General features: G+C 34.4%; 3 protein-coding genes, 1 long non-coding RNA gene and 1 pseudogene across 11 annotated transcripts in view; 2 read left to right on the forward strand and 3 right to left on the reverse strand.

Moving 5' to 3' along the window:
* SSB (small RNA binding exonuclease protection factor La) overlaps window positions 1-5521 on the forward strand; it is an 8944-nt gene extending 3423 nt beyond the window's left edge. Inside the window, exons 3-12 of the mRNA XM_079135491.1 lie at window positions 806-909; window positions 1171-1345; window positions 1907-2014; window positions 2107-2207; window positions 3208-3279; window positions 3523-3565; window positions 3983-4123; window positions 4419-4605; window positions 4729-4857; window positions 5085-5521. Coding sequence (XP_078991617.1) covers window positions 806-909; window positions 1171-1345; window positions 1907-2014; window positions 2107-2207; window positions 3208-3279; window positions 3523-3565; window positions 3983-4123; window positions 4419-4605; window positions 4729-4857; window positions 5085-5173 — 1149 coding nt within the window. The 3' untranslated portion in view covers window positions 5174-5521. The remainder of the gene's footprint in view (window positions 1-805; window positions 910-1170; window positions 1346-1906; window positions 2015-2106; window positions 2208-3207; window positions 3280-3522; window positions 3566-3982; window positions 4124-4418; window positions 4606-4728; window positions 4858-5084) is intronic.
* METTL5 (methyltransferase 5, N6-adenosine) lies at window positions 5049-16275 on the reverse strand. The gene is made up of 7 exons (XM_079135509.1): window positions 15929-16275; window positions 13545-13659; window positions 12759-12940; window positions 11618-11700; window positions 7684-7735; window positions 5848-5897; window positions 5049-5307 (listed from the first exon to the last, which is right to left on the reverse strand). The coding sequence occupies exons 1-7, from the start codon at window positions 16035-16037 to the stop codon at window positions 5269-5271; spliced, it is 630 nt and encodes a 209-aa protein (XP_078991635.1). The 5' UTR covers window positions 16038-16275; the 3' UTR covers window positions 5049-5268.
* Window positions 16276-28876: 12601 nt separating this feature from the next.
* Window positions 28877-239391, forward strand: UBR3 (ubiquitin protein ligase E3 component n-recognin 3). 7 transcript variants are annotated; one of them, XM_079135462.1, is made up of 38 exons: window positions 28877-29475; window positions 59425-59562; window positions 65226-65384; window positions 69837-69980; window positions 70557-70606; window positions 81229-81295; window positions 85753-85886; window positions 87269-87497; window positions 93466-93645; window positions 94298-94431; window positions 111591-111677; window positions 119728-119793; window positions 119898-119987; window positions 121271-121399; window positions 121987-122039; window positions 122129-122262; window positions 126428-126524; window positions 134674-134815; window positions 138399-138503; window positions 139816-139989; window positions 140189-140221; window positions 141914-142374; window positions 148943-149031; window positions 155306-155455; window positions 161555-161688; window positions 166244-166354; window positions 170005-170217; window positions 171571-171707; window positions 177991-178076; window positions 187845-187950; window positions 196122-196225; window positions 214141-214265; window positions 220977-221084; window positions 221204-221329; window positions 231108-231287; window positions 237257-237466; window positions 237989-238128; window positions 238423-239391. In XM_079135462.1, the coding sequence occupies exons 1-38, from the start codon at window positions 28926-28928 to the stop codon at window positions 238538-238540; spliced, it is 5493 nt and encodes a 1830-aa protein (XP_078991588.1). In that variant the 5' UTR covers window positions 28877-28925; the 3' UTR covers window positions 238541-239391. The 7 variants fall into 7 exon arrangements, with proteins under 7 accessions (XP_078991588.1, XP_078991589.1, XP_078991590.1 ...); XM_079135463.1 differs by having other exon boundaries at window positions 85756-85886; XM_079135464.1 differs by having other exon boundaries at window positions 65229-65384.
* Window positions 109012-111584, reverse strand: LOC306658480 (cytochrome c-like; annotated as a pseudogene). The gene has a single exon. The product of its transcript is annotated as a cytochrome c-like (transcript).
* On the reverse strand, window positions 147275-148936 carry LOC306658481. The gene is made up of 3 exons (XR_013763061.1): window positions 148592-148936; window positions 148061-148476; window positions 147275-148013 (listed from the first exon to the last, which is right to left on the reverse strand). It is a non-coding gene; the product is annotated as an uncharacterized lncRNA (long non-coding RNA).
* Window positions 239392-288358: the final 48967 nt, after the last annotated feature.

The following is a 288358-nucleotide window of genomic DNA, read 5'->3' on the forward strand; positions in this document are numbered from 1 at the left end:
TCAATAAGTTGCTGAAGCTGGGTTTAAACTCGTGATCCTCCTGCCTCAGTCTCCCAAGCCACTGGGATTACAGGTGTGCATGCCCAGCTTTTCTTTTTTTTTTTTGTTTTTTTTTTTTTTTTTGTTTGTTTGTTTGTTTGTTTGTTTTCTTGATCCTGGGAATTGAATCTTGCACATGCTAAGCATTTAACACTCTTACCACTTCTGAGCTACATCCCTTCTTGGCATTTTAATTGAGTGCCTCCATGCTTAAATTAGATGAACACTTATTTTTAACTTTTAAAAACTCAACTGGATTAGCCAGTTTATTCCAGTACTTTTAACAGTCTATTCTTTCCACATTGATTAAAAATGAGGTTTTTCATTTAATTGATCTTTTTTAGAAACATATTTTTAGTTGTAGATGGACACAATACCTTTATTTTATTTATTTATTTTTTAATGTGGTGCTGAATTTCAAGCCCAGTTCCTCACACCTACTAGGCAAGCACTCTACCACTGAGCTGCCACTCCAGCCCTATATAATTGGTCTTTAAATATATTTTTAAGGCTTTCTGTTCTGTTGACACATCTGTTAATTACACTGTTCCAGTAATCAATACTTTAGTTTTATCTTTTTATTAATTTGTATTATAAACATTATATTAAATTTAGGAAGAATGGTTGTTGGTTCTTGTAAGTTATGACGTACATTTTTAAAGAACAGACGTTGGTAGTATAATGGTAGTTTAAAAAAAAAATGCCAGTATTGGACTTAGTACTATCAGTGCTCTGAAATCTGAAATGTATTGTAATTATCTCACAGTATTATTTTGGAGACTTCAATTTACCACGAGACAAATTTTTAAAGGAACAGATCAAGTTGGATGAAGGCTGGGTACCTTTGGAAATAATGATAAAATTCAACAGGTAAAAAATCTTTTGGTTTTGTTTGCATTTTGGAGATTGAACCTGGAGCCTCTTGCATGCTGAGCTGTTCGCCCAGCCCCAGTGCCTTTTAGGGTTTTTGTTTTGTTTTTTTTTGCAGTACTGGGGATTGAACCCAGGGCCTTGTACTTGGGAGGCAAGCACTCTACCAGCTGAGCTATCTCCCCAGCTGCACCTTTAGGTTTTCTATTAGTAATGAGTGTGTCTGCTAAGTCTTAACATTGTTACGTATGTATTCTTCAGGTTAAACCGCCTAACAACAGACTTTAATGTAATTGTGGAAGCACTGAGCAAATCTAAGGCAGAACTTATGGAAATTAGTGAAGACAAAACTAAAATCAGAAGATCTCCAAGCAAACCCCTCCCAGAAGTGACTGATGAATATAAAAATGATGTAAAAAACAGATCTGTTTATATTGTAAGTAGGTCTTTAATGCATTAAATATCTTACATTTATTTAGAAAGAAAACAGTGGAGTAAATAAGGGCTCAGAATTCACAGGTTGCCTCACTATATGTCTTTGGCAGTGTTCTGAACCTTTCTAAATGGTATTCTCATAAATACGGATATTTTCTACCTAATTGAAATATTGAGGGTTAAATGAAAAAAACTCAATTCATTTTACTTAGCAACACCTAAACTCTCCAGCAATTTTCTTTAGTGTATTGATTTTAAAATGGTTTATTATAGAAAGTTTCAGAAAGTTACAGAAGTAGATTGAATAGTATAATGTACCAGTATTGAACTTTAGTACTGTTTAATATGTGAATAATGTTTTTTTCTCTGTTCCAACTTAGTTATTTTAAAACAAATATCAGGTGAGTCACTTTCATTGCACTGGAGAGCAAGTCTGTTAAATGATTGAGACAGGAAGAGAAAGAGATAGAGAATGTGTATCCTGGCTTCATTTCAAGATAAAATGAATAAGAACTTTGGGGGAATTGTTTACCTTATTTGAACATATATTCCCACTTTACAGAAAGGCTTCCCAACTGATGCAACCCTTGATGACATAAAAGAATGGCTAGAAGATAAAGGTCAGGTACTGAATATTCAGATGAGAAGGACATTGCACAAAGCATTTAAGGTATGATAGTATGATTATAGACTTTTTCTAGTTGTAAAATATGTGGGACATAACTTTAAAAGAAATCCTTTCTTTTCCTCCCTTTTTTTTAGGGATCAATATTTGCTGTGTTTGATAGCATTGACTCTGCTAAGAAGTTTGTAGAGACCCCTGGCCAAAAGTACAAAGACACAGATCTGCTAATACTTTTTAAGTATGTAATTGTACTGTTGTTTCTTCTGGCTTCTTATTTTGAATTGATTGACACACTGGAATAAGAAACATGGACTATTAGATCCAATGAGGCTAATATTTTTGTTATTCTTAGGAATCCTTTGAGAAATGCTTGAAATTTTTTCAGTTGGAAGTATACTTGTCCTTTGAGACTATAAGAGAGTGTTTATTAGTACCTTTTCACTATTATCAACTAAAAAGGAAAGTTAAGTTTTAGTACTTACTTTGCATCTAAAATTTACAGTCAGGCTACTAAAGTTGGAATTTTTGTGCAGTCGAAGAATAAATCACTGTTCTTCTATTTCATAGTCTATATATGTTTTTATAAAGTACAAAGAATGGAGACTTGAATCACATTCTTGTGTACACGTATCTTTAAAATGAGGATGAACCAGGAGCATTTTCGTAGTAGTTGTAGGGCCATAGTGCCTTACTTTTGCATTATATAGTCTTCTAAGTGCTACATGTTAAACCTGATTGACTTTAGAGATCCACTGTGATAAAGCATGCTATCAGTGTTAAATAGTCAAAATTAAATTTTTAACATAATTTTCATAATTGCTGGGCAATATTCTTGGGATTGGGGATTTTAGGTTTTCACTATAGAAAACTATGAAACATTTACATGACTCCTGACCTTTTTTTTCTATTCATGGGGTGATAAGTGAAAACTAATGCAAGACTGGATAGTGGATATGGGATTTCTTTTGGGGGTCACAAAATGTCTAAAATTAGTGATGGTTGTACAATTCTGAGTATGCTAAAACATTGAAAGTACACTTTAAAAAGGGGAATTTTATCATAGTAAAACTGTCATTTAAAAAGTAACTTCCTTCACATATTGTGAATCTTTAGATGATTGCCTTGATAGAAAATATTTGCGACATTCCTTGCTGTGCCATGTCTTAAATTATTCCAAATACTTTGCAGTCTTACCTTTGTTCTCATGACCTTGGCCTTTGTATTTTTACATTCTTTAGGGAAGATTACTTTGCAAAGAAAAATGAAGAAAGAAAGCAAAATAAAGTGGAAGCTAAGTTAAGAGCTAAGCAGTAAGTATATTGAACTAACTGTGACATATATAAATTATGTAAAGCTTGGAAACAGGCTTGAAACAGTTTAAGCTGCCTTATTACATCTGAGGACATATTACATTGTAGTCTAGCATTGCCTAACCAGAAAACCTAAGGACTGGCTTTGGTAATTAAGTAACTTCGTGGTCATGATTAGGTTATTTATTAAGATTCAATTTTATATAGGTGGGAAAATTATAATTAAATCATGTTTATTTGTAGAGAGCAAGAAGAAAAACAAAAGTTAGCAGAAGATGCTGAAATGGTAAGTATATAGTACTGATATCTAATACATATATTAGAATAACTTTTAAAAGTCTTGAAAATGTGTGTGTGTAGTGCTGGGGATTTAAACCAGGACCGTGCATAAACTAAGCATGTGCTCTGTTACTGAGCTACAATCCCCAACATGTCTGAGAACTTTTTAAAGAAAATATGTAAGCGCATCTATGGTTATCATTTCATTAAAGTAATATAGAAATATTACCTAAAATTATTGTGCCAAGTTTATTAATCAGGTTTATATAGTTCATAGGTAAATGTCATTTATAAAAGAAATTAAGTTAAAATGAGAAGCAGTTGTAAATAACAAAGGAGAATAAACTTAAACTACATTAAAATAGCATTTTGGTTTCTGATATGTGGTAAGAAACTTTTTTGATTGCTTTGTGTATTTCCATAGAAATCTCTAGAAGAAAAGATTGGATGTTTGCTGAAATTTTCAGGTGACTTAGATGATCAGACCTGTAGAGAAGATCTGCACATCCTTTTTTCAAATCATGGTGAAATAAAATGGATAGACTTTGTCAGAGGAGCAAAAGAGGTTTGGAAAAAATTTATATTCTTTTTGGAGCTCAGTTTGAAAGTCCATAAAGTTTAAAATTAGTAGAAAATAATTTATAAATTGTGTTGATTAAAATACTTACTTTTCATTATTCCTATCAGTGATGTGACATCTGATATTTTCTGAATAGCTTTTGGTTCAGTAAAATTCATTGATGTTAGTAATGGCATAGAGGAATTGCAGGACAGGAAAAAGTTACTATACTATGAACAAAAAATTTAATTGGGGGACTACAAACTAAAGGGTGTGATTTTTACTTTTTGTACTTGGTTAGGGAATTATTCTCTTTAAAGAAAAAGCCAAGGAAGCACTGGATAAAGCCAAAGATGCAAACAATGGTAACTTACAATTAAGGAACAAAGAAGTGACTTGGGAAGTACTAGAAGGAGACGTGGAAAAAGCTGCTTTGAAAAAAATCATAGAAGACCAACAAGAATCCCTAAACAAATGGAAGTCAAAAGGTCATTCATTCTGATATTTCCACAGTTTGGTTATTTTACTTGAGTGAAAATTTTAGTCAGTGTTCAAAAACACAACAGACTTCAAATATTTTCTTTACTAAGTTCTCAGTTATGCCTCTACAGGTCGCAGATTTAAAGGAAAAGGAAAGGGTAATAAACCTGCCCAGCCTGGGTCTAAAGGAAAAGTACAGTTTCAGGGCAAGAAAACAAAATTTGATAGTGATGAAGACCGTGATGAAAATGGTGCAGCAGGTAAGTTTTTTCTAAATTCTTTGGTAGTTTCATGAGAAATGTATACTTTATGAGAAGTTACTTGTCAGAGATATGGTTTACATATGTGACATTCTTGAATTATGATTTACCTTGGTCATGCAGTTTTACAAGTGGAAGACAGCATACTTTATTAATAATTGTGCTCAACACTAACATTTACTAAAAATTAATTGAATTCACTAAAAATTCATTCTTTTATTGTTTAGGAACAGTGAAAAGAGCAAGAGAAGAAACAGACGAAGAAGAGCCTGCATCAAAGCAACAGAAAACAGAAAATGGTGCCGGAGACCAGTAGTTTAGTAAATAATTTTTTTTTTTTTTTTTTTTTTTTTTTTTTTTTTTTTAATTCATTGTAGTTAGGTTTTAAGCTGCTTTTTGTCTTTGGAACTTTTAAAAAGAAAACCGAATTAGGTCCACTTCAATGTCCACCTGTGAAAAAAGGAAAAATTTTTGTTTAACTTGTCTTTTTTTCTGATATCCAAGTGAGGGTATTTTGTTTTGTTTTATTTTTTAATGTATAGTTCTGTTTGTGTTCAGAAGATTCAAATATCAAAAGGAAGATTCTTCCACTAAATTGCCTTTGTAATATGAGAATGTATTAGTACAAACTAATAAAATATATACTATATAAAAAGAGCAAAAACTTGTTTATATTTCCTTTTTGTGTCCCCAAAGTGTTTGTGAGAAAGAACTTTTTATAAGTATTTATTGGCTGTTGGTTATGGGCCCTTCCGACAGTTAATTTATTTCCTAGGCTGGCTTTCTGTGTTTACGCAGGCAACTCAATAACAGTGGAAACAGTTAACTTGCTGCAGAAGTGTATTCCCTTCACTGTCTTTCTTTTCTGTCAGTCTGTCCTTGCAGTAATGGGAATGAAACCCAGGGATTAAGTGAGCCATTGAGCTATATTCCCAACCCTTCAAAGCTTTTCAATACTGAATGAAGACAGGCCAGAATCCAGAGACTTACTGATTTCTTTTTATGAAAGTTGTATAGTGCTGGCAGGTCATATCGAAGTTCTAAAAAACAACAGGTAAGGATAAAAATGACATTTCCAAACACCACCCTTAAATAAAAGCAAAACTAAGAAAGTTCCAAATGCTGGTAAGCCTACTGACGTAAATTTAACTTCTCCACGTACTGATTTGATAGTTGCCCAAGAGTGACATGGCAAACTGGGTAAGGTATTTCTGCTAATTTAATCCATCTATACCAAAATTTGATGTTACAGGGAAAGGGGTAGAGAAATAAGTGGAAAATAAATGTCATGAATATTATAAGCCTTTCTATTTTTAATTTATTGGTAATCTATAGCTGACTTAATCTTATAATGACTTTATTTTGAAGTTTTCTTGTCCACATTTTAGTAATGGTACTAAGTTGCTATTTTTCTAATTTCTAAAATAACTCATTTTTCATATTCTTAATAATGTAAACTGTACTCTTATTACTGATCTGTTTTAGAAGGATGGCAATCAGTTACCTATCCTTCATATTTTGCAACAGATTTTAACCCTAGAGTCATAGCTCTTAAATTTTAGTGTGCAATCAAATCACTTCGGGATCTCATTGAAATGGAGATTTTTTTTTTTTTTTTTTTGCAGTACTGGGGATCGAACTCAGGGCCTTGTGCTTGTGAGGCAAGCACTCTACCAGCTGAGCTATCTCCCCAGCCCTGAAATGGAGATTCTTAACTCAGCACTGAGTAGAGCCTTAAATTTTCTTAAGCTTTCAGGAATGTCAGTGCTGATGATCTGAAGACCAGGTTTGAAGCAGCAAGGCTCTGGCATATTAAAATTCTATGACTGTTGAAAAGTGCTCTATATTGCATATTGTTAATACCTTAAAACTTCATGAGGAATAATACTGAATATACTAGGAAGACTAATAGATCTTTTAAATATTCCAAGACTAATTATAAATAGTATATATACCTAATTAGATATTTTAATACCACTGGACCAATTCATGGTAAGTTTATTTTTAGGTAAAAAACATGTTTCATTGAACTTTTATTTTGTGTGTGGTGCTGGGAATTCAACTCAGGGCTTTGCACATGGTGGGCAAGAACTCTACCATTGAGCTACACTGCCACCTTACTGCATTCTTATTTCAAGGATTTTCAAAATTACTTGGGTTATAGTTAGCTTCTAGTTATATGTTTTTCCCATGTGATTGCAAATATCACCTAATATATATTGAAAAATATATCAAAAAAGCTGATGTGGCTGTGCACATCTGTAATCTCAGTGACTTGGGAGGCTGAGGTAGAAGGATTCAAAGTCTGAGCCAACCTTGACAACTTAGAACCTGTCTCAAAAATAAAAAGGGCTGGGGATGTAGCTCTGTGGTATTGGGTTCAAGCCCCAGTATTGTCAAAAAAAAAAAAAAAAAAAAATCAAGCTTATGATGTAGACGTTTATATTCTATCTCCCACCAGAAAGAAAAAGTTCAGTGTTTTTTAACTATGTAATTAGAAAATTGAAAAAAGGTTAATTAGGCACAACCTGGTGGCATTTTCCATGAATGGATTTCAAATCAAGATCTTATCAATTCCAAACCCATGTTTTTATTCACTAGATGATATAGTCTGGGCCTGGAATTACAAATTACCTGAGTGCTAACAGAAATTTTCAATAAAATGGATAAATTGAGACAGACAAGCACACAATCCATTACCAATCATTCATATTTTGCTACACTGAAAAACATTTGATAGTATATTTCCTTAGCACTTGAATAAAAATTTTGGTTAGGTTAATGCAGTTGGCCCTCTTCGATAATTATGGTTAAGATTCATCTTACCTGCAATAATATCTATCTTGATTTTCCATTCTGCAGCTTTCTTTTGAACATGCTAAACATAAATAACATTTTTATGTGAGCTCATTTTTAAATACATTTTTAAAAACCTGTTATTTAAGTTTTTAAGCTTAAAATTTCATTAGAAATTAGACTCAAAAATTAGAACTAGATGAATGTTTTGAGAATCTATAATCAAGTCATTTCAATATATTTAACAATCTGAACCAAATTACATATGTTCAAGTGATAAACTTTCAGAAATGCATCAAAATACATAAAGCACTCATGATTTCTTCTTATTTTATCAACACAGCTAACTATCCTGGAAACTAGCAGAGACCATGATCATGGGCAATTCAGTGGCAGTTTGCATAGTAGTTAGGAGCATGGTCTCTAGAACCAGACTGCCTACCTTTAAACTATAAAACTGCTACTTACTAGCTATGGAACCCTGAGCAAAGTACTCAGTCTGTGCCTCAATCTCCTCATTTGCTAATTAGGCTAGTTTTTTTTTTTTTTTTTTTTTTTGTACTGGGGATTGAACCCTGGGGCACTTAACCACAGAGCCACACTGCCAGACTTTTTTATATTTTATTTGGAGACAGGGTCTAGCCAAGCTGTTTGAGGTTAGTGTTTTGAACTGTGTTGCTATACATAGTAACAAATGTGTTAGAGATTTATAGGTCTAAAGTTCTTGAACAACTTCACAAAGAATTATTAACTTTTAGTTATTAATTTACTATTTAAAACTGCTTTGTTCATTTAAGGCTTTTCTGGACAGCAATATGTACTACTATTCGCTTTCATATATTAAGATTTACCAGTAGAAATGATATATTCTATTGACTGCTTACATTTACCACTATTCATTGTTAGCAGTGTATTTCTGTTTAGCCACTGGATTTTATTTTAGGGTTATTAGATTACCATGTTTCTAGAATTTATTATTTTCAACTGGGTACTTATGCACTATTCATGAATAAAATATTTTTCCTACAAGGCTTTTTAAAATCTCTTAACAGAAATATGATTTAAATAATAGCCAACACAGCAATTAGCCATGCAAGACTCTGACCTAAGTGCTTTGTAAATATTAATTCATTTAATGTTCAAAATTATACCAATTATAGCATACTGAGTTCTTTACACTTAGAGTATAGGTCACCATAGTTGAGGAAACAAGCTCAAGTGGCTTTACCAAAAACATAGTTGAGATACAGCAGAGCTTAAACTTGAATCCAGTCCAATCTGGTTCCAGAGTCTAAGTTCTTTCTTAATCACTAAGTTATATTGACAAGGAAAAAGGTACTGTCACTCCTCTTAATTTCCTATAATACATCTTACCCCACATTATGTGCTGGCAAAAAGAGTAGTGAAATACATGGTTTCTGAACTCAGAATTGTTTTGCTTTAGACTTTTTTAAAAACTAGGACAATGCCTCCCTTAACTGCAGTGAGGCCACAGAAAAGGCATTAACCCACGAGAACTTACCCAGGCAAACCAGAACATGCTAACCCTAGTTATACCATCTTCTCTACTCCTGAATTCTAGTACCTTTTCTGATAATAGTTCTGTTTGGACAAAGCTTTCATAAAGAAGCTAGTCACATGCAGAAAAAGCATTCGACAAAATACAGCGCCTCTTCATATTCAAAACACTAGAAAAACTAGGGATAGTAGGAACATAGCTCAACATTCTAAAAGCTATCTATCATACGCCCAAAGCCAACATCATTCTAAATGGAGAAAAATTGAAAGCATTCCCTTTAAAAACTGGAACAAGACAAATGCCCTCTTTCACCACTTTTATTCAACACTGTCTTGGAAACTCTAGCCAGAGCAATCAGACAGACAAAAGAAATTAAAGGGATACAAATAGGAAAAGAAGAACTCAAACTATCACTATTTGCCAACAACATGATTCTATATTTAGAAGTTCCAAAAAAATTCCACCAGAAAACTTCTAGAACTCATGAATTAGCAAAGTAACAGGATATAAAATCAATACCATAAATCAAATGCATTTGTATCCATAAGTGATGAATCCACTGCAAGAGAAATTAGAAACTACCCCATTCACAGTAGCCTCAAAAAAACAACAAAAACCTGGGAATCAATCTAACAAAAGAGGTGAAAGACCTCTATATTGAAAACTACAGAACGCTAAAGAAAGAGATTGAAGAAGACCTTCAAAGATGGAAAGATCTTCCATGTTCGTGGATAGGCAGAATTAATATTGTCAAAATGGCCTTACTATCAAAAGTATTATACAGATTAAGTGCAATGACATTTTTCATGGAACTAGGAAAAGCAATCATGAAATTCATTTAGAAAAATAAGAGACCCAGAATAGCCAAGGCAATCCTTAGCAAGAAGAGTGAAGCAGGAGGCATCACAATACCAGACCTTAAACTATACTACAGAGCAATAGTAACAAAAACAGCATGGTATTGGCACCAAAATAGACATGTAGACCAATGGTACAAAATAGAAGACACAAAGACAAACCCATATAAATATGGTTATCTCATACTAGACAAAGGTGCCAAAAATAAACATTAGAAAAAAGATAGCCTATTCAACAAATGGTACTAGGAAAACTGGAAAGCCACATGAAACAAAATGAAATTAAACTTCTATCTCTTACCCTGCACAAAATTCAAAGTGGATCAAACACTTAGGCACTTTAGAACAGAGACCCTGCACCTAATAGAAGAAAAAGTAGGCTCAAATCTTCATCATGTTGGCTTAGGACCTGACTTCCTTAACAAGACTCCTAAAGCACAAGAAGTAAAATTAAGAATCAATAAATGGGATGGATTCATACCAAAAAGCTTCTTCTCAGCAAAGAAAACAATAACGTGAAGAGAGAGCCTACAGAATGGGAAAATATCTTTATCACATGTGCCCCAGATAGAGCACTAATCTCCAGAATATATAAAGAACTCATAAAACTTAACACCAAAAAAACAAATAACCCAATCAATAAATGGGCAAAGGAAGTGAACAGACACCTCAGAGAAGAATAAATACAACTGATCAACAAACATGAAAAAATGTTCATCACCTCTTGCAATTAGAGAAATGCAAATCAAAGCTAAGAATTCATATCACTCTAGTTGGAATTGCAATTATCAAGAACAATAAATTTACAAGAACCAGCAACAATAAATCTGGGGAAAAAGGTCCACTCATACATTGTTGGTGGGACTGCAGATTGGTGCAACCACTCTGGAAAGCAGTATGAAGAGTCCTCAGAAAACTTGGAATGGACCCACCATTTGACCCAGCTATCCCACTCCTCCGTGTATACCCAAGGGACTTAAAATCAGCATACTACAATGATGGAGCCACATCAATGTTCATAACAGCTCAATTCACAATAGCTAAACTATGGAACCAACCTAGATGCCTTTCAACAGATGAATGGATAAAGAAAATGTGGTAGATATACATAATGTAATACTACTCAGTCATAAAGAAGAATGAAATTATGGCATTTGCAGGTAAATGGATGGAGTCGGAGAATATCATAAGTGAAATAATCCAATTCCAAAAAACCAAAGGCCAAATGTTTTCTCTGATAGTGGATGCTGATCCATAGTTGGGGGTGGGTAGGGAAGAATGAAGGAACTCTGGACTATGCAGAAGGGAGGGGGGATTGGGGTGGGTAGGGATGAGAAGGAAGTAGAATGAGATAGACATTATTACCCTATACATATGTATGAAAAAAATAAATAAAAAATAAATTTTTTAAAAAAGCTAGTCACAGATTATAGCTATTTAAAGGGAAAGTTCAGTTTCTAAGTGCTAAATGTTAAAAGGTCAAGAGTAACAGGCACTGTGGTAAGTTAGCATTTACAGCAAGTCCTTGAAACAATTGTCACCAATTTTTAAATAAATGACCTAAAATATCATGGTGATTTGAACTTACTTCTCTTGTTGAAGATTTGTGTAAAGAATATACTGCTGTTCTTGCCATTTCCAAAGCAGTCTTTAGAAAAGCCATATCTGTTCCTACGAAGAGAAAATAAAAAAGAAAAGAAAAACTCTTATTTTACATTATGTACCTTTTATCAAAGTAGAATATTATATAAATAGAATTTAGAATCATTTTTTTCTCAAACTCCAAAATAGGCACTTCAAATTCTTTCTGCATCAAGTCAGGGTACAAATAAATATTAAAATATTTTGTTATCATTGATAAATTAAACCAGAATTATACTGTCTTGGTTAAAATATAAAGCTAAAGTAATAATTTAATTTTAATGTTATATCCCAAAATAATGACTTTCAAAATGGTGAGAAGGGAACACATAAAGTAGTATCCAGAATCCTCTTGGTGGGGTGAGGGGTAAGGGATCCTTTTTGAAGTATGCATGTGTTTTCCTTCTCTTATTGACTTCCTACCCTCCTTGCCCACAGTACACATAAAATTAATAGCTACAGTGAGTCACTGTTACCAATGAGTACATTCTGAAAACCTCAGGTGTGTTAAAACATTAAAAACAGGTTTTAGGGGTGGGGGATACAGCTCAGTGGTAAGAATGTGTGCTTAGCATTGGTGAAGGTTTGTGATCAATTCCTAGCACCAACCCCTGAAGAACAAAGACATATTCTAAAAGTACAAAATCCTTTACAGGTTTCATAATCATTCAAGGGCTAGGCAAATCATCCCATATATTTATCATAAATGATAAAAGTTTACTTAATACAAATTTGTAAAAACAAAGATTAAAAATTCAATTCCTAAAATTACTGATATTTAAATTATAATAGCTATACAGGTAGGAGACTGGTTTATTTAATGAACAGTGATAAAATCACTTATTCCAGTCAATAATAAAATGTTCTTTAAAACTTACTTTCTAGGGCTGGGGCTTTACCTCAGTGGCAGAGCACTTGCCTAACATGTGCAAGGCACTGGGTTTGATCCTTAACACCACATAAAAAAATAAATAAAGGCATTCTGTCCATCTACAACTACAAAAAATTAAAAACAATTAAATTAAATTAAAAACAAACAAACTTGCTTTTCTGTTAATACACAAGGACATCTAATTCTTTTTACTAACCTTTATTATTTTTGGTCCCAAACGGAGGATTCATTATTACTGTATCAAATGACTTAGACATTCTGTTAGATAATGAACATACATCACATTGAACTATATCCACATTTTTTAACTCAAACTCTTCCACATTCCTATTAAATACTTCCAGTGCATCTTCATCTATGTCAAATCCAACACACAACCTATAAATGCAAAACACGAACATTGGCATCTCACAGCTCCCAAAACAAAAACAAAAGTAGTTATTTAACTTATGCTTTTTAACTCAGTTGACAAAAGTAAGAGTGGGTGTAACTTTTCAACAGCATGATTTACCAACCTGGCAGGGGTTGGAAATTCAGGTTTGTATAAAAGGGACTGCTTCTGTTATACTTATTTTTTACTCTGTTTTTGTTTGTTTTTTGGTTTGTTTTTGTTCCAGTATTGAACCCAGGCGTGCTCAACCACTGAGTCATATCCCTAGTCCTTTTTAAAATTTTGAGACAGGGTCTCCCTAAGTTGCTGAGGGCTTTGCTAAATTGCTGAGGCTGGCATTGAACTTGCTATCTTCCTGCCTCAGCCTCCTGAGCCTCTGGGATTCAGCCACTATGCCTGTCTTTATTCACATCTTATAAATAAACAAATACATAGTTTTTTTATATTCTGCACATTCAAAATATACTCAGCATTAAACTATCGATCCCCCATTTCATCAGGTAGAGTCCCATGAATAAAATTCAGTCGATCCTATTTACACTTCTTATTAAAGCCACCCCATACCCAAATAATATAAATTGGATCACTTACCCAGCTCCTAACATTGCAGTTCCAATGCTAAGTACTCCACAACCACATCCTAGGTCTGCAACCACTTTATTTTCAATGTCATCATATGTGTTATGGATTGTATAAAGCATACATGCTAAAACACAATTTTAAAAACATTAGGGAATAAGTTATCTATGACTAACATTTAATTTGTACAAATAAGTGTTCCACGTTATTTAAAAAAAAAAAAAAAAAAAAAAAGATAACTTGGTACGCAGTAAGAAACACCATAAAGGAAGATAATACCACTGGTTTGGGGTTGTAGCTCAGTGGTAGAGTGCTCACCTAGCATTCCTGAGGCCCTGAGTTTAATCCTCAGCACCACATAAAAATAAAGGTATTGTGTCAAAAACAAACAAAAGACAACAATAAAAAATACCCAGGAGGATAACACCTATCAGTGGTTCCCAAAAACCTGTCTCTGCTGACAATGCTAGGAAAGACAAAAGTGTCACCAGTATCTCAAGTAAAATGAGAAAGAGAAAGTCAAGATGTTTCATTTTTCCTGTCCCCTACTCAAAACATTGCTCTAAGTGTATCAGTTTTTTTTTTGTTGATACTGAAATATCGATTATATAAAATAGTATAAGTAAATAGATTTATAAATACCCTTCCTTGGGCTGGGGAGATAGCTCAGTTGGTAGCGAGGCCCTGGGTTTAATCCACAGCACCGCAAAAAAAAAAATCCTTCCTTGTCACAATGTAAGTTTGGAAGCCCTGTATCCGTCAACTTTAAAAGTTTACTAATGTGGGAAGTCTACAAGTCTAGGAACCACTAATATCAAACAAGCATTAGCATTAAAGGGAAAAAACTTTTTTGCAACGTTTTTCATCAGAACACAGGTATCATAATCTACATCCACAAAAAAATGCCTTTTATATATATCTCTAGATACATAATCTACAAATGATAACTGATAAAAGAGAACTGAGGAACAGAGCAGAAAGTTGCTGAGATGAGAAAGAACACAAGGTTAACTGTAAGCTCACCATGAATAATACCACTTATAAATCTCTGTGGATATCTGAACTCGACAAGGGCTGCTGGTCATCCCTAGTGGCTGAGGATCCAAAGCTTTTATTAAAAACACAATTAATTATATGGCTTGGGTTGTGGTTCAGTAATAGTGCACTCATCTAGAATGTGTGAGGCCCTGGGTTCAATCCTCAACACCACATAAAAATAAAAAAGGAATCGTGTCCACCTACAATTAAATATATATATTTAAAAAAAAACACAATTATAGGATCATTTCAGACTGAACGTGTGATGTGGATGTTAGTGACTTTGAAGCTGGTATCTGTGTGCATGCTACAAACTAGGTGTGAAATAACTTATTTTTTTTAAAAATTGTATTTCACTAAAAAACCCTAAAACCCAACAGCCAGAAGTAGTCATTATATAAACTGAGAAAATTGGTCTTAACCTAGACACAGTTTAAATTAATTTCTATTGGCATGTTATAATTATACATAATAGTGAGATTCATTGTGACATATTTACATGTGCATGAAGAAATTTGATCAATTTCATTCCCCAGTTTTGCACAATAGTTTTGTGTAGATTTTTGTTGGGACTACAACAATATTGTAGAGTTAAGTGCAGGTATGTATATATTCTTCATGGTTCTCACTGGCAACTGAAACAACTATTCTGGAAGTGGAAAATATTACCTCTTGCACTTGTTCTCAGCAAATGAAATTTCCTGTTTTCCAACCACTTTAACATAGTTATTAAATATGGATCTCCCTATATTCTTTTCTGTACTCTGTGTCAATTTCTGGCATCAAGCAACCGTGCAAATTCTCAGGTAATGTGTTAAAATTGAAACGTGTTCTCTCTTTATACAGCCATACTCTGATTTTACTAAGCTCAGTCCTTCCACTACCAACGCTAGTATTCGTTTATAAGGCAGAGGACTGCATTGGAATCCTTGCAATTCCAATCCCTGGCAATTCCTTCTAACAGGAAATTGATCCTTACTTAGCAAATATTTACTGAGCTCCTAACTAGTACTGCAATTCTTCTATGCACTGGGAATTCAGGTGGGGACAGGACCAACAAATTCCTTGCTCTCAAGTAGTTCATAATGCAATGACAGAAACAAACACAGATTAAAAAAAAAAAAAAAAAAAAAAAGTCAGTGTTAAGAGGTACGCAGAAAACCAAACAGGAAAACGATAAAGTGTGTGTGTTGGGATGGCTGGGGGACTCTCATTGCGGTGTTAAGGCCTCTCTAATGTGACACGTGATCTTGAAGCGGAATTTCTCTAGACGTCTATCCACATTGTTTCTTTTCCATAAGGAGTAAGCGGATAGGGCTAACCCCGGAAGTTAGGGCACGGTGAACCAGCCGCCCTACCTGCAATGTGCGGCCTGGTCGGATACTGTTCTAGAAGTAGCTTGGGCTTTTCGAATCCATCCACTTGTTGCAGGCGACTCTCTAGTTCTTTGAGCCTTAATTTCTTCATTTTTTTTCCTCTCTTACATGTGGGCTCACAGGGTTCGACCACACCAGACCTGCAGGGAAATCTATATAACCCGGATCTTTCCTCCCGCCTCTCACTTTTTCAGTGCCACTGGCTGAGGGCGGGGCTGGGGACGCAGGGCACAGGGCCAGCCTCCGACCCGCCTCCCAGGTGACGCGCGCCGTCCTCCGGGCTCTGAGAGGCGGCGGCGAGAGCTGGAGCGCGTGCAAGATCCCTAGTGCAGCAGCGTCCCCACACCTCAAGAAGTGACCCGCACCTCTGCCGGCGCCGGAAGCGCCACCACGCACACGCGCACGCCTCCGTCACCCGGAGTCGAGTTGCAACCTCTGCCCATCGTTGGGGTTCCGCTGGCGACTAGGTCTCTTTTTTGGTCTCAGGCGAACCTAAGAACCAGCCCAACTCGCAGATCGCCAGTCAGCCCTCGCCGCTTGTCGTGTGCTCAGTGTCCTCAGGCTTTGCCTTGAGTACCTACCAGCCCTCTAAGGATGTGGAAAGAGGGTGAAAATCAGTCACTTTGTTTGTGGCCCACTTGACCCTTTGGCTTCTTTTCTCCCAAGTCCCCTTTCGAAAAGTAGCAATCTCCACTTCCTTTGCTTCCTTCGCCATTCATATGTCCTACTTTATTGTAACGTTTTCCTCTTTTTAGGTCACCTGTGTCACTTACCTCAACTATCACGAGTGGTGATGTCAGAGAAGCCAAAGAAAGTTTAAATGAAGGAATAAGGTCGAGGTGTCATTTGCAGGAAAGAGGTCAGGCGTCTTACAGAGGGAGCAGAAACCACGTTGTAGTGGACTGTGAAGAGAATGGAAGTTTAGGAAGTAGAAGTTGTAAAGGTAACAATTCTTAAAAAGTGCACCTATGAAAAGAAGAGTGAAAATGGCCGACGCTTAGCAAGGTTGGGAAAACGCTTTATTGATAATAGATATAGTTAGTAGATATTTTATTTACTTACTGGGTGTGCTGGGATTGAACCCAGAGCCTTGCACTTGCTAGGCAAGTGAACTACCACTGAGCTACACCTCCAGCCTTGTTGTACTTTATTAAAAGATAGGAGAAGAAAGGAACATATCTAAATTCTCACAGGACAGGGACAATAGAAAGGAATGGGATAATGGAAAGAAGGGACAATAGGATATTGGATGGAGTTAGGATTCCGAGATCCAGTGCTTAAATAAAAGGATTGCCCTGGCCGATGGCATGATACTTCGTTATTAAAGGAAGAAATGGGAGTAAATGGATGATGACTAAGTTGAGAAATGGTGTCCTATGCTACTTCCTATGAAAAATATAATTCAGTTATTGTTATGAGGATGAAATGAGTTAGTACAAATAAAGTTCTTAGTACATAAAAACTTAGTACTACGAAGTTCTTTGTCATGTAACAAACGCCCAATAAAATGTTAACGTTGTTGCTGCTGGGGTGTTTATTGATAGAAAGGTGGTGGAGAAAAAGATACTTGAAACTAGCTATATATTCAAAGGTAAAGGGTTCATTGGAAGTTGAAGGTAATTTTTTTTCTACTTCAACAGTTAAGGTGAATTTTGAGATAATTGTAGATTCATATGTAATCATAAAAAATGAGAATCCAGGAGTGATGGTGCATGCCTGGGATTCCGGCCACTCTGTTGCCTGAGTAGGAAGATCACAAGTTAGAGACCAACCTAAGCAAATTAGCAAGGCCCTAAGCAACTCAGTGAGCCCCTGTCTCAAAATAAAATATAAAAATGTCTGGGGATGTAACTCAGTTGTAAAGCACCCTCAGGTGCAATCCCCAGTACCAATAATATAAAAATAAAATAAAATTGCTAAGCACCTCAAAAAGCTTTTGTTTGTGTGGGTTGTTTCTACTGATATTTATATGACTTGAAATTAACACTGAGAAAAATTTTAAAATTATCTATTAATTCATTTACCACAATAATAATTCCATTATGTGATAATATAATACTTTATGTGGAAAATAACTATGTCCCCCCCCCTCCAAAAAAAAAGCAGTAATGGGAAGAGTGGCATTGTTTTACATTTTTGCAACGCTAATGTCTTTCTTAATAAAAGACAGTTGAATTCTCACATCTGTTTTTTAATTCAATTTCTTGTAATATGTTGTTTTGCTTGAAGTATTTAAAGAAAACCCAGCCTGATAGTTATTTAGTTGGAAAAGTAAGGAGTATTTTATAGCTTATTCAGAAAATTGTAGACATTCTTCTTTGAAATGCCACCACGAGATAACAAGTGATAAATTCTTTTTTTTTTCTTTTGTTTATCCCAAAGATGCAGGTTGGTTTTTAATTTTTCCCACATTTTTATTAGTGCATTATAGTTATACATAATGATGGGATTTGTTGTTACATATTTGTTCAGACTCACAATATAACAATATAATTTGGCCAATATTACTCCCTAGCACTTTCCCTCTCCCTTCCCACCTCATAATTTCTTGGAGGTTAGTTGCAATGTAGAATCTTAAGCTACATCACTGAATCAATGAACTTCTTATACTGTTACACTGCAATCCTTTAGTCTGTCTTGGACTTGGAATAAATGTTTTAGTCATACATGATTTTATAATATCATGTATTAGTCATTTGGAAAAAAAATTGGTTCACTGGATTTTGAAAGTCTTCTATAATGTTTCATTGTACAATACCAGAAAATCACATTTATTAATATCAACACTGATATCCCCAGAAAAGGCTTTAAGTAGTGGGAAGACTGTCAAACTCAAGATGGAAGATACAAGTTTTCCAAAACATTAATTTTGCTTAAAAGCTTGAGTTCTTTTCCCCATTGGCAAAAAAATACAGTCTGGTGTTTTTCATGAAGTGACAGTTGTATTTATTCCACTTTTCAGAAAATGCCTGTCAAATACCAAAGCTGCAAAACCATAGTTTGTCTCTCAGTCATGCTTTCAAATAAAATTATGTTCCCTTAAAAAAGCCAACTCCTAGTAAACCCTAAAGATTATACAGGCATATGACTTTTGGAATCGATCAAAATAATTAATTTGTCAAGGTTGCAGAATCCAAAACATACAAAAATTTGTTGTTTCTACTCAATAGCAATTAACAATCTGAAAAGAAAATTAAGAAAACAATTCTATTTACAATAGCATCAAATAGAACAAAATACTTAGGAATAAGTTTAGCCAAGGGGGTGAAAGACTTATTCACTAAAAACTACAAAACATTGCCAAAAGAAATGGAAGAAGGCAGAAAGATATCCCATATTCATGGATTGGAAGACAATATTATTAAGATGATAACACAACCTGAACCAAAGTATAGATTCAACACAATTCCTATCAAAATTCCATTTTTTTAGAAATAGAAAAATTTGTCCCAAAACTTATGTGGAATTATAGGGATCTGGAATAACCAAAACAGTTTTGAAAAAGAAGAACAAAGTTTGAGGACTTATACTTTTCTAAATTCAAAACTTACTAGGAAGCTACAACAATCAAACTAGTGCACTATTTGCATTAGGACATACATATAGACGAATTAAACATTCATATATTTGGCCAATTTATTTTGACGAGGGTACCAAGACCATTCAATGCAGAAAGAAAATGTTTTCAATGAATGGTTCTAGGAAAACTAGATAACCTCATGCAAAAGAATGTTATTGAATCTTTAACTTCTACCTCATGTAAAAGTTAATTCAAAATGGATTGACAACCTAAAGTTAGAAGCTCAAAGTATAAAAATCTTTGAAGAAAATAAAATGTAAAACCTTTATGAAATTGAAAATGGCAACTATTTCATGAACACAAAACCAAAAGCATAAGCAACCTAAGAAAAAGTAGGTAAATTTGACTTCATCAAAATCAACAACTTCTATACACCAAAGGACACTATCCAAAGAGAAAAGACAACTGAAAAATGGAAGAAAATACTTACAAGTCACATATAGTTTATAAGCAATTGATATCAGAATATGTAATGAACTCCTGCAACCCAAAAACAAAACTTCAACCTATTTCTAAAATAGACTTGAATAGACATTTCTGCCAAGAAAATACACACATGGGCAATAAGCACATAAAAGGATGCAGAACTTCATCAGTCATGAGGGAAATAGAAATCAAAATCACAATAAATAACACCCATTAGAATGGTTATTATCAAAAAATGGAAAATAACAAGTGTTGGAAAGGATGTGGAAAAACTGGAACTCTCATGCATGGCTGGGATTATAAAATGCTGCAATCACTGTGGAAAAGAGTTTGGTGGTTCCTCATAAAGTTAAACAGTATTATCATATATCTAGCAATCCTACTTCTATGTACATACCCAAAAGAACTGAAAGCAGAACTCAAACATACTAACATTCATAGCAGAATTATTCACAATAATCAAGAGGTGGAAACAACCTAAGTGTGTATCATCAGATGGATGGATAAACAAATTGTAGTACTATTTATATACACATAAAATAGAAATATTATTCTATTATAAGATGGAATGAAATTCAAATACAAGCTACAACATAGGTGAACCTGGAAAATACTATGCTAAGTGGAATAAGTCAAACACAGAAGCACAGATATTGTATGATTCCCCTTATATGAAATACCTAGACAAGGTAAATTCATAGAGGCAGAAAGTAGAATAGAGGTAGCCAGGGTTGAGAGTGGCGAGTTGGGGAATCGATAGTTACTGCTTAATGAGTAGAGTTTCTGTTTGAAATGATAAAAAAGATGTAGAGATTGATGGTGATGATCTTTACATAACATTGTGAATGCACTTAATGCCACTTAATTGTGCATTTAAAATGGCTAAATGGTAAATTTTATGCTATGTATATCTTGCCACTGTTATGGAGTAAAAGTTTGTGTACCCTCGGAATTATGTGTTGAAACCCTAGCCACCAGAGTGTTAGCATTAGGAAGCAGGGCCTTTGGGAAGTAATTAGGTTTAGATGGTTTAGATAAGGTCACAAAGATGGTGACTGTGATGGAATAAGATGAGAACTTCCTCTCCACCCTGCCCCTGTCATGTAAGGACACAGCAAGAAGACAGCCATCCTAAGCCAGGAAGAGGGACTTCATCATACCTGAACACTAATCTTTGACTTACCAGCCTTCACAAGTGTTAGGAATAAATATTTGTTGTGTAAACCATCAAGTCAATGGTATTCTGTTATAGCAGTGCCAACTAAGATGGTCATAATTTAAAAATATAAAGCTGATAGTTTAGCTTATCACTTTGCCTATGTACTTTTTCCTGGAGACTTCCAAGATACTTCAGTATATAATAGCAGAGCTTTATGGGTAATTACTAATCATTAAACTATTAATATGTGTCCTCATGGATTAAAATGCAATCAATATTTTTCATTGTTTTATTGAGGCCATTTTAAAGTGAAACTGCTTGTTTTTCTTCTAGTATTTAGCAGAGGTGACTACAATAACAACTAGATGGCTTATTGCTGTTGCATTCATTTTCACCACGTTTTAAAAACAGTTTAATTCAGCAGTGATTTTGCAACATCAGTACAAGTGTCAATGCAATTGTCCCAAGACAAATCACAAGATTAAGAAAGTTATTCAATACTCCGAGTATTTCAGCATGAAATAAATTTATTGCCAAGCATTCCCATTAAAAAAAAACTCTTTGATACTTATTTGGTGTTGAACCTGGAGAAATAAGGAAAATAGTAAGTTCAGTCACGTTTATAGGAGTCATTCTTAAATGTGAGAAATGTAAAAAAAGCTATGAGTAATTTCTATTTTAGGAAAAAAATAAAATCCTTAAAATAACAGTTTCAAAAAAACATTTTAGTTAAAATTTAAAACTTAAAAATGCTTTCAAATTTTAAAAATTACTGCAAAATGATACAAATAGTATATACTTTTTATATTTTTGCAAGTGGGTAGTGAAAACTTGAGGATTTCAGAATAACAATTTAGATCATAATGAATTCACAGAGACAAAAGCAGATATAAATGTAAGGAGCCAGTAAGAATATGATAGATATACTAAGAACAAATTGAATTAATCTCTGAAAATGTACATGTTTAAACCATAATCCTATTATTTATTACCTCAGTAAAATCTTTTTTTTTTCTTTTTTTCTTTTTATTGTAAACAAATGGGATACATGTTGTACATGGCGTAAAGGCATACCATTTGTGTAATCATAAATTTACATACGGTAATGTTGTTTGATTCATTCTGTTATTTTTTCCCTTCCCTCCACCCCTCCCACCCCTCCGACCCCTCCCACCCCTCTTTTCCCTCTATACAGTCCTTCCTTCCTCCATTCTTGCCCCCCCTCCCTAATCCTAACTCTAACCCTAACACTAACCCTTCCCTCCCCCCTTTATGTGTCCTCATCCACTTATTAGCGATATCATTCGACCTTTGGTTTTTTGAGATTGGCTTATCTCACTTAGCATATTCTCCAATTTCATCCATTTGCCTGCAAATGCCATAATTTTATCATTCTTTATGGCTGAGTAATATTCCATTGTATATATATACCACAGTTTCTTTATCCACTCATCAATTGAAGGGCATCTAGGTTGGTTCCACAGTCTGGCTATTGTGAATTGAGCAGCTATGAACATTGATGTGGCTGTATCCCTGTAGTATGCTGATTTTAAGTCCTTTGGGTATAGGCCGAGGAGTGGGATAGCTGGGTCAAATGGTGGTTCCATTCCAAGTTTTCTAAGGAATCTCCACACTGCTTTCCAGAGTGGCTGCACTAATTTGCAGCCCCACCAGCAATGTATGAGTGTACCTTTTCTAAAAAACACAAGGATACAAAAGAACCACTTTCTATTAATTGTGAGAAATGATGATACTATAATACATCATGTAGCATCTGGAAAATACTTCCCACTTCTGAAATCATGAGAGTTAAGAAAGCAAATGATGTTTTGGTATGATTATGAAAATACTCCTGATTTGGAGGACTCCTAGAAATGAATTTGAGATTCCCCAAGGTTGTGCAGACCATACTTTAAGAAGTAGTTAAAGAATATTCATTGCAGAATATTTGAAATTTGTAAGATAGTGTAGTAGGGACTAGAAAATAATTAAGACATGTTTCAAGAAACTCAAAGTTATTATTAAGTAGTATTCCATTAATTGTTCAGTCAGAGTGACGGTGCATGTGCTGGGAGGTCTGGAGCATTCTCTCAAGGACCCTAACAGCAGAAAACTCAACCCAGTGATTCTTGCCTAAACATCCTCTATGTTTTCTTAGCCTCTAGTCCCAGCTACATGGGAGGCTGAGGAAGAGGACTGCTTGAACCCAGGAGTTCAATTCCAGAGTGGACAACATAATGAAACCTGGTCTCAAAAAAAGAAAAGTTTTCTCATTTCAAGAACAGAAATAAAATAATAATAATAATAATACTAGCATTATTATTATATAATATATTTTTAGATTATATTACAATTTATAATATACTTCTATCAGTCTGTAAGCTCCACATTATTATATTTCATGCGGAAAGTGCCCTCGAGTTCTTGTTCTTGCCTTTTTTTTTTGTTTTTTTTTGTTTTTTTTTTGTGCTGGAGATTGAATTTAGGGGTGCTTTACCAACGAGCTACATCCCCAGTCCTTTTTAAATTTTGAGACAGGGTCTCACTAAATTGCGGAGGTTGGCCTTGAATTTACGATCCTCCTACCTCAGCCTCTCAAATAGCTGGGATTACAAGTTATGTGCTGTGGTACCCACTGCCTGCTGAGTTTTGCTACACCATTGTTTCCCAATTTTGCCTGATCCTAGGAATCATATGAAGTTCTATTCACAAAAACAATTTCCTATGTCCCATCTAAGGAATTGAAATATCCAGGGATATACTGCCCTATGTACAAAAGTACAAATCTTGAAAGAAATAATCATTACTGATTCTTCCAGAATTGAAAAATCTAGCTTATTTCCAGAGAACTGGATGTATTATATAAATAATTTAGTAGCACAGGACAGAGGACAAATATGATTTTTTTTTTTTTTTTTGAGCACTGGGGATTGAACCCAGGGTCTTGTGCCTGACAGGCAAGCGGTCTACACACCGAGTTATATCCCCAGCCCCAAAGGTCAGTTTGAACAATGATAAGAGGAACAGTCCAAAGAGAACAAGAGTGCTTCAACCTACAATCTAGTTTTAGAAATGAATTGAACATAACTTAAATATGTTACCTGCCATGTCATGGTTTTCTATGTTAATAAAACATTTCACAATCATTTAACTGTGATAACTAATTTAAAGGTTGCTCAATAATTCTCTTTATGATATAAATTATAATACATGTAAAATGCAGGAACATCTTCTAACTATGGGAGAACTAGTGTGTATTTAATAATAACTGTCTCTGGGTTAGGGCAGTTGGGGTAGTGTGCTGTTTTCTCTCCAGGATTGCATTCCTGTGGAGAATAACAAGGACGCCTGCTCTGCTTCACGGTGATGATGCATGTTGGCAAATGCAGTCTTTCAGCATTCCACAGTGGTCTCTACACACTCATAAATTTCTACAAAATTCCACCATTGTCATCAATTCTTCCTCAGTTCTGTAACAACAACAACAACAACAACAACACAAGTTTAAATACCATCCCTTTTTCAGTTTAATAGACATTGCAGTACGTGTACAGAGATCCAGAGATTTGCCAGATTTCCTGCCTATACTGCTCATGACTATATTGAACCTGTTCAAAACCAAAGAATCATTAAACAGAACCAATAATAAAATGAATGAAAACATCTAGATTTTATAATGGACAAAATTTTTTTAATCAGTGCGCACTGTACGTATGTATGTATGGAAATATCATGCTGAACCCCATTGATAAGTACATTAATATGTGCTAATAAAAAGTTTAAAATAAAGTTCAAGTATGTTCAAAAACTAAAAAAAGGACAAAAGTGTGAATAGATTTTTACCAAAGAAAATACATAAATACCTATTAACTTATAAAAAGATGCTCAATTATTTAATGAAGGTAAATTAAAACTACAATGAGATATATACCATTAGAATGGCAATAACCAAAAAGACAGGGTAACAAATGCTGACAAGAATACAGAAACCCAGGATGCTTATACATCACTAGGGGGAATATAAAATGGTACAGACTGTTTAACAGTTTGACAGTTCTTAAAAAAAGTTAAAATTGCCATATAGCCCTGCAATGTTAATTCTTTAATTTCCAAGAGAAATTAAAGTTTATTTCCACACAAAGACTTTACAAAGACTGAATATTTACAGAGGTCCTTTGTTAATATTCATAGGTAAATATTTATAGTAGCTTTATTCATAATTGAAAAAAATTTAGAAATGACCCAAAGCATCAATTTGTAAGCATCAACTTGTAGATGGATAAACAAAATGTTGCACATTCATATGATAGAATACTATTAAACCATAGAAAAATAACTTAATAATGATACATGCTACAACATGGATGAACTACAAAAACAGATCAGTGAAAGAAGTTAGTCACAAAGAAATACATATTGAATGAGTCCATGTCCATGAACTGTTCAACAAGGCAAATCTATAGAAATTTTAATAGATTAGTGGTTGTCTGAGCTGATGAATGAGAACAGGGAAAGACTGAATATAGGGATCTTTTTAAAAAAAGTGATGGAGATGTCCTAACTTTGGATTGTGGTGATAGTCGCACAACTATGTAAATTTGCTGAAAATCACTGAATTCTCTTACAGATGCTATTCTACTTCACTAAAACTAAATAATCAGAAATATTACTAAATAATTACTCTTTAGAGATTATTTACTAGTGATTGTCTAATAATCACTATTACTTCACTATTACTAAATATTCACTAAATAATCAGAAATATTATTGTTTGAAATGAATGAAATAATCAACTTCTGTTCTGGTTTAAAAAATGTTATTGCTTTGGCTTTCAAATTCAGTATGATAGGCTCTCAAATCTTTGCTCTCTCAGGATTTGGGGGCTTCTATCATTTGGACCCAGGAAGCCTGATAATTTTTTTCCCAATGCATTAGTATAACATTAAAAAAAAAAAAAAAAAAACTATTCTAAATTACCGATCCCTCAAATCATTGTTTTGTGTCATGGGGAATTCTTAAAATGATCATGTTTTCATGAAAGAAAGCCAGACTGAAATTCAACTGAAAACTCTGCACTTGCTTAAATGCTATACCTCATAAAATTATATTTAAGTACTGTTATTCTACTAAAGAAACTGAATAAATAACAATGCACCATAGTGCTGTTACAGAAAGCTACAAAATAATATCTAAATATTATATGTTTGTATGCGTTCCAATTTCATTAATACGGAGAAGACACTCGTGATATTTGTAAGTTGTTTTTTCACATTAAAATAAATTGCACAGAGGAGATAAAAGTTATAAATGGCAGATGTTTCTTGCAAAATTAGAATAAAATCTCTAACAGAAAACATAAAAGCAGCTCCAAAGTTGCTTTTGTATTCATTAAAACTCTTAGTTGCAAGGGACAAAAACACAACTTCAACGAGTTTAAGTAAAAAAGAGGATCGTGTTCAATTACATAGACAGCAAAGGGAAGGGGGCGATGTACCCAGATACATCTCCATTTTGCTCTCACTAAGCATCTGTTTCATTGTCTCCAAAACAGCCTCTGTGCATGGGCCTCTTTCAATCCTAGTTCTAGGCTGGGTCCACCAAAACTTCACAAAGACAAAAGATCTTTTCTCTGCTGGCTCCACTTAAAACTCTGGGGAAAAACTGGCCAATCCACCTGGTGGCCCATGCCACCTCTATTACCACAAGGGAGCAAAGCAGATAGCTGCTGAACACATAAATATACATGATGTTCACAACAGTATTAATTTCTAACTTTCTGTCTGGCTTCCAAATATAGATCACATCTTTTCCATGAGCATGGTAACCTTACCAATTCTAATGGCAGTTGTTGACATTCATACCATAAAAAATATTGTGCCTATTCTGTATAAAGTATTCTGCCCGCTAATCACATTTAAGATTCTCAGTAACCTGACAGGTAATTATAATTATCCTAATTTTTCAGGCAGCAGTGATAGCCTTTAAAAGAAAACAACCTTGAAAGAAAATAATTCATTGTTCCTGATTGTGCCTGTCTTCCTTCCTTCCTTCCTTCCTTCCTTCCTTCCTTCCTTCCTTCCTTCCTTCCTTCCTTCCTTCCTTCCTTCCTTCCTTCCTTCCTCCCTCCCTCCCTCCCTCCTTTCTTCCTTCTCTCTTTCTACCCATTCACCTCTCCTCCCCTCCCCTCTCCTCCCCTCCCCTCTCTCCCTCCCTCCCTCCCTCTTTTCCTTCCTTCTCCCCCTTTCTTTCTAGTCCTTAAAGACCTCCCAACTACACTTAACTGCAATTATCTCATTTGTTTAATATTGAAACAAGGTCATTTTTATTAAGTTTCTCAACTCATGCTTTAGAAAGATTTTTGGGGAAAAAAGCATGACAATGCATAAGGGTTTGCCCTGTAATAACACCTTTACAGACTAGTTTATGCAACATTTTCAAGGTTATAAATGTTTAAAATCCTCTGGAGTTTTTTTTTTTTTTAATTGTTTAACATCATCACCTGGTGTCCTAATTTTCTTTTCCTCCCTGTTTAAAACACCCCGGGAAAATTTCTTTCTTTGTATCTCTACTAAAGCCTAAAAGATTTCCATCTTGCCTTATTCATGCAATAAATTAGTTTACCAAGTGTTTGCTGGGCTGCTACCAATTGCTCCTTGCTACAGCTGGAGATAGCACTGGACATGTTGTTTACTGTGTGTTTCTGGGCATATAAGTTATCTCTTTAAGTTTTTATTTCCTCTGATAGTACCTACTTTATAGGAGTATTGGGAGGACTAAAAGAATTAATATACAAAGAATTGGCAAATACCAGATATTCAAGAAGCATTATCTGTTATAATTGTTCCCTTTAACAACCATACTTAGACTAATATTTGAGCACTTATAGGCAATGATAACGAAGATTCACTTTCTGCCTTCAAGAAATTTACCAATTAGTGCACTGGGGCTGATATTTTTACAGTTGAAGGGAGTTATATCACTTAAAAAAAGAAAAAGGAAGAATTAAAAAAAAAAAAAAAGAAAAAAAAAGAAAGAAAAGAAAAGAAAGGAAATGACCTGAGCAAGCATTGCCAAAATAGGGATGTAGTGTAGGAATCAGGAAATGATAAAGACACAGCGAAAGATTTGATAGAACATCTTCAAAAAACAGTGAACAGGCCATTGATCTGTGATGAACTTGAAATACTATTAGGAGATGAGAATGGACGTGTGAAATAAATACAAGATTGGAAGATTTGTGATGATGGTGGGTTTTGAGAGATGATTTGAGATTTTCCACTAGAGATTTTGAACAAAAGAACGACAGCCAAGAATGCATTTTAGTTTTCTAATGAATGTGCTTCACAAGATTAACCAGGAAATAGTATGAGGATAAGAACTGATTCAGGGCAATAATTAGGAGACTCCTTCAATAATAGTAGTCAACAGGAACGTAGGCTTTGCAAACGGTAACAAACATCTCAAAACTAAATGCAGGTGCCTAAATACATCCGGAAGACGTATATAATTTTAAGCAAATAAGGAAAAATTTACTTTTACTAGACATTTTTCTTTAAGGCGAGTACCTATTTCATCTTTGAAAGTTGAGAGCGAAGCGGTAGGAAAGGAACAGAGGCGGAGCCCAGGAGAAAGGGGCGGGAAGGAGAGCCCGTAACCTCAGGGGGTGTGTGCAGGGGCGGAGACCCAAGCGGAGGTGCGCGGCCGCCCAGGGATATCGCGAGAGTTGGGCGGGCCGAGCATTCGCAGCAGTCAATTCCCCCACCCTCCCGGGAGGAGCTGCCGGCCCTGGACTCTCCAAATTCTGAGCTCTCATCATGGCGGCGGCGGCGGCCGCGGCGGCCGTCGGGGGGCCGCAGCAGTCCCAGCCCGAGCTGCCCGCGCCGGGGCTGGCCCTAGACAAGGCGGCCACTGCAGCTCACCTGAAGGCGGCCCTCAGCCGCCCGGACAACCGCGCAGGTGCTGAGGAACTGCAGGCGCTGCTGGAACGGGTGCTTAGTGCCGAGCGGCCGCTGGCCGCGGCTGCGGGCGGCGAGGAGGCGGCGGCGGCCGGCGGCGGGGGCGGTCCGGGGGCGGCCGAAGAGGAGGCCTTGGAGTGGTGTAAGTGCCTTCTGGCGGGCGGCGGCGGCTACGACGAGTTCTGCGCCGCGGTGCGGGCCTACGACCCCGCGGCGCTCTGCGGCCTGGTCTGGACAGCCAACTTCGTGGCCTACCGCTGCCGGACGTGCGGCATCTCCCCCTGCATGTCGCTGTGCGCCGAGTGTTTTCACCAGGGCGACCACACCGGACACGACTTCAACATGTTCCGCAGCCAGGCCGGGGGCGCTTGTGACTGCGGAGACAGCAACGTGATGCGGGAGAGTGGGTGAGTGGAGCCCTCCCTCTGGCGAGGCGACCCCAGGCGGGGGGCTCTGCGGGCAACCCTGCTGGTGTCGAGGGAGGTCTGTAGGGGGGAATTGGGAGGCGACCCTGAGCTGTCAAGGGAAGGGTGTGGGGGAGGGCACAGCCACACGGGATTGAGGTGACTGAGCTGTCAGTGGTGGAAAGAGGGTGGGGAGGACGGGAGAGCATATTTAGAGAACCGGGCTGTGAATTTTCCGCGAGTGATAGGGAGAATAGAACCAGTTCGCGGGGTAGGAGGGGAGGGAGAAGGAAGGGATACTTGGGGAATCTGGTATGGAGCTGTCAATTGTGTACTTGTGGAAAAGGCTGCAAAGCTGCCTGCCTGATTCTTGAGAAGAGACTTAGGAAGTGATTTGGATTGACTGGGAGCGGGGTGATATTGTGGACTGAATTGGGTCACAGGATGATGAGAGCTGGGGAGGTGGTCTTTAACTGCAGGAAAGGACGCGCGGGGAAAGGCTTCTGAACTGTCCGTGTGTCCGTCAGTATGAGCGAAGGAGCGCTTGAGCTGATGGGGGTTGAGGGAGGAGGGAAGGGGAGGGGCATGCATGAAAAGTGACTGTTGAGCTGTCAGTGGAGTATTTGTGTGCTGGAGTGACATCTAGAATTAGGGCTATTGAGCAGTCAGTTATTGAATACCCTTCATACCAGAAGAACAAACAAAACCTTGAGCAAATTAGAAATCAAGTGTTAGGTCTTCTCCAGTTAAGGCACTTTAATCACCAATTAATATGTGAACGTCTGTCTAAAAGGAGATATTCAAATGCATCTTTGACAGGATCATACGTATTTGACAGTGATGCATTAGGTGTTGGAACTTGCGACCCCACAACATTTCAAAGTCTGTAGTGAGTCAAAGAGTTAATACATATAGGATTTTGGTTTGGGACATGATGTCAGTGTCAGGGAAAATCCTGAGATAAAAGGAAAAACACAGTGAAAAAGAGGAGATTTTGGCTGTAAGCAGTTGAAAGAACATTAGCAATCTTGTTATTCAAGTTTTTCGATTTTCAGGTCTTAATAATTAATGATAGACTATCCTTTTTTTTATAGAAATGATCACGTTTTTCTACTTTAAAGTACTTGAAGTACTGTTATTTCAAAATATTTTTACTTATTATGTGCAAGTAAGGCTCCTTGGATGTTAAAAATAAGTGGGACACTGACTTACCCTTTAATCCACTTATACTTGAGCATAAAGTGATAAATTCCTTAAGTAGTAGCCTGAGAGTTAGAGGAGGAAGAGGAGACTTCTGTGCAAAGAGAGTAAGAAAAAAAATCTTTAGAATGGAGGTATTTTGAGCTTGCTAACAACAACAACAACAACAACAACAACAACAACTGTTGAGCCAACATTTGAGGTCTGGAAATGTATGAGTGACACTCTAAAAATATTTTCAAAGCTTAATGTTTGAATAATATTGAATAAGCTATTCACACAACTAAAAAAGTAAAAAGCAATACTATAATAAAAAGTTTGAAGTTTCCCTCCTATCTGCTTTCCTATCTGCCCAATTCCTTATATTATATTGTCTTAGAGTAAAATGAAGATAAATGTTTTCTAGTTTTACTGTCATTTTTTTTATGCAAAGGGTAGCATACTTTGCACTGTTCTACATCTTGCATTTTCACTTTTCTTAGATGTCTTTTCATATCAGTTAATTAGTGTTCTCATTCTGTTCTGTAAAAACTGCTACATAATGTTGATGCCATGAATTTGCCACTCTTGATTTAGTCATCTCTTGATGGGCATTTGAGTTTCCAGTATGAAATAAAAAACATGGTATGCCTGTCTTTTCCCACCTATGCAAGAATATCAATGTGATAAATTCTCAAAAATGGGATTTCTAAATTACCCTCCATAGACTTTTTACTAAGCAGTATATCAGGCTGTTTATTTTCTAGCAGCCTCATTAACAGATTGTTATTAAAACTTTGTTGTTTTTTTTTTTAAAAGAACCCATCTATTTGGCTGTCATCAAATTTTAACTGCTTTACATAATTTAATTCATTTAATGTTCACAATTTTGAGATTGTTGATGTTATTTTTCTCATTGTACAGAAGAGGAAAGTAAGGGCACAGCGTTTAAAGACTTAGACAAGATCACATAGGTAGGAAGATAGGTATCCTGACGGCTCAATTACTTCTCTATACATTTTTTTTTTTGAGTTCGTGTGTGTGTGTGTGTGTGTGTGTATGTATTCTGGGCGCTACCACCGAGCAATACTGCTAGCCCCTAAATAGCATTCTTATTAGTTCTTCTGTTCAATACTGTGTGTTTTTTTAAAAAAATATACCACTCACTTTTTAAAAACTTTCTTCCTCTTCTTCCTCCTCTTTGAGGGACATTGTAACATAGGAGTTGGAGCACTCTTTATTGATTTTTAGACATTTTTACTTCTTGGACTAGGTTAGCATTTAGAAGACCCCTAAAGAACATCACAGTAGGAAATAATACTGATTTTTTCCTGAATTTTGGAATACAGTGGTAATTGGTAATTATCATGTTGTCCTAGATGAGACTTTAATCTGATCTAAGTCTGATCTAATTGTGATGTTTCAGTGCAGGAATGTAAGTATGTCATTGAGTTTCTGTGAAGGTACTCACACAAATTTAGGGCTTCTTGCAGATAGTCCACATCCTGATCTCATGATATTTGCCTTACTGAGATTTCACAGAATCTATTTTTTCCTACCCTGTCAGCCTTCTATGAGTTGATACATAGTATTTTATGATTTATTATCTCTATCAGACATGTAGAGCTATTGCCTGTATGTATCATGTCTCGTTTCAGAAAGGGCGTGATTGAACAATAAACGGTATTGTGGACATGTGATTTTTCAGAATTTTTTCAGCATTTTGGGTTGGATAGAGTGATTCTTCTGTGCTATACATGTAATCTGCTTTAAGAGATACATGGTGTTGGCCAGAAGTGCAAGGTAAAATGATGCCTCTGAAATCGTTTTAGAATTAGAAATTAATAAATTATCACTATTCCAGTAGGCTGAAGCAGGAGGATTGCAAGTTCAAAGCCAGCCTCAGCAACCTAGTGAGGTCTTAAGCCACTTAGTGAAACCCTGTCTCAAAATAAATAAAGGGCCAGGGACGTGGCTCAGTGGTTAAGTGGTCAATTCCTGGTCCCTGCTCCCCAAAATAATCAAATTATCACTGTGCATAGTAAGCAAAGATGGACTACCCTGGCACGGACAGAATTTATTTAACTTTTTTCATTTTTTAAAAAATTGCAGTATTCTATATTTTAAGAAGGGCTGTACTTTAAATTTTTTAAATTTATTTTTTTTTTAAATTTTTTTGTGACGGGCCTTGCTAAATTGCCTAGACTGCCCTTAAACTTTAAATCCTCCAGCCTCAGACTCCCGAGTAGCTGGATTTATAGGGGTGCATCACCACACCAGGCTAATTCTCAAATTTTGATGCAAAGTTTGTCTGTTTGCATATTCTGTCCTATCTTATAGATGGTTTTTTTTTTTTTTTTTTTGCCTCCTTGCTTGTTTCTCACAGAGTCTAAGCTCCTTAAAAAATAGGGACTGCCTAAGCCAGTGTAGTCTCTTGGTTTAATAGATGCTAGTAAATGTTGAATCAAATTAGGCTATACCTGAAAAGTTGTCCTAAAATTACTTTGCTTTAACTATTTGAGAGGAGGTGTTAATTATTAAATGCATGGAAACTTTTTTCAGAGCACTTCAGGGATAATTTTCTTTTTTAATTTCAAAAATAATACATATTTGTAACAAAATAAGTAGATAAAGTAAAAACTATCTTACTCCTTAGTGAGAGATTTCCTTTACTTTCTTTTTGAGCTTAGTTATGCATTAAAAGTTGTGGGGGGCTGGGGATATAACTCAGTTGGTAGAGTGCTTGCCTCATGAGCACAAGGCCCTGGGTTCATTTCCAGCATCGCCAAAAAAAAAAAAAAAAAGAGAGATGTTGGTTATAATTTATCCAGCATTTTTAGAGGTTTTGCTTTTATGGTGCTAGAGATTGTACCCAGAGCCTCATGCATACTGAGCAAGTACTCTACCCCTGAGCTATGTCCCCAGCCCTTGAGGTTTTGTCATGGGAGGTTTTAGGTTGTTTGGTTTGTGGTAGTGTTAGAAATGGAAGTAGTGAATGTCTGGTTAATGTCATTCTATTTAGTATCTTGCTTTTGTCCCTTAACATATTATATTTATTGGGCACTGTCTCATATTTGTACACATAGAACTGTTTCATTTTCCTTTTTAAAGTTACATAGTATTCCATTGCATTTTTATTGTAGTGTGATTTTATGCATTCAGTTCCCTACTGATAAGACATTTACATTGTTTTTAGTCTGGACATGTCGTAGACATTGTTGTAGTCAGTATCCCTGTAACACTTCTTTGTGTATATTTGTAAGCTATCTGTGAGGATACATTCTCAAAAATCATGTCTCAGTTAAAGTAAATATGTACTTTAGCCAGGTGTGGCACATACCTGTGATCCCAGCTACTCAGGAAGGTAAGGCAGGAAAATCACAAGTCTGAGGTCACCCTGGACAATTTAGAGAGATCCTGTCTCAAAATAAAAAAAGAGCCAGGTAGGTAGTTCAGTGGTAGAGTGCTTACTTAGCATGCACAAGCCCCTGTATTCATTTCCCAGTACCACTTAAGGAAAAAGAAAGAAAATTAAATAGAACCCTCTAAAAAAATTTACATTCTCATCAACAAAAGTATAAATTTGTTTCTTTAAATCCTGACCAACATATATGGTATTATCAGTGTTTTCTTTTTTAGGACAATTTTAATTTTAATTAAATTTTATTAAATTTAATTAAGTTTTATTAATTTAAATTTAATTAAATTTAATTTTGAGTATAGAAAACTCAACAGAGTACATTTAATTCAGTTTAGTGGTAAGTTGTTTAGCTTTTGACTTTTCCAGCTTGGCATTGTGAGCCACAGATTTTGGAGCCAGGACATTACTTCCCCAGCTATGGTCGATCTCATCATATCTGTTACTGTACTTGGTTCTTACAGTTATAAGAACTAAGCTTAGCCAGAGCTAAGACAAATCTCCCGAGTTACCTTGTTTGACGGCAAAGATGGTGCATGTCTTGCCGTGAAGGAGATATCTCAGTCTACCCTTCCTTTTGATGATGCAGTAGAGAACTCCTGTCTTAAAACTCAGGGAGGCAGGAAGACAGCTAGCTCAATGGGGTTCAAGCTATGTGCAGTCACCACCAGCAAAGCCTTCTCATTCTGCACTAAGGTGGTTGAAGGACAGGTAGTCTCTTGATGGGGGGCATCCTTTTGCCCACAGATTCTCCTTAGCATGACCAATTGTCTCTGCTTCTTGTCTTATTTTTTATTTGGTCTGTAGTTGTGAGCTGGCTTAAGCAGGTGAATAAGCTGTATGGCCATCCAAAGCCTGGGTGAACTGGTTAATCTCCAGAGGTACTTTTAGCCACTTATAGAAGAAAGCTCTTTGCTGCTGCAGCTAGATGTAGCAGGGTCATTTGAGAAAAGGGCCCTTTTTAGTTGGATGTTTTGTTCAGTGCTACTTTTGGGCTTTTTCTCAAATAGGAATTTACTACCTTCTTGGCCTCCTGCTTCTTCATGACAGCAGAAATGGGGCCCCCTTGGCTTCCTTTCCTTTTAGCATCTTAGGCATCTGGAGGAGGAACTGATCTTAGTTAATCTCATAAGACAAAATGATAATCTTGTTTCAACTATCAGCCCCCCATTCTCTTCCAAGATTAGAGTACATTGAAGCAAATATTATATATTGTATAATTTATAAATATTTCTCAGTAAAGAGATGTGAACTCTAAAATAAAACATAACTCAAGTGTCCATTTGATGAATGATGATTAAAGAAAATGTGATATACACACACACCCACAGTGGAATATTTATTCAGCCCTTAAAAAGGGGTAAAATTCTGTTGGTGCGCACCTATAATACCAGTGACTCAGGAGTCTGAGGTAGGAGGACCACTAGGGATGAATGCCCCTGCGTTCAATCCTCAGTACGGGGGCGGGGGGGTGGCAGGGGTGGGAAGGAACAAAAAACACATGCCATGCAACAGCATACATAAACCTTGAAGACATTATTCTAACTGAAATAAGCCAGAGGACAGATATCTTATGCTTCTGTTCATATGCAGTAGCTTGAATAGTCAAATTCATAGAGACAGAAAGAATAGTGGTTATCAGGAGCTAGGAGACAGGGAGAAGTGGGAGTTATTTATTTTTATTTTATGGTATTGGGGATGAACTCAGGAGTGCTCTGCTACTGTGCTACTCACCACTCAATCCTTTTTTTTTTTTTTTTTTTTTTTTTTTTTTTTTTGAGATAGGGTCTAGCTTAGTTGCTGAGTCTGGTCTTGAATTTGCAGTCCTCCTACCACATCCTCTTGAGTTGCTGGGATCACAGACATGTGCCACCACACCCACTGGAAGTTATTGTTTAATGGGAAAATTTAAAGTTTAGGAAAATGAAAAGTTCTTGAAATGGTTGTTCGTGATGGTTGCACAACAGTGCATATGTATTTAATGCTGCTGCATTGTACACTTATAAATGGTTTAAATGGTAAATGTTGTGTTCATATTTTACCATAATTGAAAAAAGCCCACAGTGCCGTTGCCATACCTAAAATATTGATAATTCTTTTCTTAAAATATTCATAATTCTTTCTGCCTGTCTTTCTTTTTTTCCTTAGGGTGCTGAGTATTGATCCTAGGTGTTCATACATGTTGGGTAAGCACTGTTACACTGTGCTGCATCCTCAGCCCACAAAAATTAATTCTTTCTTTCTTCCCTTTTTTTTTGATGCCAGGAATTGAACCCAAGGGTGCTTAACCACTGAGCCACATCCCACCCCTTTTTATTATTTATTTTGAGACAGGGTCTCTTGTAAGTTGCTCAGGCTGGCCTTGAACATGTAATCTTCCTGCCTAAGCCTCCTGAGTTGCTGTTTGACAGGAATGTGCCACAATGCCTGGCCCACAATCCATTCTTTTTATTTTTTATTTTTTAGTCATTGATGGACCTTTATTTTTTTTATTTATATGTGGTGCTGAGAATTGAACCTAGTGCCTCACACATGCTAGGCAAGTGCTCTTACCACTGAGCCACAGCCCCAGCCTGAACCACAATCCATTCTTTTTTTTTTTAATATCTTTTATGGTTTTTTTTACCCACAACTTTATTGAGGTATGATTGGTATCACAATCGTTCTTTTTTTTTTTTTTTTTTTTTTTTGGGTGCTGGGGATTGAACCCAGGGCCTTGTGCTTACAAGGCAAGCACTCTACCGACTGAGCTACCTCCCCAGACCCCACAATCCATTCTTAATGTAATTAAATATCTAGTGAATGTTCAGATCTGAGTAGTCTCATTCTTGATTTCCAGAGCTGATTTGTTCAAATCAGGATCCAGATAAGTCTTTTGTATTGTACTTGGTTGTTATATTGCTTCTATCCTTCATTCATAAGTTTCCTGATCATTTAAAAAAAATTCTCTGCAGTTTATTTGTTAAAGAAACCCACATTCTGTGTTTTACTGATTGCATCTTTGTGATATTTAGGATATCTTCTGCCTCTTGTATCCTGCAAACTAATAGTTGGATTTAGAGACTTATCATTTCATATTCTTTTCTTCTTTTTGTGAAAAAACTTTTAGTAGTTTTAAAAATATTTTTAGTTGGGGATGGACACAATAACTTTATTTTATTCATTTTTTTTATGTGGTGCTGAGGATAAAACCCAGTGCCTCACACGTACTAGGCAAGTGCTCTACCACTGAGTGACAATCCCAGCCCTTTTTAGTAGTGTTTTATATTTCTGTTCCATCATATTAAATGCTACATATTAAAAGCTTGTCTCTACTATAGTAAATGTTAGAATTGATCAGTGGGTTCAGGTTTGTGAACCTGGTCCATTTGTTACAAAGTTCTACATCATGGTCAAAATTTTAGCAACTATTGATTTTTGTTGTCCAAACCATTATTTTATTAGGGGTTGCTTTGCAAAATGATGATATTCTAGTGGTATTATCCCTTCATATTTTAGTAAGAATTCTTTCTAAAGGACTCTACACTTAATATCAAGAATCAGCTGTACTCACCTATCTCTAGACATGTTTTGCAGAGATCTTCTTTGGAAGGGGAATCCTGTGGTCAAACATATTTGGGAGATACTGGTATTCTCTTGGATCTTTGCAATGCGAACATCTTAAAGAAATCCTGTATCTGTAACTTTTTATAATCTAAGATGTGTTCATTAAATCCAAGCAACCACTGATTTTGAGTCATACCAATTTGGTAATTCAGTTCATTTGAATATCCTGCCATTACCATAGTATCAACATGTCTAAAGTTGAATCAATATATATCTCTTCAAAATAACTCCCTGTAGATTTTTTCTTCCTTCCTTTAAATAAAAATTACTAGTTTTTTTTTTTTTTTTTCCTAGTTAGAAATCCCAGCTAATAATTTCTTAAATCACAAAGATATTCACTGTTTGCAGCTTAGGACTAGTTTGGCACTGGTTAATTAGTGTTATTAGGCATCACACTTTTCTTTTGATGAACTGTGAACTCTTCCTCCATGATTTTAGTTTGTTGGCCTTTGGTCTTTCTTATTGCATGACTTGGGAGAAAACAGGAATGAATATTGACTAGATATCTAACAAGGATTGCTTAGCATCATTCTTTTTTTTTTTTTTGCGGTGCTGGGGATTGAACCCAGGGCCTTGCGCTCGACAGGCAAGCACTCTACCAATTGAGTTATATCCCCAGCCCCAGCATCATTCTTTTTTTTCATCATTCTTAATTCATTCTTTGTGCTTGTTATAAAAGTCTGTACTTTTGTCCCATATTTGTTCTTTCATTCTCTACTCTTACCTTAATCCAGGCCTTTATGACATCATAGCCTATTCTTTTTAAAAAATATTTTTTAGTTGTAAATGGACACAATACCTCTGTTTTATTTATTTATTTTTATGTGGTGCTGAGGATGGAACCTAGTACCTTACATGTGCTAGGCAAGCACTCTACCACTGAGCCACAACTCCAGTCCATAGCCTATTCTTAAGTTGCTGGTTTTTTGTCTGTAGTAATTTCACAGTCCAATCTGTCACTCATATAAAATTGTGCTAATTATGTATATTATTTATTTACTTAAAATAGCTTCCCAGTGTTTATAGCCTAAAGTTCAGAGCCCTTAACTTGGTGTCAAAGTTTTCCTCAACATGGTCTGTACCTAAATGACCAACTTTATTGCATCTTTGTTGCTCTGTGGAATCCTCTCTGTTATTTTTTAGCTCAGTATGTGTTCCTGCCATTGAAGTCTCATGTTATATTTTGTCCTGTAAAGTGTAGTTTGAGTTTTACTTTTATTGAGAATGAAACTCATCTGTAGAGGCAGTACTCCTGTTGCACAAGTGTAGTATAAAATCACAGTGCAGGATTTGATTTTCTGACCTAACAATTTTTTTCATCCATAGTTTATACTCCTACAAATAATGAACTTTCAATAAAGTGTTGATAATGAAGACCTGTGCCTTGCCTACTCTCATTTATATCCTCTACATAAGTATTGAGATTTCAGCAAACTGTTTAATTATGCCATATTTTGTGGTTATTAATATTATGGGGGGTGTTAGAGCTAATCTCTTAAATTATACTTCTATGTATGTATTTGCATGGATTACTTGTATAATTTTCTTCACTATAAACCTGGAATTTTCTTTACAGTAATATCCAACTAACTCTCAAGTCACCAGTTCAAGGGAACATAACCCTTCTCATGATGAAAGAACTTGGGAGAAGAAGAGCTGAAGAAAAATTTCCTTTTCTCTTTTCATTATACTTTTTTTCATTGTTAGTTTCATTGAAGATTGAAGATTCATTGGGACTTCAGCTGGCATTATAATTTCTAGTTATCTTCATTGTAATGAAGTTTCACTATAACAAAGTAATTTGGAAGTCATGTTAGGCTGAATTATTTTTTCTTATCTTTCATCATTATAGAAATACTAATTTTTTTTTTTTTTTTTTTTTTTTTTTTTTTTTTGCTGTGCTGGGGATTGAATTCAGGATCTTATGCTAGGCAAGCATTTTACCTCTGAGCTATACCCCCCAACCCTATAAATCTCTTTAAACTGTTTTAAATTATGAAACAAATATATAGAAAAATTCAAACATAATGTAACTGACACATTTAGACTTCCTACTGAAATTTAATAGATGTTAACCTTTTGCCATGTTTGCTTTGAATTGAAATAAAAATTATTAAAGCCCAATCCATGTTGTTACCCTTCCTTTCTTTTTCTTTCCCCAGGAAATTTCATTGTCTTGAAATTCCTTTTCCATGTCCATGCATGTTTTTGTGCTTTTACTGCATGGAAATAGTCAATGTATTGTTTTGGCATTAAAATATTACATAAATGATTTTATATGAATCCTTTTGCAATTTGCCTTTTTCGCTTACTATGTTGTTAATAATAGACAAGTTTGTTCATTTCTTTTTTTTTGGGGGGGGGGGTACTAGGGATTGAACTCAGGGCCCTCAGCCACTAATCTACATCCTCAGCCCTATATTTATTTCATTTAGAGACAGGGTCTCGCTGAGTTGCTTAGAAATTTTATTCATTTCTAACTACTTTTAAGTATTTAATGTTATGACTAAACCATAGTTTTCTCTTTCTTTGCTGAGGGACAGTTAAATACTTTTTTTTTTTTTTGCTTCCAAAAGGGCTGTAGTGAACAACTTTATATGTGTCTCTTTGTACAGAGGGATTAGAATTCCTTTAGGGTAGATTCCTAGGAGAGGAATTGCAGGTCTTTAGAGGTTTCTATTCTTTAACATTACTAGATAAGCCCTTCAATGGCTGATGCAAATTTACTTCCTTTTATATTGTCATCTGAAATTTGGGTTCTGTTCTTATCAAAACTTGGTCTTATGAATACAAATTTTTAGTTTTTGCCAATTTATATAAGCATAATTTTAAGATTTGTACTTTCCTATTAGTAAAATTGAGAATCTTTTCATATGTTCTGGAGCCATTTGAGCATCTTCTTTTGTGAGTTGCTGGTTCATATTCTTTGCCTATTTTCTATGATTTTTTTCTTCTTGTCTTACTGAGTTTTAAGAAATATAAATATATTTAAGACACTGATACTGGGTTATATGAATTTGTAATTTCATCTATTAGGCTTGTCTTTTACTGTGTAAATACATAAATGGTGTTTCCTGTGGTTTTGATAGTTCGAATGTGTCCTCCAAAGGTTCTTATGCTAGAAACTTGGTCCTCAGTGTGACAGTTTTGGGAGGTGGTACATCCTTTAGAGGTGAGGCCTTAGTGGAAAGTGACTAGACCACTGGAAATGCTGTCCTTAAGGGGATTAATGTATTCTCATTGGGACTTCAGTTAGTTCATGTGAGAATGGGTTGTTATAAAAAGAGCAAACCTGGCCTCTCTGGCTTTCTGGGTTACCATATGATCTTTTTTGCACATGTTCCAGTCATTGTGATACCATCTACCATGTGGCCCTCACCAGAGACTGAATAGATAGATAGGGCTACCTGATCTTGGACCTACAAAACCATTTCTACAAAAGAAACCTCTTTTCTTTATAAAGTACTCAGCTTTGGGTATTTTATCATAGCAACCAAAAATGGACTGTTATAAAAGGTTTTAAATTAAAAATGTAGTTTTTCTTCTCTTGTTTGTATGATTTTTAGGAAAAAATCTTTACTTTTTTAAGAATATGTTTATGTTTGCTTCTAAAAGATTTAAGATTTTGCATCTCACATTTAGCCTTTAGTAAGTTTGGAATTTATTTTACATATAGTATGAGACTAAGATCTAATTTTTTCTTTTTCAAAATGGAGAGCCAGTTGTTCTAACACTGATTTATTGAGCTTTTTTCCCCTCCTTTGATCTATAGTGCTACCTCCATCACATACCAAATTTCTGTACATGTCCTAAGCTTTCTATTGTATTGATGTGTTTCTTTCTATAATATTATACTGCCTTATTAAAACATTGAAATAAATCTTGATAGGACAGAATTTCTGCATTATTACTCTTCAAAAGAATTTTGACTGTTCTTGGTCCCTAACTCTTCCATTTGAATTTCAGGGTCCACTTGTTAAATTCTGTGGAAGACTCCTGTTAAGTACTGATTAGAATCACATTCAATTTGAGGACATTGCAGGAGACATATAAGTTATTTATTGTAACACTATTTGAAACAGGGAAAAATTGGTAACATTGAGATTAGTGAACTGTGATTTAATCATGCAATTGAATATAGAATATATAAATTACCTTCTGTTTTAGCTTGTGTTGCTATATCAAAATGCCCAAGATGGAGTAATTTATATAGAAGAGATATTTATTTCTTAATGAATTAAGGCTAGGCAGGCCAAGATCAAGGTGCTGGCATTTGGTGTGTGATGAGTGTCTTCTTATTGTATCCTCATATAGTGGAATGGATAAAAAGTGTAAAAGGAGTCTATACTCATTCCCTCTAGCCCTTTTATAAGACTGAGTCCTCATGACTTAATCACTTCCCCAAGAGCCCTACCTGAATAATCACAATAGGGATTAAGTTTCACATGAATTTGAAGGGGACACATAGCATTCCAACCCTGGCTCCCCCAAATTCATGTTCTTTGTAGAATACATTTATTCCATTCCAACAAGTCAAACAAATCATAAGTTTCTATCATACAATGGTAGAATAGGCATAAGACAGACATTTTCATTTCAAAAGAGTCAAGAAGAAAGATCTGAAGTGAAGTCTAAAATAGCAAGGTAAACATTAAATCTTAAGGCTTGAGAACAATCTTTGACTCCTCCTTCTGCTCTCTGGACAAACTGGGGTAGAAGTTACGTCCCCAAAGCTCCTGGCAGCCCTACCCACTTGGCTCTTTTGGGCACAGTTCACACAGTTCTCATGGTTTGGAGTCAGGTGTCTGTGACTCTTCCAGGCTGGAGTTACATGCTGATGGGGGAGCCTGGTTATGTTTATTAATTTTTTTCTCTATTCTCAATTTCATGATAATCTTTTATTATGTTCTCCTTTGGGTTTAATTTACTCATCTCTTTGTGGTTTCTTTTCTTTTTAGGTACTGGAGATTGAACCCAGGGGTACTTTACCTCTGAACTATATCCCCAGCTGTGCCCCCCACCCCTTTTTTTTTTTTTTTTTTGAGACAGGGTCTTGCTGAGTTGCTTAGGGCCTTGTTAAATTGCTAAGACTGTCTTTGAATTTGTGTAATCCTCAGCCTCCCTAGTTGCTGGAATTACAGGTGTGTACCACTTTACCTGGCTCTTTTTTTTTTTTTTTTTTTTTCTTTTTCTTTCTGGTTTCTTAAGGTGGCAGTTTAGATCATTTATTTGTGGTCGTCTTTCGTAGTAGGTTTTTTTTTTTTTAAATATTCTTTTAGTTGTTGATGGAACTTATTTTATTCATTTATTTATATGTGGTGCTGAGAATTAAATCTAGTGCCTCACACATGCTAGGCAAGTACTCTACCACTGAGCCACAGCCCCAGCCTTCTAGTAGGTTTAATGCTATAAATTTCCTTCTAAGCATAGATTGAGGCATCTAATTTTTTAAATATATTTTCACTTTATCCCATCAAAATAGTTTGTTTTCTGTGATTTCCTTTTTGGTACTTGGATTATTTAGATATTTTGGGAATTTTACAGATTCTGTTGACTAGTAATTTCTAGTTTAATTCAGTTATTGTCAGAGAATATGCTTTAGTCAATTCATTTAAAATTGTTAATGTTTCTTTTCTATTTTAGAATATAGTATGCCTTGATGAATAGTCCATATGTACTTGAAAAAAATGTATTATTTTGTTGTGGGTGTAGTGTTTTATAATAAAGTTGGTTGATAGTGTTTTTCAGGTCTTCTAAATTTAGGAAGACTTTTTTTTTTCCTCTTCGGTGTTGGGGAATGAACCCAAAGTCTCATGCATGCTGGGCAAGTACTCTACCACTGAACCCATACATTCTTTTTTTTTTGAAACAACAATATTAAAAAAAATTTTTTTTTTAGTGATACATGACAGAACAGTTTTTTGAATTTTAAAAATGTTTTAATTGGTTTTACATGACAATAGAATGCATTGTACACAAATGGAGCATAACTTCTCATTCCTCTGGCCCTACGTGGTGCTGAGTCACACCAGTAATCAATCATACATGTATATAGGGTCTGTCTCATCCTACTGTCCTTCCCTTCCCACCCCTCCCCTCCCTTCTGCGTAATCCAGAGTTCCTTCATTCTTCCCTACCCACCCCCAGTAGAGTGTATTTTGACATATCATACATATATGGAATAAAACTTCCCATTCTTGTGGTTGTACATGAAGCGGAGTTACAGGGGTTGTGTATTCATATATGAACATAAGATATGTCCGATTCGTTCTACTATCTTTCCCATTCCCATACCCCTCCTTTTGCCCCATTCCCCTCCTTTTGCCCCATTCCCCCTGTTCATCCAGTGAATTCACTCCCCAACCCCCTGTTGTGAGTCAGCATTTGCATATCAGAGAACTTTCATTCAGCCTGTGGTTTTTGGGGAATTGGCTTATTTTGCTTTAGCATGATAGCCTCCAGTTCCATCCATTTACTGGCAAATACCATAATTTCATTTTTCTTTATGACCGAGTAATATTACGTTGTGTATATGTACCATATTTTCTATATCCATTCATCTGTTGAAGGATACGCAGGTTGGTTCTATAGTTCAGCCGTTGTGAATTGAGCTGCTGTAAACATTGATGTGGTTGTGTCACTGTAGTATGCTGATTTTAAGTCCTTTGGGTATAAACCAAGGAGTGGGATAGCTGGGTCAAATGGTGGTTCCATTCCAAGTTTTATTAGGAATCTCCATACTGCTTTCCATAGTGGGTGCAGCAATTTGCATTCCTCCCAGCAACGTATGAGTGTACTTTTTCCCCACATTCTTGCCAAAGTTTATTATTTGTATTTTTCATTTTTACTTTTGGGGTACTGGGGATTGAACCATGACCCGCGTGCATGTGAGGCAAAGCACTCTACCAGCGTAGCTATATCTGCAGCCTGTTACTTGTATTGTATTGCCTTTCTGACTGGAATGAGATGAAATCTCAGTGTTTTAAATTTTCATTTCTCTAATTGCTAATGGTGTTGAAATTTTTTCAAATGTTGTTGACCATGTTGTATTTCTTCTGTGAAGTGTCTGTTCAGTTCCTTTGCCCATTTATTGATTAGGTTATTTGTTTAGATTATTTGTGTTTTTTTTTTTTGGTGATAGGGATTGAACTCAGGGGAACTTAACCACTGAGCCCACATCCCTATCCCTTTTTAAAATTCTATTTAGAGACAGGTCGTCACTAAGTTGCTGAGGCTCACTTTGAACTTGTGATCCTCCTGCCTCAGCCTCCCAAGCCACTGGGATTACAGATGTGTACCACAATGCCCAGTGGTTTGTTGTTGTTGTTGTTGTATTGAGGTCTTTATTATCCTGGAGATTAATGCTCTATTTGAACTGTGTGTGGCAAAGATTTTTCTCTCATTCTGTAGGTTCTCTCTTCATATTCTTGATTGTTTTTCTGCTATGAAGAAGCTTTTTAATTTGATACATCCCATTTATTTATTTAATTTTTTATATTAAAATCTTTTTTACAGACTGCATTTTGATTTCATTGTACACAAATGGGGTACAACTTTTCATTTCTATGGTTGTACACAATGTAGATTCACACCATTCATGTAATCATACATATACATAGGGTAATACTGTTTCATTCTGCTATCTTTCTGTCCTCCACCCCAATTTCCTCTATACCATCCAAAGTTACTTCATTCTTCTCTTCCCCCCACCACCCTGCCTTGTTATCTATTTTCATGCACTTATCAGAGAAAACATTCAGCCTTTGGTTTTTTGGGTTGTCCTGTTTCACTTAGCATGATATTTTCCAGCTTCATCCATTTACCAGCAAATGCCATAATTTTATTCTTCTTTATGGCTGAGTAATATTCCATTGTGTATATATACACCATGGTTTCTTTATCCATTCGTCAGTTGAAGGGCATCTAGGTTGGTTCCATAATCTAGCTATTGTGAATTGAGCTGCTGTGACTCTTAATATGAGGCTGTGAATATTAATATGAGGCTGCATCACTGTAGTATGCTTATGTTTAAGTTCTTTGGGTATAAACCAAGGAGTGGGATAGCTGGGTCAAATGGTGGGTCCATTCCAAGTTTATTGGAATTTATTGGATTGATTGATTTGTGATTTTACTTCTTGTACTTTTGGAGTCTTGTCCAGAATTCAGTTCCTAAGCCAACATGATGGAGATTTGGGCCTGCTTTTCTTCTAGTAGGCTTAGGGTCTCTGGGCTAATGCCTAGGTCCTTGATCCACTTAAAGAGTTGAGTTTTGTACAGGGTGAGAGATAGGTGTCTAATTTCATTTTATTACATATGGATTTCCAGTTTGCCAGCACTATTTGTTGAAGAGGCTATCTTTTCTCCAGTGTGTATTTATAGCACCTTTGTCTAGTATGACATATCTGTGTTCATGTGGGTTTGTCTCTGTGTCTTCCATTCTGTACCATTGGTTTTCATGTCTGCTTTGGTGTCAGTACCATGCCATTTTTGTTACTATAGTCTGTAATATAAAGTCTGGCATTGTGATGCCTCCTGCTTCACTTTCTAGCCGAGGATTATTTTAGCTATTCTGGGCCACTTATTTTTCCAAATGAGTTTCATGATTGCTTTTTCTCTTTCTATAAAGATGTCATTTGAGTTTTAATAGGAATTGCATTAAATCTATATAGCACTTTTGGTAGTATGGCCATTTTGCCTATCCAAGAACATAGAAGATCTTTCCATCTTCTAAGATCTTCAGTTTCTTTGTTTAGTGTTCTGTAGTTTCATCGTAGAGGTCTTTCACCATTTTTGTTAGATTGATTCCCAAGTATATTTATTTTTTGAGGCTATGTGAATGGGGTAGTTTTCCTAATTTCTCTTTCAGGTGGTTCATCACTGATATGTAGGAACGCAATTGACTTATGGGTGTTAATTTCATGTCCTGCTACTTGCTGGATCATTTATGAGTTCGAGTAGTTTTTCTGGTGGAATTTTTGGGTCTTCTAAATATAGAATCATGTTTTCAGCAATATGGATAGATTGAGTTCTTCTTTTCCTGTTCATATCCCTTTAATTTCTTCTTCTAATTGCTCTGGTTAGACTTTCTAGGTCTATGTTGAATAGAAGTGGTGAAAGAGGGCATCACTGTCTTGTTCCAGTTTTTAGAGGGAATGCTTTCAATTTTTCTCCATTTAGAATGATGTTGGCCTTGTGAACCCCTAAATTCTTGATAATTTTCTGTCTACTTGTTTTATTAATCACTGAGAAAGGAGCATTGAAGTCGTCAAGTATAATTGTAGATTTGTCTCTTTTTTCTTTGCAATTGTCAGGTTTTGCTTTTTATATTTTGAAACTTTTTGTTAGGTGCACACTTAGGATTGTTGTGTCTTCTGGGTGAATTCGTTCTTTTATAATTATATAAAGCAATTCTTCATTCCTGGTAAAGATTTATTATTTTGAAGTCTATTTGGTCTGATATTATAGTCATCCATATTTCTTTTGATTATTGTCAGCATTGTCATTTTAGGTCAGGTCCTAGCGTTTTTCTCCTGTGTCCTTAAAAAGCAGCTGGCATAAAAGTTTTCGGAAACAGGCAAATTGCTGTCCCAATTTCAATTGCCTTATGTTTTATAGTATATATCTTTATAACTTATCACAATCTACTTTTTATACTACTTCATGTACAATACAGGAACTTTATTCCATTTTTTCTCTAAACCTTTATTTTACTGTTGTTATACATTTTGCATACATCACAAATTCCTGAATATGATGTTATTTTCATGCAACTTTAAAAAGACATTTAAATAATAAAAATATCTTACCTAGCTAGGTATTTCATCCAGTACTCTTGGTTCCTTTGTATAAGTTTCTATTTTTTTCTAGTATCATTTGTCTTTTGCTTGAAGGACTTCCTTTCTAACATTTCTTGTATGGGTTTGCTAGTGATATATTCTTTTCATTTTCTTGTCTGTCTGAAATGTTTTTATTTTTACTTTAGTTATTGAAGGACAATTTCTCTGGATATAGAATTTTAGGTGTACAGTTTTTTTTTTTTATTAAAGTTGTTATTTCAGTATCATCTTGCTTGTTTTGTATCCAAAGAGAAATTGACTGTTGTGTTTATCTTTGCTTCTCTGTACTTACATGGTGTTTTTTTTTTTTTTCCCCTTGTGCCTGCTTTCAGATTTTCTTTGTCTTTATTTTGAGCAATTTGGTTATAATATGTATTAGTGCAGTTTTTCCATCTTTTTTTGGGGGGTCTGTTGAGCTTCTTGGATTTGTGGGTTTGTAATTTTTACTAAATTCGAGCATTTTTTCTTCATATATTTTTCTATCCTTTTTGAGTTTGGAGGAGGGACTTCAGTTACAAGTATATTAGTCTCCTTGAAACAGCTCACTGATGCTTTTTAAATTTTTTTGTCTTTGTCTTTTGTTAGTTTCTGCTGTTGTATCTTCAAGTTCACTAATCTCTTCTTGTCTTATCCAATCTGTTGTTAATCCTAATCATTGTATTTTTTTCTTTTAAATGTGTCACTCTAGTTTTTAATTCCAAGAACTTCAGTCTTGAACTTTTTCTTTTTTCTTTTTGGTACTGGGGATTAAACCCAGGGGCACTTTGCCACTGAGTTACATCCCCAGATCTTTTTATTTTTTATTTTGAAACAGAGTCTCTATAAGTTACTTAGGGCAACTTGGTCAACTTATCTGTTTTGGTGCCAATATCATGTTGTTTTTGTTGGTATGGCTCTGTAGTATATAATTTAAGGTATCATATTATGATGCCTCCTGCTTCATTTTTCTTACCAAGGATTGCTTTGACTATTCTGGGTCTCTTATTTTTCCAAATGAATTTCATGATTGCTTTTTCTATTTCTATGAAGAATGTCATTGGAATTTTAATAGGAATTGCATTAAATCTGTATAACTATTTAACTTTTGATCTAGGGAATACTGTTTTAATAACTTAATGTTCTGGTTTGCTAATTCTATCATGCATTCTGGGTCAGTTGTAATTGATTGATTATAATTCTTATTTTAGGTTGTATTTCCCTCCTCCTTGATGTTCTATTGGATGCTTGACATTGTGAATTTTACCCTATTGGATGCTTGATATTTTGTCTTCTTATGAGCATTTTTGAACTTTATTTTTGGTGTACAGTTAACTATCTTGGATCATTTTAGGTATTGCTTTTGTTATTTGTTAAGTCTGAAGAAGTGCTCAGTCTGAGGCTTATTATTCTCTACTACTGAGGAAAGACCCTTTGACTTGTCTACCCAGTGTCTCATGAATTAAGAGATTTTCAGTCTGGTTGATGAACAGACAGTCATTCTTTTTATTTTTATTTTACTTTTATTTTTTAACAAATTGAGGCTATTAACTTTTCTTTTAAAAAAATTGTTATTTTTAGATATAATATGACGAGTAGAAGGTGTTTTGACATACTATACATAACTCGAGTATAACTTACTAGGATCCATTCTTGTGGGTTGTGTATTTGAGGTGGAGTTACACTGGTTGTGTATTCATATTGCAAACATAGGAAAGTTATGTCTGATTCATTCTACTGAGAGACACTATTCTTGATTCTGAATTTGAGTGTGTACTGTCTTATGATCCTTTCAGATGTTTTTATTTTTTGCCCTTGGTAGTTTATCACAGTTATAGTGCTGAATAGTACTCTGGGGAATTCTCACCTACTCTGGTGAATTCTATACAGCATTTAAAGGATAATTTCTCTGTGGAATTCGTTTCTTTTTGCTGATCTGTCCTACAAACTTGGTGCATTGATTTCCTAAGCTCCCAATTCTGTCTTCTCAATTTGGGAATTTTTTCTTTGGCACCATTTTGATTCTCCTTTTGTGTTTGGACCTGGGAAACATTTTAAGGGCTCACTTTGTTTGCTTCTAATCTATTAGAGTTTGTTGTTCTTCATTTTTTGATGTCTGGAAAAACATTTTATTCATATGTTTTATCTGGGCTTTTGTGTTTGAGATGAAAGGTAATTCATTGACTACTTCTCTGTGGGTTAAAAAGTACAAGTCCTAAGAGCATGCTATTTTTGATTTTATTTGCATTTTTTTAACATGAATTGAAATTTTATAAAAACAAAAATGTAACAATTTTACAAGTAAAAAGAAAATGGTTTTGAAGATTGCCAGCATCCAGATAAAGGCTTTTGTTTCTGATACATGTTTTGTTTAGTTAGTACAATGTATTTTGGGAGTAAATAAGAATATCATTATAATGTTTTCCCCTTTTAGAATTAAATAATTTTGATTATAATAGATTGAGGAAAAGTGATATTGCGTGTCTTCTCTTGTAGAGAACAAATATAATTTTGAATGAGATGCTTAATTCTTTTACTTATGCACATATTTGTAGTAGATATGATTGTGCTATATTGTCTTTTTTTGTGTTGGGGATTGAATCCAGGCCCTTGTGCTGCCAGCCAGGTAGCATTTTGCCACGGAGCTATACCGCAACCATATGTCCTATATTCTTAGAGATATATTTACCTTGGGAAGTCATCTAAGGGTTCTTCTATGTGCTCCCAGAAAATCTATTATTTTTTTGCTGTTTTTGGGAAGCGCTCTCCCTTTTGGGGAAAGCACCCATACCTGTTGAAAGTCTATCCGCATCTGCTTTTATGTATAGATTTTCCTGAAAATGTGCAATACCTAGTTTGTTAATTTTTTAAATTAGGTACCTTTAGCTTTTATTTTGACAATTGGTTAGTCTTAGTTAGAATTTGCATTGTATGTCCTCTTTCTATACTTTTAGTTTAAATACATCTGTTTGCTTATTATTTAAAAAGTTTTTTTTAAAAATTGTCAATAGATGTTTTATTTTATTTATATGTGGGTGCTGAGTATCGAACCCAGGGCCTCACACATGCCAGGCAAGTGCTGTACCACTGAGCCATAACCTCCAGCCCCTGTTCGCTTATTTTATTTATTTATTTTTTTGTGGTACTGGGGATCGAACTCAGTACCAGTAGAGTACCTGAGTAGTAGCACTCTACCAGCTGAGGCTATCTCCCCAGCCCTGTTCGCTTATTTTTAAAGTGCATTTTATATGGAGAGACATTTGGATTTTGCTTTTTGTTGTTTGACAGTCTTTGTCTTCTAATTTTGTAATATTTAGACTATTAACTTTTGTTATGATTCTTGATCATATTATTACATGACTATCTTGTTAATTTCTATTTGTGTTTCCTTTTTACAATCCCCTCCCATATAGGAATTTTAAGTTAGATATTATAGTCCTGGTTTGTTTTTTTTTTTTTTTTTTTTCCCCCACCAGGGATTGTACTCAGTCAGGGGCAGTTAATGTCTTGAGCCACATCCTCAGCCCTTTTTGTATTTTATTTAGAGATAGGGTCTCACTGAGTTTCTTAGTGCTTTGGCTAGTTGCTGAGGCTGGCTTTGAACTTGTGATCCTCCTGCCTCAGCCTCCTTGAGCTGGCTGGATACAGGTGTGCACCACCATGCGGGGCCATTTCTGGAAATATTGATATGTATTTTGTATCACTTAATTCCAATCTAAAAGGAGTTCAAGCTAATACAGTTATAAATCTGAAGGTAAGAAAAAAATTTAGGGCTTTATTAAAGAGCCCAGAAAGCATTAAGGGATTATGCATTACGAGTTGGAAGAGGGTTGGGGTTGTGGCTCAGTGGTACGAGAGCTTGCCTAGTATGTGTGAGGCACCTGGGGTTTGATTTTCAGCACCACATATAAATAAATGAATAAAAATTTAAGGTGTAGGCTGGGGGAGATAGCTCAGTTGGTAGAGTGCTTGCCTCACAAGCACAAGGCCCTGGTTCAATCCCCAGCACTGCAAAAAAAAAAAAAAAAAAAAAAAAAAAAAAAATTTAAGGTTTATCAACATTTAAAAAAAATGAGTTGGAAGAGGTTTAGAGAGGTTCATCATTAATATTGGATTAAAATGCTATGTATAATAGATACTAAAACTAAGACCATTTCACTTTCTTTTGTGGTGCTGAGGTATCAAACTCACCTCTTCAGTCATGCTAGGAACTGCTCTACCTCTGAGTTACAACCCCAACCCTTCACTTTTTCTTTTTTGTATTATTTTTAGGGAAAATAACCCTTTGGAATTATGAGTTGCAAACACTATGTTTTTTTGGGGGGGGGTCCTGGGGATTGAACTCAGGGGCACTTAACCACTGAGCCACATCCCCAGCCCATTTTTATTTTTATTTTAGACAGGATCTCCCCAGGTTGCTTATGGCTTTGCAGAGTTGGCTTTGATCCCCCTGTTGGGATTACAGGCGTGTACCACTTTGCACCTGTCTGCAAATACTTTACTATTGTTTCTCATTTATTCCATGTAGATAATTTTATTCTAAAATTTATGCTTATTAATCCTTTTCTGCTATGAGTTTTAGGTTTTATTATACTCAGATTATCCCTCTACATGATTATTAATAAATCCCCCAGTATCTAGCACTGTAATTTTACATTTACCTTTTTAATATATATTAGAAATTTATCTATTATCATGGTTTAAGTTGTGAGGAAATTTCTTATCCATGGCCTAGCTTCACTGGTTTCTACAGTTATCGCAATGTCCCTTTTTTGGAATAAACTAGATTGGATTTCTGCCTTTAGCATAAATTAAATTCCATGTGTATTTGGTTCTATTTCTGGACCCTTTTAGTTTGTCCCTTAATCTGTTTTTTTTCATGTGCCAGTGCCACATTGTTTTCTGTTTACTTCGAGCATTCAATTTATTTTTACTATATGATAGTTTTTTAATTTTATTTTTCAGACTACATTTGATTAGTTGTACACAATGGGGTACAACTTTTCATTTCTATGGTTGTACATGATAGTTTGGTAAAATAATATACCTTTTAAAAAATCTTTATTTTATGTGGTGCTGAGTATCGAACCCAGTGCCTCACATGCACGAGGTGAGCACTCTACCACTGAGCTACAACCCCAGGCCTCATAATAGTTTTAATTCATTTACAACATCTGTATTGTTACTTTCAGTTTTTATCTTATATGTACTCTTTAACTGAATTTAGAACTTTTAGTTTTCATAATATTTTGCTCTATTAGTACTCTAGGGCCTAACAAATAGTATTTAAACCCGTGTAGATGAAATTTAAAGATTTTCCTTTTAGTTTTTAGCATTCATGTAATGTAACATGAATGAATTTGTACTCTCAAGTTCCATGTAGTAGAGATGTAATAATGTATGTCTTGAGAAATGGCTGAAGAATACTATAGGTTCCCCTTTCTCTGTTTTTATTGTTTTTTTAATTTTTAAAAAAATTTTTTTTAATTTTTAGGTATTGGGGATGAGCCTAGGGATGCTAACTACTGAGGCCACATCCCTAGCTCTTTTTTGTTTTTTTATTTTGGAGACAGGGTCTCACTAGGTTGCCTCCAACCTTGCTAAGTTGCTGAGGCTAGCTTTTTTTTTTTTTTTTAATGTTTTAAAAATTGTCGATGGACCTTTCATTTATATATATATATATATATATGGTGCTAAGAATTGAACCCAGTGCCTTGCACATGCTAGGCAGGTGCTATACCACTGAACTAGAACCCTAGTCTACTGGGGCTGGTTTTGAACCTGCAATCAATCCTGCTTCAGCCTGCTGAGCTGCTGGGATTACAGGCGTGGTGCCACCATGCTTGCCTTTCCTTTCTGTGTTCTTTTGGGATCTTTATTTATTTATCGTCATGTTCTCTCTGCCCTCTAGAAGAATAAGGTTCCTAAAGGGTAAATATGTGATTTATTTCCATTTAAAAATGTTTTAATGTTAAGAAAAGCTACTTCACTCTTCATTACTTTTTTCCTCTTAATATGATAGACCAACCCTACCTGCCAAACCTGCCTAATTTCCTTCCTTTCTTCCTTCTTTTCTCTTTCTTTCCCTCCCTCCTTTTTTCTTTCTTTCTTTCATTTGCTGAGGATCAAACCAAGGGACACTCTATTACTGAGCTACATCTCTGCCCTTTTTATTTTTAAATTTGAGGTGGGCCTCCAACTTGTGATCCCTTCTGAGTATCTGGGTTTATAGGCAAGTACTACCATTCCTTGTACTTTCTTTACTCCCTTTTTAAAAAAAAAATTGCTTGCTCTTTTTAGTTATACCTGATAGAATGTGTTTTGAAATATTATACATACATGGAGTATATCTTTACTCTTGTTTTACAGAAGTTTCTTATTCTTATTTTTCATGTGAACTTTAGAATCTATTTAATCTCTTATTTGTATGTTTACTGGGATAATATTAAATATACAGATTAGATTAGGTAGATACCATTCAATATGTATTTATAGTATCCCTTTTGTTGTCTCCAGAAATCTTTTAACAATTTTATAAGGTATATCATTTAATGTTTCTGAGATTTTTTCCATCTGTAAAACGAAGGACACAGATTATATCATCAAGGACTTTTAATCTGGAGTATATGAATATCTAGGGATCTCTAAATTTACATGCAAAATAATGTATATATGTGTAATTTGTGCTAAGTAGGGAGTGGGATGTATATGCCAAAGGCTAATTTGTTAGGGGAGTAGTTTATTTTAGGTGCTTCTCTAATTCTTGAAATATGTGGTTATTTTAGTTGACCTCTCCTTGCCTTTCTATCCCCAAACAAGTCTCAGTAATTTGTAATGGACCACCAGAACCTCCTCTGCCCCATGTTTCATTTTACCTCTGCTGCTCTTAGAGTCCAGGATGTTTAAACTTGATACTAGTGAATTCAGAAGGAGGGTTTCTGGAGGGCAGGTCATGTTCTATTTCTTGATCTTGAATCAGAGGTTACATGGGCATGTTCATTTCCTGATACTTCATTGAGTTACACACTTAACTTTGGAAGATTTCTATCAATTATACTTAAGTGAAAATTTTTGAAAAGATAATTCAAATAAAATTTTGAGAGGTCATTTTATCCACTATTTTTTTCATTTCATTTGATGATCTGTAACATCTTACCCTACTAAGGAATATTTAACCTTTTTTATAAAAAAATTTTTTAGATGTTGGTAGACCTTTATTTTATTCATTTATTTATATGTGGTGCTGAGAATCAAACCCATGCTAGGAAAGTGCTCTACCATTGAGCCACAACCCCAGCCCCATATTTAATCTTCTTTACAAAAATAATTTATTTCTCTTTTTGTGTCTTGAGCCCACAAACACCAGTATTATGTAAACTAGCAAAGCAGAATTTTTGTTTCAGATACAACTACAGCTCAAGTTTAGCAATGTCCTTTTGGGAGTTGGTATTCCACATAGAGAATTAAGAAAAGTGGCTTTTGCCCAGGGCCTCCTACACAGTAGGCACTCTATAAATGTGGAGGGCAAAGAGGGGATCTGAGTTACCTGCCAAAGGTCACATGGACAATTCAGGACTGAAACCCAACTCAGTTTCAGGTGGGTCTATTATTTACAGATTTATTTTAGTTATTCAAGAAATATTTATGAACATCTGCTTTAGGACATCTGTTGTGTTCCTCCTGGGTTCCAAGGCCCAAGACAATAAATCAATATTTAACCTTTTTAATCTTGCAAAACTGTTAAGTGTCCTTGAAAAAAGTATTTGTGATCTCTGAACTGCTAATGTTACCACACCACTTCCAGCCACATTGTTAATTGGAAATCATACTGGTTGTGTGGATAGACCTCTTCTTGTTCTTTGGAGAGATCTGCAATACCTATTCATGCACTGTTTCCTTTGTCAGGCTTATATGCCCTTAAAATAATTTCTGATGTTTTACTGTTAGATTAATTTTTTGTTTCATCAAGCCTTTATTATCACCTGCCATGAAGGATGCTTTAGTGTCCACATTGTGCTCAAAAACCAGTTTTGTTTGGCAATCTTGTGGTATGTTATATCCATGTTGGACAATCCTACTGAGTTAACTTTCCTTTACTGTAACAAATACTTGAGATATCAGCTTATAAAGTGAAAAAATTGATTTAGGCTCATAGTTTTGGAGTTTTCAGTGCATGATTGGTTGATTGTTGCTTTGGGACCTGTGGTGAGGTAAGGACATCATGGCTGTAGTATGTGGCAAAAAACAATTCACTTCATAGCTGGGATGTGAAAGAGAGAAAGAGGAAGGGGCTGGGGTCCCAATATCCTTTTCAAGGGCACAACCCCAGTAACTGGAATACTTTCCACAAAGACTTTTTCTCTTAAAGGTTCTATCACCTCCCAGTAATGTCATGGGCTGAGGACCAAGCCTTTAACACACGGGCCTTTGGGGACACTTATTCAGACGATAGTACCTACTTTTCTTAAATTAGTTCTCAGAGCTTTGTTCTTTATTCTTTTGGCTATTATTTTTTTCAGTTTGCAGCCTTTTGATACATTGCTGGAAACCTCATTCCTAAATTACTTAGACTATTCTTGCTGTTCCTTAAACTTATTTCCAGGTTGAAACTTACTCCTCAATGCTACTTAACATTGTTCAAATTATTTTTTATTCTTTACCCAGTAGCCCTTTTGAGTTGACATCTTTCCTGTGCAGAAAATGTTCAAGTGAGCATTCTGTGCTTTCTCATCTTTTCTGTTTTCCTGTTTTTCAACTGTAATGTCTTTCATTACATTCTTCAGTTTTTTATATGTTTTTAGTGGTTGATGGACCTTTATTTTTTATTCATTAATTTATATGTGGTGCTTAGAATTGAACCCAGTGCCTCACACGTGCTACGCAAGCACTTTACCACTGAGCCACAACCCCAGCCCCCATTCTCAGTTTTTTGTGCCTAGTGTATTTCCCCATTCTTCTATTCTGACTTTCCTTCCTTGCATTTTCTGTTTTTTACATTTATGCTTATAAGGCTCTTTAAATTGTCTAAATTATCTTAGATCACCACTGGCTCACTAATTTGTTTCACAGTTCAAGTTTTACTTTATCTTTGAGGACTTTTATAGAAATGGTAGCATTTAAAAAGTTCTCTTGTTTTTATTTAGATATTGTGTGTTCCAGGTAGAAGAAATTCTTAAATTCTCTTTACATCAAGGTTTGGACCTTCAGGTATAATGTTTTCTAAACTTTTTTTGTGATATGGTGGATATAGAAAATGATATTTGGATGGAACACTGGGACAGCCGTGGAGGCTGCTTAGATCTTGCTTCTTTTATCCGGCTTGAAGACTGAGGAAGTCTGTATCTACTGACGTAACAATTAGAAGCTCCACCTTAAGGGTTGATAGACTTCAGTGGAGTGTAAAGATTCTGAATATTGTATTTTGCGTGTATGTATATTTTTTTTCTTAAGAAGAAATTATAACCTCCTTTTGATTTTTTCTTTCTTTTTTTCTTTTTTCTTTTTTGGTACTAGGAATTAAACCCAGGGCCTTGAACTTGTTGGGCAAATGCTCTTCCACTGAGCCCTAACGCCAGCCCCTTCATTAGATTCTTAAAGTGTCTGTGAACAAAAAAAAGGTTAAGAATTTATGCTTTGAGCTATGGAACTGAAGCCCCATGTATAGGACCACTTGTTTGTTTTGGTTTAAATTTTTCCTTTTTAATTAAAAAATTATATGTGTGCTTTGTTATATAAAACTCAAACATTACTGGTAGAATTAATGTAAAAGTAAACCACATCTCAGTTAATTTACACCAAATTCTCACACATTTTCAAAATATTTTTCTTTTTACATTCATTAACATTTTTCTTTGGCCTTCTTTCTCTAAAATTTTCTTTATAAAAGATATTATAATATATATACTATTATACAACTGTTTTCTCAATTTATTTTGGCCACTTCAGTGCTTGTTGATCTACCTGGTTCTTTTTTACAAGTGCAAAGTATTTATGGCTCTACCATTTTTTGGTTAATTTTTCTCTTATCAATGAACTCAGGAGTTGTTTCTGATTTTTTACATTGCAGACTAGTGTAATGACTATCTTTTGTAAATATGTTTTTCCAAATTTAGAAATATTTCTCTATAATAAATTTCTAGAAATAGAAATACATGGCTAGTGTTATGAATATTTAAAAATTTAGCCAGGCACGGTGGCGTATACCTATAATACCAGCAACTTGGGAAGCTGAGGCAGGAGGAACACAAGTTCAAGGTCAGCCTCTGCAACTTAGCAACTCCCCAAGCAACTTAGTGAGACCCCGTATTAAAATAAAAAGGGCTGGGTATGTAGTGTAACTCAGTGGTAAAGTGCCTCTGGTTTCAATCCCCCGTACTGCACCCAACTCCAAAAAAATTTTTTTTAATAGACATTGTCAAAGTAGTACTAAAAGAATGACCTGTTTCCTTTCATATGTGTATGATAACAAAAATTTCTGAAGATATTTTCAAGTCAAGAATTAGTAAGATAAATCTTTTTTAACCTGCAAGATGAAAAAAATTCTTATGCTGTGAAAGATTTTAAATAGACATGACATTGAACCTTTACATATCCATCACCCGACTCAACATTTATCTAAATTTTTGCTTCAACTGCCCTCTTTTCCTTCCTCTTGCCTCCCTCCCTTCTTCTTCCTCCTCCTCCTCCCCATCTTCATCCTTTTGCTGGAACATGTGAGGCAGTGGGCTTGATCCTCAGCAACACATAAAAATAAATAAATAGAATAAAGGTGTTGTGTCCATCTGCAATTAATATATTTTAAAAATTCATTATTAATCATTTTTCCAGTGTTGCTATTATTTTGACACATATCCTCCTTAACTTTATAATTAGATTATGATTAATTTAAACCTAATGTCATTACGTTTGAGGAACTGCCTTTTTTTCTCTTTTTCTCCTTATTTTTAAAATACAATCAGGTTTTCCTTCAGGTGTAGGGTAGTTTCATGAAAATTGAAGGGAGATCAGCAGAGTAAAGAAAAGGGTCTAGGGTGGGGAAGGAAAGAGGGAAGGGAAAGGAGAAAAATGGGAATGATGCTGGCCAAATTATGTTGTTTTGAGAAAAAAAATCAAACCAATACAAAACAAAATCAGTTTTTCTATGTAGGAGTGTAGTTTTTCTCTATTCAGATCTTCAGTGTTTTTTAGCTGGGATACGTTGTGTACACTTCCTATTAAAGGTATTTCTAGGCATTTTACATATTTAATGTTGCAATTTTGTATATAGTAACAAAGTAACATTTTAATTATTTGGATTGTGATATAGAATAGTTTACATCATTTTTCTCAAGTGTACCAGTTGTACTTTAAAATGACTATGAACAAGATTAGAAGGAAGGCATACACTTAAATGTTTGTCTAAACTTTAAACAAATATTTATATCATTTATCTATTAAGGCAGTAAGTTAGAAGTAGTTGATATATGAATGGAAACTGTAAATTCTTTGGAATGATCAATTCATTTTAATGGTTTATAAAGGAAAGCAACAGTAATTGGAAGTAACACACTGCAGTTCAAACATAAATCCCGTAATGAGATTTTCTTTTTGTATTCTAATTGGAACTTAACTAATTGGTTTTGTCTTAGGAAAAATATTCCTGAATGCCATTTTTTTTTTTAAAGACCAACTAAAACTGTATTCTTTTGGGACCAGTGGTGAGACTTAGTGGTAGAGAGCTTGCTTACCATGCATGAGACTCTGGGTTTTGATCTCTAGCACTGCAAAAAGAAAAGGAACAACTTATATTCTTTTAACTTGGTGCTTTAAAAATCATAAAGAAGATTATATTGACTTTGATATTGGTCTGTATTTGTTTATGAATGGTGGGAGTGGAAGTAATATATTGTTGGCCAGTTGGGTATCACTATTAATTTTTTTCTTTTTTTTTTCATTACAGGTTTGCAAAAGGCATCAGATTAAATCAAGTTCAAATATTCCCTGTGTTCCCAAAGACTTACTGATGATGTCTGAATTTGTTCTTCCAAGATTTATTTTTTGTCTTATTCAGTACTTAAGAGAAGGCTATAATGAACCAGGTATGTTTCAAACTATTCCTTGCTAGTACTCTTTTTAAGTTCCTAGTTCACAAAGTTTTACATTAATAATGAGGTGAATTTTTTAGACATCATTTATTTTTTGTTTACCATTTTAAAAGAGATGACTACAGAGACTGAATAAAAACACTAGAATAAATGATATTGCTATAGATACCTTGTAGTAGTCATGGTTCGGTGTCAAGATATTTTTGATCAAACTTATTTGACCTTTTGCAAATGAAGTAGTAATCCATTTTATGGGATTAAATTCACTTTATTTGTAATCATTATGATAGAGCAGAATTAAGAAGTCCTGGAAATGTTTGAATTTAATTTATATTTTTAGAAGATAAAAACATCATTATACTTTATTTTTTTCTTTCTGGTAGAAGTCTATATATATTTTTTTATTCCCCTTCATATATTTTATATAATAATTTATAAAAAGTTCAAATTGCTTACTTCCATAATACTTGTAAAATGTGTAGGTCTGTGCATCATGTTAGTATTAAGAAGAGAAACATTCAAATTATGGGAGGAGGGGAGGTGTGGAGGTAGGAAAGATAGTGGGATGAGACAGACATCATTACCCTGTGTACATGTATGATTACACAAATGTTGTGAATCTACATCGTGTACAACTATAGAAACAAAAAGTTGTACCCCATTTGTGTACAGTGAATCAAAATGCAGTCTGTAAAAATAAAAAAATTAAAAAATTAAAAAAAACAACCAAATTATGGGTATTCTTTTAAGATTTAGTCACAATATTTAAAAATTTTTTTTTTAGTTGTTGTTGGATCTTTATTTTGTTTATATGCTATGCTGAGAATTGAGCCCAATATTTAAAAAAAAAATTATTTTAGTTGCTGATGGGTCTTTATTTTGTTTATATGCTATGCTGAGAATTGAGCCCAGTGCCTCACACATGATAGACAAACTCTTTATTACTGAGCTACAGTCCCAGCCTGCCACAATCTTGATTAATATATTTTAGTTAAATATTTAGATTTTGGTATCTATGAAAGTTCTTAGTCTGATGTGAGTTAGAGATCATCAGTGATGTAAAATGAATTTGTTAACTTTTAATTGTCTTATTCAATTTTTTAAAGTTAACTTTAATTTTTAAATTTTATTTGCCATGTTCAGATCCAGGGCTGAGCCATACCCCATCCCTTTTAATTTTATTCTGAGGATCAGACCCAGGGCTGAGCCATACACCAGCCCTTTTAATTTATTTTGAGGCAGGGTCACTAAGTTGACCAGGCTGACCTTGAACTTGTTATCCTGCCTCAACCTGTTGAGTCACTGGGATTATAGGCATGTGCCACCATGTCTGGCTTATTTTTCATGGTCCTGGGAATTGAATCAGGAATTTGTCCTTGCTACCTCTGATCTATATTCCAGCCTTTTATGCTGTCTTTTACCCTTCTAATGATATTTGCATTTTTGTCCTAATGACTGTATTTTGCATTATTTTTATATTATTCAATACCATAAATAATCTTAAACGATTGTATTTATTTGATCTTTGTTTAGTCTTGGTCATCTGTCTATCCATCATATTTCTTTAGGTGATTCTATCTAGTCATCCAGCTTTATTTTTTGAGACATTGTTTTACTATTTTGCCCACTAGACTTAAAGTCATAATTCTTCTTCATTCTCTTGAGGAGCAGGGATTATAGTTGTGCACCACCATGCTTGGTTCTATAAATAATCTTATATTCAGTTTGAAACTGTTGTACACATTTTTATCTCTTTTCTATCCTCATCCTTAAAGTTGAAAGAATATTATATGTAACATCTTCATTTTTCCTAAAACTATCTTGTTATCTTTATTATAAGTAAAGCATTATATTTTCTTATTTGTACATTTATAAGCAAAAATATACAATAATTGTTAAGTACTTCCACTCCTCTCAGAATACATATCTTAAAATACAGAAAAATATTATTTTGATTTAGTCCCAAACTGCTGTTTCTTTGGAGTGAAAGAACCAGGTATCTGCTGGGTTATTGAGATGGCTCTTATTTTTTATTTTTTTGATACTGGAAATTGAACCCAGGGGTATGCTACCATTGAACTACATTCCCAGTTTTTTAAATTTTGAGACAGGTTCTCACTAGTTGCTTGCTTATTTCTCATAAACTAGTTAACAGATTTTTTCTTGAATTTATCTTTTGTATTACAAGGGTTCTATTTTGAAATGTAATAGGTTCAAGTAATTTATTATTAGAAACCTTAAAATTTACCACTACTTTAATCAATGAATATGTCACATAAAAGTATAATTATATTAATTTTTTCCTTTGGTGATATTTAGCAGTTAAAAATGTAGATGACTTAAGTATTTAGCTGTGAGAATCATCTCTTACCATTATTTGAAAACACAAATAGGTAGAAGCATTTTTTGTATAAAGATGAATTTCAAAATACAGGTTCATGAAATTTTCCTTTCTATTACCTTTTCGTACTCATCATCAATTTCTTTTTTTTCTTTGCATTTTTATTTCTACAGACTGCATTTTGATTCATTGTACACAAATGGGGTACAACTTTTCATTTCTGTGGCTGTATGCAATGTAGATTCACACCATTCATGTAATCATACATACACATAGGGTAATACTGTCTTAGTCTACTATCTTTCCTTCCCCACAACCTCCTGCCCCATTTTCCTCTATACCATCCAAAGTTCCTTCATATCGCCTGCCTGCCTCCATGCCCCCTCATTATGTCTCTTCATCCACTTATCAGAGAAAACATTTGGCCTTTGGTATTTTGTACTTGTCCTATTTCACTTAGCATGATATTCTCCGGCTCCATCCGTTTACCTGCAAATGCCATAATTTTATTCTTCTTTATGGTTGAATAATATTCCATTGTGTATACATATCTATTCATCATTTGAAGAGCATCTTGGTTGGTTCCACAATCTAGCTATTGTGAATTGAGCAGCTATGAACAGTGATGTGACTGCATCACTGTAGTATGCTGATTTTAAGTCCTTTGGGTATAAACCAAGGAGTGGGATAGCTGGGTCAAATGGTAAGTCCATTCCAAGTTTTTTGAGGAATCTCCATACTACTTTCCAGAGTGGCTGCACCGATTTGCAACTCCACCAGCAATGTATGAGTGTGCCTTTTCCCCCATATCCACACTAACACTTACTATTGCTTGTGTTCTTGATAATAGCCATTAATTGGAGTTAGATGAAATCTTAGGGTGGTTTTAATTTACATTTTTAATTACTAGAGATGATGAGCACTTTTTCATATTTTTTTTGTCACCTGTATATCTTCTGTGAAGTGTCTGCCCATTTTCTTAGCCCATTTATTGATTGGGTTCTTTGTATTTTGGGTGTAAAGTTTTTTAAGTTCTTTATAAACTCTGGAGATGAGTGCTCTGTCTGAAGTGTGTGTGGAAAAGATTTTCTCCCACTCTGTAGGCTCTCTTTTCACATTATTGATTGTTTCCTTTGCTGAGAAAAAAAACTTTTTAGTTTGAATCTATCCCATTTATTGATTTTTGCTTTTATTTCTTGTGCTATGGGGGTCTTGTTGAGGAAATCTGGTCCTAAGCCAACATGATGGAGATTCGGGCCTACTTTTTCTTCTGTTTGGTGAAGCGTCTCAGGTCTAATTCCTAGATCTTTAATCCATTTTGAGTTGAGTTTTGTACAGGGTGAGAGATAGGGGTTTAATTTCATTTTACTGCATGTGGATTTCCAGTTTTTCCAGCACTATTTGTTGAAGAGGCTATCTTTTCTCCATTGTATGTTTTTAGCATCTTTGTCTAGTATGAGAAAATGTACTTATGTGGGTGTATCTCTGTGTCTTCTATCCTGAGCCTTTGGTCTACCTGTCTATTTTGGTGCCAATACCATGCCATTTTTGTTACTATTGCTCTATAATAGAGTTTAAGTTCTGGTATAGTGATACCTCCTGCATCACTCTTCCTGCCCAGGATTGCTTTGGCTATTCTGGGCCTCAGCCTCAATTTCTGTGCAACAAACAAACAAACAAACAAAACCCAAGCCCCAAAAACTCAGAAAAAATGAAAAGCAAAACAACTCCATTATTTTATATAGAGATCACTGTAAATTAATCTAACATAATGGAAGTTAAAGGATCTTGTGGTTTCATAGTTGCTTTGAGTTCTTTCTCATTTCACCCTATAATTCTTTGACCATTGTTATAGCTTGTGTCAGAACCTTTAGAAACCAAATGTAAATATTAATTACACATGTTACTATATGAATCATTGGGAAGAGTATACCAATGAATAGTATACAGCATTAGCTTTCCACTAAGTGAAATTAATGTCACTTTTCCTGGGTGCACCAGTGCTCCCTTAGCTTTCTTCTATGTATTCTTCTTTTAATAATTATGGTTCAGCTCTAAAGATTTCTGTTCACTTCTTCCTTTTAGACCTCAGCTTCTTCAAAACATCTTTTTCTTTTCATATTTAATATTTTGTGTCATTACTGTTCAAGATTTTTATCTCTCCCTTCAGCTGTACTAGGTATTTTACCTGCTGTGTGTGTGCGTATATGTGTACTTTTTTTTTGTGCTACTGGGTATTAAACACAGGGTTGCATTACCACTAAACAATATCCCCAGTCCTTTTTAGTTTTTCTTTTGAGACAGAGTCTCACTAAGTTGCCAAGGCTGGCCTAGAATTTGTGATTGTTCTGCCTCAGCCTCCCAGGTACCTGGGCTCATATGTCCCTGTGTTTGACTTGCCTGGTATTTTTTAGTTTTTAATAAAATTATTCCCGTTTATAAAAATAGTTTTCTCTCATTTAGATGTTTTGATTTTCAGCTATCAGGAGTCCATATAGAAATATGGTAGAGGATGGGCTATTTACTATATAGCTTTAAATTTAGAGATGACATATTTTTTCAAAGATAATGTTCTACTACTCTCAACATAATTTGAATTCTGTGTTGTTTTATTGAAGTAGAAAAAGTTCTACTTTTTCTTTAATAGTATCTTATTTTGAGATTATCTAATGATTGCATTTATTTATCTGGAAGTATAAGACCCTCACTCTCAGACCACATGGTTCTTAAACACAAATTAACATTTAATGCTTCCTGGATCATCTCTTTGTCTCATCTACTTTTCAAAGAGGACTAAATTCTGAGCAAGTGTACCCTTGACTAGATCTGGGCAGATGTCAGTTTTCTAAACAGACTTCCCATATTGACTTTTTTGATTATAAACTACTGTCATCTAAGTGTCCATAATTTAAAAAGTATTACTCTGAGCAAAATATTTTAAATAAAGTTACTCGTATTATTTATTTATTTATTTATTTTCTTGGGTACTGGAAATTGAACCCAGGGGTACATTATCACTGAGCTACATCCCCAGCCCTTTTTATTTTTTATTTCGAGATAGGGTTTCACTTAGTTGCTGAGGCTCGCCTCGAACTTGTGATTCTTCTGCCTTAGCCTCCTGGGTCTCTGGGATTATAGGTGTAATCCACCTGCCCTATACCATGTTCAGCCTCAAGTTATTCTTGATTTTACATATCTATCTATCTATTTATCTATCTATATATACACATACAAATTTCATATGTGTACATATATATAATTTGCATATGTAATATGCATATATAAAATATATAAATATATAATTTTTTCTTTTTAGCAGCTGATGTACCATCAGAAAAAGACCTTAACAAAGTCCTTCAGCTTTTGGAACCTCAAATTTCCTTTTTAGAAGACCTGACTAAAATGGGAGGAGCAATGAGGTCTGTTCTTACTCAGGTTTTGACAAACCAACAAAACTACAAAGATCTAACTTCTGGTGAGTAAAATGTTAGATATAAGAAATTTGTAATTATGTTACTATAATAAAATTGTACTATAGAACTTTAAAAACAAAATGTAGATTTTTTTTCATAGAATGCTAAAACTTGAAGTTAAAAGATAACTTATTTTATAGATGAGGAAACTAAGCCCCAGAAGAATTAAATGACCTATTTAAGACCTCACAGCTAATTTATTTTGGGAAGCCCCAGTCTCCTAACACTTGATGTAACATTTTTATAATTATACTTTACTCCCTGTCTTCAAACAAGAACAACTTTTGACCTGTGAGGGATTCCTGGAAGTGCTTGGCTGAAGACTGGATTGCATAAATACAGAATGAGACTACCCTAAGCCTTACTAGACTGATTACTTTGGGGTTAAAAGCAGAATAGAAATAATAGAGGTCATGCAGTATTGGGGGGCCATTGAAGTTTCTGTCCAACCAGACTATAGAGACGGTTGCTATTACCCCAGACATTTAGTTGAGTTACTAGCAGGCCAAATGTTGGAGTAAAGTCTGTATTATATAAGGCTTAAGAAGGCCTATAACTCTAACAGGATCTGTAGGGAAGGAAGAGTTTGGAGGTGATTCCTGTGAATCTAGAGGGTCTTCTGTGCACATGAGGTTTTTCATAGATCTCCTTATCAAGCATAAAACCAAGCCTTAATGCATTTTAGGTAATCAGTCTGTGATTAAACTGTCTTCTAAAACAAAATATAATACTCTTTAGAGGAAGGAAGCAGAATCCAAAATGTTCTATAATGTGTTGTGAGAATATCCAGTATATAATAAAAACTGGCGAAAATACAAGAAAACAAACTGTATGCTATAGGCAAGAAAAAAAAAATAGCCACTAGAAATTGACTTTAAGGTGACTCAGAGGTTGGATTTCACTGATAAGATATGAGAGCAACTGTTACAAATATGTTCAGCTATTTATAATATGTTCAAGAAGTTTAAGGAAAATATGTTAAAGGAATTAAAGGAAAATGTGGTGTTATTAATGAGTGAAGAGACAGGAATCTTAGCACAGAATGTAAACAAAAAGAACCAAAGTGAAATTCTAGGACAAAATTTTATTAAGTATAATAATTGAATTAAAAAAATTTCACTGCATTGACTTAGTAGCAGATTTGATAGGATAGAAGTCAGTGAATTTAAAGATGAATCAATAGATTAGAGGACAGAGAGAAAAATGATTAAAGAAAATATAACAGAGCCTCAGGGACCTATTAAATTCAGATGATCTAAAGTGCATGTTATTTAAGTCCCCAAATATTTGAAGAGATCATGGCTAGATTCCCCCATATTGGGCTGAAAACATTGATTTATAGATGCAAGACACTTAATGAACCCAACTAGATAAGTACAAAGAAAATTACACAAAATAGATCCTTCTTAGATTTCAGGGCAGGTGGGGCGAGTGTGTGGAAAATACCTATGATGGAAATGAGCCTATTTCTAAGGTACTGTAAAAGGCTGGGGTGGTTTGTTGTGAAGTGACTATAGGGGATAGTGACCCAATAAGCCACCATATTAGACTAGATCCAGATCAGACAGGTTCTCATGGGCTCAGTAAAATTTTCTGTCTTATTCTGAATGTAGTGAGACATCATAGAAATTAGTTTTAACCTCAAGAGTGAGTTGATCAGATATGTATTTAAAAAGGGTGAACTGTTTTGCCACAATAGGTTGGAAGGTGTAAGAAAAACGCACAGGGGGCAAGCAGTCTAGGGTAAAAGATGACGGTGGCTCGGTTTGAGTTTTGGTGATGAACTGGAGAGAGGTGAGCTCATGTCTGGACGTCTGTTGTTTCTTAACTTAGAAAATGGTTTGTTGTTTAGAAATTAATCATTATTGAGATAGATAACAAACAGGTTGTTCTTAAACCACTTTAGGAATGGACATCTTAGGAGTAATTTGTGATAACTGTCCTCTTTTATTTAAACAATTTTTAAACATTCTTATTTCCTCAAATTAATAGCAATAATTCTTAACTTTTAGTGATGGAAATTAAATTGTTTTGATTCAAAAAGTCTGAAATTTGCAGTTTAGTTTCACTTCTGTGTGAAACTAGCTAGCTATATTGTCTTTCTGAGCCTCAGTTTCTTCAGTTATAAAAATGGTGGTTATACATTCATTTTTCTCAGGCTTATTGTGAGGGGTTGACTTAACATATTTTGTTAGGTGAACATTTAGCATTATTGAAATCAACATGTGACTTTTATTATTCAGCAGATATTTAGTCATTTCTTTTTCTTTTTTCCTTGTGGGCTGGGGTTCAAACCCAGGGCCTCACACATGCTAGGAAAGTGCTCTATCACTGACTGAGCTATAGCCCCAGGCCTGAGTCATTTCTTTTTTTTTTTTAATTTACTTATCTACTTTTATTTTACTTATTATATATATTCATATTTTACTTGTTATATATATATATTACTTATCTACTTTACTATTTATTTTTAAATTTATTTATTTTGATTCATTGTACACAAATGGGGTACAACTGTTGTTTCTCTGTTTGAACATGAAGTAGAGTTGCACCATTTGTGTAATCATACATGTAATAGGGAAATGATGTTTGTCTCATTCTGTTATTGTTCCTCCCCCCACCCCCTCCCCACCCTTCTTTTTCCTCTATACAATCCATCCTTCCTCCACTCTTGCCTCCTCCCACCCCCTGTTATGTATCATCATCTGCTTATCAGAGAGATCATTCAGCCTTTGGTTTTTTGGGATTGGCTTATCTCACTTAGCATGATACTCTCTAACTGCATCCATTTACCTGCCAATGCCATAATTTTATTCTTCTTTATGGCTGAGTAATATTCCATTGTGTATATATACCATAGTTTCTTTATCCATTTATCTATTGAAGGGCATCTAGGTTCTGAGTCATTTCTTACATAGGACCCTGAAAGTTCTTTGTTCTTTATAAACTAATTCTTTATTCTTCATAAACTAGAATTGAAGGAGGGAATTCCCATTTGTTTAATCTGTGTTGGAGTTTTTTTTTTAAATTTTTATTTTTTAATCAAGGGCAGACAAATTGAAAATTACAGAAGAACAAAGCCCATTCTATTACTGTTTTTGAGACCACCAAAGAAAGGAGAAGAGCTCAGCAAATATTAAACTACTTTATATAATCAGAGAGATTCACAGTTTACTTTAAGATCCATAATCTACTGTGAAGTGGTGAATGTCACGGAAATTTGACTTGAATAGAGAATAATTATTTCACTTGAAGAACTCTCAGTTATCAGTCTGTTTTTCTTTTACTATTAGCCCATACTCCATAATATATTAAAAAGCAAAAACAAAAGAAAAAAATGGTGATAATAAGCTGAAATGCTTAAATGAAAGTTCTAGGATTGTTTGATTGTAGATCTGAAACCTTTCAGTATTTTTGGAAGTAAATTCTCTTTATTGTTACTTCAGTAGAAATTATACTTCTGATTCCTTAAATGTGATGAAAACAGGAATTAACTTGAAAATTCCACTCAGGTATTATCTCTTCCAAAAAGTCCTTCCTAGGTACTGTTCTTTGAATAAGTCTGAATTCTTGGAATTATAATATCACAAATTTTCAGACCATATGGTGAAGAGTGCTACATAATTGTCATCTATTATCTGTCTGCTTTTCTTTTCTTTTTTTTCTCTCTTTTCTTTCTTAATATTGGTATGCGGATTGAACCCAGGAATGCTTTAACACTGATCTACCTCCCCAGCACTTTTTATGTTTTATTTTTGAGACAGGGTCTCATCTAGTTCCCCAGGTTGGCCTCGAATTTGGGAATTCTCTTGACTCAGTCTCCCAGATTGCTGGGATTACAGGCATGCACCACCGTGCCCTGCTGTTTATTTTTATCACTAATTTTCAAGTTCTTGAAGGCTACAATCATGCATGATTAATCTTTGCTCCCTCCATACTTTGCATATTGTCTCTCATACACACACACACACACACACACACACACACACACACACACATTTTTTTTTGGTACTGGGGATTGAACTCAGGGGCACTCGACCACTGAGCCATATCCCCAGCCCTATTTTGTATTTTATTCAGAGTCAGGGTCTCACTGAGTTGCTTAGCACCTTGATTTTGCTGAGTCTGGCTTTGAACTTGCGATCCTTCTGCCTCAGACTCTCAAGCTGCTGGGATTACAGATGTGTGCCATCACGCCCAGCTGTCTCTTACATATTTTGATGTCATCTGCTACTTCACTATTTGTTATAAGTATCCTGTGCCTTCTGGGATTATTAATAACAAACACAAGCACAAAAGTGTTATCTGAAGCCCTTTTATACTGTTTTGTTGTAGAATTCTTCCATTAGAATATCTACCTATTTTATTCATGTGTATATTAGTTAATGAGATTGATTTTACTTGATTTTAAATGGAATAATTTCTTTTTATTTTAAATTTGTTTTAAATATTAGGTCCTGGAGAAAATGCTTGTGCAAAGAAAAGTCATGAAAAGTACCTTATAGCTTTGAAGAGCTCTGGACTCACATATCCTGAGGATAAACTTGTATATGGTATTCAGGAGCCATCTGCTGGTCCTAGCACTCTGGCAGTTCAAGGTTTGTATATATATTTAGTTTGAGCAGTAGTGAGTTTTCTGTATTGAAACAAAAATAAAACAACAAAAATCCCCTGAAATATTCATTATTGAACAAATTTATTTTGGGCTAAAACAGTGTCATTCTTTATAAGCAAACTAGTATAAATTTAGAAGCAAGAAAGAATAAATTGGCCAGAGAAGAAAATACATTTTCTTGAATGGAATTTGGTTACTTTTATAAGGTTCTGGTTCTAACTTATGAGAAATGTAGTACTTGGTATTCAGGAGTATCCCCAAACATTTACTGGCTTAGTATTTAAAAAATCATGGTTTAAAACTAAAACGAGATCCTTCTGAAACACCATTTGTAATTATTAAATCTGGGTCTTCACCGAAGATTTTCCATTGAAGTATTAACCTGTTAGGTCCAAATTTATTTAAGATAAATGTTGACCTTTGCCAAGATAACTGTTAAAACAAGGTGTTTTAATATAATAAAACTTAGCTTTTTGATATTTGTATGTCTCAAAATAATTTTAAAGTACATCAGTATATAACAACTATGAAGGGCAACTTTTTTCCCTCCCTTCCAAAGGTTTTGCAGGTGCAACAGGAACATTGGGACAAGTAGATTCTTCAGATGAGGTGAGACTTAAAGTTTAAAATTTAAAAAAAATTAAAATTTAAAAAGTTACAGCAAGTAAAAAGATTTGTGTATATTATCTAGTTTAAATTCTCATTCTGTTAGACTAGGACTTGGAACCCTAAAGTGGTTTCTAGGAAGCCTGATGATAAAATTACTTGATGATGGGAGAAGAACTACAACTACAATTTTATTTCTTTTTTGAATTCATTTCTCTTTTAAAAGTTTAAAAATGGAGATGTAAGTAGAAGGAAGACCAGTTGAGGGGATAAGAAGAAGGAGGAGGGCGGGAATAGGGAGGTACTGGGGAGTGAAACAGACTAAATTTATATTGTTATGTTACAGTGTGCATGTATGAATATGTGATAGTATATCCCACTAATATGTATAATTTTAATGCACCAGTAAAAAAAGAACCACCCCCAAATAAATAAAAGTAGAAGGTAGAACTTTCTCCTAGGAAAATATCCTCCAGTTTTTCTGTGTACAGTTGATGTTGCATGTTCAATGAAATTGTCTTAAAAATTTAAGTCTAGAATAAATTATTAAAAGAATAAGAATTTGGGAAAAAGGAGGACTGTGGAATGAAATTTACAAAATTATGCTATGTACATATGCTACATACATTATGCTATGTACCTCAGTGAAGTCCACCTTTATGGATATCTGTAAAGCACCAACTAAAAAACAAAAAAGACCAGTAGAGATGAGGAAGAGGAATAGGAGAAGGGAGGAAGAGAAGGAAAGAGGAAACTACTGGGGACTGAAGTGGAGCAAATTATATTCCTTGCATGTATGATTGTGACAGATGTGAACACTATTATGTATGACTATAATGTGCTAATAAAACATTTAAGAAAGAATTTAAGAAAAAGAATATGAATTGTAATCATTTTTCTAATCTTATAATAAAGTTAATGCCTTACATGAACAATGACTTAAAAGAGGAGAAGTAGATCATCAATTAGAAATTCTGGGTTTTATATTGTTGATTAAAAAATATTTCTAAGAAATAACTTTATTATAGTTTCTTGTTTTATTAGTATATAATGTATGAGAAAATTGCTTTATTACTTTTGTTTACAATTTTTATTATGAAATTATATATTTTATATTCTATGTAATAATACTTTTAATGGTTAAAAATTAAAAATTGCATTTAAGCATACACATCTTTTTTTTTTTTCTTTTAACTCTTTTTAGGTTGATAATATAGTATGAACTAAGCCAAATAAACATCTTTTGGAAGGATGGTTTCTGTTATGGAATTTTATAATTTAATGCCTAGAATTTAAATTTTATGTGAACATTTTTCCCTCAAAAAAGGCTCCCACAAAATGCAACATTTTGTGGAGCTTCATTTTGGGCAATTTTGAAGAATTTTCATGCAGTTTAGTATGCTTCCTAGGAATTTGACTTTGGAATTAGACTACCTGAGTTTGATTTCTGACTCCTGTACCAATTAGTATTGTGACCTTGGGCAAGTGTCTTAACCCTCTCCATGGTTAAATTTTTCTCATCTATAAAATGGAGATACTAGTTCTTAATTCATAGTAATATTAAGAGGGTTGAATGAGTTAATACAAAAACCACTTAGAACTGGGCAAGGTAGGGCACACCTGTAATAACTGCTTTTTATAGTTTTTACATTTATCACATTTTCCAATGGAATAAAAATGGAATCATTTGGACTTTTGAAAACTTAAGAATTTGGAGGGGTTGGGCTTAGTGGCAGAGCGCTTGTTTAGCATGTGTGAGGCACTGGTTTCGATTCTTAGCACCACATATAAATAAATAAAAGTCCATTAACAACTAAGAAAGTATTAAAAAAGAATTTGAGATAGGGGGGTGTGGTGGTACACGCCTATAAACCCAGTGATTCCAGAGGGTGACTGAAGCAGGAAGATTACAAGTTTGAGGCTAGCCTCAGCAATTTAGTAGGGCCCTAAGAAATTTAAGAAGACCCTGTCTCCAAATAAAAAAGGCTGGGGATGTAGCTCAGTGATAAAGTGCCCTTGGGTTCAATCCTCATTACAAAAAAAAAAAAAAAAAAAAAAAAAGGAATTTGAAGTACAATATTTAGCAGGAAGTTGATTGAATGATTGAAGGGAGATGTACTTTTTTTTTTTTTTCTAAGAGCTTTATTAGAAACATTTTGTTTCCTTTTACTATATAAGTATTTCTTAATGTATTCCCCAAGGCATTACAATATATTTCCTGGAAAGAACTTTAACTTTAGGGTCAAGAAGACTAAGTCTGAATCTTGACTCATCCCTATGATTTTTGTGAAGTCTTAACTTCTGAACATCAATTTCCTCGTTAATAAACAGTGATAATTCTAGGGTTAGCATTGGTCCCTTTCATAGACCAGGTATATTTTTGGCTCTTTATAATGTTTTCTATCCTACAGTTTTTTTTAAAAAAATTTTTAGTTGTGGTGGACATTTATTTTATTCATTTATTTATATGCAGTGCTGAGAAATCAAACCCAGTGCCTCACATATGCTAGGCAAGTGCTTCACAACTAAGCCACAACCCCAGCCCATATCCTACAGTTTATGTGTATAAGGATTCAGATATTTGAATTTTTGAGTTATTATGGATCCATACTGTAGAAATTTTTGCTGATCTTTCTAGGAAATAGTTACTAAAGCATGGTTTAAAAACAATGAAGTTTGTCTTCTAAATATTGATTAAAATTACTTATGTAATGTGAATGCACTGTAGTTGTTTTGCTGGACAATTCAGATAAAAGTTCTTTCTTCACTCTTTCTAATACAGGCCCCTTCTCTGGGTAATTATAGTTAATAGTTTGCATGTCCTTGACAGATCCATTTCTCTGTATTTAAATAACTATTTTACAAAAATGCATAGTGTGTGTGTATGTACATGCATGTGTGTGAGTAAATTAAAAAATACTATACTGTTTTGTGACCTTTTATTTACTCTGATGTTATATAAATCCATCTTTGTATGCTATTCTTTCTATTTGCTGAATAATATTCTAAAATATGAATAAGCTATAGTTTATCCGTTTCTTAATTTCTGATTTTTACAAAAAAAATGCTTCATTTATTTTTGTGAAGAGATACAAATAATTCTCTAAGATGTGGAATTGTGAGGTTATAGGCATATACGTATCTTAAATTTTAATAAGTTATTTTTTTTCTGATTATAAAAATCACAAATACACTTAAAGTGGAAAGTATAAAGATAAGACCTTGGACTAGGCCAATCATATTTTAGTGACAATGTCAGGAAAATTTCTATTTTAAGATTGTGATTATAATTTTTTATATAAAATATATATTCATGTTTTATTGATCTATATACTACAGGGTGTTTGCTTCATGGTAGTCATGTGATGTAACAAAACAAAGATGAGAATTAGGAAGAAGCAATTAAAAGGTTATAAAAATTATGAGTGCTGTAGCTAAAAGGGACCTGGAAATTGCTCTTGTGTAATTTTCTTGTTTATGAATGAGGAAGCTGCAATTCTTTAGAATTAACTAATTCACTCAGGTTAGTGAATTTCATGTAGTTAGTGGTAATTTTGAAATTGGACACTAAATCTCATAGATGCTGGTCTAGTGTTCTTTCTGTAAAGTGAATAAACCACTGTTGTTTCTATACTATTACAGTAACTGTCACTATTACTATTACTTAATACTATTGTATGCAGTAAATTTGTTGAAAATTATAGCTTAAAATTTTATTTCACTCACAATTTAATGACTTGGGAATTTGGGAAGGGCAGCTGGATAGTTATCTCATGTGATTGCAGTTAGTGGTTGACTCCAACTGCGATCATCTTAAGACCATCTTAGATGGAGCTCTCAGAGCTGACAGTCAGTGTTGGCTGTCCACAGGGAGCTCAGGTGACTGTCATCAGTGTCTGCAGCTGGCTTCCCCAGCATGGTGGTCTGAAATTGAACATGTTTACAGAATAACTGACTTCTCCCCGAATGATCAGCCCAAGACAAAACCTGTAGAGCTGTTTCTGAACTAGCCCTGGAAGTTACGTAGTGTTGCTACACTGCATTCTATTAGTTATAAGTGACTTGCTAAAATAAGCCCAGATTTAGTGGGAGGATATACAGTTCCAACTTGTGGATGGGAGAAGTGCCATAGAATTTGTAAACATGATTTACAACTTCCCACAATCACAATGTGACATTAGCTATTCTTTTCCTCAGATTCTCTTGATACCCAGTAATGACTAGTGATTGTAGCTAAGTAACATTCTAATAATCAATTTTAGATTTTTTCCATCCATTTTGGTGGCACTTATCTCCTTAGAAAACTACCTAATTATGAAATAATAATGTAGCCATTGATATGGACATATATTGACTATTGAAGGGTTTTAATGAAAATCATTTTCCTTAAGTATAATAACTGCTGTTGTTCATTGAGACAATGAAAACACATATTTAAGACTGAGAGATATTTTAGAGAGTTATTTTTACCTTCACAAAGTAAAAAGGAATATACTAAAATTTTGCTGCAACTTAAGGAGGTAAAACATTTTTTAATTCAATAATGAGGCTATAACATTATGTGACTTGTCTGCTTCTCCTTCTTGGGGTCATCTATCCTATTTTATCTCAGCTTTTGTTTCTTCTTAATGAGAAACATTTTATTAGGACCGTTGGCCTATGTGGTAAATGTCTATTGGGGCTAGGTATCTATAAACAAGAAATGTATTAATTGAATTTTATTGTGATTCCTGTAGAGAGAAACAGAATTTTCCATCCAACCAATTAAAAACTGATGATTGTTATGTTAAATTTGTATTGTACTTTTATTCTTTCCTAAGTGTTTTTTCACGTTTTACTTCAAAATGATTAAAAATGTAAGAATAATAAAGCATGGAGTATACAGATTAAGGAGAAAAAGATGAAGCGATAAGATAGATGGAAAGAGAAAACTATTTTATGTCATTTAAAAATTTCAATAAGGCTTTGAAGTCAGCCAGCCAACCTGCCTACCTGCCCCTCTCTCTCTCCTCCTCTTTCTCTCTTTCTGACACTTGTAGGTACAAGTAGCATGTTAATATTTCTATTTTATGAAAAATTGACTATGACTTAAAGACCAGAATTTCTATACCATATAGGACCCATGGGATTATGAACCAAACCCATTTTGTAATTTTATTCTTGTAATTCAACAACTTATAAGTGAAGGAAGGTAGGCTAAGAAGAGGACATCATCATCTTAATTACTACTAAAAATATACAGGTAATTGTAATAATTTAAAAAAAGTATTTTAGGATTTGGAGATGGAGCTCAGTAGTAGATCTCTTGCCCAGCATGTGCAAGGCCCAGGGTTCCATCCCCAGTACCAAAACAACAACAACAAAAAGAAAACAAAACCCCCTAAAACAAAACAAACTAAAATCAAAAAAAAAAAAAGAAAGAAAGAAGGAAAAAAATTAAGCTGGAATTCAAATTGGGAGAGACTGTAGATATGATCTAATTCCAAAACTTCATTTTAAAAATGAAGAAAGATTTCTTTTATTTTGCAGTTTTATTTGAAGGAGCATATATATTAGTCTGCTTAATTTTATTATACAAGTTGTGTCAGCTATTGGTCTCTGCTGTCCCTAGAGGAGCAGAACGTTATGTACTCAGCAGTGCTATTTATACACATCACATTCTTCATACGATTACTTCTTATTCTTTTTTTGTGTAGCTCATATGAAATAAGAGGAGAAAATGTTTGTGTTGTGTGGAATCAGAAAAAAATACATTAAGAGTACACATTAACTTTATGAATTATTTTTAAGATTTAAATTATATCCTTATTTGTTTAAATTTATAATCATCAGATAATCCAAATCAAAAAAAATTATAACCTGTATTATTTAAGTGGGTCTAATTAGAAAGTTTCTTAGAAGAAGTAGGATGTTTTAGGTAAAGAAGTTTTCAAAGGAATATTATTCACTGTGATATTTTTCCATTGGCAGTGTCTATTAATCTCCAGCTTTGAGGTATCTAGTTTTTAATACAAATGAACAATTTAAAATGCTTTTCTCCTGGGAAACTATGACCAGGTGAATGAATGTTCATTGTGAAAAATTGAAACTAAAATACAAGGAAGAAAACATTTACCTTCAGGCCTACCATCCAGAAATAACCATTGTTTATTAATTTTGCTTGTTTACCTCTAGTCTTTTTTTTTTTTCTGCATATTCTCACATCATTGAGAGGTAATAATTAGCAAAATAAAATGTCACTGTGTAGATATGCTCTGATTATTCTTGCCTTCATTAAGGACAGAATCCAAATGAATAGTTAAAACTAATGCTAAACTTGTAGCAAAGGTAGGATTATTGAAATTTAAAATTGGAGATGTTTTTCATAAATGAATAAGAAACAAAATAATTTTAGTTCAAAAGATATAAGGTTAAACTTTGATTTGTAATCATAAATTACATTAATGGGTAGGGTGGAGAATCACATATACTTTTGGTTCTTAGAAATATCTAATATATATCCTATCCAGTGCAGGAATTGATTTTACAACATTCCTTACAATTGGTAAGTCTTTCTGTAAACAGTGCCAGTGGTAGTGAGCTTACCTTGTTTATGGGGCAACCCGTTCCTTTGTTTAATAACTCTTTTCATTAGGAAGTTCTTCTCAGTATTGTGTTACATATTGTAACTTCCACACATTTATTCTTATTTTGTAGACTCTGTTCTGCGTAGCTTTTTCATCTATGAAGTAAATTCATTTCCATTTAAAATCTATGATCTTGTTCTATGCATAATGAAGAGACATCTTTTGTTAGGAATACTGTCCCCTTCATTTAGTCCTAAAGTTTTTTGCTAGTCCATTAGCAGTTATCTTAAACTGTTGGCTGGAGGCACAGTGGTCAAAAAATGCCTATGGTGTGCCCCACTCTCCCCTTTGAGTTTACCCCTGACAAGTTAGAGCTTCCTCCTTCCTTTGTTCTTATAAAGTTGATTTAAATTCTCAGATTACAGTGGTTTACTTAAATTTTTAAGTTTCATTTTATTGTTCCAGTTTTTAAAGATCTCCTTCGAATTTTATTTTATTAAGTATTCTCATTCTTTATTATTTTAACCAACTGTGAATTTACCTGACTTGTTTTTTATGGGGCTGGCATTTTTTATCTGCCTAGTAATCCATCAAAGAAAGGCTAATTTGAATTGAGAAACTATTTGTAGATTTTTCAAACTGCAGTATGTCTTCCTTGGGGTTTCTTGTCTCAGTCTAATTGTTTCTTCTCTAAAATAATTTGGATCTACGTCCATATTTTGTGCCGGATACACTTGGAGCAGGGTGCCTTGCCCAGGACTACTCAAGGTCTGGAAGAGTTTCTGGGGCCTATACAAATGCTGAGTCAGGATTAGACTCATTTTATTTCCTCTTTCCAGTTAGACCATCTTCCCCAGCGTCCTATACTGTTTCCTCATGAATAAATGGGAAGAGAACCTCAACTCCTCATCATGAATTTGGAAGGATGGGAAATTGTGGTCATGATAACTCTTTTGCTTTGATCTTCCTTAATGTCTGAAATTCCAACCTTTGGGAGTTATTCCTGTTGTTAAAAATATTGTTCTTTGTTAAAATAAAAATGTGAGATTTGTGGGGTGGGTTGTGGCTCAGTGGTAGAGTGCTTGCCTAGCATGTGTGAGGCACTGGGTTTGATTCTCAGCACCACATATAAAAAAATAAAGATCCATTGACAACTAAAAATAAATTTAAAAAAATACAAGATTTGTAATAGATGACAGTAATCTATCATCTTGAGCAGATTGTTGTGTTTGAGATTAGAAGTCAAGGCAGTATTTCTTAATAAATGTTTATTAACTTAAAACTATAACCCATATTCATTGTTGAATAAATAGGAAATAAATATTAAAAATGATGATAAAATGAGCTATAACTCTTATTACTTAGAGGTGATTCATAAACATCTGCATTCTAACAGATTTTATACATAGAATATTTTAATGGTTTCATGCTATACATAGTCTTCTGTCATTTTTTCCACTAATGATAGTTTCAGCTATCTATAATGATAGATTTTATTTGCATAGAGTACTTAAGTGATTTCCTGTTCCATATGTTATACATAGTATGCTTTTCTCACAGTAATGCTTTTTGAATGTCATCTGGTCACAATGAATATAGAGTTCTAGAATTATTTTTCCTCATATGTTGCAGGTGTGCTATACTTTATTTACTTAATCATCTTCTCTTAAAAGCCAAAGATTGTTTTCTTTTGCTATTATACATAACATTGTGATGGATAGTTATGCACATACTTCCTATTCACTTCTCATTATTTTTTTGGGATAAATTCTTAGAATTGGAATTTCTGTGTTAACAACAAAATCACTTTAAGAAGTTTTGACATATATTGTCAACTTGTCTTTCAGGAAGATTGTACTATATACTTTTACCATCATTGTGCAAGAGTACCAGTTTTCCCACTACCTCAGATGGAGATAATCTACTGTCCTAGTTGTTTGTATACTGTGATATTAAGTCCAATTCAGTGGTCCATGTCTCCAGATTTTTATCTTTGTACCTTATCTCATGCCACCCCCACTCCCCATTGGACCCAGAGGCACTTTACCACTGAGCCACATCCCACTCTCTCTTTGATGCTAAGAATTGAACCCAGGGCTTTGTGCATATTAGACAAGCAATATACCACAGGCAAAACCCTTCACCATCTCTTTTCTTCTGGGAATGACTTTTCCTTCCTTTGCTTGGCTAATTCAGTAGCATTGTCCTTTAAGAGGGCAGGAAAATTTATAAAACTTCATATTGCTATGGCTACTACTGGATCAAGGATACTTTTTACAAGGGAAGCTTATTTTTAAAATTTATGATGTGATCCTAACCTGGGACATAAAATGTTTTTTTCCAAGTTTGTCTTTTATCTCAGGTCTGGGAGAATAGTTTCATAAATATCTATTAGTTAAAATCTCAGATCTGAATTCTTTGGGCCCTGTGGCATAATATTTGCATTTTTGTTTCTGTTAAGGATCCAAATTTCATTCTGGTGAATTTCTCCTGGGGTAAGATGAGATAAAGGAGGAGGAGAGTGTAGTTTGACAGTCTTGCTGCTGGGTTGATAGCCATAGAGACTGGACAAACTGAAGGATTACCAGGATGGGAATATTGAAATGCTCAGTAAATGCTGAATGAGTAAGCTAAGTGATAGCTCTGGAAAACCCCAGAGAATAACCCTGAGTAATGATGCTGGATTTGACAGAAACCTGCTAAAGAATATGAAGTGTAGGCCAGAGAAGCAGTTCCAGTAAATCAAGCCATAGTAGGAAGCTCAGTCTACTTTTTCTGCTTTGGAGGTTTAATCAGCTCTGATTGAGAAATTATTTGGGAGTTATTCAACAGTTCTAACCTGCCACCAACACCATTGTTAACACAACTAAATCTATGCCCAAATACTAACACATATGTCTTATAATACTAGTTGGCTGATATGCATTTGAGAAATAGGGAAAAGATTTATAACATCTAGGGAAAAGAAGTATAATACAGAAGTCATTTCATATGTAGAATTCCTGGTTTAGGAGAGCTGTAACAGTGGGGTAGAATCATAACCTTTAGCTGGAGAGGAAAATATCCTAAGCTCTGCTACAAAGATATTATAAGCCTTTCCAGTAATATTTTAAGAAAATTAGAAATGAGCCCTTACACCCAGAACTCCCTCCCCAAATAGGTGCACCTGTAGCTTTATATGGTTTTCACAGTGGCAGGCTCCTGCGTCTGCTTTTCTTCCCTATGCGTTGTCATCTGGCTGGTGCCCATTCTGCTGTTGTGCTGTGTCAGCATCCTCTGAGACAACCTGAACCATGTCAAAGGTGTTTGCCTGGGCATACGAATTATCTCCCCAGGTACCAATTATTGTTTTTATTACTTCTGTGGTTGCAAACTTGAATAGGTTGCAAGTGGTTTGCCCCTCACTCTTTTTTTTGCCCCATAATCCTTGATATTTTAAGTTGAGGGTTTTCAGGAATGCATGTATCACATGTGAACAAAAATGCCTGTATTTCCTTCTTTGATTTTCTTCTTATGCATATTTTAATTTATTATTATTTTATTATTTTTCAACTGTCAACTACAACTTCTAATATGTTATTCTTTTTTCTCCAGAATTTGATTTTTTGTATTCATTTTGTCTCAGACTCTTTGAAACTTTTGTTCTATTCATTACTTTAGTCCTCTCCCCTTCTCTCTTCCTTCCTATGACAAACTTACTCCCTACTGCCTTAACTTCTATGTGTAATTAATGTCATAACATTAATGAGGTTAGGAAAATTTTTATTTTGGCATTTTGGGGTGCTTAAGAAGCTTTCATTAGAGGCACAGGTTAAGTTTTAAGAGCTTTTATATTTCAACACTTAGGATATTTCACTAAATATTTAAATAAAATTAGCATTAAAAAGATTTTTTGTGGTAAATACCTAAAAGTGAAATATGTTGATAATAGTGTATTAGCACACATCTATTATGTTTAATATAATTTGTAAGCACATTTGTATTTATATAAAATGTATAAATATATAAATATATGAATATGACTATTTATAATGTTGATTCTTTTTTTTCCCCCTGCAGGAGGATCAGGATGGGAATCAAGGCTTGGGCAAGAGAAAGAGGGTAAAACTGAGCAGTGGCACCAAAGGTATAAATAGAGGATAATAGGTATAAATAGAATATGTATGTATGTGTGTGTGTATATATATATGTATAAATATATATATACATACATATATATACACACACAAATGTATGTAGGTATGTATATATGTGTATGTATGTATATATGTATATTGCATATATATTCTGTTATTTTCCTTGAGCAAAATGCTCCCCTCCAAAAAAATCCTTAATCACTAAGAACACTTGATTGTTTCTATAACCATAGTGACATCAATGTTTTTTAAAGGGAGAGTTATGATGTTATTAGATTTATTTTATGATGGAGGGAGTGTTCTTAGGAAGTAGTTGCAGGAACCTCAAAAGCAAGTAAAACTCTTACTATTGGGATTTAGTTCATTGTTTTTATCATACAATGTGCCTTATCATATTTGAGCCCTCAAATAGAAGATCTTTTCATTAATCAGTTGATTTGGATCCAGTGTTTTTTTGTGTAGAGTTTTAATTCAGTTTGCATCTTTTTATAACCTGTGTGCATTTTCTAGAGTAAGAAAGGAGGCATAAAGGAGAGAAAGGAGGGAGAAATACAGAAACACAATGAACAATGGCAATGAATGAATAGCGTTGAACACATAGTAAGAACTCATGAAAAACTAATCGTGTTTAGTCAAAGTAAGAAGTAGATATGCCTACAGTAAGGGAATAGATTAGTAGTAGTAATGGGTAAAATATATATTGACTTTTCTTTCTTTGGGGGGTGAGTACTGGGTATTAAACACAGTGGTGACCTACCACTAGCTATATCCCCAGCCCTTTTTATTTTTTATTTGAAACATGGTCTCACTAAGTTGCTGAGGCTGTCCTTGAATTTGTGATCCTTCTCTCTCAGCTTCCTGAACTGCTGAGATTACAGGGCTACCACACTCAGCTTATTGAATTTTTTTATATGTGCTAGAATTAATGCTAAACAATTTGTTGTATTATTTGACTTAATTCTCAACCATTATGAAATAGGCTTTAGTGTTACTTTCATTTTTTGAATGAGGAAATGGAGTATGTTAGAGATCACAACTAATAAGAAATAAATCCTTAATTCAAATCCCAGCGCCTAAACTTTTTTTTTTTAGTCATAGATGAATACAGTACCTTGATTTTATTTTTTTATTTTATGTGGTGCTGAGGATTGAACCCAGTGCCTCAACACACCCCAGCCCAGAGCCTAAACTTTTCACCACTGTTTTTCTTAACTCTCCTTAGTAGGCACCCTGTGCTTTGGATTTTTGCCAGGGATTTCTAATCTTAACATAGTCCATTTTCTGGGTTAATGTGGTCTGTTGAGAGTCTCCAATAGTTAAAATATTATTTTGATGAAAGAAGAGTTCTTTCTTCTGCTGTTGATTAAGTGTATTGAGGCATGTCTAGGACTGCCTGGAAAGGTGTAACCAGAGGGCACTTTCATTATAGGGTCTTCTTCTGAAGGATGATTTCTGAAGAATTTGGTTCAACAGTTCACAAGTGAACTGAAATAAAATATGTAATGAAAGGCAAGAGGCCAGGTCCTATGTTAAAGTCACAGTTTATTTTCATAATCTAAATTTTAAAGATGAAGAAACAAGTTTAGAATATGTTAACTAACATGGTTAAGATTATTGAACCAGTTGGGTTGTTTATACTAGACTATATTGTGTCTAGTGCTGTTGTGGACATTCGTATATAGGTATGTGTTTGAACACATGTTTTCAGTTCTTTGAGGAGTATTTCTAGCAGTGGAATTACTGGTAATTCTATGTTTACTTTTTTGAGGAAATGCTAATAAGCTTTTCCACAATAACCATACTATTTTATATTATCACCAGCAATGTATAAGAGTTCTAATTTCCTCCACATTTTCTACAACTCTTATTTTCCATTTAAAAATTATGACTAACAATTAAAAAAATGATTATTTAGCTAGTGAGGTTGGACCCTCTGTTTAGTTAAGATCTTGCCTTACTTATGCATTTACACTGCAGTGATTCTTCAGAAATCTCTTTTTGCATTTTAACTTAAGGTAGGTTAGGCATTGTTAAAAGTCATGACAAGATTTTGAAAGTATATAGTCAGATAAAAGTCACAGAAGTATTTCTAACCTCATTTCCATAATATTATTCATAAAGCATAAGGTATATAAAAATCTTGGGAGACTGACATCATCATTTTAAGAAAAACAACAAAGACATTGCTTTTTTTCCTTCTGAAGATAAAGGATTTGAATTGCTCATAACTGTAGCTATTCTCATTTTAAGAGAAGTCAGAGCTTTTTGGGTGCATTCAGATTGTTTTATGATTTAAAACAAAGTTAATATATTTTTCTTTCTAAGTACATGCCAATTAGTACTAATGATGGTGGCTTCAGGCTTTTAATTTGGCTAATGCAAACTTGCAGAGTCATAGCTATGAATTCTAAGATTAATAACACTAGTTGTGTTCAGCTTTGTGAGTATGTTAAGAAGCACTTATTTAGGAGTGTTTTTTTTTGGTAGTCTGAAGTTTTTAGTCATGTAGGTGATAAGTGAATTGTGAGAATTAGGTACAGAAATGTGCTGTTAATTATATTCTGATTTTAAATTATAATTCTTATATTCCTGCTACCTGATTCTCTTGCATCCTACTTTTATTATTTTTGAGTATAGTCAGTATAGACCTTCGGATATATTTTACCTTATTTCTTGCAAGGTTGTTTATTCCTGTTTTTAAATCATTGTGATTCCTTGGGAATGATGTGTTTCTGTTTTACAAGAAAAAATTCTGAGATTTGAAAAATAATTACAGTACCTAATTTCCAATAAAGAGATGAATACTTTAATTGTATTTATACCTAATACCTATTACATATTGTTTATACTGATTGCCCCAGAGGAATTTATTTCCAGAACATATAAGATTTTTTGGGATTTGTTGTCTTCTTTAGTTTTTAATAAAGAAACTAGATTAAAGTTATATCTAATATTAGCCAATTTAAGATTTAGTAAACTCGTGTTTTATAAAAGAATCAAGTGATGGCATATTGAGCTCATTTTGTTATTCTTTTATATCTACTACCTGAGGAGATGTGGTATGAGCATACTGTTTAGTAATAGAAGAACTATGAACTAGGATGATGTTAATTGAGAAATTGCCTCAAGGTTACACTCTAAGATATTTGAACTGTGATGTAGTTAGGGCTATACCTGAGTATTTTGAAGTGTGTATTACTGTTCCCTATCCTCCTGTACCCCGCCTCCCCCAATCTCCTAATTCTACCTTCTGTTTAAGTGGTGGCACTGAGCCAGTCCATTCTCAGTTGACACTTGCTGTGTCCTTATCATTTTCAAGGAAAAAAATTAGTGAGAAAAAAATATCGGTGAGAGAAAGTGAAAGAGCAAAAGTATTAAAAATATCCAGTTCATCAAATACTTGTTGAGACTTTCTGTTGACTAAGCATGGCAAGGATGCAGAGATTTTTATTTATGTAGGTGCTAAGTGAATTGTGAGAATTGAATTAGGTACAGAGATGTGCTGTACCTAACCTTCACAGAGAGGCACTTGTTCTTAGAAATAGGCCTTCTAGTAGATAAAGCCATCTGCCTTTGAATATCTTTATTCACAAGGGGCATCACTTGTCTTTTCCCCTATACATGAAGAAGGCATCTTGAGCCCCATGCAAGTATGTATATCTAAAATTATTTATACATTTTTGGATATATTCTTATCAGAGAAATGTAATATACTAGATAAGAGCATATTTGGAGTATTCTCCAGTAGTGATATTACTATCTTATTTATGGGAATATTTTAAAATAAATGAATGAATTATTGAATCCTATAATGATATCTATCCTTTTTCCTAGAAATTAAAAATTTTAGTTTTTATTATGTCCTTAGCAATATTTATTTTTAGCTTAAAATTATTATTGTTTTAAATTAATTGAACAGTTACAGGCTGTATATCTGTTATCTGAAATCTGTGGGACCAGTTTCAAATTTTGGTATTTTTCCCGATTTTGGAATATTGGCACAAAATGTACTAGTAGATGCTTAAAAATTTCAGATTTTGGAGCATTTTTAATTTTTGATTAGTGACACTCAACCTATATTTTGAACTTTAGTAGAAATTTTAGAAATTGTTTAAGGATAATTGATATTTTATTAGTAACTGATTTAAAATAGATGACGTTTTATTTATATACTTTATATGAAACTTAGCTTGTTAGTATTATCATTGCATTATTTGTTTGTTTGTTTTTTTGTGGTGCTGGGGATTGAACTCAGGGCCTTGTGCTTGCAAGGCAAGCACTCTACCAACTGAGTTATATCCCCAGCCCATCATTGCATTATTAAAATGGTATCCTTAATTTTTAGATACTTTCAGATGTCTTTGTTTGATGTATTGTTTATTATATTAAGGATTAAATGAAATGAAAAACTTTCAGTCATTAAGTGATGAATTTTCTGTTTCTTAAGCAGATCAATCCATAATGGATGTATTGAAGCATAAAAGTTTTCTAGAAGAACTTCTGTTTTGGACAATAAAGTATGAATTCCCTCAGAAGATGGTCACTTTCTTACTCAACATGCTTCCAGATCAAGAATATAAGGTATCCATACTTTTCCTTTCTTTTCTAAACTTTGTTTTGTCATCATTAAGTCTTTTTTGGATATATTTCTCAGGTGAGACTTATTATATTGTAGATCTAAGGATTGACATAACACATAACATAACATAAGAAAACATTAGCTTATTTTCTTGCTACCGCAGAGACTGCACAAAAAGCACAGGACCTTACCTTTCTCTCAGGAATTTAAAAGGGTTGTCTTTCTGTGTAGAACTTGGTCTGAAGGGAATGCTGGGGGACAAGCATTAAAAACACAGTTGCAGAGGTAAATATATAGTTAGAAATTGCTCTAAATTCTCTGCAGGAGACGTATAGAGTGCCATGATAAGAGGTATAGAGCTGCCATGAGGCAGCTGAATTTAGATTAACTTGGGAAAATCACGAGGTTAGTAGTTGCTGGCCACAGTTGTTCAAAAGAATAGTTACTGTTCAGGTATGAATGTAGGTAGAAGTTTCCAGTCCCAGAGGGTATGGACTCATCAGTTAGTATGATATAGTTGGTTATGGCAGTGACATACCTCAGTGTATGAAAAAAGAAAGCATGGTACAGTTGTTATGGTGTATGTTAGGTGTGACACTTTAATGATACCATTGTTTTGTGTGTCTTTATTTCTGCTTAAAAATCATGACAGAGGCCAGGCATGATGGTGCATGCCTGTAATCCCAGTGGTTCTCGAGGCTAAGGCAGGAGAATCTTGAGTTCAAAGCCAACCTCAGCAAAATTGAGGCACTAAGCAACTCAGTGAAACCCTGTCTCTGAATAAAATACAATATAGGGCTGGGAATGTGGCTCAGTGGCCAAGTGCCTCTGAGTTCAATCCCTGGTACCCGCCCCCCCCCCCCAAAAAAAAAAAACCCAAAACACACAGAGGAAATGTACATCCTACATAGGAAGGAAACAAAAGTAAATTAAGTAATACTTCAGAACATTTAGTCAGATCATATTCTACTTTCATATCAAATAGAAATTTCTTCTTATGGAATAATCATACCCAACTCACTTGTTTAGTAGTATTAAATTCTCCATGTGGTTTGTTGCTGAGACTTTAGATTTTGTTGTTAAACTAGGTAGCACATAACAAAGACATATCCTTAGACCTTAGTATATTGATACACTTGTGAACAAAGTGAAATTCTATAAAAAGAATTTGCTTTAAAACTAACATTTTTTAATCATCAAAATATTTACTGATATTCTAACAAAGTGTAAATCTGATTTAAGACTACCATCATCACTGAATAATTTTAAAATTACATTGGATTTCATCACAAGCTAGTAATAGCTTTAAAATACAAATATAATTTGTTGAAAAATATTTTAAATTCGGTTAAACTAATGTGTTTTTTCCCTTCCCTATTTACAGGTTGCTTTTACAAAAACATTTGTTCAACATTATGCTTTTATTATGAAAACACTGAAGAAAAGTCATGAATCAGACACAATGTCTAATAGAATTGTGCATATTAGTGTTCAGTTGTTCAGCAATGAGGAACTAGCCAGACAGGTAACAGAAGAATGTCAGCTGCTGGATATTATGGTCACTGTGCTATTATACATGATGGAAAGTTGCCTTATTAAAAGTGAGCTACAAGGTAAACTCCTTGACCTGTCATAATATTTCTATATCTTTGCCTGTTCTTGTTTCTCAGTGGTCTTTCATTTTAACTTCTCTTACATAATTTATATTTTTTGAATATTTGTATGTACTGGGCACTGTGTTGAATGCCATTCATATATAATCCAATTAAGCTTCTGAACAGTTCTCTGAGATTGGCATTATTATGATCACTCTAAAGATGAGTACATTGAAGCTTAGGAAAATGAAGTCATTTGCTATAGATTATACAGCTAGCAAATGACAGAGCCAGGGAAGATTTCTTGTTTCCTGAGGTGAGAACCTTTGTTCTTCACCTTGACACAGCACAACCACATGAGAAGATTTCGTCTTCATTTATTGATACTTGGAGCTCAACCTAAAACAAACTAATAAACAAACAAATAAACAAAACCCAATAAGCAATATCTCAGATTAAATCATACGACTTGCCCATTCTCTTGAGAAAGAGAGCTCTTGTAGTTGAGCCTTGCCTTGTTCCACTGTTATTCCTTTGTGCATATCAGCTTCTATTTTCTCAGGATACTCACAGTCTGTACTCAGATGTGACCTTATATCCTGAAAATTGATATATGCTCACTGTAAGGCTTAATGCCTTATATGTAATAATAGCTGGCTAATTATGATAGCTACCATCTTTTGAACATTCTCCATCTGCCATCAGTACTTTTATGGTTTATTTCATTTAACTGTCATTAATTCTATGAAGCAAATATTTTTGACTCCATTTTATAGATAAGGCAACTATGTCTTAGGGACTTGAAGTCATTGGTCTCTGTCTTAGAGTTCTAAGTGATAATAAGGTTGGGTGTCCCTTAAAAGCCATGTTCTTTCTTACCCATGATGTGATTTTGCCTTCTTTGTGTAGGTGTAGTAGGAGCTTAATATATTATTTACATTAAGCAATATACCTCTTTACTTTTTTAAAGGAAAATTTAAAAGCTGCTTTACATTATAGTTTTTCTGACTTTATTTAGTATGAACTTTTCTTTTTTTTGTAGAGAATTACATTTGTTGATTTTTCTTTTTTCCCTTTTTGAAATAATACCTATTAATCCCACTGTATTAGTGATATATAGAATTATGTCTAGAAAAATACTTCAAAATTAGCATTTTTAATTCATAAACTAGAAAACTTTTAAAATTTAGAAGTATCTGCTCTTTAAAAATTTAATTGATTCCTTATAATTATATATAATAGTGTGATTCTTTATGTCATATATGTACATGCACGTAATATAATTTGATCAGTATCACTTCCTTGTATCTTCCCTTTCTATCCCCACCTCCCTCATCCTGATCTACTTGCTCTCCTCTACTGATCTTTCTTCTATTATTATTTCAATCAGTATATTATAATATATATAAGTGAGATTCATTGTGGTGTATTCATACATGGACATAGCATAATGTTATAGATTTTGTTCTCCAGTACTTCCCATGTCCTTCTCTCCTCCCTGTTCCTGATTCCTCTTTCTTTATTGCTCTCCCTTCTGTTTTTGTGAGATCTCCTTTTTCACCCCGTACTGTCACCACCTCTAGGTTCTGCTTATGAGAGAAAACATTTGACCCTTAATATTCTGAGTCTGGATTATTTCACTTAACATGATATTTTTCAGTTCTATCCATTTACCATCAAATGACATAATTTAATTCTTCTTTGTGGCTGAGTAAAACTCCATTATGTATATATACCATGCTTGCTTTATTCATTTTTCTGTTGCTGGGCACCTTGGCTTGTTCCGTAACTTGACTTCTGTGAATTGCACTGCTATACATTTTGGTATGCATGTATTACTAGAGCATGTTAATTTTAGTTCTTTTGGATAAGTAACCTGGAGTGGGATAGCTGGGTTGTATGGTGGTTCCTAGTCTTTTGAGGAATCACTATACAGCTTTCCACAGTGGTTGCAGTAATTTGCAGTCTTACCCCCATATCCTTGCCAGCATTTATTGTTATTTGGGTTCTTGATGATTGCCATTCTAACTGGGATGAAGTATCTGCTCTTTTGAAAAGAATCTGAATTCTATTTTTTTGACTAAGTGACGTAGCTGTGCTTACGTATGGTTTGCATTTGGTATTTAAGGAAAAATATTTGGAGAAAACGTGTGAGTGTGCTTCCTTTTTTTTAAAACGTCAACTTTCCTGAGAAAGTTTTTCATATCTTTCAGTCACTCATTTACCATCTCAATTTACCTACCTCAATTTAGTGTTCACTTTCATCATTCTATTCAAATTGTTATCTACAAATATTGTTCATGACTCAGGCGGTCACATGTTAAACATATTACAGGAGATAAATTACATGACCTCCAAGCCAATGTCTAAAGCATCATTAACATCCTTCAAATACTTTGCCTTTTTCTCTTTCAACAGTAGCATCACATTTCATAATATACATGTATTGTTTTTCTAGAAGCACCATAAACATTCCCCATTTTTCCATTAAGGGTATCAGAATGAACCTTAAATATATTGAGTAGCCACAGATATTATAATAGGATCTCTGTTTTTAGCATTAAAAATGTAAGAACTTCTTTGATCTTTGCTTAAAATGTCATTAGATAATATTTTGTTTTATTTTATATAATATAATATTATTTTAGATTTTACTTATTTTGCAGTGCTGAGGATTGAACTCAATGCCTTGTGCAAGCTAGGCACATGCTCTACTACTGAGATACATCCTTAGCCTCTAGACAATATTTAAAATTTTTATCTATACTGTTAGTAAATATTGGAGCTGATGCAATGAGAATTTAGATGGTTACAGCAATAGTTAGACTAAAAGGAAAAAACCTTCTAGTAGTACAAGATCCCTACTTTATGCTTTTACTTTGTTATATTCATTTCTACACCCCATTTCTACACCCCATTCATTTCTACTTTGTGATTCCAACTATAACTCATATTTTCCATGCCCCTGAATTTTACAGTTTGTCTTATGAAACAGTTTGTATAAAATGGAATTTAAAACCATGCATTATATAACCATAGGAGTGTCTGTAGATGGTGAAAATCCCAGATTGATCTTGTCTGGCTGATCAAACTACTTGTTGGAATATCTTTGGTTGTCTTTAAGCACCTCAAATGCACAAACTCATTATATCAAGCTGGCTTTTTTTTTCTTTCACTTATCTTATGTGTATGTGCTTGAGCATGTGAACCTGTTGTTTTTTCTTATCACTATTTAACCATCTATACAGATACCCAATCTAAAATCCTGCACGTCATCTTGACTTCTTTTTTATTTCTTGTAGATATTGCAAATATTACCAACTCTGTCATTTTAACTTTCTAAATATAGCCACTTCTCTTTATTTCTGTTTTCATACCTCTGTTATCATAGTTCAAACCATTGCCATCTCCAGGTTTCTTTTCTCTAGTCATCACCTTTCCATGCTATGCAACTAAATTGTGTTTTCTCTCTTAAACTGCCCCCATGTCTTGCTGTTTTTATCACATGATCACTCCTGATGTTGCTGATGTATCCTCCTCTAGCCTCATCAGTATCATCCATTTTCTGCATTCTTTGTCCAAATGTTTTTCACCTCTCTTACGTTACTGCTCCTTTACCTGAACACCATTTGTTCTCGTGTCTAGTTTATCTGGCTCATCCTAATTCCTATTGCATTTTATAGGTCTCACAAATTCAGGAGAGACTTTCTTGAATTGTAGACTAGCTTTATTTGTTCTTAAGATTCTTGAATTTTCACTTTAACAGCTCTTATCATACTCTTGTCTTTTTAGTTATTAATATCAGTGGACAAAGAGATACAGTATATATCTTGATTTATTTTTTGGCTTTATTCTTAGAGATTAGTAGACTACCTGACCCTTAGTAGGTTCTCAATAAATATTTGTTGGTGAATGAATTTCGTTTAACACCTAATGATTACTTTCTCTACCTATAGTGAGGAAAGTAATAGTTCTGGTAAAAATAGAAGTTCTAATTATTTCATTATAAACTTGAATGTGTTTTTCACAAGAACACAGTGGTATTTAAAACAGTGTCAGGAAATAGTGATTTTTATTAATTATATTCTACTTATCCTACGATTTCAATTAAATAGGACAGTTAATTCTCAATTTTTAATTTTTTGTTAATCCCAACATCCTTCAGCACTGTCCCATCAATATCACTGACTCACCAGCTGACAGTGGCAGTAGTCGTCTGGATAAAGAGATTGCTTTTCAGAATCTCAGGTGTGGATAATTTGAGAAAGGCCCCTACCCTTACCCCTGCTCCCTCCTTTAGTTATTCAGTTACCTTTTTTCATTCATTGAGAAGCACTGAAAGACAACAGACTTAGCTTCACTGGATTTTGTTCTTTAATATTGTTTAACTTAAGGACTGGGTAAAATAATTCCATGGGCTAAAATGTAAACTTAATGTGTAGACATTAAGCGCAGTGGAGGATCTTCTCACTGAGGAGTTTGACAGGTAGGTGGGTAGTTGAAAAAGTTGGTTAAAGTGAGGAATCATTTAAAAACTACACATGTGAAGCTGGTGTGGTGACATGCCTTAGTCTGAAAGGGTGAGACAGGATAATTGCAAGTTTGAGACCAGCCTCAGAAATTGAATGAGACCCCCATCTCAAAATAAAAAATGAAAAGGACTGGGGTAAAACATACGTGTATTAAACACCTATTACCAAAACCAAAAGCAAACAAATAAAATAAAAAATATGTATCTTAAACATCATATTTTAACTTGAAATGCAGGTTAGGATGTAAAGGTCTTTGAGAAGCAAACTTTGAGTATAAAATACTTCTAGACTTTTATGATTTTTCTGCTATAGGTTTTCTAGCTTTTTCCCCCCCTGTACTTACTGCCTCTCAGAAGCATGTGATCCAGTTTCTGTAATTCCTCTCAAAATGTATGTATGATATTCCATTAGTTCATGCACTTTTGATTTAAATTTTTAAATTATGGCAAAAAGAACAATTAGCATGAACAGAAATAAAAACTGATTCTGGGTATCCATATTCCTCATCTTGTAGACTAGGAAATAGATTATAATTCTTGAGCCTTCTGTGTATTATGGGTATCAGTATGTTTTACAGTGGGAGTAGAGGGCTCCTAATGCATATGTGCTAATACAGTTTTAAAAAATATATTTTTAGTTGTAGATGGACACAATAACTTTTTTCTACTTATTTATTTTTATGTGGTTTTGAGGATCCAGTGCCTCAAGTGCTAGGCAAGCACTCTACCACTTAGCCACAATCCCAGCTCAGCTACCCCAGCCGTGCAAATAAATTTTAATGATAAAGGTTTTTGTACAGCCTAGTTGTTTACCCCTGCAACAGTGTATTTAAAGTTTGAGGGCCTGGGATTATGGCTCAGTGGAAAAGCGATTGCCTAGCATGTGTGAGGCACTGGGTTCAGTTCTCAGCATTGCATACAAATAAATAAAGTTGTTCATCAACAACTAATAAAATAAAGTTTGAAGATTTTTTTTTAATACTTGAGAGGTTTATGAATTTTTTTTGCCTCTTTGAAATATTGTCTGTTAGCAAAGTTATATCTGCATTCTTTGACTAGAAGAAAGCAAATATGTATTACTTGAATCATTTAGATTTGATTATTAAGGTTGAATAAAATTGAACTAGGGATTAAAAAAAGTCTTATTGATCAGAACTGAAGATATTAGAATTAAGAAAATATTTGATGAGCATATAGTTAGCTTAATATGTGATAATTACTATAAAATTTGCTAAGTTCTTTATGTTAATATCTCTTTTAAGATATATATTTTTCCCATTTTACAGATGAGGAAGTTGGTTCAGAGAGTCTAACACACTTAGAGCTACATAGGTATTAAATGGTATATTGTAGTTTGAATTTAGATGCTTCTGATTCTAAGGTGTGTAACATTCTGTATCATTGGCAATTTTTTTAAAGTTTTTTTATTTTTTTGACTGTGTTTGTCTTTTTTAGATGAAGAAAATAGTTTACATGTGGTGGTGAACTGTGGAGAAGCATTACTGAAGAATAATACTTATTGGCCTCTTGTTAGTGATTTTATTAATATTCTGTCTCATCAAAGTGTGGCTAAGAGATTTTTGGAAGACCATGGTTTGTTAGTTACATGGATGAACTTTGTATCTTTCTTTCAAGGTATGAATTTAACCTTTTTGTTAATTTTTTCTTTTTCAGTTTACAAAATGCCTAATGCTAAACTATTAACTAGTAATTAACAAGTAATAGTACATTTTAAACGTCTCATTATTTTAATTATTATTTATTAGAACTTTTATAAATTCATAAAAACATATCAGGGGTTTAAGAAAAAGTGTTGAATTATTAGAAAGAAAACAATTAAAAAGGAAACAATTTTTTTTTTTTTTAGTAGTGCTGAGGATTGACTCCAGGGCCTTGTATATGCCTGGCAAATCTTCTACCACCGAGCCATACCCTAACTCGAGTGTAATTTTTTTAACATCTCAAATCATTAATCTATACATGTGAAATCTAGTCTTTCATAAAAATTTCAACTATCATCAATTAAAGTTGTTTTGACTTTCTTAAAGATACTCATTTGTTAAATGAGACATTCACAAAGTGTTGTCCAAGAAGACATAGTTTGTGAAAAAAATTTAAAGTTCTAGATTATTTCATTTTAAGTAATTTATTTCTCTATGTATTATGCAATTTATGCAATTTGTGTGCATCAAATTGTGAAGGGTACTAGGAAATGTTTCATTTGATTTTTTAATCTGAATACTTGCTTCTGTTTGACAAGGCCTATGTATGCTTTAATTTTTGTAAGGTATGAACTTAAACAAGCGAGAACTGAATGAGCATGTGGAATTTGAGTCTCAGACCTACTATGCTGCCTTTGCTGCTGAACTTGAGGCCTGCGCACAGCCAATGTGGGGGCTCTTATCACATTGTAAAATTAGGGTATGTTGGAAATATTTTTGGTAATTTCTGTATTTGTTTTTAAAATAATTAAGAAAAAGATTTGTGAAAAAATTGGCGTTTATTTGTATATAACGTATGGGGTTTAATTCTGTTTCAAGTTGAATTCAGCTTTGTGGAAACTGACCTGAGACAGTAATTTATATTCTTAGGTTGAAATTCATTTATATTAACAGATCTTCTCAGCCTGCCCCTACTTTGAACAGTCTTTGAAACTTAAGTCTCTACATTCACCTTTATTTAAGTTTCTTTTTACCTATTATCAGCTGCCTAGTGCTTCTTATCTTTCCAAGGGTAAGAATATTCCTCAGTAAAATTTACAATATTCAGATTCTAAGCACAAAATAAATTCCACACAACTTCCAGTTGTTGATAAAGTCATTGGATTGATGTGGCACCAAAATCCTTGAGTAGTCCAGAAAAATGAAGTTCTAAGCCTATTAAAATAAAGACTAGACTAAAAATTTGATATATGATCCTATGAAGTCCAGCCTGTTAACCTGTACCAGTAGCAAGCTGGGCAAGAATTCATAGTGGAAATATTTTAAAACCCCCTAGTTCTAGTCTAAACTTTGCCTCTTTCTACTTGTGTGACTTGGTCAACCCATTTAAAACAATTTAACTTCTCAGTTTTCTTATCTTTTCAAAACAAAACAAAAGCAAATAGGTCAGAAAAGTCTGTTCTTCTTCATAGGTAATTATGAAGTTCTTTAAAATGTGTTATCCTTTAAGAAGATTTATATTTTTCTCTCATGAGTTTAGCTGTTTTCTAAATGCAAATGTATCATGGCTTTGCAACAGTCTAATTAGGTTTAAATTTCTAACAGTTTAGGTTATGTATATAGATTTCCTAATAGGTACATGAATTTTCTCAGATCCCTAATTAACTTTTTTTTTTTTTTTGACCACACTAGGGATTGAATCCAGTGCCTCGTGCATGCTAAACAGTTGCTCTACCACCTTGCTATACTCCCAGTGGTTCCCACCACCAATAACTTTAAAACCATTTGTCCATACTGTATTTCCTTTTGTGTCCTTCATATCATTTGATGTTGTCTTAAATGATGGAGTTGTTCAGTCTACACCTTTTCCCCTTGCTGTACTAGCTGTATTGACCTTGTGGTCACATACCATGAATTCTTTCTTCCCTTTCAGAAGTTTCTCCCTTCTGCTTCTGTTTTGTTTTTATTTCTTTATATTTAAAAAAAAAATCTAGATTTTTAAGGTAATTTCTTCCCTTGTTTTCCTGCCTCTAGAGTTTTCCTACTATTATCTATCCCAATATTAAAGTTACTTTTCTAAGCTCTGCATGTCTCTCATCTGCTTGAAAATCATTCAGGTTCTCATTTGTCTAGAGGGTATTGTTTAAATTTCCTAAAGAGTTATTTAAGATCTTCCACAGTTTACCCTCAGTTTATCTTTATAATTCATCTTCTTATACCACCTTCCATCTTCATTGGTTGATAACTATTCCATTATGCAATGTCCTTTCTTGATTCTTCTGCTTTCAGTCAAGCAAAATCTAAATGTTCTTTCCTTAGCCTAGTGCTTCTCTTGCATTAGAATTGTCTGAGAAGCTTAAAAAAATACACATACCTAAGACCCACTGTTAAGAGATTTTGATTTGTTTGATATGAAGTATGACCTGGTAGTGATTCCAGCCAGAATGAAGAACCATTAGTGCTAGCTTTTCAGAAATTCTACTCAAAAGACCCAACTGATAGGTTATCTGCTCATTAGTCAGATTTGTGATTCCACTAACAGTGTTTTCATAGTACCTCATTTAATCTCCACTGTAGTATTTATAAAACAATGTGAGGTTTGTTTGTTCATTTGTTTTAAAAATATTTGTTGAATGTGATTCTATAAGACACTTCTAGATGCTTAAGTTTTTGGTGTTAATAGACATAGTTCTTGTTTCATAATGCAGTCTTACAGGGGAGGTAGACCTTAAGTAAGTAAACACAGCTTTACTTTTGTATGTACTTCTATAGGAAAATAACAGATTGCTATGAGATAGAGAAATGGGTTAGATCTGAGGGTTAGACAAAGCCTTTTTGAGGAAAGAATATGGCAGAGCCAGCTTTGTGAAAAATAAAAGCGAGGTTAGTGGGGAAGGTAGAATGGAATAGCCCACCTGTAGCAGGAAAATGATTTGTTCATATAAGGAATTTGTGTCTGGAACTACAGAGTAGATAAAACAGTGATGGAGAGATAGACAGGGACCAGGTTATTATTAGGTCCTTCTAGAGCATGTTAAGAAGACTTCGATTTAATTTTAAAGGGAAGCTTGTGATTTTTTTTTCCTTTTTTCTTTTTTCATGGTGGGGATTGAATCCACTATCTCAAGTATGCTAGGCAAGTGCTGTATCACTGACCTACATCTCCAGCCCAGCCTGTGAAAATTGTTTTTCTTTCGTTTTTATTTTTTGATCCTGGGGATTGAACCCAGGGGCACTTTACCATTGAGCTACATCCCCAGCCCTTTTTATTTTTTATTTTAAGGCAGGGTCTCGCTAAGTTGCTGAGGCTGGTCTTGAACTTGTGATCCTCCTGCCTCCACCTCCTGTCACTGGAATTACAGGTGTGAGTCACTCACTGTGAAGATTTTTAAGTAGTTCAGCATGATCAGATTTATACTTAAAAGGTTATTCTGACTGCTGGTGAAGATGGGGATTGGGGAAAAGAGCAGTAGGAAACAGGACCACTAGGGATAACAGACCAATTAAGATGCTATGATAATGATAAATCGATCTCACTTAAATGTGTAATCTAAGGAAGACTTACAGAAGTAAAGAGTAAAATGGTGGTTATCAGAGGCTGGGGGAATGGGGAAATTTTTACCAAAGGATACAAAGATTCAACTGGGCCAGAGGAATAAATTTTTAAGATCTGTTGCACAGCATGAGACCACAGTTAGTAATAATGTATATTTCACATTTTCTAGACAAATAGATCTTACATGTTTTCAGTACAAATGTATGTATCTGAGATGTTAGGTATGTTAATTAGCATGATGTGATCTTTTCATAGTGTACACATGTATCCAAATATCATATTGTACCCCCTATACATATATATATATAATATAATTCTTATTTATTTAAAAAGATGCCATAGTAATAGTCTAAATGTGAAATTCTAAACATAAACTTGAATATAAACATATATTTGAGATTTGATTTATTTTGAAAAGTTACAATTTGGAGGTAGGATCAGTAAACTTGGTGTGATGGGTTGTATGTAATTGTTGAGGAAGAGAAACTGTATGATGTACAGTTACAGATGTAATAGTTACAGAAGTAGAAAAGACTGGTAGAAAAGAAAGTTTTAGAGAAGTTCAAATTAGTTTTAGACATGTTAAGTTTGACATGTCCGTCAAGTGGAAATTGTGAAGTGAAGATTGTGTTTCACTCTCAAAAGTGAAAGTCTGGACAGAGTTTATAAATTCTAAATCCTTTGGTATATAGATGATATTTATCACCAAGGCATGGGATGCGATTAAGAAGGGAGAGACTAGACATGAACTCTAAGGAAAGAATGTCCTTTAAATATAAGGGAGAGGGATATGAGAAAACCCAGAAGAATGTAGTGTCCCGAAGACCAACAGAAGACAACAATTCAGGAAGGTGGTTTGATGTGACACTCATATGAAGGGATCACTATTTTAGGAAAATTATTATGATAACTACATATAGAACAAATTTGGATTGTGAAACTGGGATAATCTCTGATAATGAAAAATCATTATTTCCAGGCAGTAGTAAATTTTTCACCTCTGAAGCCAGGATTGCAGTGTGCCCTTAACCTAAAAAGTTGAGGGCAGTGAGGAAACAGACTTATATTGTCCTGACAATATTTCAGAGAGTAGTTTCTTGGTGAAAGAAGCATCTACATCCTAAATCAGACCTTCTCTTGGGCAACCACACTATGCCAGGCATTGTACTCCACACTTCACATATATTCTCATCTAATTTTTACAGCATTTCATATAAAGTATGTACCATCATGCCTTTCTTTCAGAGGTGAGACAATTATCAAGTTCACGTAGCTATTAGTGGAAACTGAATTTGAAATCTGTTTGATTTAATTACCACTTTGCTATACTTATTTTGTAAGCAAGAATTTCCAGAGCTTTTTAGCAATAGTGCTGACAGATTTTAGAAATGAAAATTAGAAGAGTATTTAAAGTTTAAAAGGCATTTCTCTGTTCATATTTTCCACTATAAAATCTGAAACTAAAGGAATAAGCAGCATAAAAGGAAATTTCATGTGATTAAATTATATCTTTTGGTGATTGCCCTGAATACTATTTCAGTTTTAAAAATATAAGTTCTAATTAAAAAAAATACTACTACCCAGTTATCTCAGTTGGTAGGGTACCAGACTTTTAATAATAGATTAATAACAGGCTAAAGCATGACACATTTTTAGAATTTTATTTATTTTATTTTCTGATGGGAACAAATAAACTGCAAAATCTCCATCTAGTGGCAATTTCCAGTTACTGCAAACTTGATAGGTATCAAGTACTGCCTTGACTTCTTGGAGCAATTAATTAACTACTTGATATCTCATAGTGTTAAGATGTAAGAGAACATTTAAAATTTTTTTTATTAGAGCACTATAATTATATGTAATATTTAGGTTGATTTTTGCAAAATCATACTTGCAAGGAATTTGATTTCAATTCCCTTTTCCCTCCCTGTTTCCTCCCCTCCTCCACAAATTTCCTCTCCCTCTCCACTCAAGTGATTTTCCTTTTGCTACTTTATTTATTTTTAATTGGTACTTTCTACATATATATAAAAGTGAAATTCACTTTGGTACATTTATGTATGTATATGATTTTGTTATTTCTTTCCCTTTCCCTTCCTCCCTCTCTATTGTTCTCCTTCTTCTACTCCACTGAATTCCCATGTTTGTATGATATCTGATCCCCTCCCCAGTCACCTTCTTTCCATTGTTTGCTTTAACTTCCACATATGAGAGAAAACATTAGACCCTTGATTTTCTGAGTCTGACTTATTTCACTTAACATGATTTTCTCCATTTCTACCCATTTACTGGCAAATGCCATTATTTCATTCTTCTTTATGGCTGAGTAAAATACTATTGTGTACCACATTTTCTTGATCTATTCATCTATCATGAGCATCTGGGTTGATTCCATAACTTGGCTATTGTGAATTGTGCTGCTATAAACATGAAAGTGACTGTATTGCTATATTATGCTGATTTTAGTTCTTTTGGATAAATACTGAGGAGTGGGATAGCTGGGTAATATGGTGGTTCCATTCCTAATTTTTTGAGAAATCTCTGTATTGCTTTCCAGAGTGGTTGTAGTAGTCTGCAGTCCCACCAACAGTGTGCAAGTGTTCCTTTTCTCCCACATCTTTGCCAGCATTTATTGCTATTTGTGTTCTTGAGAATTACCATTCTGACTAGAGTAAAATGAAATCTTAGTGTAGTTTTGATTGTATTTTCCTGATTTCTAGAGATGTTGAACATTTTTCATATATTTGTTGGCCTTTGTGTATTTTCTTTTGAAAACTTTATTTAGTTCTTTTGCCTGTTTATGATTGGGTTATATGGGTTTTTTTTGTTTGTTTTTCATTGAGTTTCTTGAGTTTTTAAAATATTCTGGATATTAATACTCTGTCAGAGGAGTAGCTGGCAAAGATTTTCCCCCACTCTGTAGACCTTCTTGTCATGCTCTTAATCATTTCCTTTGTTGCACAGAATATTTTAAATTTTTTTATCATATAAACTCACTTTTTTTAAAATAAACTTTATTTTATTTTTATGTGGTGCTGAGGATCGAACCCAGGGCCTCACAAGTGCTAGGTGAGCACTCTGCACTGAGCCCCAGCCCCAGCCCAGAATATTTTTAATTTGATGGCATCCACTTGTTGATTCTTGGTTTTGTTTCCAAAGCTTTAAAGGTCTTGTTAAGGAAGTTGGTGCCTGCATCCACCTATATAATGGAGTGTTGTTTTCTTCTAGCAGTTACAAGGTTTCTGGTCTAATTCCTAAGTCTTTGATCCACTTGATTTGATTTTGTGCAAACTGAAAGATAGGTGTCTAATGTTAGTCTACATATGGATATCCAGTTTTTCCAGCACCATTTGTTAAAAAGGCTTTCTTTTCTCCAACATATTTTTGGCGCATTTTTCAAGTATCAGTTGTAAGTATGTAGATTTGTTTCTGTGTCTTCTATTCTAGTCTGTTGGTCTTCATGTCTATTTTTATGCTAATATCATGCTGTTTTTGTGATAATACTTCTGTAGTACAATTTGAGATTGGGTATTATGATGCCTCTTGCATAGTTTTTCTTGTTGAGAATTGCTTTGGTTATTCTGGGTCTCTATTCTTCCAAATGAATTTTAGACATTTTTTCCTGGTTCTGTGAGGAATGTCATTGGCATTTTGGTGGTGATTGCATTGAATGTGTATTTTGCTTTTGGTAGTGTGGCCTTTTTTTTTTTTGTGGTGCTGGGGATCGAACCCAGGGCCTTGTGCTTGTGAGGCGAGCACTCTACCAACTGAGCTATCTCCCCAGCCCCTAGTATGGCCATTTTGACATATTAATTCTGCCTGCCCAAGAACATGGATCTTCCATCTTCTGAGGTCTTCTTCAATGTCTTTCTTCAGTGGTCCATAGTTTTTGTGTAGAGGTCCTTCACATCCTTCATTAAATTAATTCCCAGTTATTCTATTCTTTTTGGGTTTATTGTGATGTGGATAGTTTCCTGATTTCTTTGTCAGCTGAAGTGCTGTTTATAAAAAAAGCTATTGATTTATGAGTGCTGATGTTGTATCCTGCTACTTTGCTAAATTCATTTATCAGTTCTAGAAGTCTTCTGGGGAAATTTGTTTGGGTCTTCTAGATATAGGATCATGTCATCAGCAAAAATAGTTTGAGCTCTTCATTTTCTATTTGTACCCCTTTAATTTTTCTCTTACCTGATTGCTCTGGCTAGAGTTTCAAGAACTATATTGAATAGAAATGGTGAGTGCAAATCCTTGTCTTATTCCTGTTTTTAGAGGAAGAGCTTTAAGTTTTTCTCTGTTTCTCTGTGTGATGTTGACTTTGAGTTTGTCATATATTGCCTTTCTAATGTTGAGATAATTTCCTTCTGTCCCTAATTTCTCCAGTGGTTTTAACATGAATAGTTGCTGTATTTTATCAAAGACCTTTTCTATATCTATTGAAATACTCATATTCTTGTCCTCAATTCTTTTTAAATGGTGCATTACATTTTTTTCATTTGCATACATTGAACCCATCTTGTATCCTTGGGATGAAGCCCATTTGATCATAGTGTAGTATCTTTGTTTAGTTGTTGATGAACCTTTATTTTATTCATTTATTTATTCATTCATTTATCTTTTAGATTTGTTTTTTTATTCTAATTAGTACAGTAGAATGCATGTATACATTTTGATAAATGGAGTATAATTTCTCATTTTTCTGATTGTATATATTGTAGGGTCATATCAGTCATGCAGTCATTTGTATACATGAGGTAATATCTGTTTCAATCTACTATCCTTCCTGCCCCCATACTCTTTCCCCTCCTTTCACTGCCCTTTACCTAACCTAAAGTAACTCTGTTCTTCCCTAGTCCCAGCCCCGCTTATTGTGAATTAGCAACCACAGATCAGAGAAAACATTTGGCCTTTGGTTTTTTGGGTTTCACTTAGCATGATATTCTCCAGCTCCATCCATTTATCAGCAAATGCCATAATTTCAGTCTTCTTTAAGGCTGAGTAATATTCCATCATACACACACACACACCACATTTTCTTTATCCATTCATCTGTTGAAGGATACGTAGGTTGGTTCTATAGTTAGCTGTTGTGATTTGAGCTGCTATAAACATTGATGTGCCTGCGTCACTGTAGCATGCAGATTTTAAGTCCTTTGGGCATAAACCAAGGAGTGGGATAGCTGGGTCAAATGGTGGTTCCATTCCAAGTTTTCAGAGGAATCTTCATACTGCTTTCCAAAATGGTTGCATCAATTTGTATTCCTACCAGCTGTGTATGATTGTACCTTTTCCACCAGATCCTCACCAACATTTATTGTTACTTGTGTTCTTGATAATTGCCATTCTGATTGGAGTGAGATGAAATCTTAGAGTAGCTTTAATTTTTATTTCTCTAATTGCTAGAGATGTTGAACATTTTTTCATATATTTGTTGATCGATTGTATTTCTTCTGTGAAGTGTCTGTTCAGTTCCAGAGCCCATTTACTGATTGGGTTCTTTGTTTCTTTGGTGTTAAGTTTTTTGAGTTCTTTATATACCCTAGAGATTCATGTTTTATCTGAGGCACATGTGGTAAAGATTTTTCTCCCAATCTATAGACTCTCTCTTCACATTATTTTTCTTTTGCTGAGAAGAAGCTTTTTAGTTTGAATCCTTCCCATTTATTGATTCTTGATTTTACTTCTTGCACTTTAGGGGTCTTGTTAAGGAAATCAGATCCTAGGCTGATATGGTGAAGATTTGGGCCAACCTTTTCTTTTAGTAGGTGCAGGATCTCTGTTCTAGTGCCTAAGTCTTTGATCCACTTTGAGTTGAGTTGTATGCAGGGTGAGAGATAAAGGTTTAATTTCATTTTGTTACATATGGCTTTCTATTTTTCCCAGCACCATGTGTTAAATAGGCTATCTTTTCTCCAGTGAATGTTTTCAGCACCTTTGTCTAGTATGAGATAACTGTATTTATGTGGGTTGTCTCCGTGTCTTCTATTTTGTGCCATTGGTCTACATGTCTACTTTGGTGCTAGTACCATGCTGTTTTCATTACTATTGCTCTTCAGTATAGTTTGAGGTCTGGTATTGTGATGTCTCCTGTTTCACTTTTCTTTTGATAAGGATTGTTTTGGTTATTCTGGGGCTCTTGTTTTTCCAAATGAATTTCCTGATTGCTGTTCTATGAAGAATGTCATTTGGATTTTAATAGGAATTGCATTAAATTTGTATAACATTTTTGGTAGTATGATCATTTTGACCATATTCTACTTATGCAGGAGCATGGGAGGTCTTTCCATCTTCAAAGGTCTTCTTCAATTTCTTCCTTTAGTGTTTTGTAGTTTTCATTGTAGAGGTCTTTCACTTCTTTTGTTAGATTGATTATCAAATTTTTTTTTTTTTAAGGCTTCTGTGAATGGAGTAGTTTTCTTAATTTCTCTTTCAGTAGATTTATTAATGATAGGAACACATTTGATTTATGGGTATTGATTTTATATCCTGAAACTTTGCTGAGTTCATTTATTAGTTCTAGAAGTTTTTTGGTGGAATATTTTAGATCTTCTAAATATAGAATCATGTCATTGGCAAATAGTGATAGTTTGAGGTGTTCTTTACCTATTTGTATACCTTTCTTTCTTATGTCAAATTGCTCTGACTAGAGTTTCAAGGACAGTGTTGAATAAAAGTGATGAAAGGGGGCATCCTTGTCTTGTTCCGTTTTTAGAAGGAATGCTTTCAATTTTTCTGTTTAAAATTATTTTGGCCTTCAGTTCAGCATATATGACTTTTATGATGTTGAGGTATGTAGTTTTTGTAGTTTTGAGGTATGAGGTTTTGAAAATGAAGGGGTACTGTATTTTTTAAAATGCTTTTCCTGCCTCTATTGAGGTGATTGTATGATTCTTGTTTTTAAGTCTATTGATTTGATGAATTACATTTATTGATTTCCATATGCTCAACTGGACCTTGTATTCCTGGGATGAACCCCACTTGATTGTGGTGCACTCTCTTTTTTAATGTTTTTGTATGTGATTTGCCAGAATTTTATTGAGATTTTTTGCATCTATGTTCATTAGGGATATTGGTCTGAAGTTTCCTATCCTTTATGTGTCTGTCTGGTTTTGGGATCAGGGTGATACTAGCCTCATTGAATGAGTTTGGAAGGGTTCCTTCCTTTTCTATTTCATGGCATAATTTGAAGAGTATTGGTGTTAATTCTTCTTTGAAGGTCTTGTAGAACTTGGCTGAGAATCTGGTCTTGGGCTTTTCTTAATTGATAGACTTTTGGTGGCATTTTTTATTTCATTACTTGAAATTGTTCTGTTTATTCTTTTATTTATATGCAGCACTGAGGATCAAACCCAGTGGCTCACACATGTGAGGCAAGTGCTCTACCACTGAGCCACAACCTCAGACCTGTATTATCTTCTTAATATGTTTTTGAATGTAGTTTGCTAATGTTTTATTAAGAAATTTGCATCTGTGTTCATCAGGGGTATTGGTCTGTAGTTTTCCTTCCTAGATGTGTCTTTGTCTGTTTTTGGTATCAGTTATACTGTCTTCACAGACTGTGTTTGGTAGTGTGCTCCCCCTTTCATTTTCAAGGAATAATTTGAGAAAGACTGGTGTTAGTTCTTATTTAAAGGTATGGTAGAAATCAGTTGAGAATCCATCTGGTTCTGAGCTTTTCTTTGTTGGTAGGCTTTTAAGTGTTGTTTCAGTTTTGTTACTTGATATTGATCTGATTAGGTTTTTTTTTTTTTTTTTTTCTTTGAAGTTGTAGTTTTTGTTTCTTTGAAGTCTTATTTATTTATTTTTTTTATTGCATTAAGGATTTAATCCAGTGCCTCACATGTGCTACGGAAGTGCTCTGCCACTGAACCACAGTCCCAGGTTCTGTTTAGGTTTTCTGTATTTTCCTGGTTCAATTTGGGGAGGTCATGTGATTAGAAATTTGTCAGTGCCTTCTAAATTTGGCAGTTTATTGGAGTATAAATTTTCAAAATAGTTTCTAATGGTCTTCTGGATTTCAGAAATGTCGATGGTAACATCTCCTTTTTCATCTCTAATTTTGTTGATTTGGATCTTCTCTTTCTTTTGATTAGTTTGGCTAAGGATTTATCAATCTTATTTATCTTTTTAAAGAACCAGCTCTTGGTTGTGTTGATCCTGTGTATTGTTTTTTCATTCTTAATTTCATTAATTTTGATTCTGATCTGTATTATTTCCTGTCTTCTACTGATTTTGAAGTAGTTTGTTCTTTTTTGTTTTTTCATACCAGGAGTTGAATACAGGGGCACTTAACCTCTGAGCCACATCCCCAGCCCTTTTAAAATTTTTTTAAATCTTGAAACAGGGTCTAAGTTGCTTAGGTCCTTGCTAAGTTGCTGAGGCTGGCTTTGAATTTGTGATTCTCCTGCCTCAGCCTCCCAAGCTGCTGGGATTACAGTCATGCGCCACTATGCCTAGCTGCTGCTTCTTTATCTAAGGTCTTGAGGTGCAGCAAAAGCTTATTTATTTGGAATCTCTCTTTCTTTTTTTCTTTAATGTAGGCACTCAATGCAATGAATTTTACTCTTACTACTGCTTTAGTACTGTCCCAGAGATTTTCATACATAGTATTTTTATTTTCATTTGTTTTATGAATTTCTTGATTACTTCTTTCATTCCTTCTTTGATCCATTCTTTATGTAAAAGAGTATTATTTCATCTCCATCTGTTTTTGTGATTTCTGTTATTTTTCTTATTGTCAATTTCTCATTTCATTCCATTATGGTCTACTAGGACAGATGAAATTATATTGGATTTTTTTTGTATTTTCTAACTTATAACCTAGAATATGGTCTATTTTGTAAAAGATTCTATGAGCTGCTAAGAAGAAGGGAAATTCACCTGTTTTGGGATGAAATGTTCTGTATATGTCTATTAGGTTCTTTTGATTTATAGTATTATTTAGGTTGCATATATTTTTATTGGTGATTAGGGTGTGTTGTATTTTTTCTTTGCGAGGGGGTCTATCTGGGATTTAATGTCAATGAGTATTTTTTTTTTTTTTAACTTTATTTTATTTTTATGTGGTGCTGAGGGTCGAACCCAGGGCCTTACAACTGCTAGGCAAGCGTTCTACCACTGAGCCACAACCCCAGCCCAATGGCTGTTTTTAAAATGTAACTGGATGTGTTGATATTTTGGGTGTAAATATTTGCTATTGTTTTGTTTTCTTGTTAGATTGTTCCCATTACTAGGATGCAATGGCCTTCTTTGTCTCTTCTGATTCATTTTTGCTTGGAATTCGGTTTTGTTAGATATGAGAGTAACTTTTTCAGCTTGTTTATGGACTCCATTTGTGTGGAATATTTGTACCATCCTTTGACATTCAGCCTGTGAATGTCTTTGCCAATGATGAATCTCCTGCAAATAGCATATAGTCGAATCTTGTTTTTTGTTCCATTTGGCTAATCTGTGTCTTTCAGTTGGGAAGTTGAGACCATTTATATTCAGTATTATTATGAATATGTGTTTGTAGTTTGCCTTGATTCTTGTTTAGATGATTAGTCTTTTATTGATTTTTATCCTTTTGGGAATATTGAGATACCCCATCCCCCCGCCCCCGGCTCTCCTTGATTTTAGTGTTTGAGTTTAGAATCAGAAGTTGACCTTGTTGGTTTGCCTCTAATTGTGACCTGATGTTTCTCCCTTGGAGTTTTTAGTATTCTTTCCTTATTTTCTATGCTGGACATTTTGATTATGATGTGTCTTGGAGAAGTTATGTTCTGATCAGCTCTATTTGGATTCTTGTATACTTCCTGTGTGTGGATGTCTATTTTATTTCTGATATAGGGAATTTTTCTGTTATTGTTTCATTGAAAATGTTCTTAATGTCTTTAGTTTGTATCTCCATGTTTTCTTCTTTCCAGTTTGGTCTGTTGATGTTGTGCCAGATATACTTATATACTCTTATATACTCTCTTATATACTCTCTATCATTTTTTCCCCTTTGTTGTATTTTGTGTACTCAATCATGTGTCCTGTCTACAAGACTTGAGGATCTGTCTTCAAGGTCTGAAGTTTTATTTGCACAATCTAATTTGTTAGTGATGCTTTCAAGTGAATTTTTAATTCATTGTGTCTTTCATTTTCAGGAGTTCTGAATGATTTCTTTTCAGTATTTCTATTTCTTTAATGAAATGGTTTAGATCTTTTACATCACTGAACATTTTAATAATCATTTTTTTTTACTTCATTCAATATTTAATAATCAGTTTTTAAAAATATAATCTTTCTCTGAAATTTCATCCACTTCCATATCTATAGGATTCTTTGTTGGGGATTGTGAATTTTATGGGGAGATTGGTTTGCCTGTTTCTTTACGTTTTCAGAGGTTCTGTACTTGGGCATTAGTTGAGGTAAATTTCCCTTCCTCTTTTAAATGTGTGCCCTTACATGTGTAGTTCTTTTTTTATTCTAGGATTTCACTCTGTTTTTCATATATGAGTAGATATTGGCATTGGGATGGAACTTGAGGTTTCCCTCTGATTGTTCCTCCTTGGGGCTTGGTTGTGATTGGGGGTTTTTATTTCCCCAACTCTGAGTTGAAGTATGTTTAGTCTCAAGTGAGGCTAAATCATATGTGGGGTAAGTTTCTCTGTTGTTTGGATTATGAGTATTTCTTGGTAGCAGAATCTCTATTCCGTAATCTTGAAGTGTCTCAATCACTTTCCAGCCCTCCTAGAGGGAGGGGGATCCAGGAATAGCACTAAAGTTAGTAATAGATGTAGACTGTTTTTATTTTTTTTGGTACCTGGGAATGAATCCAGGGTCGCTTAGCCACTGAATTACATCCCCAGCCCTTTTAATTTTTTGAGACAGCATCTTGCTAAGTTGTATAGGGCCTCACTAAGTTGCTGAGGCTGGCTTTGAACTTGTGATCTTTCTGCCTTAGCCTCCTGAGACGTGTGTGCTGCTGTAGCTGGCCAGACATAGAGTTTTAAGATGAATGTCTGGTATTTACTTTGACATCTGTAACCTTGATTGCCACCTGTATGGGAATGATGGGGTCAGCATTTAACATCAGTGGCAGCAACACAAAACTATGAACTAGATCAGGCATTTGACATCAGGTGTCCACTATGTTGTCTACTGTAATAATAGTCACATCAACATAAATGGGATTTACTTAAACTATGTAATTCTATCCGTGGGATCACAGTTTCCTCAGTAAAAGAAAAATAAGGTGGGAAGGTGAGGAAAAGTTTGAAATATTAAAAAAAATGTCATCAAAGGAGAAGGAGGTAGGTAGCAGATGCTGGCTTACTGAGAAACAATTTTCCCACTTTGTAAGTCAGATGCTGAGGAGCTGCTGGAAAGTGCACCCTTCTTCTAATCTGCCATCTTCTCTCTTCACGGAACGTTTTTTATGCATCCTTTCATTTGCATCTTTGTAACAGTACTGGGAGGAAAGTAGTAGTATGCCCTTTTTTCCTTTTGGAGAAACTGAGACTCATAAAACATACATCATTTACTAAAGGTCATTAAAGTATTAAGTATAAATAGTCTTTTTTTTTTTTTTTTCAGGTTATTGATGGTGGTGGTAGTAAGTTGGGAGACAGAACTCTGAACATATTTTAAAGATATACTGTAGAAGTGAAATTAACTGGTCATCTTTAAATACTTTTGGTACTACTTTTCAAACTGTTCTCCAGCAGTGCTGTTCCAGTTTTTACTTGTGCTAACACTATTAACTCAAATCCTTGACAAAATGGGAGAATATTTAGTTCTCTCTCTCTCTTTCTCTGTGTGTGTGTGTGTGTGTGTGTGTTTATCCATGAATTATCTACCACTTTAGTTTGGTTAAGACAGATTATTTATGGTAACTTAAAAGTACAATTAAACTTTTTTTTCTTTGAGAGTTAGGGAATAGAATGTATAAGAAAATATTTATATGAAGATGGATTTCATACAGAATAGACTGAAACAGAGTGAGATTGTTGGCCTGGTGACTAGATCAGTGATGTTTGGTCTAGTTGGGGGCAAGTAACAATAGTTGAGAACCTATATGATAATGTTGTGGAAGACTCAACAGGACATGGAAACTAAGTGGGGTGAAGGAGAAGTCAAAAATGAATGGGAGGGGCTGGGGATATAGCTCAGTTGGTAGAGTGCTTGCCTACTTGCCTAGCATGCATGAGGCTCTGGGTTCAATCCCTAGCACCACCAAAAAAAAAAAAAAAAAAAAAAAGAATGGGAGTCTCAGCTTTTTTTTTTTCTAAAAACACAGAATAATTTACATAGATAGCCCATGGATTTAATCTGTTTGATGGTATCTGTACTTTTATTTTATACATTGATGCCCCCAAATACTTAAAAAAATTAAAAATTAGAAAAAAAATTTTAAATTAAGAAAAATTCACAAAAAATTACCATTTTAACCACTTTAAGCTGTATAGTTCAGTGGTTTCTAGTGTGTTCCCAAAGTTGTGCAACCATTACCACTATTTTCATCATTTCCATCACCCCGAAAAGAAACTGCATACTTCCCAATTTCAACCTCCTCTCATCCCTTGGAAACCACGAATCTACTTTATATCTCTATGAATCTACCTAATCAGGACATTTCATAGGTGGCCTCTTGTGTCTGGGTATTACTTAGTGTAATGTTTTGAAGGGTCAACTGTGTTGCAGCATTATCAACATCCCATTCCTTTCTATGGCTGAATGTATTCCATTGTATGGATGTTCCACATTTTGTCTATCAGTTGATGGACATTTGGGTTCATTTTACATTTTTGACTACTATGAACAGTGCTTCTGTGAATATTTGCATTTAATTTTTGTGTAAACATATATTTCCAGTTCTCTTAGGTATAGTATATAGCAGTGGAATTCCTTGTTCATATGGTAACTCTTATATTTAACTTGCTGAGAAACTGCCAAAGTATTTTTTTTAAAGTCAATGCAACATTTTATATTCTCAGCAGCAGTGTATGAGCAGTCCAATTTCTCTTCATTATTGTTAACAGTTTTTATTTTACATTTTAAAAATTATGGCCTTCCTCCTGGTCTGAAGTGGTATCTCTTTATGGTTTTGATTCAAACATATTTTTATGTACTTATTAACTATTTGTATATTTTCTTGGGAGAAATGTCTATTCAAATTCTTTTCCTATTTATTTGTGAAAGCCTTCTCTTGATTTATGTTTTCATTTAACTTAAAACCCTCTTTATTTTAATGGGTCCATTTTACCATAAAATGCTGTAATTTCCTTTCATAGTACCTTTATTTCAAATGGCTCATACCTATCATTTTTTCTTCCAAATTGTGTTGTGAGCCAAGATATCACAAGCTAATTACAGTATTTGTGTTTTACTTTCTTTTTTTAATTGTATAAAATGTGTGCTTTAACCATTTTCAGGGGTACAGTGCAGTCATACTAAATCTATCCACATGGAGCAGTCATCACCGTTGTTCAGTTCCAGTACATTTTTGTCAGCCCAAAAGAGACTCTATGTCAATTAAACAATAACATTTACCAATTTGTACTATCATGGGGGTCTCTTGAAGTAGAACCTAATTTGAGTTCATTTAAAATCTTTTTAACTACAGGCCAAATTTACTTAAATCAGGACTGTGTAACAAAAAATACCCTGTCAGCTATTCATGATCTGAATTCTGGTTTGTGATAGCAATTAAATTATGGTACACATTAAAAAGCCATAAAACATTTCTGTTTTATAATAAAAATGGCAATGACTATTCTTTATTAGTAGTTTTTTGAGGTAAGCTATTAAGTCTGCCTTTTCTCCCTTCTCCTTAATGCCAGTGAAGATAATTTTTATTCCAGGGATGTACTTTTTGGGATTCTCCAAATACGCCATCAGCGTATCCTCTCTACACCTGATGCCTTTATTCTTATTGGTGGCTGTGTGAGAAAATCCAATAGCATGACCTGTTTTCAGCCCAGACAGATAACAGAGATTTGACCCACTCTTTTGCTTGCCTCCCTTTTTCCCCAGAGTGGCACTGGGCACACTTCCAAACAAAAATCTTACCTGTCTCACCATCATACATTTTTATTTCACTCTTGTCGCTAGTGCAATGAAGGTTTCTGCTTGGAAGTCTGATATCCTGCTCTCCGTCTTTATCAACTTTGACTAATTTTTAGAATATATTATATAAAAGGAAGCATATTCTTTAATTTTCATATTTGTCACTAGTTATTTTTTGAAGGGATGATTTCTTGAAATGGCAAATATAGTGGTCATCTTGAAAATGTATACATTTTATCATAATATCTGAAATGTATACAATTATGCAGTATATATAATTTGGCATTGAAATACTCATATTTATATATTGTAAAATTTACATATTATTTTAGGAAACTCAAGAATATACCCGAAATGTTGTAAGATATTGCCTTGAAGCCCTTCAAGATTGGTTTGATGCTATTAACTTCGTAGATGAGGTATGTATATTTTTGATATATGCAAAAGCATTTAAGAAAAATGTTAAATTTAATTTAACATTGAAAATAATGAATTTTTAATGGAATAAGGGAAAGAAGTCAGAATTAACATAATATTTTGCTTTTTAAAGCAAAGGGGAGAACATTTCTTGACATTTAGAAAATTCCAGTGTAGCAATCACGTCTGCTTATTTCTTAGAGAGGATAGGCATGATTTCTTTTTATGTTAAGTGTATGTGTGTCATTGTTTCTCAGGAGTGAAGATTAATTTGAGTTGTAGAGATTAAAGTGTCAGTGCAAATTTGAATAGGATAGGGGAGATAATGAAAAATGTATTACAACTTTATTAGTTGGATAGTGTTCTTTTTAAAGAATGAAAAGATGTACTTGAACAGAGATAATTTTTATTAATAATAGAGAAGAGTTGGCACAGGACATGTTATGTATGAATTGAATAGTGATTACTTTTGTTAGTCAAGTTTACCAGAAGCCCCGTCTATTCCTCTTATGAAGTGGGGTCAGAATATCCCATATACAGAGGAAAGAGTATTTTTTTTTTTTTTGTAATGGGGATTAAACTCGGGGTCATTCAGCCACTGAACCACATCCCCAGCCCTATTTTGTATTTATTTAGAGATAGGATCAAACTGAGTTGCTTAGTACCTTGCTTTTGCTGAGGCTGACTTTGAACTGGGGATCCTCCTGCCTCAACAGCTGCTGGGATTACAGGCGTGTGCCACCGTGCCTATCAAGAATATATTTTAGACAGCAATGCCCCTCACCCCTAATCTCCTTTCTGAACCTTGGGCAGTTAGGAGTGTGTGTGTGTATGTGTATGTGTGTGTATGGAGAGGAGTTGAATTTTCTTTCTTTTTCTGTTTTTTTTTTTTTTTTTTTTTTTTTTTAATTTTGACACAATCACAAATTTACTGAGAAATTGGTAATGCAAATAGGTTTCCTTTCTAGAATCATTGAAGAGTTAATTTGTTGACTTGATACCCTATGATTTCCAAACACTTTAGTGTATATTTCCTACAAAGATATGCTCTTCTATAACCAGACAACAACTATAAAAGTCAATAATAGGGGCTAGGATTGTGGCTCAATGGTAGAGCGCTTGCCTAGAATGTGTGAGGCACTGGGTTTGATTCTCAGCACCACATATGAATAAATAATAAAAAATAAAGGTCTATCAACATCTAAAAATTTTTTCAAAAAGTCAGTAATATATTATTATTCATCTAATTGTTTAGGTTTTAGCACTTGTTCAGTGATAACTATTATAGCAAAAGAATTTGGTTCAGAATCACGTTACAATTTGTTACCTGCTTCTAGTCTCCTTCTGGAACACTTTTTCAGTTTTTCTTTTCCTTTTTGTTATCTGTCTATCTAGGATTAAATCCTAGGGCACTTTACCATTGAGCTACATCCCTAGTCCTTTTTAAATTTTATTTATTTTTTGGTACTGGGGACTGGACCCCCTTAACTACTGAGCCAGGTTATTGCTGAATTGCTTAGGAACTTGCTAAATTACTGAGGCTGGCTTTGAACTCACAATCCTCCTGCCTCAGCCTTCTGAGCTGATGAGATCAGAGGTGTGTGTCACTGCACCTGGCCCTTTTTAAAATTTTATACTTTGAGACAGGTTCTTGCTAAAGTTGTTGAGACTGGGCCCCAATTTGAGATTCTCATGCCTCAGCCTCCCAAGTTGCTGGGATTACAGGTGTGCACCACCATGCCTATCCTGGACTGTGACATTTTAAAGCATGTAGATAAATCATTTTGTAGAATCTTCCTTAGTTTGGGTTTGTCTCATGATTAGATTCAGATTACATATCATTTCTGGAAATATTACGTAAGTGAAGTTGCAGTTTTTTCATTGTAACTAGTAACTTACGATTTATGTTTGTTCTGATGATGTTCCCTTTGATCACTTGATTAGGGTGATACTTGGTAGACTTGTAATTGTTTTATTTAATGGGTTATAATCCATTACTATTATTATTTGATGCTCAAATTGTTTTAGATTTGGCCAGAAAGAACTCCTTCAAGTTGGTTTCTGGTCCTATTGCTTGTTCCACAATTCTTTGAGTAATTCCGTGGTTTATGTTACAAGATGTTTAGGCTCACACTATAGCTTCTTTAACTCATTTTGGAATAAGTAATTTCTTTAAGGATACCTGGTTATTGGAGAATAATATTTAGAAAGCAAGAACTGGGTGCCAGATGTGCTCATTATTATTGGGGTGTCAGTCTTCTCAGCCCTCATAGTAAGCAGTGGTTAGGAGTACAGTGTATTTTATGTACATGTGCACACACACACACACACATACACACACACATAACATACATATATATATGTACCTCTATATTTCTTTTTCTATGTGCAGTAAAAGTTAGGAGTTCAAACTGATATTTTATATCACTTTTTTGTTTGTTTTTGGTGTTGGGGTTTCATCCAAGGGTCTTGTTCATGCTAGATAAGCAATCTATCATTGAGCCCTCAAACAGATATTTTAAATTCCAGAGGTAGGGGATTATAACTCAGTGGTAGGGTGCTTGCCTAGCACTACCACTGAGTTATAATCCCAGCACCCCCACCCCCAGGTAAATAAATAAATAAATAAACAAACAAACAAATAAATAAATAATAAAATTCTACTATAACACCATAGACCTTATTCTGGTTATGTTCCAATTATGAGAAACCTCACTTCCATCATCACTTATTTGAGGTGTGGTGTGTATGACTTTTTGACCATTCAGGTTTTAATTCCTATGTCAGGCAAATACTTCTTATGTTAATTAGCACCCCACCTCCCTTTTCTTCCTAAGCAACCTCTGACATCTCAAGTCCTCTTCCCACTTCTGCATAGTTGCCCTGAACGTGGGCTCTGACATCCCTCTTTAGGTTCCTCACCTATTTTGTCTGTTCTGCCTGCTTGCAAAATATGCCTGTTTTGTCCTACTTGCTCCTTAGTCCCCCAGTGGCATTAAGAGTATATTGTTTAGGAAGGGAAGAGTCCTGTTTAACTCTGATCCTTCCTGCCCCAAATTAATCTATCTTCCCCCCATCACCCCTCTTCTAACATTTGTGTTCACTCTTTGTCTTCAGCCTGGACAATCTGGATTTTGTCCTTTTGGATTCTGATTCTATCTTTACCAAATTACTTTGTATTTTTTTTCTTCAGTAATTGTTGATCTTTAAGCTTAAACTTTGTTTATTTGAGTAGTAATGAACCAATCTTCCTAGAACACACTCTAGTTTCCAGAGAGCTCCCTCCTACTTTTAGCCTGCTGTATTCCTTTTCTCTTTCCAGGATTAATCCCTCAGCGGTATTTTTGACTTTTTTCAACCCAGTTCTTACTTGTACTTGAAACTTTCTTTAGAAATTATTGTTGAAATGGCGATATTGTTAAGATAATAGGAAGATTGAAGTAGGGGAAAGTTATATTATACACAAGATTATGTAGTAAATGATGTGAAATCAATTCATAGTTAGATTCAAGAAGGAGTTAAGGATATTTAGAATCATTTGTGATATACAGAGGGAGCTGAATTCAAGGAAATAGTATATTTTCCACACAAATATTTTTAGGAAAATGTTGAATGTCATGAAGAATTTAAATTGATTTTTAACAGAAAAGAAAATAAATATAGAACATAAGGAATAAAAAGATGGGTTATGTTTTTATATAGTGTTTAAAAGTTTTTATTATTTCTTATTTGTAGGTATGTAGTGGAGATAGAGATATTAAATGACTTGCCTATAGTTATGTAGCAAATTACTAGTGGTTTTGGGTCCAAACCTCATGTTTCTCAACTCTTTGTTTAATAGTGTTTCAGGTATGCTAGTTTTTGAGAACTTTAGAGTCAGGCAGGTAGGCATGTAAATTGTTACTTTGCTACAGTTCAGTTAACTATGTGACTGTAGACACATTTTTAAAAAAAATGTGTTTTTTACGTTTTTTAAAAATATCTTTTAACATTGCTCAGTCCATTTTCTCATCTATTGAGTATCATAATATTAATCAATGAGGATTGATTAAGACACACATTACATGTATGATAATTATTAGTTCTTCTGTCCTCGTAGGTGGATGTCAGAAGTTCTTATCGTAAAACAGTAAAGATTAAGCAAATAATATATATTGAACTCAATAAACCAAATCAAATAATTATACAGAAACAGAATGGAATAAATTTTCTTTTATGGCAGACCATTTAAGAAACCTCAAACGTGAATATTATGTGGGGTGGTGATTGTTAATATGTAGCAGAGAGATTTGACTAGAGTCTTCTGATAAAAGGATATTAGAATATTTGTTTGGAAATATTCATTGAATGTTTGCAGTGTTATAAACAGTAGGAGACAGTGATGAACAGACCCTGATTTAAGGATGTGGAAGATAAGTAAATGGTTAATTTGATTTGTGCTTCTGTGAAGTTGTGAGCAGGTACTATGGGGAGAACAGAAGGGAGCTTCTGATTTAGCCTGAAGGACTCAGGAATAGAGCTTCCTAGAGCAAGTGTCAGTTGAGCAAAGTCTTAAAGATGTATTATTTTGAGGGGTGAGGGGAGAAGTCTGTACAGCATTCAAGGCAGAGGGAATAGCATAAACAAAGGAACAGAAGTATGGTGACTTAGGCGGCCCTGCCTGTGGTGCATAACTTTATGTGACATGAGATGAAACTGGGAAGGTAAGCTTTGTCTTAGAAGTTAGAAGGGTATCACAAGGCTAAAAGGGTAAGGAATGACTAAAAGATTGTGAGTAGAAGTTCAATATTGAATTAATGTTTTATTAAGACTATTTTCTGTCAGCATACACAGGTTTCACTAGAGAGAAGTTATATCCCCAGCACCGCAAAAAAACAAAAAAAAAACAAAAACCCAAAAACTAGAGAGAAGTTATGTTAGTCAAGGTTTGTTTGAATGCAAGGGAAACAAATAATTTGAAGCAGTTTAAGTTAAAGGAGGGATAATTTATGATGAGTACATAGGGTGTCTCAGGGACTTAGGGCCCCTGGACCTCAGGAATGGACTGGAATGCTGAATAGAAGCTCCTCTTTTGCCTTTTCTTTGCTCCATGTATCTGTCTCATTTTTTCCTTCCTCACCATGCTTCTATCTTCATGTGATAAACTAGTCCTCTTACATTGGCCTAATGTTGCAGGTTCAGGCATATTCCAAGGCTGTCATATGAATGTCTCTACGTCCCAGTTCCACACTTTTTTAAGAGTGAAGGAAACTCATTGTTCTTGTTAAATTAGGTGTCCTTTGCCCTGTTTTGATTTCAGTCAGATGTGGGTATTTATAAACTTGACTTTCAGGCCCCAATCCCTGTGTGTGGTCATGGCGACTGGGGAATGGGGATGTGAATATGCTTTGAAGAAGATGGGAGGATCATGAGTGAAAAAGATACCACATCAGATCTCTTACAGAGGATAAGAGTAGAAGCAGAGGCTACCACTACGATCTAGGTATGAAATGTTGAGAGTCTAAGCTAAGGTTGGTTAGATGTGATGTAGAAAGAGGAGAAAGTGGATTTGTGAGATACTTTAAAAATCAAATAATCAGAGGTAGGGATTGTGGCTCAGTGGTAGAACACTCGCCTAGCAGGTGTGAGGCACTGGGTTCAATTCTCAGCACCATATATAAATAAATTTTAAAAATGTCTATCAACAAAAAATCAAATAATCATAATTTGGTGCCTTGAGGAGGAGGCTTTTGAGAAGGAAGGAGACTACTTTTTAGATTTTTATTATGTAGAATCTGGAGAAGAACCATCAAGGGGGATTGAGTTTTAGGGCAAAGATGCTGAGTTTGGTTTGGACACTGTATTTATAAAACCCACGGTATATTAAGTGTTGATTTCAGTAGACACTTTAGTGTGATTTCTGCTGAGACTTAGAAATTATTGGAGTAGATTTAGCAATAAAAGCTATGAATCTAGATAAAGTCATGTGTAATGAGAACAGTAGCAAATGGAAAATGGAATTCAGGGACACCAGTATATACACTAGGGGTGAAGAAAGAGGAATTTATCAAGTGGCCAAAGAGGGAGCATGGAATTTAAGACGATAGAAAATGGTGTTTACAATATACTAAAGCACTCAAAGGTAAAATAGAGTCCATGGCTTAGTAGTTCATAGCAGTATGTATTAGGTACTATGTCATTTTACTTATTTTTTAACAATCATTTTATTGTTTATTATTCCCACTTTACAGGTTAGGCAACTTATTATGCACAGAGAAATTAAGTTGCTTGCTTACAGTTTTGTGGTTCTAGGTGGTAGAGTTAAGTTAGGATTTGAATATATACATACTAGTGTGTTCTTAATGACTGTGCCTAAGTGATTTCAAAGAAAATTATCAGAGATTCTTATTTAACTAGTTGGTGTAGACTGTTTTACTAAAATGATTATGGTAATGAAAGTCAAACTTTTATTTACAAGAACAATTTTTTATGTCCTTCACATTTTGAAGAGGATGTTGTTCTCATTCTGGTTTTTAAAAAGATAATTTCAGAGATGGTAACATATTATGACTCTTTATAATCTGTAAGATGTTATTATATTGGCACAATTACCTAAATGTTTTGGATAATTTTTTTTTTTTTTTTTTTTTTTTTTTGGGTAATGGGAATTGAACCTAGAGGCACTTTACCATGGAGCCATATTCCCAGACCTTTTTATTTTTAGACAGGGTCTCACTAAGTTGCTGAGTCTGGCCTCGAACTTGAGATCCTCTTGCCTGAGTCTCCCAAGTTGCTGGGATTACAGTTGTCACCACTGGCCCTGGCTCAGGATAAAACATTTATTTTTGAAGAGCAGCACCCACTCAGGGCAGACCCTCCACCCCTTTCTTCCCGCTCCGAGGTGTGGAAGGAAGAGGGCCAAGGCATGAAGGGACCCAGCAGCCGACACCTTGGCCACCCCCTGGGACAGGAGGCCTTGGTGCGCCCTTCCCTGTACACTGCTGCCACCACCACTCCCGCTCCCCACACCCCTAACCATCCCTTGGCAGTGTGGGGAGGGGGAAGGAGTTGGCAACTGGAAGGAAGGGATGCCACTGGTGTTGGTGGGTGCTGCCCCCCCCCCCCCCCGTCCACCCCACGTTGAGGGTGGGCAACACCCCCAAAGCAGATGGGCGCCTCCCCGATCGGAGAGCGTGTGAGAACCTCCCCCCCCCATAAAACTTTTTTAGCAGAAAATATTTAGTAAAAATTGATAACAGCATTAAGAACAAATAATAGCTTTTTGACTTTTCTTATTTGTATAAGAATGACAGGTGTGGTGTGCTTTTGCCCTTTAGTGATATGATCCATGGGAGTCACAGATTTAAAATAAAATTTTTATAATATTCACAGGCTGCCAAATATTATTGACATTATTTATGAAGTTTTGTTGTGTAGGCTGATGTTTGACCTATACAAGGGTTGACCTATTCAAGGAGTGTCTCACCCGGCTGTGAGGAAGGAATCTAAGGATAACCCTGCATATGTACCTTGGTTTAGACTTGTCTGGTCCTCTTAATGCTCTGAATATAGCAGTGGAGTCCAGACAAGCTCCTCATTTTACCACTTTTGAGCTTCAGGAAGTTTTTTGTATTTTCTAAGCTTGAATTCTCTATTGTTGAATGGAAATATACTAACATAATAGGTGCTTAGTGAATATTAATTGAATTTATTATTATTATTACTATCATGTTTGCAATGCATGCAATTGAAGAGTCCCTAAATGGACTAATGCAGAGGGAAATTGTTCCATTCCATTTTTTATAATGATTATTTGCTTTAGCTTAAGTTAAAAAAAAAATCTATGCTGGAGGCTTCAGAGGACTCAAAGATGAATAGTATATACTTTCTGTCAGGGACTTAGGTGTTTAAATTTGGAATAATTCTATCTGTAGTGATTTTTAAAGCAATACTTCTGAAATTTTAAGTTTTGATAAAGTTTAGGGATTAAGTGAAAGTATGGTTTTAACACTTTAAAACATTCTTAGAACTTCTGTTAAACATTCTTTGATTTGTGGATTTTGTTCATTCCAGCCAGCTCCTAACCAAGTCACTTTTCATCTGCCACTACATCGTTACTATGCTATGTTTTTGAGTAAGGTAAGACTCTCATTAAACAAATTGTTTTGTTTTAAAATTGTCATTTTTTATTTTGGGAAAAATATTGAATTACTTTTTTTTTTTTTTTTTTTAATAATTTTTAGGCTGTAAAATGTCAAGAACTAGATTTGGATTCTGTTTTACCAGATCAGGAGATGTTAATGAAACTAATGATTCACCCACTCCAAATTCAAGTATGTATTCAAATTTTTAAAAAGTTTTGAATTGGGTTCTTTGACTAAATGGTACTTTCCTTATTTTATTAGTGTGCCTTTATCATTGTTACTATAACCTAAATGTTTGGAAACATTAAAAAAATTGAATTCTTGTGTTTTTGCCTGATTATATTTAGGTGTTTTTTGTTTTATGAGATTTAGCTTTAATTTCCCCAGGAATTCTTTTCACTATATTTGCCTATAGAGGAATTTAAATATATTTAGCATTGTTTTGGATGCCATTAGGTTTTAGCTTTTGGGACTCCCAACATTTTATTTTCCTCACAGTTTAGGGAAATTTCCTCATTGGTTCTCAGTTTCCTCATCTGTAATGTGAAAAAAGAGAAGTATTAGCTTTAGTAAGCACTGAGATTTCTTTCAGTTCTCACACTATAATTTTCTGGGCCAGTCTTTTATATACATTAGAGGAACTTGCATGTCAGTTTATTTTTCCTAGTTATTGGAGATTGCTAATCATTGAATTTCAATAGTAGGGGTTAAGAACAGGTAAAAAATAAAGTTATAACTGATTAGTTGTAGTAGATATTGGAAATAAATACATTATTCTAATAGGGTATGAATCCTATTATTCTAGTAGGGTCCTTCTTAAAAGACCCACATTCTAATTTATTCTAATAGGGTCCTTTTTAAAACACCTCCAGTTATTTGGAAGATGAGTTGTTTAAAGGTTGAATTAGGTTGAATTAAAGATATAGGTTGTATTCATTGATTTTTAAATAGCCAACTTTATTTTATGCTCATTCCATTGTGTTTCTTGGAGCATAATGTTTGTGTGCATTTTTTGAGAAAGAAATTAAGTGAAAATGAGCACTAATTTCTCATGAAAGATTTCAGTAAAATGATTACAAATGTATCTAGAAGTCATCTTTAAATATAACTCACATATAAACTCCAAAAAAGGTGGCTACATAAAATATAATATTTATTTGAAAAATTTAAAAATATGTATTTGAACTGAATATCTTTTTATCCAACAACTTTTTTTTTTTTTTTTTTGGTTTGTTTTTGTTTTCTGTCAGTACTGGAAATGGAACCTGAGGCCTTGCACATTCTAGGCAAGCTCTCTACCGCTGGGCTGTATTCTCAGCCTTTAAACTGAATATCTTTAACCTTAGAATGCCAGGTTTATATTATGATTAAGTCATGAAATATTTAAGAATGATTATTTAATATAATATGATTTTATAAAGACTGAAGTTAGGTGATTTATTCTCTAATGTACTTATTTTGTATTTTATTAGGCAAGTCTTGCTGAAATCCATAGCAATATGTGGGTACGAAATGGTTTGCAAATCAAAGGACAAGCCATGACCTATGTCCAGTCTCATTTCTGTAATTCCATGATAGATCCTGACATTTACTTATTACAGGTAAGTCAACTTGATAATATTGAGTTGTGTTTTGAAGTGTCTAATACCGTGGAATTTTAGTTTATAAAGGTAACAAAGTAATGACATGGAGAGGGCAATACCTATGAAAGTTATTACATTTTGAAGGAAAGGGTTCATATGGTACCATTTGGGGCCACAAAGCTCCATAAAGTTTTGCTCAGGAGGTAAGAGGCAGGAGTGAGAAGACCTAGGCCAGTGCCTTTGTTTTGGTTTCTGTAGGAAAGACAGGGCAGGGGAAACAGTTTAGACTTGATTAGTTTGAATGATTCTGGTGGGATTTATGGCATAGTGGCTGTACTTGACTGTATATATTCAGCTCTGCTTCGATTTAGAGGAAATACCATGTTGGTGTATGAGTTAGATAAGGTGAGTTGGTTGACTTACTTGAGGTGTATGTGCTGTAGTAAGATTTTACTATATTTATGACTTGGGAGGGAAACACTCTTCCAGGTCAGTAATTCCTTACACCCCATGATTCAAAACCTCATAAGATACAGGGAAAAATGATTAAGAAGTAAAACAGAATGTTAAGATATAAACTTTTTTCTTTTTTTTTTTTTTTAAAGGTTTGTGCTTCTAGACTTGACCCAGATTATTTTATATCATCTGTCTTTGAACGGTAAGCATAATTTTATAAAGAAATATTTGGAATATAGGTTAATTTTGTTTTAACCTCTAAAAATCTATCTCAAATATTTATTTTTATAGATTTAAGGTGGTTGATTTATTGACAATGGCATCGCAACATCAAAATACAGTACTTGATGCAGAGCACGAAAGATCAATGCTAGAAGGAGCTCTTACATTTCTTGTGATTCTTTTGAGTCTTCGTTTACATTTAGGTAAAAACTACTAATATTAACAATACTTAAATATTAACTATTTTCTTCCCTTTCCTCCCTTCTCCCTGGGGCAATAATCAGTTTATGGAAAAAGGAAAAGATACAGATATGTTTAAACATAGTTTCAAATTCTCGATATGTTGTGCAATTGATGTATCTTTTAGAACAGCCTTTAAGAAAATTCCTTTGGGGGCTAGGGTTGTAACTCAGTGGTAGAGCACTCGCCTAACGTATGAAGTACTTGGATCAGTCCTCAGGACCACATAAAAATAAATAAAGTAGAGGTATTGTGTCCATCTACAACTAAAAATATTTTTTTTTAAATTCCCTTGGTTAAGGGAATCCTTTGCTTTGCAAATAGCAGGGTAGTTAAAATAGAGTTAAATTTGGGGCTTTGTATCCTTCACTCTTTAATTTGAAGCATCTTATATTTGGCAAAACAGCTGGATAAAATGTTGGTAAGTTTTTTCTTTATCATTTACATTCAGACTTATTGATTCTATTTTAAAAATTTTAGGAATGTCTGATGATGAGATTCTCAGGGCAGAGATGGTAGCCCAGCTATGTATGAATGACAGGACACACAGTTCGTTGCTGGACCTCATATCCTTTTTAAAGTTTAATGTTCTGTTAGTTGTATCTAAAATAAAAAAATGATTTTTATGAATTAAAAGTATATCAGTATTTTAATTAAAAATGCTTTTCTGAAATAGAAAAATAATACAGAATAAAATGGATGCCATTTGTTTGTTCAAGTGTGTGTTCAGGAGAGGCGACAGGTATTTTTAACCCTATTATTATCTCTCAGGAGTCTTCCCTTAGTCTTCAGTATAGACCTCAGAGATAGTGGTTCTGGACTCTCCAGGAACTAACATTCTAGAATAGTATTAGTGAAAGGAATTTGGGTATTTTAGAAAAGGTAGCTAACTAGGTCTACTTTAATCTGTGTAGCCAGATTTGGAATTCTAGTTCACAGTGGTATACCTTGTAATTACCATTACCAGGGTTTTAAACATTCTGAGGATTTTTTTTTTTTTTGTTAGAATTCAGTCTTGAAAAGGAAAAAAATATTTTCAAGTTCGTAGATTCTTGTCTGCAAATCAGAAATTTATGGTTCTTTTCATAGGACTGAGCATATGATAGGTACTTTTTTTTTTCAGTAAATGAACATTTAGATAAAGAGTATAATGTTATTTTGTGATGAAAATATTTGAGTTTAGTGAGTATATATCTTATGATTTCATTTGGAAAAATTGAAAGTTTGGTTTTGTAAAATAATACCTCTTAGAATGCTTATGTGATTTCCTTTAAGATTTTCATAGACAACATCAATTTGATGTTTGAATGATTTCATTCATCCACTGTAGACTGTGTGGTGCTGGTTCAGAGCAAAAACATTTTCTGTAACTTTTTAATTTAAAAAGAATTATATATTTTAATGTGAAACAAAAAGAGAAACTTTGTATTTTGCTGCTTTCCTTCTTTGATTTAACTTGCTTTGCATCTTTTTTCTTTGAGAAAATTTCGTGTTTTTGGAAAAGTGATCTCTGCTCATAAAAGTATTGACTAATGTTTAATATATTCTTTATGTTTTTCTAAGGAAAGGTACAGTATTTATAAAATGATCAAAATGGAAATCAATTAAATTGTTTTCCTCTATTTTCTGAAATTTGATGAATTCATTTGGGAGGAAATATACCTGGAAACTACTTCATCATACAGTACAGTTTACTAGTTGGCTCCTAGATTTGAAATATTGAAAAAGAAATCAGAATTAATAAAAAGTTACCATTGGTTTGCTAAATAGCCCTCTTGTGGCCAATTTTATATATTTCATATATTGCAACCAGTTATTCCCCATTGGAGTAAAATTAATTAGGAAACCATGACAGGATATTTTGGAAAGGCTATGAAGTTGGCTTTTTCTGATGATTTTTTTTTCTTGACACATACATCATATTCCAGAAAATCCCAACCCCAAAAGTGGCATTATCCCAGGCAGTTACAGCTTCGAATCTGTTTTATCAGCTGTAGCTGATTTTAAGGCTCCTGTTTTTGAACCTGGAGGTTCTATGCAACAAGGCATGTATACTCCCAAAGGTATGTTTATATAATAAGTTCTCTCAAATATATTTATGTACATAAATTCCTTCAACTATCAGTTCTCCAAAGGTGAATTCTTTTATGCACTGAAAGAAAATGTTTACCTTTTATTTATTCAGTTTTGTTTTTTTCTCTCAGCTTTCTTATGAAATTTATGTATTTTATGGTAAAGAGTAATGTGTTTCCATTTATTTACTTATCTTTCGTTTTATGTTATAATTAGGCTTCTTAGAGGACTCTTAAATTATAAGAGGAATTTTAGATATGAATTCTTTTTGTAAGTGACCATAACCATAAATGAACCAGAAATTATAAAATATGTATTTAAAAACATCTTGAATGTTTTCTATATTTTATTTTGAAATATTTCTTACTTCCAGTTTTTAGTTTGAAACAGTTCAAATTAAAACCTGTATAGAATGCTGATGAAATTTGCAAATTTGAACCTATATAAATATAGAAACTCTTTCCTTAAGTGATTAGTTTTCTAAGATTTCCCCCCTAGATTCACAGATGATATACTTGAGAAGAGCCAGACAGGTGAAGTTTTGATTCAATCTTTATTTTTTAACTTCCAGATTTTTGCTTAAGTTAAAAATTTGAAGGGAATAGTAGTTATGTGCTCCTCAACATTCATTTTCTAAATGAAAAAGCAAACTATTTTGAAGTTTTATCTGGTATATACCATGTTTGGTGAAGCAGCAGAAAAGCCAAATCACGTTAAACTTTTCAGAGAGTTCACAAGAAGCAAGAAAAATCTAGAGTTTCTGGTTGAAATGCATTCCATTAAAGAAAAAGCAGTATTTATTTATTATAAAGAACCCTGTGTCACACATTTAGGTGAATTTAGGAATAAAGTGACATTCTGGTGTAGAGCAGTGTTTATGAAAGTGTAACGTGTGGATTACCTCTGCCAGCCTCACTTGCAGCCATTGTTAAAGACACAGGTTTCTGTACCTCATTCCCATCTGCTCTCATCAGAATCTCTGGGGAAGGAACCTGAGAAACTACTTTTTTTTTCTAAATTTTGTAGTTGTAGATGAATAGGATGCCTTTATTTTATTCGTTTATTTTTATGCAGTGTTAAGGATTGAACCCAGTGCCTCACACGTGCAAGGCAAGCGCTCTGCCACTGAGCTACAGTCCCAGCTCCAAGAGAAACTACTTTTTAAACACACTCTTAAGATGGTTTTTAAGCCCATTTGAGTTTGAGACAAACTAGGGACCATAGTTAATAGTTTCTTGTATTAGAAAGTTGAATTTAGTTTAAACTCTGTATCATGTTTTCAAACATTAAGAATTTTGTTAGGATGAAAGAAAAAAAATTCTTAACCAGGAAAGAGATATTCTCAAGGAAATGATTTCTAAAATTTTTATTTTATTAAATGAGTTAATTTTGTTTTTTAAACTTCACCTCAACCTAAATATGATTCTTAGGTTATAGGTTTTTATAGGCAGCTTGCAATTTTCCTATACACTTTAAAAATAATTACATAATTATTAAATTAAAAACCTTTATGCACTTGACATTTAAAAGTATCTTGTATTTTACCAGTAGTACACATAAAACATATGGGATAGTGGTTCATAATTATGCAGAAGGTAAGGAGAACAATTATTAATTTTAGCAAGGGGACAGAAAGAAAATTTTTTATAAACCAAAAAGGTGTATAAAATAAGACCCTTGAAAATCAACAGTTCATTAATTTTTTAATCTGATTTCATAGTTATACCTTTGGATACTTTTAAAGATCTTTCTTACTTTCTAATGGGCACCTTACAAACAACAAAAACAAATGAACTAAACTTTTATGGTGGGGCATTGTTATATTGCAAAACTTTTGCTCACTAGTATTTGTACAGCTTAAGAGAACATAATACTGAAATTGTGATTTTTGAATTAGAAAACTAATTAGAGCATCAGACTTATTAAGGCGAATATAATAAAATTGAACTATTTCATTTTTAAAATTTAAACTATTTAATAAATGTAATAAGTCATTAGGAATTGACTTTATTCCTAAGAAGTCAGTGTTCTGTTTCTACTTTTTTTGAAAAATAGCCGAAGTCTGGGATCAGGAGTTTGACCCTGTCATGGTCATTCTTCGAACAGTTTACCGTAGAGACGTGCAGTCTGCAATGGACAGATATACAGCATTGTAAGTTCACCAAATTGACTAGTTTCACAATGGAATATTTTGTGTTTATATGAGAAACTTTCAATTATAACCCATTTGCTATATTTTCATGAAAGTATACCCTCAAATCTTAGAGGAGTAAATATTTTAAGATTTTCAAAAACCAATCAGACTGATATTATGTTCTCAAGATCTTTATCAAAAATTTGATGTTAATCTATTAAATTTATGAAATATGATTACTAAATAAAAATATTACCTATTTAGTTACTCTTTGATCAGTAGATTTTGAGGTGTGGTTTTATGTTGTTATACTTTTGAGCCAGTAGAGGAGGCACAAGTTAAGAAAATAAAATTGACTTCAGAGATGATGGTGGTTGTCTATGAAAAGTGTGAAAATATTGCTATGTTCTCGACAACTGAGAAAACAAAGCAAAATGAATTTTATAGTTTTAAATAAAAGTTTGAAATGTTGATGACTGCAGAAAATAAAATTTTGAAGGATATCTTTTTGATGAATTTGATTTTGTACTTTATTGTAAATTGTAGACTTTTTTTTTTTTTTTGGTACCAGGGATTGAACTCTGGGGTACTTGGCCACTAAACCACATCCCCAGCCCTATTTTGCATTTTAGCATCTTTTTTTTGTTGAGGCTGGCTTTGAACTCTCGATCCTCTGGTCTCAGCCCCACTAAGCCTCTGGGATTATAGGTATGAGCCACTGTACCTAGACTATTTTTAATGTATTATTTCCACCTCTTTTTAAATCTTAATAGTTAATATCATCTTGCTGAACATCAGTGTCTTTTATCTGTGCTTTCTTAAAGCTTAAGTTAAATATTTTTAAAAACAAGTTTAAAATTATGCAGATGTCTTTGATCTTGAGGAAATATCCAGATAACTATCAAAGTATAATTATAGATATTACATGTAATTGAAACTTTTCCTTTTCCAAGATTTACAGTAAGAGATATGTGTTGAGTTTCACAGACAACTTATCAGAAGAAAATTGTAGAGTGTGGAATTTTAGCATGCTCCCCTTTCCCCTAAAGAAAATAAGGAAAACCTAACAAAACAGAAACAAAACTATGCTTAGCCATCAGCATCTCTCTCTGCCTTTTCCTAAAAACCCTTTGGGGAAATAGTCTGAGGTTCTCTTTTCTCTCTTTCTTTTCTTTTTTTTAATATTTCTTTTAGTTGTTGATATACCTCTATTTATTTATTTTTATGTGTTGCTGAGAATTGAACCCAGTGCCTCACACATTCTAGGCAAGCGCTGTGTCACTGATCCACAACCCCAGCCCTTTTCTTTTCTCTGCCCTTTTTGTTTTTCCTGTGGTGCTGGGGATTGAACCCAGGGCCTTGTGCGTGCAAGGTGAGCACTCTACCAACTGAGCTATCTCCCCACAGCCCTCTTCTCTCCTTTCTTAGCCACCTCATTTTGTTCTTTTCATTTGGTTTGGTAATAATCTGTTTGCTTATAGGCTTTTACTAAGTTTTTAGTTTTTTGAGGGACATTATATCTCAGCATTGGCACGTAGTAGGCAATCAGAGTTTATTTGTTAAGTGAAATAAATTTAAATAGTGTGAATCAAAAAATGAAAAATGAGCAGGAGGATGCTTTTGTGTTAAATAACTAATGTAGTTTTCATAAATGGCTAAGTGGACTTCATAAACTTCTTAAGTTGCTCTGCCTTTTTTTTCATGTTGTTGTTGGTTAGGCATTTTTAATATATAGTGAATACATAAGTATAAACATATAGCAAACTTAATATTCTCTTTTACTTTGTAGCTAAAGAAATTTGGACCACATTTGGGCTCAAACTTGAGTGCTTTGAAGGAGTCATTAAATTATTAATGTAAACTGTTTTAAAGGGAATATTTTATTTAACAGTACCTATTTATTTATTGTTTATTATATGCCAGACACTCTGAAAGGAAAACAGAGTTGTATCTTCTATATTTCACTTAGCAAACTTTTCATTTAGTTCCAAGCAGTTTCTTTCTTTCATGTAAAGTAGTGTTTCTCAACTAGTGACAATTTTTGTCTCCCAAGAAACACTGGCATTTCCTGAAAACTTTGAGGGTTGCTACTGACATCTGGTAGAGTCTAGGTCTACCCCACAACCAATAATTACCTTGCCTTAAATGTCATTAGGGCTAATGTTGAGAAATGTGGTTTAGATACATACCATGTTTGGAGGAATTCTGTGCTTTCTAATGTGTTATTAATTGTTAAGATCTATATCATATTTTGATTTATAGCTACTTTGCATAATCAGATAAGACTATATCCCCAAAGCTGTTTTTAATCCTTTTTTCTATGTTGCTCTTTGTGATTCTTAATTTTTTCAGTTCCTCAATTAGGCTTTTGAGTTCCTGTTCATTTTTTTTTTTTTTTTTTAAATATAGTTTCTCAGCAGTCTGGACATTTTTTTTTTTTTTTTTTAAGAAATGTATACTGAAAGCAGTAATAATAGATGACAAATGTACTCTAACTGCAGACTATGAAAGGTTTTACTCATTTTCTTATATTAACCTTTGAAATTCTATGTGAAAATCATTATATTTATCTGATAACATTTTGTTTACTTAAATATGTCCATGAAGGAATATATTTCTTTCCCATGTAAAACTTGGATTTTTAAAAAATGTAAAATATGATATTGTTGTATTGTTTTATTGACTATTCATTTTTGAGTTTCAAGAGATAAAAAAGTTGCTTAACTGACTTTACTGGGTTAGGTCTCTTTGCAAGAAGACAATATAGAAAAAAACTTTTGAAGAATACTAGTTTAAAATGGCTGGGTAAATTTAAATTATTGTATCCTTAGAATCTATAACTGTGCTAGGCGCTTTGTAGGTAGTAAATATTTGTTAAGTGCATGACAAGTAAATTTCTTTTCTTTTTGTTCTGAGAATTAAAGTGAAAAGAGAAAAACAAACTATTTGCTTTATGTGATATTGATGTGTTTAGAATCTTGGGATCTTATTGTTGGGAAAGGCCTTTCAAGACTTGGAGCAGATTCCATAAAAGTGTTTTGTGGGCTCTCATTGAAAGAGGGATGGGGCAACAAAAGAAGGCTCATCCTGCTTCCCTCAGTGCTTACCATATACCCTTTAATGGATGGTTCAGCTCTTAAAAACAACAACAAAAACAAAAAATAAGATGACAACAAACAACAGCAAAGTAAAGCAACAAATGGAAAACTATACCTTCATTTTTATATTTTACATTATGAGACCATTGCAGCCCAGAGAAACTCAATGAAACATGTTCATTAATGGCAGTGTTAGAACCATGATCTAGGCCTTTTTCAAAAGACAAAAGTGATTTTACACAGGGACTGCTTTAAATTCAACTGGAGAGTAAATTTTTTATTCTGTAATTTCTTTTGTTTCCCTTTTCTCATCTTGAAGGTTAATGGCTACTGCCCCATGCTTGAAAGTATGATGTATGACTTTGTATATATCATTTTTGTCTGTAACTGGTCAATAATTAGGTGTTGGTTTGAGTCATATAAATTTTTTTTTTGCTGTCATGTAGCATATCATTTGCATTATTCCATTAATGTTTTTGAAAAGAGCAGTCAAAATGATGTATGACCTGCTACTTGAACAAATATATAACCTTTATGTTTTAACACTTTAATAATCTAGGTGCTGCATAAAAATTAAGAGCTAGTACTTAAAGCAAACAAAGAAACAAAATAAAAACTAAAAACTGCTTCTCTGTGCCAAAGGAAATACAATAGTTGAAATATTTAATCATGAGATATTAGAATTGTTCTGAAAATTATGCTTATATATGACCATTGTAGCATTGCATAGAAAGCAGTGTTTTAAAAAATGCAAAATTAATTTTTTGGTATATACTTTATGAACCATAAATGTAATTGATTTCTCTGGTGTGTTAATGGTAGTTCTTAAAGATTTTTTTTCTCCAGCTACATAATGTTTCTTTCCTCAAAAATAGATTATGTATTGTTTGCTCTCCAGCTTTCATGTGAGAGGCATTCCTCAGATGTCTGATAATTCTGGATGCCTGTTATTAAATGCTGTACCAGCTGGTGAAACTTGTAGAAGCTGACTTTTAATTTAGGGGATTTAGTTATGCAGGTTTCTTGGGATCCTTTGTGTTGTCTCTTTAGATCTTGTTCTGGTCAGATTTCTCAGAAAAGTGTCTTATATTTCCCAGAAGGTAATGATTTGCTTGCCTGTATTTTGTGAACTGAATGGGAAACAAGGCCTTAGGGACTCTGAATCAAATTATGCATACTATGATTTTAATCTTCCATCCTCATACCTGTGTTTGGTGCTTTATCCTCTTCAGAGACAAGTCTTCTAGGCAGAATTCTGTTGCAGTTGGTGGAGTGGCAATTTTCATCCAATTCTCCTTATTTTAGTTTCCCATCTCTCCATCTACACTTAGTGAGGTACCACTTGTTGCTGATTTCTTTGCCCATTTAAAAATTGTCTTTTTATAACTGAGACTTAAGAACACTCTATGTATTCTGAATACTGTACTTACCAGATATGTATGATTTGCAGCTATTTCCTACCATTTTGTGGATTGACTTTCCACTTACTTCAGAGAGAGTATTCTTTGAAACACCAAGGTGGCTCTTGTTGTTGTTGTTGTTATTATTTGGTATTGGGGATTGATCCCAGGGGCTCACCCACTGAGTCACATTCCCAGCCTGTTTATTTTTTATTTTGAGACAAGGTCTCATTAAGTTGCTGAGGCTGGCCTGGAATTTGTGATCCTCTTGCCTCAGCCTTCTAAATTGCTGGGGCTGTACCCAGCTACTTTTTTCTTTTGTTGCTAGTGCTTTTCATGTCATATATGTTGTTTGATCCAAGGTCACAAAGACTTAAATCCAGTGTTTTTCTCTAAAAGTTTTATAGTTTTAGCTTACGTTGAGCCTTTGACCCATTTTGAGTTAATATTTATATAAGCTGTGGGATAGTGGTCCAACCATATTCTCATTTACATGGGTTTTTTGTACCATTTTGATGGAATTTGCCTATTTAACCACCTGTGCTTTTGTATATCTTTTTTTTTTTGTAGATAACCTTAAACTTCAGATTTATTTTCTTTAAAGCTTATAGTCCTATTTAGAATCTTATTTCTTTTGTTTTTCCAAAAAAATCATCTAGTTCTTTTTTTCCTTTGGGTACCTGGGATTGAACTAAGGAGCACTCCACCACTGAACCACACCCCCAGCTCTATTTTGTATTTTATTTAGAGACAGGGTCTTACTGAGTTGCTAGCACTTTGCTAACACCTTGCTTTTTTTGGTGAGGCTAGCTTTGAACTTGGGATCTTTCTGCCTCAGCCCCCAGGCCACTGGGATTATAGGCGTGTACCACCATGCTTAGCTAGTTTGTTTTAAATATATGCTTAATGATTTAAAAATGTTGCCTGCTTTTTTATTCCTATTGCTCATTTACATTTATTGTTTCTTAGTCTTGATTAGTTTATCAGATCACTTTTACTATTTTTTTTCCAACAAAAAATATTTGGTTTTGTTCTAACTTTTTTGTCCCCCTTGTATCAAAGGTTATAAATTTCATTCCAAACACTTCTTTGACTTTATCTCATACTTATTTTCTATATAGTTAGGTTCTGCTTTATTCTTTTGAAAAATTATTCTCTGTTTTTTCCCTGCTCTGGTATTGGGGATTGATCCCAGAGGTATTCTATCATTGCAGTACATCCTCAATCCTTTTTTTTCACTTTTCTTTTTTTCTGGTTACTGGGGATTGAATTTAGGGACACTTAACATCTGAACCACTTCTTCATCCCCTTTTTTATTTTTTGTTTTGAGACAGGGTCTTTCCAAGTTGCTGAGGCAGGCCTTGAACTTGTGATGTCCTGCTTTAGCCTCCCGAGTAGCTGGCATTACAGTTCTTCATTTTTAAAAGTTTCTGCAGTTTATTAACCTCTGAATTTCTGACCCATAGTATTTTAAAATGTCTACATTTCTGTAGTTGTGGATTATCTTTTTAAGTTGATTTCTAGTTTTATTTACTTTGGACAAGTGATTGTGGTCCATGTATCAATTCTTTTAGTCATTGCTGAATTTTACTGTGTATCCTGGCATTTAGCAAATTTTTATAAATGTTCCAAGTGCACTTAAAATTATAAATGTTCTAAATCCGTGTAATCAGTGAATGTTATTTATTTGTTCTTACCTCATGTTTATTGATTATATTGTTAAAAATTTTTAACAAGATTTGTTTATCTCGGCCTCTCAGATACAAGTTAATATTCTCTAAAACAGTTGTGGATTTGTCAGTTTCTCTGTATAATTCCCTCAGATTTTTCCTTTTGTGTTTTGAGTCTGCTGTTGTGTGCATACAAGTATTGCCAAAAGCTCAATCCTTGTCCCTGATGCCATTTCCAATCCAATAATGAGGACACAGATTTTGAGAAAAAGAAAAAAGAAGGTTTATTGCTTTGCTAGCAAAGGAGAAACACAGGGGACTCCTGTCTCAAAGGCTGTGATTCTGCCCATCAGTAGTAACAGGGGGCTATTAAAGAGGTGATTCAAAGACTACATTACACATGTTCTGTTTAGAGTTGTAATTCACTTGTTAATTTGGAAGATAGTCATTTCTGAGATCTTCTGGTACCATCACCAAAGTCTGGATTACTTCGTCCTTTGGTGGGTACTCAGGGATAGATAACTGTACCTAGGATGGGGAAGAAAGGTAATCTTGTTTCCCCTAAGATTAGGGATGGGGAGAGATTAGGAAGGCCCAGGGAGAGAGGAAGAGAAAGAAACATGTCCTTTTAAAAAAAATAAGTTGCAGTGGCAGAGCAGCAAGGGTTGTATTCAAAGCATAAAGTGGACCACTGTTACACAAGTTTAGTAATTATTTTCTTCTTGGAGAGCCTATTCTATTCCAGAAGAAGAAGAGAAACTTCCTATTTCTCCTTGTGAGTTATCCTCCTCATTGAGGTTAAAGATTTCCTAGGGTTTCTGCTTTAGGGGGGAATCTCAGTTTCATCTCTGAGCTTGGTGTCTACCCAACACTGATACCTATGATGAGAATCAGGGCCATGTTCCATTTCCCTGATGTTGAAGACTGAACACCAGAGAAACGCCAGGCAAGCGTAGAAAGCAAGTTTTATTTGAAGAGTAGAATAGAGATAGACTTCTCTGAAAAGAAGGGGCTGCAGAGCAGGGTATCTGAGGAAGTGGGGTGTCCTGCCCTTTTTGTACATTCTAGGTTTCCTTTGTTCTCATGCTCTGTCCTCCCCACATCCTGCCTATATAACTTAAAAGGTATAGTGATCCAAGGGCGGGAAGGAAGCCGCTCAAGGGTACCTGGCAGGAAGAGAGTCACTCAGGGGCTACTCATTAACTCCTCGCTGGGAGGAACAAGTCTCTGGAGGCAGGTAATCCTGGCAACAGGTAGTGGAGGGGAAGCGCTCTGGAGGTATTAGCATTTTATTTCCTTTCCTTTCCTCTGACCTGATCATTGATTACCTACACGGATTCTCCTTGTTGCCCCTGGGCCTCAGCACCTTGTGCTCTGCCTAGTCAAGGACTTTAAAACCATTGGCACAGTGGCAGTGCTTGTTGTTAATTCCTTCTTTTTTTTTCTGGTGTCTGGGAAGTTCCACTTTTTTTTTTTTGTGAACTCAAATATATATCAAAAGAATATATTTTATATTTCATGCAGCTCTTCCAGCCAGTGGGAGAATCTTCAGGTTATCCATTTTGCTCATTTGTTAGAACTGGAAATTTCTTTGCTCTGAGTTTTTTGCTTTTTATTCTTTTTGTTAGAATTCTATTTTTTTTTTTCTTGGATACAGAGTCTCGCTGTTACCAGGTGGTTTGGTCTCAAGCTCCTGGGCTCAATACCTTAGCTTTCCCAATAGCTAGAACAAGCACATGTCACTGTGCCCATTAGCATTTTTATATTCACATTTCCTTCTAGTGTTTGGCTTAGTTCTTTGTATTCGTTTTTATCCAATAGAAAAGCAAATAGTAATGCTCATTGTATCGAGAGTAGATTTGTTTGTCATTTTAAAGCAATTATGATTGAAAATAGTACCACATAGAAAAATGTGACAGAAATCGATGTTGATAAATCACTATTTAAACCACAGTTTAATTCTGAGACTGTCAATCTAATTTTGGTTTTATTTTTACAGTTTAAAACAGAGTGGGAAATTCCCTGGAAATCCCTGGCCTCCTTATAAGAAAAGGACATCACTCCATCCTAGCTATAAAGGTCTCATGAGACTTTTGCACTGTAAAACTTTACACATTGTGCTATTCACTCTGCTTTACAAGGTACAGTAGCAGTTTGAATTAGAAAGACTTAGATTAGAATTTATTTTTATAATTTTTGAATAAAAATACTGGAGGGTAATATTTAAATAAAAGTAGTACTTATAAAGCAAAGCATATTGATACATTTAAGGTGTATATGAATATGTTATAATTGTATAAGTATGAATTCCAAGTTGAAAATAACAAAATAGCAGCACTATTCTTTGTGGTGTATTTAACTTGAGGTATAATAATTTAGCTTCGGGTATAAGTGTTAGGTTATGGCTTTTGTAGAACAAGAGGAGAATGTTGTGGAACAACAGAAGTTATGGAATGAGCTAAGGACTAGTGACCTTACTTTCTGGGGCTTCTCTGTGATTTTTTTTTTTTTTAACCTCTGATAAGGAGTATGATATAGAGGGATTTGAGTGGGCCTCCTATGTCACATCTATGATGTTTCTGGTAGACATCTTAAAAACACAAAATGTGTTATTATTTAGAATTTGTTTTATTCTTGTGTTTTCTCAGGCACAACTGATTTATTTTAATAACATTAATTATGTACTCAAAAATTGTATGAAATGTAACATTTTGGAGTGTGTGTGTATGTATACAATTTTTATGATCTAATTTAAATAAGAGATGAAAGATAAAATAACTCTTCCTAGTTTATAGATAAAATAACTATTAACATCTATAAAATAACTGTAGACCATGATAAATGCGATGCAATTAAATAAAATGAAACCCTATCGTTGCTCTTCCTAATTAAAATTTGAAAAATTAAAAAGTTAAAGAAATTCATAGTAAACTACACATATTTGTAATACAGATTTCCAATTGCTATGCAGAAATATTTTTAAAGAAGAAAGTATAAATTTCATCAGACATGTTAGTCTTTCTCCTAATGTTTACTTTGCAATCAAGTAATTCTCTTAGATTTCTCTACCTCTTTTACAGCCTCATCCTTGTCAAATTTTCATTTTACTTTTTAAAGTTATGCTGCTTTAATTAAGATTTTAAAACTGTGTGTCAATAAATGCCTTGAAAGCCTTATTTTTATTACTTCCCTAGAGGATTATTCAATAAAATGTTTTAAAATGCTCTTTTTCATCTTGAAAAAAAAAATGTAGAATATCTTTTCTTACTGAAAAGCGATTTGTATTTATTTTACAAATAACATACATTATTTGAAGGTATTCTTGGTGCTAGATTTTTTTCAGGTACTTTAAATGTACTTGTAGACATTAATCTAGCCAGAATTCTTATGGTGATGGTTCTGTTATTATCCATGTTTTTCAGTATGAAAATTGGGTTTAGAGGTTAAATAGCTGGTTCAAATGGAGACTTGAGTACTGTTATCAGTAATAATAATTAATTACACCTTACCACAAATAATTTATGTTCTTTTGAGTTATATTTTTCAACTTTTAAAATTTGCTTAATGTAAAATATTATTACAAAATAATTAGGCAATGCTTTAGTTGTCCTTTTTAAATTTTTAAATTTACTTATAATAGCTTTCCTGACTTCACAAGTGTAATAAAAACTTTTTTCTGATATTGCATTGTCAAATCAAGTTTATAGACATCAATGGTAGTAAACCACCTTCATTCCCAACCATGTTTAATACTAAAGAACACGTTAAAATAAAACTCCCAGAAGAGTAATTTTTAGTTTTTTTTTGTAGCATCTAGTAAAGGAATTTCTCCCCTTAGTTTTTAAGTTTCTCAGTTAAAACTGTAATACTGCAGAATTTCAAGTCGAAATATATTTGCATTTGACTGGTAATGTTTTATTATTAAGAGGAGTCAGTGTATAGTAATGATAGGCAGTGGCCAGGGAGTCTGACATCTGTGTTCTCATGTTGCTTCCACTAGCTGGGCATGTTCCTGTGTCTTGGTTTCCTCTCTGCAATGTAGTGAATCAGAAAGGATGATCTTTATTAATTCCCAGCCTTCAGTCCCCTCCTTTTTCTGTTCCTGCTCCTCATACCATGGGCACCATTCACCTACTATTTGTTGAACAACAATTGCTAGGTACTATGCTGAGAAAGTGGCAGATGCTAATTCATGTAATCCTCACATTATTTTCTGGACAATTATTCTATATTTAGAAATGAAAACAGAGGCCAAAATACGTTGGTACAAATCAGATAGTCATAGAGAGAATTTGTGTTATTAAATCAGTTTTTAAAAGCTTTTGAAAGCCTACACTCTTCACCATTCATCACCACCCAAGAGATGAAAGAAAAAGCTCTCTCAGTAGTCCAAGTAAGTATTAGAAAGTCAGTCAAATGAAAGTCTATTCTTTAGTTACAGTAGATTAGGTTTTAAGTAACCAAGTTTTCCTTTCCTAGTCCCTTCAGCCATTTGTGCAATTTCTGTGAGGCTCTGGTTAGCCTGTCCTTTGCTGTATCAACCACAACTGACATTGCACTCCCTTCAGAAACTCATCTTTCCTATAGTTAGACCAGATAGGTAATTAGGACAAGATGATAGCTGCCAGCTCATTTTTTTTCTTGTAGTATTTTAGGTATCTTCTGATTAGTGGTCACTTATATCACATTAAGTGACTGATTTGTATGGATAATCCTGAAATCCTGTGTAAGATATGTAAAGTTTTTACTGTATAATTCATATAGAAGGTCAGACTTAGCAGATTTTTCTCAGGGAAACCTTTGTAACCACTCTCATTCCCTTTGTTTGTTTATATACTTTTTTGTGGTACTGGGGCTTGATTCCAGGGGTGCTCTACCATTGAGCTTCATCACCAGCCCTTTTAATTTTTTGAGACAGGTTCTCACAAACTAGCTGAGGCTGGACTTGAATTTGTGATCCTCCTGCTTCAGCCTCCCAAGTCACTGAGATATAGATATGTGCCAGCATGCCTGACTCCCTTTTATCTTTCTCAGCATATAAATCACACATTGATATATGCATTTATACATCCCCACACAATACTCAGAGCTTCAGACCTTTAATTTTAAAGACAAATTCTAAGAACATTAATGTTTCATAAACATTTATTGTGCTCCTGGTTATATGCTAGGTGTTACGCTAAAGACATTGATATTTGCACAATTATCTATTTAACAAATTTATTTATGTGAAATCCTAGTCTTCTGAAAAAGAGTGTCAACAAATTAGGATATTAAGTATTCTTGTTGAATTATTTTATTAATAATTATTAATTTATTAAGCCTGGCGTGGTGGTGTCATCTATAACCCCAGCTACTCGGATGACTGAAGCCCATGAATTCAAGACCAACCTAGGCAATATAGTGAGACCATCATTTAAAAAAAATTTTTTTTTTAAAAATACTGGTATATTTATATTAATGGTTTTAGGGGGTTACTTAATGAGCTAACTTTTAATCTGTGAACTGCCGTTTCTAGATAGTGCTTAATGTACTAGGTATTCTGTAGAGGAAACGGGTTTTTGGTTTTAGCTTGTCTTTTCACTAAGATGTCATTTAACTTATGTGTCTGATTTTATGTATTTAGTTATGTCATTTTCATCTGTATTAAAATGTTTATGGATCTTTAAGTGAAATGTTCTATGAAAAGAAGCAATTTTGAGGTAATTTTTTCCTTTTTTAAAGATTTTGATGGATCATCAAAATCTGTCAGAACACGTACTCTGCATGGTTTTATATCTGATTGAATTAGGACTTGAAAATTCTGCTGAAGATGAATCAGATGAAGAGGTAAGTAATTTCTTATATTTTAAAATTTTTAGATAGGAATAAGCCCCTCTCTGGCTCTAGGCAATTATTCCTAGGCCAGTGTATAAATGAAGTGTATTTATGAATTCCTTATACTTAAATAAGATCTTCTAAAGAACTACTTTTATAGAAAACACCCTTTGGTTTTTCAAATATATACTGTCTTAGTGCTTTTGTTGATACCTATGGAATTACTTCACTTTTAGAATTACTGGAATTGAAATTTACCATTCATGTCATAAAAATTAAGCAAATTGGTTAATGTACTTTTGTTGTTATGGTAAGAACATTGGTTGCTGGAAAACAAACATTAAGTTAGAACTTCAGTCTAGATATTCTAATAATTTGATTAGGATTATTTTTGAGAATAATAGAGTTCATGATGGCCTAAAGTTCATCAGAGAGAGGTAGATATGTAAATTTGCATTAACTGGTAGCATGACTTTAACTAGAAAAGGGTAAAAAAAACCACTTTGAAGTATTTGTGTATGTATTTGATTAATATGATTAAGTTAAAAATTCTTTGTGCTTTTTAAAAACAAGTAATTTAAGGTTAATTTTAAAGAAAATTTATATTATTAATCCCAATAAAATTATTAGCATAATTATTTTTGAGAACCACATTATTCCTGTAAAGATTTTAAAATAAATTCTTGATTAAGTATACAAGTTGTTAATTTGTTATAGGACTTTAGAAGTATTACTTCCAGAAAAGCAGTTCTTACTACAAATTATTTGTACAAATATAAAACAACACAATTTCACAAATGTAGAATATGAAAATCTTCTGCCTCCCAAAAGGAAAAATATAGCACAGCATAACAGCTCCTCCCCCAAAGTAAACTAGATAGTACTTTCTAGTCCAAGGTGAATCAACATATATTCTTTTGTAGGTGCTAAAAGTTTATTAAGCTTCCTCTAAGACTCTGCCATACTTTTGGTTAATGTTTTTGACTTTCTTCCATAAGTAGTTCACGCTAGCATTTAATTGTACTATGAGTTATTACTAATGGATGATGACAAATATTCTGTAATGTTAGGTGTTTCCAGATTGACATATATATTCTTCAGGAGATAGTTGCTGATTTCACTAGATTTAACCCCATTATTATTATTGAGAAATTTATTATATTTCATGTTTCAGTTTGATTATATTATTTAAATTTATTCACTCTGTAATTTGTGCATTTAGGACTATGACAGGCAGTGGATAATTATTCGGTCTAGTTACATCTTCATTGTACCTTAGATCTGAAGTGACAAGCATTCATATTCTTTATGTTTTATGTTTTAGACATCAGTGGGTGGACCAGAGCGTTGTCATGACAGTTGGTTTCCTGGCAGTAATTTAGTATCTAACATGCGACACTTTATAAACTATGTTAGAGTGAGAGTTCCAGAGACTGCTCCTGAAGTGAAGAGAGACTCACCTGCAAGCACTAGTTCTGATAGCTTGGGTTCTTTACAAGTAAGTGTGAAATTAAGAAGGGGGGAAAAAGTAAAGGAAAGGAAAAGTTTTATGTTTAAGCGTTGGGATATATTGTTTAGAACCCCCATGATATTGAAAGAAAAAAATGTAATTAGAGGTAAATTTACATTGTCTTTTATTTCCTCTGATACATCTAAGCAAATTCTGTCTCACCAGTCTTTTTCCTTTAACCTGCCAGAGTTCACGACGACCTAAAGTTCTTCAAAGAGAGGTAGATGTGTATGATATGTGCATTAACTAGCAATGTGGCTTTAACTGGAAATGAGAAAAAAATCACTTTGAAAGTATTTGTGTGTGTGCGTGTGTATTTGATTAATATGGTTAAATTTTTGAAAAGTTTGTGCTCTTTTTAAAAACTAAAGTAATTTAGGCTTCATTTTAAAGAAAATCAATATTATTGATCTCAAAAATAATATTGAGCATTTAATAGTGTATTTTTCTTATTAGTGTTAGAAGTGTTTTGAATCAATGATAGGCAGCATATTTGTGTCTTACTAACATCTTAAAAATGACTGTTTTCGGGCTGGGGAGATAGCTCAGCTGGTAGAGTGCTTGCCTTGCAAGCACAAGGCCCTGAGTTTGATTCCCCAGTACTGCAAAAAAAAAAAAAAAAAAAAGACTGTTTTCTAAATAAAATAAATTTAGTTTCTGGCAGCATGCCCATTTTAAAATATTTTTTTTTACTTCTATGGAAATTAATTGATTTTGATAAAATAAGCCCATAAAAGTCTTAAACTATATGTTGTATAGTCAGATTCTTTTTGAAAAACAGCTCTCATTGCATGTAGCTTAATTAATTTTAAAATGAATAAAGAAAAAAATTCTTGAAATGACACGCCAACTAACTAAATTTGAGCAGTGTTAGTTCCTTTAACCTAGATTTTCATGAGAAGACAGCATTAAATCAGGTATTTCTCAGAGTAAACTCTACTTGTAAGAACTTTTTTTGACAGCATGTTTTTGCTGTATCATTAAGGATTTTAATTAAAATATTGGAACCTCTATAAGAGGAAGCTTTTGCCCTCTAATGCTGGCAGAGAGTACTTTAACAAACAGCTTGGATGTTAAAAAATAGTGTATACTCTAATTTGACTCACAAAAATTCAACTAATATCGAAGCATCTTTTCTATGCTCACTTTAAAAAACTAATGAAATCCATTAAACTGACTCATATCTTAATTAAAAGATGATTTTGAAGAGCCCTAATGCAGTTTGGGGTTTAGCAGAAAGGCTATTAGAAGATAAGTAATTGAGAAAAACACAGTTAAAAAAAACCTATTCAAATAACAAGTCACAGTGATATTCAAATGTGAAACAAAATCAGTTTGATCTTTCTTCCTTACATTTCAATTTAATAACTTTAAACATTTTTTAGAAGTAATTTGAAACTTTTGAAGTTCCTTAAAAGTGAAATTAATTACCAGTTCAGATTCATTAACTTGGAAAATTAAATTAACTTATAATTTTCTTAACTGGAAACAGTAGCAGTCTTCCAGAAGTTAGTAAAGTCCATAAATAATTTTCCTTACGAATGATGAATAGAACAGATTTTCTTTTCCATTAAGCAGGAGAAATTTAGCTTATGATTTCTCTTTAACATGGGTATTGGTACTGCTTAAGATTGTTTTTTTCCCCCACTGGTTAATAGGCTAAGGAGGTTTAGAAAGACATTTTATTGTTGATAAGTCTCTTTTTTTCTTATTGGTGTTTGTAGATTGAGTGGAACTCGATTTGTTTGAGAAAGAAAGGTGAAGGATCAGATTTATTTAATAAGTATATCAATTGAATAAATCTCAATGAAACTTTTGAGCATTCCCTTTGTAAAAATATATTAATATATTTTTAGGATTGATACTGAATAACTTGTCTTGATTTTTCTTTTTTTCTCATGTCTACTGGTAGAATTCTGGTACAGCTCAAGTTTTCAGCTTGGTAGCAGAACGTAGAAAGAAATTTCAGGAGATCATCAATCGTAGTAGCAGTGAAGCAAATCAGGTGGTTCGTCCCAAAACTTCAAGTAAATGGTCTGCTCCTGGTTCAGCTCCCCAATTAACAACAGCCATTTTGGAAATTAAAGAAAGCATATTGTCTTTGCTAATTAAGCTTCATCACAAACTCTCAGGAAAACAAAACTCCTACTATCCTCCTTGGCTGGATGACATTGAAATTTTAATCCAACCAGAAATTCCTAAATACAGTCATGGAGATGGTATAACTGCAGTAGAAAGAATATTACTAAAAGCTGCTTTGCAAAGCAGAATGAACAAACGTATCATTGAAGAGATATGTAGAAAAGTGACTCCACCTGTACCACCCAAAAAAATTACTGCAGCAGAGAAGAAAACCTTGGATAAAGAAGAAAGGTAACTTTTATTTTTAATGTTTTACATATGTATGGTATAGTTGAAGATTTGATTGATTTTTATCCTTTTAGATCATCTGAGACTCACTACCTGATTGTTCTAGCAGCAAAAATAATAACTGATTCATTCGTAAGATAAATGGAATTGAACATAGCGCTTATATGCGTACTATGATGTCTTACTTGGGGGTGAGAAAATGAGTGTTTCTGACCTCAACATTAAATTACTACTTTAAATTTGGAGTCTTCTTCAGAAAAATTGCTATAATTTTATTGTTATAAGGATCTAATAATTCTCTTGGTGTTGTCGGAAAGTATTATCAAATCAGTGTTAAATGAGAACAGAAAAAAATTGGAAGACTTTTAAATATTACTCAAAATAATAAAAATCCAACTACTTTAATTACTCTTGGTCCTTTATAGTCTTTATCAATATATAATTACCATTTATTAAAAATATTGTTTTTAAACACTTAACTTATGCCTCTAGCTTTTGGACTCTTAAGTTGCTTCTAATTTGTTGTTAAGTCATAATATTTCTAAATCTTTTTCTTTTCCTTCATCTTTGACTATCTTCCTAGGAATGATGTTTTTATAAGTGGAGTTTATAGGTCATGGACTGTGGCATGGTTCTTGGCACATGCTATTTGCTAACAGCTGTATTCAAGTCATGTTACTGTGTATTGTCACCAGCTGTTTTTCAACAGATTTGTTACCATTGCCTACCTTGTTGTCAAAAACATGACAAGATGAATCTTGAGAGACTGAAACTCAGCATAATTGTCAAATCCTTGGGATGGGTTTAGTATTTATTAAAACAAAAACGAAATCAACTTGTAATGAATACAGAGAAGGCTAAAAGACTCAGACTATTAAAACATTTTTTTCAGATGAACTTCAAGATTGCAATTGCTTACTTGAGGTTATAAATAATATTCGTTGGTTTAATTTCTCTAAAACAAATTTGCCTACTAAAGCAACAAAACAAAATTTAAAAAAAAAGAAGACAGCAACAAAGCAAAAATTATATGGTTAAAATTATAGAGTTGAAAAGGATCATTTCAATGTTATTTTAATTAAGAACCTTGGACTTTGTCATCTCTTTCGTACAGATAAAATCATTCTTGGCACATTTTTATCTGGACTTCTTGTTACTTTTAAAATTAAATGTAGACAATTATGGGTCGAATTATCAGTGGAAGCCAACCTAAGGAGCATTTTATACTAGTGATCCATTTTCCATTCTTCAGGTGTCACCCAGGCTCTTCCCTGGATGGGAACTGTGTCCAGTGTTGAACTCCTTGACCTTGAGGAATTAATATTATAGTGGGAGACAGACTAGTAAACAGATCGTTATTAGTGTAATAAATACTATGTTAGGTGTACAGGGTATTAATGGCAGTAGCAGGAGATAAAAGACGAAGGAGATAACCAGATATAATATTTTATTTGGTACTTAACGTGTGAATGATTACAGGGAAACCATTGAAGAATTTTAAAAAGGGGAATAATATGTAGATAATCACATGCAGATTGGTTAGAGTGGGGTCAGACTGGAAATTGGGCTACTCAGCTATTTAAGAATCTAGGATAGCAGATGTAGCAAGGGTCTAAACTAAGTTGGTAATAATAAATAGGGGGAGATGTATATGAGATATTTAGCAGCTTCATGTCGTTAGACTTTGTGATCAATTTGATGTGGGAGATGAGGGAAAACTCATGATTTGTTCCTAAAGTTGTGACTTGGATGATGTTCCTGTTTACTAACGTAAGGTGTTATAATAGGTTGCTAAAACTTTGCAATAACATTGATACTAGGGATTGAGTCCAAGGGTGCTCTACCACTGATCTACATCTTGGCCCTTTTCATTTTTATTTTGAGATAGGGTCTCTCTCTAAGTTGCCCAGGCTGCCCTCAAACCTGTGATCCTTCTGCCTCAGCTTCCCAAGTTGCTGGAATAACAGGCATGTACCACCATGCCTGGCAAGATTTTTATTTTTGTTAATTTCTTCTAAATTAATGGTCTTTTATTTTTAATTATGTAATATTATCTCTCTCTCTCTCTCTCTCTCTCTCTCTCTCTCTTTGAAGAAAAATAAACATGCAGTGGATCAAAGGGTACTGTATTTGGTCAGTGGTATTTTGTAATTATTACTAATAATAGATGTAATATTGGAGGATATAGTTTAGATGCTATTTTTACAAAGGCCTTATTGCTCTTGTAATAAATAATACTCAAAATTCTAGACTTTCTTGTGATGGGTTTTATTTCCTTTGAGCAGCAATGATGTTGACAAGCACTTGAAATGGATTCTGTAGCAGATAGAATGAAAATGAATCTGAATCTTGCTGTGCTTCTCATATGTCCTTTCTGTTTTGTATTATGTTTCTCATAATAAAAGCAGATTGGTTTATAAACACTTAATGATGATCCATTTCCATGTGCCTCACCTATAGACAAACTTGGCATCACTTTCATAATAGATTAACTCCTTAGAAAACAAGATACAAACCAGAAACCTTAGATGGTTGTAATAATATACAACTCCAATGTCTTCACTTCCAGGATAATAATGGAAAATTTTGATGATATAGGCAGTTGCCCAAACTTGTTTGTCTTTTTGTTAATGGTCTTTATTTACATTTTGCTCAATTTTAGTAAGGAATAACCTAGATTAAGAAAAAATTTGGACTGGGGTTGTTTCTTGGTGGTAGAGCACTTGGCTAGCATGTGTGAGCCACTGGGTTTGATTCTCAGCACTGCATACAAATAAATAAAAATAAAAGTCCATTGACGACTTAAAAAAATTAAAGAAAAAAATTTGCAGGGGCTGGGGTTGTAGCTCAGTGGTAGAGGGCTTATGAGGCACTGGGTTTGATCCTCAGCACCACATAAAAATAAGTAAAATAAAGGTATTGTGTCCATCTACAACTAAAAATAAGAAAGAAATTTATAACAGTGACATTCCATTTCTAGTTACATAGAAAGCTTGTATAGAAATGCAGTTTTAATTCTAATGCCAAGCAACTATACTTGAGATTTTCTTTTATTTGACGTATAGATTTGTTATTTGTTATAGTCTTATGAACATATTTATTCTAAGTATGAATGTGGTGTCTTAGAATGCTTTGAACATCTATAGCACATTTTTGTTTGTTGCCATTTCCTTTGTGGCAGATATTTGAGGATGAAATTAATTTTTGTGAATTTTTTAATTTTAAAGTAATCCTACACTTGAAATATTTCACGGACAATACAAGGAATTTCTTGAAACATTTCAGAATAAGTTGCTGGTGTGGTTCACCTTCACTGTGGAATATTTTAGTGTGTATTTCCTAGAAATAAGGACTTTTTCTTACTTAAATTACCACAGTGCAACTATCAAAGTGAGGAAATTAATCTGGGCACAGTGGTGTGTGCCTGGGAGATTGAGGCAGAAGAATTGACTGAGCTCAGGAGTTTTAAATCAGCGTTGGCAACATAGTGAGACCCCCATCTCAAAACAAAGCGAAGGAAGGAAGGAAGGGAGGGAGGGAGGAAGGAAAGGAAGGAAGGAAGGGAGGGAGGGAGGGAGGGAGGGAGGGGAAAGAAAAGAAAAGAAAAGAAAAGAAAGAAAGTATTTTAGTGTGATTAAATCCTTAGATCCCATTGGGTTTTGGTGGTGCATGCCCGAAATTGCAACTCGGGAGGATGAGGCAAGAGGATCGCAAGTTTAAAACCAGTCTCAGCAATTTAGCAAGATCCTGTCTTTAAATAAAAAAAGACGGGGTATGTAGCTCAGTAGTAAAGCACCCCTGGGTTCAGTCCCCAGTGTCATACCAAACAAAACAGAGCACCTACAAGTAAACCCTTAAATCCCAAGTTTAGATAATTGTTCAAATAATGTTTCATATGGCAAAAAGGTTCGATTAGTAATCATTCACTGCATTTAATTGTTATATTGTTTTGGTCTCCTTCAATGTGGAATAGCTTCCTCAATCAAATATTCCTGCATATTTGGCAGAAAAATCAATGAAAAGTTGCCGTTTTGTTTTCACCCATCAGGTGTTTCATGATTTTAATTTGTTCTATTACCGATGATTAAATTTGATTGCTTGATTTAAGGGGGTATCTGCCAGACTTCTTCACTGTCAATTTACCCTTTTCTACCTTTGTAATTAATATGCAACTTGTGGAGATATAGTTTGAGATACTGTAATATCCCATTTCTTATAAAGTTTCAATATACTATTCATTTACATTTATTAATGTGAGCTCTTGGGTTCCTGTTTTCTGTTTTATAACTCTTGTGCTCATTATTCAGTTTGGTGCTCAAATTGTTCCACGTTTAGATCCTAGAAATTACTTCAAGCTGGTTTCTATGCCCTTTTGATCTATCACCCTCATTCTTTGAGCATATTCTTATTTTGTGGGACAATAAATTGTTCCAGGCTCATCTTGTACTTGAGGTCAGTCATTTCTCTAAGGAGTCCTAGTTACTTTTAGTAGAGGATGGTATTTAAAAACTACAAGCCATGTGTTTATTCTAATGAGGAATAATTGTTTCATATACTCTTGGTGGACAGAACTGGGGAAAACTTTGTTTGTATGTGTTTGTGTTGGGTACTGAAAGGGGGGAAGGGAGAATTATTTTTATGCCTGTGATACTTAAAATTCCAATCTGACACCATGGGAATCATTCTTGTTTTCTCTCTTACCATATTGTAATTCACTTCCACAGTGAGAAACCCAGCAGCCATTATTCATTTTTCCTTTCCTTTTCCTCTTCTCTTCTCTTTTCTTTCTATCTATCTATCTATCTATCTATCTATCTATCTATCTATCTATCTATCTATCTATCTTTTTTATAATTTCCCTTGTCTGTAACCAATTTCTTGGAATCTTTCCATACACCAATACTCTCTTGTGCCAGGCTGTTGGATCCTGACACCCTATGCCTGGTAACTCTAGCCATTCTTCATGTTTAGGAAAGAGAAGAGATGGATAGATATGATGTTTTAACCTAATCAGTGTCATTGAGAATGAAGTTTGATAAAGATTAGTGATCAACTTCAATAATAATATTTTGGCTCAAAAACAATTTAAAAGAGATAACTATAAAGTAATAAAGCAGTTTTTCTCATGGGGATCCTAAATTATCTGTAAATGTTAGAAAAAGAGTTAAAAATCTTTTGAACATTATTGGCAAAAATATGTAACTTCTGATAAGGTGGACCATAGTACTTAACCTTATAGTTCTTGATTATCTGTTAATTTAATGGGAACTGTTTGTGTTTCATTCTTCTGAATTCTGTTATCTTTCAGATTAATAGAAAAATACTTTGAGGTTTTTCATAGAAATGACTAGCATCTCCATTTAATATAATGCTTTGTCTTTTACAGTGTATAGAAATAATAAAGGGTTATTAAAAGAAACTACTATAATTTAGTATATATATTATTATATTCTTTGTATCATGGTCTATGATCGGTACCTCTTGAGTTTCATTCGAGTAAAACGTTTATCTTCCTAAGGAGTTAATATATAACTTATTTTTTAAACCTTCTTCTTTTCTTTCTCTCCCTCCCTTTTTAAAATTGCCTTAACCTTTTCTTATTAAATGTAAAATTTTATGCTCACTAGTATTAGTATTTTATGCTCACTAGTATTAAAATTTTATGCTCACTGTAAAATTTTATGCTCACATAATCTGGGGAAGCCTATCACTTTTCTTTGTTAGTTTACTTTTTTTTTATGTTCTGATCCTGTTGTATTGGTTTTTGTTTTGTTTTGGCAACTACTCTCAAATTTAAATACTCTTTGAAAGTAGATAAAAGTAAATAAAGTATAAATAATAAAGACAGTATAGTGAATTAATTCAAAGGAATATTTATACTTAGACTTGGAAGATGTTTTTATTCTTTGTTGTGTTTGTTTCACATTCTTTTGCTTCATACACAACAGATCACACATGGAATATGTCTTATTGGCTTCTCCTCATTCTCTATTAGGGGAAACCTATTCTTAGGATAAAAATAAACCTGATTATTCATATCTTTTAGATTTCGTTTATATATAAACATCAAGCTTTTTATAGCACCTAATTTACTGTCATTTGTACCTGAGGTTAAAGGATTTTTTTTTTTTTTTTTTTTGCAGTACTGGGGATTTGAACCCAGGGCCTTGTGCTTGTGAGGCAAGCACTCTACCAACTGAGCTATCTCCCCAGCCTGTACCTGAGGTTAATTTGCTAGTCCCTTACTGAAAAAGACTTGCTCTTCCTGTCATCAGGCATTTACTTAGGACATTGTTTTGTTGGAAATCAAATTTTCTACCTACCTTAATTATTATATCACATTTTTAGGTAAACCTTGGCTTTTATTTTTATCTATCGAGTCGTGAGTTTGAAGTCTTTCTAAAGCAGAATCCTTAGGGGAGTCCAATCTTACATGAAATTAATGCATAATATAGAAAATAGATTGCTTTCTACTATACACAAGGGTCTTTTCATATATTATATACTACTCAAAGATAGTAGATTGGTTTTAAGCACATTTAGTACTCATAACTATTTCTGTTTAATCTAGGCGACAAAAGGCTAGAGAGAGGCAACAGAAATTGCTTGCAGAGTTTGCTTCACGACAGAAAAGCTTTATGGAAACTGCAATGGATGTTGGTAAGTCAAAACTTTTTAGGTTAGAACTCATAGTCATTACATTAGGGATGATCTTGACCAATCTTCCAGAAGTTTTAAACATTACAGGCAGACGATTTCCTGTCTTTATGTAAACAATATAATGACACAGGACCAATCTCTTTTGTAGACAGTTCATTCTGAGATTGAATGGCTGCCATTGTGAGGAAGAGCTTTCTATTGATAGCAATACATAGAGAGTATGCTCCCTCTTTTCTATTAAACTGTCCCTTAAATTTCTGAGATCCATTAATATGTATTTGTTTATGTGATATTATTCTAAGATTCTTATAAAGGTTTTCAAATACTTTCAGTGCCTCCTCTTTCTGCCACAATATGAGTATTGCTAAAGATAAGGTACATTTCTTATTTTCATTCAGATTAGCATTTAGATTTTTATAATAAAAAGGAATGCCTTGTTTCTGTATGGTGGTAGGTTACTCTGAGCAACCTTTTGCAAACACTGAAGGAATGGATTAAATTGAAGTCTCAGTCTTTAGTTAACCAGGCTACTCCTTTCCATGACTTTTCACATTACAGTGATTTCTTTTTTTTTTCTTTTCTTCTTTCTCCTCCCTCCTTTCTTTTTAGATAAAATTGATGAAAGAAAATAAGCTAGAGTCATACATTCAGTTAAAATACTGCTTTAGACATCTCTTTTGCTGTTCTGACTGAAAGACCCACTAGAACAATAGTAGAGGAGGAAAAGTTTATTTGAGGGCTTATGGTTTCAGAGTTCTCAGTCCATTGACAACTGACTCCATTCTTCGGGACTCAAGATAGGCCAAAACATCATGGTGGAAGAGTATGGCAGAGGGAAGTGGCTCACATAATGTTCAGAGAGAGATTAAGCTCAGCTCACCAAATATATACCCCAAAGGCATACCCTCAGTGACCCACCTCTTCCAGCCATACCCTACCCATCTTCAGTCCACTCAGTTAATTCCTATCAGGAATTAATTTGCTGCTTGGATTAAGGCTCTCACAACCCAATCATTTCTCCTCTAAACCTTCTTGTGTTGTCTCATACATGAGCTTTTGGGGGACACCTCACATCCTAACTATTACAAATTACTTACACACATGTGCATTCAAACATGAATGTACATTTTTCATTCATTTTTGTACACATAAGCACACATAACAATGGCCAGAGAGGTGTGAAGATGGGGTCAGTCTAGATATAGCCAACTGTCTTCTAAATGATTAACATGGAGTTTTATGTTCAGGTCACAATTTTGATGGAAAGAATAATCGAATTCTGTTTGTGGAATTTACTTAGTAGTAGTTGACTTTCTCATACGAAAGAAGGAGATTGATCTGTGAAGGGGTATCATACCCATTCAAATAAAATGAACTGATAAGCTCCTATCATTTTTCATTTTCTTTCATTTTTCCATTCCTCATCTCTGCCTCTTGCTTTTTATCACTTGTTAACTACTTATTTACTTTAAAATTGTCAAGGTTGCTGACATTTTGTTTTGCTGTCACAGACATTGGATGGTGTCTTCCATCCAAAGGTCGACTCAAACAGTTAAGAGTATTTGTATTAGGATGACTTTTGGGGTGTTATTGAGTATAGGGCTAAGTAATACACTAGAATTTATTTACTGTTTTTTGAATCCAAGTGGCCTGATTCTTGAACGTTTCTAAGGAGACTATTTCTTTTCTTATAGCCGCTTGATTGCTAAAACCCATATCAGCTAATGTTTGTTTGTATTTGGGCCAGGACTTTGTTATATTGCCTTTTTTTTTTTTTTTTTGTCTGAAGTTTCCAACTGCTCCTTTTGACTTTATTTTAAAATTGTAGCTGGATACAGTGGTGCATGTCTGTAATCCCAGTGACTTGGGAGGTTGAGGTAGGAGGATTGCACGTTTGAGACCAGCTTTAGCAGCTTAGAAAGACCCTGTTTCAAAAGTTTTTTAAAAAGGACTGGGATTATAGCTCAAAAGTAAAGTGCCCTTGGTTTCAGTCCCCATTGTCATAGATAGATAGATAGATAGATAGATAGATAGATAGATAGATAGATAGATAGATCGATAGATAGATGGATAGATAGTATTGTGACAAGAATTGCACTATCTTTATTCTATCTCTGTCATTCTGCCCACTCAATCATTCTGTCCTTTGCATGAAATACTTTTCCAGTTGGGTCCATGGCATGTGGCATAGCCATTACCTTGAGATTCCTATTGTTTTCCTACTTTTGGATCAATTTAGGGTTTTCTGCCTCTCATCTCTTTTCTTGGTCTTGTCTTATTGGAGTACAGCCTCAAGTATATTTCTAATAATGTTTGTGTAGAGGCTTTCTGATTTTTTATATCTTTGGAAGGGAATTTGCTCTCATACTTGATTGTTCATTTGAATGGATATAGAATGCCAGGTTGATATTTTCTGTAACAAATGAAGGCATTACTTTCTTGTCTTTTTTATATTCATTTGATGAAAACTCTAGTGGGAGTCTGAATCTTATATCATTGTAGGTGAATATATTTTTTCTGTTCTTGTGATCCTTTTATGATCATCTGATCCTTTGAGATTTGAAAATTTATGATTTGTTTCTATGTGCTTTTATTTTCTTCCTTCTTAGGACTTAGTCTTTCCTTCTTAGTCTTTCCAGTCTATAGATTGATATTTCTGAAGTTCTGAGAAAAAAAATTTATTGTAATTTCTTTGTTCACTCATATAATCATCCTCTAGTATGGCCCCAAGTGATGCCCATCTCCTGGCATTTATGTCTTAGGTACTTTTATCCTATATTGTATCAAAACTGGTCTTTATGATCACGAAGTATGGCAGAAATGATGGACTATCATTCCTAAAACTGAGTTATGAGAGACATTATGACTTCTGTCTTCGTTGCTTTCTTTCTCTTTTGTGTTACTTCTTCTGGGGAATCCAGCTTTCATGTCATGAGCATACCCTGGAAGAGGAACTGAAGCCTCTTGCCAACAGCCACATGAGTAAACTTGGATGTGAAACTTCCTGTCCCAATTAAGCCTTAAGAAGACTATGCCCGGCTGACAGTTGTTGTTTTTTGGTACTGCAAATTGAACCCAGGGTCGCTTTACCACTGAGCCATATCCCAAGACCTGTTTTTATTTTCTATTTTGAGACAGGGTTTCACTAAGTTGCTGAGGGTCTTGCTAAGTTGCTGAGGTTGGCCTTGAACTTGGGATCATCCTTCCTCATCTTCCTGAGTCCCTGGGATTACAGGTGTGTGTCACCAAGCCCAGCCCAGATGATAGTTTGACAGCAATTTCAGGAGAGATCCTGAGCTAACACCATATTGTTAAGTTGCTTCTATATACTTCATCCTGAGAAACTGTTAGATACATGCTATATTAAACCTCTGAGCTTTGGGGTAATTTGTTATAGAGAAATATTACAATAATTTAAAATTTTCTTTTGGGGGACTCTAGTCGGATGATGGATCTTTTAATTTTGGGTGTCTTTAATTTTGTGAAATCTTTCAGAGAAGACTTGAGGGTTATTTTTCTTTTCTAAATTATCACTTATCTTTCTGAATTGCTTTTAAAATTTATATTGCTCTTTCCATGTTGCTAGTTTTCTTCATTTGCCTGATGATCCTTGAAAGATGGTCTAGGTATCTGATGTGTGTTTATTTCACTGAGGTGTACCAGATTCTTCCCATAGGGTCTGTACTATTTTGTATGCCCACCAGCAATATGTCAGTTTCTCTACATCCTCATCATCAGCATATGTTGTAATTTTGTAGGTGAGAGAAGTGATATCTTGATTTAGTTTCAGTTGGTGTGCCTCTTATTATGACAGAGATTGATCTTTGGACCTTTGATTGCTTCTTGTTTCCTGACACATATTTTTGCCACTTCATCACACTTGGTATGATTCTACACTATATAACGTTCTCTTTTTTGTTCATACACTTCCTTGGAATCAGTCATAGCTGTGGACTTTTTTTAGGGTAGAATTGACTTACTTGTGGCATTAGATGCATATAGTGCATACTTCTGTGTATCTGTGTCTGTTGTTTCTAGTTGTAAAAATGTTATTTTATAAAATATTTCAATATAGTTTTGAATTTTGCCATATTGGGAAATTCTTATTCTCATCACTAAGTAGGACCTATTTGAATTGTTTCACTGAAATTAGAGTGGGATAGAAAGTTTACATTGCTTGATTTTTAAATATGAAATTGCTTAATTTTGAGGGATGGTGATACTAGGTCTGTTATTTTAAGTCATATATGATATAGTGTATTCCAAAAAATAGTCCAATAAATACAAAACATGTTTTGTTTTTTTTTGTTCCATATATAAGATATGTCCTAGTACCAAGTCAAAACATTAAAAAAAAAAGGAAACACCAAAACTCAAAACATAATATATCCTTAACACAGGTGAAATAAGATCATATAAAACTATATTCAGGCAAAACTAATCATATCTTCCTATTTTCCCTTTAATCTTATTCTCTAAGATAAACCATTGTAAACCTTTATTTCTTCATATGAAGCACATACAAATTACATAAATGGATTTTGTTTATATTTATTTTTCCCATAATGAAATCATACTGTACAAAAGCTGTGCCGTTGGTTTCCTTTTTAAAACCATAGAAACAAAAAGATGTACCTCATTTGTATATAATGAATCAAAATGCAGTCTGTAAAAATAAAGAAATAATAAAAAAGAAGGAATGGCTGTAAAAAAAAAAGAAATTACAAATTAAATTTATAGACTGCAGAAAAAATTAATGTGTCATGAAAAGTCTTCTATATAAATCTTTTTTAAATCTCAGATTTCATTATATATACATATTCATGCACATATAATAATATATACATGAATTAATATAAATGTTTCTAATTTGTGTTTTTTTCTTCTTCCATAACTGGTGATTACAATTTGGTTTGTATACTTGAGTGTTTTTATCTGTGTTGATATAGTCATACAAATTCTCCCTCTCTCCTTTTCTTCCTTTTTCTTGGGGCTGGAACCATTGATTGCTTTACCCAATGAGATCACTCTTTGCTTTTAACCTCTTAAAAGTAATATCTTGCTTTAACTAAAAGTGTGTGGCAGACATAATAATAGGTCTTTCAAGACTAGATCTCTTTTCATTTTGACTCACTAATCTTGTTTAAATAGATATGTGTTTTCTGTTTCTGATTCGTTTGTTATTTTTTTTCTCTAATTTCTCTTTTGACTTCATTTCTGTCATACTAGGCTTTACCCAAAGATCTATTTTAGATTCCTCCTACTTCTCCCTCAGTCACTCTTAATAAATATCAGATATATGTTTATCTGCATGAATTATTAAATATATAAAGGACATCTTTTTTTCCTATTTTTGACATATATTTTTACATATTTACATAGATATGCCTCTATCTTTAAAGAATTTCATTAAGAGTGTCTGTTTCCCTGGTCTTCCCAGTTCCCTCTACACATATCGCAGATCAGGAATTTTAAGTTCCTTCATTTTCAAATGATTAAATTGTCTAAATATTTTATTTCTTTTTGTTAATGACATTACATCACCAGAAGGTTACTGTTATTTTCTTTAATAGTTTTGCTTTACTAATATATATTATGGTCATATCTAATGATTTCCCTAAACAAAAATTAATCATTTTTATTTCTGAGATATAATCCCTAAAGTTGGGAGTAAGGAAGAAATAGATTTTTCTTCTTTTATCTCCTAAAACATACTACTATTTTTTTCCCCTAGAAGTTCCCATCTTATTGTAAATTCCCTCTCTTAGGTGCCTCAAAGAAAATTAAAACAACTCTCTCCTTCTTTTTTTAAAATGCTATTTTTAAAATAGCATTTAAAAAATATTTTGTTTTAGTTGTAGGTGGACACAATACCTTTATTTTTATGTGATACTGAGGATCCAACCCAGGGCCTCATTCATGCTACGTGAGCACTCTACCACTGAGCCACAACCCCAGCTCCCTCAAAATTTTCTTTTTTTGATACCAGTGTTTTTGCTTCTGTATTGATTTGGTAATCAATTTTATCTATGAATGATACATTAGAAGTATGTTTAACCATATATTATTTGAGTCTTTATATCATTTCTTTGTACTTTTTGCCTAAATTTTTTTGAGTAAACATTTTACTTCAGCAAGATAATTTTGGGCATACTTTTATTACTATATAACTCTATTAGTATTGAATCTGAAATTATTTTAAATGAATTTTTAAAAATTTTTTATTAAAATGGGATTTTTCTTAGTAATAAGGAGTTTTAATTTTTTTTTTCAGATTCTCCTGAAAATGATATTCCTATGGAAATCACCACAGCAGAACCACAGGTTTCTGAGGCAGTATATGATTGTGTTATCTGTGGACAGAGTGGCCCCTCCTCTGAAGACCGACCTACGGGATTGGTTGTATTGTTACAAGCATCATCAGGTAAATTCAAAAGTAGTTTTTCAGTAGGAACATTTTAGAGCCAAGGTATATATAACAAATTAAAATAGACAGATGAAAGTTATATCTTGAAAATTATAACTTCAATTAAAATACATAGATTGGCAGATTGGATTAAAAACCAAGATCCAACAATATGTTGTTTGTTATCAAAATATTCAGTCTACCAAAAGATGTAGATTAGTTAGAACTTTGTCTAGCAATAATCGATTTACATCCAAATAGCAAAACTTCTTTATCTGATTTTATCTCACTTTTCTGTATGAGTGTTAGAAGACCTTAGCAGAGAGGTTATAAAGAGATAGGGATTCTTAAAAAGAACCGAAGGGAAATCCTGGAAATGAAAAACTTGATAAACCAAATTAAAAAAGTCAATGAAAGCATCATCAACAGATGAGACCAGTTCAAAGATAGATTTTCAATCCTTGAGGAAAATAATAATAATAGTAATAATCTTAAAGATAAAAAATCTGGGATAATATCAAGAGACCAAATTTAAGAATCACTGGGTAGATGAATGCTCCAAAATAGAGGGGTACACAATCTTTTCAATGAAATAATGTTAGAAAAATTGCCAAATATTAGGACTGAGATGGAAATTCAAATATAAGAGGCATATAGAACCCCAAATATACAGAATTGCAGAAGTACTCCAAGACACATATAGTGAAAATACCTAATATACAGAATAATAATAGAATTTTAAAGCTGCAAGAGAAAAATGACTGGTTTCATTTAGAGATAAACCAATTTGAATTTCAACTGATTTCTCAACACAGACCCTACAAGCCAGGAGGGTTTGGAGTAATATATACCAAGCTCTGAAAGAAAATGGGTGCCAATCAAGATTACTATACCCAGCAAAATTATTCTTCATAATGTATAATAAAATAAAAACCTTCCATGATTAACAGAAACCAAAAGAATTCATAACCAGAAAGCCTATATTACAAAGCATACTCAATGAAATATTTCAGGAAGAAGAAATGGGAAATAAAAATGAAAACCAGCATAGGGATGCAGTATATTAGAAGAATAGTCAACTAAAGGAAACCAAGTCTGAATTAAACATCAAGAAATAAATTGCCAGGAAATAAAAATCATCTCTCTATAATCACAATGTAAATGCTCTTAACTCTTCAATTAAAATACATAGATTGGCAGATTGGATTAAAAAACAAGATCCAACAATATGTTGTTTGTAAGAGATATACCTTATAGACAAAGATACCCACAGACTGAAGGTGAAGGATGGGAAAAGATATACCATGCAAATATAACCTCAAATAAGCCAGGATAGCCATTCTCATATCAGACAAAGTGGATTTCAACCTGAAATTAATCAGAAGAGACAAAGAAGGTTCCTTCATACTGGTTAAGGGAATCATCCAACAGCAAGACATAATGACTGCAAATATTTATGCCCCAAGCACTTGTTTATTCCTTCAAAAAAACTAGCTCTTTGTTTCATTAATGTTTGTATTTTCTTTTCTTCTCAATTTCATTGATTTTGGCTCTAATTTTAGTTATTTCTAGTCTACTACTGACTTTGGTGTTAGTTTGTTCTTCTTTATCTTAGAAGATGGAAAAACCTCCCATATTCTAGGTAGGCAGAATTAATATTATCAAAATATTCAGATTCAATGCAATTCCCATCAAAATACCAAGGACATTCTTCACAGAAGTAAAAAAAGCAGTCCAAAATTAATTTGGAAAAATAAGAGACCCAGAATAGCCAAAGCAATTCTAAGTAAAAAGATTGATGCTAGAGGCATCAGAATACCAGACCTCAAATTATACTGCAGATCTAGAGTAACAAAAACAGCATGGTACTGGCATCAAAACAAACATGAAAACCAATGGAATAGAATAGAAGATACAGAGACAAACCCAGACAAATACAGTTATCTGATACTAGATAAAGGTACCCTAGCACATGTTGTAGAAAAAATAGCTTTTTCAACAAACAATGCTGGAAGAACTGGAAATCCATATGTAGACGAATGAAAGTTGACTCCTATATCTCTCTGCACAAAAGTTGACTCAAAGTGGATCAGAGACCTAGGAATTAGACCAGAAACTCTGCAACTGCTGGAAGAAAATATAGACCCAACACTCTACTATATTGACATAGAAACCAACTTACTTAGCAAGACTCCTACCCCAAAATTGATAAGTGGAATAGCATGAAATTGTAAAACTTCTGCACAGCAAAGGAAACCATTAAGAGCCTGAAAAGAGAACTTACAGAATGGAAGAACATTTTTGCTACCTGCTCCTCAGATAGGACATTGATATCCTCCTGAATATATAAAGAACTCAAAAAACCCCAAATAATCCAGTTAATAAATGGGCAAAAGAACTACATAGACATTTCTCAAAAGAAGAAATACAAATGAAAAGATGTTCAGTATCTCTAGCTATCAGGGAAATGCAAATCAAAAGTATTTTGAGATTTCATCTCCATTCAGAAGGGCAGTTTTCAAGAATATAAATAATAATAAATGTTGGTAAGGATGTGGGGGGGAATCTTTAAACACCTCACATAAGTAAAAGAAATGAGAAGAGAATCAAAATGATATACTAGGAAAAAAAATCACAAAAGAAAGCAGCGATTAATGAATTAAGGAATACAGAGAAAATAAATAACAAAATGGCAGAATTTAAGTCCTTTCTTATCTGTAATCACTTGAAATAATTGCATTACATTGTCCAGGTTAAAGGCAGAGATGGACAGAATGGATGAAAAATTGTGATAACACTAAATGCTCTCTATAAGAGATTCACTTTAGATTTAATGACATCAGTGGGTTGAAAGTGAAAGGATGGGAAGATATTTCATGCAAATAGTAACCCAAAGAAAGCTTGAGGCCCAAACTAACATGAGGCCAAGTAAACATCACATTAAAATTATTTGTAAGAAACAAAGAAGGGCTTTTTATATTAATAAATGGATCTTGTGCCAAACAACAGAGCCCCCAATATATGAAGCAAAAATTGACAGAATTGAAGGGAGAAATGTAATGGTTGGAGACCTTGGTAGATAGAACAGCTAGTTAGAAGACCCAAAAGAAACTGAATACTTGAGCAACATTATAAAACAATCAGACCTAACAGAATTATATAGGATTCAACAAGGGTAGCTTGCACATATTTTTTCTAAATTGTACATAGAAAATTCTCCAAGATAGTCAGGCGCAATGGTGACTTGGAAGGCTGAGGCAGGAGGATCACAAGTTCAAGATCAGCCTCAGCAACTTAGCAAGACCCTGTCTCAAAATAAATATAAAAAAAGCCTGGGATGTGGCTTAGTGTAAAACACCCCTAGGCTCAATCCTCAGTACTAAGGAAAAAAGAAAAGGGGGAGGGGGGACAAAAAAGAAAAGAAATTCTCCAAGATAGAACATACATTAGACCATAAATGAAGTCTTAGTAAATTTAAAAAGATTAAAATCATCCAAAGAATTGTCTCTGACTATAGTAGAATGAAATAAGAAATCAGAAACAGAAGAAATACTTCAAAATTCACAAATACATGGAAATTAAGAAATGTATTCTTAAATAACCAATAGGTCGAAGAGGAAATAATGTGTGAAATTAGAAAATACTTAGAGATAAATGAAAATGAAAGTACAATGTACCAAAAGAAAACCACAGAAACTAATAGCTGTGAATGCTTTTATTAGAAAAGAAGATCCCAAATCAATAACCTAACTTTACTCTTTACAGAACTAGAAAAAGAAGGGGAGGCTAAAACTCAGATAAATTAATAATAAAGTTTAGAGCAGAAATAAAATAGAATCAACAAAACAAAACAAAACAAAAAAAATGGTTTCTTGAAAATACCAACAAAAATGATCACCCTTCCACCAGAGCAACCAAAAAAACAAAAAAGAAAAAATCAGAAATGAAAGTGGGAACATTACTGTAGACTTAAAGAAGTAAAGTTAACTTAAAAAGAATACTATGAACAATTTTATGTTAAAAAAATTAGATAACCTAGATGAAATGAATGATTTCCAAGAAGCACACAAACTGCCAAAACTGACTTAAGAAGAAACAGAAAATTTGAACATCTCTATAATAACAAGAGAGTGAATTAGTAATAATAAAAATAATGGCCTAAGAAAGCCTCTTAACAAAGAAAAGTGCAGGATCAGATGCCTTCACTGGTGAATTCTGTCAGCCACTTAAAGATTAATATTAATTCTTCTCAAACTTGTCCAAATAATAGAAAAGAAGGAACACTTCCTTAAACATTCCTATGAGGCTAGCATTATTGTGACATCAAAACCAAATAATGACATCACAAGAAAAACAAAGATAGGCCAGTAAATACTCTTTATGAATATAGATGCAGAGATCCTCAACAAAGTCCTAACAAATTGAGTCTAGCAGTATAATAAAAGGATTATAAATTATGTTGATTTTATTTTAGCTGCTAGCATCCATCTGCTTCTGTTATTTCTGCTGCTACTTCTGCTGTAAATCCCTCCCAAACTCATGGCCCACTGTGGTCCACCCGATATTCCCTTCTCTAAGAGAAGTTCTACCATGTCACTGAATTTAATAGTAATATGTAGTACTGTTTATTTTTATTCTCACTCTTTTTTTTGTTCTTTGCTGATTTATAATTATAAAATCTTAGCATTATTTTCCCATTTCACTATCTACCTCTCTTTCCAGTTTCTCATTTTGAAAAATTTTGTCTATAAGTTGCATACCCTTCACTTATAGTCACCATTTGTTGCCATATTGTCATCATTTTTTTCTTTTGTATTCTGAGACACACACAGATGCAGACAGGCACACAGACACATGCATACGCACATTCCTTTTTAGAAAAAAATTGTCAACACCATAACATTATATCCCTAAATATTTCAGAATGTATTTCCTAAGAACAAGGATGTTTTACATAGCCATAGTACCATTATACCCAATAAATTTTAATATTAATAGCATTTAATATACTGACTATTCAAATTCACTCAGTTGTCCACATAGTTTGTGTGTTTCTTATTTATTTGACAAATAGTAGTTCTTTATATTTTTGGGATACAGTGTGATGTTTTGATGTATGTATACATTGTAGAATGAGTAAGTCAAGCTAATTGACTATCTATTACATCACCTACTTGGCATATCTTGGGAGGACCAATATTTTTATAGCAGATATTTCTTTTCTTAATCCAGGATCTAATAAACGATCAAGTATTTCTCCTAGTTGTCATTTCTTATTAATCTTACTTAATTTTGAATAGTTTCTCTAGCCGTTTTATAAAGTTTCAAAGAATCCAGGTTGGTTGTTCCATGGATTGTGGTGTTGTCTGGATTTATGTGATTGTTTTCTCATTATTAGATTCAAGTTCAACATTTTTGTCAATGATATTACCTAGGTGATGTTCCTTCCCCTGGCTTCACATTAGGAGGCACAAATGTCAGTTTGTCCCATTTTGGGTGATGCCAACCAAATTTGATCCCTTGGTTAAGGTGGCAGGTAATCCATAGAATGGTATGTTGAAACTCTACCTGTTTATCTTTTTACCCTTTTACTTGATGTTCCTTGCCTTAACCAATGAATGTGTCATCTCTTACTATCATTATTCTTACTGATACTTAGTTTTCTCAAATTCGACTTGTCTGAACTCTCTCAGGTTCTCATGAAACTGTCCCCTCAGTGTTTGAACCTTGCTGTTCACAGTTCCAGGCTCACTTTAAGCTTTTCTCCAACCCTGGATTAAGGCACTCTCTTCAAAGATCTCTGCTTTCTTTTTGTGAGAAGTAGTGTATTTAGAAATGAAGTTTGTTTAGGCTTTTTCAGTGGACATATACTTAAAGAAACCATCTATCCATCCATCATGAGTACATACTCACATTTTTTTGTTATTTTTTAAAAGTAAATATTGACATATTTGTAGCTTTATTTACTCTGTGGAAGAAAACTCAAATGCCACCCTTTTTTAAAGTCTTAAGATTATTTTAATAGTGGAAAATTTAGTGTAGTTTGTGGTAAATAACCTGACTTTTCTTGGAGAATCAGGTTTGTTATTTAATGAGTTTTTATCTCTGTTGATATAGTTTTGGGGCAGTGCCGTGACAATGTTGAACCAAAAAAATTGCCCATCACTGAGGAGGAACAGATTTACCCTTGGGACACATGTGCAGCAGTTCATGATGTGAGACTTTCATTATTACAGCGTTATTTTAAGGACGTAAGTACTCATTTTGTTGAAAGATATTTTTAACTGCAAAGTTGATGGTGATTTCCCTCCAGTTTTATTTATATTTTCTTCTTCTTATGAAATGTCACTCTGATCTCAAGTCTGAAAGTAGTTTACCAGAAAAAAAATTAATATGTGGATAGAAATGTAAATCTGTTAATAAATAAAAATTTCAAGCAATAAATGTGATAGATTTGTTTTAAATGTTATTATGAAGTATTCACAGTTCAATTCAGTGGAAGAATAAAATATTAACTAAAAAATTTTAGATATAGGGTGAATATTTTACAAATATTTTGCCTCCTTTTACTTACATTTAAAGATATACACTAAAATCTTATTACAGTACTTTTAAAATGTAAAAATGTCTTGTGAACAGAGTAGATTTTTTCCATTTCTTTGCATCTAGATACTCTAGTGCAGAGAACTGTTTCAATGCTTTGAAGAGAAACTATTTAGTAGCAACAGCCTTGTTAACATCTTTTTAAAAATTTTATATCATTGATGTTTCCTGATGAATTATCAAATGGAGTTTCCTTTCCCCTGCTGTAGTGTTTTGAATTGACTGTGTCTTGTGATTTAAGTGAACATAATGATAAAGACTTAAAATACATAAAGTATAAAACATTATTTTTAGTTAGGCTATATGAGATGATTATCTAGAAAGATTTCCAGATATAATTTCTTTCTTGCTTGTAAATCTGCTGGCTTAAATAGAATAAACTATTAGAATAGGTAGAAGACATAATACTTAATTAGAAAAACAGTAACTGACTTAGTAATGATAACAGCTACAATACAGCCTGGTTCCATAATATGCTGGACTGAGGTTTATGGTGGCCTCTAGAGGAGCTTATGGTTCTAGTTAGGGAGGCATTGTGTAGAGTAGGAAGAGTCCTAGACCAGGGGGGGGAAATGAGATTTCATTCCAACTCTGCTGTTTCTGAGCTATGTAAGCTTGACTAAATCCCTTAAAGTCCTCTAAAACTTGATTTCCTCATCTGTAGAGTTGAGAATGGTCTTTCCTACAGTAATCCACCAGTTTGGAGGTTCTTTTAGATCACTTTCATGTAATACAGGTCAACAGAAATGTGAAGTGATATTTTAATACTCAAGGTAGCCTATTTAGTTAGGGTCTTAGGTTAAGCCTTATAAGGTAGTTCAGTTTAGGAAATGAGGACCATACATTTTCACAAGCTTTAAAACGAAATTATGGTTAGTTTATAAGTAACTTCTGTGCATATTGTACAGAATTTGCAAATGTACACACCCATTTCACACTTCTGAAATTCCATATTGCTGTCAGAATTTTTTACAGGGTACATATATTACGTGACTAATCAGAGACCAATGTTTTCTTCCTTCCTTCTTTCATACTGGAGATTAAATTCAGGGTGCTGTACTACTGAAGCTACATCCCCAGGCTTTTTTTTTTTTTTTTAATTTTGGTTTTTTTAGTTGTAGGTGGACACAGTCAGTACCTTTTTTAATTTTTTAAATTTTTATGTGGTGCTGAGGATCAAACCCAGGGCCTCACACATGCTAGGTGAGTGCTCTATCACTGAGCCACAACCCCAGGCCCTGAGCCTATTTTTTTATTTTAAATTTTGAAACAGGAGGTTCTCACTGAATTGCTGAGACTGGCCTCAAACTTGTGATCCTCCTGCCTTAGCCTCCCACATTGCTGGGATTACAAGTGTACACCACTATGCCTGTTCAAAGACATTCTGAAATAATATATATTAAGTTCTGCTTTTGTGCAGTTTTGCTGCACCCTTGGTTTGATTTCATATTTTGGTCATAATCCTGGTTTTAATCTTATCATCTTGAATCACTTTAAAATAAATGATTAAAGATAAATGCCAGAGCCAAATAGAAAAACGATTTTTGATTCAATCAAAATATAGCCCAGATTTAACAGAATAATAATTGGGAGGGAAGGGGAGATAAAATAAAGGGGAGAACGTCTGGGTATGTCTTAGAAGCCAGAGTAGTTATTCATTTCTAGAGAAAATATTTTTTTTTTTTTAATAAAAAGACTCTGACCTGAAACTTGAAAATTTGAATGGACCTGAACACTGTTGTGTTTTCTGTTATTGATTATGAGATTTTTTATTCCTAAATCGTTACTTTTGTGTACTTTTATAATAGTTACTTTGTGTATATATGACATACTCCCTGGATTATATGCCTTTGGAGGAGTAGGGCTATTTCTTGTGTTGGTTTTATACCCTCCTAGAGGCTGGTACATGCTCTGTGTGTTGTAGATGCTTCCTGAATTTCTTACTGAATCACACTAAACAGAATGCCAGAGTTTAATAGCTAGAACCGACTGTATAGAATAGAAGAGTAAATATTATTAGGCACTGCTGTTGTTTATAGAATTAAACTGTTAGATTCTGCTCTCTTTACATCAAATGCATGCATTTTACAGAGTTGACTTGTAGAATTTAGTTATGTAAGACAATACAGTCACTATCAAAATTGGAAGTGTTGGGCCGGGGAGATAGCTCAGCTGGAAGAGTGCTTGCTCGCAAGCAGAAGACCCTGAGTTCGATCCCCAGTACCGCGCAAAAAAAAAAAAAAAAAAAAAAAAAAAAATTGGAAGTGTTGTACATGGGTGACATGACACAGTAGAGGGATGAATTGTGAGCTTTGGAGTCAGGTAGACTTGTTTCATCTTGGGCCCTACTGATTACAATTTATTGACCTTAGTAAAGTTTTCATTCTTCTCTTTTAAAAAGGGATGATATCACCTACCCTAGGAGGTCTTAGTAAACACGTAAATTGTGAAGATTCAGTGTTAAGCACCTAGTACTGTGACAGGCAGGCATATAGTTGAAGTTTCTCTAAAATATTAGTCTCATACTATTAAGTGCTTTCCTGTACTTCTGTCTGTAGCAAACTTAGATAAAATATCTATCAGTTATGTAGACAAATGACTATTGTTTTCATTTTTAAAAGCTAACCACTTTTATTAAAAATAGGGATTCATTACCTTTTTATAGTATAGTGCCAGAGAGAGCTGCTTGTTTATTAACTGACTACTAACCATTCTAAAATAATCTAACACCAAAATCTGCTTCAGTTTCCAGTATCTCAAAAGCATAAAACAAATGAGCAGGTCTCCTGTCATTTTTCTGATTTATAACAATAGAATCTTGCTCACCTCCTGTGAGTATTTGATTTATGTCAGTGCACATCTTTAAATCTGCTGGGAAGGCATTTTGCACTATGTAATATTTTCAACTTTTACTTTTGAAGAGTCTTGATCTAATATTGGAACTTTGTTCACTATCATTTAAGGATCATTTTGACTGGGCATTGTTTCAAGCACCTGTGATCCCAGCTACTAGGGAGGCTGAGGCAGGAGGATTGCAAGTTTGAGTATAGCCTGGGCCAACAGTTAGATTCTGTCTTAAAAAATAAAAAATAATTTTGTCACTTCACAATATATAACTTTTTCTCTAAAATAAAAATTAAATTTAAAGGTTTAAATTTTATTCTTACATGTAAGAAAAGAACATGCTTAAAAATTTAACTCGATAGCTTTCAAATCTTTCCTTCAAGTTAGATCTGTGCCTCATATTGCTCTGGCCTGCCTATTTGTTTACTACAGGCTCTAGAGGATGAATTCAAGTTCATGCCCATGCTGTTTGACAAAGGCCAAAGATTTTGAAAAATCTTAAGCTTGTCTATAGGTTGAGGGGAGGTTAGGAAACTAATCTTGTGGTGTATAAGTTAAGGGCTGATATCGAATGACTCTTGGCTTTCTAACATGGTGACTAATTTGATTGTGGAGCTTTTAAACTGAGAGGAGGAAAGATTTATAGAAAAGATGTCAAGTTAAGTTTTTAACATTGATTTTGTATTATCTGAGGGACATTAAACTGTAAATTTCTGGTAGGCTGTTGAGTTTTTGTTTCAAACAACCAGACAAGTTATCCAAACTTGCAGGGTAGGTAAAATTACTAATTAAATGCTTAGGGAGAAATATTTTAATGAGAAGAATAGTAGCACTGAGAAAAGAACCTTGAGGAGTAAAAACATTGAGAGGGCAGGTGAAGAAAAAGAGTCTTGGAAGAAGGCCTAAGGAAAACATTTAAAGAGAAAGGAAGAAAACCAAGAGAGAATTAGCATTTTGGAAGCTGAAGGGAAGTAGGCATTTAAGGAAAGCAGTTGTTAATGTCAGATATCACAGAAAGATTAAGTTCCATACAGAACAATGAAATAATCAACATATAGTTTACAGTGAACTACAGTATAATATTGAGAGCCTCTCTTTTATGGGATGGAAGAAGGCTAGCTCATAATATATATTCTCTCTTCTAATGAGCATAGATATTTGGGCCTGAAACTTCATGGTATTCTAAATTTAAAGATAATTGCCTGGGGCTGTCCCAGTCAGGTTAGTCAGATATTTATTTATATCATGAAACTACAAACTCCACATTAGTATAACAATATGAAATCATGTAGAGGTTTGTGGGGAATTGTTTATACATCTTCAAAATTAATTTTCTTTTCTTTTTTTTTTTTTTTTAAGAGTTCTTGTCTTTTGGCAGTATCAATTGGCTGGGAAGGAGGTGTTTATGTACAAACCTGTGGCCATACATTACATATAGATTGTCATAAATCTTACATGGAATCATTACGGGTAAGTTGATTGGAAAAAAAATTAAAGGTGTGTGTATCTTTCCATCTCATCATAGCATGTGCATCCCAATTCCACCTCTTTGACTTGAGTGATTTTCAATTATTTACTTCACGTTAGCAGCTGATTTCCCTGACGGCAACTGAGACTTTGCTACCATTGCTCTGAAATATTAAACTTTAACATCCTGCCATATCATCTTATATGATGATTTCTCAACTTCTCCATTTTCACTCATTAGAATTTTTTTTACCCCCTTTACATTTTTCCTAGTACATTACCTCTTTCCTAATCTCACTTTTTTGTATTATGCCTATTCTGCCTTTACTAGTTATTTACTCTGCCCCTGTGATTTTAGATCCAGGAGGCTGACCCTGCTAGAAAAATCATAAAACTAATTGAACTGTTATTACAAATTTGTGATTTCTTATAATAGTGGTTTAGAGTCATGGGTTGTAAATATATATTTTATTTCAATTATCTGTCTTTGTTCAGTTTCTTCTCTTCTCCTCAGCATCTATTCTAAACCTTTGCCTCTCCCATCCCATTTTCTTCCCTTAAACTCCAAAATCTTTTCTCTCCCATCTGATTCTGTCTCATTGTATGTCAGCAGGAAAACTGCCTCTTTGTCACACATTTCCTGGGCTTCCTTTTTAAAAATTCTGTAATAAATGACTCCATATCCCAACCCATTCTTTTCTATTCTTGGAGATACTATTCTTTCTTCAGTTTAGGAATAACTTTTTTCTGTGTAGGTACTCTATAATCTGAACTTGCCTATTACTTTGTCTTTTATTAATTCAACATTAATAAGTTCACTAATAGTTCCTTAATCACCATGATACATTTTCCATACCCCAGTATTCAATTGTTCATTCAATAAATATTTCTTCAGTGTCTATAATGTTCTAGGTACTATGATAGTCTTTGAGGATACAATAGTGAATAAGACACAGAATCTGTCCTCAAAGAGTTTACTGTGTATTTTGTAGACAGACAAACAGTTGCAGTATATGTGCTAAATATTATGAGGTATAGACAGGATCTTATTGGAACATCTGCTAGGTGCCAGAACATCTGATAAAATAAGATAAATGAGTGATGGGAGATGAGCTTGGAACGATAATTGGGACCAGATTTTAAAGGGCCTTGTGGCCCATGTAAAGAATTTGGACTTTATATAGATTCCTTAGAGAAAGCCATTAAGGGCTTTTAAGTAGAAATAGGAAATGTCCAGAAAGGTCACTGTGACAGTTTCATAAGAGAAGGAATTAAAAGGGGTATGAGAAGAAAAATGTGATGATAATCATTTAGGAAGTAATAATGGTGGCTTGGACTTGGTTATGGTAGTGTAGATGGAGAAATGGTCATAGATTTGAAATACCTTTAGAAGGATGCTCTTGTGGACTTGATGAGAGATTGCATACAGAACATGAGGCGGGAAGGAAGGAATCAAGATGAGAGATGATGGTGATCATTGAAAGATGTGAAAGATGTTGATTTAGAATAACAAGGTCTCACATTGGGCACTAGACACATTAGATCTTGTAGCAGCAGTGTGGTTGGGAAACCAGTTAGGAGAGATTAGCAAAGAGGATAGAAAGAATAAAGTGGATGGAAGAACTAAAGGAATTTATTAATTATGTACTTTTAGTGGAAGAAGGCAAGGAGCTGAAGGACTGCCATGACCCTTCTTTCTCTGGTACCAGGTGTAACTTTATGCTCCTGGAATAAAGGGGGCAGTGGTAAGTTAGGTTAAGGGACTTGGAATTGGATGAGAGAGGGCTTCCCAGGATGTTGAAGAAAGATTGCTAGCTAATATTTAGGACTCAGTCCAAGTTGGAGTCAATACATGGCTAGAAAGTATTTCATTTTTCTCCAGTAGCATTCAGCTTGTATACAGAATTGAATAAGCTGTACTTCGAATTAATATTGGGTAAAGGTTTTGTTAGTTATGAAACATGGAAAGACATATGGAAGGGAGTTGGAAATGTTACCAAGGGCTTTTGAAGTGGTAGATCGTAGTGTATAGGCAGAATATGACAGTCCTGATAAACTGGGAGAAAAAGAAGGGAATAAGAAGTAGTAGTTGGTGGTCAAAATATAAGAAGTTTTAATTTAGTATTTCAAATGAGGAACAATTTTGGGTCACTGTGGGACAAGACTGTGGTCATGGTAACAGGTGCTAGAGTAGAACAGAATCAGTGCCATAGAAGCGTCTGAGGTCAAGGAGCTAAGGGACTAGGGTATTTAAGATTGTGCACTTATTCACTAATACTGTATAGGAAGGTGACAGGACTTGTACTGATAAGGTTTGATTTAGGTACCAGAGTCTTCAATGGTGAGGGCAGTGGCTAATAGTGAAAAGGAAGAAAAAGCATGATGTCATGGTTAAATGACACAAGCCACAGACAAAGAATGCAGGAGTACCAAGCCAGCACTAGAGAGGATACTGAGTTATGAGGGATGTTAGAGAATGAGTGAGGGGCCTCTGGAGAGACTTCAGGAAAGAATTTAGTTGCAGTTACAGTAAAGAAGAGAATCTAGCATTCTTTGGATTTAAGGTTATGAGAAAGGTTATCACAGAATGCTCTTCTATGATCAGGACCCTTGCTTCAGCCTTTTAGCACACTCTTGTGTATCTTAAAAACAGCTAACAACTCTTCTTTTCCGGAAAGCCTCTGTTACATTTCTCACACTGTATTTTGTTTAAATTTACTTTTACATTTTGAGTACCTTAAGAAAAGAAAATCTATCTTAACTATACTTCACGTGGCACAACATTTGACTCATAAGGAGTTTAGTTTTTATAGAATTAGACTTATGTTGTTACATTTTTAAGGACTTAAAATTAATTTCAAAAAGTAAAAAAAATAGAATTAGTTCTTTCAGTTAAATACTTGAATTACAGGATACAGTGAAATGAGCATTAAGTCAGTTGTTCAATTACTTATGGTTAGCAGTTAGATATCTTAGAAGACACGAGACTATTGTTATGCTTAATTTACTTCCAAAAGCTATCTAGCTTACATCAAAGAACATAAACATTGGGTAAACTTCTCAATTGTTTCTTTTTTCTTTTTTGTGTATCAGGGATTGAACTCAGGGACAGGTGGCCACTGAACCACATCCCCAGCCTTATTCTCTATTTTATTTTGAGACAGGGTCTGACTGAGTTGCCTAGCTTTTGCTGAGACTGGCTTTGAACTCCCTCTCCTGCCTCAGCCTCCCCAGCCACTGGGATTATAGGTGTGTGCCACAATGCCCAGCTCTGTTGTTTCTTATAAATTATGAAAATCAGGGTTTGAAGAAAGTGGAAAGTGCCCCATCTTATGTGTATCTTTTTTTAAGAGTTGTTTTTTTAAATCTTAAATCCATATTTCAGGTTGATAGAATCATTTTTTCAATGTTTCATACTGAGAGTGTAGTGAGATACTTCGGCAGTTCTTTGAGGAGGACAAGTTGTTACATAATTACTATGATATTAGAAGTGATTTCTAGAGTTAAATGAGAGATTTTGTTTTTACATGACATGTTTTAGAAATGTCTTTCTTTCTTGTATGGTTCATTAGTTTACTAAAAAATGTGGTGGTATAAATTTTGCTTTCTGTGAATGTGTTCATTATACATCTATGTATTATTTCATCTTTTAGAATGACCAGGTTCTTCAGGGTTTCTCAGTGGACAAAGGAGAATTCACGTGTCCCCTCTGTAGGCAGTTTGCTAACAGTGTTCTTCCTTGTTATCCTGGAAGCAATGTGGAAAATAACCTTTGGCAACGTCCTTGTAACAAAAGCATGCAAGATCTTATAAAGGAAGTGGAGGAGCTTCAGGGACGGCCAGGAGCTTTCCCAGTAAGCATCAGTGTAAGACAGAAATATCCTGGTTAACTTGGCTCTGCTTTTCAGCTTTCATTTTTTTTCCTTTTAAAATTTACTTTGTACATTTATTTTTACATTTAGAAGAAATTGCTTTTAGAGGTTTTTCTCTTCTGTTTGCACTTACTAAAAATGAAAATGAAAATAATTGAAGAAATTATCAGCAAAGGCTAGATTTTTCCCTATCCTATAGCATTATAACTTTAATATAATCTTCCAGATCATGATCTCCATTAAATGTAGGTATGGTAAAGCCCTTTTAAAATGTTGAAATATTTAAAAACAAAGCAAAACAAATTATATACGGATATGTTACTTAGGAAAACTTTCATTAGGTAATTTTGTCATTGTGTGAACATTGTAAGTGTATTTACACAAATTAAGATGGCTATGACATCACTAAGCAATATAAACTTAAGGGACCACTGTTGTACATGTGGCCCATCATTGAAACATTATGCGGTCCATGACTGTTTGGATACATTGCAGTGTAAAGCACAATGTAATTATATAAAATATGCTTTTTAGGGGTATTAAGATTAAGGAGACATATCTACACACACACTCACACATTTATGCACTTACAGTGTGTGTGTTTTAGAGAAAATATGACCATAAGACAGTCTCCTTTATTGTGGGGTTCAGTATAATTAAGCCCATCTTTTATCTCATCTAGTAGGATTCATTTAGTTTAAATTCTTAAAGCATTTCACCTTCATTATAGATTTATGATGTGATCTCTAAGAGAAGTGACAATTGTGCCTGCTTTTTGAAAACTTGTGGATAGTTACTGACTTTTGAAACAGAAATTCATGTATTAAACCTACTCGGAAGAATTCACTTACTGGCAGTTTGCATTCACAAGTGAAAACAAATTTTAGAATCTGTGATTATTTTTCTTTTGTAAACCCAAATTTTTATGTGTTTAAAGTATGATTAAAGTAAGAGACATTGATGTTATTCTTTGAAAAATAAACTTAAGTGCAAGTCAGGTTTTGTGTAAACATGCAAACTTTGTTCTAAAGTATTATTTTAATGACACCCACTTATTGGCTTAGAATATAGTATAGTATATCCAAATATGAATATGGATAATTTGTATTTGGATTAGAGTGTTCTTGATCACAATGTAGAATCAGAATAAAAGGTTATAAGATAATGTATTTCTGATTGATTTTATCTTTGTGCACTAAAGTATATTTATAGTGAATAGATAATGTTACATCTATTTTGACTTTTAACTTTGATTTCCTAGTATGTTCATTTGATAAATATTCTAGTTTTAGGCTGTTGTTTGAGGAAATTAATCTAAATTTTATGTGTATGTTTGCATTTATGTAGTCAGAAACCAACTTAAGTAAAGAAATGGAATCTGTAATGAAAGATATAAAAAATACTACTCAGAAGAAGTACAGAGACTATAGCAAGACCCCAGGCTCACCAGACAATGATTTTCTCTTTATGTACTCAGTTGCTAGGTAGGTATATGTAGTATTACTTTTGTATTTACTTCTTATTAGTTGTTCATTTTATTGTTTAGTGAATCTTTGTTTTATTTCTACTTCAATTTATTTACGACAAGGATATATGTTTTTAATATTGTTTGAAATTATGGCTAATTTTAGAACCTCCTAGGAGGACTAGACACGTATACTTTTCTGTTTTTCCTGAAGAGTTTTTATTTGAATGAAATATTTGGGTAAGTGTTATGAAGCATTATTGGATATGAGGGGAAAAGAATATTATTAATGTTTTGGGATAAATAAGAACCTCACAGCACATGAGTGTTATATATGAAGTCCTATCAAAACGTGGTAGTACTGAGAACTAAAACATTGTAATATGGTAAACATTTTTAACTTATGGAAGAAAAAGAATAGTAAGAAACAAAATAAATTTGTTATTTGCTTAAGTTTAGTGAAAGATTTAGCAGTGTCTTGAAAGATGACAGGTAGTTTAGCAAACCTGATAAGGAAGAAGAAGGAAGACATCAGGCGTGTCCTGACCCTCTATCCACAGTGAGTAGGAGCTCAAGAAAGCAGTTAGAAATATGTGTTTCTAATCTTTCAGATGAGGAAGGATTAATCTAATTCACTGAATAGTGTTTAGCACCTAGGGAATAGATCTACACAAGAATTTTAGTGAGATTATTTGATCTAAAATGAAGAACCATAAAACAAGTAAGTGAGGGAGAAGTGGACAAAGTTAGGAACTTGTAAACACATTCTTATAGACCCCTGGATATCTCTGGAATCATACTTCGTATTTTGTCCAAGCAGGGTTATACTAGGTAAGATTCAGGAGATCATGTGACTTGAAGGCATGTAGTGGTTTAGTGGCAGAGTAGGACTAAAACTCTGATCCCTTGAGTCAAGTTTAGTGTTTTTCAATTACTCTCCTCTTTTTCCCTCTCTTATATTCAGCTTTTATACGTGGTGTTATGCATGCAGTGCATCATGGCCATTCTTTCTGATTTACTCTTAGAGCAGAGGATAAAAAAAGAGTAAATAAACCACATATAGCCTTTAGAACCCAGGGGAAATGGGACTAAACTTGAAAAAAATTGCAGCAAGCAAGTTAGACATCAAAATAAGGAGCATTAGTTCGATTTTGATCTGTGAATGCAAATGCTGGACAAGGATTGATATAAAAGGATCTAATGAATTAGAAAGTAATTTTCTAGTCTGCATATTCCTAGACAAGTGTTTATCTAGAATACTTTGGGGGAAAGTATAATAGTAAATATATTCTTTCTGGAATTACCAATTATTGCATACTTGCAATAAAATATTTGAATGCTAAACTAAATATAATTTAACTTTACTAAGATTCCAGAATTATATAAAGCTTTTGTATAATATTGTAACACTGAAGATTGGGTTGAAGGTAGACTGGTTTTATGCTTTATATATTTTTATATAATATACCTCTCTCTCTCTCTCTCTCTCTGTATATATATATATATATATATATATCCACATTTATTTCATTCATATATTTATGTACTTACCTTTGATTTTGTTAGAGTTGGCCTTATAAGAAAACTCTGATTGAATGAGAATGATCTATATATGCAGTATTCCTATAGTATGATAAATAATTTGGTTTAGACATAATTTAGTTGAAATTTTAGATCCTTGTTTCTTGCTTTAAATATATTAATAGTGTATAGAATAAAGCTTGCAATGATAATGTGAGATCGGATCAACACATTTTGGCTTTTCTGTTTTACAGAGAAGCAGGGATAATTGTCAAATGCTTTACTAAGAGTATAGGTAAACAAACAGAAAATATGTTATTCCCTCATTGTTCTCTGGTTCCTAATGATATACTCTGAAGCAGCAAGATAATAATTCTGAGTGTGAAAATATACAATATGATTATCCTTTGGTTGAAGTTACCCAAGACATTGCATAGTAAGGGTGAATGCCCTAAGTTTTACTTAGTTATTACAAAGAAAATAAACAAAAAACAAATTGACTCAAAATTGACTCAAGATTAACAAAATATGAATTGAAGGAAAAAAGTATGTTGTAACTTATTTGAATAGGACGTAACTTTCTCAAGATAGAATACTAGATCTTTATAATTATCTCATGTCTAACATATAACTCACTTTATACTTAAGATTATAGAAATATTTATTCATAAAAAGTGGGCATTATAATATTTAATAGCACTTAAATATTTAAGTAAAATATTTAGTAATAAATTTAACTTTTAAATTAAATGTAACAATTCTTTTGTTTTTTAAATGCCTTCTTTTATTTTATTTTATTTTTATTTTTTATCTTTTTGGTGGTGGTGTTAGGGATTGAACCCAGGGCCTTGTGTGTGCTAAACAAGTATCCTACCACTGAGCTACAAACCCAGCCCTAAATGTAACAATTCCTAAATGTACAATCCATGAGAATTTGCAAATTTACTTGTATTTGGCATTGGTAATTTTAATGAAATACAGTCTTAGTTTCTCAGAGGTGAGTTTCTCTCAGTTGAGTAAATAATTTTGTTTGCTCTTCAGGAAGTTAAATTTTTGATGTTTAAAACCAATATTTCGTAGCTAGCCTGGAAAACTGTTTATTTGAATAATTGAGTTTTCTTTTGAAAGAAGTATGAATTTGTTTTTCATTTTATTTGCATAGTAAAACTTTGGAGGATTTTCTGAATACAAGAGAGAAGAAATTGTTAGAATATCTTTTCATTTAAAAATTAATCAAGATCACTTTATTCAAGTTTTAATGTATTTCCAAAATTTCCATTCTGTTGCAAATTTTAATCATTCAGATGGATTGTTTTAATACCAGTTCATAATTTTGTTATTGAAACAATGAATGACATGAATTTTAGGAATTGACTTTTTCAAGGATTTTTGGATCCAGATTATATAGATCTTAGAGATATTGGTGAGGTGCACTTGACCTGTAAATTGTTAGATAAATGGAAATGGAAAGATGAAACATGAGTATCTGAGATGTAGGTGGACAGACATCTTTAAATCATAAGTGGATAAAGTACTCAGAACTTAAACATTTAAAAACTTTTTTTTTTTTTTTTTTTGGTTGTAGATGTACAACAATACCATTGTTTTATTTTTAGTTATTTTTATGTGATGCTGAGAATCAAACCCAGTGCCTTACATGTGCCAGGCAAGTGCTCTATCACTTAGCTACAACCCCAGCCCCAATATTTAAACATTTTTAAACCCTTTTAAACATAACTTTTGTTTCCCTGAAACACTCTTTTTTTTTTTTTTTTTTGCTGTTGTGGTAGGTGGTCACTGCTGGATTTAAGGAATATAAAAATCAGCAAGAGAAAGATAATTAACTACAAGGACTAAAGAAAATCTTTTAATTGGATGCAGATCAAAACAATGAAGTTGTTAGTCCCACAAAATTTTAATTTTTTAAAAATTTTGATTCTGTGTACACAAATGGGGTACAACTATTGTTTCTCTGGTTGTATACAAAATAGTCATACCTTTTATGTGATCATACACATACATAGGGTAATGCCAAATATTTTTAAGCACTTTACTACATACCATTTGGGGTTTAGAAGCTGTGTATAAGTGGTCCTTGTTCTCCAAGAATTTGCAATTTAGAGACAAAACTAATAAACAATATTCTATATGAAGCAGAGTTCAATGTGTTTTTAAAAAAGAGGTCATATAGAGAAATGCTGTAGAATTTGAAAAGGGAAGATAAGTAAACTGAAATTCAAAGTATATGGAAGTGCTTCCTTCCTGTCTCAGAAAGGCTTCCTGAAATAGCTAAAACTTGAGTCACAACACTTAAATAATGTAGGCTGTGCTGTGGGTGAAGGTTCTAGTCCCTCAACCAATAAAGTGGTAGATTCAGGCCTTGAATCCAGATCTTTTTCCGAACCCTTGCCCTTCCCACTAGACCAATGTGGGTTTAAACGTGTGTGTGTACATTATTCTTATCATTATTACTTTCAAATTTTATAAAATAACAGCTTGTACTGAAGGGTGGTAGAGAGATGAAAGACTATGGTCATGCAAAAAGAAACTGAGTGCAGTTAGAGGGTTTTTAATGTGGATATAGGGTATATATGTAGGTTGTCACTGTGATGGACTCTTAGCAGTCTTATTCTTCCAAATGCAGAGATTTTCTCTTCTTTTTTTCTTGCAAGCTGTTTTGAATATATTTGAGTTAGAAAATATACAAAATAGAATTGACTTCTCCAAGAACAAAAGGGATAGAAAACTCCTTTCAGCATATCTTTATTTGTGCATCATCTATTCAGAAAGGAGAAACAGAATGCTGTGTTGTGACTTTCAACCAGGAGGAGTGATAGACAGGGGACACAGGACCTATTTGTGTGTTTTTCACTCTAGCAGGTCTTAAAGGACCAATTTTTATGTAAATGAAGTAAGGAAAAGTTGATAGGGCCTCTGGAATTGCTTTTTAAAAAACCCAGATATTATTACATATTAACCCTTGGCTAGATCGTTTTTGTTTCTTAATATGAAAGAAATGTTGTACAGGAGTTCTTCCAACCATAATTTATTTCAGTAAATTAGATTTAGTAGTTTTATTTCAGGTGTCCTTTAAAATAAAATTCCTAATAACATGCTTATCATCCTTTAAAGTTTCATATTTGGTGATTGAATAAACAATTGTTTTTGTATTTATATGTTAGTATTTTTGCAAATATGCTGAAAAAATTTGACATTCTGGTTTTGACATTCATTTGTGAGAATTGTTCATGTTTTTGGTTAGCACTTTAAAAAATACTATCTAGGAAATCTTAGTTTTTATAAGAGAATATAGCCATTAATTTTTTTCTACAGATTAGGCAACAGAAGATTTGTGAAAACAAAATGTATTGATCTCATTTATATTCCCTTGATGAAGGATCACATGCTGGTCTCCGCTCGCTTTCTGTCCACTAATATGAAATCCTTGTCCCTGCTTCCTTGCTGGTAGGTTTTTAGAAGTTCAGTGAGCAATGCAAATCGCCTGAAGGGTGGAAAATTCCCTTGTCACACAGATGCCCTTATCAGCAACAACCAGATGGAGCTCTGAGCAGGAACATTATCAATGTTAAATTGCTTTCCCCTCACCCTGAGTAGAAGGATTAAAGCATTCCTTTAGAAATGGGTGGCAAATGTACAGATTTAGGAATGTTAATATTTTTAACAATTTGCATTTATAAATAAATATATGAAAATATCATTCCAAAACATTGTGTTCACAATACAACCAAAACCAGTTTAAAATGTTTTGTTTTAAATAAAATAGGATATAATCTTTCTTGAATTCACTTGCAAAAAATAATCTTGAAACTTTGCCCCCATCTCCCCTTTTAAAGGTGGGGAGATATCTTACTGTTAGTGTCAAATGCATATCTTGGATATAAACTAGTTAATTCAGTTTTAGTCACAGAAAATAAAGGTGTATATAAGTTCCTAAATATTGTTGAAATAAAACACCATTTATTTTATAACTTAGAATTTTATTTGTTATTTTGGCATAATTTTTTTTTCTGTTACTGATTTTGAATAAATCTTTAGGTTCTATATAGTTTAATTTTTGAAATGTCAATTTACTAATTATTACTATTCTATAAGCTAATAATTGCTGAGTAGCTTTTAATTACAGATCTTTATGAGCAATACTTGTGTTTAACAATGCCAATAGTTACACAGTGTATTTTAATAAAACTGTATTTATAGAAGTTCATAAAAGAGACTGCAATTAATTATGTGTTATTCATACTCACTTAGATACTAGTGATTTCTTTCTTAATATTGATTTCCAGATACCATCTAAATTCCAATGAGTGATAACCATTTCTCTGATAGAAAAATTGGTATGTCCTTGTGTTTTGTATGACAGTAACTACCTACCCAGTGACTGACTGTTGGAGTACAATTTCTTTCGTCAGATTCATATGTAGGTTTATGAAATATGTTGCAGGTCCCCTACCCCCGCCTTAAGTCCTAGTTTTTAGTATTTGCCAACAGTTGGGACTTTGCAACAATAACATGGTGATGTGGGAAATTTTTTTGCAGGTATAAATATGAACATATAAGTAAGGATGGATAAGTTGTTTCCTTTTTATTTCTGACTATCAGATAAAATATGATTATTACTGATACTGCATAAACTGTGCTTTTGCAGATAATAAAGTTGAAGAACGTTATTATTTAGGTTGATTCAGACATGTCAATAAAGCAGATTAAAAAGGATCTTTTCAGCCTAATCATGGAAATATATTTTAATGCTTTACTTATAGAACCAATTTGGAACTTGAATTGATTCATCGAGGAGGCAATTTATGTTCAGGGGGTGCAAGCACAGCTGGCAAGAGGTCTTGTTTAAGTAAGTATTAAACAATGTTAAATTTTTTAAAATTTCTGTTTACATCATTTTTATAAGCACATATGGTCAAAGTGGTCTTTTGGTGTATTTTCTAATTCTGTTTATGATAGATGTGATCAATTTTGTTAACAATTATAAATAATCCTGAGAAGCAGAGGAAAAGGGAAATACTGAGTATTATTTGCAATGCTGGGAAATGATATTGGCCAAATTACGTTGTTATATCATGTGCATGTATAAATAAGTAACAGTGAATTCCATCATTATGTATAATTATAATGCACCAATAAAAATATGGAAAAATTATACCTATGAGGCATAAAATTGCATTAAAAATAATTAATCCTGTACTTAAAAGAATCATGAATATTTGGCTCTTTCTTTAATAAGATTGTACAGTTGATCAGATTTACATTGGTCAAAATTTTAAAAATGTATTTTTCTTAGGTATAAAAGTTATTCTCAAACTTAAATTCTTTTAAAGAAATTTTACATTGAGTTGATTTAAGAAGATATTTTTATGAAGAGGATTTATGTTGCCTACAGATTCCTATTATATTGTTGCTCTTAATAATGAAGATACTTTTGTTGTATTTTGAAGTATATATTAAAACATATCAAAATTGTGGATATAAATCATACCAGAATTTTAGATGTTTGTTTTAATTGTGTATGTATTTTATGTTTTAAAATGAGAATGATTCTTCAGCACTGTTAGTGAAAGTATAGAGAGAAGTATAGTTTGTAACAGTGGGTTTTTCATGAGCATGTTTTCTTATGCTATTAGTATGGGTTACTCATTGTTTAGAGAATTAATGTGAATAATAGGGATTTTTTTATGTCACAGTAATTTTTGGTTCCAAATTACTGGAGTTGAAATATTGTCCAGTGTGATGAGTATAGGAAATAAAACTTTTTAAAATACATAATGCATTTTGAAAAACAAATATATTTTCTCAAATACTAAAATAATAATTATTAAAATTATCAGTTCATACTGACTTTTTAGCAACATATACATTTTTTTAAAAGTATATGTAATTTTGGACCAATTTCAAAGCAATGAATTGACCAAAAGTAACTTAAAATTTCTAACCTAAAATACAGACATGAAATTTCAACCAAGTTAATCTTAAAATTCTCAAGTTGTAATAGGTTTTGATATTTTGGTTTGGATTAGCACTGATTCCTTGAACTTAAGCTTTTGGAAGTTATTTTTTAAATGAGTATTTGGTATATATTGACCCCTTGAAGTATGTATCTATATCCTATTTATACTCTGTACTTCTGTAATATGTCTTAGAGGGAAAATTGTTGATATGAAGCAGTTTTAGATCTATTAGAATTGGTAGGTACTGTCATTTAATTAAATAAATTAATTTTTCTTGTTAATTTATTCTTAATTGATGTTTGGGATTGACTGATAATAGTCTAGAAACTTGTATTAGAAAGTAGTTAGTAAAGGGATTTCAGTTTTATGTTTAAAAGATATTGACTTCATTTTTTTCCTCTGAAGTACTTATATTTATTCAGAGACTTGTAAATGATGAATTTATACAGAATTTTGAAAATAGTAATAAAATTCTAGTGGCATCCACTTCAGTGACCAGATTCAATTTTAATTTAAAGTGTTAAATTGCTAGTTCCAAACTTTTGTTACTTTGTTTTCCTCTTTAGTGAATAAGAGATTATAATGTGCCAATATAGAAGAGGTCATGATTTAGTTCATCCTAAATATAAATTAATATTGTTTTTAGTTTTCATATGATTTATTATTCAGTTGCTTAATGTTATTTATGCTAATATTTATGAAAACTGCTCTTCTAAGACATTTCTATAGAATATATGGTATGGTATATTGTATAAAACTTCACTATTTTACAAATATGTAAACTCAGTGTATTTGTTATGTGCTCAAATCTAATTCAAATCTAATTTAAATTGAGCATGAGGAATTAAATTGGTGTTAGAATCTCAGAGTATATATCTTCCCCCTTCCCCCATCTTCCAGTGGAATTTCAATAATATTGTTAAGCAAGATTTCTGTCCTTTTTCTAGGGAATTCTCATTTGTCAGTATTTTCCTTTTCCCATTCATTGCTCTTTACTACCTTTTAATTACCTCATTTTTAAAGTGTAGTTTTTTTTAATAGTATCTTTTCAGAGAGTAAGAGCTTCATTAATTAAGCAAATGATAAAAATGACTGTTTATCATTTTAAGAACACTACAAAATATAAAAATAAAATAATAATACTACTCTTAGATATCGTTTCATCACAACTTCTTGGTAAAATTGAAGTTTCTCTACTCAGGAAAACTTTTAATAAATTTTGTCTGTAAAGGATTGAGCAATGCATGGTATGAAATTTTGGAGGCATGCACGTGCTTACACACACACACACACATAGAAACAGCGGTCAGGGGGCATTAGGAGCTTAGAGAAGATTGATATTGCTAGAGTACTTAAACCAGAAAATATTACTTGCATCATTCATACTGAAGAATCAAATAAAAGTAGAACAACCCATTCAACACTTACACCTTTAAACAAATTTTTAAATAGTTGAGGTAAGGTTATGTTTGGGAGATTTTCCACAATTAAAAAAATGAGCAAAATTAGTTCACACAGTAGCATACTATGGTATTTTAATAATACCTTACTTGAAGTTTTAAAATTTGTAAAGTGCTTTCACATAAATTATTTAATCTTTAGAATGACAATGTGAAATAGGTGTTATCTCTTTTTCATAGAAAAGGAATCTGAAGTTCAGAGTGATTGCCTTGCCAAGTCTCACACAGCTGGAAAATGTCAGAGCTTGCACTTGAACCCAGCTCTTCTGACTCTAAATTCAGTTATGTAAGACATATTCCCTACTCTTAAGTGTTCTTTCTTGAGTTCTGAGTCCTTTGGACACCCATTAGTTCTCCTTTATTCCTCACCAGTTTGCTTACTGGTTCTCTAGGATCCTGCTGTGAGCCATCTGCATCAGCTTCCACAGGGCACTGCTCCTAATTACTGGGTCAGAGCTCTAGTTCTCCTTATTCAACAGGGAATGTCAGGCATTTAGGACCTTGTATCCAGCAGATGGGATTGGTTGTAGATCATTTGTGTAAGATAGAAAGTGTTAAGTTCTAATGAGGCTATGGATAAAGTTCTAGGATATTTAAAGATTTGGGATTATATCTAGCTGGTGGAGTCAGTGAAGCTTTTGGTAGGTATGGTATTCTAACATTATTGAAAGATAAATGAGATTTCAGTGTTTCTGTTAACAAGTTGGTATATATAATGATAAGTACTATCAACTTGGCTAGCAACAGATGTAAGACCAAGCAGCTGTAAATATTGAAAGCATAGCTTTTTATTAATAAAAATATTTTTGCTGGGGACGGTGGCACACACCTGCAATCCCAGCAGCTCAGGAGGCTGAGGAAGAAGGATTGCAAGTTCAAAGCCAGCTTCAGTAACTTAACAAGAACCTGTCTCAAACTGAAAAATAAAGAAGGCTGGGGATATGGCACTGTGGTTTAGTTTCCCTGGGTTCAATCCCTCACACACACACAGAGAAGGAAAAAGAAAAGGGAAAAAAAAAAAAAAAGTTTCATTAAGTTACTCTGTTTATTTCTTCATTCAAGTAATTAGAAAGTAGATATGAAACTCTGTAGATTCTAGTGAAGTTCACAGGCTTTCAACAACTTTTTTGCCATGATATTCTTAGTGTATTTCTCAAGAAGAAATTGTTGAAACTATCAACAGGTATTATTTGATAAGTTATTAAATTTAGAGTATAACATAAAAAATATTTACATTTTGGTAGAACAACATCTTTCCATATGTTTAGGTCTGAGACTTTCTGTTTATTACTATAGTCAAAGTTCACATTTCAAATGGATTCAATTATTTCATATAGAGATTAAAAGTTAAACTTGAGGACTGGGGATGTGGCTCATTGATAGACCTCTTGCTTAGTGTTTTCAAGGCCCTGGGTTCAATCCCAATCACTGCAAAAAGGTAACTGTAAAAAGCCAAACAACAGAAACAAAACAAACTAAAAACTAAAAATTAAAAACAGGAAAATCCCTTAACCTTAGAGAGGCTAAAGTAAACTCTTGTTTTGACACTTTCATTTGGGAAGTTCTGGCTGACTTAATTTTGCTGTGATTTATGACCTTATCAAGAAAGAATACATTCACCATAGTGAATAATTTCTACTTGTGTATATTATTTATAGAAAACAACTCAATATAGATGTGTGCGGACAACTTAAAATAGTTTTAGTTACACCAAGAATGAATTTTTGGTGAATTTAGAATTATAGAACATTATTCTGACATTAATTTCTCCCTTTAGAAAGACTGCATAAAAATATTGAATAAATGATGATGTGTTTTCACAAAATTATTCTTAAGTAGTCTGGTCTTATTCTTTAATAGTTGGTACAAAAATTTTGACATAAAAATTCAAAATAGGGGCTGGGGAGATAGCTCAGTCGGTAGAGTGCTTGCCTTGTAAGCACAAGGCCCTGGGTTCGATCCCCAGCACCCCAAAAAAAAAAAAATTCAAAATAAGTCTTTTTCAAATGTAAAACTTATGAATTCTACAAATAGATTGAATTATAACTTTGTTCTTTTTCATTTTCATTACCATATAAAAGAAGGAAAATCTGGCCATCAAATTATTATAATGGTCAAAATGCGTAAATTAATGCAAAAATGTAGAAATTGCTCCTTGAGGTTGGTGGTCTTTCAGCTGATTGTTAAAAGCTGATTTTGTGTTGTTTGAAATGTTTTCTGTTCTGTAGAGCAAGTTACTTGAATAGCATAATGACTTTAGGCCAATGTGAAAGATATGTGTAGTGGAAAAAGCAATTCCAGACTTGGAGCTAATAAGCAGGTGCTTAGGCAAGTCACTTAATATTTTTGGCTTCAGTTTTCTCACCTTAGGCTGAATGGGGTGTGTCCTGAACAATGTTCATGATGGCTGTTTGTTAATTTGCAAACATGGAGCTTCCTGCCTTGCTCCCCTCTGGTAATTAGTATCATTAGCATTCAGCATGAACATTTAATAGCTAGATTAGGAGTTATATTCTAGTAACTTTCAGAATTACACTCAAGATAATCTATAGTCATGTACTATAGAATACAGCAAGACTTGCTTTTTTATGGTTGTTTTGATATATTTTATAAATTCAGAGGATTTGGGTGTTTTAATTTTTTTCTCTCCATTTCAAGTAATGCATAAATAAAAAGTAAAGACTTTCTATGATAAATAGAATTAGAGTCTTCGATCTATAAGTTACTTAAGAAGTCACCTATTTTAAATGTTGTATGGTTTAGGCATCTTGTACCTACTATTTTTGTTATTCTCTGATTGAACACTTTTAGTGACAGGCGAAGAACTTTGGCAAGCCTGCCTTTTAAAGAATGGTGAGAAGTAGTATAGTGTGGAGTAGATAGTGGGTGAGATTTAGAATAAGTACTTGAATTTAAATCCTTACTCCATTTTTCCTTACTCAAAGTGTAGAGAGTGCATAAAAACTAGGGATGATCAGACTTATCTGAGGTATCAGAAAAGAAGAGCAAAGGGACACATGAACTAGATCTTGAAAGATGAATTGAGTTTGCCTGGAGGACAAGATAATGCTATTCTAGGCTGAGAGAGCAACTTATAAAGACAGAGCAAGACAACATGGCACTTTGGGAAGTACTTAAAAAGGGAAAGGGAGGAAGTAAGGTTAAGAAATACGACTAAAGAAGAAGAGAGGGGCTAGCTCACAAAGGGTTTTCTTTACCTATTCCTTTAGTAGTTCACCAATCAAATGTGAAATCATGTTAATAGACTAACTTTTTAGAGGTTTTGGAAAGAGTAAAGCAAAAGGTATATAGTGAACACTGTTATGAAAACCAGGGGATTAATGATGTAGTGGTGGAGTAGAGCAGAAAAGAGTGAATCATTGGAGTCAGAACTAATAGAAAATGGATGTGGGAGATAATTCAAGTTTTCCTGTGGATGTTAGAATGAAAATGGTGTCATAACTCAAATAGGGATTATGAAAGTAAAGAAAAATTGTAGCTGGGCCAAGTTATATAATCAGGTTACTTTTTAATGTATTGATTTTGAGGTGCCTGTTGAACATCTGAAATACTATAGAGATTTTTGAATTATAACTTAAAGGTAGATACAGAACACATGGACTTGGGTGAAGTAGTGTGTACAAGTGAGAAGGAAGAAAACTAAGAAAGGCTTCTTTTCTTATGGAGAAGGTTACCCTTTAGGGCTTAGTAGGGGAAGAAGAGCACATTAAGTGAGAAAGAAGTGGAGGAACCAGGGAAGAGGGCTACCAAAATTTTAGTGGAGAAAAGAGTTAAGAATACATGTTAATATTTATTGGTAGAGTGGTAGTTTTATACAGAAACCCTATGTTTCTAATATATCATAATCTGTAATTTTAGTAGTAAAATCTAAAGTTTATTAAGTAAATTAAAGTTTGTTTTATATATAGAATTATTTTTAGAAACCATATGCATTTATATAAGCATTTGTGTACTGTAAATGTATGCATTGCTATAACTACTGTTACCATATAACAGCCTAGAAGAGTGATATTCTGTCTATTCTACAGTTAATAAAACCAAGTTTAGGTAACTTGTTTAAGGACATATGATCTGTACCAGACTTCCTGGCTTCTACTAGAGAGTGATGCTTTTTATACATAGATCGAAATCACAGTAAACCTTTTAAGTTATTTTAATAATATTTCTCACTTCCAAACCCTTTTAGAAATATAAATAAAACTTGACAATTTTAAAGTATATCATACCATAAAAGGAGTTAATTATCTATTCATTTTGTTAGTATTTTCAAAATTTTAATATCTTTTGAGATATGGTTGTTTTTCAACTTTTTAAATTAAATGTCATGGGTACATTTGATGCTTAATAATTTTTTTCTGGCTTTTTGTTTTAGTTTTACCTTTTTGATCATTTAATTATAGGTTATCCTCCTATGTCTTCAATATTTGATATTAGAGGTATTTTCACTTCTAAATGAATAATAGAGTTCATTTTTTCTTGATAAGACTAAAATTTGAAAATAGTATGTTGTATAAATATAGCGAAATGTACTAATGGTTATTTGGTCAATTCTCTTTTTTCCTACAGAAGTTATATGCAATTTTTCAGGGTTATTTTAGAAAGGTAGATATACCTCATTAAATGTGTTATTCTTTATTTCTAGTTATAGCCAGTACTAGAAACTTTCATAATAAAATGTAGCTTCAGAACATGACCCAATGTTATAATCTCAATTTTCACAGGCATGAAAAGAAAGTTTGTGTATGTGTGTGTGTGTGTGTGTGCATACGTGTTTTTTTGTTTTTTGTACTTTTCTTTTAATTGTAAAAATTCCTAGGAAGGGCAGGTATGGTGGTACATGCCTGTAATCCCAGTGTCTTGGGAGCTGAGGCAGGAGGATCACAAGTTCAAAGACACTCTTAGCTATTTAGCGAGGCCCTAAACATCCTAGTGAGACCCGGTCCCTAAATAAAGTATAAAAATGGCTGGGAATGATTCAGTGATTTAAGTGCTCCGTGGTTCCATTCCTGGTACTTTAAAAACAACAACAAACAAACAACAAAACCCTTGGAATAGTTGGATGGTATAAATACTAGAAAGTAGCAAATCTTGAATTGTATTCTTTGTTTTTTTCACTAATAATTAGGATGACCTGGCAAGGTAACTTTCTATGGGCCTATTTCTTCATCTGTAGAATAAGGAAATATTAGAATATGAAAAAATTTCCTTCTGACACTGAATTCTTTAATCATGGTAAGGGACTAGAAAAATAGGCTGGTTGCAACATTATTTCTGTGCTGGTCTTCGTTTCAATGTAATGCAGGTTATTAGAACCTTCATCTTGAAAAGATATAGTAAAAAGAGGTCTTTGGCCTGGCATGGTGTTGCAAACCTGTAATTCCAGTGACTGGGGAGGCTGAGGCAGAAGGATCACAAGTTCAAGGTCAACATGAGCAACTTAGCAAGACCCTTAGTGAGATCCTGTCTCAAAATACAAAATTAAAAAGGACTGGGGATGTAACCCAGTGGTAAAGTGTTCCTGGACTCAATACCCATTACCAATAATATGTAAGTAAGTAAATAAATAAATAAATAGGTCTTTGACTCATTTAACACCTATGTAAAGGAAATCCAAAACTTCCCACATTGCAACTGGAGATAATATTTTTCTGCCAGAAGACGTTAGTCTTTTAAACACTTTTAGTCTTTTAAATGCTTTCTTAAAATTATAAATAAAAACCCTTATAATAGTTGAATTGAAATAAAAGTCACTAATGTATCTCTCATCATGTTACTCCTTTAGTAAAAGTTCTGTTCTCAGTGTCATCCATGGAACCAGGAGGCTATGGTGGAAAAACTGGAAATCTGGGAAACTTACTTCTTTTAAAAATGGGTTAATAATAATGTTACCCACGTAGTAGAATTTTTGTGAACATTAATTGAAGTGATGTAAAGTGACTATAGTGCTTGGCATGTAATAAGTAACTTGGCTAGTGTTACTATTAGTAGAATGAAGAAATTATAACATTGACATAATTAGGAGGTGAACCGAATAAGATAATTTGATTCCTTTTTTTTCTTTGTTCTTTTTTCTTTTGATATAGAGAGATTAGATCTAAACTTGACAGAAATATTTTTTCTTCTCTGCTCCACAAAATAGAACATGTATTTTACTTATATTCTAGCTCATGTCTTCATAGCCTCCCCAAACTAGTAAACACATTACCACCACCAACACACCAGAGTTATATTAATGGCTCTTTTATAAGTTAATCATAAAAATTCTTGATTTCTAAGTCTGTTGCTCAGAGAAAATGAATCTGATGTAGTTTTGATTAATTTAGGAAATCAGTGACAATAGGTTTATTCAGCTAAATTTTTTCCCAGTTTTTACATTTAATTTTACTTATGTGTCTAAAATTGTTATCTGACTCTACAGATTTTGACTTTGGATTCATAAATATTTTTGAGTATTTGTAGCAGAATCTTTTAATCCAGTGCTTGTCACATCACAAAAAGGGACATGTGATACAAATCAAAACTTAGAATGTTTTCTGTGAATAATTTAAAATTATTAGACAAACATTTTTCTTTTAAATGTCATGAGCAGAATTTTGTTGAAAGCTAAGATTAGTGGATTATCTTTAATTCAGGTAGAAGAAATTTAAACAAGATTTAGGGAAAAATACTAGGCAAAGAAGAACTTCATCTAACAGTGAAATATAAGGATGTTGTTTCATTTTACCCAGGATAGGGAGTTGAAGTTAGTAGTAAGTTTTGGTTAGGAGGCAACCACAACAGAGCACAAATTGGCAAGGTTGCAGCATAAAGTCAAGGCAAAGCAGGAGATAAGGGGGAAAAAAAATTCCCAAGTTAAGATTGACCCATAAGGACAGTTTAGAGTCTAGTAGAAATCATTTGAATACATATTTTGGAGTTTACCTTAAAAGAGAATGTGAAGGGTTGGGGAATGTAGCTCAATGGCAGAGTGCTTACCTAGCACGTTCAAGGCCCTGGGTTCAAGCCTCAGCTCTACTAAATGAATAAATAAAAGAGAGAATGCAAAGTAATTGGAACTTGAACTTGAAGAACTGTAATGATGAGGGTAGGAGTCAGATTTCTTTATGAAATAATTAAAACTTTTGTTCAGGAAGAATTATGTGAACTTTCTATTTACATTTTCTTCAATTTTTTCAGATCAGCTGTTCCACGTTCTAGCCTTGCACATGCGACTTTATAGCATTGACTCTGAATATAATCCCTGGAAAAAGCTTACCCAGTTAGTAGAAGATATGAATTCACAGTAAGTATTATTGAAGGATTAAGATCACTTAAAACTCCTTTGAAAAGGTAGTTTTTAAATATGGAAATGAGATTGAAAAACATGAATTTTTTTGTACATTTTCCTTATGAAACATACATAATACAAATTGAAAACTGTACAGTTATGCTCTACTTAAAAATTCCATAAAAAATTTTCTCAAGTGAGAAAATATTTTTAAAGAATCCTTTTGGTTTTTATGCAGATGAAACATTCAAATGGAAGCACATCATAATAGTTGGTTGTTCTATTTATGTCAGCATTGATAAGTAGGCTAATAGCCTTAGATTCCTCCCATGAAACATTCCCCATTAGTCTTTCACCTAATGGTTTTAGCAATCTCTGATGATTCATGGCTTCCTTAGGTTGTCACAAAATAGTAATTAAAAAAAAAATTATTCCTTCTGATTTATTAGCTGGATTGTTTCTATAAAGAACGTTATCTTACCAACTATTTGTTGACCCTGAAATATAGTTTGGCAGAATGAATGCTTGATTCTTTCCCATTTTATAAAATTTCAAAGTAATGAGTTGATGCCCTGGTGACTTCCAGTGATGATCAGTAAGTTGTAGTTAATTATTTTATGACATCATGGATTTTTATATAGTTAATATGTTTCTCACTATTTCATTCTTTTCAATTCAAATTGCTCTCTTTTAGGTTAGTGAGAATCTGGTGGACTGTTGGATTTTTGGCATGGGCCAAGAAGTGATAATATTCTTGCTCTCTGATATAGCAAGTGCTCATTTTGAACATACTCCACTTTTTACCTGGAGTCAGCTATTTCTCCTTGTAGTTTCCTATAATGGCAAATGAGACTATAGTTTGGGTCCTAGGGGGTGTTTATAACTACTGTGTTATCATTACTTATAGACCATTTCAGTGATAGAGTTAAGATGTATTATTTTTTAAAGGAAAAAAGATCTTGAGTTTGTACTGGTATTTGTAATTCAAACATAAGATTGTAAGGTTTTAGTTTTATTTCCTTTTTGGTTATTCGCATCTTTTTTCTTGTACTCTAAAAATCTTTGTTCCCAATATTAACATAATTATTGATTTGTATAACTACAGTTTTTTAAAATATCAGTATTACTACTGGCCAGAAGTTCTCTTTATACTTATATAGAATATATATCACTAGGAATAGATGGCCCAAATACTATGTTTTTAATTAAATTGAAGTTTTTTTTCTTGAGTGGTTATGCCATCAACTTGATTCATAGTTAGGCTCATTTATTTCAATTCTTTTTCCTCAGTATTTTAGGACTTTTTTATTTATTTGTTTATTTTTCATTACATAAAATCATAGTTTTCCAAAGTTAAAACTAGATTTTAAAGTAAATTCAAACTCTTCCATTCCTGACTATTTGCATTTCTTTTTTGTGAAGTCTCTAATTTTTTTTGACCATTTCTAAACATTGGGTTGTTGACCTTTTCACTTATAAGACAATCCTTATGTATTGTGGATATTAGCCCTTAGTGTTAGAAGTTGCAAATATATTTTACCATATTTACCATATTTATTTTATAATTTTTTTGTCAAGCGAAGATTTGTAAAGTATAGTCATATTTTTTTTCATTCATTCTGAATTTTGAGTCATGAACATGTCTTCTCCTACTCTCTAACTGTAAAGCAATTTATCCATGTTCTCTTGTAGTATTTCTATGGTTTTAACTTTTACATTTAGGTTTCTAGACTATTTGAAATTTATTATGGCATGTGGTATAAGTAGTATTGGACCCAGTTTTATTTCATTTTTCCATATAGCTGTCAAATGTCCTACTGCTTTGCCTTCCCATAACAGTAACATTAAAACAGATCTTAAAATAAAAAAGAAAGAAAACAAGGGTAACAATATAAACATTAGTTACAAATTAATGCTGTCAACAGAAAGAGTAAGGTAGAAAAACTTAACCAGTGACACTTTATTCTAAATTATGTAGTATAATCAAATGTGATCATCCAGAATTCTTATTTTTCTTTGTACAGAGGTTATGTATTCTGGGTGTTTTTAAAAAAGGAAACATTTTAAATCCCTCAGATTGACACTTCGTACCAGTCACCAGTGGACTAAGATTTTTTTCTCAGTAATCTCTGAAATTTGTTTAAGTTGTATACTTAACACAGCAGACAAACTGGATTGTTTTTGTATATGATTGCTTCTAACTGAAATGCTGTCTTGAGTACTTGGGGGAGGTTATCTTGTACATGATATTCTTAGAGGTAATAATGCATGAACTTATTTTATAAACTCTTGGACTATGTATTTGACACGTAAAAAATGTATTGCATTGGCTGGGCGCAGTGGCACATGCCTGTAATCCCAGCAGCTTGGGAGGCTGAGGCAGGAGGATCCCAAGTTTAAAGTCAGCCTCAGCAAAAGTGAGGTGCTAAGCAACTCAGTGAGACCCTGCCTCTAAATAAAATATAAAATAGGACTGGGGATGTGTCTCAGTGGTCAAGTATCCCTGGGTTCAATACCTGGTCACCCCCGCCCTCCGCCAAACACACACACACACACACACACACACACACACACACACACAGTATTAATGTCAACCATCTCATAATAGTTAGCCTGTAAATATTGTTGTATAATTTTCTTTGATCAAAAACATTTTGGTCTAAGTAGTGCTGTCAGGATTTTCTTCAGTGCCATTTAGCAAACCATCTGTCTTTAGTCTATGCAACTAGCAAAAATTTGAATAATACTTCAGAGTACCTTACAGTTGTCACTTTTAAAATTCTTCACTGTTCTTGTGGAATTGGATCTTTAACAAAATTAGAGGGAAGCCCCAAGGAAATTTACTTGAGAAAAGCCAACATTTCCAGGTTAAATAGTGGAATCTACTAAAGATAATCAATAATGTCTACCCATCTCAACCCTCCAAAGTTTGCAGAGTGTTGAGACTGTTGTTTGTGCTTATTTGTGGGGGAATAAAATTGGCACCAAATTTTTGGGTTCCACGTCCCTCATGGAAAATAAGCAGTTACTTAAATTGACTTGCAGACAAAGTAGAAACGAACCTGCATGATGTTGTTTTTGTAAAGATGACATTTTTTCCATCTGAGCACACGTGATCCAATTTCCTGTCAATCACAATATTGTATAAAGAACAGCAGAACTGAAGGGGAGAAGTGACTTCTGTACACACTGAATTGCTCTGCATGGTTTTATTTGAGATAATCGGTGTAAGAATCTTGACACTTTTATATTTGGAAACATCAAATAAAAATGGAGATTATAAAAAAAAAGAGGGTGAAGACACTTTTTGTTTAGTGACATGGAAAGATTACCACTAAGATACAATAATAAAAGATAAATCCAGGAGAAGAAAAATGTGTAGATTATGCCAATGTTTGTGTAATAGAAGTGGGGGGTGGTGGATGAGAAAATAATTTTGTGCTCATTTGTTAAAAAAAAAAAACCAATCCAGACATACATATCTGGATATTGAATTTACACCAGAGATGATACTAAAGAGCTTTATTTTCATTAAAAATATACTGAGTTAAATGGAACTTCATATGGGAAATAATTAATATTGACCCCTACCATACTACTCAAATTTTGCCAGTTGTTTCAGTAAAATATATAGCAAAAGAAAATTCAAGATCATGCTTGCATTTGTTGTCATGTATCTTTAAACTGAAATTGGTCCTGCGTTTTTCTTTGTATTTCATGATGTTGACACTTTTTAAAAAGTTTAGTCCATTTAATTTGGTAGAATATCTTTTAATTTGTTTTTCTCCTGCTGATTAGGTTCAGATTATACACTTTGGGCAAAATACCACATACTTATGTTGTGGTACTTATGTGTTATGTGTGTTTTTTTTTTTTAACTGTACCAGAGATTGAACCCAGGACCTTGAGCAGGCTAGGCAAGGGCTCTACCACTGAGCTATATCCCCAGTCCTATTGTATGTCATAAGAGGAGGCACATGTTATTGATTTATCTCTTATGATAATAACTCTGATTATTTAGTTAAGGAGATATCCACCAAGTTTTCTCCTATAGAGTTATTTTACCTTTTATCATTAGTGAGTATCTTATGGGAAGACACTTAGATGTGCTATATATATATATATATCCTGCTACACCTCAAAACAAAAATAAAACTTTGTGTGTTTATAGACAAAATTAGCAAGCTATGAGTATTTTGCATGTTATGGTGAGGAAAATTACTTTCATTGATGTTAGCTAGTAATTTTCTAGCTAGACCTTAAAAACTCAAGGGCAAAGATAGTGTAGATGTAAAGGATTAGAATTCCTGAATCTAAAAGATATTCACCAAACAAAAAGTTTCTAAGCTTAATGTTGGTGAATCAGAAGTTTAAAGTGCAGACGTAGGTACTTTCCTTTTCCTAATGCTTAATGCCACATTATGTGGATGTATATAAAAAACTTTATCTAACTTTATATATTTAACTTTATTGTTACCAGTAACTATATATATTAAATACTTCTTTTATCCTCATTTTTACACATAAGGAACATGAGGCTTAGAAAAGTTAATCACATGTACTTTTGGGGAACATGGCTATTAAGGGATAGAACTGTGATTTGAATCTAAATCTTCCTGATTCCAGAGGCTAAGCTTTAACTATTATTCTATGCTTCCTTTCCTAGTATTAGGAGGTCTGAGGAATTTCTTGAAAATCTGGTTGTACCCCTCCCTCACCACATACACATATGTATTCTCTCTTTTATGATTCATTAGTTCATTACACTGAGGTATTAGTTAATTGTAATATGTCATGTGTTTCATATCTACATATTTTTAAATTGAAATCTCTTTTTTCTGTTTTTTCACTTCAGTACTTTTCCAGCATAAAATTCTGTGTCTAATAATGTAGGTTTTTCCATGCATACTTTTATTGATTGTTCCTAATGAAAATTATTTCCTTAACTTCTAATTTCATCATGTTGATGATAAATGAGTTTTTTTTAAGTGGGAAATTTATTCCTATTTACTCTATTCCTCCCAATTTTTCTTAGTATTTGTAAAGGTAAGAGTAAAACACATAATTTTTATACTCTGGATTCAAAAGACTAAAATCTTTGAGAAAGAAACAAAAAGAAACACAACTTTTTATTAAAAAGTAGTTTTAGGTTCAGAGTGAAATTTAAAAGGGAAGGTATAGATATTTCTTACATGCCCTTAAGCTCTCACACATGCATTGCCTACTGTATTATTAATACCTATCACCAGGGTAGTACATTTGTTAAAATTAATGAACCTACATTGATACATGATAACCACCCAAAGTCTATAATTCACATTAGTCTTCACACTTAGATGTCTAGTTTTAGTTTCTTTTGCAACCCTTTAATTTGTTCATCCACTTATCTTTCCATTAATTTTTCATTTGTTCACTTATTCTGCTAGTTTTATTAACTCTTTGAATCCTGACATTGGGATATAATTGTAAAGGTGATAAAGTTCCTGAGGAAGCTTTATCCACATACTAACAATATAGAGAATTAGAAGAGTGTAAATTTGGAGGAGATTGAATAGTTGGAAGGCAGTGACCATAAGGGTATCCAAAAGTGAGTGAAGATAAACTCTTTAGGACTTAGCGTCAGTTAAATGTGGGGCAGGTGAGAGAAGACAGGTTTGGAATATCTCCAAATTTGTAGCTTATTTATGCAGTATACTTTTATTGTGTGAATACATGTTTCAGGCATTGTGCTGAGTGCTGAAGGATGAAAGATACCATTTATATTATAAAATTATAGAAGGGAGAACAGATTAATTGTGACTGTTTGGGAGTATATATATGGAGTAGAGTGGAAAGATTCTGAGTTCATTTTTAGATATGTTGAGTTTGAACTGCCTGTTGGATATACATACAAGTGGAAATAATGAATATTCAGATACAGATTTCAGGAGAGTTATGAATAGACATACAGACTTGGGAGTCATCAACGTGTATCTGATGACTGAGATCATGGGTTAGGCTAGTAGGTCTTTCAAGAAGAGCCATTAGTGTGAAAAGACAGAATTAAAACCTTGGGAAAGGCTCTAGGTTGGTCAGAGAAAGAAGAACCTGTGAAGACTGAAATGGAGAAGTCTGATATGTAGAAGGGAACTTAAAGCAGTGTGTAATAAAAGCTGAGTGTTCAGTTGTATCCAGAGTCAAGTCATATGTCAGTAAGATAAGGATTTAACATATTCACTAAATTTTATAATTAGGAGATCATTGTTGAGCATGTGGAAAACTGGTTCTGTGGCATATTAAAATAATAGAAATGGTATCCCTCCAATATATTTTTCCTTCCTTCCTTCTTTCCTTTTTTAAATTTGAAGAACTTCAGTCTTGAAGATTGAGAAGCTACAGAGGCTTGAGAGACAGGATAGTAGTAGAATTCATAGTCTTATATTAAGAGATATTTATAAGCTGGGTGCAGTGGAACATGCCTGTTATCCCAGTGTCTTGGGAGAATGAGGCAGGAGGATCACAAGTTTGGGGTCAGCCTCAGCAACTTAACAAGACCCTGACTCAAAATAAAAAATAAGGGCTGGGAATATAGCTCAGTGGTAAAGCTCAGCGGTAAAGCACCTCTGGGTGCAATTGCCATGACCAAACAAAAAACAATAATGAGATTTGTAGAAAATGGAGAAATTCAAAGGAGTTTTCCCCTGGCAAAACTGCTGTGGTGTTTTTCTCACAGCAGCAGGAATTGACTTATTTACCAATGTGTACAGTGCCTGGTCCATAATAAATAATTAATAAATATTTATTGAATAAAGAAGCCTATTAAAAGAGTTGAACAATTTTGCTTATTCCATGTCTAGTAAGAAGTATAGTTTGAGAACTTAGCCAGTTCTCTAAACTCCTATTTACTTTTGTTCTCTAATATTAAAAATTAAACCATAATCAAAAAATTTAATCTTCTAGGGCTGTGGGTGTAGATCAGTGTTAGAACGCTTGCCTCACAGATGTGAAGCCCGGGGTTCAATCTTCAGAATCACAAAAATTAAAACTAAATAAATAAAATGAAAAGGTAACATTCTGAAAGTATCCTAAATATTCTTTTAGAATAAGCTCTACTTTATAATAGATTCTATGTTTTTTTCATGGTACTACACATTCATAAGGTTTACTACACTGCCTTTTATAGTATATTTTAAGTTTTGCTTTGGTTATTATCTTTTTTGAAACTTTGCAAATGTTAAAAATTCTATTTGAATTTTATGTTAGTCATAAAGTTGAAATAGCTTTTTACTAAGAGCTTTTTACTAACCAGGCCTTTTCAATACAACTTGACTTGTGAATTCTCCCTGTCCCTCTCTAGAATGTGAGCATTTATTTCTTTTTTGCTTAGTGATAGTCATTTGTCATGGTCCTCTCATCACTCAACCACAGCCTCTAATTCAGAAGATACCTGATGAAGGATAATAGGAGATGAAGAAAGACAAACATACATACATAGAGAGTAAAAGGTGGGACCAGGTAGTTCAGCCAACACCTGATGGGGGAAGACTGACACCAGAGTTAGCTCAGCATGTTTATTATATAGGTTTCATCAGCAAAAGGTTAATTGTTGGACAGTTTCATTGGGGTCATCTTGTTTTGCTCAGAATTCACTATCACTGGAAGTTGGTGTCTGAACCCAAGGCCAAAACTGATAACTGCTGCGTGACTTTGCAGTATCCCCACTTCCCACCTCCCCACAGCAACTCAGCCATAATGCCTGACTTTTGTACAGGCAGCTTCCAGCAAAAAAGTAGCCACGAGAGAGTCAGAGGCCATAATTTGATTCAAATCATGGCTCTCCACAGTCATTGCTATGACTATGGGGTAGCTATGAGCTACCCCATTTGTCTTGAAACTGATTCTCTTATATTTCATTTAATGCTTCACTCAATTTCTATAATTTTAAGAGATCAGAAGGACTCATAAGTTAATCTATCCCAGTTGTTTACTTTGGTAAGATTTAGTGAAGTATATATAATTTTTTCAAATTAGGAAGAGGAAATTATGAGTCTAAAAAATTATATTTTTAGGCAAAAAACTATCTTTTAAGATTTCTCACTTATCTTTAATGATTTTATTTCTGTTTCTTAGACATATGTGGGATATAAAATGAATTAGAAAGAAAAGATATACAATACTATCTAAAATGATTATTCATTTTTTTTTAGGCTAGGAAATGAAGAACAGCAGCCTGAGGTTCCAATTCTTTATCATGATGTAACATCCCTTTTGCTTATCCAGATCTTAATGATGCCACAACCTTTACACAAAGGTATGTTTTTATAATTCACATTCTTATATACTATACATTATTATATACCATATTTTTATGACTATTCTGGAGACTAAAGGGTCAATTAGAGGGTTCAGTCTGCTGCAAATTTTTGTGATAAAGAACTTTTTTATTATTAGTAGTAAGTGATTATCATATGTAAGAAGATGACAATGAAATAAAGGTAGTTTTTTTCTTCTGAGTTTGTTTTCAGTATTGTCAATAAGAGGTAAAGAATGGGGAAAGTATTCTGAAAACCTTTGTTTTAAAAAAAATGGAAATGATAATATAAACCCAAGTTTGAAAAATAGAGCACATTGTCAGTTTTAATGCCTCATCTTATCTATGTATATCCATAGTTCAATGTATCGGAATTGTAAAGCTATTAAAAATGTGATGTCCTGTCATTTTAGGCTAGTGCTAATGTAATAACATTATTGTATTAATAGCATTAATATTATATTAGCAATGTTTATTGCTTAAGTCTTCATAGTTTTCACTTGAAGACATTTTAAATATTCTCTCAGATAATTAATATCCTTCTGTGTTAGAAAAAGTAATTGTCTTTTGTATTTTGTTCTGCTATTATAAGTTATAGTAGAATGAACATCTATGGATGTGTGAAAGCATTCTTCCTGGAGAAGACATTCTTTTTATGTAAATTTGATCATTTGATAAAAATCACTTACCTAAGGATATTAAGTGATCATTTATTTTAAATATAGACAAATTATGATATTTCATGTAAATTTTTATAATATTCTTAAAGAGTAAAATGTCTTCAAGAAACATATTACTCAACTTTTTGTTGCTATGACCAAAATACCTGACATAAAAAACTTAAAGGAAGACATATTTTGGCACATGGTTTCAAAGGTTTCAGTCTACTGTTCATCAGCCCCATTGCTTCAAGCCTGAAGTGAGGCAGAACATCATGTCAGAAGACATGACAGAGCAAAACTATTTACTTTATGACAGCTAGAATGCAGAGAAAGAGAGAGACACACAAAAAATACCTCCTTCCAACTAGGCCCTACCTCCTAAAGTTTCCACACCTCCCACTAATGTCATCAGATGGTTAGTCCATCAATGGATTAATCCACTAATGAGATCAGAGCACTTGTGACCCAATCACTTCTCAAAGCCCCACTTCTGAACATTTTTGCATTGGGAACCAGTCCTTCCAGATCTAAGTTATAACAGTAAGCAAGCATAATATTTTATTTATATAGCTCTGTGAATTTTTAGTTATTATTTTTTAAATTTAAGATTCACATAGGAACTGGGGATGTAACTCAGTGGTAGAGTGCTTGCCTATCATATGCAAGGCCCAGTAAGCAAGCACTCCCCATTTCTTCCTTCCACTAACATTCAGATATTTTTTCATATTACTTTTTTTGGATTTGGTTGTGTCTATGAATTTAATCATTTATGTTTATAGACTTTAAAATCTAAACCTGTCAGATAACCTCAATGTAATTATTCTTGCAAAATCAGTTTCAAATTCTGTAGGTGTTCCCCCTGACCCCTGACCCCTCGTGTCACTTTGGTTAGTTTTCGGAAACAGTTGTCTGGTAGTCATGCCGGTTTACTCCTAATTGTGCTATTTTAATTATACCAGTCATATTACATTTTGAAATATAAAGTCACTTTGTTTTATATCTTAAGATATTTAAACATTTTATTTTAAATATGTCTGTACTTATTAGTTATTACCTAAACGTGAAAAACTAAAAGGGAAGACACTTGACATACAGAAAGATTTTTAATTTTCATGATCAATATTTAATCTGAAGAGAAAAATATTTTAGTTAAGAGTGAAGGACCTGTTGTTTGAGTGTCTGAGTTGTCGCTGTTGTATCATTGCCACAAGGGAACTGTTGGTACTAGTTTTCAACAGAAAGTGAAGTTGATGGTGAAAGGGGTTTTAATGCACTGAATCAATTGAAACCACAGAATTTAATTTAGTAGAAACAGATCTTAAAATTGTGTTCTAAAATGTATCAAGAAAATTAATCTGTTTAATTTAATAATGATTAAATTAATAGACTAGATTCAGGAAAACAACTGTGTAAAATCTGTAATTTTGTTAGTGTGTTTTAAAGTAATATCATTTTTTAAAAATGGTGCCTTTTGTGGACATGCTTATTAAGCAAATGTTTATTTAGTACTTAGTTGTGAAAGTCATTGCCCAGTTTGCCCAAGAAATAGTCAATGACTACCTACTCAAAGAAACCAGGTTGAGACTTCTTTGCCAAATACTGCAGATACAAAGATGAATAAAATATGGATTTTGCCTTTGGGGAATCAGCAAAGTAGTTAGCAGCCAATAGATTCACCTGTAGTTAGAATTACTTTGAAAAACCCATGCTTTATATTTATTTTAAGATTGGGTTATCTGTATGGTTTAGTCAGCTGTCACTGTGATGAATTATTTCAGACAGTCAATTTAAAGGAGGAATAGTTTATTTTGCTTATGGTTTCCCTGTAGCTGTTGAGCCTGTGGTAAGGGAGTATATTGTGATGGAAGTACATGGTGGAGGAAAATGCTTACCTCATAGTGGCTGGGAAGCAATTAGAAAGAGAGAGAGAAAGGGGCCAGGGTCATGATATCCCCTTCAAGGGCATACCCCCTCTACTCTTAACTATAGGCTCTACCTCCTAAAGGTTCCACTACCTCCCAATAGGTCCACAGGCATGTAACCAAGTCTTTAGCACATTTTTGGGGGGATTTTGGGGGAACATTTAAAACCCAAACTATAGCACAGTACTATTTTTATAAAACTGCTGTCAAGCACATATTTTGTTCACTGTCATTGTAGTGATGAATTGCTCTTAGAATTTAGGACTGGACCAAAAAAAAAATAAAAACACATTCTTTATTAAATGTCTTTTTTACACATTGAACCTTGAGTAACAAGAGAACTTTGCTTCAACTGCGAGGAAGCTCAAAGAGATGGAAGGTTTCTTAATTATATTAAGTAACTTGAATTTTCCTCAGACAACTTTTGTGGGATGTGGGGAGTTATAGATAAAGAAGATAGAGTTGTTAATATAAATTCATTTTGCCCTGTACTGTTGACCTAATAGTTAATAACAGTTGTGTGTTATTATGTGTGTATGTGTATGTCTTTAATGTGTGTCTGTGTATGTGTGTATGCTTGCGCATGTTTACTGATGGGGATTGTGTCTGTTTTTATTTTAGAAATGGAGGAACTTTTTACTGTAAGAGGGAAATGAGGGGAGGGTAGGGGGCAGGGAGAAGGAAAGATGATGGAATGTGGCAAACATCATTACTCTATGTACATGTATGATTACATGAATGGTGTGATTCTACATTGTATACAACCAGAGAAATGAAAAGTTGTACCCCATTTATGTACAATGAATCAAAATGCATTCTGCTGTCATGTATAACTAAATAGAACAAATAATAAGAAAAATAAATATATATTTTTATAACTGTTTATTGGTTGTTGTTACATGAGGAAAGGAAGGAAAAATTTCAGTTTTTTTAAAAATATTTTTTAACTGTCAGTGAATCTTTATTTATTTATATGCAGTGCTGAGGATTGAACCCAGGACTTTACACATGCCAGGCAAATGCTCTACCACAACTCCAGCCCAAATTTTACTGTTTACATGTACTAGAATGTTAAATGCTTCCTGAAAGTAGGTTGTTGCCAAAACCTATCTGAACACTTTTTAAGCTTTTTTTAAAGCACTAGTTTCAGGTTAAAAGACCTTCTTCCACCACTTGTCTCGTTAGAAGTTCAAACTAAATATATTAAAAACAAGCATTTGTTTTCTTTGATCTTCTTTATGTCCCTGAATCTTATTCATCATACTACCCATCATATCACTGGCTTCCAAAGAATAAGTTTGGAAATAACTTTTTTTAAATTTATTTTTATTGTAAACAAATGGGATACATGTTGTTTCTGTTTGTACATGGAGTAACAGCATGCCATTTGCATATTCATACATTTACATAGAGTAATGACGTTTGATTCATTCCGTTATTTTTTCCTTCCCCCCCACCCCTCCCACCTCTCTTTTCCCTCTATACAGTCCCTCCTTCCTCCATTCTTGCCCCCCTCCCACCCCCCATTATGTGTCATCATCCACTTATCAGTGAGATCATTTCGTCTTTTGGATTTTTGAGATTGGCTTATCTCACTTAACATGATATTCTCCAATTTCATCCATTTGCCTGTAAATGCCATAATTTTATTATTCTTTATAGCTGAGTAATATTCCATTGTGTGTGTGTATGTATGTGTGTGTGTGTGTATATATATATATATATATATATATATCACAGTTTCTTTATCCATTCATCAATTGAAGGGCATCTAGGTTGGTTCCACAGTCTGGCTATTGTGAATTGAGCAGCTATGAACATTGATGTGGCTGTTTCTCTGTAGTATGCTGGTTTTAAGTCCTTTGGGTATAGGCTGAGGAGTGGGATAGCTGGGTCAAATGGTAGGTCCATTCCAAGTTTTCTAAGGAATCTCTACACTGCTTTCCAGAGTGGCTGCACTAATTTGCAGCCCCACCAGCAATGTATGAATGTACCTTCTTCCCCACATCCTTGCCAACACCTATCGTTACTTGTATTCTTGATAATCGCCATTCTAATTGGGGTGAGATGGAATCTTAGTGTAGTTTTGATTTGCATTTCTCTTATTACTAAAGATGGTGAACATTTTTTCATATATTTGTTGATTGCTTGTAGATCTTCTTCTGTGAAGTGTCTGTTCATATCCTTAGCCCATTTGTCGATTGGGTTATTTGTATTCTTGGTGTAGAGTTTTTTGAGTTCTTTATATATTCTGGAAATTAGTGCTGTATCTGAAGTATGAGTGGCAAAGATATTCTCCCACTCTGTAGGCTCTCTCTTCCCTTTGCTGATAGTTTCCTTTGCTGAGAGAAAGCTATTTAGTTTGAATCTATCCCAGTTATTGATTCTTGCTTTTATTTCTTGTGCTATGGGAGTCCTGTTAAGGAAGTCTGATCCTAAGCCAACAAGGTGAAGATTTGGACCAACTTTTTCTTCTATAAGATGCAGGGTCTCTGGTCTGATTTCAAGGTCCTTGATCCATTGTGAGTTGAGTTTTGTGCAGGGTGAGAGATAGGGGTTTAGTTTCCATCTGTTGCATATGGATTTCCAGTTTTCCCAGCACCATTTGTTGAACAGGCTGTCTTTTTCTCCATTGCATATTTTTGGCATCTTTGTCTAGTATTAGAAAATTGTATTTATTTGGGTTTGTGTCCATGTCCTCTATTCTGTACCATTGATCTACCTGTCTGTTTTGGTCCTAATACCATGCTGTTTTTGTTACTATTGCTTTGTAGTATAGTTGAAGTTCTGGTATTGCGATACCCCCTGTTTCATTCTTCCTGCTAAGGATTGCTTTAGCTATTCTGGGTTTCTTATTCTTCCAGATGAATTTCGTGATTGCTTGCTCTATTTCTGTAAGTTCGTCATTGGGATTTTAATTGGAATTGCATTGAATCTGTATAGCACTTTAGGTAGTATGGCCATTTTGACAATATTAATTCTGCCTATCCAAGAACATGGGAGATCTTTCCATCTTCTAAGGTCTTCCTTAATTTCTTTCTTCAATGTTTTGTAGTTTTCATTGTAGAGATCTTTTACCTCTTTGGTTAGATTGATTCCCAAGTATTTTATTTTTTTTGAGACTATTGCAAATGGGGTTGTTTCCTCATTTCCCTTTCAGCTGTTTTGTCACTTGCGTATAAAAATGCTTTTAGATTTATGCATGTTGATTTTATAGCCTGCTATTTTGCTGAATTCATTGATGAGATCTGGAAGTTTTCTGGAGGAGGTTTTTGGATCCTCTAAATATAGAATCATGTCATCCGCAAATAGTGACAGCTTAAGTTCCTCTTTTCCAATCATATCCCTTTAATTTCTTTGGTCTGCCTAATTGCTCTGGCTAGAGTTTCGAGGACAATGTTGAGTAGAAGTGGTGAAAGAGGACATCCCTGTCTTGTTCACATTTTAAAGGGAATGGTTTCAGTTTTTCTCCATTAAGAATGATGTTGGCCATGGGCTTAGCATAAATAGCCTTTACAATGTTCAGGAATGTTCCTGATGATGCATGCATGATGCAAAAGGAAATATCACGACAGACACCACTGAAATACAGAACATAATGAGAAGCTACTTGGAAAGTCTGTATTCCAACAAGATAGAAACTTCCGAAGACATTGACAAATTTCTAGAGACATATGCTCCTCCCAAACTGAACCAGGAGGACATATACAATTTAAACAGATCAATATCAAGCAATGAAATAGAAGAAGCCATTAAAAATCTACCATCCAAGAAAAGCCCAGGACCAGACGGATTCTCAGCCGAGTTCTACAAGACCTTCAAAGAAGAACTCATTCCAATACTTCTCAAAGTATTCCAGGAAATAGAAAAGGAGGGTACCCTACCAAACTCATTCTATGAAGCTACTATCACCCTCATACCCAAACCAGGAAAAGACACATCAAGGAAAGAAAATTTTAGACCAATATCCTTGATGAATATAGATGCTAAGATCCTTAACAAAATATTGGCAAACTGTATCCAAAAACATATTAAGAAAATTGTGCACCACGATCAAGTGGGGTTCATCCCTGGAATGCAAGGATGGTTCAGCATCTGTAAATCAATAAACGTAATCCATCATGTCAATAGACTTAAGGATAAAAATCATATGGTTATTTCAGTTGACGCAGAAAAAGCGTTCGACAAAATACAACACCCCTTCATGCTCAAAACACTAGAAAAAATAGGGATAGTAGGAACATTCATGATTAGTTTTTTATGTCCAAGGGGAAAGACATTTTATTTCTGAGGATCAGGTTTGGCTATATATTGCAATGAGGAAACAAAAACCAACACATAGTATTTAAGCTTAAAAAAGATTAAAACTTCTTTCTCTTTCATGTAAAAAGAAATGTGAAAGTAGGCAGGCCTATTTTGCTTCACAGCACCAAATTGCTTATGATATGGTTTTCATCTTCCTAGAGTTCCAGCCATCACATTCTAGTTCTGTAGGATGTAGAGCTGAGGTAAGAACTTCACTCTTAAGAAGCCACTTTAGACTGAGTGTGGTGGCACACTACTGTAATCCTAGTGGCTCAGGGGACTGAGGCAGGAGGATTGCCAGTTAAAAACCAGCCTCATCAACTTAATGAGACTGCAAGCAACTTAGCAAGACCCTGTCTCAAAATAAAAAATTTAAAAAGAGCTTGGGGATGTGGCTCAGTAGCTAAGAGCCCCTGGGTTCAATCCCTGGTTTTAAAAAAAAAAAAAGCCATCTTAGAAGATCCACTAAAAACATAACAATTTTATGTCTTCAGCTAAAATTCTTCCTTCATTTTGAACCTTCTGAGTTTAAAGCTTAAAATCATTATCTTTAGTAAGGAAGGGTCAATTACTTGGATCATATTACTGTTTTTTCCCCATCTCACTGTCATTGAGGAGCTTCACAAATCTGTTCTAACTGTGCCTTATAGGGTAGTGATTCCAGGATTTTTTGGAGCATCTGGTATTGGGGATTATATTCCAAGAATCCATAGGCAAGGCCCATGAAAGAGAGATAGGACATTACTTTTATTATTTGCCATTGATTTTAAAAGAGAAAATGTTTCAGTTTTGCTTTGTTATATACCAGAGCTTTAAAAATAAATGCTTATTTTAGAATATCTCAAACATTCATAACAGTTAAAAACAGAGTTTGGTGAAGTCTTAGGTACCTACCACTTATCAACTCACAGCCAACCTTGTTTTTATTTATATCCTCAACAAGTCCTTCCTCCCTCCTACCCTTATTTTGAAGCAAAGCTCAGATCTCATATTTTATCCATATAGTCTTCATTATGTATCTCTAAAATGTAAGAATTATTTTAATAAACATAATTGTACTTCTATGAACAAATTTTTAAAGGGAGTTATGTTTTAATATCATTAAACATTTAGTCAGTAGATTTCCATAGTTCATTCTTATAATTGATTTCTTACAGTTGGTTTGTTTGACTTGGGATCCAAACAAGGTTGACACATTGGATTTGGTGGTAATAGCTCTTCCCTTTCTCCCCTAACATTTGATTTGTTGAAAAATTTTGATCTTTTGTCCATAGAGTTTTCCATAATCCAAATTTTGCTAATTGGATTCCCATGGAATTGTTTAGCAATATGTTCTGCCCTTGTGTGTTTCCTACAAAGTGGAAGATAAATTTAGACATATGGATTCAGTTTCTTATTTCTTTTTCTTTGTTCATTTCATGGACAGTGTTAAAAACTTTTATCAGGAGAATAATATCAATTTGCCTCTCTGAATGTGACATTCAAGGGTATTGATTGCCTTGATTTATTCCTTAATTACTTTGTTAGTTGAATTTTTTTTTTTTTTTTTTTTTTTTTTTTTTTTTGTACCAGGGGTAAACCCAGGGGCGCATTATTACTGAGTCATATTACCGGCCTTTTTTTATTTTTTATTTTGAAACACAGTCTCACTAAGTTGCTGAGGTTGATTTTGAACTTCTGACCTTCATTCCTCAACCTCCAGAGTTGCTCGGTTTACAAGTGTGTGCCACCATGCCAGGGAAAATTCTTATAAAAAGAATTTTTTTCTATTACCCATTGGTAGAGTTGATACACAAAGGCTTTATTTTTTAATTTACCAGTTTGCAGAAAGATGACACTTATTTTTAGTGTTTTCCAAAGATGTTTTCTTTTTTATTTTTCAATACAATTACAAATTCATGAATTTAAAAATATTTGATGTCTTTCAGTCTCACTGTGAATAGTAACTTAAAATTCTTTAGGCTGACTCATGTTCTGTTCATGTGACCTTAGCAGTCTTTGATAGTTTCTTAGGAACTATTTTTAATCTGTGGTTCCAGAGTTCATTAGTGGACTTCATGGAATCCATGAATCTTCTAAAGTGATAGAAAAATTTGTGTGTATATGTACATTGTTTTCTAAAAATAGTTCTATAGCTCTTAACAGATTTCTAAAACAATCTTGATCCCTAAAAAGTCAATTATTTGCAGGACATGGTGCCACACACCTGAACCTTGGGAGGCTGAGGCAGGAGGATCACAAGTTCAAAGCCAGTCTCAGCAACTTAGCAAAGCCCTAAGCACCTTAGCAAGATCCTGTCCCAAAGTAAAAGATAAAAAGGGATGGGTATGGCTCAAATAGTCCTGGGTTCAATCCCTGGTACCTGCCCCCCAAAGTCAATTATTTATTAATTCTATTGAGAACTTCTGGCAATAGTTCTACAATAAGGAACAGCAGTAAAGAGATTGTGTCTGCAGTTATAGAATCAGCAGAGTATGGTGGGGTGAGAAAACAGGTCACAGAATTATCAAGAGTTGTTGGGGAGGGAGAAAACAGAAACTACACATGAGTATAATTCACAGGGGATAGCTTATTGTTTGTCTTTAAGATAGGAGAGTTTTAAACATGTTTAAATGTTTAAATTATTGCCATTTCTCTGTTTTTTTTTTTTTTTTTTTAACTTAGTAAGTACTGGTGGTCCTTTACTTGAACTGATACCTTCTCTTGGAAGTATTTCTCTTGGGTATCCCTTGTTCCCTTTCCCACAATAACTTACTCAGACTTCTCTTTTGACACTTGTCTTATGTCCCAATAGATTTTTAAAAATCTCTCTCTCTAAACTATCATCAGTTCCTCTAGAACTAGTGTTACATTACATGTGTCTATAATGCATAATATTCTCAGCAGGTATGGAATGTAATGGATATATTAAAAATTTGTCTTATTTTCTGCTAAATGGCTTATTTTCTGTTTTGAAATTCAAGAAAGCTCTTACTTTCATTAGAATCTTTATATTTTATTTTGTGATCACTTCCATGTAATGTTTGTGGAGAATGTTGGTAGTTTATTAGAACCAAAATTCAATTGCCTAAAGTATGCCTAAGGGAACAGCATTAACTACCTTATTAGTTGTTGGATGGATTTAGGATCTTTTCTTCAGTCTCTCTTGATAAAGGCAAATAAAGTCTTTTTAAACTGGGCTTTTCACTCATCAAAGAGAAAATAGATTCCAGCTTATCACACAGAAAAGCATATCATAAATTAATTTATGAGAGGATCAGAGCACATGTAATTAGTAACTGTAGATCATAAAAAAGAAGAATAAGATTGGATGTTTGCAAATGATATGTGCAAATTACTGTTGGAAGCAGTGGAGCAGTATATATTTTTAACAAACTTTTTCATGATTATTTTAGGAAAAGAATAAAATATATGATGCCATCTTCAGATCATGTCCTACTTCTTGTATGTTTTTCACTGAGGGGTTTTATGTTTTACATGTATTCTACCTTGTTCTAAAAGAAACTTGGAGCATTTTGTATTAACTCTAAAAAAGTTTAGGAAAGGAACTTATGCAAGCATCTGAATCCTGTTTGTCTTCTTATCACCTGCACTAAGCCTTGTTACTTGTAGGCAAACCAGTACATCAATGGATATTTGTTGACCAGCTCTATTTTTCCAGGAGACTGCTGTGCTGATTTCTTAAAAAACTCAGCACCAGTCATAGAGTGGATTCTTACTAAATACTCAATTTTCTAATTGCTGTCCATGTTTTTGTGCCTTACTCACTTAAAAAAAAAAAAAAGACAAAATTTGCTTATTATTCACATTTTGTTGACATGATTCCAGAGTCAAGCCCTTGTCCTAGTTAATGTAGATATCATTAGAACTATTTATTCGGGTTGGGGATATAGCTTAATTGGTAGAGTGCTTGCCTCACAAGCACAAGGCCCTGGGTTCAAATCCCCAGCACCGCAAAAAAAAAAAAAAAAAAAAAAAGAACTATTTATTCCATTTCCAGTGTTGTGTCTTGATTTGGGGTGGGTAGAGGAGGAAAAGGAAAGAAACATGAGCAAAGATTTTTATTTGATGTTTATTTAAGATGTTATTTTATTTTATTTTTTATTTTTTTATTTTTTTTTATTGTAAACAAATGGGATACATGTTGTTTCTCTGTTTGTACATGGCGTAAAGGCATACCATTTGTGTAATCATAAATTTACATAGAGCAATGTTGTTTGATTCATTCTGTTATTTTTTCCCTTCCCCCCACCCCTCCCACCCCTCTTTACCCTCTATACAGTAGTTCCTTCCTCCATACTTGCCCCCCTCCCTAACCCTAACTCCAACCCTTCCCTCCCCCCCATTATGTGTCATCCTCCACTTATCAGCGATATCATTCGTCCTTTGGCTTTTTGAGATCCGCCTATCTCACTTAGCATGATATTCTCCAATTTCATCCATTTGCCTGCAAATGTCATAATTTTATCATTCTTTATGGCTGAGTAATATTCCATTGTATATATATACCACAGTTTCTTTTAAGATGTTATTTTAATTTCATGAATTATGACACTTCAGATTTTTAAAAATGATGAATTACAGGTAAATTTCAAAATGATGACATCATCTTCTGAAATATATAAGGTAGATGTGGCATCTATTTAGTAGCTTAGCCCACACAGCAGTTAAGAATAGATACTATCATCATTCTCTACCTCCAAATGTCTACCAATTCTAAAATTTCTATCATCTAAATCTTCCTCTGATTTGAACAATTCTCTTCATCTTCACTGCTCTTTAGTGCAGGGCATCCTAATTACATATATATAATGCTTCTGCAGGCTACTAGTAGGTGTTCTTGTCTCTAATCTTTTTTAAATTAACACTTACTAATTTTACAAATTAATTAGTTTCACCGTGACATTTCCATGCATGCATATGTTGTACATTGCTCATGTCCACTTGTCCTGGTACCCCATTTTCCCCATTCCTTAAGTTCCCTTCCCAGTACTTAAAGGCCCTCTTCTGTTTTCCATCCTCTTTTTTTTGTTTGTTTCCACATATGAGAGAAAGCATACAATACTTGTCTTTCTGTGTTTAACTTATTTTGCTCAACATGATGTCCTCCAGTGCCACCCATTTCCCTGCAAATGAAAGAATTTCGTTCTTCTTTATGATTGAATAATACTCTATTGTGTGTGTGTGTGTGTGTGTGTGTGTGTGTGTGTGTGTGTGTATATATATATATATATATATATATACCATGTTTTATATTTTATCCATTCATCTATTGATGGGTGCCTAGTCTGAGTCCATATCTTGGCTCTTGTAAGTAGTGCCACAATAAATATTGGTATGCGGGTATCTCTTGTTTGCTGACTTTGTTTTCTTCAGATATATACCTAATATGTATATTAGTATATGGATCATATGGTAGTTCTATTTTTTAGTTTTCTGAGGAACTTCCATACTGTTTTCCATAGTGGATTTACTAATTTATATTTCCACCAGTAGTATAGAAGGGTTGCTTTTTCTCTGCTTCCTTGCCAGCATTTTTTTTTTAAATAATAGCTGTTTTAACTGGGATGAGATGGGATCTCAAATTAGTTTGAATTTGCATTTCCCTGATTTGCCTCCAGTCTTGTCGTTTCATCCTTTTCTAAGAAGCTGCAGTGAATATTTTAAAATGCAAATATGTCATTCTCTTGCATAAATTTCTTCAGTACCTTCTCATTGCCTAGTCTAGGTGCATAAATCAAATGCCTATCAATATCAAATAAGTAACATCAATAATACTAATAATAACAGATAGATAACAGGGGGTGGGGGGAGGCAAGAATGGAGGAAGGACGGATTGTATAGAGGAAAATGAAGGGTGGGGAGGGTGTAGGGGAAGGAAAAATAATAAAATGAGACAAACATCATACCATATGTACATGTGTGATTATGCAAATGGTGTGACTCTACTTCGTGTACAAGCAGAGAAATGAATGTTGTATCCCATTTGTGTACAATGAATCAAAATTTAAAAAAAAAATCAATTTTACTTTCTTCCCAAATGGGAAGCCAATTATCCCCACATCTTTTAATAGTTCATTTTTAATCCTGAGGATTTAAAATGCCACTGTTAATTTTATCCTACCTTCCTGTATGTTCAGGGGACCTATTTCCAGGTTGTTTGGTTCCCTTGATCACTTGCTGATTCCACAGCAGGATCATGCTCTTTAATTACTATGGCTTTGTAGTATGTTTTGATGTCCCATAGGGTAAGTTATCACGTTGTTCACCTTTTTTCTTTTTAAAACTGTCCTAGCTACCCATTTGCAAATGAATTTTAGAAGCAACTTGTCATTTTTCTTAACTTGTTGGGGGCTTTGATTGTATTAACCTTATAAATCATTTTTGTAAAAACTTACATCTTTAAAATATTGATATGCAAAAATATGATGTAACTGTTATTCAGCTCTTTTATGTCCTTTAATTTTTTTCATCTTCATATAGATCTTGCATGTTTTATGTTGTTTATCCTTAGATATTTAGATTATAATGCTATCAATAAAATCTTTGTTTTTCTATGTAATTTTCTAATTGGTTAATGTTGGTATATGAAAAAGCTATCAAATATGAAATGTATTGATGTTTATATGTTGGTTTAATATCTGATGCCTTCTGAAACTCTTTCATTAATTCCAATAATTTTTTAATGATTCTGTTCTATGTAGATGATCATTTCATCTATAAAGAACTTAATTTTCTCTCTTCCTAAAAAAAAAAAAAGATATTTACTACGTATATACTATTGCCTTAAAAAAAAAAAAAAACAGATATTTACTACGTATATACTATTGCCAATCACTGTTTTAAGCATTTAAATGTCTAAGCATTATTTCAGTTGATCACTTTAAGGTAGGTGATATTTTATCCCCATTTAACAGATGAAGAAATAAAGGCACAGAGTGTTTTACTAACTTGCCTAAGATCAGAGTACAAGAATCAGAATTTAAATCTGTACTGTTTGGTTTCATAGCCCAAATTTATTCTCAGTAACAATGCTTTATATTGTTTCCTTGGGAATATTAGTCTTTGGTTTGGTATAACTATGGTAGTCTAGAGAATGTATACCTAGCCAAAGCAGAAACTTACTACTCACCTCCAGATAATTTTTGACATGTAGTTACGTGGTTGCAATATATCAGATCTTATTTGTTAAAAAGAGTAAGTGAAATTCTGGACTTTCATAAGAAATCCGTTTTTAAATATCAGTGAATAAAAATAAAATAGAAAAAAAAATTAAAAAAATAATAAAATAGGATAAAGGTATGCCAGACATCTCTGTAGCTGCATTCAGGCAGGTAGCCTATAACTTGCAACATGTGGTTTTCAGCACAAAAATTACTTTCCTAACTTCATATCTCTATATCACTCTGAAATCCTTCTTTCTTCTGAAATCCTCCTTCCCTTTCTTGATTCCATCCGTGCTTTCCGTGTTATAGCTTATTTATCTTCATTATTCAAAATTAATTTTCCTGGTTGGGGCTGGGGTCTTTATTTTTTAATGCTCCAACTTTAGATTTCTTCCTCCTCCGATTTGCTCCAATACCATACGTTCTTAGTGCTATATCTTTTGCAGGTGAGAGAAATTCATTTGAAGCCCACCAGTGGACTGACATGAACAACCTGTAAGAGCTGGGAGTAGTCTTGTAGCCTTAGATAAACCAGAACCATAACTTTAGATGTTGACAGGTTCTTTCTATCATGGATCTCTCATTCTGCTGTGGGTCCACCTCAGTTAGTCCTGTCACTTCATTCAGGCTCAACTCTTGACTGGAAGCACGGCCTCTAACACTTCTAGGCTCAATCATTATACTTTTCCTTCATCTTCAGTTATAAAAATTCCACAGATGCATTCTGATACATTTTATATCAAGTACTCACCCTAACTGATCAACATGGGTAAGAGCAGATATCTGGCACATGTGTGTATACTAACACAATTTTAAATCAGGGAAGATTTTCTTTGGGGAGTGACTTTTAAGATGTTATTTGATTCATGAGTTAGCCAGGCTATGAAACAGGAAGATTATTTCAACTTGTAGACACCTAAGGGAAGGATGCCAAATGTTTGTTTGTTTCTTTCTTTTTATTTTTTTAAATTGTCAATGGACCTTTATTTATTTATTTATATGTGGTGCTGAGAATCAAACCCAGTGCCTCACACATGCTAGGTAAGTGCTCTACCACTGAGCTATAACCCCAGCCCCCAGATGTTTCTTAAAAAGGTCAGTCTTCTTAGTATCAGTAATCATCAGGAAACTGCAAACCAAAACCACAATGAGATATCACCTCTCATTGGTTAGGAATGTTTTTATTAAAAAATCACACATATTGTGAGGATGTAGAGAAAATGGAACCCTTATACCTTGTTGGAGTAAATGTAAATTAGTTCACCATTATGGAAAAGATTGTGGAGAGTCCTCAGAGAATTAAAAATGGGACTACCATATGATACTCTAGAGATCCCACTTATGGGTGTATATCCAAAGGAAATAAAATCACTGTCTTGAGATATCTGTATTCCCATGTTCCATTGCAGCATTGTTCACAATAGCTAAGATGTGGAAACAACCTAAGTGTTGATGAGTGAATGGACACACACACATATCCCTACCTACCTACCTACATACATGAGTGGAAGGTTATTTAACCTTAAAACGGAAGGAAATCTTGCCATTTGCAACAATGAACCTGGAGGATGTTATGTATGCTAAATGAAATAAGCCAGTCCCAGAAATAAATACAATTTTCCCTTGGTATCTTATAGGGATTGGTTTCAGGACTCCACACAGATACCAAAGTCTAAAGATGTTCAAGTCTCCTATATAAAGATGCCGTAGTATTTGCCTATAACTTATACATGTCCTTTGATAATACTTTAAATCTTTAGGTTACTTATAATACAATGTGTATATACAATAATACAGTGTACATTGTATAATGCTTAATACAATGTAAATACTATATAAAATAATTGTTACACCGTATTGTTTAATAACTACAGAAAGAAAACTGTACAGGTTCAGAAGACAATTTTTTTTTTCAAATGTTTTCTATCTGCAGTTGTTTGACTTTGCAGATGTGGAAAGTGTGGATACAGAGGACCAGCTGTAATGCATGATCCCATTTATATGTAGAATCTAAAGCATTCAGACTCATAGAAACAGTAGAGGTGTAGTTACCAATGGTCAGGAGTGTGGGTGGGGGAGTGGAGAGATGTTGATCAAAGGTACAAACTTCCAGTGCCAAGAAAAATAAGTTTAGACTCTACTTATACCATATATTCTACATTAAGTATACTAACTGTATACTACTGTTTACTAAAACTTTATTGTATACTTTGATTTGCTTAGAGAGTAGATCCTAAGTATTCTTACCACATTCTCACAAAAGGTAACTATGTGAGGTGATATGTATGTTTACTTGAATGTGAATCATTTCAGAGTGTATGCTTTATACCTTCAGTATTTACAATTTTTGTCAATTACACCTCAGTGGAAAGGGGCAGAGTCTGACTGCAGTAAAGAAAATAAATTGCAAGGGTTTAAGAAGTGATGTAGATAAACTACCATGTAGAAAAGTATTAACATAGAAGGCCTGCTTGTAAAGTTTGACCTTAACTGGCATCAGTGAACTTGGGCTTTGGAAGGGAACCCACCATTTTCAGAACTGATAAGAATGCCTTTTCTGTTTGTACTAACAATGTGGTTCTTGCTGAACACTCTTACTTTCTCCCTAGGTGTTTGGGATTTGGTTATATGCTAGGCAGAGGGTATCTGAATAAACCTGAATGAGATTCCTGAGCTGTCACAGCTTGTTGCTGGCGGGAATTAAGCACATGCAGTGTGACTGTATTGGGAGAGGACTCTGAAAATTTACTGGACTTTTCCCAATGTGCCTTGTCCTTTTGCTGATTTTAGTTTGTATTCTTATACTGTCATAAATCACAGCCATGAGTATGACTGTGTGAGACTCAGTATAATCTTATGAGTTCTAGTGAATTATCAAACCTAGAAATGATCTTGAGAGTGACATAGCCACTTAGGTTGGAAGTTTGGTCCAGGTGTTTTGAACTGACTTGGGAGATATATAAAAAGTAGAATTGACAGGACTTGGTGATTATTTTAATGTAAAGGAGAAAGAGACAGGAAAGTATCAAGGATGTCTATAAATCTCTGACTCCAATAACTGATTAAATAGAAATATGCATGTTAGAATTATGTATGATAGAAAGAATACAGAATTTGAAGGAAAATTATCTGTATAGATTAGAGTTTTGAATCCTAGGTGTGTATTAGCTTTATTTTCACAAGTACATCCTTCTGAAACTTACTTGGTCAATTGGGACTATTTTGAGGATTGAATGAGACATTTGAGAAGATTTTCTAAGTTATTAGGTAAAGCAAATGTTAACTATGGTTGTTCACGTCCCATTTATTAAGTGCCTCATGTATGTCCAAAGCTGCCAGGCACTTTTTGTATTGTCTTTATTGTTTGATGTTACCGTAGTTTTCACTGAATTCTGAAACTCAGCAACCTAAATACTAGAATGTCTTTTTTTACTTTATAAGGTACATATAATATTTTTATTATACTATTCTTTATAAGCTCTGTCTCATTCTAGAGGTAGGTGATACGTTGTTTTTAAATACTGAAACTCATGAGTGTTGTAATAAGCACCTGAAGACCAGTGAGGGGATTTGCTAAGGTTCTGTAGGCACTCATTCCCAGGTTGAATGACATTAACTCTCTGGTCTTCCGGAATAGATCATACTTTACACACTTCATATCGACATATTCTGTGGATATATAGAGGGACATTATTTTTATAACTTCAGATCTGTTAGGCAATAAGTATAGCACATCATAATTTCATTTTATTAACTACTTAAGTGTTGCACATGCAAAGAAAGTCATATATTTGTGAAGTTATCTTATTTATAAAATGTCTAGATTCCAAAGAAATAATGATGTTCTTTTTCTCTTGTAGAACACTTCACTTGCATTGTGAAAGTGCTTTTTACCCTACTATATACACAGGCTCTCGCTGCACTTTCTGTTAAATGCAGTGAGGAAGATAGGTCAGCCTGGAAACACATGGGAACTCTCAAAAAGGTTAGTCTCTTCTGAATTCATCATTTAGTGGTTTGGAGAACTCATTTAAGTTGGGGATATGAGTGAATAAGAATAAGTGTTTGAAAGACAAAATGAGTTAATGGTATTTTAATTGGAAATGGAATACCTTCAGGCTAAAAGAAAAAAAAAAATGTCTCCTTGCATGATTAGACTTTGCGCATCTATCTCTAACTTGGCCTTTATCCCCTTAATTTGGGCAGTTTTGTTTTGCCTTTGCTACAAACCTTAATCTTAAGGAAGTTACGAAAAGGGCTGGGGTGTTGCTCAGTGGTACAGCACTTGCCTAGCAAGCATGAGGCCCTGGGTTCAATCCCTAGTACCAAAAAAAAAAAAAAAGTTATAAAAAGTGTGACATTGCAGTGAACATAGTAATAAAGTATCTGCAGATTTAAACTGTTTTGTTTATCTGTCACTTTTTTCTTTGTTCCTGTTTCCTATTACAACCCGGAGTTTGCTTTTTGACTTATTACTTCTAAACTTAAAAAACCTGTCCTTTTCTCCCCTCCTCCCTTCCTTCTCCCCTCTCCTCCCTTTCTCTTTTTGTACTGGGGTTTGAACTCAGGGTCACTTTACCACTTTATCCCCAGCCCTTTAAAAAAAAAAAATGTCTATTTTGAAACAGGGTATCATTAAATTTCTGAGGATGGCCTTGAATTTGGAATCCATCTGCCCCCATCTCCTGAGTTACTAGGATTATAGGAATGTGCCTTTTTGTATTTATGCCTCTTTACATGCTACTTTTTTTCATATGAGAACACACAGATAAACTTTCAGCAAACTGAATTCTCTTTAAATTATATAAATGGTTTGGGAAATTGTGCAAATTTTAAGTGTAAATATAGTGTTTGGAGAATAAATGAGATACCATAGAACCAAAGAAATGATTGGTTTGCCTTAGAAATGGGTTAAAAAAAAAAGAAAATTACTTCAATATTCATTTGGAAAAGTTGATAGGAAAAAATAGTAAGGATAACATAGAGTAAGTTGAACCTTTTTTTTTTTTTTTTTCCTTTTTATAATACTGGTAACTGAACACAGGGACACTATCTCACTAAGCTACATGCAGCACTTTTTATTATTTTGAGACAGTCACTAAGTTGTCCAGGTTGACCTCAAAATTGTGATCTTCCTGCCTTAGCAGGTGTGTACCATCATGCCTGATTAAATTGAACCTTTTGAAAGACCCAGTGTCTCAAAGGGTTTTTAAACCTCATGGGAAAGTTTTTGTTAATTTTATACCTACTTGTATCAAAGGAGAGAGAACCAATTATAAATACATGAAATATATTCATTATAATCTTCACTTTTAACATCAGTTTATTTCCAAATTCCAATTATGTGTATAGAAATTTAACATAATCTCATCACATAATGCATTAATTTTTATTTGAAGATATTGGTGAGTAGACCATCAAACCTGAGTACTACCCGGATCTACTGCCATTGAGTTAGAGATGCTACTATTTTTGGCCAAAACAAAAACTGTCTGAACCTTAGATTTCTTAGAAGTTATAATAAGAGGTTTGGACCATATGATTTATAAGGACCCCTCTATTTCCAAACTTGTTTTGTTATGAATTTGCAAAATGGATTCCTGTGTTATTGAATGATTTTTCCCCTTGTTCCTAATTGATTCTTAGATAATTCTGCCTTCTGAAGTTGTCTTTCTTTTTCCTACATATTCTTTCAGTTTCTCTGAATGCAATCTAATCTGATATTTGGATTATATTCAAATTAAATTCAAATTAAGTGTATTAGATTTCTATGCTGTGTTTAAATGTTTAAATGTTTCCTTAGTAAGCTATATAATCATGAAAAATTATAGGCTTAAAACTTGCTGATATAATTTGGGTCTAAATTTATTCATTAAGAGTTTGCCAAAATGAGGTCTTTTTTGGGGGGTGGGTACTAGAGATTGAACCCAGCAGTGCTTTACCTTTGAGCCACATCCTCAGCCCTTTTTATTTTGAGACAGGGCATCACTAAGTTGCTGAGGGCCTTACTAAATGGTTGAGGCTGGCTTTGAACTTGACATCCTCTTACCTAGGCCTCCTGAATTGCTGGGATTATAGATGTGTGCCACCATGCCTGGCTTCCCAAAATGAAATATTTTTTTAAATTGTATAAATTTGTTCTTCTTAGATATACATTGACAGTAAAGTGTATTTTGACATATTTTACATATGAGGGGTATAACTTTCCATTCTTGAGATTGTACATGATGTGGAGTTATAGTGGTCACATATTCATATACAAACATAGGAAAGTTATATCCCATTCATTCTACTGTCTTTCCTATTTCCATCCCCACTCCCTTCTCTTTATTCCCCTTTGTCTAATCCATTGAACTTCTGTTCTTCCCTCCCTGCTGCCTTATTGTGTGTTCGCATCCACATATAAGAGAGAACATTTGGCCTTTGTTTGTTTGTTTTTTTTTTGTGGTGGGGGGTAATTGGCTTATTTCACTTAGCATAATAGTTTCCAGATGCACCCATTTACCGGCAAATACCATGATTTCATTCTTCTTTATAGCTGAGTAATATTCCATTGTGTATATATACCACATTGTATTTATTCATTCATCTGTTGAAGGGTACCTAAGTTGGTTCTATAGCTTAGCTATTGTGAATTAAGCTACTATAAGCATTCATGTGACCCTGTCACTGTAGAGTGCTGATTTTAAGTCTTTTTATGCCCAGGAGTGGGATAACTGGGTCAAATAGTGGTTCCATTTCAAGTTTTCTGAGGAATCTCCATACTGCTTTCACCAATTTGCAGTCCCACCAGCAGTGTATGAGTGTACCTTTTCCCCTACATCCTTGCTAGCATTTATTGTTATTTGTATTCTTGATAATTGCCATTCTCACTGGAGCAAGATGGAATCTCAGTGTAGTTTCCAAAATGAAGTCTTAATGACAAAATTAAACAATTGTAAATCTGTGATGGAAGGAACATGATATAAGTGACTGTTCAGTCAAAATTCTTGGTCAATTTCATAATCGATAGCTATTTTTAAAAGACAGTAGAACACTATGATACATGTTATTAGAACATGAATTAGAAATATATTAGTTCGGGCTGGAGTTGTGGCTCAGTGGTAAAGTGCTTGCCTAGAATGTGTAAGGCACTGGGTTCGATTCTCAGCACCACATATAAATAAATGAATAAAATAAAGGTCTATCAACATCTAAAAAAAATTAAAAAAAAAAGCTAGAATTTGTTTAAAAAAAAAAGAAATATATTAGTTCATAGCCATATAAATTAGTAATGAAAACAAAACGGTCATGGTTGGTTTGCCACATTATTACCTTTTCTACAATAGATATAAACATTTAGATAGTGGTTATAAATAATAACTGAGTGATGAAATATGTCACTGTGACTTTTTAAAAAATATTTTTAACTATAGATGGACACAGTATCTTTATTTTATTTATTTTTTTAATGTGTTGCTGAGAATGGAACCCAGTGCCTCACACATGCTAGGCGAGTGCTCTACCACTGAGCCACAGCCCCAACCCTACTGTGATTTCTTTAAGTACTTAAATTCTGCATAATCCCTGTCTCCTTTTTTTTTTTTTTTTCCCCCATTTCCTTATTCTTTTACTTTCCTCCTTTTTCACTACCTTCTTTTCTTCACTGGGTTTTACTCATTTCATCTCCATAACTCTTTATACTCAGATTTGATAATTCCCATGAAAGCTGTTTTGTTTGTTTGTTTTTTGGGTCACAACTAATCTAGCCTGGGACAGTAAAAATATAAGTACTATGTATTTTTGAAAGGATATTGGAATTAACTTGATAATAAAGTTTAGTTCTGCTGGAAAAATCTTTATTACTGTAAATTGTGTTCCTTTGTTCTGTGGAATTTTTGCTAAGAGTCTTTATACCAGAATTTCTTAATCTGAGATATTTGGGTAGATTCTCTTTTGTTTTATTTTCTGGAAGTGGAATCATGGCATTCAGAATATACTTACAGGGCCTGTTATCCCCAAAAGTTTGAGAAGCACTGTAATTTAGACCAAGCTCTCTACCTAACACATACCCTCTTGCATCTCTCAAACCTTGATCCCTTTTTTTATTTAACCCACTTATTTTTACCACTTCTTCCTTAGGATTCTTCTGATCTTGAATTTAGGTCTTTTGCCCATTTTCTCAGAAGTTCTTTCTTAAATTTCATGAACCTGCTCTCTCATTTATTCAAAGACTACCTATTTAAGCTTTCTTAAGACTTCTATATGTGTGAAATTCATTTTTTCCATACAGTACTCTTCTGATGAGAAGAGTTCTCAATATAAACCAGTAAACATCATATTATACTTAACAGTCTGATTTAATATAGAACTTGGCATGTGTGAAAATGTATTTGATAATAATTTATAAGCTAATTTCACTCAATAATTTACTTGGATGATCTGAACATAAATATTATTCTTTGAATTAATACTGAACAAAAAGTATTATTCTTTAAAATAATACTGTTGTTCTTTTCTGTAACTCTTAACTCAAAAGTGTGTACTAAATTTTGGAAGTTTGTGGCTGGATTGTATATTTAAAGATTCTTAAATATGTTACATTTATTAATAAGTAACAAATCTTTCACAGTTATATTTTCTTGTAAGTTTTCTACATTTTATGTTTAAGTAAACTCTGCCTTGTTTAAGAAATTATTTGATTAAGCTGAATTTTGATAATATTGCTGGTTTTTAAAATTTATTTTTATTGTAAACAAATGGGATACATCTTGTTTCTCTGTACATGAAGTAGAGGCATACCATTTGTGTAATCATACATTTACATAAGGTAATGATGTTTGATTCATTCTGTTGTTTTTTAATTTTGCTGGTTTGATATTCAGCAGTATATTGATTCTTTTGAAGTACTTGAAGTAACCTATAGGTCATCATATTTAGCATGTGATCATCCTGTTCATTAAGCAAGCAAAAGGTGGGGCGAGTCACCTGGTGCAAGAAGAGCAGTTGCAGTCAAGGACATTTTTTTGGAGGCGGGTAACTGGGGAATAATCCAGGGGTGCTTAACCACTGGGCCACATTCCCAGCCCTTTTTATTTTTTATTTTGAGACAAGGACTGGCAAAGTTTTTAGGGCCTCCTTAAGTTACTGAGGTGGCTTTGAACTTGGGATCCTCCTGCCTCAGCTTCCCGAGCCGCTGGAATTACAGGTGTGTGGCACTGTGCCCAGCAAGGACATTTTAATAGTTTACCACCAGGAAGTAATACTACATGACTGAGTGAATGCAGCAGAAAGCAAGAGGACTAATTTTAAAATAAGGCAAAGAATTGAGTATCATAAAAGGCATGTTCAGACAAATTCCAGTGTCAAAAGCTCTAGTATTACCAAATAAATTCTGTTACCAGAAGATATTTATTGCTTAGATTTTTGTTATGAAAAGATATATGGAAAATAGCATAGTTTATGACATTTTGGAATTTATAATCTGATTGAAAAGAATACAATATCATGGGTGAAACAATTACAAAATATAAAGACCAAGTATCATCAAATGAATTCTGTAGTCCAGACTATCAGTGCCTTAAAAATAAAGAATAAACTTATTTTCCATGGTGTTTATTCAATTCTTTTATTTTTCTTGTCAAAAATATAGTTAATGAATAGCCCAAGTGACATAGTAGCAAAGTCAATACTTTATCCCAATTTATACTTTACTATAATTTTCATGTTATATTTTTTCTTCTAATATTTTAGTAAATATAAAAGGTGACTTCTTTATGAATAAAAGATTTTATTGAAATAAATGTGAATTTATAATAGTCATTATTTTCCTTTCTTATAAAATTGGAATCATTCATTATGTTTTTGTTGTAGACCATTATTCACTATAGTTATTTGTACATTCTGTAATATATTATTCTGTTTGATTTGTAAATAGTTTTAACAAATCCTCTTCAAGAAATTTGAGGAAGGGCTGGGGTTGTGGCTCAGTGACAGAGTGCTTGCCTGGCATGTGTGAGGCACTGGGTTCAGTTCTCAGCACTGCATATAAACAAATCAAATACAGGTCCCATCAACAACTAAAAAAAAATTAAAAAAAAAAAAAGAAATTTGAGGAAAGTTGTGAAATGAAACAAAATGTGGCCCATGTTTTCTTCTAATACATGCATATATGATTTGTACCACTATAATAAGTGTGTAATATTACTTCTATTTGGCTCTTTTCACATCATGAATATTTTTCCATGTAGTTTGAATTTGTCATAGTCACTGCCTATAAAATATTCCATTTCATTGATACTCCATAATTTAGGTAACTGCATCATTGTTGGTCATTTCTACATTTTTTGCTGTTATAGTGCTGCAATGACTGTCTTCTGCATATAGCTTTTGTAAAAATAATTTCTTTTGGATTATTTTCTTTGGATGAATTTTCAGAGTGGAAATCACTGGCTCAGAAGTTATGATTTATGTGTGTTCATTTGCATCTACATTATACAATTTATATGCTATCTTTTAAACAAGGTTTGGAATAGCTTTGATTACCTGCTTAATTTCATTATGAATCCAAAGGTGTATGGTTGTATCCCATTTTAGAAAAAATGAAGTTCCTATGCTTGAAGAATAGTATAGATTTGCTCATTAAAAGGTATTATTTTCAGTGTAGATTTTTATATTTCATAATGACCAATGTAACTAATGTTAATTTTTTTTCCAGAATATATGTGATGCAGAAAAGTCTTATGAAGTGTTATTGAGCTTTGTTATAAGTGAATTATCTAAAGGAAAGTTATACCATGAAGAAGGAAGTCAGGAGTGTTCAATGGTATGTTTTTGCTAAGAAGAGAAATGATAGTTATTGAGTAAAAGCTTGTTGCCATTGTGAATATAATTTGCTACATCAATTATAGAATGAATTGTTCAAATTTTCTTTTTTAACTTTAGATTAGTCCTATTGCTTGGTCTCCTGAATCCATGGAAAAGTACTTACAGGAATTCTGCTTACCTTTCCTCAGAATCACCAGCCTTCTTCAGCATCACCTTTTTGGGGAAGATTTACCTAGTTGCCAGGTATAATTTGGGGTAGTAAGTAAGGAGCTTTGTTTTCATGATAAGCTATTTTTTTTTAATTATACTAATGTATAGTATAATACTTATGTCTACATATATAATATTGTCCTATGTTATTCTAGCTTAAAGAATAAATATTTGCTATTTTTGTATTTGTTAGCACTCACCCATCTTTATATTACTAGGGTTGAATATTTGAGCAGTTTTGGATTGAATCAGTGATAATTCATTTCCAGTACTTAAATAGGGTCATAGTATTTCGTTTGTTGATATTTTTATCACTGATATCATTTGTTTTTAATATTCCCTCAACTTATTTTGGTCAGAAGACCGAAGATATGATAGCATTTATGACTTTTTTAAATAGCAGTAAAATGTTTAGATGGTAGACAATTGTATTAGAACTTGGATGAAAGAATTATTATAGGTTTAATCTACTTCATAGAACTGTTACTTTCTTGCCTACTCAAGAAAGTAACAGGGTAAGAATAGGATCCTGACATTATATGCCATTCAGTTCACTTTCTATGCCTTTCAGTTACAGGAAATTTTTATGTAGGAATTAGAGCATTTATCATATTTATGTATTTGAATCTTGAAGTATATGAAAATTAAGCAGTTTTTAGTTCCTTCTGTCCTAAGTAATTGACCATTACATTAAATGGTTTGAACTTCTTTGGTTTTTTGAGTACTTCAAGGTAAGCTTTGCACATTTGTCATCAAAACATTCTATTTAGAGTTATAAAGGTGTTGAACAAATTAAAAATGTTTATCCACTAGATATTTTTTCATGTGTTTTGTTTGTTTGTTTCTTGGTGGTGGTTGTTAACTTTAAAAATAGTGTATTTCTTTCTGGCATGTGAGCATCTTGGAGACTGCCCAAACAAAATCATTATCTTCCTTTATCAACTGTACTTTCTTCATATTTGAAAGCTATTGTCTGTGATTCTTTCTGTTCTTATTACCTTGTGACTTATGTTGTCATTCATTTTTATTAGCGAGTACTTTTTGCCCTAAGTTGGGAAGCACCCAGAGTCAGAAGCTTTTGAATTGGGCATTAAAAGTTGATCTGGACTTTGCCTATATTAAAACATCATATGCTTAGACCAGGGAAGAAATGCACTGAATTGGGTGCAGGAAAATAGTGTCAGAGAGAGGCAGAGCCAGAAAGAGATTAAAATTAAGTTGTAATGAATCTTGACTTTCACATAAGGGAATTTGGACCATTGAAAGATGTTGGACAAAAATATGACATGATTCAATTTTATTTCAGGACAAAACTTCATTCTAGTCTAAGATTATGGGTTGTGAGGAATGGGAGAACTGGAAATGGAAGGACCAGACAGAGAAGGGCATACTGAGAAAAGAAGGGCATAGGGAATGACTTGAGATTTCAGAGATAGTCAGAATTTGACAGCTGGTTGAACATGGGGGAATCAAGTGAAAAAGAAGAGCTATACTGTACTTGTGTTTTGAGCTTGGGAGACTTGAACTTTTGTGACACAGTTAGTAATAGAGGAAATACAGAGCATATCTGTGGGTATAAAATGAAAGCTCTTTGCATATCAAAATGAGGGACTATTTGAACCAATTGAATATTTGCAACTGAAGTGAGAAAAGTAGAGCTTTAGATACAAGTTTGTTTTCTTTTTGTTTCAGTGGTGTGTGTGGTCATCCATGTGAGTGTGTGTGTGTGTATGCATATGCATGTGCATGCTTACCCTTACATTTTTATTCACTTTGGATATTTGTTTTTTATTAATCATCATATGGATGGGCATAATGTTATGCATACTTCAGCTTTTGTGAACTTCACAGTTTTATCTGTTTGTCCCTTCTTTCATTTACAGTATTTTACTTCACCCGTTCATATCTCTTACTTTCATCCCAAAAATGTTTTACTAAAATTTATTCTTTTGTACTCTTTGGTTCTAATTAAAAATCTATTCACTCAGCAACTTTATAAAAATATTTTCTTTTGCATTTCTCAACATTAATTCAAGAATTTTCTACCCCTTAATTTCATATTGGGGAGAGAGAACTAAATTTTTTTTGTTTAAAGATATTTACAACGGGGCATAGTGGTGCATATCTGTAATCCCAGAGGCTAGGGAGGCTGAGGCAGGAGGATCTCAAGTTCAAGTTGCTTTATGTTTATTTTGTGTAACTGGTATTGTATCTTCTTTTGTACTACATATTGTACCTTTTATTGCTGAGTATTGAACCCAGGGGTGCTTTATCACTGAACTACATCCCAATCTTTTTCATTTTTTATTTTAAGATAAGAGTCTCAGTTGTTGGGGCTGCCCTCAAACTTGAAATCCTTCTGCCTCAGCCTCCTTAGTTGCTGGGATTACAGGTGTGCACCAGAGCACCTGGCTATCTTATGTTGTTTAGACTAAATCATGTATCTCTGAATGATTCCTCCTTCTTGTGTAGTGCTAGGATCCCAAATTTATGTATATTCCACACTCCACTTATTTCTCATCTAGGCTGCTTCCAACTCTTTGCTTCTATTTAAAAAAAAAACAAACAAACAAACAAAAAAAAAACTACATCAGTGAATGTAATGTCTTATATACTTTAATATAAAGTTTTTCAGGGCTTTGATCCTAGTTATGGAGTTGCTGGATCCATTAGATAAACATTCTGCTTGCTTGCTTTCCAAAATGGCTGTTCAAGATTCACATTCCCATTTGCAGTGCAAGAATTTTCTTGTTTTTCCCCACATGTGTCCAGCACTGCTTCTTAGCCATTGTTCTGATGTTTGCCAGTCAGTGGGGTACAAAGTATATGCTTATGGTTCATTTAATTAACCTTCCTATAATCATACATAAAATTGATAACCTGTTTACATACTTATTAGCTGTTTAAATTTCCAATTCCTATTCTTTGACAGTTTTTAAAAATGTACTTTTTGTCATTATCTTGCTATAGCTTTTAAGCATTTGCAGTTATCTTTTAATAGGTTTTAATTTATTTAGCCATAGTCTCCTATGTGGAACATGAATTTTAAGTTTTAATGTTATCAGAAATACAGTTTTTTTCTGCATGATTTGTGATTTTGGAATCTTATTTTAAATAAGCATCTGCTTCAGGAAAGGTCAAGTAGTCCTGAAGTATCCCAAAGTAGATCTTCTTGTTAATATTTAAAAAAAAAAAAAAAATTTTTTTTGTTGTAGATGGATACAATTCCTTTTTCTTATTTATTTATTTTTATGTGGTACTAAGGAGTAAACCCAGTGCTTTACATGTGCTAGGCAAGCACTCTACCACTGAGCTACAACCCCAGTCTGATCTTTGTTAATTTTTATCTTTTGTGGATTTCCTGTCATAAAGAAGTTGAGAAAATGTTGATATTCTTTTTCATATTAGTTCCTATCTTCCTCATTTATTTTTGTGCTTTATGTTTGAAAATAAATGCCTCCTCTCCATAGCATAGGAAGATCTATTATAAACATATAGGCACAAAACAATAAAGCCCTAAATTATATCAAGTAACAACTGATAAAACTGGAAGGAGAAATAGGCAAATACACGATTGTATTTGGAGACATCAGTGTTCTTTTTATTTTATTCTATGACAGGGTCCACTAAATTGCAGAGACTGGCTTCAAATTTGTAATCTTCCTGCCTCAGCCTTCTGAGTTGCTGGGATTACAGGCATATACTACAACACCTGGCAGTGTTCTTTCTTAGTAATCAATAACAAACAGATAGAAAGTCAATTAGGATGAAGTAGATCTGAACAGCAGTACCAGTAAACTTGATATAGGCCTCTAGACTGCTGCAGCAAACAGTAGCAGAATTCATGTTTTTATAAGTACACTTAGAACATTATTCACCAGAATATATCAAACCATAAAATAAATATCAATGAGTTTAAAAGAATTTAATCATAAAATGTGTTTTCAGACCACACAGAATAAAATCATTAATCATTAGCATAATAGAAAACCTTCAAATGTTTGATAACAACACATTTCTAAGTAACTTATGGATCAAAGTAGAAGTCACAAAGAATTAGAAAATATCTTGAATGAAAATGAAAACACAACATAGGGATGCAGCTAAAGCAGTTATTGGAGAGTTATAGCTTCACATGCTTATATTTTAGAAGAAGGGAGTTAAAGCTTTTTGTTTCTATCCTGTAGAGCTAAAAATAGAGCAAATTAGACCCAGATAAAAGTGTCATGGAAGAAATACAATTTCTCCTCAATTCTGATATGTCTGTATTTGGTACCAATTCCTGAAACAAAAGACAAAAGAGAAAATCAAACAAGTATATTAACATGTGCAGTGCACATCACATTTGGAGAAACCTTAGTGAAAGGTAACTCAAACAAATGACTTAAAACTCTGGCTTATAAAATATCTGCAACAAAGAAATTTTAGAGAAATTACAGGACAAAAGAAAGCAATTTTAGACTTTTAGAGGTGGGAAATTGTAGGAAGGTAAATATAAGGGAATAAGTGAATGGAGTGGATTTGTTTGAATATTCCTCTGGTACCATATCTGAGCAATAAGAGTTGTCTCCAATAAAGGAGAATTTGAATCTTGTCTTTAGATGAAAAGTATGGCAGGATATAAAGGGTACAAAGAGCTCTTCCTCAGTTTGCTACTTCCTAATTACCTTTAGCTCAAAAATATTTATGTCAAGCATATTTTGGATTGACATATTCAGTTTCCTTTACAAGTAAAAGAGAGGAAATGACAAAAATCAGAGTATAAATCAATGAAATTATAATAGAGAAACAGTAGAGAAAATCAGTAAATCCTAAACCTGATTCTTTGCAAAGATCAGTAAAATGGATAAATCTAGAAGTCAGGAGCTCAACTGAGCTGGGAGAGAACTGAGGTGCCATGTTCCTGAGTCACCAATTAAAGCAACAGATCAAAAGTGAGTTGTTTCATCTCTTACTGATGCTATAAGCTGGAGGCTAAAACTTGAGAAAATGCCAGCTCTCCCGGTTCCACCTTTCCCCATGGAATGGCACACTAGTCAAGGGTCTAGCAGTTTTATGCACTGGTGGGTTGGGGTCAGTGGGGGAAGGACAGGAGTAGAAAAGTAATGGGGGTACTAAATCATATTGGGAAAAAGTGTCTCCAGAGTTCTCCCTGCCCATCACCACATTAAGGAGGCCTTAGCAGGTGCCTGAAGAAACTTATTTCCAAGGCCTCAAAGAAAACTAGAAATAAATGTGCTAGAGCTAAGAATGTTAAATATGTGAAAGAGCATAGCCATAGCCAGCTAAAGTGGCCTGAGACCTTAACTGCAGTTCCTTTCAGAGACTACAATGCATTCATTGACTGTGACAATGTCTGGTGTAGGGAGGGCAGCTTTCTCTGAGACCTGTTAGGAAAGCCTTTGTAATTCCCTATGGTTAAACCTGAAAACCCATGTGTGCATATATATATATATATATATACATACATATATACATATATGTATGTGTATATATATATATTTATATATTTTATTTAGGAGCTAGACTTCTCCCTAGATTGATAAGGAAAAAGAGGAAGTACAAATTACATTATCAGTAATGAAAGAGGAAACCTCTGTATAGACCCATAAAAGAATATTGTGAATAACACTTGCCAATAAATTCGATAACTTAGATGAAATAGACAAATTCCTTGAAAGATACAATAGGCCTGAGAAGAAATAGAAAATCTGAATGAACTGATATTAAGAAAATTGATTTATTCAATTTACATTATTATTCTTTCAAAAAGAAAAGTCAATAGTCAATTCTGTGAAAGATTTAAGGAAGAAATCTTACCAATACTATGTAAACTTTTAGAGTAGAGAAAGATAGAATAATTCTGATCTCATTTTCTAAGGCCAGTTTTATCCTGACAACCAGATCAGTCATCACAAGAAAAGAAAACTGTATCTCCCTGAACACAGAAGCAAAAAGCTTTAGTACAGTTTTAGTAATAAAAAGAATAATATCTCATGACTAAATAAATGGATTTTCCCCATCTTTATTGAGATAAGTTGACAAATAAGAATTATTTATTCATAGTGCACAGTATGATATTTTGATGTTTATTTTGTAAAATGATTACAATCAAGCTAATTAAAATATCCACCACCTCCCATAGTTATCTTATTTTTTTCTGATAAGAACTTTAAAGAACTATTCAGCCAATTGTAAATATACAATACAGCTTATTAATTATAATCACTATATAATACATTAGCTCTCCAGAACTTATTCATCTTATACCTGGAAGTTATATCATTTGACCAACATCCCTCCCATTTCTCCCATGCACCTATCCCCCAGTAACCACCAGGCTACTCTGCTTCTATGAGTTTGACATTTTTAGATTCCATACATAAATGGGATCAGTATTTGTTTTCCTATGACTGGCTTATTTAATTTAGCATAAAGTTCTTCAGCTTTATATGTATTGTTACAAATGGCAGAATTTCTTTATTTTCTAAGCCTGAATAATATTCTGGTGTATGTGTGTATTATATTTACTTTATTCATTCACCCATCGATAGACACTTAGATTGATTTCATATCTTGGCTAATGTGAATAATGTTACAGTAAGCAGGGACATGACCAAAAGGATTTATCCTAGGAATGCAGAGTTAGTTTAACAAAAATCAATTAATTTAATATATTAATAGAATAAATGAAAAATTATATATGATCATCTTAGGAAAAAAAAGAATTTGACAAAATCTAAAACCCATTTTGGTTATAAAAAAAAATTTCAGTAAACTAGGAATAGAAGGGAGTTTGCTCAACCTGACAAAGGGTATCTATAAAAAATACCTAACTAACCTCATACTAAATAAAGACAGAACAAGATTAGGAACCAGACATGGATATCTGCTCTCACCACTTCTTTTTAATTCTTTTTAATTTTAATTCTTTTTAATATTATACTTAGTTTGCAACAAGGTATTTAGGCAAGAAAAATAAAGAAAAGGTATCCAAATTGAAAAGATAGAGGTAGAAAGGAAGAGGTAAAGCAATCTATTCACAAATTAGGTGGTCTTCTATGTAGAAAATCATAAGGAGTCTTCAAAAAATTTTTGGTGCTAAATTCTAAAAGATTGCAAGGTACAAGATAAATGTTTTAAAAATTCATTGTATTTCCATACATTAACAATAAGCAATCTGAAAATGAAATTAAGAAAAAAATTATTTATAATAGAGGCTATGAAAATATAGTGGAATTAGCTGGGTGTCATGACCCATGCCTATAATCCCAGCAGCTCAGGAGGCTGAGGCAGGAGGATCACAAGTTCAAAGCCAGTCTCAGCAAGAGTGAGGCACTAAGCAACTCATTGAGACCCTGTCTCTAAATAAAATACAAAATAGGACTGGAGGTGCTGGGGAGATAGCTCAGTTGGTAGAGTGCTTGCCTTGGGTGCACAAGGCCCTGGGTTCGATCCCCAGTACTGCAAAAAAATAAAATAAATTAAAAAAAAAAAATAGGACTGGGGATGTGACTCAGTGGCCAAGTGCCCCTGAGTTCAATCCCTGGTCCCCCACCCCCAACCCCCAAAAAAGAAAATATAGTGGAATTAGATTGTGGTAATATACTGTTTAATTTTGTGAATATGCTAAAAACCAGTGAATTGTGCATTTTTAAAGGATGAGTTTTATGTTATGTGAATTTTTTTTAAAAAGTATGTGCTAAGACTTATATCCAACATATATCAAAACTCATTACTCAATAATAAAACAAAAAAACCCAGCACAAAAGTGAACAAAATATTTGAATAAACACTTCTTGAAAAAATGTATATGAATAGCTGACAAGATGAAGAGTGCTCAATATGTTCATTTTAAAAGTCCAAAAATGTCACCAGTGATAATACCAAGTGTTGATGAGGATTTAGAGTAGCTAAATGAGTAGAATTCTCATTTATTTATTTATTTATTTGGGGATTGAACTTGGGAGTATTTGACCACTGAGCCAAATTCCTAGCCCTATTTTGCATTTTATTTAGAGACAGGGTCTCACTGAATTGCTTAGTGCCTCACTTTTGCTGAGGCTGGCTTTGAACTCTCAATCCTCCTGTCTCAGCTTCCCAAGCTGCTGGGATTACAGGCATGCACACCTCGCCTGACGAATTCTCATTTATTAATAGTAGGAATGCAAAATGATATAGTCAACTTGGAAAAATTTATCAGTTTCTTTAAAAAATAAGCGTTTGCTTACTGTACAACCCAACAATTCTACTCCTATGTATATACCAAAACAAATGGAAACATGTTAACATAATGACTAAATAAATACCAGCCTAATTAATATAGTGAAAAACTGGCCCAGAAGTCAATGAACGCATGAACAAAATGTGTTATGTCTATGCAATAGAATGCTACTCAGCAATTAAAAGGAATGGAACACTGATATACACAATAACACGGATGAATCTCCACATATTTCTAAGTGAAAGATGTCTGGCACAGACTACACACTGTGTGACTCCATTATATGAAAAGAAAATTAAAACTAAAACTATAATGGCAAAAGATTAGTGGAAGCAGGAATAGGGATCAGGATCAACTGCATGGAACATGAGTGAATATTTTGGGAGATTGTTCTAAATTTTATTGTAATGATCACATTACTGCACATATACAAAAATTCATCAAATTAGGTTAAAAATGGAATTTTATGGTATGTAAATTATGCCTCAGTAAATTGGTGTTCTAAAAATGTGTCATTATACAAATGGAGGATATATGGCTTTATTTCTAAAGATTAAAAAATTGGCATATTTATCAACTTGCATATCATTTATGTTTTTATCTTTTTTATTTGTGCATATTTCAGAATTTTATATTTAATGTACATAAATCATTCAGTTTTTCAAATGTTTGTTAAGTGTCTACTATGTGCCAAATACTGGAAGGACACATCCCTGCTTTCAGATAACTCACAATCTTATAGGGAAAGCTAATTTGTTTTTAAAGTTATTAATAGAAAATATAAGCACAAGAATAGAAGTATTTACAAGGTACGTAAGGATTTATTTTATCTGAATGGAACTGAGTGGCTTAAGGTCTCATTAAATTGGGTCAGGGAAGGTTCCCTAGGGAGCTGGAGTTTGGAGGATAATAGAAATTGACCCAATAGACAAGGGAGAATAAGCACACTAGCCTCCTATATGCTCTTTGTTTAAATTAAAAAAAGAGGGATTAGGGGATATATTTTTGTGTTTCTAAGACTGACCAACTTCTTTAAAAATCAGTTCTCAGGATATATGTCCTTGGATCACTGATTTCTCTGATTCTTTTATTAGTGAGTAGAGCTTCAGCCTGCCTCTTAGATCTCTTGGGTTTTTAAAAACTCCGCTCCTCACTTTTTAAAATGCACCTTGTTTTACACTCATTGAGAGTCCAAGCAAATTATTTAGCCCTGACTTTTGTAAATTCCGTATTTTTATTGTTGTTCTTTATCCACACTGACCATCTATACCTTTTAAATCAAAGCAACTTTCTTTCTGCCCAAATTAACTTTGCTTTCATTGAATAACTAACTTCTGTAGATGTGACAACTCTATTTTAAAAATTGATGTACAAAAGAAGTAGATGCTGTGACACTTAGGAAGAAATATTTGGGAATATCTGGATATAACAGTGAGGAGCTGTTTCTTTTCTTCTTTTTCCTCCTATTCAGTTAAGAAAGTTTTCTTCCTGTCCCAAAGTAATTTATGAGGGTGACACTTAAAATTCCTATACTAGAAAATGTTCTTGATGAAATATCTTGAGACTTTTCTATTTCATGTCTAAAAGGAAGAAGAAGAATTTTCAGTTCTTTCCAGCTGCCTGGGACTTCTGCCAACATTTTACCAAACAGAACATCCATTCATCAGTGCCTCATGTCTGGATTGGCCAGTTCCAGCATTTGATATTATAACTCAGTGGTGTTTTGAGATAAAATCATTTACTGAAAGACATGCAGAACAAGGAAAGGTATGTAAAAAAAGTGGTATTCACTTGCCACAGTGGTGGTATGCTAATAGAAGAATGAGGAACTTCAGGTCATCTGTTCTTGGCAGCATTTGTTAAACTGATTAAAATGAAAAAGTGGTGGTTTACTCAGATAAATTGCATTTAAGAAATGCAATGCATGTAAAAACAGGAATAGTTCTTTTAACAAAGATTAGGTATTAGATGTTGCTTTTAGTTTGTTTTTAGTTAGCAGATTTTTATAACAGTAGACCTGAAAGATGCAAAGGAATTTAAAGGTAAATAGGGAACTTGTTTTCTTATTTGAAGGAGAACTATCTCATATTTTAGAAGGAAGAAAAGATTTGGACTAGCAAAGCTAAAATATCATGTCTTTAACTTGAAAATGTGCTGGGCCTCTATTGCCAGCTCAGCGGATGAAAGGGTTTGCATTAGAGACAAGTGAGTTGCAAGCAGAGTGGGGGCAGCAGTGGGTAAGCTGTGAGTGCCTTGATTTGGTGCACAGACTTTTCTTCAGTAGCTAGAATTACAGTTTGAGAAATGTGATGATATGATGAAAATAGTATTCTAGTGTAGTATTTCTGGTGGCTTTTCAATCAGAAAATTAAAATAAGGAGAATAAGCAGACGGGGAAGCCAGAGATTTTTTAGGTGGTGGAAATCTGGACTATTTTTTTCTGATATTTAAAAATTCAGTAGTAACCAATGCAAGAAACATTGGAGAGAAATACATAGATAGGACTGGGTGACCAAATGTACGTGACTTTAAGAAATTAAACTCAAATCAGTAGGACAGCACTAGCTAATATATTATAGTTTTGATAGGCACAGGCTTAAACACCACTGATGGTGCTCCATTGCCTATTGAGGAAGATAATGTACTCTTTCCATGGCACTCAGGGACCTTTACCATCTGACTTGCCCTCTGTTCCCCAACATTTTTTTTTTTTTTTAAATGCTACTGGAGAGTAAGCCCAGGAGCATGCTGCCTCCAAGCTATATCCCCAGACCTTTTTTGAAATTTTTCCTTTGCGACAGGGTCTCGTTAAGCTGCTGAGGATTACCTTAACTTGAGATCTTCCTGCCTTAGCCTCTAGAGTAACTGGAATTACGAGGGAGTGACACTGACTTGCCCATCTTCATTTTATACCACTTCTCTGCCACTACCCTACTTAAATCACAAAAGAATGTTTCTTAAGTGTGCTATATGTTCTTAAAACTTCTGCAGCATTGCGTATTGCTATTACTTTTTAATCTAAAACAATCTTGCTACCCTTATCCTTTTGAATTAATTACTCTTTGAGACTTTGCTGAGATAAATATTACCTCTTCTGTGAAGACTGGTCTGATAGTTCATCTTCCTTTACAGTTTTTTAATATATATATTTTTTCTAGTTGTTGAAGGACCTTTATTTAATTAATTTATATGCAGTGCTGAGAATTGAACCAGTGCCTCACACATGCTAGGCAAGTGCTCTACCACTGAGTCACAACCCCAGCCCCCCTTTACAGTTTTTAAGCCCTCCTTCTGTAATGCTATTCACCTGTACTTGTGTTACTTTCTCTAACAGTTGGCATATTGATTATACTTACTTCTTTAATTCTTTTTGTGTTGGGGATTGAACCCAGGGCTTTATGCATGCAAAGCATGCACTCTACTGCTGAGCTACACAACCAACCCCCATTGGTCACATTTGTTTCTTTAATGTATCTAATGGAGGCTTTAAAAGCAAGAACTTTTATTTATTCTTGCATCCCCAACAAGTGCCTGATAAGAGACTGGTCATCTAATAAATATTTGTGGAATAATTAAGTGGTTGGATGGTATCAGTGGCAGAAATAGAACTGATGAAAGAGTAGCCAACTTTCAGGGAAAATGAAAATTTTAATTTTGAATGTCAAACAGGACACAAAATTAATATTTCAGTAGAGGTGTCAGCTTAGACTTAATTTTTAAAATATTGAGGTGAATGATAAAGTCAAGATAGGCATAAATTATAAATGTTTCTTTTTTACTAATTTCTTAAAGAGATGCCATCTTATTTATTTATATTTTTGTTAGAGAAAAGAAAGAGAGTTTCCAGTATTGTAGTTTGTACCTCTGTGGTGAGGATGTGCATGAGTGTGTGTGTGTGGCACCCTGGAGATTTTTTAATCCTCAGCCACCCCTATACTCTCCCCCCCCCAAAAAAAAAAGGAAAGGAAAATTCAAGAAGCTAATGGAACCTTGAATATTATGTATACAAATCTTTTTCCTATCTGGTAAATTTTTATTCGTGGATTATAACTAGAATTTAAGTTATATATAGATTTTTAAAAATGCTTGTTAGTTGTTGATGGACACAATATCTTTATTTACCTATTTTTCATCATGCTGAGATCGAACCCAGTGCCTCACATGTGCAGAGCAGACGCTTTACCACTGAACTAAAACCCCAGCCCTATATATAGTTTTCAATTTAGAAGTAATGACTTGGAGTAAGACTTGGTTATAATTATGAAACCAGGGCAGAAGAAAAGTGTTTAGCACACTCAAAATTTTTTGTCTTCATATTAATCATGTTAAGTCTGCATTTTAGGAGAATGATTTTTGACTTGAACGTTGATTAAAAAAATAAGAATTTATCATTTAACAATACTAGATCTTTTCGTAAAATTGAGTGACAGTTACTTGTCTTAGAGTCTTAGGAGTAGAAGACATTTATTTTTGCTAAGGCAGAATTCTTACTGGTTATTTAAGTGTACCCCCATCTGTTCTGCATCCCCACTCAGAGTGTCCTTCTTTCTTTCTGTCCTAACTATGACCTGACTTTAGGTCAACCATGTTTTTCCCCCCAGGAATTTAAAATTTGAATAGAACTACATAGCAGAATAAATGGTAATAGGAGTTTATAATCCAGCAAGCCTTTGAGAGATAGTCTATGAATTACTGCTTCTGAATTTTTCTACCAGTTAGGATTTTTTTGGTTGCAAACAACAAAATCAAGTTCTGATTTAAGATAAGGAAAACAAAATAAAACTAAACCACAACAGAAAGAAAATGGGATTCATTGGAAGCATACTGGATACTGTGTAGGAATAAATAAGAGTTGAATTGCCATCCCTTGGGGAGAAGAGAAACCATGAAGACCTCTACCTCTGTTCTGTTTTCTTGGAAGTGTTGCCATTGGATACCTCTTCCTCAGTCACTTTCCTTTCTTCCATGTGTGTGCTGAAGACTCATAGACTCCTGGAGAGAGAATCTGATGGGCCTAACTCAAATTATATTAACACCTCTGTGTGGGGTAGGATCTTGTGCTGAGAGTAGTACCATCAGAATTAATATGGAGCATAAAAAGAGGTTATTTTCTAAACAAACAAACAAACAAACAAACAAAAAACCCACCTTATAATGCTGTTAACATAAGCAGGCAGAAAAGGATACAAGGCAGACTTAAAGAACAAACTGGTGACCTACTGCATTTGCAAGTTACCTGCCCAGCACTTACACATCTAATTGTTCATAGTGCCACTTTTTCCACTGTCCAAAATAATTTAGTCTTCACATATGCAACTTTAAATGCATCTATGAATTTCCCAAATAAGCAACCAAACTTCCCTGCATCCAGAAGCTCTTGGGAGATATGTCCATCATGCCTCTGGAAAATTTTGTGTAGCACCTCTTCATCCCAAATTCAATATTAAAAGAAAGGAAAAGAGAATAAAAATGTTGCAAAAAATATGACACAGTATACAAGAAGATTTGCAACTAGTTATAAAGTTGCAGCCAGTGTACAGCTGTATATATTTGACATTTTTTCTTTTGCCTTCTTTGACCAGCTCCTCAAATTATTAGATTTGTTTGACTGAGGATGTGGCCCCAACTTTATTCTGGGAGGTCTGAGCTTCTGGATTGGTTCTGCCTTGCTAATATAAGGTTGCAATTGTTTTGTGTAAAAATGTTACCTTGAAGATTCCAAAACAGTGCCATATGGAGATAGTCCCAAAGTTACATAATACTGCTTTCAAGTATATGGCAGTGTTTTTATTCTTTTTGGTACTTAGTGACAGTTCCTCCAGACAATACTATAAGCCATTCCCATTTGTTCTACTACTGGTATGAGGAACCTGGAATGGTCAGATGACATTTAGAGAGTGATTCAGTGAAACTAGTATTATAGCCTTTGTTAGAGAATAGTACACAGCTTCCTTAGGTACTAAATTCACAGAAGACTCTAGTACAGCAGTGAAGCAGAGTATTTTTCTCTCCCTCTCCCTCTCCCCCTCTTCCTTCCTTCCTTGCTTTTTTGTTGGGATGGAGATCAAACCCAGGGCATCATGCTTGCTAGGCAGGCCAAACCAAAGCAGAAATTTAGGACTGAATTTTATCTGTAATCATGAGAGGGAGGGGACACAGTTTCTTTCCACTTCCTGGTTTTCATATCTATACATTCTACATGTGAGAAAGAAAGATCACTGATATATACTTGGTGCTGTTTAGAGCATATACTTCATTGTACAGGTGTTTTCTTCCAGCTAATAATCAGTTGTTTATCCTTTAGAAGAACAATAATTTCTTCAGATGATTGAGTATATGTTAAGATTAATGAATTACATGGACATGCATCTATTGTCTTATATCTTTTTTTATAAAGGAAATTCTTTAATTACATTTGCATAGGCTACAAGGTCATGCCCCAAACAAATTGATAAAAGTGTCAAATTCAGGTGGGGGGCACATTGCTGTCTTTTCTGCTTAATGAAAGGGTTCCTGTATAATCAACCCATTACAGAGTTTGTTATCTGGGGCCCAGGGTTGGGCACTGAATATTGGCACCTGAATTATTATGAGCCCACATGTTGTCCTTATCCTTGCTGCCATGGTTACTTTATCCATGAACTCATTGGTAAATAACAACCTAGCCACTTGGTTACCACTGATTTAGTTGATTATGACTGGCTATAGGTAATGTTTAAGATGAAGACCGCATAAGTTGCCTATCATTCATAGTTTCATAAGATAATAGATTCATACTACTATTTGATCTCTTTTAATTGTGAATGGAGTAATATATGGGAAGAATTGATGCTATTGGCAGAATTTTTCTATGATCCTAACTAAACTTTTTTTTTCTTTTATAAAGCAGGAAATTTATTAAAAAATAGTAGCTCCAGTACTGTGGATACAAACAATCTTAATAGTTTGAAGTGTAACAAATTTTACATGTTTTAGGAAGGAGATTCTAAATTATGTAGTATTAAAATATAAAACATGAGTTATAACTGTGAATTCCCTAGAGAAAAAAGGTCATGAATTGTTTGCAAGCTAAAATAATAATAATAGAAGGGAGATCAGTTGAGCAGAGCAAGCATATCAGGGGAAGGGAAAGGTACTAGAGAATGAGATTGAGCAAATTATGTGCACATATGAATATGGCATAACAAATCCCACTATTATATATAATGTACCAATAAAAATAAATGTATAAGTGTTTAAAATTTTTACATTAAACATGTTAAAAGATAATTATACCTAGATATATTTTCATGCATGCTGGGAGATATTAATATTTTGCTTTTAAAATAATAACAGGTTTATATTTTTAGGGTGTTTAATCTAAAAAACTACATCTGTTATAATTGAAATCTACATGAAAATAGAGAATGGTAATTGTTGAAGTACTTTTTATGTCTGTCGTTTGTAAAGTAGAAAAGAGGTGTGGTAATAAAGAAAATATTCTACATTCTTAGAAGCAATTTTTCCTTTAAAAAACAAAAACCCTTTTAAAAAATAAGCTGGGGCTGTAGCTCAGTGGCAGAGCACTTGCCTATCATGTATGAGGAACTGCGTTCAATCCTCATCACCACATAAAAATAAATAAGATAAAGGTACTGTGTCCATCTACAACAAAAAATATTTAAAAAAAATAAAATAAACATTTTGTGTTAGTGTCTGAAATACATAAGACTAAAGACTATTCTTGGATGTTTTAGGCCTTGCTTATCCAAGAATCAAGATGGAAATTACCGCACCTATTACAGTTGCCTGAGAATTATAACACCATTTTTCAGTACTACCACAGAAAAACCTGTAGTGTCTGCACCAAGGTTCCTAAAGACCCTGCTGTTTGCCTCGTTTGTGGTACTTTTGTATGCCTGAAAGGACTTTGCTGCAAGCAACAAAGTTACTGTGAATGTGTATTGGTAAGCAGTAGTAAATAATACAAAATTTATGAAAACTTAAATCTCATGAAAATGTGGTACATATGGTCAAGTCAGCTCTTCAAATTTAACTAGTCTTTCTGTTAAACACACTATATATAGATATGTAAATAGATGGATTGTGTGTTGTTTTGTTTTGTTGCTTTTTAATTCAGTAGAAGAAGAATAAAAATCTCCAAGGCTTTAAGTGGGTAAAGCCTTTCTTAAATACAATTCCAGTTCTTGTTTCTCCTATTGTCTTTTAATGTTACATACTTTTAAATGTTCTGTGAAACAACATTCCTCTATGTTGTGGGGGATTCTAGCCCCTGAATTAGGTTGACTCTTAATTGCTTTCCTAGATAATGCTTTCCCCAGTTCTTCCTAATGTATTGATAATAATATATTGGGAATGGGGTTATAAGTTTAAGATATCTCTTATTTAGAAGGCATATAAAGACATTCTTGGTTTTGTTATTAAGCTCATTGATTATCAAATGCATTGATATGTTTTAAATTGTTTAGCATTCTCAGAACTGTGGTGCTGGAACAGGCATTTTCCTTTTGATCAACGCATCAGTGATCATCATTATTCGAGGTCACCGCTTCTGCCTCTGGGGTTCTGTGTATTTGGATGCTCATGGAGAGGAAGACCGAGATCTTAGGTTAGATATGCATGAATATATCCAGTTGTCTTTCTGAAGTTTGGTCAGTAAGAAACAAAGTGCCATTTCTGGATTTGTAATTATAATTTAAAAAAAATATTAAGAGGTTTCAGCTATCATTCATTTAGAATAGTTTCTAGTTTTTGAGTTATTTTTCCTATCAATATGCTGAAGAAACATGAAATAAACCAAATAACTGAGATTTTTGCCACAACAACTCTATTAAAAGAAGAAATGCATGTGAAATCTTCATTATATTGTATTTCCTTTAATACTTTTTTTTTCTCCCCCTAGGCGCGGCAAACCTCTCTACATTTGTAAGGAAAGATACAAAGTTCTTGAGCAACAATGGATTTCTCATACTTTTGATCACATCAATAAAAGATGGGGTCCACATTATAATGGGCTATGACTCACCACCTCAGCATTGCATTATATCATCATTTTCATTAAGAATTTATTTTATCAACAATAAGCTTTAACTTAATTTGGGGGGAGTAATGTTTTTGCTGAGGGAAAAAAAGAATACATTATGAAGCCTTTTCAAAATTAGGTGCTTGGTAATCACATTAATGGAATAGTAATTTTTTTTAATTATCTGAAGAACATAATAAATAAATCATTCTTTAGTGGTCATTTTTTTAAGTGCACAATTAATAAAAAGCACAACTGTCCATAAAATCATTCAGAAATTATTCTCCCAACAATGCATATCAGCTATTCATTGATGCTTAGAATGGGTGTGATTTATTTGAAATTTTATTGCTTCTTTCTATCTGTGTTTTAATTTGCATCTGCTAAACATAATGCATCTTTTTTCTCTGCCATTCTTGTGTTAATTTGAAATTTTGCTGTATGTAATTAGAAAAAAATGTAAAACATGATTTATGTGAAATATTGTATAGTAAAAGTTAGTCTAAATAGTAGAATCTTAAATTTTTTTTCTTATTGTGAGGAATCTGTTAAAAGTTTAAGGCTTTGCTGAAAACTTAATTCATTCTCAGGAATTTCATAAATATTCTCCCCAGGTAAATGAAATAGCTGTAAAATAAGTAGATAGCGCTGTTAATATAATACAGTACAGTTTGGGGGGCATATGTGTGATTGAGGGGGGGTCCTTAAAAATCAAAATTTGTGGGCTGAAGGCATAGCTCAGCGCTACATGCTAGCACTTGCCTAGCATGTGCAAGGCACTGGGTTCTATCCTGAGCACTGCAAAGAGGGAGAGAGAGAGAGAGAGAGAGAGAGAGAGAGAGAGAGAGAGAGAGAGAGAGAGAGAAACAAAAGGGTTTAAGAAAATCCACATGGCAAATTTTGATCCTGTGCATGCCCACCTTTTATCACCAACTAAGATTTTGTTTATATGATTGGACTGGAAATACTCATACTTCCTAACAAATGAACCATAAGTTTTGGAACTTTCCTATCAGCTCAAGAGATAAAGCTTTATTTTATTTGTGCAGTGGAATCACTGCTATATCTGCTTGGTTTACTAAAAGGCAAAAAACAAAAAGGCTCAGTGGTGACGACGCTCATGAATGAATAGTACATCTGCTTTCTTTTAAAAAACTGCCTTGAAAAGCAATTTATGTTTGTAAGGGTTTTTAAATCAGTAAAAATGGGAATGATTGAGCTAAAATGTACTCTATAAGTAAGAAAAGTACAGAAAAGCATGTTATATATTGCTACCAAGATTTTTTCCAAATGATTCAGTAATTTGATGATTATTTCATATATAGTGTTATCAAGCAATTCCTGGTACTTTGGACTTTCATGGCTTGTTATATAAAATTACATTTTTACATGTAAAAATAAAAATTAAAACATCTAATGATAAAATATAAAAATAACATCAGATCCATGTTCTAAAATTTTTTGAATGATATGACATTACAGAATATGAAAATGAACATTAAATGATGGCCTTGCATTAAAATAGGGAAAGTGGAGTAGTACATATTCAACTGTGTTCAGAACATCAATAAATTACCTACAGCTCTATAAGAAAATACATGGAAATAGCCTGCTATTTTTATATACATTTCCAAAATATTAAGACAACTTTCTGTAAGACTAGAATGATTCTGTTTCACTAAATCACTGTCCTTTCCAACACATTGCTACTTTTTTAAAATACTGTATCATAAGTTCAGCCTGTCATATTTTTTGCATTGGTCATTATGAATACCAGACCATTTGTAAGTGTGGTTGAAGAGCAAAATACTAATTTACATCTCTAGTAAATACTGTTACAGGATTCACGAACTTGAATAATTCTACAGTTTGAAACTCTGATGCTATATATACATGGTATAATGTATTCAGACTTTGATTACTACATATTTAAAATGGAATGTTTTATGGTTGTGCATATGGATGTGAAGTGAAAATATTAGCCTTAACTTTAAAATTTGGGTATTTGATAGTGTTTATTTTGATATTGGTGAATTAGTCACCGGTAAATTTTAAAAAAGCACTTGATTGAAAATTGTACTTGAATACATACATGCATGCTGCTAAACTAGAACTTTAATTTTTTTCTCCATAACTTTTATAAGTCCCATTTATAAACCCACTTTTAAAAATAACAGGTCCAAGTTAGAGTGATGTGTGTATATTATTAAAAAAATGTACTGGTGTGATATCTTGTATGAATGATCATTTAAATACAGTACATTACTGTAGAAGCTAAAACAGCCTTTATAAGTAAGCAGAAATTACAAAACTAGGAATAACCAACATTGTAAGATATGTTAATAAAAACCTACTGTCATTTGGTTTGTGAAAGGTCCTTAAAATGTTTAATGCTTAAATGTTTTTCTTTTTCCAAAGATATTGACAGTGATATGTGTGCGTGGGCATAGCCTAAAAGATCAAAAGCATAACATAACTGGTAGCTTCCTTAAGGTAGAGTTTATGTGAAGGGTTTGACTGCCTTTTGCTTTATTTTGCAGAGCTAGGTCCTGTTTCTTTTGTCCTGGTCTTATATCCATTGTGAAACCTTTGCTAAGTGGGTTTGGTAGAGGAAGAGGGAAATGGCTGTGTGGATCTGAGAACACTGCTATGGTCTCTCTCTTCGGAAAGTTCTCAGCTGGACATGAGACTTTCTGATAACATTTATTTTGAGTAATCTGTGGTCTTGTCTGAATTGACAGTCCTTACTCTTGCACCTCCTCGCTGAAACTCACCAGCTAGTCATCAGCTGGGGATCCATTTATATTCTCAGAGTTTTCATTTGATTTTATGCTTTCTGGTATTTATTGACTTCTGTGACTTACAGAAAATGCAAACTAAAAGCACTGAAGGCAACAACAGTACAAAAGACCATGTACACCATTTCCAGGACTGCGATCGCAAATTCCTGTTGTTGGCTTGTGTTTAAAGTCACATTGGGGAAAACAAAATGAAGAAAAGCATGGTTTTGATCACATTAGATCACCAAGGCAAGGAACATTCACTGGTGGGTATGCCAGGTAATCAGTGGTTGTGGGAGAGCAGGTGACCTATGACTGTCTCTCAGACCCTCCTGTTCACAGCACATAGTCCTTTCCTCCAAGGCCTTATGAATTGGCTGGGTGATATCAAACACTGCTTAGTTTGACATAAATGAGCTGAAATGAATAAAATAATGATAGTATGATCATTTATGACCCTTCAAACTTCTATTAGCTCACGTATAGAAGAGCTGTCACCTGCAATCTAGTGTATAGTAATCAAGTAACAATGAAATGACTGTGACCCCAGCTGATTTAATAAATAGGCACAGTGGAAACTTGTATGGAGCTGCCTTTGTGAATTAATGTAAGATGTGACAGTACCACATTGAAGAAGGATAGCCCAAGAGCACACCAGAAGAAGTTGGGTCAAAAACAGTTCATAAACGCTTCAGCTGCTGCAAAGGAAAAAGTATAAGAGCAAAGAAAGTCTGGAGCAAAATAAGATTTGTGTCTGGTTCCCTCTTGGTGACAGAAGAGCAGAATTAGGTGTTGAGAGTGAATAGGTCTATCATAACTTGGGAACTGGAAGTAAGTGGTAAAAGTTCAGACATATGCTAGGAGAGAGAATTTGCCTAAACAATGAGAAGCACTACAGAAGCTATTTTGAGAGCCCAATGGGGTTAGAAGCCATAAGCGTTTAATTCAACCAATTAGGAATTTTCTGTGACCTTGTGGAATCCCTGAGATCCAATCTAGACAAGTGACAGTACTGAAGTGACAGTACTAAATAGAAGTGACAGTACTAAATTAATTCATGGTTGATCATTAGAGGGGTGAATGCAATACATAAGGGTATGGTATAGGTTATAAGAGAAATAGGTGTACTGGTTGAAACAAGTGTGGGGTTTGTGTTGGATTTGTAAAATTGAGGGATTTGGATTAGAAGTGATTACACTCAGAATTAGGGAGAATATTTAATGGGAACTTTCAAAGTTTTCTTTTGAAAGTTGGAAAAATTGCTTCAATGTTGAAGCACTTAATTTATTTAGTAAATATTTATTGAGCTTCTCTTAGGTGCTATTCACTGTGATAAATATTGAAAGTACAATAGAAAAGAAGTCAGATAGTCCCTTCTCTTACTTGACTTCATGTGAGATTAATGCTACAAGTGACAAGTTTGGGAGCTCTGGAGTAGAAAATGCTATACAGCAGGGCCCTCTAAACCAGACCTGGGTCATATGAGTAGGCCAAAGAGATCTAAGATGATTTCTACCTGTGTAGATGTTATCAGGGTAAAAAAGGAAGTGTGAGGAGTTGTTTTAGGCAGGCATAGGAAGACCATTTGCAAAGATCCAGAATTGAGGGAATACTTGTAGCTAGGGACGTGATAGGAAATCATTCTGATTCTCTGCATAAGTGCTTTTGAAAGGTAAGGAAAGTCTAAATGACAAGTGTTGTAAGCTATTCTAAGGGGTTTAAAGAGTTCCTCTACCCCAGAGCAATGGGAAATCATTTTAGAGCTTTAGACAGTAGAGTGATACCAAATTTACATTTTAGAAAAAAATCTGGCTGCTTTGTGGAGAAAAATCCAGAGTGGGGAGATATACTGGGTATTGAGAGTCCAAACAACATAATAGTTGACTCAAACTAGGGGAATCATGGTGGGGACATAGAGATGTGGACAGAATCAGAAAAGTTGACAATTCATTAGAACGAGAGAACAAAGAATATTAGTGTCTTCTTGTGTGCCAAATACTAAGCTAAATGCTGGGGATACCACACTGAGCAAGACAGAATGGGTCAGTACCTCCTTTCATTCGAGTACAGAACAACACATGTAATCACAGGTCAATTGGATATTATCAACAAGTTAGAAGGCTGTGGGAACCAATGGACTCAATTTGGGAAGTTCACAGAAGGCTACATTTAAGAAGTGATGTTGAAACTGTGACCTAAAAAAAGGACAGAGGTGAGCTAAGTGAAGGAGAGGCTTTTAAAAAAGATTTAGTACGTCGTAAGCTCTCAAAAGTGAATCTCAAGAAACTGAAAGAAGTACAGCACTGTTGAAGCATAGAAAGGAGTGTGAGAAGACATGACGCAGAAAAGATAGGAATCAGATTGTGGTCTCTCGAGCCCTAAAACAGGGCCTTTGTTTTGGTTATAGCCTCAATTTAGAGCAGAGGTCAGCAATCTTTTTTTATAAAGGGCTGTATGGTTTATCTCATGCTGTTCAACTCTGTCCTGGTATGGCAAAAGCATCCATAGACAGTCCTTGGTATAGAGAGAGAGAACAGGAAAAACCATTTAGGAGTATAGTTCAGTAGCCAGAGGAGAAATGAAGACATTTTATACTAAGGCTGTGACAGAAACAACTTATATTTTGACCTGATTTGATAGTGTTTTGTAAGTTAGGAAGCAGTGGAGGAGGATTAGGTATAAAATTGAATGTAATATGCACAGATTTTGTTTGACATTAAGTGTGAGGCTTCTCTGGGATATCCATATGGGTATGAGGTAGTTGATGTATTTGAGGGTGCACTCAAGATAAAGTGCTAAAATGAATACCTAGATTTGTGGGAATGGATATCATTGAGAGAAGAGGGCCTGTGTAATACCCTAAGTTGTGTCTTCATTTAGTGGGCAGACAGAAGATGACGGGTCTAATGATAAAACTGATAGGAGGAAAGCAGTAGATAGGCAGAAGGAGTTGGAATGTAAAATACTAGGAGGAAGCATACTTAAAGAAAGTCAACAAATGTCAAGTGTGGTGTAGAAGTTAAGTGAGATAGAACCAAAGAAGTACTGGATTTTGTGACAAAGTAATTTATTTGATATCTTTGATAAGGGTAGTTTTGAGGTGGTAGGGATATAAGTTATGGCTGTGTAACTGGCTACCCTAAAACTTAATGCTATGAAACAGTTTATGTTACATCACAGTTTCTGTGGATCAGGAATCCAGGAGCAGATTGGCTGAGTGATTCTGGCCCAAAGTCTCTTATAAGGTTGCAGTTTAGGTTTAGTTATCCATATGGGTATGATCAGGGCCACAGTCATCTGAGGCTTGACTGAGTCTAAAGGACCTGCTTCTAAACTCACTCACGTGGTTAGTGTCCAAAGACTTTAGTTTCTTGGCAAGGGTCTCTCAATAGGGCTGCTAGCAATACCACAGCTGCTTTTCCCAGGAACAAGTGATCAAAGAGAGTGGGAGGGAACACACCCAGAAAAGCATTCCCATGACGACAGCCCCAGTGTCCTTCATAACCTCGTCTTGGAAGTGGCATATAACTTCTTCCAAACATTTCAACCCTGCTGGGAGGGAGTTATTCTAGAGTGTAAGTACACAGAAGTAGGTATCTCTAGGGGCCAGTCTTACTGAAGAGAACTTAAAATGCCAAAAGAGTGGACAGGATTTGCAGTCTTAAAAGTTAGTGCTAATTACAAAGAGAAAGTAAGTTGTGGTGGAAAAACATGGCATGCCATTTTTACCAAGTGATTAAAGTTGTCACCAGTAATAAAGTATATTGACTTCCTGAACCCTTTAAATAATGCAACAGCATTTCTGTGATATAAATGCAAAAACCTGCATAACTTCATTTGAATAATGTGAAAACATCAGACAAATCCAACTGAAAGACATTCTACAAAATAATTTACCATTACTCTTTGAAAGTGTCAAGGTAAGAGATGAGACTTAAGAATTACAGCAGACCAGAAGGGACTACGGAGAAATAACTAAATGCAATGTGGAATCTTGGAGAAGACTCTGATGCCAAAAATAGCTGGCAAAATTCAAATAAGTTAGTAGTAATAAACTAATGCTAGTTTTATATTTTGATAATTTTGCTTTGGTTTTGTGAGTTGTTTGTTTTAGGGGAGCAGAGTAAAGGATATATAGGAACTTTTTGCACTCTCCATACAACTTTTGTAAATCTAAAATATATTTTTAAATGGGAAGTCAAAAAAAGACCTAGAGTCTAGGAATGCTTTCCTGAAATAAGCTTCTGAGTTCATATTGAAAGAGCACACATGGTACCAGGAAAATTGACTAAGATCTACCCTAGAAAAAATAGTTTAGTATAAAGGTATAAGTTCTCAGGGCCTATGAGGAAAAAAAAAAAATCACTGAAAAAAGCAAGAGAATCAGACTAATGTTAAGACTTTACAGAAACAACATACAATGCAAGGCAAAGATAAGCACAATTAAAAAAAAAAACCTCAATGATTTTAATTAAGGTCATGCTGACCTTCAGGTATCAAGGCCATAAAAATTTATTTTAAGCATGGAAATGTAGCCTTTTTAGAGAAAATCTCCTAAAAGACTGGTGTCATTCAATCACAAGTACACTAAGGAACATTTAACAAAAAGCCTAAGAGTGGAGGTATTCATTGTATTCCAGCTCTAGAACAAACTCAGATCGTGGTCATGAATTGTTAATGCTTTCCAGTCCTTGACAGAAAGATAAATATCCTCTGGAGGATGATGACATCATCAAAATTTTCAATTATTTATGAAAGATTTCAAATAAAGTAAAAAAAAACCATGAGGAGACAATGCAAATAAGCCAGAATCAATAGAAAGAGAATAGATACAGACCACAGGCTTTCTAGGTACTGAAATCATTTTAACATACACTTTTTTTTTTTCATTTGAAAATGAGCCAATTAGAAATTATAGTACTGAAAAAAAAGAAAAAGCCAAAATTAAGAACCCAATGTAGTTGTTTAATACCAGATAAGATGCAGCTAAGTAAAGACCCAGGAAACTGGACTATAAATCAGAAGGAATACTTAGAATAGAGCAACAGAGACTAAAAGAGGGAAAATGAGAAAGAGAAGTAGAAGCCATAGCAGACACTGTGAGACTATTCAAACACACTTGTCATGGGAGTTCCAGAAAGGGAAAGGAAAGAGAATGTGGTAGAGACCATACTAGAAAAGATAGTGCAAGAGGCTCTTCCTGATGTGATGAATAACATGAAACTGTAAATTCAAGAAGTTCAATAAATTCCAAGTAAGATAAAATAGAAATGAATCCCAACCTAGATATATTGCAATGAAACAAGGGAAAAAAGGAAAAGCTGCTCGGTGGAAAAATGATGGATTATTATCTTTAAAGTGTTGAAAGTAACTCTCAAAGATCTTCTATCCAACAAGTATTCTTCAAGAATGAAGACAAAGACATTAAAATAGAATTTAACAGCATTAAACTCTCACTAACGAAAATCCAAAGGGAATTCTTCAGGCAGGAGGAAAATAAACCCTGATTGGAGACTGGATTTTGGCAGGAAACAAAAACAAATCTGTGGTAATATACAAATATAACTAGAAGAACACTTATTGCATAAAATCATGTGAATGCATTATATGAAATTTCAGTTCATGTGAGTGTTTGATAACCATAAAGTATAAGTTGACAGAGGTAAATTAAATTGAAATGTTCCAAATTCATTGGCACAGAAGGTTAAAAGTTAGCATATTTACCTGCAAATCTTTTTTACCTTGGATCAGGCAATAGTTTTAGATATGACTCCTAAAATATAAAGCAACTTTCCTCCTTAAAAAAAAAATAAATTGGACTTCACCAAAACTTTGGTGCTTCAAAGGGCATTATCAAGAAGGTGAAAAAGATAACCCATGGAATGGGAGAAAATATTAGCAAATCATATATGTGATAAGGCTTCATATCCAGAATATATAACAACAAAAAGACAACCCAAATTTTAAATGGCAAATACATTAGCACAAGGAAAAATATTCAACATCATTAGTTATTAGGAAATACAAATCAAAACCAAAATGTGGAAAACCCCACAAAGTGAAGCTGCTTCACACCCACCAGGATGGCACTAATTAAAAAGATGGCCGATAATAAGTGTTAAAAAGGATCTGGAGAAATTGGAGCCCTCATACATTGCTGGTGGGAATACAAAATGATTAATTGTTTGGCAGTTCCTCCGAAAATTAAACAATTACCACACAATCCAGTGATTTCACTCTTAATTATATACTCAAGAGACCAAAAAGTATATATTCACCCAAAAAATTGCATACAAATATTTTTGGTAACATTATTCATAATAATAAAAATGTACATCAATCAATTAATGTATAAAAGGACATTCCAATCCACTCATACAGTGAGTTATTCAGGCATAAAAGTAATGAAGTATGAATACATGTTATATCATGTTTGCACCCTGAATTTTGCTAAGTGAAAGAAGTGAGACACAAAGCCAAAAGAGCCTGCTTATATGACATCTAGCATAGGTAAATCTATACAGAAAAACTAAATTATTGGTCATCAGGGACTTGGAGGAAGGGAATATGGGAAATGCCTGATAGTGGGGACAGGGCTTTTTGGGGGGCAGATGAAAATATTCTAGAATTAGTAAATGATGGTTGTTCAGTCTGTGAATAAAAACCACTCAATTTCATACTTTTAAATGATGACTTTGTGGCATGTGAATTAAACTTTTAAAATAATTTATTCTTAAAGTATTAATGCATATTGCAATTCCTTCAACATACATTTTGACAAATCCTGTTAGGTAATATGGCAGAAAAAATGTAGGCATTGGAGACAAGCAGTTCTGTGTTCAAATCCAGTGGCTATGTGATCCTGGGAATGTCAATTAATCTCACTGAAATCAGTTTCCTCACCTGTATGGTGGAGATAAAGCTTCACTTTAAAGTTGTTATAAACACAGCCATCATGTGTAGAAAGATACTTGTAAATATTTGGAGCAGCTCAATCCTCTGAATTAATTTTCAAAACTCCAAACAGTCAACTTGTTAAAAAAGATTGGTGTAATAAATAGCTGATAGTCTCTACAAGAAACTTATATTTGATTCCTTTTATAAACATGATATTTATGTGATGGAAAAACTCTCAAGTCTGAATTTAGAAGACTGGAGATTCTCAAGAAGAAAAATGAGGAAGTTGGTTGATTTAGACTTAAGTTCTTGAGTACCTGAGTCTGTGCTACTTACGTTCCTAACTTGTTGCTTTTACTTCATCTGATACACAGAGATACTCAATACCTGTTAAATGAAAAAAGAAGATTAATTTTATACCTTGGAAAGTTTATTTCTAAGGAATTAAAAAAAAAATCTTTCAAATAGAGTAGGAAGAGGGCAAAACTTCCAAACAATGTGTGAATGGAAGTGGAATAATAAAAAAAAAAAAAATTACAAAATAAGATATAGGAATTGAAAAGAAATATAGCCAGTAGAGAATATAAGATGCATAAGAAGGTGGAAATTGAAATGCATGCTTACAGCAATCACATTAAGTTAAAAATAGTCTGAATTTCTAGTTAAAAGACAAAGGTTCCTGGCATAGATTAAATAGAAAACCAACATAGGCCACTCACAAGAAACACATCTAAAGTAATTATGGTTATATTTAAGAGTACTTTTCTAGATATACTGAAACATAATATAATGTCTGGGCTTGGATTTAGCATAATCAAGGGTGAGGGAGGAAATGAAGAGATACATGGAAGAAGGTTGAGTGCTTTTTGTTTTGTCTTTTTTTCCCCTCTGAGGCGCTGGGGATTCAAACTGCGGCCCTTGGGCATGCTAGGTGAGCACTCTCCAAAACGAGCTATTTCTTCAGCTCCCGTTGGGTGCTTTTAATTAGTGAATGTCACGTGGGAATTGTTATACCATTCTCTCAGATTTTGTTTGAAATTTTCTATAGCCAATTTGGGTTCATCTCCCAAATAATTGAATGACAGCTTAACATTAAAAGAACAATGTGACTTATCACATTAACATATAAAGGGCCAAAGTCATAGAATCATCCAACAGATGCAAAAATAAAGTGACAAAATTTAACATACATTTATAGTTAAAACTGTTAATGAATTAGAAATATAAGGTAATTCCTTAATCTGATAAAGGTTAACTACCAACAAAACTAGCTACAGCTATAGCAAATATCATTTAATGATGAAACAATGGAAACTTTCCTTTTTTGAAGTTAGGAAAAAGATTAGATTTCTCTATAACTACTTTGTTCAACATTGTTTTAGATGTCCTAATCAGTACCATGAGGCAAGCAAAAGAAAAGTACAATAACTAAAAAGAAATACTGTTGTTCAGTGATGACATGATTGTGACTCTGGACACACAAAATCCACAAGAGTCTACAAATTACTTACTCAGAGTTTTCATAGGTTACTGGAAAGAAAGTCAATATATAAAAATCAATCGGGCACAGTGGCACATGCTTGTAATCCCAACAACTTGGGTGACTGAGATAGGAAGATCATAAATTTGAGGTCAGCCTCAGTGATCTAGCAAGACCTGTCTCAAAATCAAAAAGAGAAGGGGGTGGGGATGTAACTCAGAGGTAGAGTTTCCCTGAATTCAATCCCTAGTATTACAATATGAACAAACAAACAACAACCACAAAATGTGTGTATGTGTATACATAAATCAACTTCTATTTACCAGAATATGAAAAAGTTTTTTAAAAAATACCATCTACAAAACATACAAGTATCAAATACTAGAGTAATAGAAGATTTGCAAGACTCCTTTGAATCAAACAAGATATTTAGAAGAATCAAAGAAGATCTAATATTTACATTTTATGAATTGGTAGACTCAGTTATAAAGAAGTCATTTTTCCTTAAATTGACCTGTAAGGGCCAGTGCAATCAAACTTCACAGATACTAACAAAATTCAAAGATGATTCTAAATTTTACATGGAATTACAGAGGTCAAAGTTAAGACTAGACATTCTGAGACAAGAACTGGATGGAAAACTGGTTCTGTTTTCAAGAAACTCTAATTCAATAGCAATTATAATGTGCAGTTGGTGCAAGGACAGCAGAGAATGAGCAGAGAACCCAGAAACAGTCATGAATATATGAATACTGATTTATGACAAGAGCAGCTCTGCTTCAGGGGTTCCTGTTCTGTCATCCTGGGTCCAATTTGAAGACAAGCCAGCCCTCTGCTGGATGAGCAAAATAAACATGGGCAAAAATAAAACTGGGATTTTAATTCAATGATATTCTTGGATTTGTTTGTTATTGAATCATAACCTAAATTGTCCTTACTGATAGAAAAATTGCTCTGAGGAATGGGATGATTTTGTGAAAAAAAAAATTTATAAAATATGTCAGTGATTTAAGAGTTGATAGAGAAGAAAGTTGACACTAGAGAATGAACGGGAGTATGTTATCCAGGTGAAAATTATTTGTTAAGCTGTTTCTGTAATAATATATAAGATGAGCAACATAATGAATTTATAGAGGAATGAATTATAGAGGAAAGGGGCTGGAAAACAAAGTGTTGCCCACCACTGGCTGGCATCACACAGGTATTACCTGAAAGAGAAACTCAGAAAATAATTGGCCTTCTTGTGGCAGAAATGAATAATAGAGTCCAGCAATTTGGGGAATTCAGGAGTTGGAAAACAACAACTGCTATCAACTACAACCAGTAACAGATAAAACTGAAAAAGATTTCAGCAGCAGAACAAACTCAGCCTTGTGGCAAAGACTAAATGAAATTATGGTCTTGACCCTGAAAGCAAATGAAAGAGAAAGTAAAAGAAACAGAGACAGAGACAGACTTCAATGGATCAGTGAAGCTTTATAACAGTGGAGAGGCACATTTTCAGTAGGAAAATAGTAACTGGTTACAATAGGGTTCTGAGTTTTAGAGGGTTCAGTGAGACTGAGTCATAGCAGAATGTGTTGGTTGGGCATTGGGAGCAATTATAGATATAGGAAATTGTGAAAGTCCAGAGCCCATTGTTTTCTGTCTCGCCCTGGGAGTTGTTGTTCTCCTTTTCTCCCTAGGGGTTGTTGTTTTCCATATCCTTTATTCCAGATTCTGAAAGGGAATAATGAATAGGGGCATCAATATCACATCTAACTGATTCCTGCTAAAAAGGGCAAAGTAGGCTGAAAAGGGGTGAAGTAGGAAGGAGCCCCCCCTTTCTGAGTTCTGGAGAGAATACAGAGATCTCAGGGTTGAGGTTGGAGAGGGGTGTGCAAGGAGCCTCAAGGTCACCATATATGAATTCTGCTTTTTGTGGTTTCAGAGAATTAGATTGTGAGCGCAGAAGGAGAATGGCTTTGATGTGTTCCTGGGAGGCAGTTTGAGCTAAATGGGTCACTTTATGAAGAAGCTATTTCTGTATAAAATTAAGAATATAGGGAAGAAAAGTTATGAGTAAGGTGAATATTAAGGAGATATAAGGAGGAGTAACCAGGAGGTCCATCATTTTAGATCCCCCAGTGAGGACCACCAGGAATCAGCTAGTTCTTGTCTCCAATGTTCCAGGCAGTCCTGGAGCTCTTTAACCTTGTCTCTCATTAACTTCATTGATTTACATAGAAATAGCATTCTATCCCAACTGTTTTTGCAGCATGATAAATGCCAGGGAGTCCAACTAGTTTTGCAAAGTCAGTACTGAGTTGGTAACAGGTTGGATGTCTTCAATAACCTGTTATAATACCTTTTTATAGTAATAAGTTGAGGTTCTCAATCCTGCTGCTCCTGTGCCAGTCCCAGTGGATATCTCTAGCCTTGTGAGTAAGGGAATAAACTGAAGGGCTCTCTTGTGTCTGGTGTGTGCTGTTATTGGGATAGACAAACTTTGATTGTTAGATAAAACAACAACTTGAGGAGTAAGAAAGACCAAAGGACAGAGGCCAGTACAATTTTTGGTAGGAGTAAATATGAGGCTTACAAAGGAAAAATGCCTCAGAATTTGGAGTCACCAGGGCTGTGGGGCTGACACAAGTGTATGTCTTATGTTCCACTGAAAGAACTATTGTCTTTTCTTTTAAATGCCCAAGTATGGTTATACTTTGGCTGTAACTGTTTTTGCTAGGTGTTTAAGACCAAGCTGGCCAAATTGACTCTGTTCCTATCTACTGGTAAAAGCCAACTGAATTTCCTCAGGGGGTCACACTTGGGAACTTGTGAACAGCTTCTTAGCTCCTTTTTAGTGCCATCTGCCAGAATGGGTCAGGGTCTCCTGACCATGTGGCTTCCCTTAGAAGCATCAAGGATAGTGCCTTCTCTAATGAACCTCCTCTTTGAAGCATGTGCACTGGTTGACTTTCTGTTCTCCAGGGTCTCATTAATCTCCCCGATCTGGAAGTCATGTGACTCAGTGTCACAAAGCCCTTAAAGAAGTTCCTCTGTTCCCTGGATTCAAGTTGACCTCAGAGGACAAGAGCCAAACATTGGCTATTTTATTTCTTGGCCCTTTTATTCCTTAACTTTAGTCTCTGAGTTTTCATCTTAAACATTTGGAAGCCAGTTTCACCAGGCTTAAAGTAAGAGTACTCGGTTTTATCTTTAATGTCTATAACTTTATGGTTATTTGCCCCTTCTATTTAATTGGAGTCAGTACTTGTGCTGTGCTGGAAGTTAGCCCTACATCCTGTGTGACCTATAGATGATGGCCTGTCATCTCAAATTAACTCAGGTTGTTATATTAGAAGTTGTACTTTTATAAAACATTAACAGATAATAGCTAAAGTTTACAAGGAAAAAACAAAAATTAACAAAAGTAAAAACATGTTTAGTTTGTATAATAGCTATGAACTAAGAAACATAATTTTTATAATCCAAAACCTTTACTTCAAACTTTAGTCTGAAGAGCACTAGCTTGGTAAAATGCTCCTCTCAACCTTATACTTTGAAGACTTGTATACTTAGGAAGATATGAATATATTTAGGAAAATTCAGAATCTGTAGTGTACTGCAATACTCTAAAATAACATTTGTTGTTTACCCAGAGTTTACAAATCCTAATTTCTTCAAGACTAGTTCCTCTAAATAGCAAAACTCAGCAGAAAAAAAATTATCTTGGTAGATAAGAGCAGATTAATGTTTTAAGAAATCCTTGTTACTTCGACCTATAGAGGATTGAACTTTGGTTTGTATCTGTACATTTATATTTGACCTTAGGATAAAACTTTCCTTGTTAAATTTCTTAATTTTTCAAATTACTTCTCTTAATAAGATGAAATACTTTATGCTATTTATAGTACTTTAATTGAAACACAGCTGAAAGTTTTTGGACTCTTTGCATATAGAATTGCACCTGTTAGAGCTTTAACTCTTGGTAAACTTGCTTTAGTGAAGACCCAGAAACAAAGCAAACTTAAACTCTTTTTTCATTTACCAATTTATGAAAACACATTTAATGTTTAAATATGTTACCATATGTACTTTAAGAAGTAAAAATACTTGATTTTATATTTAGCGCCTGATGTTTTTCAGCACTTTAACTTTGTAAATTAATCAGATTTCTTGTTGAATATATTTATGATTAATCCCACTGATGTTGATGTTAAATCTAATTTACTCATTTATAATTGTAAAAACTAAGATATTAGACAAGCAAAGTTAACAGTAGTAGCTATCTCTTCCCTGTTGAAGAAAAATTCTAGAAACAGTGGATATTATATCCTAGATATTTTGTAGAAACCAACACTGTGTTAATTGTCTGACCACCTAGAAAAACTTGTGAGTTAGTACTTTTAGAGACATCTTTACTCCCATCTGTTTACCGAATTTAAATTGAACTTTTAAAGTCATGTGAACTAAAAGATGTTTGGATGCATTTCTCTTTTAAATTTTAATTTGTGAGTGCTCATTTATCTATATGCCAATTTTGATACCATGTACATGATATATGGACACGAGCACAAATGGAGACACAATAACACAATACACAGGTGTGCACACATACATAAAATAGGAAACAAAGATCGTGTAGCTGTTTGTAGGTAGCTCTCCACAGATAGGAGGCAATGTTACAGATGTTTACTAAAGCCTCTATTATATTTAAACTGTTAGAATTTAAAATAGAGCTTATCAGACTTTCACGTTATGACTTAAATACAGAGTCCTGTACAGCTATAAATGCTAGGTGAGAACTAGCCCTTGAAAATTTGGCCTCTGAACAAAGAGTGTAAAAACTTCTATAGTTAGATAAAATAAGACTGATCAGAAAAATATTTTAATTTAGCACACAGGATCAAATGTGAATTCACCATAAAACTATGAGCTCAAAAAATATAGAATTTTTAAAAACAGAAGTTCTAAAGAAAAAAAATGACATGACTGTAATTAGTAAAGGAGCATGCAGAACATCTTTACACGATAGAGTTCATTTTTGGGTCAGGTTAGAGTTAATTCAGGTATTGAAAGAAGGAGAGAGTCCTGAAATCCTTAGATAAAGATTCTCAAGGTACAGAAGACTTGCATACATGAGATCATCCCATTTTCTCTCCCTGTGCTATAGTGTTTAGGGAAGGACTTGTTAAGAAAGCAGCATGGTAGATTGCCAAGAAGAGATAAGATAGTCAACTATTTAGGTCCCACAAGCACCTTGGATTTAAAAATGACACTTTCTTCTCCCCTTTGAACTCAACCAGTTCTCTGCAAGCCTTGTAAATCTTGAAAGCTCTGCAGACTCTATAAGCCTGGAGAGATAGAAATCCAGCAGAATCTAAGAAGTAGGAAAGCTGCTATTTTGAGCAAAACCTCATGTATAGGGCATTTAAACCATTTTTCCTTTCCCCTGTTGGTAATCAGACCAGATTTGTATGCAGAAAATTGAGATGGATTTTCTGGTCTTTTTCCTGCCAGATGAAGGGTATACAGAAGAAACTGTCTTGTGATAGTCTAGAGAAGCTGGTCTAATTTTAAAGCTAGCAAATTCTGTCTTGAGAATCTCTCACAATGGGTCCCTGGTTAAGAGGCAGACAGTATAGACAGAATTGGGGTAGAAGTATTTCTGAAAAGGGAGAGATTGCTTGACTCATACTCTGGGGATGAATGGGTCACCTTTTCCCCAAATACCTCAGAGCAGACTCAGATTTCATCTCAGGATCCAAGATTCATTGGGATAGGGTGCCCTTCACCACTGGGACAAGTTAATCAGAAACAGGGACAGATAGCAGTCAATATTTGGTACCCCTGAGGGCTGTCAGGGTTAGACTCAGGACGTGAGACCTTCATGAGCACTGGGGAGTGGCCCCAGCCAGCTGCCTTCAGTTGTCTCAAGCCTTACTCTGCCCCATGCACCAAATTTCTCCCACAGAAAAGAAACTGAAGCAGGTCAGGACGACATTCCCAAAACCTGGGTGAAGGGGGATCCAACCCACCTCTTATCCACATTATTTTGGGCCTGCATTTCTCCCGCAGTGAACAGGTAATTTGATAAGGAATGTGACATATCCTGTCCTCAGAGGCCAGGCAGGGCTGCAGGTAAATTGCTTCTTGGAAAAGAAAGCATGTAGGAGTCAGCACAGTGGGCCCATTTCATAGCAAATACAAAAACACAGATCAAGCATGCCTATGTGGGAGATTAGGAAGATTTGTCTATGGAACTTCCCTTTATAGCCTCCAGCTTTACTTACTTGTGGTGGGGGTTCATCTACTATTTTGGGGGCAGGAAATCAAGACCTGATCTAGGGGATTTCTGGAGTGGGGAGTTAGAATTAATTATAGAACAGAGCAAGGTTGGCATAATGAGGGCCTTGAGCAAAGGTAAAAGGAAGCTTGAAGGTAAGGAACCTCAGGTCATTTGCCATTGCACTGGAGGAAACTGTCTAAATCCTGGAGAATTTTTGGGTCAAAGATCTCCAATTTTGAATTCAGGCTATTGACTTAGGTTGTCAAATTTAGATTGCAGCCAGATCTGAGCACTAAGCATAATGAGGCATCTAATTTTAAGGTCAGTGTGGAATTGGAGGTTCTTATGAGACAACCCAAGGGGGAGTCCTGACTGTGTAGCTCCCATGTTGGAGAGGTTTGACTGGGGTGGCAGCTGAGATCAAAGTGTCCTTTGATGTCTCCTGTCAGTGGACAGAGTTTCACCAGAGAATGAGAGGGCATCCCCTTCTACAATCTCAGTGGTGGGGGATTCCCAGGGTCCCAGTAGCCAAAAGGTGAAGGGTCTCAGGCAGGGCACCTCTGTGGGAGACTGGAAGGGATTTTACCCCTCTGAAAAATGAGGAAGTTAGTGTTGCATGTAGAAATAAAATGGCAAAAAGAGGGCCTCTGATCTGGAGGCCTAAAAGCAGGGAGGAATTGGAGAGGAGAGGATTAGAAGGAGGATGGCTTCAAAGCCAATAAAGGACAAGATACAGCTCCATCCATGTAGCAATGAGGCAGCAAAAACCTAGCCCAAGGGTGGGGTTGATTTCAGGACTTATACTGGCCACTGTTTAGCCAAAGTGGACTCAAAGGGTGTGAAGGGGTTCCTTCTATCAGGAAAAAAGAAGGAAAACAATGGAAGGGAGATGAGAAAACAGAAAAGACAGTAGAGGTTTGTTAGGATGGGGAGGGGTAGAAAGCCCCAACCCCCAACCTGGGTTTTGGCATCAAATGAAAGCAAATGAAAGAGAAAGTAAAAGAAATGGAGACAGACCTCAACAGATCAGTGATACTTATTAAGCAGTGGAAGGGCACATTTTTAGGAGGAAAATGGTAACTGGTTACATGGTGTCTGAGTTTTATAGGGTTCACTGAGACTGAGTTATAGCAGAAATATTTTGGTGGGCAGTTAGGAGAGCAGTTGTAGATACTGGAAATTACAAAAGTCCAGAGCCCATTGTTTTCCTTCTCTACCTGGGAGTTGTTCTCCCTAGGGGTTGTTATTTTCCATATCCTTCAGACCCCATTCTTAAAACTTCTGGAAAGTCTATGGAAGTTCTTAGAGTCAATTTCCACTAAGGGTATGGAATTGATGACTCCTTTCAGTTAGAAAAAGATGACTCAGGGAAAAGAGGATAAAAGTGTATAGCTTTCATCGAAGTACCAATAAATTCAACTTACCTAAACAGAAGCTAGTCATGAAAGCTAGGAAGGAATGAAATAGAGCAAATCTAAAAGAATGTCTAAAAAAGAACTGTTGTATAGCCTTAATAGCACGGAAAGGCCTACTGTGGTTCTCAGAGTTGTATTGCTAAAGAAACCAAGAATCTGGATGTTAAAAGTATGTGCCCCTCTGGGACTTAAAACAACTTTGTAATACCTACCATTTATGAATAAGAAGTGGACAGAGAGAAATTATGTAAGGAGACAGATTCTCAAATGCCCACTGTGGATGTTGCACAAAGAGAGTAATGGAAAGGGAGCACATTCCCAGTTTCTGGAGCCACAGACCCCAAAGAACAACAGACAAAGGAGCTCTTCCAAGGAGCAGAATCTGGACCTAAGCAAGAAGTACTGCAGACCCACAAAGGAAGTCACCTTCAAAATATCTTCCAGCCAAACTTAAGATTGCTGTCAATCAGTGACTGCTGTTTTTAGATTTTTCTCCATTTATATAAAATGAAAGTTTTTGTTGTGGTCATCCAACCACTTTCATTATATTTTCACATGTTATGTTTTCTTTTAAATTAGACATTTTCACTGAAATAAATGTTTTTCTCTCTAATAGATTTTCTCTGTAACAAATTTTAAATAAACATCAACTTAAAAATGCATGTGAAATCAGTTTATCTCCATATTTCTGTTTTAAAAGTATTCTAAGGAAGACAAATAATTAAAAAAAAAATAACCCAGGATTACAGAGTTTACATGTAAAGGAACAAATGTCATAATTAAGTAAAATATTTTGACAGTTGTGGGTATAGAAATATAGAAAATCAATCAAATACTATAGATAACGTGAAAAATTAGAGGAAATGAAAATTAATGCTTTTGACCTAAAATGTTTGAGAATTTTACCTGATGTCAAATATTTTATTTTCGTGCTATTTCGTTGTTTATATTGGCCCTTATACTCTAGCTAGTTTCCTTTTAAAATGGATTATAGTTCATTTGCCAATCTTTTGCTGTTAAAATTTCTAAGTTACCAAAACTAGTTTTATCATATAGAGGTTTTCAAAGAATTATAATTATATAACTTTACTTTCAAGTTTCTCTTATAAGACATTTGGGTTTCTTAAGCTTACATTTATTCAATGACCTTTACATTTCTTCAGATCAGTGCCCTTCCCTTCTGTTTTTCCGAGGGGTGTGTACATGATGAAGGATTATGTAGAGATGATCCCATTACTGTGGAGATCCAGGTCCACACAGATTGGATGGTTGCCTGAAATGGATACCATGGTCAAACAATTCGTCCAACCGTTCTTGATTATTTAAAGAAACAGTTGCATCAAGGTAGTTACTTTCTCTGGATTTTCAATCATTCAATTTTTTTTGAGGGTCTCACTATGTTGCCCAGGATGGGCTGGAACGCCTGGGTTTAAGCAATCATCCCTCCTCAGCCTTCCAAGGAGGTGCGGGACTGTAAGTGTGCACCACTGAGTCAGGATTCATAATTAATTATTTGTGAAATAAAAATCTATGGTTCTCATCTATGATATTATTGCCTCTTGCTAACTCTACTGAGAATAAAATTTATTATACATAATTTCATTTCTTTATAAAATGATATGAATAGTAAAATTTTTTTCAAATCTGTTGGGAAAAAGTATATTTTTGGTTCTTCTATGTCTTTTCTCCTATCTGGTGCTTAGGGATACTGATTTGATTTTATAGAGGAAAATAAGCCAAACACAGGCTTCATGGTAAGTAGCAGTTGTTATTAGCATCTCCCTCCCCTATTTTGTAAGCTCACTGATACTTAGTCTTTACAACACAAAGATATTTATCCTAACATTGAAGTATACTTCCCATACCTTAATTATCTCATAATGTGTGTGTGTGTGTCCATCTCCACCTAGAGGGAAAGGGGGAGGGAGAGAGGGAGAGAGGTCATGTGGGTAAGATCAAGATCAATACCCTGAATTGAGTCAGACCAGGTGGGGCTTGGCTATAATCCCAGTGGCTCAGGAGGCTGAGGCAGGAAGATGACAAGATCAAAGCCAGACTCAGCAAGACTCTGTCTCTAAATAAAATATGAAACAGGGATGGGGATGTGGCTTAGTGGTTAAGCGCCTGTGGGTTCAATTCCTAGTACAAAAACAAAACAAAACCCTGAATGGATGAAAGAGGAAGGCTAAGCATGTGAACTAATTATCTACCCAATCGAGAAAAGCAGTTGTAAAAATATTTTTCCTTTTTCAAATAATGTGAAATGGATGGATAAAGAGAATTGAGTGGAATGGCCCACTGCTTAGTACTTCTGACAAGATCAAAATATGAGAGCAGAGCATTTGAGCATGTTGGCACAATTTGCACAGATGTCTCAATGATGAGGTTAAATGTGTTGTTGCTGCCAGGCATGGTAGCTCACACCTGTAATCCCAGCGGCTCGGGAGGCTGAGGCAGGAGGATCTTGAGTTCAAAGCCAACCTCAGCAGTGACGAGGTGCCAAGCAACTCGGTGAGACCCTGTCTCTAAATACAATACAAAATAGGGCTGGGGATGTGGCTCCGTGGTTGAGTGCCCCTGAATTCAATCCCCTGTACCCAGTGCCGCCACAATGTGTTGTTACTACTAATGTTCCAGAGGAAGTTCACCTGGTTTCCCAGGGGCCCTTGTTTATGGGTTCTGCCTCCTACAGTTCAAACTTCCCTTTCTTTAATTTTTTCCCCTCCTGATTTCTTCTTTCTGGCTACCTCATGGCTCTAGCTCTACACACTTAGACTCTATTGATATGATTTTCTCCCATCAATATTACAATTTAATCCAAGAAATGTTTTTAAGAGCCTGCTGTTCATAAAGTTTCACTTTAGATATTTGTGATGCTATAAAGTGAGAACCGAGCTATTGTGTTTTGGGTGCGTACTACAAATAAAAAGACATTGTGCTTGGTATTTTGTCCACATTCTCTTGTTTGATTCTTACAGCAATCCCATTGGGCATACATTATTTCCCCAATTTTATGGATGAAGAAATTAGATCCAGAGGGACTAATTGGTGCAAGGTCCCATAGTCAGTAGGAGAGTTGGAATTTAACCCCCATTTTACTCTAAAACCTATTGTCTTTCTTCAATATTTTGCTCTATGAGAAGTGACAAAGGTGGTTGCAAAGTTAGACATGTCCTCGTGGTGGACTCACGCTGGTTGCTGAAGTGAAGTGCCATGGGAATGCCAAGAAAGATTAATTCCAGTTGGGCCATCAAGGCTCAACAAGAAGATGGCTTTTGAAAGTGGCCTTGGAAAATGCATAGGATTTCACTGAGCAGATAGAAGGAAAAGGAGTCTCTGGGCTGCTGGAGGATCAGGAGCAAAGCAGGCTGGGTGGACAGCACACACTGGTGGCCGTTAGATGTCACAAAAAAGGACTTCTAACCAACTAGACATCCCAGGAGTCTGAGCAGGGGGATGAGGTTCTTTTTGAGTTTTGAGGAAACAAATTCTGTAGCACTTTGAAGAGGGATTGAATTATTTTAGTAGTCCATATGGGAAATAATCAGGATCCAAGGGAAGTGGAGAGAAAACTAGAGAAGTGTAAAAAGAAGGTGTTCAAGACCCTAATTCATTTAATGCTGGAGGGGAGGGGTATGAGGGAATGGAGGGCTACTCAGGCTTCTGATCTGGGTGAATGAGCCGAGAGTGAATCTGGTTGCAAAAATAGGGAGAATTGTTTTAGTCAGCTCTTTTGCTGCTGTGACCAAAAGACCTGACAGGAGCCATTTTAGAAGAGGAAAAGTTTATTTGGTACTCATGGTTTCAGAGGGTCTCAGTCCATGGCTCTGGGCCTGAGATGAGGCAGAGAGCATCACGGTCAAGGCTGTGGAGGAGGAAAGCAGCTCAGTCAGGACAAAAGCGGGGGGGGGGGGGGGGGGGGGGGGGAGCGCTCTGCTCATCACAGGCAGAATATAAACCCAAAGGCACACCCCCAATGACCCACCTCCGCCAGCCATACCCTGCCTGCCTACAGTCACCACCCAGTTCATCTCTATCAGTGAATGAATGCTCTGATTAGGCAAAGGCTCTCAAAACTCAGTCATTTCACCTCTAAACTCTACACTATAGGTTCAGCATCCTACAGTCCCACGGAACCAACACCACTTGTTGATGTCAAGGTTGGCTACCATCTCTAACAACAGTCAAACCTCGAGAGACTCTGGCTTATAACAAGCTCTGAGTGCCTGGGTGGCTGAACACAGTGAAAAAACTTCTTGGGTCCCACTGATATCTGTTCAAAGAAATTTTTACTTTTACACCCTTGAGCCTGAGATGGGTGTGGTCTTGCCAATTCCTGAGATACCCTCAAGCCATCTTTCCTATTGTTTCTGGGTAAAGTGCTTAGCAGTTCCCTTAGTGACTGTAATTTGTTTAACAACCACACTTTCCTTAGCCACAGTTTTACTCACACTTTTCTGACCAAACTTGAAGTTTTTCAAGTCTTTCTGCTGTTTCCTGGTTGTCATGTCCTGAGCTCCTTTCCTCTGCTACACTCTTCAACTGTGATGTTCTGCCTCACCTAGGGCCCACAGCAATGGAGCTCTGCGGACTGAGACTCTGAAATAGTGAGCTCCAAATAAACTTTTCCTCCTCTAAAATTGTTCTTGTCAGGTCTTTGACTCACGGCAGCAAAAAAGCTGACTTAAATAAGTGTGATGGAGGAAAATCTTCACTGCAAGATAGAATTGAGTTTGGGACAGTCTGGGGTGCTAATTGTGAGGGCAAAACCAGACCTGGTTGTGAAATGAAATTTCACAAATGAAAAATGTTATGGTACGAGACTAATGCCTGGGGAAGGGGTCAGTTCCCCTTCCCTTTCTTAGAAGCCTAATTAACCATGGGCCCTACCTTTTGCATTGTCAATAACTGCCCTAAGAGTCTGACTACTCCCTCCCGAAATTTAATAGATGTCTGTCTCTTTCTTCTTATCTGTTCTGTGAGCATGCTTTATGTTAGAGACCCAACACAAGGCCTTCAGCCACATAGATTAGGAATTTTTTTAAAAAGAGGAAAAAGCCCCGATGATAGGATGGGTCTAAGATGATGTCAAATAACTGGTAATTATTGTGAGAAACTGTGGATCAGGGCTCAGAATTTGGAGTTTTTGTTTTCCTCTGGGCCTGCCAGCGTAAAATAAAGTTTGGAGTTCTCCTCCTCCAAGTGCTGACTGCTGCTTCTTGACCAGTCTGTTTCCCACAATACTAATGACTTGCTAACCTTGCAGTAAATTGTCTGGAACTAGAGACACAAGCCTGGGATGATTTCCATGAGATCATGCAGAGAATATATGAGAGAGGGCAGAGACAGAGACCTGAGGAATTCCTCCATTGAAGAGTAAATGTGGGGTGTGACCACTATGATATCCTGCTCAGTGGTGGTACCTGATAGATCAGGTAGATCAAGCAAGCTGACTAAAGAAATTGAAGGTTGAGTCTCTTAGTGAGCAAGAGGCCAGAGACTGAGCAAATAAGTGTGGTTGGGGGAGAAACAGGTTAGAAGATAAGGAGTGAGCAAAGCAATTATGAACCACAAATGGCTTTAAAGTAAAAGCTATGAATGTCTCAGGTTTGGTGACTGATATTAAGGAATATTGACCTTGAAGAAGACAAAAGGGAACAAAAGATACAAGTGAAGGTGGGTAAGAATGGGTGTTCTCAGTGTGCTGAAGGAAATGAAGGGTAGTCATTATGAGCTTAGATTTTAAATCGAATAAAACTCAGTTTAAACCTGGGCTCCATCTTCTAGTTTGATCCTTGGTAAGTCATTTGCCTCTCTGGTCTCATCTGTAAAATGGTGATACAATGGTCTTGACTTCTGCACCATTGAAAGGATTAAATAAGGTAGAATGGGAACTCCCTTGATGCTTTAGTTGATCCAGGATCTTCTTTCCCAATTTGGTTATCTATTTGTTTACCTTGAATTTTGCTTATAGTGTCATTCATGGAAAAGAAGTGGTTATATTGTGTCAAGTTTATCAACTGTGTACTTTATATTTTGTGCTTTGGGAAGACTTGTTTAAATTAGTAAAAAGTACCCAGAACCCTCACAGAAAAATGTGCAAAGGATATAAACAATTGGCAGAACCAGAAATCTATCAAATTACTATGTCTATGAAAGAAATCCTTAACCTTCTAACAGTCAGGGAAATAACAGACTAAAAGCACAATGAAATATTGATCTAGAAAGCATTCTGGCTGTACCTAGTAAAGATAAATTATATATGCTTTATGGGCTAGGGCCATAATCCCAAAAGACACAATATTGAAGGTCATAGTCCTACATGTTGATATCTTGAAAGATCAAAACCTAAAAATATAATTTTGGAAAAAAGAATTTAAAAAATTCTTTGAAAGGCATTTACATTTTAATCTAAGAAATATAGAAGCATGACAGAACACTTCCTAGGCTACTTTACACATAAAATGGGCAATAACATACAGATTTTTGCAAACATAAACATGCCAGTACGACAGTCATGTATGTATAACATTTATAAACAGGTGAACCATATTCATAAAAACATAGGTCAAAAAGTGTGATGTATAAATGCATATTACCATCACTGCTAGTTATACACATCCAGCTTTGTAACTGCAGTCATCTGAAACACCCTTTTGGCCAACCTAAGTCTTTTGATAAGGGTGATAAAAAGCATAATGGGTCACCACTACGTATGCAGTGACCCAAAGAGCCAAAATCTAGAGAAATAATATCTTTCACAAATGCAGATGTACACAAAGGGCACCTTTTCATTTACTGAGGGAGTGTCAACATTTTTACTTATGTGCACAATGCTTACCCACAAAGTTAACATTGTAATAATTATGCCCCTGGAGTAGAATTTGCAAAAAATACACAAAGTGAATCAGAACTCTGTAAGTCTTCATGCAATTTATACCTCCAGTATTGCGAGTGACTTGAAAAACAGCATATTTTTCAGCAGTGAATTATAAAAAAATAATGCTGACAATCTAAGGGGAGGGGAAGCTAAAAAAGAAATAATCCACAAAAATTAAAGAGAAAATTCGACATATATATGTTATCGCCCATAAGTGTGTTACAAAGATTTATAATGGGCAATTGCAGAGGTGGACCAAAAAGACTGTCAACTTTCACAATCATCAACAATATTTTGGCAGGGGAGGCAGTGCATGGCTCCCTTGGAGGATACATTCACATTCAGTTTCTACCTGGTGCCACTCTTTGAAATTCTTCTGTGCCTCAATATACACCAAAGTCAGTGTTCCCTCTTAAATTTTCCCATCTCCTGGGCGATCCTCTGTGTTGCTCAGGGTATGCAGAACTCCATTCCACTTGCGCTCATATACAGACCACAAATTTGGCAGAAACAATACTGATGATGAAGCAGCAACACCATTGTGTGAGTGTCTTCTTATCCTACTGTGCACATAATTATTTTTGAACCAGTCAGTAACTTCACTACTGCTTCAGGCAAATGCAGCTTTAATTCATTAAAAGCTCCTGGAATTTTGCCAGCTGGAATGAATCCCGAAGCAGACAAATGATGCATTTTTAAACTGAAGTTTTCATTATTGCTGTATTGAGTGACGTTTTCTCAGAATTTAACTTTCTACTCCTCATATGTTGGCTTTGATAAAAGTGGGAATTGTGGGTTTGGGGATTTCAGCTTTTAGGATTTCAACACTTGGGACATTAATCTTGTTCAAAAATTGTGATTTGGGGGATTTTAGACTTTTAGGGATTTTGATTTTTTCTGGATTTCAGCATTTGGGATGGTGTCTTTGGGGCTGTGTTGAGCATTGATGCTTTAGGACAAGGCTATCCCAGAGCTCTTCCAGAGAAACTTTTTGTGTAAGGGACAGGTAGGAAGTTATACTCTGCATTCTTTTTTGTTATTTATCACAAAAGGAAAAGTAGTAGATACAAACTGAGTAAACTCTGCCACTGTCTGAAATAATGAACTAGATGCACATAAAGTGACAGGTAACTGTTCAAAAACATGTGGCTAAAAAAAGAAAAATAAATAAGATCACTAACACAAATTGTTTATGTAAACTAAAAGCTTAAGTACATTAAATTATATAATTTTTTAAAGAATACATTAGCATCTAAGGATAGTCTCAAGGACATTCCCTTGGTACCTATGTTGGGTGCAAGGGGAGGCCAGGGAGGGAAATAAAGGAACTGCAGATGCTGAAAGAAACCAGACAAGACCCAATGACATACCTTGTGCAGATTATCCCAGCGCTCTGACCCCAAGACCACTACTCCCTAAATGAAAGCATCCATAATGCTTTAGAAGGACTATCAATATTAGCCACAGTGACAACAGTTACTGTCACTGAAATATAGTCACAGTAAGGAAAATATAGGTGACACCAATGCCAATTTTATCAAACAAATATTTTATGAAGGACTAATGATGTTCATAAATGAGGTAAAGTTAATAAATGTATTTCTCAGATTTTATACTGATGTTAACAGGTGTATGCCAAATATGAATTATAATTTCAAAATTCAGTTTCATAAACGTTCCAAGACATGATTTATTTTTTTAGAGTTTATTATTATTATTTAAAATATTTTTGATGTGTAACAAATATTCAGAAAAGCATATGATTTGTAATTGTTTAATAAATTATCACAAAATAAACATCTCATCACCCAAATCAAGAAGCAGGATCCTAGCCGACACCAGAAGTCCCCCATGACCTACCCCAGACTGCCACCCCCCTTTCTCCTCCCCAATCCAACGACAGTACTGCTTTCTCAACACCACAGCTTACCTTTGTTTTGACCTTTCTTTTAGAACTTTAAAATGCCTTAGGACTACAGGAATTCAGAAACCATCTAAGGCTGAAAATTGAATTTATACCTGAGATCCCATAATTTTGTGAGTTGGGTTGGTATCTTTTTTTTTTTTTTTTTTTTTGGTGAGATGCTGGGAATTTGAACCCAGGGCCTTGTGCTTTGCCAGGTGACCTATATCCCCAGCCTGGTTTGATATCTTAAAACCTTATCAAACCTTATCAGACTCTATTAGTTCTAGGAGGTTTTGGGTAGTTTTCTTTCATCTTTCATGCAGACAACTATGTCATCTGTTAATAGGGACATTTTTCTGATTCCTTTCTAATTTGCAGGGCTTTTATTACTTTTTCTTGCCTTACTGAGTTGGAGAGAATGTCCAGTATACTAAGATTGGCAAGAGCAGATTCTTCACTTGCTTCCAATTTTAGGGGGGAAATAACCAGTTAAGGAAGTTGTTTGCTATTTTTTAATCTGCTGAGAGTTTTAATGATGAACAGATGTTGACTTTGTCAAATTCTTTTTCTGTATCAATTGATATTATCTTTATATTATTGATTTTTTTAATTGATTGGTTTTTAATTATTGAAATCAGTCTTATGTTTCTAGGAGAAACTCCACTTGGTGATGGTGTCTATTTTTATTTTTTATAATGCTGGATTAAATTAACCAAAATTTTGTGGATAGTTTTGTATCTATGTTTTTGAGATATATTGGTCTATTGTTTTCACATACTGTCTTTGTCAGGTTTTGGTATTAGAGTATTGTTGGTAGCATAAAATGAAAAGTTTTCTAGGAGACACTGTATAAAATTGGTATTATTTCTTCTTTAAATGTTAAATTTGCTAGTGAACCAATCTGGGCCTCCAAATTCCTTTTTCAGAAAAATTTAAACTATAAATTATCTTACTTGGTAGTTTTAGGACTACATAGGTTATTTATTTCATTTAGAGTGAGTTTTAGTAGCTTGATGTTTTTGAGAAATTGGTTCATTTTTCCTTTTTTTTTTTTTTTTTTTTTGATACTGGGGATTGCATCCAGAGTTGCTTTACCATTGAGCTACATCCCCAGCCTTTAAAAAAAAAAAAATATATATATATATAAAAAAAATATATATATAAATATATATATATATAAAAATATATATATATATTTTTTTTTTTTGAAACAGGATCTTACCAAGTTGCTAGGTCCTTGCCAAATTGCTGAGGCTGGCTTTGAACTTGCAATCCTCCATCCCTCAGCCTCCTGAACTGCTGGAATGACAGATGTGTGCCAATGTGCCTGACCTTTTTTTTTTCATTTATGAGCATTTGGTTGTTCATAGGATACACTTATTATCCCATTAATGCATACTATTGGTATCATCTCTTTCATCCTTGATATAGAAACTTGTGCCATTTCTCCTTTTTATTTTCAGTCTTTCGAAGTGTTTGCCAACTTTACAATTATCTTTTGGTTTTGTTGATTTTTCCCTATTGTTTTTCTGCTTTCAACATCATTGTGCCCCACTCCCTTCTTCTTCTGTATGGTTTACCTTACTATCCTTTTTCTGATTGCTTAAGGAAGATGAAATTATTGATTTGAGATTTTCTTCTTCTTTAATTAATTAATGTTTTTGAGATTTTTCTTCTTTTCTAATATAAGCATTTCATGTTTAGAGTTTTTCTTTTTTTTCTTATAGATAAATATTTCTTATTTAATTTCATGATAATTGGAGACCATATATTGTATAATTTCAATTATTTTAAATTTGTTCAGTTTATTTTATGATCCAGGATGTGGTCTATCTTCATGAGTATTGTATATGTACTATAAAAGATTTCTGTTGTTGGGTAGAGGTTTCCAAAACTTTCAATTAGATGCTATTGGCTGATTGTGTTGTTCAGTTCTTCTTATAACCTTTTTGATTTTCTGTGTACTAGTTCTGTCAATAACTGGACAGAGTGTTAAGTCTTTAACTGGAAATTGTGAATTCATATATCTTTCCTTTCAGTTTTGTTATTTTTTTCTTTATGTGTGCAACTCTGTTGTTAAGAGGATACACATTTAGGATCATTATGTCTTCTTGGTAAAATGAGCACTGTATCATTATAGAATGTCCTCTTTATTACCTGGTCATTTTCTTTGCTTATTTTTTTTTAATGTTTTTATTTTTTTTTCTTATTTGAATGTCTTTAATATATTTTTAAATTTTTATTTGTTCTAATTAGTTATACATGACAGCAAAATGCATTTCAATTCATTGTACACGAATGGAGCACAACTATTGATTTCTCTTGTTGTATATGATGTAGAGTCTGTACCATTTGTGCAATCATGCAAGTACCTAGGTTAATGATGTCAGTCTCATTCCACCATTTTTCCCACTACCCTACCCCCTTCCCTCCTCTCACTCCTCTCTGCCCAATCCAAAGTTCCTCCATTCATCCCTCCTTCCCCACCATTATGGATCAGCACCCACATATCAAAGAAAACATTTGACCTTTGGTTTTTGGGATTGGCTTTTCCCCCTTAGCATCGTATCCTCCAATTCCATCCATTTACCTGCAAATGCCATAATTTTATTCTCCTTTAAGGCTGAGTAATAGTCTGTTGTGTATATATGTCACAGTTTCTTGATCCATTCATCTATTGAAGGGCACCTAGGCTGGTTCCATAGCTTAGTTATTGTGAATTGAGCTGCTATAAGCATTGATGTGACTGCATCACTGTAGTATGCAGATTTTAAGTCTTTTGGGTTTAGACCAAGGAATGGGATAGCTGGGTCAAATGGTGGTTCCATTCCAAGTTTTCTAAGGAATCTCCATACTGCTTTCCAGAGTGGTTGCATTAATTTGCAGTACCACCAGCAATATGTGAGTGTACCTTTCCCCCTACATCCTTGCCAACATTTATTGTTGCTTGTATTCTTGATCATTGCCATTCTGACTGGAGTGAGATGATATCTTAGAGTAATTTTGATATGTGTTTCTCTAATTCCTAGAAGTATTGAACATTTTTTTCATATATTTGTTGATCGATTATATATCTTCTTCTGTGAAGCATCTGCTCAGTTCCTTAGCCCATTTATTGACTAGGTTATTTTTTATTTTTTTATTTTTTTGGTGTTAAGTTTTTTGAGTTCTTTATATATCCTGGAGATTAGTGCCCTATCTGATGTGTGTGTGGTAAATATTTTCTCCCATTCTGTAGGCTCTCTCCTCATGTTATTGTTTCCTTTGCTGAGAAAATTTTTTAGTTTGAATCCATCCCAGTTGTTGATTCCCGATTTTATTTCTTGCACTTTAGGAGTCTTGTTAAGGCAGTCAGGTCCTAAACTAGAGCAATTAGAGATGAAAAAAATAAAAAGGATATGAATAGGAAAAAAAGAACTCAAATTATCATTATTTGCTTGTGACATGATTCTGTATTTAGAGAATCCAAAAAAGTTCCATCAGAAAACTTCTAGAACTAACAAATGAATTCAGCAAAGTAGAAGGTTATAAAATCAACACCCATAAATCAAATGCATTTCTGTACATTAGTGATGAATCCTCTGAAAGAGAAATTAGGAAAACTACCCCATTCACAATAGTCTCAAAAATATAAAATATTTGGGAATCAATCAAACAAAAGAGGTGAAAAACCTCTACAATGAATACTATTTTCTTTGCTTTTAAATCAAACTTTGTTAGTAGTATAGTCACTAAGCTTTTTAAAATATGCGTGTGGTATATTTTGCCCCACCCTTTAACCTTAAACTTTCCTATATTATCACATATAAATTGAGTTTCTTTGAGACAGTACATAGTTGGGGCATTAAATTTTTTTTTGTTCTGACAATCTCTATCTTTTAACTTGTATACATAAACTATATTTAATGTAATTACTATTATATTAGATTTAGGTTTACAACTTCAGTATTTGATTTTTGTTTGTGAATATTTGTTTCTGTTTTCACCCTTGTGAGATCCTGAGCAGAGATCTTGGAATCCTATCCAGACTTCTGACATACAGAATGATGAGATAACAAATTTGGGTAGTTTTTCTTTTCTTCTCTTTGGGGGCTTAACCCAGGGGTACTTTTTACCACTGAGCTACATTCCCAGCCTTATTTATTAATTTATTGAGACAGAGTCTCACTAAGTTTCTTAGGGCCTTGCTAACTTGTGGAGGGTGGTCTTGAACTTGCTATCTTTCTGTCTCAGCCTCTGGAGTCACTGGGATTACAGACATGCAACAATGCATGCAGCTTGTATAGCTTTAAGGTGCTGATTTTTTGGTAATTTATTTTGTAGCAATAGAAAATTAATATAGGTTTCTTCTCACATTGACTCAGTGCTGGCCTAGATGATCAATTCAATATAGAGGAAGTAACAATGTGTGACTTTGAAGACTACATCACACAAACATCAAGGCAGTCCTGTGAAGAGGCTGAGGCGGAAAGGAACTAAATCCTCCTACCAAAATTCAGCATCAAAGAGGGACGAGAGAGCCATCTTGAAAGTAGGTCCCTTGGCCCCAAACAAGTCTACAGATATTCATAACTGAAGCTGGCATCTGAATTAAACCTCATGAGAGACCCTCAGTCTAAACACCTAGACAAGTCATTCCTGAATTCTTGACCTCAAAAAAAGTAGGAGAGAATAAATGATTAGTATTCAAGCAACTAAATTTGGGGTTACTTTGGAATACCCCATTGAATTACTAGAACCTGAGCATATTGTACCTGCATGCAAAAGATATAGCAATGAAGAAAACCAGGTGTTTGCTGTCATGGAGTTTATATTCTACTTTAAGGAAGGAAATAGAAACTATAGTTTGTCAGGAGATAATAAGTGCTGAGATAAAGTACATCAGAGTAGGATGCTAAAAATGGGGTTTCTATAATAAGCAAAATATTTAGTAGTGACCCAAAGTGAGGGGATATCCACTCAGATATTCAGGGAAAGAACTTTCTAGCAGCAGGAATTTCAAGTGTAAAGAATTTTCTATTGAAAAATGGTGTAATGAGACAGACATCATTACCCTATGTACATGTATGATTACATGAATGGTATGAATCTACATCATGCACAACCATAGAAACAAAATGATGTACCCCATTTGTGTACAATGAATCAAAATGCAGTCTGTAAAAAATAAAAAAAATAATTAAAAAAAGAGTTCTCTATCAAGTTTTAATTGATATACTTCTAGAATACTTGGAAAAAGGGTAGCCAGATTAAGGATGACCTGTTAAATTTGAATATCAGATAAACAACAGCCGAAAAAAAATTTTTTTTGTACTGAGAATTGAACCCAGGGGTGCTTAGCCACTGAACCTCAGCCCCAGGCCATTTTTTAAAATATATTTTATTTTGAAATAGGATCTCACTGAGTTGCTTAGGGCCTTGCTAATTTGCTGAGGCTGGCTTTGAACTCAAGATCCTCTTGCCTTGGTCTCCTGAGCTGCTAGGATTACAGGTATGTGCCACTGTGCCTGGCACAAAATTTTAAGTATAAGTATTTCCCAAATATTTCTTAGGACATATTTACTAAAATGTTGTTAGTTTATCTGGAATTCAAATTTAACTAGGCAGTTTGCAGGTTTTTTTGAAGTTATTATTTATTTGAAATTCAAATTTAGTTAGCGCTCTTGTAATTTTACTTGATGAAGTAACTAAGATGCTTACAGTAATAGAAGTATTTTTTTTTTTTAGAAGAATCATGAAGAATTTCATATGTATATTCTGGAACAGAGAGGCCTAGGAGGATGCTCCCAGCCAACTCCAAATTAAGGCAACATAGTAGAATAGAAAATGCGCAGTATAGGGGACTAGGGAAGCTCACTCCCTTCTGGACAGCTTTCCTCGTATGTTTTGCAGGCAATGGAACCAAAACCCACTGGATATATGCACATCTGTGGGTAAGCATCCTCATGGGTAGATTACAGGCGTAGCGCCAGATAATACCCACAATCTCGTTTGGCCCCAACATTGTGATTCAATGAAGGGCTTGAAATTGCACACTAACTTGCTGTTTTTCCTTCTCCACAGAGAACGAGCAGAAGTTGATGAGTCTTGCAATGAGAGAATTGATTAAATGTAAGGAAGAACGTCTTAACTGAAGAGCCATGAAGCACTAGAATGGCCTCGCTTGAGAGGCTTGGAATCTTACTCCCTCGTGATTGTTAAAAAGAGGCAGCAGCTGCTGTGGGCACTGCAAGCTCACGAAGCAAATCCTGGAGTGGAAGGATGGAACAGGGCACTCCGAAGGCCAGGTCCTAAGGATGACTCCTTTCTGTTATGTAGATGTGGTCCTTGTGTACTATAGTTTGAGAACCATGACCCTTGAGGAAGAAGAGGCTTTCTTTCTCTGCTGAGCATGAACCTTTAATGGCCTATACAGTCTTTCATTGGTGATGAAGGCCCCTGCCTAAGCTTATATCCTACAGGGAGGTACATGGAAGAGTGGAGGTGCAAAAGAAATTTAAAAGAGGTTTTTGGTCGGGATGTTTTAGGCCAGATGGAGGAAAGGAGGAAGAACTGGGATTTACTGGCTCCTCTGTTTACCTAAGAGTCCCATTACAATCTTATTGTCCTTATGTCTTGAATCATTCCTGTCCTCCTTTGTTTTATCTCTTGAAGGTTTCTACCAAATATCTTTTTTTAAATTTATTTTTATTGTAAACAAATGGGATACATGTTGTTTCTCTGTTTGTACATGGAGTAAAGGCATGCCATTTGTGTAATCATACATTTACATAGGGTAATGTAGTTTGATTCATTCTGTTATTTTTCCCTCCCCCCACCCCTCCCACCCCTCTTTTCCCTCTATATAGTCCCTCCTTCCTCCATTCTTGCCCCCCTCACACCCCCAATTATGTGTCATCATCCACTTATCAGCAAGATCATTCGTCCTTTAGTTTTTTGAGATTGGCTTATCTCACTTAGCATGATATTCTCCAATTTCATCCATTTGCTGCAAATGCCATAATTTTATTATTCTTTATGGCTGAGTAACCAAATATCTTTTAAAGAAAAAAAAGTTACCTTTATTAAGCCAGAAAGAATTATTTATTTATTTAGATTCCACAATCAGGACAGATTGGGGACTCACTATGCTAAGCTACTATGGAGCAGACTACTCTTTTTTTTTTTGGTACCAGGGATTGAACTCAGGGGTACTTGACCACTGAGCCACATCCCAAGCACTATTTTGTATTTTATTTAGTCTCACTAAGTTGCTTAGCACCTCACTGTTGCTGAGGCTGGCTTTGAACTGGTGATCCTCCTGCTTCAGCCTCCCACGCCACTGGGATTACAGGTGTGCACCACCTCGCCCAACCAGACAACTCTTAATACAGGGTCGAAGTGAACCTTGGGAATGCTGGGTGCCTTGGTAATATTAAGTGGCACTGACTTGCTTCCTAGCTGACCCTGAGCTCCCCCTCTATCATATTTAACCAGCTCCACTGGTTCTTTGCAGAAACACCGAGAACAGAGAACATACGATTGTCTGCTCAAACTCGTTACCTCCTCAGGCTCTTGCAGGACAGGCAACTGAGGCAGGACAGGCAACTTGTCTCCCTTGCTTTTGCCTGCTCTGCCTTAGACACAGAACCTGACCCTGTCTCTGTGTGATATTTGACTTAGGGTGCAGGGAGTAGCCTGTTTCTTGCAGGCTGTGAGTTATAAAAGAAGCTGGTATTTACTGTTTGGACATCTCAAAAAACCATTTCAGTCCAAATAGGGTAGCACCCCACTGCATCCCGCCCCAAGCCAAGGTCCAGGAAAACTTCCCCAGAGCAGGCTGCAGCTTCTCTTTGTTGATGGTGATTCCAAACTGATTCTAAAAGTTTCTTGCAGTAGATGCACACAAAATAAATTTTTCCTCTGATAGAGCAGCTTGGTTTGATTTGGGTTATTTGACTACAAAAGCCCAGAGGCCAAGCATTTTTATTTAGAAATATTAGGAATCAGCAGCACAAATGAGATTGAGTTTTTGTGAAAAGTTAAAGATTTCTCATTTAAGGAGGGAGTTCACAAAAGACCCCATTAGCCAAGCCTCGCCAGCAATTAGTCTGATTTCTCAGGCAAAAGGCAGGCTAATTGTCTGCCATCCATTCCAAAAGGCCCAGAGACACTTTTAAACCTTCCACCCATAGAAAAATATCTATGGAGAATCCCTGCTGTGTCTGAAGTCTTTTTCATTAACTAAATGTTCAAATCAAGATCAATATATGCACTTATGAACAAAATGGTTATAAATGTGATTTTTTTCCAACTGGCAAATCCTGAGCCTCATAACCTTCAATAACAGAAGTAGAAAGGAGATGATATTTATTAAGCAACACTCTGATATACACAGTGTTATTATTCAAGTTTAATAGATGAGGCAACTGAGGCTCAATTAAAGTAAATAATGTTCCCAGAGTCACACAGTGAGTTAGTGGTACAAGTGGGATTCAGTGGGTTAAAAGAAGTGAGTTCCCACAACCCAAGCAGATTCAGGAAGAAAGCAGCATGAGAGGAGGGCGTTGGAGGCCAGTTGACTATCAAAAGAACTGTAGGATGATCTGATTGTAGCCACGTGAACTCTCAGGAACAGAATCCAAGTGTCTATGATGAGACTAGTGTTGAAACCAGTGCAGTGGAACCAATTCATGTCTGGCCTCTGCTTCTCTGAGCATTTGGACCTCTCTCGCTGTGTTGGAAGGACCAGTGGGCCATCCAGGTTATATGCACACAGCTCTGGGCCCACAACAAAGTCCTCAGGATCCAGGCTGCAGATGAGCTCCACGTGTGTAGAGACTGCAGGAGTATCAGCGCTGGACACTTTGGGAACATTCCTCACCACGTTGACACACTGACAGCTTTGGTGTGGACTGCTCACCATCTCAGCGCCTATAAATTTCACGATTGCATCCTGAGATCCCCAGGGAGACGTACAGACATGTTGGTTTGGAAACACTGACCTCTTGGCTTCTTTCCTCTTCCAGGCTCCTGTCCTGATGCCAGAGTGGGTCTCTCAGTCTCAGGTTATCTACTAGACATTTACTCTTCTGTCCCAAGTTGGAATGGTCTCTGCTACTTCCTCCTGTCCTGTACCCCAGTTGACCTCAGGTAAAGTGCTGAGGTGGGTGAAGCCTTTTCATTTTCTCTGTGTTCCCCAAGCCCCAGGTCTCCTAGTCCTTAAGAATTGTCAGAGACTGCCATTTTTATTATTTGTTTGTTTGTTTGCCGTACCGAGGATTGAACCCAGGGGTGCTCTACCACTGAGCTATATCTGCAGCCATTTTCATTTTGAGACACGGTCTTACTGAGTCACCAAGACTGACCATGAACTTGTAATCTTTTTGTTTCAGCCTTCCGAGTTACTGGTGGCATGTGCTGCTGTGCCCAGCTTAAGCCTCTGTCATTTTACCAATACCTTCAGTCTTGTGGGCTCCTTGAAACCCCATGGAAATAGATCCCAAGTGGGCCTGTGCCACTGACTGTTTAGAAATGCACATATATGTGAATTTCTTACTTTGAGGTATTTGACATCATTGTTAAAATGCAGATGCCTTCTACACAGAGATTGGCAGGTCTGGGGTTTGGAGCCTGGACGCTGCACTCTAATAAGCTGCTAAGGGATTCTTGCATGGAAGGTGCACTGAGAGACAGTCCAGGCCTTTGAGCTGTGCCTGCCCCCTGCCCTGCTGATCTCAGTTCATCTGTCTTGCTGGATGCTGAGATCCTATTGAGCAGGGATGGTGGCTCATTCATCTTCACACTGTGATGTCTGGACTCACATCTGGCATACCGTGGGACATAAACAAATGTTTGTATCATGAATGAATGGAGTCACCATGTGAGAAGACCTTTCTTTACAAAATTAAAGAATTGGTTGAGAAAGCATCCTTGGTGCCCTGTACTGAAGAAGGGCCAACCTGGTTCCTAGGAGCTGGGAGTGGACAGAGGGTGAAGGGAAGAGAATATTGGAAACATAACCAGCTCCAGTGGGAAAATAGTGTCCAGGCAATGAGCACGTAGAGTCCAAATCAGAATCCTCATGTGGCTCAGGTTAAGTGTCTCTGAAATTACAGTGGAGAAGCCATTGTACAGCTCCAAAAAGGTGGGTGATAGCTAAGGTTTGGTTAAGTGCCCCCAAAGGCCTATGTGTTAAAGGTTTGGTCCCTGGGGTGGCACTGCTGGGAGGTAGAACATTTAGGAGGTGGGGCCTTGTGGGAGGTCCTTAGGTCACTGGAGGTATGTCCTTGAAGGGAAGAGTGAGATCCTGGTCTATTGCATGCTCTTGCTGTGATATGCTGCCTCACCATGCACTGGAACTTCCAAAACTGTGGGCCAAAATAAACCTTTTCTCCTTATAACTTGATTTATCTCAGATATTTTATTATAGTGATGGAAAGTTGATAGAGCCAGGTTGGATAATGATCATACTGCAGAAGAGGGGTGTTGCCCCCTCCAAAGACTGGTTTCTTCTAATAGTCAAGATTTCTTAGAGGGGTGTTAATTATTTAAAAGGAGTTTTTTTTTTTTTTTTTTTTTAACTTTTTAAAGTATTTATTAGAGATCAAAAAAATTTGACCTAAGAGAAGGAATTAGTAATTTCTCAAAGCAGAGATTTGCCTTTTATGGTAAAAGTGTCCGATATATCCAGCCCTTTGATCAAATAAATTTTGCATTCATATGCGCTGTGTCCTTATGGAACAATGGACCAAGGCTGTAGTTGTGGCTGTGGATCACTGAAGCTCTGCAGGGCAAATGCTGTAGGGTTAAGTGGTCTCCAGTCTTTCTCCTAGTGAGGCACCTTTCTTAGTCAGAAACCCTGTCTCTAGCTCCACAATCCCCTGACAGGAGCCTTTATAATGGTATCTGCCTGCACCGCAGAGGCAAGAGGGGGCACATCCCTATACTCGCAGCTGCTGGTACTGAGCTCTTACTGGGCCTGAGCTCCTTACTCATCAAGCACCACCTCCCCAGTCCTCAGTGTGACCTTTGGGCATGACACCTTGACAGGGAAGGAAGCAGGGGCAGGGGCAGGGAACTTGCCCCAGGGACCACAGCTGTTGGTGGTAGAGGTAGGATTTACACCAGATCCACCGGACTCCCAAGACAGGCTCAACGTCTGTGCTGTGCTTGATGTTTTGCTCAAAAAATGAGCTTTGGAGTCAGGCAAACTGTATTTTTGTGGATGAGTCCATCCTCACCCCAGGGTGGTGTTTGTTTTCCGAACTGAACTCGGCCTGGGGAGGCTTCTGGGATTTGCCATCCCTACAGCCCTTGTCCTGGGCCTGGTGTTGGGCAAAACAGAGCCACAGGTCAAGCTTCCCTGTCTCACTCCTGCCCCTCCTTCAGCCCTGCTTGGTCTGTTGGGATGCCTTTCCCCTGTGGAGGCCCAGGTCCACAGGCGTGTGTTGCTGACATGGAACATTTGCTTTGAAATCACAGGCGAGTTCAAAATACTCCCAGCTCATGACACTTGATAAGCCTGGGTGGCGCCACAGAGACGTGGCCTCATATTGTCCTTTCCCCTTTGCATCAGACTCTAAGGACATATGAAAACTAGATAACTACAACTGTATTTTTTAATAAAGTCCAAGGAGTGTCTATCTTATCATTGCTTTCTGCTGCTTGCTTTATCGTTTGCCTCTTCCTCCTCTCTTTCATATATATTACTGTGTTTGTTATTTATATAATGTAGTTTTTTCTGAATGGTGTGTTACATGCCTCATGGCCCTTTATACTAAAATATGTCAGTATTTCCTAAGAATAGGAATATTCTAATACATAACCATAATATTTTGCAAAGTACTTTATCTAACCACCTTCCATATATCAGCTTCATTAATTGACCTATTAATGTCCTTCAAGCACTGCTCTGCCTCAGCATAGGATCCAACCTTGGGTCAGGTATTGTGCTTTGTTGTTATGTCTCTTTAGCCTCCTTTAATTCTGACTTTTAGGATGGTGATCACACTTGTACTCACCCCCACCATTATATTCCTTTCTTTTTGGATTTGTGGGTCATCTTTGTGCAAGGGCCATGCCAGTCTTCTCTGTATCATTCCAGTTTTAGTGTATCTGCTGCCAAAGTGAGCATGACACACTGCTTTTGTTTAACTAGCATATTCTTCATTGGATGTTTTTCTGATGTTTCCTTGTGATTAGCTGCCCAGGTGATAAGTGTACTATCCAGGGCATACCATCTAGAGCCACATGATATCACCTATCCTGCAGAAATTAGGTTAATTTTAACTACCCAGTCAAGGTGTGGAGCATTATCTCCATTGTCTAGCTACTGCTTTGTTTTTTTTCTCCCTTGCAGGTAGTAAGCAGCTAACATGTGGAGAGTCACTTAAAGACTGAGCACCTACAGTAAGAGCACTTTTCAAGCACTGAGCATTACAGATGTGGCCTGTTTTCCTCCAAGGGAGCCTCCTTCCAGTTCTCATGACCATAGCCTATTTTCTCTTGGTTCAAAGCCCTCTCACAGTCTGAGGAGCAGGATCAGATCTGAGGTAGTAATGCTGTGATCAGAAAGTTATAGATGAAGCAGAGAAAAAGAGGAAAGAAGAAGTGTTAATCAGGTGGTCCTGTTGAGGGCGCAAAACTGTCCTCAGAAGCCTGACTCATCTCCAGGAAAGAGGAAGACTGGAAGGTCTGGGAGATCCGGGAAGATATAGTCACAGAAGTTGGCCTGGTCCGTGAAACTGTCACTGACTTCCAGCACCCTGAGGGGTCAGCAGCCTGGGCACTTGTCTTTGCAGGGCTCTCCATGGGCAGAGGCATCCCAGAGGATCTGAAGAAGGATGCTCTCCAGAGCTCAGCCGGCAGCTGCCAAGGCTCTAGAAAGCCCACAAAACCCAATGACCTCAGGACGAAGAGGAACAAGCTGCAAATTTAATTGCTTCAGAGCCCCAGAGGAGCCATCTGAACTCCCGTTCAGAGCTTAAACTGTGCCCAGATGTCACAGAACCAAGTGGATGCCAAGGGGGCCGACAGAACTGGGCTGTGTTGGAAACACTAACTGTCCAACCATTCACTGAGAAATTCCATCCAGGACCCAGGTAGGGGTTTCATCCAGCTCTTCTGCAAAACAAAGAAGCAAATAAGTCTATATTTACAAATTCTATGGAACCCTAAATAGGCTGAAGAGATGTTCCTTTGACTAGTAGGTCCCTGAAAAACAGCTGCCATGAAGCATCTTGAGGATTTTAGGTTATGTTGGGAAGGTGTCCCAGAAGACAACAGTGCAGAGACATTTTTCCATCCACCCATCAATCCTCTCTCCCTCTCTTTCTCTTCTCTCTTTCTCTCCTCTCTCTCGTCCCTCTCCCCCACCCCACTCTTTGTATGAAGGTTTTTCCTAAGTTAAGTTTTTATCACAATGACCAAAATTCCTGACCAGAACAATTCAGAGGAGGAAAAGTTTATTTGGGGCTCATGGTTTCAGAGGCTCAGTCCATGGTTGGCTGACTCCATTGCTCTGGGGCCCACATCCAACCTTCCGTTCATTCAGCCAATGACTACTTCTTTGAGTAGCAACTATGTGCCTAGAGACCCAGGACACAGCGCCAAAGAGGGAGAGAAGAAGAAACTCCCCAATAATAAAAGGGAAAACAGTTCCATCCTGATAAAGTGAATAGGGAAAATCCTTAATTTCACTAAGAAAATGCATAGCCCCCAGTGATATTTTATAATACAGAATCTAGACTCTACTGGAAGAATAGAACTTTCTTTTCTTTTACTCTAGGGAAAGAAAAATCAAGAAACATAAGCTGACCATTCATTAGAATCGACCACAAACCTGTGAGGTACAGTCTTTATAACTGGATCACAATGCAGAACCTAGAGCAACTTTTCTGTGCCCTCTGTAGAGCTTGTAGAAAACAGGTCAGGTAAGCTGAAGCTGCCCAGAAGGAAAAGGCTGGAAAGGCAAGCTTGCAGGCCAGCCTGCTGGGGTCAGGGATGAGGATGTGAGTGCTTGCTTGAGGGCGAGAGCAGCTGCCTCTCCAGAGGCCTCTTGCAGCCTGGGGAGAACCGGGCCCCTGCAGTCCCATGCCAGGGGATGCGGGGATAACAGAAGCAGCAGGGCTCTTTCTGAGCCAATGCACAGACCCTTGGGAACGATTGAGATTTCTGCTGTTTAAGGAATTAAATAGTTGGAATTTCACTCACCCATAGAAAAAGCTCCCAGGGTGATAGTGAAATGTCAGGCAGGGGTTTTCTCTGAGAAATTCAGGGGTTGGCGGTTGAGCTGCCAGGAAAGGAGGCAGAAGAAGAATCCCTGCTTGAGAGCTATTTCTTTAGGGTTAGGAGTGTGGAGTCTGACAGGTCAAGGTCCCTTAATTGGCAGTGAACTGACTCAAAGTCAAGTCTAGGGAATAAAGTTTCCTCAGGCTGCGGTGAGACCTCAAGCTTTTGGTCATTCTTGGTAAGGAATGAAGAAATTTTTGTGAGGGCATCTTCTGCCTCCTGCCATTGGTAAATCTTCCTGAGATATTTTGATTGGTTGCTAATCCAAGCGACTGGTTGTATTTCCACTCAAGAGATGCCCACGACAACATAGAGAGTAAAGCACACCTGAGACCTAGTCCCCCTGGTGGGAAACCTACTGCTCACCAGCCTAACCAGCATAGCACTCAACCAAGAACCAGAAAGTAAGAAAAGCAATACAGAACAAGAAAACATCTGAGAAGCCTGGATTGATATCTCAAGATATTTCACTTGTTTATTTGCACCCAATTTTCAATAAAAGCATTTGAGCAACTTTAGTTTATTCACACGTGAAATCTCTCAGGGCTCCATCTGGACTCATTTACATAAACGTTACATGTAGTACTGACAAATTGAGCTCTCAGACAAAGCAAATAATCAAACACGGGAGAAGCTAGTATAGGTAGGCCAACTGGTAACAGCAGGAAATGACAGATACCAATAAAAAGGGAGATAGGAATAGCAACTATTAATAGTCCCAAGAACTCAAAACCAACTCTCTGGGCCCATTTAACATAGGATTAAATAACCCTCGATGTTAAATCTATTTTAAATTGGGCCACTTACTGATATTTTTATCAATGACCCCAAGTCTCTAAGAGAAGGTAAAATTATGTTCACTTTGCCTTGTTAAAGAACTTAGATTGTAAATACATTTTTGTCTCTTATCACTAAAATTTAAAAAATTTGAGCTTAAATATTAAACTTGCAAGTACTTAGAAACTTAGTCATCTAAAATGGTTCTCAGTGAAAGGTTCATCTTGAAGACAGGTGTGTTTGGGGTTTAAATTAGTCAAACTCTTGGTATAAATTATACTTCCCATCTTGAAAGGAGTAATTTGGAACTTCACACAGACCTTCGAAAATAGCATCAATATGATTCATATAGAAATGAATCAGGACCACGAGGACTAAGTTTTCACCTGGAATCCATGCTGGTTACAAATAAGTTACCAAGATATATTTGGTGCCTCTTCAAATTAGAAAGAAAATTTAGAAATATAATTCAAAGTATTTGATCTAAATTCCAAGGCTACCAGTACTATTATACTTTTGGTTTGATTGGTTATGCCTTAGAACCTGGAACTGGCTGGGCGGAAGGCACAGTGGCCACTGTTTTAGCTTAGGATGGAACCCCATGAGACACTCTACATAAATACTGACAGCAGAGAAAGAGTAGACCACAAAGGAAACAGAACAGTGGCCAAAGAATGGGAACCAGAATAATATGGTGTCCCAGGAAAAAGTCAAACTTCCAAAGAAGGGAAAGATTAATAGCTTCCATGCCACTAAATGTTGAAATGGGAACTTAAAGTGACCATGGATTTGGCAATATAGTGGTCATGATTGATGCTGTAACATGGGATATAAATGGTCTCCTCCACATATGTTAACAATGTGCAGTTTATGTGATAATTCATGCTAATTCCTTAGCACAGTACTTGACATATTAAATATTTGAAATACATGAGATATTTTTATTACTATCATTATTGCTATAAGGTATATTTGCCTTTTGCATCACTGGAACCAGCCCTTTTCCTACTGTAGGATGTAAATGTAGGGCAGATCTCTCTGGTCCTTCTTGTCTATTTTCCATGACTCATCATCACCTGTATCTGAAGGTATGACACTGGGACTCACACACAAACACCCCACACAATCCCATGCACACCATGGACTGTTCTATAAACTGCCTTGTTTTTCATCCCGAAGCGCAGTCATAGCCCACCATCCTAATAGCCCCCACCAAGCTTCACCAATGATTAGCACTCCCTGTGGATCCAAAGGCCAAGCCAATCCTGGGTCACATGCCGGCATCCCAACAGGGGTAGGAGAGAAGCTTGGAACCCTCTGGCTTCTATAGTGAGAGGGAGAGCCCAGCTTTTCAGCAAGAGTCCTTCCAAGTAACAAAGGGCGCTGATTCTCAGCAGAGTCTAAGAATGAACCAGGAACATAGAAATTACTCTGTGCAAGTCAGTTATTCCTAACTAAGCATCGTCAATATCTAGGCAGTACTAAAAATTATGTCAGGGCATTTCCAGGCTATAACAGAAGTGGAATCAAAGGTGGGACTTGGTGAACTCCCTGAGTTGAAATTGCTGAGCTGAGCTGGGGAGTCCAAGGTAGGTAGAATTCTCAGACCAAATACTGCAGAGGAGAGAATTGCACAGGAACTTAGTTCCAGAGACCTGCAGAGGATTTCTGTAAGTATTTGGCAGAGGACTCATAAATGCATGTGTGTGAGGAAACTACAAAAGGATGGAGAAAGAACCACTCAAAAGATAGAAGGATGAGTGTAAGTGTTTGCACAGGTCAAGAATAGCACCTTTCCCACCAGCCAAACTGGAAGCCTCAGCAATCTTAAAGAATTAGAGTACTCAGATTATGGCTATAGCAGTAGGAAATGACAAGCTCTAGAATAAGGACTAGCTTGTTCCCACCTAAAAAAAAATCTTAAAAACAAGATCAAATTGTCTCCTAACTGCATCCTAGAACAAAGCCAAGGATATTATAACAATAAAAAAAAAAAATACTCAGCAACCCACAAGAAACATTGATAATGACTGGCATCCAATAAAAAAATTATCAGGTATACAAAGAAGCAAGAAAATATGACCCACAGTAAGGAAAGAATCAATCAAAATCAATCCCAAACTCAAAAAGATGTTAGAATTTGTAGGCAAGGACATAAAAAGTTGTTGTCACTATATTACAAATAGTTGAAATGGTAAATAGAGACATGGAAGATTAAAAAAAAGATCCAAATTGAATCTCCAGAGATAAAAACTCTCATTTCTTTTTTTACATCTGAAATAAAAAAAAAAATGCATTAGAGGGAATTAATGGCAGATTAGACATTGCAGAAGAAAAGAATAATGAACTTGAAGACAGAAATAGAAACTATCTTAAAAAATAAGTAGAGGACTGGAGTTGTGGCTCAGTGGTATAGTGCTTGCCTGACATGTGTGAGGCCCTGGGTTCAATACTTAGCACCACACATATAAATAAATAAAATGAAAGATCCGTTGACAACTAAAAATTTTTTTTAAATAAATAAATAGAAAAAACAACTGAAAAGCAAACAGAGCATCCATGTGCTGAGCTTCAAGTTGCCTAAAGTCTGAGAGGGCTTCTGAAAAGGAGGTGGGGGAATGGTCCCCAAATTTCCAAATTTCATTAAAACTATACGAAGCCTAATGAAACTTAAACAAAAGAAAAATGAAGAAAAAAATATCAAGGCACATCACAACCAAACTGCTACATAGTCTTTAAAGCAGTCAGAGGAAAAGGACAGGTTGTATCCAGAGGAACAAGAGTAAGGACAGCAGGTTTCTCATCAGAAACACAAAACAAAGCAAACCACAAATACAGGCCAATCACGGTCAAGCAACATATTTAAAGCACTGAAAGAAAAGACTGTTAAGATTTAACACCAGCAAAAAATATTTCAAAAAATGAAGGCAAAAATAAAGACTTTCATAGACAAACGCTGAATAAATTAATCACTAATAGAACTGGGGTACAAGACATGTTAAAGACCTTCAGGCAGGAAGAAACTGCCTGAAGGTCTTTAACATCATATTAAATATGAGTTCACAAAAAGGACTGAAGAGTATTGGAAGTAATAACTAAAGGGGTAAATACATAAGATTTTAATTATATGTTTAAATTTATTGAAAAGATAGTTATCATTATTTGTTAGGGAAATGTAAATCAAAACGATAATGAAATACCACTTCATACTTATGAGGATGGCTCTACTGAAAAATGGACAATAACGTGTTGGCAAGAAAGTGGAAAAATCGGAATCCTCATACACTGCTTGTGGCTAAGTTGGTGGCAATTAGACATTTTTTGTTGGTATCATCAAATGTCATCAGGATTAGGCGAGTCAGACAAACTAAAATGTTATTTACTGCACTATGAAAGCATGTTTTCATTTAAAGATGTGCTTTTCTTTTTAGTGCTGCTCTAATACCATGTCCCATCAACACAAGAATGCTTAGCAAATTCCGTTTTGTGCCATTCTAATTGTATAAGCTGCATTTAAAAGTATAAATACTGAGGGCCTGTGGGTAGGAGGCACTATTCTAAATGCTTCAGGTATAGCAGTGAAAGTAGTCATCAAGCAATCCTCCTTCTAGGGCCAGTCTTTTAAGAGTGGGAGATAGAAAATAAAATAACAAAACCACGGTAAATAGTATGTTATGTTGTTGAGTGCTACTGTGAAAAATGAAGTAGGAAACGAGGTTGAAGTAAGTTTCACAGAGCATGATCTGAAGAAGCATCTCTGAGAAACTGACTTTTAAGAAAAATATATGAAGAATTCTAAGAGCAAGTCATGGGAGTGAGTGTTCAGAGGGATAATTTCCCATATAGAGTGCAAGGGCCTAAGGCTGGTGTGGTGTGGAGAGAATTGAGGACTGGAGCGCCAGCCAGTGGGAGAAACCTGAGAGAAGCACAGAGGAAATCGGAGAGGTGAAGCAGCCAGATTGCCCAGGAGTGCAGTTTTCACTCAGGGAGAGACGGGACCTTTGGAGGATTTTGAGCAGAGGAGTGGCGTGCTCTGTTTTTTAACGTGATCCACTGCCATGGGTTGAAAGTGGCTGTACAAGTTATGCCCGTCATAACCCCCTGTACCTGCGGATGAAACTTTATTTGGAAATAGGGTCTTTGTAGGTGTAACTAAGTTAAGCATCTCAAAATGAGATCATACTAAATTTGGAGTGTACCTTAAGTCCAATGACTAGTGTTCTTACAAGAAGAGAAGTAGCTGCAGAAACACCCAGAAACAAAGAGAAGCAGGCAATGAGAAGATAGCAAAGATAAGCAGACACTGGAGCCATGCATCTATAAGATCAAGGGACTTCAATGACTGCCAGCCACCCTCAGAAGCTGGGGGAGAAATGTGGAGCTTCTAGATCCTCCCTCAGAGGCTTCCAGAAGGGACTGGCCCTGCAGCACCTTGATACCAAACTTCAGGTTTCCAGAATTACTAGAGAATAAAGTTCGGTTGTTTTAATCCACCAGGGTAATGGTGTAGTTGGCCCTCGGTATCTGTGGGTTTGGCATCTGCAAATACAACCAACCTAGGATGGAAAATATTCAGGAAAAAAAATTCCTTCTGTACAAAATGTACAGATTTTCTTCTTGTCATTATTCCCTAAGCAATACACTATAACAACTATTTGCATATCATTTGCATTGTATTAGGTACTATAAGTAATCTAGAGATGATTTAAAGTACACAGGAAGATGTGTGCAGGTTGTATGCAAATATATCAATGAACTTGAGCACTTGCAGATGTTGGAATCCACAGGGAGCCTGGATCCATCTCCCAGAGGATACTGAGGAATGGCTATAATTTGCTGTGGCAACTCTGGTTAACTGATACTACCATGTTGGCTTCTGTAAGGAGAGTTGACTTTGGGGAAGCAAAGGAAACCTGGATGAGACTGGTGTTTAGACCAGAACAGTGAATGTGGAATGGTGAGAAACAATAACCTCCCCAAAATATTTTAAAGCTAGAACTGAGAGGATTTGTTGGCAAATGGGAGGCAGGACTTAAAAGTCATTTTGTACAAAGGTAGAAAGGTGGGTGGAGCCCAGCGTGGTGATTCGAGGCTGTAATCTCAGCAACTCAGAGGGCTGAGGCAAAGGATCACAAGTTCAAGGCCAGCCTCAGCAACTTAGCCAGGCTCTAAGCAATTTAGTGAGAACTTGTCTCAAAATAAGAATTTAAAAAAGGACTGGGGATGTGACTCAGTGTTTAAGCACCTCTGGGTTCAATATCTGGTACAAAAAAAGAAGAAGAAGAAGAAGAAGAAGGAGAAGGAGAAGGAGAAGGAGAAGGAGAAGGAGAAGGAGAAGGAGGAGTGTGTGGAGACTAAGTAGCCAAAGAGGTGGGCTTTGCAAATGTTTCTCAGTCAGCTTTTCTCTACAAACCACCCCTCAACGTTACCAGCTGGCTCTTTGTTCAGTTCTCCTGAAAAGAGTTGCTGGAGAGAGGTACGAGGGGAGGCAGAAGGGACGTGCTCCATGCTGTTGACTTCCTGTTCTGGGCAGTCACAGGCAACGCTTCCAGGACAGCCTCACTGGCCCCTCAGCACTTGCTGGCTATGGTTACAGCAAGGAACCTGGCTGAGGTCTGGTTCAGCCCTGTAGGCCCCTCATCAAGACTGTAGGATCTTATGACCCCGGTCCTTCTCTGTTCTCCCAGCCCTGGGGCAGGAGGCTGCTTTCAGCTGTTGCTACTTCCACACTTAAGCTCAGTGGCGCCATTTCACCTTTCAGACCTCTAATGCTGGTTAGTAATTATTTATATGAAACCCTCTGTTGGAATAACTGGTTTCTAGTTCCCAAACAGACTCTAACTAACACAGAACACATAATGATTCTAAGAAAACCCTGAGCAACCATAAACACAGAGTTGCCATGAATTGAGGTAGACAAGGCTGTGGGAGGCAGGTTTGGAGTCTGGCTTTTTTTTGGAGTTTATATGCCTATTGGACATCCTGTGACATCCAAGAAAAATGGTCTGTTGGGTGTAAGAGGTGGAGTTCAGGGGAGAAACCTGGATTAGAGAGAGCAATGTGCAGGCTACCACTTATAGACAGGTGCTGAGTGTCACAGGACTGAGACATGGCCTCAGTCTTCTTTTTCTTTTCAGTCCCAGTTGAAGCACAGAGATAGGCTTCACAAATATGTGTTAAGGAAGGACACATGGATAAGAGACTTGGTGAATGGTATTAGTTATTGCAATTACTATAGTACACTGTTTGCAAAATAAACTTTCCTAGGAATGAAACAAATAGGACACAAAGGAACTTGGATGGATTCCTCAGAACCCACTTGAAAGTCAAACCAGATGCAGAAACCAGGGTGACCTGTTTCCAGAATTTTACCTAATAGTAAGTGACTCCTTTGAATTTTCTGAAACTCAAGGCCTAGTTTTCCTCCATCCAAAACTAATAATTTGGACACATGAATAATTTAAAACACATGACATGAACACCCTCCTGACCCTGCCACAATCTTCCTTAGGGGGGGAAAAAAAATGTCCTTTTCCACTTGGCACTTCTTTCTTTTATTCACCTACGCCTTCCACTTACCAGCCGCTTCAAGTTCGGGTGACTTATTCATTATTCATCTCTTCTAGTTCTTTTTCTCAGGAGCAGGACTTTCCTGGGCTTAGTCTCGTCTTTGGTTGGGGTTCAACAATGGCAGGTAAGGCCCTTCCTGCTCGGACCAGGAGCTGAGTGAATGAAAAATAATTTCTGGACCCCCAGCACCCCAAGGGGCCCCAGAGGGCTGGTGGCAGCCAAAGGCCTCAGGTATCAGGTGGCTGTGTCACAGTTCTGCTTTTTTGCTTGTTTGTTGCAGCGGCAGCATCAGAGGTGAGCCACGAACACACGAAAGGACACCAAACAGGGTAAGAGAAGGGATTCCCAGAATCACACCCTTCTGCCTGAGGGCTGGACCATGGGCCTGTCCAATGTGCAGAGGGTGGCCTGGTCTTCCTGTCATGCATGATTTGTTTGCATCCTGAAGAATTTTCCTTTAAAAAAGACAGCTATACCTGCTGGTCCGTGATCAAGATGATGTCAGCTGTGGCACAAGAAGTTAAAATTAGTGAGGTTTCAGGAAATCTGATTTAAAAGATGATTGAAGA

Source organism: Sciurus vulgaris (assembly GCF_902686455.1).
Source record: "Sciurus vulgaris genome assembly, chromosome: 3".
NCBI classification, from domain to species: Eukaryota; Metazoa; Chordata; class Mammalia; order Rodentia; family Sciuridae; genus Sciurus; species Sciurus vulgaris.

Excerpts from the sequence above, each read along its gene's own strand:
- UBR3 (XM_079135462.1), top strand. The coding sequence starts at position 28,926 with ATGGCGGCGGCGGCGGCCGCGGCGGCCGTCGGGGGGCCGCAGCAGTCC. Across the intron at positions 70,607-81,228 it reads AAGTAGATTCTTCAGATGAG|GAGGATCAGGATGGGAATCA; the intron begins GTGAGACTTAAA and ends TTCCCCCTGCAG. Across the intron at positions 221,330-231,107 it reads AAGATTTACCTAGTTGCCAG|GAAGAAGAAGAATTTTCAGT; the intron begins GTATAATTTGGG and ends CATGTCTAAAAG.
- METTL5 (XM_079135509.1), bottom strand. The coding sequence starts at position 16,037 with ATGAAGAAATTAAGGCTCAAAGAACTAGAGAGTCGCCTGCAACAAGTG. Across the intron at positions 13,660-15,928 it reads GACCAGGCCGCACATTGCAG|CATGTATGCTTTATACAATC; the intron begins GTAGGGCGGCTG and ends ATTGTGTTTTAG. Across the intron at positions 12,941-13,544 it reads ACTGCAATGTTAGGAGCTGG|GTTGTGTGTTGGATTTGACA; the intron begins GTAAGTGATCCA and ends TTGCATTTATAG.